This window comes from Leishmania major, chromosome 10, assembly GCF_000002725.2.
Source record: "Leishmania major strain Friedlin complete genome, chromosome 10".
Classification (NCBI taxonomy): Eukaryota; Euglenozoa; class Kinetoplastea; order Trypanosomatida; family Trypanosomatidae; genus Leishmania; species Leishmania major.
Window position 1 is genome coordinate 4,894 of NC_007251.2, and position 271,809 is coordinate 276,702.

Sequence of the window (271,809 nt, forward strand, 5' to 3'; positions counted from 1 at the left end):
GAATGTGTGTACGCGTATGGGAGTAGATGTGTATGGGCTATGTTGATAAGAATGCGGATAGCACGGCGTGGCCCTTCGCCTCCTTTTGCGTACTTCCCTCTTTGCCGTCCGCTGCAGGGGCGTGTGAATGTTGCGGGATCACAGAGAACAGGCGTGTCTGTGTGCACGTGTGTGTGTGTGTGTGCGTGTGTGTCCTGTGAGGCTGTGCAACACGTGAAGAAGAGACCCGAAACAAAGGGAGAGGCGATGGGATGATGAAAGCAAATGGAGAAATGGGCGCCGCATGTGACATCGTAGCATTGCTGCTATTACGCCCGCCTGTGGCTCCTCTCCGCACATGATCGCTTCCGCGTGTGACCCGCGCCGGCACGCACCAGCAACGCCGTCAAGTGCGTGAGAGAGAGGCGTACCTTACGGGTCTGTGCGTCTGTAGACGTGACACAGTCAGAGAACAAGGAGGACAACGTCTTCTTGTCTCCCTCAACCTTCTACGCAGCACCGCGCAAAACAAAAACACTCACTCTCACACAAGAGCCGCTGGAGACAACGCAAAGGGAAGTGCCCAGCACTCTGCGGCCGTACCGCCTGCCAGTCGCACGATGTGTGGCATCGCGCAAACGGCACGGTCAACGACACGCCATGATAGCGCACAGAACCGTTCGGTACACTTTTTCGGTGTGTTCTTTTTGTTTCGTTTGTGCTTACGGAAATGCCGACATCACCAAAGCCAACTTTGGACAACAGAGATGGTGGAGCCTGCGAGGAAGAAAGGAAGGTCAGAGAAACAAAGAGCCGAAGAGAGGCAGGCCTCCGTTACGGTGTCAGCTCGAGCCAAACTAAAGAAATCGCAGTAAAAACAAGTACGGACACAAAAGAGCAAAGGCAGGCTGAAAGCAGGAGGAGCGAGCAGACACGTGCACAGGGATGCGACGCGCTCTCCGATACTTCACATGCACCGTCAGCGTAGGAGTACTTGGAGTCGCCTAGGCCTACGTGCTTGCGTGTACCCGTGTATGTACACTGGTGACTGCTGGCATTTATCTCCGTTCTCCTTCACGCCTCGCTTCTATGTAGTTAGGTGGGTGAGAAAAAACGGGGGTAGGGGGTAAGGGTATGGTGTGAAAGCAGTAGTAGTGTGCCTTCGCCCATACAAAGAGAGCCCCTCCACCCGCATAGATCTCCCAATGACGCTGGGACACGTGAACAAACTGAGTCACTGTAGTGCTCCATTATGTTTGTTCTGTTTCTGAGTGCACAGTGATAGTCTCTATTTCTCTTTGACTCCCCTTCTCAACGCACCACCGCGTGAAACACATGCAGGCTCCTTCCACTATTGTCTTATTTGTCCACTTGTGTGAGAGAGGGTTGCCGCAGCGCACACTTCGTTCGGTTCTCACCTTTCGACACTCTCCCGATTGCCCCAGTCCAGCACCCGACGCTTTACGGTCTCTGTCGCGCACGAAACAACTGAACCGCCAAGCAGAACATACACGCACGAAGAGACATCGCACATGCGCCTGTATGCGTATCAGTACCGCTTGCGTGCGCACGAAGCAAGCGACAGTCACCAGCGACCACGTGTAACAATGTGGAGGGGCCGCAGGGTGAGAAGAGTGTGAAACGGCTCACTACTTCTTTGTGTTGCTGGGGTGTCCCCATCAAGCAGGAGAGGTGAGAGAAGCGTTGCGTACGCTTATTTTTCCTTGCAGTGTACCAACGTGCACAAATGCCGGTGCTGCCAATGCGGTGCAGAGAGAGGAGAAAGAGACACATACGTGCGCATACACAAGCGTGCATTCGGAAAAAAAATACATATACAGCAGAGAAGGGGGACGAGGCGGAGGCAGTGAGGGGAGGAAGAAAAGGGGTGCGCGATATATAAATTCGTATGTGTCTGCTGACGAAAGGAGACAAGACAAGCGAAGAAAAAACAAAGGATGAAGTCACCGCTGAAAAGACAACCAAAAATACAAAATGGTACTTGAAGACATGCACACAAACACACACACACACACGCACGCACGCACCGGCAGAGATGGAGAGAGAGAGAGAGGCGGTGGCAAAGATGCCAACGGAAAGGAGGAGAGCGTAGCACATAAAAGGATAAAATGACGAAGCGAAAGAGAAGGCATTACACGTCACTTTTTTCGCTTTCTTCCGTCTCCGCAACGCCCCATGGACTGCGGCTGTGGTGATACATGTTAGGGAGAAGCACGAGAGTGAACCTTGTAGTACACTGCATGGTTCTCCTTGGCGGTGGCTTTAGCGTTGAGCCTGACCTTAGAGATACACACACAGGCGGTACACGAAGCGAGAAAAGACGCACACAAAATTTAGGAGACAGAAAACACAGCAAAATGCCAGTGCTAAAAGGAAGCGACGCGCGTGCGTTACTCCGAAAGGCTTGAAACTCTCCTCCGCGTCTTCTTCATCTTTTCCTGTCAGCACGTACGACACGGAAACACGTACGTCCATATGGGGGGAGAGAGCACAGATAAACGAGCACGCAGTCACTTGTTCAGTGGGGTGGGGGGAAGGAGGTCATGCGCTGGGGCGAAAACAACACTGCCTTCTCTAGCTGTGCCCACTTCAGCGACGCGCAGCCTCATGAGATGCAACGGTCCCAAGCAAAAGACACTCGTAAAAACAAGACAGAAAATTGAAGAAGGTTGCATATACAAAACGAGAGTACAAGACCGAAGGAAAGAGAGGCGGCGGCGTAGTGCAGGGTCTCCAGGTGCCTGCGGTGCCGGTGCCGCATCATGAGCGCTGTCAAGCACGTTAGCAACAACGAAAAGACTGTAGCTGTACTTATATATATATATATAAGCGTTTATGTGTGGTGCACTGGAATAAGCGGTGCAGCAAGCACACGTAAAAGTCGAAAACAAAAAGGAAATTAAGAGGCCACGACACACACGCACATGAGTGGCGCGCATACCGCATCGCCGACGACTACTGCTGCCTCTCCGAATCTGGAAGCGATTTGGGCTGGGGCTTGGCGTGTGCGCTTGACGTTGCGTAAAACTTGTTGAGCCACTTCTGGAAGATGGACAGGGCCTCGACATCCTTCGGGTCGATCGGGTCGCAGATGCGGGTGCCGGGAATGAGCACAATCACTAGCGGAATGGCGATGAGCGGTGTGATGAAGTGGCCGGAGATGAGCAGCCAACGCAGGTTGCTGAAGTCGCACGGCGGGCTGGAGGAAAGAGGCCACACCGTTTCCATCAGAATCGCGCCAATCGTGGACGACGTCGACGCACCCATGTTGCTGAAGCTCGCCAAAATTGCAAACATCGTGCTCTCGCACCCCTTCGGACAGAGGCGCGAGATGAGCATGTTCAGTGGCATGAAGTTCAGCATGTTGCACACCTCGTACACGATAGCATCACCCATGATGTACATGGCGTGGTCCGGGATGCCGATGTACAAGTTCCATCGCTCGACAATGATGATGTCAAAGATGCTTGCAAGAATCTGGACAAGAGTGGTGCAGATTAGCGTGACGCGGTAGCTCTGCTTCGAGAAGACGCGCGCGAACAGGTACACACCAAACACGCCGGCAGCGTTGCCAATGACGGCGCCGACGGTGTTGTAGAATGTCTGAGAGAAGTGTGGCCCGTCCGGCAGACAGCTGGCATCCGACATGTAGAAGTTGTCCGTCCCGCCAGAGATGAGGATGTAGCACACCTGCTGGCACCACCCGAAGAAGTTGGCCTTCATGATCGTCATAGGGATGCAGAGGAAGCCGGTCGCGCACAGGATAACCGAGATGCTGACGCAGCCGTAGAGCAGCTGGTAGGTTGTACCCATGATGTTGAGCACGGTCAGCGCAACGACGCCAGCCGTCATGATGACACCGTAGACGGCAACAGAGATGTTGCGAGAGATGATCTCCTTGTTCACTCCAAAGATGCCGCACATGCAACTTGTCGCGACAAAGTCGTACTCGGTCACGTCATCGTCAAGCTCACCAAAGTTCACCAGCTCCCCGTCGCTGTTCTGCGGGGAGGACTCGTGATACAGCACGGTGGACTTCGTCTTGCTCTTGCCCGTGGTGATGTCGTGCATCCCCACGCCCTCCTTGATCGGCTCCGAGTCCGTCTCCTGCATCTGGGCCTCCTGTTTCAGCAAAAAGATGTAGTCCTCCTTGCGTTCGACCAGGTTCTTCTTCTCGCCATACCAGTTGAAGATGAAAAAGAAAACGCAGAAGGCCTGCAGGCCTGCGGAGAGGAAGATGCCGATGGTGGGGCGGCCCGAGTCGGAAAGCGGCCCTTGAATGGTCGACGCGATGATCGCACCCACCATGATAAGCGCCCAGATCCACGAGATCAGGTCGGCACCAGGAATGGGGTGGCGCTTGATAAGGCGGCTGTAGTGACCCTCTGACAGCACATCGATGTTGGCAATACAGAAGACCGAGATGAAAATCATAGCACCCGCGATGCCAGCGCTCGACTGCTTGAAGGGCAGGACGCCGTACACGATAGCGCACACCGCACCGGCAATACATGACAAGGCCATGTACCACCGCTTCGTGTAGCCGAAAAAGGCGAACGTGTCACTCAAGATGGCTGTCAGCGGCTTGATGGAGAAGCCCAACGAGCCAATGCCGGAGATGCGCTGGTACACCGCCGTGGTGACACCGTACTTCTTCATGAACATGGCGTACCTGGAAGAGTTGAGCAGCGTCTTCGCCAGACCTTTGCTGAGAATGTACACGATGCCAAGTGACATCACACACTTCGGCCCAAACGGTACCACTGCCGTTCCAAAGATCGGGATGTAGCGCATGAACGGGGAAGCGTCGAAGAGCGCGGCGGTGTCCGGGTGCACGTAGCCCTTGTCCTCCTCCCCCAGCTGCTCCGCGGGCGGCGTTGCGCAAAGCACGTCAGCGCCGCCGACAACGTTTCCGGTCTGCTGGCCAACGGTCATGGTCGCTTAGTGTGTGTGTGTGCGTGTGTGTGTGTGGAGGAGGGGGCGTACAAAGAAGACGCCAGGTCGTGGGAGAAGAGGGGAGCGGGCAAACACTTCGATTGCAGTCGTGGCAGGCGAGTGGGTGGATGAAAACGTGTACGAGTCTTAGTGAAAGAGAAACAAAAGGGTGGGCGGTGTGTTCGTGTTTTTGCTGTTATATCTGTCAGAGAGCAAAGGGGGGAGCAGGTTTGCGCAGAGGGAAAAAAGAAGATGCAAGGCGTACGTTGAGGGAGTGAGAGCGTTTCAAAAAAGGGAAGGGATCATACCGGCAGCAGCAGCATAGCCGGGGAGAGCGAAGCGTGTATGCAGCTGCGCATTCAGCTCACGCGCATACCGTGTAGCCGTGCCGCACACTCGAAGGCGCATCAAATCACGGTTGAAACATATGAAAGAGGTGGCCTACTCGGGACACAGGCGGTTGCCCCACGTCGCCGAGTCATCGAGGTGGCCGGGCTCATGCGCACACGTGGAAGCGCTTGCCCGAAGACGAACAGACTAGACGAAATCAGCACGCGTCTTTTTTCTGCACTGTTCTTTGCCGGTAAGTCACTGGACTTCCTTAAGGCTCTCAGGGAAAAAGAAAACACTTGAGAGTCGCCAAGGGCAACAAATTCCGCAGCATGTCAGACAACGCTTGGATGTCTTGTCCTCTCGTCACACAGCTGCGCAGCAGTCACTGCCTGAAGTCGTTTCTCGTCAGGGAGGCGTGAACATCTACCTCTCAAGCCTCACACGGCTTTCTTGCTTTGCTCTCCCCTGGATATGATTGATTACAGAAGTAAAACACAGGTTTTTTTCCGTTGAACTGTTTCCTTTATGTTCTCACTTTTGAAAGGGGTGCACCGCAACGAAGAGTCTTGCTCATCATACGAGGGTACATCAGAGCAAAACGGGGCGCCCACGCGCAAAGAGTCGACTGGAGTGTCAGAAGCAAGTGAGCAAAACGAGTAACAGGATGTATATCACGACCTATTGCTTTCGACTGTCCAAGCATCTTTGAGCGAAAGGAGAGCAGGGGGTACGCGCGAAAATGAATCATAGCCTGCTGATGTTTGTCTTTTCCGAATGCGACTTTCCAGCGACAAGCGAGATGGGAAGATGAAGAAACGAAACAGAGAGAGACATGGGAAGAGCAGAACAGGCAAAAAATATATATATCTATATATATATATATAGATATATATCTATATATAGATATATAGATATCGATGCATATATATAGACGAGCAAAGAAGCTACGAAAAAGACACGAAAGCGAAAGAGGAAGGGTTCACTGCACGCCTTAAGATTCCTCGTTTTTCGCGTTCTTGCTGCCTCCTGGTGGGTTGAGGTTTGGGGTTATTCTCTCTTCTTTCAATGGGAGTGCAGCGCCGTGAGCTACAAAAGAATTAACAGCAACACACAGAAAACAACGAAACGCGCTACGCTGAAAACGTTAGAAAAACACGTACACGCGCACACACAAGCGCACGCAAGAGCTAACAGTCGGCAACCGGAAAAAAAGACGAAGATGAGGCATGAACGGAGAAACAAATGAGTCGAAACAAACAAGTCAGTGGATTACATTGAAATACATGAACAAGAGACCGAAGCAACGTCCTTTACAGCGACTGAGAGAGGGAGAGAGACAGGAATAAAAGGAGATCAGTCAACCTTGCACAATGAAAGTCGCACTTCTGGGAAAAGGTGTGTGTGTGTGTGTGTGATAAATGTGTGTGCACAGCTGCGTGTCCGTTGTAGGTGCCTGTGAGCGTGGGCAACTGTTCATGTACCTTGAAAACTCACAATGCGGCAAGAAACACAAGCACACACACACACACACACACCTCACATACGGCAGAAAGCACACACATGCGGCAAACCCAAATTGGCATGAAGCAAAGAGGGGAAAAAGAAGGTGTCTGGCGAGCAGGGGGGCTTTGCAAATGGTTCAGCACCAGAAACTACGAAGTGATACCAGCAAAAAGAAGGAGGAAAATACTTTCCTTACGACGTAAACATTTAACTGCCACTTTCAGGAGCGCACGCCAAGAGAGATCTACATGGCAGGGGCGCTAGCACCCTGGGCGAAGAACATGGCCGAGATAATGGCGGTGACCACGAGGGTAAACACCCAGCCACCGTACATCTTCAACACCATGAGCCAGCGGATGTTCAGGAAGCCAACGTCGACGATGCTGACGGCGATGACACCGCCAGTGATGCAGTGAGTGGACGAGACGGGAATGCCGTAGCCGGAGGCGAACGACACGACGAGCGCGGCCGACAGCTCCGCAGAGAAGCCGCGGCTTGGCGTGATGACAGTCAGATCCTCACCCATCAGACGCATCAGCCGGATACCGAAGGTGGAGAGACCCAAAACAAGACCGGCACCACCGAGGCACAGCACCCAGATCGGAACAGAAGAGCTCTTCTCCACACCGCCCGTCTGGTACACCTGGTAGATGGCGGCAAGCGGGCCGACGGCGTTACTGACATCGCTCGCACCGTGGGCAAAGGAGGCGCAGATGGCGGTGAACACCTGCAGGTAGCGAAACACGCGCTCGGCACGCCATTCGTACTGCTGGACCTGAAGGCCGCTGGCACCAGTGACCTGGCGCTCCTCCGATTGCTCTGAGTCGGAGGCCTCCGATTGGCTGACAACGTCGCCAGTGACCTCACGAGCCTTGTGCACGTCCTCGTCGTTGAGCGGTTTGCGCTGAGTCGATCCCTCCGTCGTACTCGGACGCTCCTCAGATGCAGCGAAGGCATGCGCCTCGTCACGAGCAACCAAGCGCTTCAGAAGGGGAATGAAGACGCACGAGAGCACGCCAGCGCCGGCGCCAATGCACGTAGCCACCCAGGCAGCTTTGCCCACCGACCACTTGAGGCGCTTCGACGCACCCTTGAAGAGCACGAAGAAAGACTCCAGGAAGAAGGCAATGGCCACAACGACGGGCAGGGTGTACATCGCGCGCTTCACACAGTTCTTAGGGCGAAGCACGAGGAAGCGAACCAGGCTGTAGATGATAGCCGATACAGCGCCGGTGAGCACAGGCGAGATGAACCAGGAGGCGACAATCGGGGCCACACCGCTGAAGAACGGGAAGTCGTCCTTCCTCTTCGCCCAGCTCACCGCACCACCGCCGCCGTAGACCAGCGCGAAGCCGATCACGCCACCGCAGATGCTGTGTGTCGACGACACGGGAAGACGCAGCCACGTGGCTACCGCCAGCCAGCAGAAGGCGGCGCCACAGGCGCAAAGCATACCGTACATGAAGACATATGGCTGTTTCGCGAAATCCTTGGGGTCGGCAACCCCACTGGAGATGGTCGACGTCACCTCACCACCGAGCGTCACCGCACCGCCAAATTCGCAAACAGAGGCTACGATGACAATCTGCGTGAGGGTGAGAATGCGCGCACCATACGTGGTACCAAAGGCGTTGGCCAAATCGTTCATGCCCACACCGGCGCCGGTGAGGAACGAAACGAAGCCGCCCACAATGACGATCCACAAATAGGGATTGACATTCGCCATTTTATCCTACTTCCCGTGGACAAGAAGTGTGAAATGGAGAGATGAAACAGGTGGCAGATAAGGTAGAAAACCTCGTAAAAAGGCTCAGCGTAATGCTGCCAAGTGGAAAAGACAATCCAAAGCGAGTTGCGGTAGCTAACTGGTTGAAAAGAGACAGGTCAAATGTGGCAGTAGCGTGTCGGCGAACTTTACAGAGGTACGGAAAAAGAGGAGATGAGTTGTAGAGGTATGAATAGTGATGTGAGGCGGAAGAGTGCGCTACACAGAGTGCGTCTTGGATGGTTGCTTGTGTCGCGAGGAGAGCGGCGAGCTTGGTATGGCCGCGCCTCAGGGACCAGGTGCACTCCAAGACGCTCTAAAAGAGGGTCGTTCGCTTTTGCTTCCATTATGTGTGCGATAGGAAAAGAATGAAATGTCGTGCACCTTTTGCACAAAGTGGAGCACACTAGAGAGGCTGGCTATGATAATGGCGGAAATCAGTGCCGTGTTAGGATCGAAAGCAAAAAACTGCGGCGCGCAGGCTTGAGACAAGGAGAAAAAAAATCCCATGTTTCGAAAGTGGGGAGAGAGCTGCGTATGCTTTTCTCGCCAGCACCGAACGGGCTGATACTTCTCTACGCGGGCTATCAGAAAGTGCCCACCGGGTTATTTAGGTGAGATCAGAGAAAAAGGAGGTGGGAGAAGTTGCCCTTCGTTGGTAGGCAGCTACGATTTACGTATTCCGAGGGCAGCCCCGGGAAAAGAGAGTCGCAGAACGCTGTTGTTTCTCATGGCAGTAAACAAGGTGAGGAACGCGACGGGTTAAGGTAGAGGGAAAACGAACACAGCCTACGATACATGAACTGAGTTCAAAGATACGCGGTAGGAAAGAGCATTTGCTGAGACAGCAGAAACACCCAGAGTTTATGATATCCGGTTCGCCGGCTCGCTTGATAACCTAAGCCGCGACGTGGTCCTTGCCGTGTTCTCGCAGCAGGTGGCAGATCTTATAGACGCCGATGTCAAGCCCAGCAGGCATAGTGAATCCCGCCTCAACGGCGTGCGACGCTGCTCTCCGACCCAGCTCACGAGCACCTTTGACATCCTCTGCGTCGCAGCTCGGGTTAGAGTGTGGAAGTAACCATTGTCCATGCGCTCTCAGATAAGGTATGACCGGTAAGCCTTTGCGAAGTGTACCTCTGCTTTGTCCACGCATTGCGCTCGTTTGGAAAAAGAGCACATGCACGCTGGTTGCGATCAGGTGGTTGCACTGTGTTGTTCTTGGAGCAGTGCACATTGGCGAAGAGGCAGCCATGCTGTGCGTCTCGCACGGAGTTCGCCTTTTTTCTGCATCTCAGAGAACGCATGCTGCACATCGTCCCAGCCCCTCCCCCCCAATTCTGTGTTCAGAATGCTCTCAACGCCTTTGTAGTCTTTCTTGGCGTCTCAGAGTCAGCTGTCGTTGCTGATGAGGTTCATGAGCACCGTCGAATGCTCGTGGACCGACGTCTTGAAGTAGCTGTGCGCACTAAAAACAGCACCGTTTATTCAGCAGCTCGCCGCAGAGAAGGATGTCGGGGTCGACAGCATGCGTTAGTGTCACCGCCGCTTTTACACGATCTTCAGCTAACTCAAACGCGATGTCATAACCACCGTTGCATTGAGTTGCGGAGAAGGGATGAAAACACGCCTTGAAAGCGATGCCAAGCTTGCCTCTCGCCGTTCACGTGCAACTGAGTTCGTTCGTGGCCCGCAGATGACTTGAGCACCACCTGGTTCTTCTGAGCGAAGTTCTCTTGCGCGGTTACAACCAGCAGCGATATCACCTCGCCGGCAATTCCGTAGGTGAGCGTGCTCGTACCGTCCCCGGAGGCGGAGACACCGCACCACCCACTCAAGGGTTAGAGAACAGATCAGTGCCGAGCGCAAAGCAGTACTTGACAGTAGCTTTGTTGAGTTCAAGTTCACTAGCACCAGCAATAGCCCATAAACACGCTCCATCAATGTCTACACCGAGACGCTTGATATTTGCTGCGTCGATGGCGATAGCGCCACAGCGCAAGATGCAAGCCCTTTCGAACACCGTGCATTCGCCACGAGGGGTTATAGGCACAGAATACTTGGCAGAAATCCTCAAAATCGATTTTACTAGTGGCGGTGGCACTATCTCCGCTGCCGGAACGCATGGGATATGAGTCGATTTGTGTTTGTTGCATACGCTATGCCGATGACCCCTGTTGAAAATGAAGCCTATTGAGGACAACGTATGCAACGCCCTGATTTCACCGAGCGCTTTCCGGTAGAGAGCCTGATGCCTTTCGATGGGCTCCGCCTCGTGCTTGGTCACCCGAACCGCGTCGATCACAAGAAAAGAAAGCTGTCATTTTCAGGTGCCCCTGTTAAATGGTGTGACAGCTCCACTTTGACATTTTTTACGCAGTACATAAGCTCTCATAGCATCGTAGCAAAAGTATTCGAGTGCCGCGGCAAAAGTAAGATTTTCAGTCGGAAAACCCGATATAGGCAAGAAGAGAATATCTTGGGAGAGAAGAAGTGTGTGAAAGTAAGATGCGGTAACTCGTTCGACAGCTTCAGCGATTTACTTGCGCCGCCCCAATGCTGAAACGAATCCCTGGACTGACCTTTGTCAAAGTTTGCAGCTCTTAAACCCTGCTGTATTTCGAAAACAATGCGCAGCTCGTGAGCCAATACACAGGAAAAAAAATGGTGTCAGAACAGGAGTGTGAAGCATTCCAGAGTATGTCATTAACACATAGGTGCTGCAGGATTTTCTGTGTCGCAGGCAAAGTATACCGATATTGCCTCTCTCAAACAGAGCTGCGTATTCCAAAAGCACACGTTGTGCTAATACAAGATGTTCTATTCTCAAGTAAGCACCGACTAGCACCGCTAAAAAAAGTGGAGACAGCTTCCTACCTCCCATTGCCCAAGGACTAGTGTCCTGGCAGAAACTCAAGGGTGTGTGGGTGTGTAAGTGGCAGGAAAATAAGCGAAAGATTTAAGTACGTTGAATCTGAATTAGAAGCAGGGTTATGATAACATGTAAAATCGGAGACGCACGTCATTGTAAGATTATATCCCTTTCGTTTTTCACACTGATCTTCTTCATTCTGTTTCCGATCAATTGGCGATCTTATCGTCATTTCGAAAGCTTTCAAGAAAAGGTAGGAAGAATACCAGTTGTTGTTTTTTGTCGCCCTTAAAGTAGCCTCTTCCAGCGAAAACCTCTACCATGATGCAGTTTCACAGAAAACGGTATCCATTTCGTTCAGAGAGACTGGTAAAGATGCAAAAATCCTGTGTTGATAAAAGAGAAACCCCGAGTCGCTAGTTTCGCCTTCACATAGGCGATAAATCGTTGACAAGAAGAGAGTGGCATCTGCAAAATTGTTGTAATCACCGAATAAACATTACACCGGAGTTTGTAGTAGAAGCAAGAGTTACCTCGCTGACTTCCCAATCAACTCTTTCTCCACCTAATTCATCAGACCTCCTTGACCGAGCAAATGAAGGCAAGGTCATACATCGCTCCCTCGTAGACATATACAAGGCGAACAACTCATGTGTTTTCAAGTATGGGTACGAGAAGACACAAACCTTATCATCAAAGAGAAACGTTTAGATTTTTTTTTTCACTTTGTGTTCGCACCGCTTCCACTAAGAGGCGTACAAAGACGATTAGCGCTTTTCTGCTGTTGTTCGCGCTAGTTCGTCCCGAAAGAAAGAAAACCTGGGCTTCGGAGAGCAGATAAGACCCGAAACAAATGCAGTTTGCCCCCGTACACTTGTTTTCTTTTTTCGTCAATGCTGCTGCCCTTTCTTTCACATCAATCGTGTGCGTTCGTACCCTCACGAAAGGGAAAAGGGGAAAAAGATGATGTACGCGCCAGTGCAAAGAATGTGAATATCTTTCTTGGTGTCCTTACATCAATGCAGAGGCACGTGGAAAAGCCACTTTTTCCCTTTTGCCGCAGAGGCTCACCTCATACGTATGTTTCGAATGAAATCTAACAACAGCCAGTGTTCGCTGAGGAACTCTTCGCGATAGCTGATAATCCAACGAAAGCAGATGGAACTGAAAAAAAAAATGCTAAGAGTGAGCGGCGCTACCAAAAACAAAAATACAATTCCCTCAACAGAGGAAGTGAAGATATCAGCACTAACAAATAACGCACTTAGTTTCAAAACTCTCAAAGTCTGTGAAAACGAGTTTGAAGACCCCAGTGCAAGGGAGAGTGTGTATCGCTTGTGTTGAAGTTTTTCTGAAGTTGTCTGCTCAGCTGAAGACGATATCTGCAATTTTCTTTTCCCTGTACGACGGCTACTTGAAAGGAAAGCACTTTGTTGGCTAATACATGCGTTTTCTTCGTGCTTCGCTCGTGTTCGTTCTGACGCGATGACAGGGGCACCTCACCACGGCATCAGGGCCCATTAGCCACTCTGTGGTGAAGCCAGTCAGCTTCTATTTCTGCCAGTGACAAACGACTACTTAGAGGGACAGGCTCAAGGGCCTACAAAATGGGAAAGTGAGAGGTTTGTTGCTTGCAGCAAGCATCGAAACGAGAAACGGGGGATTTCTTCATTTACCGTGGGTTTCACATGTGCAACCTTGTCAACTTGCGACGCTTAGCGCTGAGTAAGGTTACCCATGTGGACAGGTGACGGTGTGTACGATCGGATATTGGTTAGATTCCTCTTACACGTTTCACGCAAGAGCTTACTGCATCAACAAAAAGAGGTTACAGCAGCCCTATAGCGATGGAGCGCTGTTAATCTTGTTTTCCCGCGGAAGCACCTGCACTCGGGCCAGAACACAGTTCTCGTGGAACTTCACAAGCACCGTGAGGTAATCTCGAGGTGTTTACCTTCCTGTGGCATCGTATTGAATTCCGCTTTCAAGATGTACACGTGATACAGCTGTTCAATAAGCTTCGCTTCTCTTGCGGCAATGAAATTGAGATTTACGGCTTATGGCAATGCCAGAAAACAAGGAAACAAGTGATGAAATGACAGGAACCCTCAAGTGGGCGATGCTTTCCTTTTGCCGTTACATGCAGCGAAGCCAAGTGTGACAGAGTCAAGTCAGCAAAGCAATTCCACTGGAAGCAGAAGGATCAACAGCAAGGACGTCATCGGTGCTCTTGGCTTTTGTGTCTTGAAGCCGCAGCGAGTGCGGAAATGCTGCTTACGGAATGCACCCCACACCACTGAAGCAAAAAAAAAAGAAACAAGATTATATGGACTAGGGGGCATCTACGAGGAACACCCAGCGCTGATACTGTTCGAAGCGCCTAGACAGGACTATCACAGTACCGACTTCTCGTCTTTCTGAGGAGTTGCTAGCGTACGTTGAGACTGGGGTGGCAGGAGAAAGTACAAGGGTTGCCAGTAAGGAGCGCGAGTTGTTCGGAGTTGGTGGCGGACAGTGCTGAATGCAAATGGGCTCACCTTGTTTCTCGGCAAACTGCACGGCTTGAGGTGTGCCGTTGCACAACACGTCATATCTAAGCTGGCATGCTTTGATCAGAGAGGTCTTGTAAGTCTTCTCGGCTCTCCAGTGAATGGATCTGGCGCATCAGGGTCACTCGCTTCTGTTGAAATGCGCGAGGAGGGTAATCCTCGTCGTCTGTGGCTGTCTTACGCGCACTTGCGTCAAGGGAAAGCAAAGAAAGAGCCGGGGGCGGGCGAAGATGCTGGTGATGCCTTTGGAAAACTGACCCCCGCTTGATCTTTGCCGCATTGGACGGCGGGGTTCTGCTTGACACGTCTCGCTGGGGAAATGGACGAAGTCCGTCGTGCTAGCTAAGTTGCAGCTCTTGTGAACTCTTCACTGAAGTTTTTTGCACCCCCCCCCCTCTGATTGAACAGAAATGCTGTGGTGTGGAAGATTGCTGGCTGGTTTCCAGCAAGAGGTATCGATGTATGCATATGGTTAGCGATGCATGCCAACACGTGCAAGCATTACGGCATGCTCTAAAATGCACTTTCGAGGGTAGCAGGTGCTTCACGATTATTATCTTCTGGCTGTTTTTCTTCTGGAATGTGCTCGACTTGTGTGTCGCTGAGTCAATAAAGGGTGCTTTTTGGTGGTGTGCCAGCGGATCAAACCACCCAGTGGTGAAAATGTGATAGGTGCAGCTCCGTTTCCCTGTTTGATGCCGCCAGTTGGCGGGTCTGCAGCGCGTGCAGGTGTCGAGGCTGGGGTTGCAGTCTGTGAATATAACATTCACAGCGCCTCTCACGTGTATGTGTTTGTAATCCCGTTGGCTGGTTATGTTCTTGGCTGAAGAGTGTATGCTGCTGTAGGTACAGGTCATCGGTGACGGCCTTCGCTGGAGCAGTACCTGAACGCTTTTTCTTTATTTTTGGCTACACGAATGCTGCTGCTTTCACTTTGTGGCATCGCTTTTTTTTTTCGGGGTTGCTGTGGAGGTAGAGGGTGCGTGTAATGCTGGGATCCATCGCCTCTGCTTTCTATGAGACACAGCGACCAACTTCGGTTCACTGGCCGGCAAGACTTTTGCGGCTGCTGTCATTATGTAGTTCAATGCAATCATCGACTTTTCGTGTTGTTGGCGAGCTGGTCTCCCTAAAACTAGTAACAGTATGGACAGCCTGTAAGGAACTCCTGTTTTCAGGGCACTCGTAACTCTGTCATGACGCTCATCTCTCTGCGTTTTGACTCCCCGGAACTGCCGACTTAACGGGCTGTGTGGAACAGAACGATTCATCCTCAAATGACAGTGGCAGCTTTTTTGTCCACCAACTTCTCTCTTAAGCAGTAAAGCGGTCGAACTGCTGTTTCCGCTTATCCTTGAGAGCGGTCTCAACTTTATGCAGTGAGATCGTATTGTCCTTACTGCTTCGATGCTTTCTGCGCTCGCGTTACGAAAGAATCCCCGATGAATCTCTTGCTCGTCGTTCTGTAACGCGTGTTGTTGACTGCGCTTTCCAATGCGGCGCTATCATCGAGTTGCCACGACTACAATCAGTCAACAAAGAGGTGCTTCTTTTCATAATTTTGCCTTCTGCGTGTTATAAGCTCTTGGCGTTTTTAGTGAGTCGTCCCGAGGCTCGTGGGTACACGCAAGAAGCGCTTTTGGTGGAGCTGTTTCGTTCACTGGTCACGCAGAACACCTTACTGGATGCTGTGTGTGCGTTTGGGCGGGATTTCTATTCTTCGTGTGACTCATGTACTGGCTGTGGTAGGACTGTGCTCTCATATTTTGAAGCAGCAGTGTTGTCTTGGACATGTGACACTGCTACCAAACCGAGCTTGTGCGGCGTGGACAAGGGAGAAGCGCCGCCTCGAGCATCGCGGTACGTAACTTGTATCGGGGCACTTGTGCACAAAAGCTTCATTTGATCCTCTATCCCCTGTGGAGAATTTTACGGTTCAAGAAAAAGAGTATACTCTCTTTTCTATTAGAGCACGTCGTAAGCTTGCGATGTGGAGAACCAGTAAGCCGCGAAGAAGTCGATGAGTATCTGTAGCAAGGTATTTTTCTCGATTTCCGTCATGTTATGGGAAGGGGAGCAAGAGCTCTGGGCTGGTGGGCAACGCGTCTACTTTCAATCATGTACCTCTTGCACCACAGTTCTTCTAGATGCTGTGTTCAACACGGTTTCAGCTCTCATGCACTGCGCTACCTGTGTTTTCTTTTGCCTTTTTTTGGCGGTGCAAAATGTAGGCTTTGAAAGTCTAATTTGTGCTACTTGGAGATCTCTGATGCAGGTAGACCCCATCATCTGGCACGTGTGCTTGCGAAGGTTATTTTTTTCCTCACTCGATGCTGAGAAATACTGTAGTCAAGCAAACTTTACCGTGCGTCGTTGTATGGACCACTTTTTCGTTCTACTGACGCCGGTTTTGGTTGCACTGGAAGCCGTTATCGTGCGGCTCATGGTTGTGTCCTAGCTGCTACTCTTCTAGATGGATCCTGAAGTCCTGTGTTCTGGGAGCAACCGTTGTTATCACAAGCAAATCTTAGCTTCTCTGATGTTGTACTGGTCTGCTATGTGGCAATGGGTGTCATTTTAGTGGTGTTTGCTTTCATCCATCGCTGAAGAGGTGATAATCGCGTTTTCTGCTCTCGATCGTCATGTTATGCGCTTTCGCTCATGGAGCTATCTGATCTACCTTCAGTGGCAATGCCTCCTTCTCGCAAGTGTTTTCTTTGCTGTCACCACATCAATGTCACAAAGCCTTTCTCTAGCTCTCGCTGATGCTGAAAGCTGTCAGCTATTGCTTCGCCAGATACTTCTGAAGCTTTTCTCGCAGCTGTACAAGATTGAACGAAGTGCCGTGTTTTCGTTAATATAATATGGGAAGGGCTTTTATGTCTCCCTTGTCATTCTTACTGATGGTGGCCAGGGAAAGGCTAGCTACGTTGTCTTTCGTGGCGCAGGACTACCCACTACCTGAGTGCACAGGTTTCCAGACCACTTCAGTCCCGCTATCAGCCCAGAGGAAAGGGTGATTGTGTGATTCTGCTTGTAGCGGTTTGGGAGGATGCAAGCGCAGAAAGGAAAAAAAGAGCAACGAGACAATAGCATAGAAGATGGCATATCGTCCTGTCGATGGTGAGATAACATACGCTGTGCATATGTAACAGACAATTTGTTGTTCACCCAGTGTGTGCTCAACGAGCGTCGCCTCCCGGGCTGGATTTGAGAAATCTGCATTTCGTGGATACCTGAACGACTTCCTCACTCCATTTTGAAATGAGCAAGTGTTGATCATTCATTGCGTTTCCACGAACTCCTTTGTCTCTCGACTCACCTATCATGGTCACTGTTACTAGTTCAGTGGAGAAAAAAGGCAGGGAAACTGAACTTGATTCATTATCTAGCTTGCACAAGATCAAATGCTGGAGAATACTTGGTAGCTTTTTTTTTGCCGTCTCGCTTTTTCCTATCATTCTTGCAAGTACGGCTATGAACGTTCTCAGCGGTATCTATAGCGATGCCTCTTACCGTTTTTACTGGGATACAAACCCTCGGTTTTGTGTAGCTGCTGTAGCCTCACATGTCGAGGAGGCTGAAAAAGTGTCGCAGGTGTTGCAGCAAGTATCGCCGCGCATGACCATTGTTTGCACGGACAAGATCGGCTTAGATACATCAAGAAAAGCAGCTTCATCGAGCGATGCATCTCAGCTTCTGCGAAGCGATTGGTGCTTGAAGCGCCAAAAGTCAGTTTTTAGCTGCATTGTCTTGGTTTGCTTTCTTGATCGTCTCTCCGTCAATGTGACAGCTGCAAAGTTAAGCGAGGAGCTGGTGCTGTGTCTCGGAGCTTCGCTCGAATCGATGCGCTGCGACGTTGTGTTTGCTCCGGTCGTGGAGTCGACCGCCGAGAGCAAGGAAGAGCTCAGGGACAGCATCGAAAAGAGCTTGAGATCTTTGCTCGGAAGCCGTCTTGCCGGATCGGCGCTACAAACGATCGAAAACGGTGTGTGGAGAGGTATTGCTGCCCTGCAAAGTCTTGTTTTTGACAGCACGGTTGCTTATCACAAGGGAGAAGTGCGGCGACTCCGTGATCGCAAAGAGATGCTTAATGACGATAGCAATCAGCGGCTTGCTCTACCGGGGCTGCATTTTAAAATTGGCTGGCATTACTTGGTGCTTCACGAGTTTTCAAGCACAAGGCAGCAGATGTTGTCGGGTCTGCGTAAAATCAAGACTCTGTTTCCCCTTTTCCCCTCCTTCGAGGCTCGCTTGTGTGGATCGGTTTTTCTGTGGCATTTTTTGTTTTGTGTTTCTGTGAGTGAAGGTCATCTCAGCAGTTCTTCGGAGGTGTACCAGGAAATACGGTGCTTTGTGGATTGGATAGGGACGGCTTACGGTGGTGGCGTCAAAGATGAGTGCCAGACGGTTGTCTTGGTTCTCACAAAAGTCATGGAGGCAGAGTGGCTCGAGTACCTGGCCCGGAAAACAGAAAATCTGGAGGCGCGACAGTGTTGTGATTACCTTGTGGCGGCTGCTCAAGCGTTGCAGGATTGCGATGCATTTTTGCCTTCTCGTAAAGAAGGCATCGCCATCGAGGCGCCGCCACACATTGGAGAGGAGGAACTCCTGGGCAACCACGCGTCTGCGTTGTGGAAGTCCTTCGATAAAAGCGCTCTTCGTGGTCGGATCACTCGGCTTCTGGCAGAAGCAAAGGCAGCGTGCTCGTCTCGCGAGACGGAGGTTGAGTATCTTGCGTTTCTCGCCGGCAACGAGTTGATCGACGGTGTCCCCGATACCGAGGCGATCGATCGCATGCTGGTGAAAGCGAGCAGCACGATCATCTCCCGGCTAGCTGCAATGGCGTGGGGCAGTGCCAGTTCGTGGAGTGCTCTGTCGCCGCGCTTGACTGCTGCCCTCCTGTTGCATGGCTGTGTTGACGCCCTGGGCCACGCGGACCAGGAAAGATACCATCTGCGTATGCACGAGTTGGAGGGGTGTCTCCACAATGACGTCGTCCTGGAGTACCCGAAAGGAAGACTGCAGGCTCCCTTCACTGCTGTGGCCTACTTTGACGAGGAGAGCGCCAAGGTAGTTGGGGACTCAGCGCGAGTGGTTGTCACGCTCTATTCTACCTCTGCAGCGTCCATCAGCGTTGACGTGCGCATGCTCACCCTGTCCTCTGGGACGGTGGCTGGAGCGACAGAGACTCAAGTGCCGTTTAGCCCGGCTCGATGCGTTAAACTGTCTGCCTCGTGTCCACAAGAGCTTGCCGTCGACGTGCCGCTTTCACACAGTGGAGAGTATGTGTGTACCAGCTTGACGGCCGACGTCCATGTTGGCGGGATTTGTGCCACCACGCGGTGGCGCTTCGCCGTCGGGCCCTCTAGTGTGGCGGGTAAGTCCGCAACCGCCACGCGCGCGGCGTTCTCTGCGAAAATATCTCGGCAGGTGCTGCAGGTATCAAATCCATCGACCATTTTCAGGGTGGAGTGCCCCTCTCTCCTTGAAGCTGTCGAGGGAGAGTGCGCTGAGTGCGACATCGTCATTTCGTGTGCTTTGCTTGGGGTGCGTAATGGCTACATGACCCTTCCACATGAGCCGAATTTGTTCCGGGCCGTGTGTTGGACCAGCGCGAACGAGCCACTCCCTGTCACGGAGACCGGCGGGCAGGTGCGCTATGCGGTGCCGGACCTAGCAGCCGATGAGTCTGTGCACCTCGTTGTGAGTATTGCCTGCATTCGTAGCGCCGAGTTTCGCCTCCCCATCGCCTTTGAATACTCCACAGATCGCTACGGCGGCGTCAGTTGCTGCCGAACGCTCCACATATCGGTTGACCCACCTTTCAACGCTGAGCACTCAATGATTGGTGGAAGCCTCTGGGGTGACGCTGCGGCGGCAATGTCTGTCCCGTCGATGAGCTTGTCGTACGCACAGTACGACAAGAGCGTGCTGGTGAAGGCGGCTGACATCTTCAGCTCCCCGCTGGTCACCAACTGGAAGGACGACTGCGCCCTCTATTTTTTCACGAAGGGGACGACAGCGAAGGAGTTTGTGTTTCAGCGGGATGACACCGTGACGCTAAGCAGTACGTTTCGTTGCACTGCGAAGCGGGGTATCACAGTCCTCCACGCTGACGTCGTCACCGGCGATGACGTTGACGTGCTGTCGTTCTGTTGCGGCGAGGAGGGCTCGTTTCTCGAGGAAGGTGAGTGCGTCACAATGGTGACGCGCTTTCAAGCCAAACGTCTTGGACGGTTTAACCCAGGCTTCATACGCGTCTTTTTCGCCCCCCAGCGCACAGCGGCGCGCCTGTACTCTGACGTGTGCATTCCAGCCGTCTACATCGAGGACTTCGGAGTACAGGTGTCCGCAAAGTATCCGCTGGTTGCACCATACGGCTCACCACTGGAGCTGGACGTCTCCGTTTACAACGCGGCCGGCGTTCCCTTCATTGGTGAACTGTTGCTGGACCCACAGGCAGATGACTTTGTGTGCGCCGCCACAACACGCAGGTCGCTTCAAATCGGGCCGGCTGAAGGGAGTGTGACACGATACGTGCTCACCCCTCTTCGTGCAGGTGAGCTGAAGCTGCCTCGTTTCCATGTCCGATGTGATGCAACGTCGCGTCTCGTCGCCAGCGCTGATGAGAGCTACGTCGTGCATATCCTTCCCTGCGATCCTGAAGGGTAGCGGAGCTCGCCACTCGGGAACGGGAAGTATGGGCATCTCACTATTTAGAGGCGTTTTGGGAAGGATAAAGAGAGACGATCGACGCCGCAGCGCGTGGGTTGAGCCGCATGTGTTCTCGCCTGCTCTTCTTTTCTGTTTTTCTCTCATTCACGTTTTGGTGTGCCCTAAACGCACGTGCCGGAGCACACTCAGCTCAATTGTAGCGGCGACAACCATGCGGCGAAGATGCACTTTTTCGTGGACTTGCGCGCGGGGGGACGACATGTACTCTCATACTTGCCAACCAACCGTCACTGGCACTTTTGCTTGCATTTTCTCCCGATTTCTGCCAAGTGCTCCAACCACCTCCCTCAAGCACTGACCTGCTCTCTCCCTCTATCGTCTCTTTCTCTTCTCCTTTTTGTGTACTACTGTGTAATTGCCTAATATTGCATGCTGAGTGGCAAGCGCAGCGACGTGAGCAAGATTGGCTGGTGTTTGTGTGCGGTTGTTGTGGTCGACACTTTTGCCCCTCCCCCCGCTCGTGAGCGCGCGTTGGTTTTGTTTAAGCACGTGCCTCGTCACCCGCGTGTTGCGTCACATTGTTTTCAACGCGCTTTTCTTTGTGTTTAAGTGCTGCTCGGTATCGTAGAACACGCGCGCGCAAGCCTTCTCTCTCCCTCTTCTGCTGGCAACGCTAGCAGGGAGGAGTCAATCATATTCTCAGACACTCCGGCCTTTTCGCGCAAATAAGCATCATGGGCATAGAGGAGCACATAGCTGCGGCCATTGCAGCAGGTGGCGTCGCAACCGATGGCCTAAAAGAGACTTTGCGCTCTCATTCGCTGCTTTCCATCTGTAAAGCCATGCGGGAGCATTTGTGCACACCGGAGAAGGTGCAGCCGGCGATGCAGTTGCTCGCATCCGTGGCTGTTGGTCGGGCTGGCCTCAGCAGGACCGATATTAGGCTTCTGTTTGTATTTTTCGCGGAGAAGCTGGCACAGCAGGAGCTCCAGACAACGGCCCTGAGCTTGCTGGCGCTGCTCATTTCGGATATCAGGGAACAGCATGAGTGCGACGAGGAGTGGTTCAAGGTTGTTGGCACACCCTTCACAGAGTATGTGCGCGTCCAGCAACTGCCTCTTCACAGTCGCAAGCAGTGCTTTTGCATCATGTCCTTTTTGTTCACCGAGAAAACCGTGGACCTCTGCGATAGCAGTACCCTGGCAGCGCTGCTTGAGCTGATCGATGGTGAGAGTGACCCCGAGCTAGTGATGCTGGCGTTTGACTTGCACGTGGTGGCGGCGACCCGCTCCTCAAGAGAGGCATTCGCCACCGTTGTCGACGACTACTTCGAGAGCGTTTCCAGCTACTTCCCTGTGGTGTTCTCGCAGCCGCCAGGCTGCAAGGTAACCAAGACAGACCTGCGGGCGGGCTTGAAGCGGTGTCTCTGCCTCACCGTTTACAAGGAGCTCTGCATTCCGTTCATGCAGAGCAAGCTGGCCTCTCCATCCACCGCCGTCAAAGAGGACGTACTTGATGTTCTGCTCACGTGCTTCGACACGTACCACTCACAGGATTTGGTGCCGCACTGCCAATCGCTCGTGCTTCACATGAAGAGCGAAGTGATCAAACTGTCGTCCTTTGCTGACCGCGCATCGAACGCGACGTTGACCAAGTGCCTGCTCATGAGCTGTGAAGTTCTCGGTCGAGTGAGCAAGCAGTGCAGTGTGAAAACGCAGTCGGAGGCGCTAGAGATCTTTGGACCCGTGGTGGAGGGGCTTTTGGCCTCTCTCTCCGCCGACCCGCCCACCTGCTCAGCCTATGGAACAATGGTGGTTCACGTCCTCACAGGGTCGTGGAATTGCTGCCTCTTTGTCGCTTCATATCTCTTCTCGATGCTCGCAATGTCCATCGAAGGGGCGGAGCGCCCAGCCAACGCATTTATTCTGCTCGCTGCCCTTGCCAGCGGCATGCTCGACGGCTTGGATGCGTTTCCCGGCGAAGCCCACAAAGAGCAACTCCGCAGTAGCATCGAGAGAACCACCCCAATGGTTGTGGAGGCAGTGACAGGCTGCTCGCAGAGGTGGCGCGCTGCGGGCGACGAGGCGTGCAAAGATGACTTTACTCTCATGTGCGGCTGCGAGTTCCTCGTGTGTGTGCTGAAGCTGTCTGCTGTCATTGAGCCCTGGATGCCGGCGGCGGCGGCGTCCGAGGGAGTCGACGCCCTTGTGTGGGTGGCGCTGCATCATACCGTTGAGGTCTCCGCAAAGGTGTGCCGGTTGCTGCGCGACTACGCCGCTGTGGATGCGCTGCAGGTGCAGGAAGCGCTGGCGCGCCTTCTTTGCAACCCGTCGGCGCCGCCTGAGCGGGCACTGACTATTGCGTGTGAGCTGGCGAGTACCTCACTAGCGGCACTTCTCCTCGTATTTGCCGATGGCTTCTTCTCCACAACGTGCGAGTGGATGCGAGGAATATCAGCAGGGCATCGGGCGGCGGCTCTGCGAACGGCACTGCAGCACTTCGGGCGAGCGCTGCAGGATGGCGCCGCGGATCGCATGACGGCGTTGCTGGACCGTGTCGACGTGCCTCCCGAATTCTTTGAGTGCGCATGCCTTGTGGCTTCGAATATGAGCGGCGACATCTGTGGACAGCTGCTGTTCACAGAGGGATCTCTCTCCTTGCTTGGAATTGCGGCGGTAGTGAGCAGGCGCACACACCTTCACTGCGTGCAGTACAACTGGGCAAACACGGCGGCACAGTTTGTCGGTCTCACGACTTCCGATCACCAAGCGTGGCGTCGGGTAGGGATGGAGGGCATTACGGGGATGGTTATGCGCAAGGTTTTCCCTGAGGACACACAAGCATTGCTCACTCGCGTGTCGACAAGGGGGCACCTCAATGTGGAGGTTGCCATTCTGTGGGGCAAACTGCTCGTGGACCGCGCTGACAGTGGTGAGACGACGGCACCACCGCCTGGCGAGCTGGTGTCTTCCTTTCTGTATCAGCACCTGGGGGCAGCAACTCCTGCCTCATGCTTCGACCGCGCAGCGGTGCAGGAGGCCTTCTCGTACGTACCGTTCTTGACAACTCAAGCAGCTGTCCGCCCGTCTGTCTTGCAGCTGCTCTTGGGATCTGAAATGAGTCAGTCGGAGCTGCCCAACCAAGTGCTGTGTTCAGCGCTCCAGTGCCTCGTTGATGGAGAGACAGAGGAGCGAGTACAAGCCTGTCTCGTAGACCTTTTGACAATGGTGCGCAAACTCACCAGCAGCGGCGCAGAAAACGAGCGTGCGCTGGCTCGCGCCCTGCTCTTCAGCGTCGACGCCAAGTGCGGCGGGAGTGCTGCGTTGGCTCGCTCTGTGCTCTTCAACGAGTCAAGTGTGCAGGCGCTGCTTGAGGGCACCAAAGACGCAGCTCTCACCGTGCGGTGCCGCAGCTTGCACCTTATCAGGTCTCTCGCCCGTGGAGCGTTGTCGTTGATGGGGAGCTGCTCACAAGAGGAGAAGGCAGAACTGGCGCGCGCACGCGACCATATCCTTCTTCTCACGAAGCGGTCTCTAGGGGATCACAAGCGAAGGGTTCGCCAGGCGTCAGCGGCGTGCCTGCACGAATGGTTCAAGGTGAAGTAGGTTCATCCTCACTCCCGGCGGACTCGAGGGTGAGACATTGGGGCAGAGGTCGGGGGGAGGGGGCTGAAGGGGTCTCAAAAATGCGAACTGCCCGGCCTCCTCGCGTGCACCACTCCGTGAAATTATTGCTTCAAGCCGTAATCGAGTCCGACACAGACACACAGACACACACACACACACACACACACACACACAGTTGTTCGTTTCTCTTCCTTTGCTCCTCCATGTACGGGTGACAGGCCATGCGAAATCCGGTCTTGTGCACTCCGTTTCAGTCCATCCCATGGGCGGTGCCGTGGAAAGGCGTGAGGGAAGGGGGCCGTTGGGTTCGTGATTCGCGGGGGTTACTGTCTCGATCTCTCGAATCAACGAATGTGATGGCGTCACCGCCTCGTACTCTTTTCTGCTTCCTTTGAAATGCGAAAAAAAGCGTTCTCACTTTCGTCACTGTGCGCGGCGCGCTTTTGCCCGCGGATGGTGTGCGGGAGGGCTGACTGCCCTGCCGTGATCGCTCATTGTCACCGTACGAGTCCTCCATCTCTCTTCTGCGATCGTGTACAGTACATGCGCCCTCCCCCACCTACACGCGCATAGAGAGGTGCTTGCCAGCGAGGGGTTTCTGCGGCTGCCACAGGTCTGGAAAAAGCCTCCACGGGTCCGAACTGCTGCGTTGAGGTCGTTCATTCTCCTCTCCTCCCTACGCACACAACACAAATCCAGGCACATACACCTAGCGTGGCCTCCACGCACGCATAGGCGCAGAGGCACCACAGGGTTCTGGAGAAGACAATAAACACAACCAGAAAACGACTCGCTCCTTGACGCGGCCAGGTCACCGGCTCCGATGCGTGCGGTCGTCTTCAGCGATGTCGCCTCTGCAGAGCTGAGAGAGCATATCAGAGCCATCGCCTCCACGTCGTATGCCGAAGTAGTGTATGTCGATGTCTCTGAAAGCGCTGAGGCGGACCTGGCAACGGCGTGGCATACGCGCTACGGTGGGGCGTCGCATTCTCCACCAGCTGCTCGTGACGAGCTGGATGATTTGAAGAACACCTTCGTGTGCTATCTGACGGAGCAGAAGACCATTGAGGACTCTGATGTAGTGTACGCTGTTTTCGTAGCGGAGGTGCATACTCTTGTCCTAACTCCATCCGTGACGTTGACACCGCTGATGCACGCGACAGCAGACGGTAGCGTGTCTGCCAGAAAAGCGGCCATCGAATCGTTCTTTTCAGTGGCGCCGTCATCATCCTCTGCGGAGGTGATCGTCGTCGAGGGCGGCGATGGCGCCGGCAAGGAGACACAGACAGGGCTCCTGGTGCGGCGAGTCCACGCAGCTGGCGACGAGGTTCACGCGCTGGATTTCCCCAACGAGAAGGGTCTGTACGGGGGGCTTGTGCGGGCGGTGCTTTCAGGCAAGAAAGGGCCCATCAGCGAACTTAACCCGCAGCTCTTCAGCTTCCTTTACTCCCTTAACCGGTTCGGCTGTGCTCGCCAGCTGCACTTTTGGCTGCGACGAGGCAGCTCTGTGGTGCTGGATCGGTACTATACGGCGAATTTCGGGCATCAGGCCTCCAAGCTACCCCCGGAAGAGCGTGAAGCATTTATAAGCGACCTGGAGTTCATGGAGGTGGAGTGGCTCGGTCTGCCCAGGGCAACGTATGTCTTGTACTTGGATCTACCGCCCGCCGTGGCCCTTGAGGCAATGAGGCAGGATGCGACCCGGAAGCAGCTTGATATTCACGAGACTGCCGGCAGTGACTACAAGGAAAGGGTTCGCCAAACATACAGGTGGTGCTGCGAACACCTGCCAGGCTGGCATCATATTGAGTGCTTCAGCGATGACGGGCGACGTCTCACACGAGAGGAGGTGCATGCTTCCATCACGAGTCATTTGCGGGACGCTGGCTCACGTGCGATCGGCGCACCATCGTAAACTTCCCTGCACGCGCCGCTGTTTTTTCGAGGGTCTGTTTGCGCGACCGGACCTCTTGCTCTGCCGGCATTTCTCTCGACGTGGCCAGTGCCACAGACAGAGCCAGCTCGTTGCACCTGTGCGCGTCAAGCGGATGTTGTCGCGTTTTTGCCTGATGCTACTCGAAATTGGTGGACTGCTCGAGGCTCTGAGCATACCTCGTTTCATACTGTGGTCGTGCACGCAATGGTGCCTGCTACGCACATCTCACTCACGCTGCATACGCTTTCCTCGTCAGGTGTCTATGGCCGCCTCCATATGCCCCTTTCAGGACGACAAGTCATGAGCTTTTTGTGCGTCGGGACGTGTCCATCTCAATCCGCACGCCTCTGCCAGCAATGGGTGTGCTCAGGGGAAGGGGCTTGCAGAAGGCGGAGTGCCCCTGCGGTCACAGACTCATAGCGACGCTCAACCTATCACGGCACATGCAGCCACGCTGCTCCACAACATGGACGGAAGTGGCAGATGCAGACCGTGGTCGGCCTGGACCGCAGCGTGGTCCTGAAACAGGCCCCAAGATGCACGAGTGCGAGCGCTGTGCGCACGCGCTGTCATGCACAGCTGACATGGTGTATGACATCCAGACAGGACATGCAGAGGGGAGGGGAGCAGGGGTGATTGAGGTGCGAGGCGCAAAGAGATCCATGCGAATGAACCCCGAAGTGCACGCATGCAAAGCATGCCACATCTTGCTACATTCGCCGGTTTGGGCTGATGAGGCACCGACGCCGGAAGCGTGACGAGAACACCTCCAATGGCACCATCAAGTTCCCCAGGCTTCCATGTCCGAGAACCCTCACGTCATATTGTGGAATGCCGCGGCTTGATGCGACTGAGGGAGAGGCATGACTGACAGGCAGGACGTGCAGGATCTCAACGGGCCCTGACCTGAGGCTGGCTGCCTTCCTCCTCAAGTTCATGCGGCATGCCCCTAGACCACCCCTTACTACACGTACGACATACGCAACGGCTTTCGCCCCCTGGAGCAGGACCCTGGGCCGCGGCTCGCCTGGATGAAGACATGGGGTTCAGCCAAGTCCCCCGTGGCGCCGATCACACAGCACACGCCAGAAGAAGGGAAGAGAAGGAAACGAGCAGAGCCCGCAAGGCGCATGGCCCGGCTTGACGACAGCCGGTTCGTCCGCGATGACCAGTCTTTAGCCGTATTCCTACAAAGGCAGGAGAACTGTGGTTGCACGCGTATATTTGTGGACGAGTTCGTGGTAGAAGGGCACGCTGAAGAAAACTATCGCTGTTGCATAGCGGTTATTACAATCCACAGAAGATGGTACGACACCGAACAACAGAAACGAGGAAGGGGTCGAGTTGTGATACTTTTATTCTATCCCTCGCCTTCCGGCTACTTGAGAAGGGCAGGCACACCTTGCGGATGATACGCACGCCTCCACGTGGTTTTTTTTTTTCGAGGTAATGTGAAGCATTTTCGACGCCATCGCCCGTGATTATGCGCGCCTTCAGCTTCCACCGTGGGCGCGGGGAAAATCCGAAATGCGGGCGTGGTGCGGAGCAAGGCAGCCTGCATGTGATATGTTTTGTCTCCAGCTGTTATAATCTGACCATGCTTCTTCCTACAACTTCTTCTCTTCCTCAACGCGGTCCACACCACGCTGTCACATTCTGCCTCTCTCACCACTGCACGTAAACATCACACCAAAAGGAGCAAGATGACTACCTCGAAGGTCCATTCGCAGCGCAGCAAGAAGCTGCACCAGCTGTCTGCCAAGACGAGCAGGGTGAACCGCAACCGCAAGGCACCTCGTCTTTACATGAAGGGCACGCTCGCCGGCTACACGCGTGGCCTGCATGGTCAGACCAAGCAAACTGCACTGGTCCGCGTTGAGAATGTCAACACCCGCGAGGACGCCACGTGGTACGTGGGCAAGCGCGTCTGCTACGTCTACCACGGCAAGAAGGTGAAGCGGTGTGTGCGCTGGAGCAAGGCGCCCGCGCGCCGCAGCACCACCCGTGCCTTGTGGGGTCGCGTGACACGTCCGCACGGTAACGCCGGTATGATGCGCGTGAAGTTCAATGGCGCGTCTGTGCCGGCGTCCGCCATTGGCCGCCGCATCCGTGTGTACCTGTACCCGAGCCAGATCTGAGGTGGTGGTCATTGCATGTTTCTCTTGCTTTACTTCATTTTTTTTTCTGCGTGTGTTCAGTTTCAAAACGAAACAAAGTAGTCAGCGGAATCAGTACGACCACGTCGACAGCGGACACGCTTCGTGACGGATTTCGTTTCTGTTTGTACCACGCACCTGTAGGGGAAAAAAAGGACATCTCTCCGCAGGCACACCAGCGATTTCCGTTAACAGCATTCAGCGAACCCCCAGGCGGGTCTCGTTGAAACCACAGGCACGTCCGAGACGCGTTGGGTCCCTTCGACGAGAAGCTCTCTCTCTCTCCCTCTCGTTTTCCTGCAACTCATTCTCTGTGACTTCTCTTACCTGCTTTTATTCTCACCGGGCCGCTCCCCCATCCCCCTCCCCCCATCTCTCTCTCTCTCAGGATGGCGAAAGCGCCAAACAAGCAAACGGTATCCAAGCCTCTCTTCCGCACGGCAGTTATCCTGGAAGGAACGGGGGCCCTACCTTGACCTGCGACTCTCATACACGTTGTAGGGCGTTGCGTAGAAGGACTGTTGAACAGGGGGGGGGTTCAACCCGGTGACACCGTTGTGTCGCCGCTGCAGACGACCTGGTAGAGGCGATGCTGAAGGAATGTGACTTCTTCTCGGACTCATATGGCTGCATCATTACCAAGTCTATCGGGTATCAGGCCCCGTTCCCTCTCGTGCGGCTAAGCAACGGGCGGTCCACGAAGATCCCTGACGGGGCATGTGTGCAGGGAGCATGTTTCGTTTCCTTCGGAGCCGACCATACAGGTTCACGGGGTCGTCTTCTCACCATGGATGTGTCGGCACGTGCTTCGAGCGTTTCGTTTTTGCAGCTACTGTCGAGCTCGTGCCCGCCGGTGACTCTCGAGCCGGAGGTCGAGTACGTCTCGAAGATTGAAACCACGGAGACGGCTTCCGCAGTGGTGACTCGCGGCGGAGGAAATCGGTGGAGCACGTCTGTGTACGTACAGGGCGAGGATGTGCCAGACACAGCGTACTCTCGGCGGGTGCACTTTCACCGCGCCTCCGTCGCGTCTCTCTTTGGCTTCTCACTGTGGCTGATGGAGGTGGCGAAAGACGACTATGGTGCCCAAGCGGTACACCGCTATTCACTCTCGACGGCCCTTACAGGTGGGGTGTCAGAGTCGACTCTTGTGAGCGCCAACCTCGGCCGACCGCTGGACATCATTGCCCTCTCCGAGGACACTGCGCTTGTTCTAGGCACAAACGGCGTCGCGATGGCTGATCGACGACAGCGCGCCTCTGACATTCTCTTCTTTTCGAATTTATTGAACGGCGGCGCGACAGGCGACAGACAGTTGCTGACCTTTGGTGAAGACTACACGCTGCGCGCCTACGACCTACGTGACGTATCTGCTCCCCTGTTCCAGGCAACATCCGCAACCTATCTGCGCATCAAGTCAGAGATTGACACGCGGGCCTCACTCTTGGTGACGTCTGACATAACAGGCGTGTTCGACGTGCTGCACGTGACCACCGTAGCATCCTTGCAACACTCTGGTGACACCGTGCTGGATGCGGCTGTCCTACCTAGCAGGCACAACGGCGTCCGAGTGTGCACAAGCACCGGAAGTGGGATGATCTACGACTGGACGGTGACGTAATTCACGTCTTCTCACAGTGTCGTTCTTATTCTTTTGTACCTCACCATTGAAGGAATGCTCATCCATTTCCGCTTGAGCTGCATCCTGTGCCCGGCTTTCCGGACTTCGGCACTCTCTGCTCCTCCTCATGGCCCCGGTGCATTGGGCTGTGTCCCATCGATCGCCGTCGAGAGAGGAAGGGGGATATACGCCAGCCCACGCGCACAAAAAGATCGCTGCCGGTGACTTGCAAGCACCGAAAGCGTTTCTGCACCGCGCCCGTAGCGCGTTCTCGACACGTGCGTCTCGTGATGAACATTTCACTGCCGTCTTTTCATTTCTTTGCTTGCGTGTTTCATGTTCGCTTTCCCTCGGCCTCATGACGGGGCATACTTCTCAGTGCGTTGGTATCCAGGACCAGTACCGAGTCTGTGGGGAAGCCAAGCAGCCCCTTAATCCCTGCCGAATACCGAACCACCTGCGGTGGCGACAGAGTCAAGCGCCTAAGATGCAGGGGGAGGTGAGCGCGACGTATCCCTACCACTCTCAGTAGCCACGTCCTGGATGGCGTTCTCTCGGATCGAGCTGCGACAGCAAATATGCTTGTACCATCCATGTGATAAGCAGAGTGCCAGCGCAATTCGAGCGTATCCCACCTGGTCCTCGCTGCCTGCTGGTGAGAGGAGCCTGTGCCACCTCGAGGGGGTGCACTAGGTAGCGACCGGCGAGGCGGGGGCGGGTAGAGTTTGAGGTAGAGGTCGTGCTCCGATGGCTGAGGGCACTGCTGTAACGTGCGCTCACGGCTGCTTGGCACCGTGGAATGATGCCTGTGACAAAGCCGGGTACTGTGTAGATTAAATCGTGTTGTATGGCAGGAATGGTCGCGTGGCAAAAACAAAATGCGTTTTTGTTTCTTCGTCGCGATTGTGGGAGGATGTGGCGCAAACAGAGACAGACTGGAAGAGAGTGGGGTAGTGTGTGTGTGCATGTGTGTCTGTGTGCTGTGCTTGCTCGTACCTGAGGGCGTGTCTCTATCTCTCTCTCTTCCTATCTCTTCGCCCGCTGTTGCCGGCGGGGCCCAGCGGCCACAACCACGGAGGGAAAGAACCGCGTGGATGTCAGCGAATAACCACCAAGCAAGGACATCCAAATACACAAGAAGTGAACACATCAGCGGGCGCCTCTTTGCTTTCCTCCCCGTGGCGCGCATCTCATTCCACGTTGCACTTGCTTCACCTTCCTCGCCCGGCCCTCCGCGCCTCAGATCTGTTGGAACAAAACCTAGCGAGACGAGGCGGCAGGCGTGTAGCGGCCACACAAGGATAAGGAATGCATATGGATGTTGAGTGACAACGAAGGCTATGCACTTGTGCTGGGTGCAGGCGAGTAAGGAGCCGATCACAAGCGCACCGAGATCTGCGCAAACAACGACGCATGCGCGTGTGGAGAAGAGATCTATGACCGACGGCGGCAGCGCTATCACCTCCTTTAGTCTCGCACGTTTTACTTCTTGCGAGCAAGCCATCGACGATGTTGATCATGAAAAGAAGCGTGGGAGCCTACATGCCCGAGGCTCAGCACCTCAATGAAGCCGGGAGGGCCAGGCACAGTACTACGAATGCGAGGTACCCGACGGCACCGTTGGGTACGTATGTGCCAACGAGGACGAGCAGCAATTCAGCCGCACGGATGCAGCAGAGACGAGCGGCACGCAGTCGGTCGGGTATACAGATCCAAGCTACAGTTGCGGCACCTCGTACGCGCCGCCGCTAGCTCGCAGTCGTGTCGGCGGCGGTGTCGGTGAGCCACGGCGACGGTGTCACTTACTAGTACTATCCGGATGGAAGCGCCCACCCGTACGGGCGCGCTGCTGCCGTAGAGGTGCCTCTCCAAGCTGCTCCATTTCCCGCTGCCGCTTCTTAAGGTGGAGCTGTAACCGAGGTGTCAGTGAAGGATGTCGCATTGTCGCCGGAGTCTGTGAAGGTCGCCCTTACGCCTGCGATCCAACGTGAGACAACCACATTGCTCCTCGACACGCCGCTGGGGAGTTTTGCGGAGATTTGCAGGTGTGGGCCAGGAGTGAGTAGTCGGTGACGTCGATGCCGCGGTTGTGTCGGCGCAAACTTTTCTACTGTCTGATGGTCTATGTGAAGGCTTGGTGCGTGGTAGCTGCACACAGGCGTCCACTTTCTCACAAAGGCTACAACGAGTACCGTAGCTGCGCTGGCGCACGAGAGAAGGTAGGCGAGCAGCTCGCGCTGCTGAGGGACGCTGCCCTGCTTGCCCTGCGCGTTGCATGGGGATAGCGACATGTGGGTGATGCGCTAAAGCCATAAGCCAACGTGCTGGGACAGTTCGATGGCCGGCTGCACATGTTTCTTACCTCTACTACGGTGCTGCTAGCACACCTCTTGCTGATTCCCTGAGGCGGCTTGCGAGTGGCTTTACGTGCTGCTGTACACGTGCATGCTGACTCAGCACCACCGTGAGCTGAACATGCACGAGAAGGCAGCTGGGTGAGACAGGGTGTGATGGTGTGAATGTGTGTGTGTGTGGCGCTGCCCACGTTGTCTCAGCCATCGCTCTTGCCCTGCCAGTGATGCACCCGAACTTGTTTCAACCCCTTTCACGGAATGATGCGGGAGAAGCGCCGTCGCTTGCACTCCACTCACTCGTCTGTCTCTCTCGCATGTGATGTGGTGACCGCCTCTCCTTCCCCAGTTTATGCACGCTTGTGTGCTGCGTTTGGGCTGCGTTTGTTCGGGTAGACACGGGTGGCGTGGCGATGCCTCCCTCTAGCACTGTCGCTGAGCGTGTGTCTGCGAGCGTGTTCGAATGTGATGCACGCACGCCCGCGTGTGATTCTCATTCCCTGTTTTCGCTGCTGTGGCCGATTCGATTCTGTCTCTCTCTCTCTCTCTCTTCCCCTAGCTCCCACTGTCTCCAACTTCCACTTGTACCGCTTTTTTGGGCGAGCGCGTGTTCGTCTTGTCCCCACCTCTCGATGGATGCGTTTGATAACGTGCGCGTACGTCTGTGGGTGTTCGTGTTCTCTTTATAGTTGTGGCGGCTGCGGTTCTCCTTCGGAGGCCTTCGACTGTGTCGTTTGGTGCCCGTTTCGCTTACACGATTCCATCCTCCTCCCTGCATTTCTCACTTCTGTCGACGTTGAAGTGATGACTGGTTGCCACTGCCGCAGCCACCGTTGACAGCCCTGTCTTTGTTCCATTCGGCTTTGTTTATTCCTTACCCCCTTTTGGTTTTGCGCTTTACTTTTACCGTTCCAGCTACCAGATGATGTCGTGCCTCTCCTCTGCTCTGGTGGCGTCAGCACTGCTCTCGTCATCTTCCGCTCCTCTTTTCCCCCTCTCCGTATCTGCAGATGGTATGCGGGTGCGGCCGTATCGCATATGTCGTGCTCATTTCACTTTTTTTTTCGGCTTCTCTGCGTGTGCGTGTGTGCTGTTTGCCTCCTTTTCGGCGCCGCTGCACCTCCGTCTTTTGTTCTGTATCGGTGACGCTACAGCGTCCTCGCTGCGCTCACGCCACCGTCGTAGACCTCTCTGCCGCTTATTCGCATCGCAGCGTCGTTTATATCGCATCGGGAAACGAAAGGAAGTACACGTAGGAACACGACAAAAACCAAAATTGCACGACTGAATCATGCGTGTGCAGGTTTGTGCGCCATGGCTCATGCACAGAGGCGCATGCCAACGGCTCCTAAAGTGCACTTGGCTGCAATAGTGTGCCGTAGCGACTCAAGAGGACCAAGCACACCGTTCCTCTCCTTTCTCCCTTTCCACTCGCCCCCCTCCCCCTGACTGCCTTTAACAACGATGTGTTCTGACGCAATCAATGATGTGCATACGCGCATACTCATGCACACACGTATCCATACTCTCCCTTGATTCCACGCTACTGCACAACTGCATCTTGTCGCATAGGCTTTAGCAGGGGAGTGTTGTTCGCGCCCCTTTTTCTGCGTGTGACGAGCATCTAAATCACCTGACATTTTCATGGTGTGCTTGTGTTTGTTTTTACACCTCTACCCCTTCTCACGATAAACCACACGCACCCCACGCACTGCTGCCCTGTCGCACTTACAAACTCGAGAAAGATGATACACGTGGGCAACTGCTATATTCCGTGGGCAGTATTCACGCTCGCGGAGCTGCGCACTATCTCTTGCCAAATTGTCTTACTCGCCATCTGGGGTGCTGTGCTGGGCCCACTTTGCCGCCGCGGCGTTACCGGGGTCGCCTTGTTGGCTTGCTACACGGTCGCCATGTTCTTCTACCAGCGGCGCCTCGCCTCCGGCCTCCCGGTGCGCTTTCTGTCTCTGCGTGCGTGGCGGTCGTCGCCCGAAAACTTCAGAAAGACGTCGGCGTTTCTGAAGGCGCTGAAGGCAAAGACACCCGCTGCCGGTGTTTCAGCGGAGGGATTTGGTGCACGCCCGGTTGTGGTGATCACTGGTGGAGAACGTGGAATCGGCAAAGAGGTCGTGCACCAGCTTCTGCGCGAGGGCGTGGACGTTATCCTTTGCTGCCCATTCGAAGCGGAGGCGCTGCGCACCATCGCGAGGTTGAAAGCTCGCGTCTCGAATTCGCGGGTGCATTTTGTGAAGCTGGATCTCAACGACGAGGAAAGTGTGCGCGAGTGTGCCGCGGAGGTGCTGGGTATGACGCCGCGGATCGACGTGCTCATCAACAACTCCGGATTGGTCAGCCCGCTCTCGCACAAGCTGAACAAGCGCGGCTACGAAGTGGTACTGTCGATCAACTTCCTCGGCCACGTTCTCTTCACGGAGCTCCTGCTGGAGCGGGTGAAGGCAAGTGGCCCCTCCCGCATTGTCAATGTGGCATCGCTCATGCATCTCGATGCGTGTGTGGAAGGTCCATGCAAGACCGCACTCGACGTCATGGCCGCCAACTGCGACCCCACATCACCCCATCACACGCGCAACTACAGCCTTTCCAAGTTGCTCCTCGTGTGCTACACCCGCGATTTGGCGAGGCATCTCCGCGGAACGGACACTGCGGTGGCGACGCTGCACCCGGGTGTGGTGATCACGGACATCTACGCGTTTGCGGTCATCTTTATGAGGGTCTTCTTCCGGACAGTGTTCAAGTTTCCTGGTGAGGGCGCCGAGGTGGTCCTCTACTGCGCCTTGGCGGACAATATTCGCAGTGGATCGTTCTACGCGGACTGCGCGGAGTACAACAGCCTCCTCTCTCCGCTCGCTGTCGATGACGCGCACAACGAGCGCCTCCGACGCGTGCTGCTGCGCTACTTTGCACTGGACGGCTCCAAGCCGACTGGCAAGTCGCTGGCTGATGTCGTGCAGTCGACGCCGTGATCGGCGGTGCACGTAACTCCGCGTCTGATGAGCCGGCGGCGGCGGTATGCGCAAGAACGGTGCTATATACGCAATTCCGAAGCCTACTCTTTTCCCCCGCCCATCAAACTCGGCATACGGCGCTGCATGGGTGCGGGATGGGCAAGGCACTTCAACGCAATGCTCCGCGTGTCCCTTATGCTGGCAGGGTCTGCGACCGTGCTGCGGCGCCAGAGGACTGCGGCGACAAGAGCAGTAATACTTTGCGTTTTACTCTCCCTTCTGTTGTCCCCTCTTTAATTTGTCCCCATCTCATCTTTCGTTCGTGAGGTTCATGTGCATATATATCGACACTGAACACTCCGCCTTTTTCACCACGTCTTAACATGTTGTTTTTCATGTTTTCTTTTCTGCTTGTGTTGTCTCACTGATATGGGCTCTTGCCCTGCATGACCTGGTCCTCTCTTTCAGACCAAGCTATGTGCACATCTCTCTCGTCTTATCCCTCCCTCCCCCTCTCTCTCTCACTGGTCGTGCGGCCTCTCAAGAGTGTGATCGGGTCATATACTGTGGCAGTGCGCGTGGTCGACATGCAGTTTGCTGCTTTTGCGCAGGATGGAAGCATTGGCATCGCAGAGTGGTGCAGATAGAGAGGAGATGTGCGTCTCACACGAGCACTGGCGCACCTTGCTATCAACGCGTGCCTCTTCCCCCTCCTGTGCGAGGTGGCCGAGCGCATGAACCGGCACTGACCGTTCAACAGTTGTGGGTACTGAAAGCAACACAAACATAAGCATACACGCAGTTATCCGCCAATGCATAAGGTGATTGACATGTCATTGGTGAGCAGTGTCGCATGCCCTCCTTTGGCGACAGGCACACGGTAGCGAATTGGTGCTGTAAGACCCTTCATCGTCGAGTCCACACGCCGCCTTTCCTCCCTCTCCTGCTCTGTTCGATGCATCCCTTCCCTCACGGCATCACGCACACGCGCATCTACGCAATCCATGGCTTCGCGGGTCTTCTTCGTTTGTGTTCTCCTTTTCTCTCCCTGCTACCTCCTCCTGCCACCAACTTGCTTGTCTGTCCGTCTTTGCCGGTGGGTGGGGGTGGACGTGCCATGGCGACACTGTGCTCGCCGTTTTTCTCTCTCCCACACTCGATGCTGTGTAGACACCGCCCATCTGGAGCTCAAGCCGAACGATCACTGACACACACACACACACACACACACACACACACATACCACCACCACTACCCGGGCACAAACCCTTGCACTGCCTCCCGTTCTTCATTTTCTCCCCCTAACGTATGTCTCGCGCCGTTGACCATCTCGTGGCGGAGTACCTCGCTGAGGAGCACCCACGCGTAGCAAGGGCGTTGCGGAAGGAAGCGCCATCGACGACGCCACCGTTGCTCTCCCCCTTCGGCAAGAAGAGCCTGCAAGAGGTCGTGATGGCGTATCGTGTGCAGAAGACCACTCCTGCAGTGGTGGACAACGGCACCAGCTCCGACGGTGACGAGGCGCAACGCGCATCGCATAAGACTGCGAAGACGTCGTCACCATCGCCGATTCCGAAGCCGGCAAGAAGGAAGGCGCCGATCGCGGACAGTGACAGCGATGACGAGTCGGCGACGAGGCCGGCGGCCAAGACGACGTCGCCGAAGTTCGCTCTGAAGAAGGCGGCTGTGGACAGCGACAGCTCCGACGAAGACGAGCCCGTGCCAAAGAACTCGAGTGCTGGTAAGAGGCCTGCGCCTCGTGCAGAGGAGGCGCCGGCGCAGAGGGCGGCAAGGACAGAGTCAGAGGGCGCGGCGCGACGCACGCCTCATCACCTCAACGAGGACGGCACGTTCCGTCGTTTCCAGCGCATCGACCCAGCCAAGGTGACGTTCGACGCCGATGCCTTGCGTGACAACCGCCCCGGTAGGGAGCACCTCGTGCTGCGCCAGAACCAGGAGATGATGCGCACCAAGGGCAAAGGCTTCAATAAGCTGAAGCAGAAGAACAAGGGCAAGTTCTACGGCGCTGGCGTCGACCTCAGTGTGCGCGCCTATCAGTTTCCTGATAGCGACGACGAGTAGGTGATTGTGCGGCCGTGGGCTTTGGTGCACGGCGAAGACGCGGATGAGCGAGGAACGAGCTGAGAGAGAGAAGGAGAGGTTAGCGTGGTGTGATGCAGCTGCTTTACTTGGCGGCGTCGCTTAGGGTTACTGCGGTGACGCCGCTCTGTCGCCTTGCATCCACAGCTTGGAAGTTTTTCAAGCGTCAGAGCGCATGTGCACCTGCCTAGCTCTGGCTCTTTCGCTCTTGACTGTATTCGCCTGTGAAAGGGCGTCCCCGTCTTTTGCCCCCCCCCCTCCACACACACACGCTGAGACACGTGCAGCTGTTGTTGAAGTGGAGCTCCTCCGCACACCTCCCCCTTTTTTCCGCCGATTAACACTTCCCCGACGCTGGTAAGTATCCCTGTGTGTGAGACAAAACAACAAGAAACTTTGATGGTGTGGCGTTGCTGAGGATGTTGGTGCAGGGCAGGGCCGTTGCGGCACAGTGCGTGCGCTTGCATCTGTTTATGTGTCTAGCTACGGAATGGGCCTGCTTGGATGGGCGTATTGATTGCTTGCCCGTTGGCGGTCAGCGGCGGCGCGGCGCATGAATGCCCACATCCCTCCTTGATGCTCTCCTGGTATACTTCGGGCTTGCTCACCAGGCACCGTTTTTGTCTTGTGCGCATTTGCCGGCTTGCGACTGTCCTGTTGATGTGCCACGGACACGCTCAGCCACGATGCATCTTGTGTGCGGGGGCCAACGGTTGCTACGCTTGCTTTCTCGTCCTCTTTTACATGGCATCGCCTTTGCTTGCTGGACGGCCGCGCCTCTGCTCTCTCTCTCTCTCTCTCTCGCTGTTTGCCTCCATGATGTGTCGTTCACTGCTTTTACACACCCGCACGTGCGCTCACGTGCGCGTCCTACCCCTTTTTCTTTACCTCACTCATTGCAACCGCTGTCCAATCTGACCCGTGCGCGTTACGGTGGCCGCGGCAACCAAGCAGTCGCTCTTTCTTTCCTCCCTTCCACGCGCATCGGGCCGAAGACGTGGACGTGTGATCCGTCATCGGTGGCGACCCACGCGTACGCGCTTACAAAGGCAAGCCGAGTCTGAAGATGGATGGAGCCAGGACGGGTGACGGCACGGCGCTGGCGACAGCGCCACCCTTGCTGCTGCCTAGCAGCGCTCCGCAAGACGTGCAGGTGCGGAAGATTGCGGCGCTCAGAGGTCACAAAGATCGCGTCTGGTGCGTGCGCTGGTGCCCCACAGCCCTTGTACTCGCCTCGTGCTCCGGCGACACTACTGTCAAGTTTTGGGGTCGCAGCCGGTCCGCGGAGAACGGCTGTGAGGCGTGGACGTGCCTTGGCACCTTGGAAGGGGAGCATAGCCGCACCATTCGTCACATCAGCTGGAGTCCCAGCGGTGAATACATTTCGTGTGCCTCTTTCGACCACACAGCGACTGTGTGGCGGCGCAACGGCAGTGACGACGCGTACGACTTCGAGATCGAGGGCGTTCTGGACGGGCACGAGAGTGAAGTGAAGTGTGTCGAGTGGGCGACCGACAGCATGCTCGTCACGAGCGCGCGCGATCACACAGCGTGGATTTGGGAGCGCGTGGATGAAGGCGAATACGAATGCGGCGGTGTGTTGACGGGGCACGTACAGGACGTTAAGCACTGCCAGTTTGTGCTGCCCCACAACGATGGTGACGTGCCGCTGGTCGTGACGTGCGGGTACGATGATACAATCAAGGTGTGGTCCGAGGGGCACCACCACGATGACTGGCAGTGTGTGCAGACGATTGCGGCGCACGAGGCCACCGTCTGGGCCACAGCCCTCCAGAAACTCGAGGTGCCAATGGAGCTGGTCAGGGCGTCGCACGCCAGCCATGCGCCTCTGCCCCAGCCTTTGCTCTGCAGCTGCTCCGACGATCTGTCCATCATTTTCTGGAAGCGCAACGCCGAGGGCAGGTTCGTGGAAGCCGCTCGCATCTCTGGCTTTGCGGAGCGCTCTTTGTTCGACGTGGACTGGGCACCGCACAACGCACCAGTAGTGGCCTGCGCCAGCGGCGACAACAGCTTCTCGCTTCTGGGTGTCTACAAGGATGAAATGGACGTGCACGCCTGCACTCTGGCGCGCGTCGCGGATGCGCACTTGGCGGACGTCAACAGCGTCAGTTTCGCTTCTCAAGGAACCCTCACAGCGTGCAACGAGGAGGGCGAAAGGACAGGCGTACTGTTGGCCACTGCTGGCGATGACAGTGTGATCCACCTGTGGACCGTGTCCGCGGAGATGGAGTGAGTAAACCAACGCTGAAAAGCGAAAGACGTAAGGACAAGAAGTGACTTGCAAAAGGGAGAGGGTCGTGGAACAACGAAAACGGGCGGAGTGTCGTGGGTGCGGGCCTGCATGTTGCTGCCACTTTGCATCTTCCCACCTTCTTCCCGGTTCCTCCGGCTGCCGCAGCATCTCCGCAATGTCGTATGCGAGGAAAGCACAAGTTGCGGGTGTCGCTCTGGGGTGCACTGTGACGCACTCCTCCTCTCTCTTCCCACACGGTTCTTTTTCTCTGCCTTTTTTGCGCTGTACCCGTCGCACACATCGCCCTCCCCCCATCACCCGTGACAGCCGCCTGCTTCGCTTCGTTTATTTTCCACTGCTTCATACAAGAGACAAAAATCAACGCCTCACCTTTGCCCTCGCTCCCCGCCCCCCCCCCTCCCCCCACACACACAGACACAACCACAACCAGCTGCCACACCGTCTTTTCTTTGCTGCGGTCCCCGTTCCTCCCTCTCTTTTCGAGGCTTCCCTTCAATCGTACATCCTCGACGTCCGCGTCTGTCGGTCTACCGCCGTCCTGTGTATCAGCTTTGGTGATCTTCGCCGACCCCTGGCGCAACGCCTCTTTTTCCTGTATACTCCTCGCGCTCCTTCCTCTACAAACCATCGTTGCCTGTCCCATCCCCCCTCCACAGGCAGCACTCTTCCACCGTGCTACCGTCGCACACGCACATACTAGCACGTACAAGAAACCAGCGTTTCAGCCTTACCTTCATCGTCGCGTCCATCACCGTACCTCACGATCTCTCCTCATATGTAGTCGTCCTCTATAGTTTCATAGACACCGCCTGCTTTATTATTATCATTTCACCTTCAACCATCCCCTCTCTCCTTTTCCTTTCGGGTGTCTCTCTCTTTCTCCACTCTCTGCCGATCTGCTCACTGTGTTGTGTCTCCTTCGCCGTCTGTCCAACTCTCCGCATCGCTTCTCTGCTTCGGCGTCACGCCCGACTTTCCACGCACAGAAACCGCACACCGCCACAGACACAGACATCCACGCGCATCCTTCAAGCCGCACCCCCATTACCTCTCCCTCCTATAGATATCCGTATCAGGGCACCCTCTTGTCTCTCTATCCGTTTCTATCCGACTCCACTGCAATCGTACCTGTCTGCACGGAGAGGTAGGCAGGAAACCATAGTTGCTCCCTTCACTACGCACACAAATAGAGGCTGTTAGCTTACTGACGCTGCTTGTTTTCTCTCTCCAGCGAGTGCAGCTGTGTGCCGCAACGCCGTCTAGCACATCACTCCCCCCTCCCCCTTCCCCTACCCACGAACGCCCACACGCAAGCGCATTGATCGAAAATGTTCCGCGGATCCCCGCTTACGGACTGTACGCGCGACACCATTCAGGCCATGAACCAGATGCACGAGCTTTCGCACGGCGTCTCGGCGATGCCGTTCTCCAAGACGAAGCGGCACAACCCATACGCCAGCAAGGTGCTTGCCCCGGAAGACTCCGTCGAGTTCAACAGCATGCTCAACTCCCCACTTTCCACCCACCAGTCCCCACTGAACTGGGAGGCCCGGGCCTTTGACCCGACGTTTATGTACAGCAACGTCAGCACGCCGTACCTGACACAGTCTCTGGCCAGTCTGTCAATGGACCTACAGGTGCGGCGGTCGCTCTTCGGCGACAGCCCGACTGCTCTCACGGGCAAGTCCCCTTCGGATGCCTCCACGGATCTTGGCGCCGGTCGCGCGCCAGTCGCCGTCGCGCCGGTGATGCGATCTTCGGTGACGGCACCGCTGAAAAAGACACTGGGAAAAATGTACGTTGGAGGGCGCCCCGTTGTGGTGCCACGGCACGACAACGAGGTGACAGTGCAGCTGCGCCACAGCGAAGCCACCTTCGTCATTCCCGACATCTACAGTCTCATGGCGTTGGAGCAGGAGACGCGGGACGTGGTGGGGCTGCCGGTTATCGTCGAGGGAGACCGAGGCGAGGACTTCGGCGTGATTAGCGGCATGGCCAAGATGGAGGCCGCGACGGTAACAGCCGCGCCGTCACCCAAGACAGAGGAGGAAGCGGCGTCAAGGGGGTCACCAAGCTGCGCTGCAAAGCCGCTACTGAAGGTGCTGCGTGTCGCCTCCGCGCTCGAGGTGCAGAATAGTGAGGCACTGCCGCAACGTGAGGCTGAGGCACTCGAGTACTGCCAGGCCTGCCTGCAGGAGGTGCAGCTGTCGGTACCCATCACCATCGAGGGTGTCGTCTTCCAGTTTGACCGCAAGAAGCTCACCGTCCGCTACACAAGTGACGCCTACGTGGACTTCAATGATCTGACCCGCATGCTGCACAAAAAGTACAACTGCCGTATCTGGATGGACCAGCTGAACCGCGACACCGTCAACGGCGCCGAGAAGCGCGGCCGCCGCGGCGAGCACGGTGGGAAGAAGAGCAACCCGCACAACAGGGGAGCAGCGAAGCGCCGTGAGCAGCAGTGAGTCAAGAGGTGATTCGGAGAAAAAGAGGAAGGGCTGAGGGGAGGGGGAGTGAGGCAGCGGTAGCGCGCAAGTAAAGCAGCGCGGTACATGCTGGCGCGACGACGCGTGGGTCTCTACCTCTCTGAATGCCCCGCGTGCGGCGTTTTCACGCCTTTGTCTCTTTGTGCATTTCCTCTCCTCCCCCGTCATGCCGCCTCTGACGCCGGCGCCGCGCATGTTGAGCCACATGTGTGTCTGTCCGATCCGTCGAGTGCCATGAACGTTGACCACTACGACTCCCCATCCCCTCATCTCTATCGTTATTTTAGTCCGTGGTATGTGTGTCAACGGCGCTTGGCGTGCTTCGTTTGCTCGCAGTCGCCTTGTGCCGCCCTTCTTTTGCTGTATGCTCTCACTCTCCGCCCCCTCCCTCCCTCCTTCTCGTCTTCCGTCTTTATACACCCTGGGCGATTTCCTCCGCCCGTTCTCCGTTTTCCTTGGGCTCTTCTCAGTTTTTTTGCTTGCTGTTTCGGCTTCCTTCTCTTGCTGCATACGCGGAGTGCTCCTTTCTTTTTTGTGATTTTGGCGCATGCTCTCTTCCTACCTTCGACAGTCGATCTGTTTCACTCTTCCTCTCTCGCCCTTTTCGTGTGTCTTCGTCGCACTCATTTTCGATTCTCTCCCTCCTTGTAGATGAGTGTGAAATGTTTGCTTGCCTGTGCTCGTGTTGGTGTACGCATGCCGTTGTCATCGACGGTATTTTTTTTTTTGTTTTCAGATCGCCCTTTCCTTGTCTCTCTGCGCGTAGAGAGGCGGCAAAACGGGGGCAACACATACACATACACGCAACAGTCCAACAACAAAACAAACGTGTATCGGTATGTGCTCTCTTTTTCCTTTTCCATATTGATCTTGTTGTTGGGCTGTTGTTGTGTGTGTCTGCGCACGTGTCTCCTCTCTTTTACGGTTTCCACCCGCGCTCTCTTGTTTGATTCCATCTTTCTCTTTTCTTTTTTTGTTTTTTGTCCGTCCGTTCGCCGCCCTCCTCCGTTGGTGTTGTCCTTTTTTTTTATGGAAATACACACAAGTACTCACGTCACGACACCTCGCTCCTTCTTGTGTTTGCTGCACGCCTGTGAGTCTGTCTGTTAGCGTTGTCGAGTGTGGAGTTATCGGGAGGGAGAGGAGCAGCTGTACACATATCCGTGCAAATTGCTCGCCCCAAAACTTCGTCTAGGTGTGTGTGTATGTGTATGTGTGTGTGTGTGCGTGTGTGTGTGCGTCTCTTCCTCCAAACACCTCACACTGCCTACTCGCGCACACGCCTCTTTTCTTCTATTCGTGCTGCTTTTTTGTTTTGTTTTTTTGCTCTCTCTCTCTCTCTCCCTCCCTCTGTGCGTGTTCTGTTTCCTCTGCCTTTCTTCCTCCTTGTTGGTACCCGTGGCTTGTATGAACACCTTCAATGCTGTAGGTGGCTGTGCGTGGTCCCTGCGTGTGCGCCTTTCATAGATCTGTGTCCTTCTGCCATCCCTCTGTATTGCCACTCACCATCATCCCTCCTCTTTTCTTTTGTATCTTCGTGTGCGACTGCCTTACCCCCACTCCCTCTTATTCTGTATTGCGTACTTCTCGCCCTCTGTATCACCTCCCCCCTCCCCTTACAGTTTGGCCGGAATATTGCACCAACTTTCTTGTCACCTATGCCGCAGCCTGTATGTTATTTATTCATTGGGCCCGTGTTTAGCTCCAGCCGCGTCGTGCAACGTCAGAGGCAACTGCTACTGGCAAGACTGCCGAGGATTCTCCATCCGCTGCTGACGTGAAGGTTCGCTCCACGCCCCCTCCCCCCTTCCCCCGCCATGCACACACACATGCGCACACGAAGACAAGCGCTCAAACATAGTCACGCTTCCGCTTCTTGTTCTTTCTGTGTGTGCCTCTCTTCCCCTTAGACAGAGACGCGCGCACACACCCTCCATTCATAGAATATTGTCGATGGCGCTTCGTGCGCCATCCCTGCTCTACCTTTTCCTGCCCCCCCCCCTCTCCTCCTCCTCCTCCCTTCTCCCCTTCATACCCTCTCCCGAGCTCAACTCCCCTATGCACTTTTTATATTTTGGTGGGTGGGGAATTGGCGCCCCTCCTGCGTTCTCCCCCTCTTCGTGGTCATGAATCGGCACAGACTCGTAATGCGCGGCTTCACCTTTTCGAACTGTCTTCCTCTTCCTCTGCGTTGACTTCCCCGTCGAGGCTTTTTCCCCCCTGTTTGTCCTCTTGTTGCGTTTTCCGTCTTTACCCTTCATACTCCACACACACACACACACACACACACACACAGAGAGAGAGAGATACACTCACCCACTGGTCGCGTTTGCGTGTGCTTGTTTTTGATTTTTTTCGTTTTTTTTTGTATTGGCTCTGCCTCTCTCTCCCACTCTGAGTGTTGGAGTACGCGTGTGTACACCTGTGTGTGTGTGTGTGTGTGTGTGTGTGTGTGTGTGTGTTGGACCCCCGCCGCTGCTCAGTGCTAAGGTACTTCACCGCGATAGTGAGACGCACACAGAAAGGCACGCACGCACGCACGCACACACACGTACACGTACACCTTTGCACAAGAGAGAGGAAGAGGGCTACACCTGCACTCGCATGATACTCACACTTTTCTTTTATGCTTCTCGCGGAAGAAAATGGTAGCGCTTCCATTAGATGTGCAGGTGTATGATACAGGTAACTGCACAAACACACACACACATATACATACATGTATATATACATATATATATATATATATATCTACATATATACCCTCACTCGCACATGCCAATACAGGAGGGAGGACAGCTTGCCGCTCAGGTGTCGCCCTTCTCCCCAACACACACACACACACACACAAAGACGCGGAGGCACTTTAAGTTCACCGTTACCACTAGGCAGACGTGCTTGACGGTTCCCAAACGTGACTGCGTCATGTAAAGTATGATTTGTCCCTAGGGATCTCTCGCTTATACACGCCGAGAGCTGCAATGGCTAGCATGCAGGCTAAACGAGAGTAATACATGCCTGAAGCAAAACAGCTACAGTGCATGTGCGTGTGCGTGCTCCAAGTCCCCTGATGGTGGCGCGATGAGGTGCAGCGAACGTCTCTGCCCAGCGTCTGCCGCACCCAGCCACTTCGCTCTTCTCCCCTCTACATCTTCCCTTTACCTCCCCTTGTGATGCAAACGTGGGTGGGACAGAACCACCACAGCGGAAAACGCGTCGCAGAGCGACCGAAAGACGCATAAAGGTACAAAATGAGCGTCATTTCTCCCTTGTTTCAGTCCTTTTTGGCAGCCATTTTCCTGCCCGCGTCCTGTTCGAGAAGCTGCGCAGGAGGAAAGACACACGCACGCACGCATACAGGCAGGCACACTATCTCTTCTTGTGCACCACAGCGCTTGCGCGTGTGCACGTGAGAGGTTTTGTTCTCTGCGCCGCGTGCCGTGCGTTAAAATAAGCACATCTGTTGTCCCTCGGTTTTCTCTGCCTCTTCTCACTCTTTTCATCTCTCTCATTCGCGTCAACTTTTCTCTCCCGCCGCCGGGCATTGTTCTCGTCACCGGGCTCCCTCTCTCTAAGCATTCTTACGTTGGTCTTTCTTTCGGCGTGTCTCCCTCTGACTCGTGGGGTTTGAATGTGGCCATCTCCCCCCCCCATCCCCTCTTCGTTTATTCGCTTCTCTTTTCTTTGGTCTTTGAATGGTCTCCTCTCTTCTTTCACGCTTCTTTTCGTTTCCGTCCTTTGAACGCTTCCCTCTGTATGCGTTGTCGTCACAGTGGTAGTGCGTGCGTGTGCGTGCCGCGCGCGAGCAGACTCGCTCCTCGCTCCTCTCTCTCTCTCTCTGTGGGAGCTGTGGGTCTAGCGCTGCGTGCCAACGCTTATTCTTCGCCTCCGCCTTGGTTTTCGGCCAAGCTCGCCAGAGGCAGCTTCGCTTTACCAAGAACGCACTCGCAGGCACAACCACTCCGCAGGCGACGCAGAAGCCCGCGCCCCGCGTAGATGCACGTGCCCATGGTAGCGGAATCAAGGGCAACTGCTTAAAGCGCGTGCTCTCTGTGTTGGGTCTCGGCTCATCATCCATATCAGTTTTCCATTGTTTCCTCTCTGCTCTCTCTCTCTCTGCGTTACCGCACTCTTTCTTCCCTGCCTGCTTACCGCCTTGCTGTGCCGCAGATGGTGTCGAGGAGCAACGCTGCAACGCCAAACGAAAAAAGAAAGGATGACAAGAAGATATCGGCCTTGACAATGCGCTCCCTCCTTTCCGGGTCTCTTGCTTTCTTCTGCTGAGAGTCGACCGCGTGCTCTCCGCCTGTCTGCGTGTGTGCAACGACCTACCACACTCATTGCCTCATGATGTATCATATTGTGTGTTGTTGTTGTTTTCCCCCGTCTTAGAGCTGTTCTGTTTTCTTTTTGTTTTTTTTTTGGTTGTTGTTGCTTTCAGTGCTGAGCTGCCCACGTTTTGTTGCTCGCCTCTCTTCTTGTCGGTGTTTCGTTGTTGTGGTGGTGGCACCCCTCCCCCGTTCTTTTCATTGGCGCTGCTGCCTTTTCCTTTTGCTTTCTCTCGCACCGGGTGTGTGCATGTGCTCGATGCGTGTAGGTGCGTAGGAATGCCACCTCCTCCTCTGTCTCTCCTCCTCCGCCTCCTTGTCTGTTGATGCTGCCGTGTTGATCGCTGTCTTCTCTCTTTTCGCTTGTCACGCCTCTTCGCTTGCCTTTCTTCCTTTCGTTTTTGTTGTTTTGTGTGTGTATGTGTGTGTGTGTGTGTGTGTGTGTGTGTGTTTGTGTGCTTTTTCATCTCTCCTACATGCGCGTTGACGAACAGCGCGCAGGGACCACAACCACGTACGCAGACCCACACGCCCCGAGTGATGTGGACGCGTTTATGCTCGTATGTGTGTGTGTGTGTGTATGTATGCTTCAGCTGCCTGCTACTACAGGCAGGCTAGCAACAGATACAAGAAAGCAGACCAAGTATAAGCTGCCGCATCTGTGTGGAGCATGCACTGAGGCCGCCTAGTGCTGACGCGACTCTTTCTGTCAAACGGAGTGCGTGTTCGTGACGCTAAGAAGGTGCACAACGTACGCATGAGCGTGGGCGATTCAGTCGCTTGTCCGCGAAGCGGCCAGGGCCTGTGCACACGACGTTTCCGCCTCCAGCGGCTCATCTGTCTTGTCTGCCCTGGCGCATGTCTTCGTGTGTGGAGAAAAGTGGGACGACGCCAGCACACACGCCTGCAGCAGGCGTACGCTCAAGCGATCACTGGACGCCTTCTGTCTTCGAATGTGCGTGCTGGAAGGATGCGCCACAGTGCTGCCATCGTCACTCCTGTGTCACCCTCACTGCCTCATCCTCCCCTCCCCCCCCCCCACTCTCTTATGGCTCTCGCGCTTACGCCCACACAAGTGTGCATCGACTGCGTTTGTTGACCGCGCACACACCCTCTTCAGCGTCTTTCTCGCTGCTTCCCTCTGCCTCTCGCATCTTTGTGCATCTCTTCGGTTTTTCATTCTCACGTGTGCGCACGTGCAAAAGAACGTCTGCCTGCGTGTGTACGTCTCTGCCCCTGCAGCTCTTTCTCTGTTTTTCTCTCTCACTGCGCCCACTTTCCCTTGACCGGTCCGCCAATATCCCGCGTTTTCACCTTGCTCTTTCCCCTTGCTGTGCGCTCCACTCTTCCGCTATATATATATATACACCCTCAACTCCGTCGCTGCTTGTGGTTGCCGCCACCGTCTTCTTCTTGTTTGAAGACGTGCCTACCCGTTCCCAAGCGGAGTGGTGGAGGGGCGCGCACGAGGGCCGTGATCAGCCGAAGGCCTTTTACGTCGTCTTTGTATTTTTTTTTTCCGCTCATCAAACAGAGCACTTATCGGCGGCATATTTCTCCGACTCGCTCTTTCTTTCTCTCAGAACTCGCCGCTACAATCTAGCGCGCAGGCACACACACCCTCGTGACCGACGCAACGATGCCTCGCGATACGCACGTATTGCGCTTCAAGGTGCTTACAGTGGAGTGTGCGGCCCTGCCGGATGGTCAGCAGTACACCGTCATGTACCACCGCGGCAACAGCAACCGCTCCACCCCGTGCTACACCGCACAGGGTGGCGTGATCAACTTCGCCAGCATGCCGGAGGGCGCAGCCGTGGTGCATTTCAAGGCAGGCCACGGCGGCGGCCGTTTCGCTCCAAAGTACATCCGTTTCATGATCGAGGAGTACACGCGCGGCATGCCGCGCCGACTGGTGGGGGAGACGGAAGCGGATTGCACGCAGGTGTTAAAGGACTACGGAGCGTCCGGTTCAGGCATCCTCACCGTTGTCTTCCGCCTTTATGGCACCACCGCCAAAATGAGGATTGCGGTGCTTGTGTACCCAGAACACGCCCCCCCTCTTTCCTTCGACGGGTTGATCGACCCGAGCGAGGTGGCTGCGCCGCTGCCGACGCAGGCGGTAAAGGTGATGAGCCGTGGGGAGGCCATGATGATACTGATGGGGCTAGAGACGTTGCTCGAGCGGCGGCGCGCGATGAAGGCGGAGGGACAGAGCTTGCCGCAGTCTCGCGAGGAGAAGAAGCTGGCGGAGCTCGAGAAGCGTCGCAAGGCCCTTGTGGGCTCGGAGGGTTTGGCGACAGAGGTGATCAAAACCCGGTGCGAGGAAGTGGTGGCTGTGCAGTACACCGCGCTCGCCCGGAAGCACCGCAACAACTTCATTGGTCAGACCGCCGCCTACCTTCGCGAGATGGCCATGCTCGCTGGCGAGGACTTCATCGGCGACGACGGCGACAGCAGCGGCGACACGGTGCTGGAGCAGCTAAACCGGGTGAACCGCAGCATTGAGGAGGTGGAGATGCAGGTGAAGAAACTAGAAGAGGAGCAGGCGGCGCTCCGCCGCATTCAGCATAAGGTGGACGTGATGGCGGAGCTGACCGTGAGCCTCGATAAAGTGGCTGCGCTTCAGCAGAAGATGCAGGTGCTGAAGGAGTCCCGCACAGCGCTGACGGAGGCGATGAAGAAGCAGGCCGCCAAGAAGAACACCCCACTCGCCCGCGAGGTGACTGCCATCAATACTCGCATTGCCGCGCTGAATGCGGAGCAGCAGCAGATGGCGCCGAGGATCCAGCACATGGTGGCAGTGGCGGCTTCGCACGTGGTGAAGTGGGCCCGCAGCAAGAACCCGCCGGAGTTAGATACCAAGAGCTGCATAGATTCCCTGCACGAAACTGGGGGCAACGCCCGCAACCCCGTCGACGACCTCTTCAGCGACGCCGGCAAACCGAAGACGTCGAAGGAACAGTCCATGCTGGACGATGTGCAGCGCAAGCAGGTTGTGGAGGCGCTCAAAGGACTAGAGACCACCACCGCACCCCTCTCTACCCGCTCGCCCACCTCGGCGTCCTCCAGCTCTGGCCACCGCACCCCGCGTGACCTCTTCGCTGACGCGGGCCTGCCTTCTATGGGCGACTTCAGCGACACCAAACCGAAGGAAGAGGAGACAGCAACCAAGAGGAAGGGCGACACCTCCACAACGCCTCTCCACGAGGACCCGCTGAAGCCCTCTGGTCTCGGCGTAGACATGTTTTCAGCGAAGCCGGCGCCGGCTGCCGCCTCTAACGTGCCAGCGGGTTTGCCCTCGATGAACGATTTTATGCGGTCGTCCACCGCGTCGAGGCAGCAGAGCGCGCAGCCTACGTTTGACTTTGGCAGCATCCTGCAGACGAGCTCGGTCTCCCCGCAGATGGGCGGCGGCTTTGTGCTGGAGCCGCAACCGTCCGAGGCAGCGGCTTCGAGCTTCGCCGCCGCGGCACCTTCTGCCGTGAGTGGCGCCTACCAAACGAAAGATTACCCGTACTATGACGAGATGGACGACTTCACGGTGCCACCGGACGCCGCCGACAGCAAAAACTACGGTGCTGTAGAGATCACCGGCGGCATTTTTAGCTTTCAGGATGACACGAGCTCGCCAGCCTACGTGGCGCCGCGTCCGACTTTCGACTTTGGCCCAAGCAGCGGTGGCGATGACAGGCCGAGTGGGGTTGGGGTCACGGTTTCGCCAGCGGAGACCTTCTCCTTCGGCGGTGGGGCCGCAGATGAGCTGTCAACCAACAACCCCCGAAACAGTTCCGACAACCCGTACACCGGAATCACAAACCTTCCAACCTACAACTTCAGCAGCTGAGGAGGGAATGCGGCGAGGGGGCGGGGGCTGTTGTCGTCATGGCGGCGTGCGTTCGGTTTTGGGAGGGGGATAGCGGGCAGGGGACTGTGGGCCGCTGCATGCATCTATCCGTCCCTCCTGCCCTCTTCCCGTGGGGGGCGCTTGGTGTGACGTGCACGTCTATCGTGGGCTCTCTTTGTTTTTGTGCTTCGTCGACTTTTTCGGCTGTGGCATGCAGTCGCTCTCGCGTTTCTCAGCTTCTTCGTCTGTGTGTTCTCGACTCGATTCCTCTGTGTGCGCGCGTCTAGTGGTAGTCCGAGTCGTCGTTGTATGGCATCATCGCCTCTGCCGCCGGCACACAGACCTCCTCTAGCGACATCTTTCTCCTTTCCTAATACAACCCTCAACGTGTGTCGAGGACACGCAGCATTGGCCGTGAGAGCACCTCCCTATAGACTGGCGGGCGCACAAGCAGGCACACACGCTTCGTCTTGTCTCCATTCTTACGTTTTTTTTTTTCGTGAGCAACCACGCGACTCACGTTATTTTCCCTTGTAGGGCGTGGCGGGAGGCACTGGTAGTCACGCGTGTTTGATTGGTCGAAGGTGCTGCGCCAACCTCTTGAGCATGTGCATGTGCATGTGTGTGTGTGTGTGCTCGCTAGGATGGGCCTGCAGGGAGACGCGCTGCTACAGTGCTCATGCAGGGGCTTCGACCAAGTCGGTACGCTGCTGCTTTTGGTCGTTGCGTCGCCCCCTTTTTTGGTTTGTTTTTTTCACCATCCCATTCTTTCACCCCACCCTGAGGATGGTGATAGTGCGTGTGGGGGGGGGGACTATATTATGCTACTGTGTTGAAGTATGCGCATGTGCATGTATGTGTGAGTGTGAGTGTGCACGTTGCCTTGCTGTCTGGATCATTGCTGTTGACTTTTCTCCCCTTCTTTTTTTTTGGTTGGGCTCATGGTACATTTTTTTGTGATGTTTCGTTTCGGATACTCTGCTCGCGCTCGTTCTCGTTGTTCTGCTTGCGCATCACGGTGCGCGTAAGCAGCGGATGGGCTCGTGATTCTGTTAGCTCGATCAAGCGGGTGTGCGAGTTTGTGTGCGATTTGTGCCCACTGGCATGGACTGCAGGAAAGGAACGCGGAAAAGAAGCACGCAGAGGAACAGGGGAATGCCTCCAAAAGAGCATGTGACGCTGGGAACGTGGCTCGTCCACCAACGTGCCTCACCCCCCCCCTCCTTCCGCCCTCCCTCCTCCTTTCTAGAGAGGTGCATGTTCATCCTTGTCGCCTACGTCGCTTCCGACGCCAGTATGCGCTCGAAGGTGCGAAGGGGAAAGGAATCGAGTAAGCGGCTTCGGCGTTGGACGATGCAACGGGTGCAAGTCACTCTCTTCGAGTGATTGCGTTTCTGTGACTGCATCTGCAGTGAGACCAGCACGCCATCGAGCAAGCAGTGCTCTTTTTCCTCTCTACATCTTCCGTTTTCTCTGCTCTCTCGAAGCCTTCGTCTTTTCGCTCTTGTCGGGCTATCGTACGTACTAGGACGCCGCTCCTCCCCTCTGTTGGTGCTTGTGTCTTCCCTGCTTTTTGGTGTGTACGTGTGTGTGTGTGTGTGTGTGTGTATTTAAGAGGGAGGGGAGGGAGGGGAAGCATTGCGCCGTCCACCATGCCGGCTTCTGTCTCTTCGCCGCTGCGTCTCTCTCACTCTCACGCGCGCGTTACAGAACGACGGAGGTGGGGTGAGGAGGACTTTGGCCATGTCATCAGCCCAGATCGCCCTTAGGTTGCTTTCATTCGGTGCACATTGCTCACAAGGAGGCACTAAAAAAAAAGCAAAGACCAGCTGCACTGACACGTGTGTGCTGACATACACGGGCAGGCACGGGCACAGGATGCGCACACGTGCTCAGCGATGCCTTCATACCGCTCTGCAAAGCCTATGGCCTGCATTCGTGCACGGCGCGCGTGGAACGCAACGCCGCGGCTTTTTGGACACACTCATCGCCGATGAGGCCGCGATGTCGGGGATGGCAGCGTCCAACGTGTTGCCTCGGGGCTCGTCTGCCACAGATGACCTCGCGCCGAGTGAGGTGGACTCCTCGTACACGCACCCCCTCGAGGTGAGCGGCACATCCTTCAAGCTGTACGGAGAGTCCACCACGTACACCAAGGAAGACGCTGGCCATATCTTCTCCTCCGCCAAAATGCACAGCTACGACCCCGCTATCCTCTTCAACGATCTGCGACAAGAAGGGCACCAGGGGCTGCTCAACCCCACCGGCGGCCTCGGCGCTGGCCGATCAGGGGATTCGCCACTGGCAGCCGATGACCCGGAGACAGCAGCGCGAGCGACCGAGGAGGAAGAGAGCGACGCCGTCATGCGCTCTGGACGCAACAAGCAAGGCGCCGCGGGTGCGGCAGCGATGGCTGCGGCGATGCTCGACTCGCGCCGCGCGGCTGAAGGCATAGCCATGGTACCAGGCCACCCGCTTCCGGTCGTCTTCCCACGATCCGACGGGCTGTCACCGGCTCCGCGCGTTGTCAAGAAGCTCGCCTCCGGAGGTTTGAACGAGGCACACGCTGGACCGCAGGCACGTCAGACGAGGCAGAGCAGCGAAGAGGACGTTGATGCGATCATGTGCGGTGAGGTCATGGAGAGCGAGCGGCACGTCGAGTCGCACAGCCTGCAGCGCAGCATTACATGGCGGGTCCAGGTGCTTGATGAGCACTGCAAGCCCACTCCCATCAAGCACTTTCAGCACTTCCGCGAGGCGATGGATGTGCTGCCGGCGCGTGTAATGCAGGGGCTGAGTGAGTCGGGGCTCACGCGCCCGACGCTCTTCCAGTCGGCCGCCATCCCGCAGCTGATGTGCGGGCGCGATGTCGTCGGCATCGCTCCCGATGGCAGCGGCACGACAGTCGCTTACGCCCTGCTGTCCATGGCCGTGCTCGTGAAGGTCAAGGCCGCCCAGGAGCAGAAGCGGCTGGCGAAGGTGGTGGAGGAGGGCACCAGCTCGGCGCCACTGCCGCCAGAGCCGTCTGAGGCGCCGCCATCATCGTCTGGCGCCGTCGTCGCGCACCCGATTGTGGTTGTCCTGTGCACCAACCGCCAAACGGTGCTGCTGACAGCCGCTATGTACAGCAGCCTCGGTGGCGAAGACGTTCGACTCGTGGCAGCGTATCAGTCGGTGGACGCTGACGATGAAGACAGCCAGCGGAGCGTCATTCGCCGGAAGAAGGGCTGCGACGTGATTGTGGCTACGCCAGCTCGCTTGACGGCGTTGGTGCGCGAGGGCCATGTCGCTCTGAGTCGCGTGCACGTACTGGTTGTGGACAGGGCAAACCACCTCTTGGCGGTGGACCCCAGCCCGAACGGCCGCTCAGCGTTGCAGCATGTCGAGGACATAATGCACGCTGTGAAGGAAAACGGCGTCGCGCATCAGTTTTCTCTGTGGTGCACAGAGCTGGGGCTGCCCATCGAGTCCCTCGTGCGCAAGTACATGTCACCGCTGACGGTGACGGTGATGGCGACGCGCGAGGAGCACACAAACGTGAATGTGCGCGAGATCCTGTACCCACTGCCAAGCCGCGATGACCGTATCAAAGCCATCCAGCAGCTGTACGACCAGGGCACCATCTTGAAGCGCGACCAGGTGTTGGTGTACTGTGCCTATCGCGAGACCGCCGAGGAGGTGAGGAGGGAGCTGATCAAGGCGCTGTCTGCCCCGTCGTCTATGGTTCAGTGTGTGCACAGCGGCCTGCGCTGTCGAAAGCGCAACGAACTCCTCAAGGCCTTCCAGCACGGCGACATTCGCATTTTGGTTGCCACGGACGTGGCGACGAAGCGACTCGATGTCGAGGAGCTGAAGCACGTCATCCACTACGACCTGCCTGCCTTCACCGAGGTGTACAAGCAGCGCGTTAGCCAGGTGGACCGCTCCGGCCGGCAAGGGACGTCACACACCTTCCTCACCCCAGGCGACACCCGCGTGCCGCCAATTGCCAGATTTGTGGAGAAGCAGACGGACCACGCCCTTAACGATGAAATTCGCAAGATGATCGCTGACATTGAGGCCGCGGCCGGCGAGGACAGCTGGGCCACCCCGGTGCTGCGCATGCACGGCCACGCCGTGTCGAACACGAAATGGCGGGTGCGCGGACGGCGAGAGATACGGCAGCAGGTGGAGACTCTTTCTGGTCTCGTATCGGAGTCGGACGAGACGCCTGTGGGCTAGGCACAGAAGGTGGTCGACGGGACAACATCACTGCTGATAATGGCGTGCCGGCGCAAACCTACCACACATGACGTGGGGGGGGGCGAAAAAGGGGGCCCGCGAAGCACTTTGGCCCCTCCCCCCCCCCTCCCCTCCTCGTCCTCTTCTGCTGGAGAAAAACGAGTGCGGCACAGGGCTGCCGAACTAGTGAGGGATGAAAAGCGGAGGAGGAGGCATTTGCTCTGCATCGATGGAGGTGGAAGGGATCGATACCGGGGCACCGCTGCTGCTGCTACTGCTGCTGCTGGTGCTGCGACGGCGGCTGGCGCTCGGCTCTTCCCCTTACTTTGCAGCTTGTTTTGGAGTGCTGTGTCGGTATGCGTTGTGCCTCGCCGTTATCTTACACTTTCTCGGATGTCTCGTCATCGTGGAAAGCCGTGTGCTTTTAGGATCATTGCATGCAGGAGAGTCGACGCACACCAGCCACGTGAAAGGGGGGAGGGGCCGCGGGAGGTGACTGCATGATAGCGTCTCGGTAGGGTGAGGAGTCGTATTGTCTCACTCCACCTGTGATGTAGTATCCGCGTACCCACACTGGGTTTATTCGCCCAGGCCATTTCCTGTGCCGTCAGCTGGATGGTGCGTGCATGTGCGCCGTGGCGTCTTTTCACCTCCAGTAAGGTTTTTTTCTGCTGTTTGCTCACGATGCTTCCGCCGACGCACCCGCGCACTGCATTGTCACAGTGTTCTCATCTCTCCTCCGCTCTACTCCTCGCCCGCTTGCTTCTCTATGGTTCCCGTGCGTTGCAGGTGTATGTGTCTGCTCTCGCGTCGCCACATCACCACATCACTGCCGCAGGAATCAAAGCGGGACGACCAGAACAACAAGCAAAAGAAGAGAGGCAAACATACTTGAATCCAGAAAGGAAATAACATGTATTACGTCTCATTCTATTCTCTCACCGCCGCCCACCGCTCTCCGCAACTCCCAGGTACGGCTGGGCACAACGTCAAACGCGTGCGTGCCGGTGGCTAGCGACGCACGTGCAGGTGCGAAAAGGGACTGAGAGGCGCACTACGGCGTACATCCCCTCCCACACCCTAAGCGCCCTGCCCCCTTGAATCAACACCAGCAGATGGCCACAAACGGGCCACGCGACAGATCCTCGCAGCTGTAGCGAACACGCACACATGCACACACACACACACACGCACACACAAACAGGAAAAAAAGTACGCACTTCCTTCGCAGGCAAGCGTAAGCAGTGCACATCACAGTGAGAGATCGAAAAGAGTCTGAGCACGCATGGATGCGCTGCGCCCCCCCCCCTCTCCCTCTCCCGTCCCCTCCGCTTCACTGTCCCTTTCGCTTGGTCTCTTTTCTTTTCTCTGCTGCTGTCTTGTCCCGCTCTCTTTTTCTTTTCATTTTTTTTTCGTTTCCGCTTCGCTGTTTCGCCTCGACGATATCGTCGCTGTTTGTGCGAGCATGTGTGTATGTGTGCGCGTCCCCTCCCTCTGTGCTCGATTCCATTCGTCTTGTCCCCTATCCCCCCGCTCCTGTAGCCTTTGTGCACAGAAACATCTTCTCCACGGAACCACACCCCTTGTCACCATGAGGGCACCAAAGCCTTTGCCCGTTCTCTCTCTCTCTCATCGTGTGACTAATACGGGGGGGGGGGCTCCATGAAAGGTGTTGGGTGCTTCTCGGCTCACGCACAAAGGGAGTGCGACGCCAGGCAACAGCGACGGGGAGGCACAAAGGTACACTTCTCCACCGCCAAAATCGATGGACAGAGTAGGGAGTGAACACTTGGGCATCGCGTAGCGAGCGACTTCAGCGGCATTGCAGACAGCAGTGAACGAAAAAGAAGGAACCCTATCACCGACTCCCTCCCCCCGTCCCCTCCTCTCACACCAGGTCCGTCTCCTGTCCATCTTTTTCTTTTCGCGCTGTCTTGTCTTACCGTGGTTGGCTTCTCTCTGTGACACGGCTTTTGCTGCCACACCTTACCCCCTCTCTGCACCATTTTTACGTCTCTCTGTTTTCTCCCTGCTTCCCTCTTCTTCATCCCTCTCTCATTCCGCAAGTGCAGTTCATGCGACGCACCCGCTCATCCATCATCATCATCATCGCCAGAAGCACCCGCATTGGCAGTGCTCTTTCTTCGCTTCTATTTGGCGTGTGTGTGAGTGTGTTTGCGTACCAACGAGAGACAAACACCAACGACCAACTGTCTCCTTTTCTGTGTTTCCTCCTCTCTCACCAGCTTCTCGCTTCCTTCTTTGTTGTTTTCCCTTCAGATTTCTTCGAGTTTACCCCCCCCCCAAAAAAAAAAGGAAAAGAAAACCAAGTCTATCTTCAGCGTGAACCTTTGCCCGCGTGTAGCAGCAGCAGCGTTCACGTAGTGCTGCGCCACCAGGAACCACTCACACACGTTGCGTGAGGTAGCGCGATCTCAGTTTTCTCCCTCCGAGGCTGCCGGCTGCCATCCTCTCTGCCTCTTCCTCCCTCCCCTCACTCCCTCCTCTCCTCGTTCCCTCGTCGGGGGGCTCATGCATCAACACACTCGCGCACCCTTCCTAGATACATTAACACAGCTGTTCGCTCCTCTTTCTGTGCAGCCGTCTTCATCCTTGTCGATTTTCTTCTGTCTTGTCGCTGCCCACTCACCTTGGCCTGAGCTTACACCTTTCTCGCCCCCCCCCCCTCCCAGACTCCTCTCGGAGAGCATCGGCGGTGCTTCAGCCACGAAGGGAAGGAAGAGGCAAACAATATCAAGGCAGACGCCCACTCTTGCACCGACACACACATCGTAGCTAGGAGACAGTAAGGAGCGAGCACACTTACACGTCGATTAGCCATAACGACGAAGCACCAGACTAACAAGCAAAAAAAGAGAGAAGGACGGGCAGGTAGCAGAATTCGATCAGGAGAGCCCCCCCCCCCCGCTCACCCACCCACTCCACTCCTCCGCCACCCTCCTCATCTTCACATAGAGACAAGCAATAGGGAGGAAGAAACACGACGATACACTCATCGGTGCGTAATCGCACACGTCAGTGCTGGTGCTGCTCTTCGATTATTAGCAGCCCTGTGGAGGGGGTGGGAGGGGGGGTGAAGCGGGTGCGCTCTCCTCTCTTGTTTCTCCTCTCTCTCTCTCGCTGATACACACGCACCTCTTTTTCTTACCCTTTTTCCTCGTCATTTTCTCCTCCCGTTTTTTTGTTTTATTTTCGTGTGTTGTTGCGGGTCGACGTGTGGGGAAGGCGGCAAAGGGGGGGGGAGGGCAGACGGTGTTTGGCTTTGCCTTCTTCTGTGCTACCCAGCTTTCTTCGCCTGAGACTTGTTTCCCACGCTCGTGTTTGTGCCTGTGTTGCTGACTACCTTTTGTTGCATCCACATCCCCCGGCCCGCTGTCGCGCGCGCGTCTTTGTCGGCAGCCTCCTCCTCCTCCCCCTCCCCCCATCCCTTCCCCCTCGCGTTTTCCCTTTGTGGGCTTGCCTTGTTGCTCTGTTTATAATTTTGTTAGTGCTCCTCCGCCACACCGCGGGCGCTCGTTCTCTCCGCCTGTCTGTGCGGAGAGTAGACGGTCTTTTGGTGGCGCGGCTTCACAGAGCAGTGTTGCAGGTGCAAGCACCCAAATCTGCACGACCAAGCGGAGAAAGACGGAAGATGAGCGACATGGACATGAATATGCGCATACATAACGTGAAGTACACCAGTGGCCTCGAGTCAGGTCCCTTCACTAGTGAGGGCGTCTTATCAACGAACGCCGATCCAGCCCATGGCTACGAAGCCTCCACTACTGCGCTTGGGGCCCACTCCACTTTGTTTCACGCGCTGGCTGTCGTGGAGGAAGACGACGACGGGGAGAACAGCAACGACGTGCTGCTGCGCCTTCTGAACGAAGTCAGGGCTGTTGAAAGCGACGGCGAGGATGACGAAGTGCAGGTAATTGATAAGGGCTCTGACGAGAACGCCGCTGGCGTGCTCGCTCTCCGTCACGGAGAAGAGCTGGCGAAGCCGTACATGCCGCCGTACACGGCTGTCCCCCGCGGTGGGGCGGCCGTGATCGCCGGCGGCTTCACGGTCGAAGGCAACGCCTCGTACTCGTCTGCCGCCAGCCTGCCCCCTCCTCCTCCTCCTCCTCCTCCGCCGCCGCCGCCGCCGGCGTACAGCACGCCAAGTATGGCTCCACGCAGCCCCTATGCGAACTGTTACTCAGGCATTCCGCATCTCTCTACTACACCCGGATCGAAGCCGCCGCCGCCGTCGTTCGCGGAGGCTATGGCGACGGCGCACGGCACCCCTGCCTCGCTGCTCGGGCGTTCGGTGCCTTCACAAGAGTGCTCTCCGATGTTGGCGAACTACGTGCCACCCATGCCAGCAGCTCCGCAGGAGACGGTGCTGCTGCGCAACAGCAACGGCGTCTTTCTGCTGCAACCGATCTCCAAGCCGACGCCGCCGTACACCCCACCGGCTGGCAGCACCTCTCCCCCGGTCTCCCCGCTACCGCGGTACTCCCTGCCGCCGGCCGCCGCATCCACGCTGAACACCGCCGCCGCCAACGGCCTCCTTGGCAGCTCCATGGTGCAGGCTGGCGCGCGGGCTTCCAGCATCACAGAGCCTCTGCATTACGCTCCATTCGGGCCCACCGGAGGCAGTCCATACCTCAGCACCACAGTCCCCTACTCGCATGACGTCGGCTCGGTGCGCGGCACCCCGTCTTTGGGGACTGCACCGCCGCCGTACGCATGCGGGGCCCCTCGAGGACCGGCGACGCGCTGAGGAAACCCAGAGAGCGGCACAGAGAAGAAAACGACACAGCGTGTCCGTGGCAGCAGCAGCCTCCACCGCTGAAGCGCGTGACAGCGGTGTCGGTTAAGGTGTGCGTGTGTGTCGGCATGCTAGGTGCGGTGGTGTCCATGCAATCGCGTACCGGCGCACGCGTTCTCCACAGCATGTGTGGGTTGCCTGTCGTTTTTTTTTCGTTGTCGACTTTGTTTTATGATGTTTGCGCTGTGCTGAGGCGGTGCCAGTCTTCCTGATTCCCCTCCCCAGCAGTCTATAGCCCTCCCCCAGCTCTCCTCCTCTACCTCCCTGTTCCTCTATGGTTTTCACTTTTTCATATTTCGCTTCTACCTCGGCCGTCTCTCCGCCGCGTCTGCTCTGCACATATATTTGTGTTTGTATTGATTTCTATTATATGTTATTTTTATGCCGCGGCTGTGTGGACACTCGTTCTCGACGTCTTACTGCCTGTCTATGCGTTTTCCTGTGTGCGTATGTGTGTGTGTGTGTGTGTGTGTGTGTGTGTGTTCTCCCTCTTTTGTCTCCCGTACCTTCCGTTGAGGAAGATGCTGCACGCACGCACGCGCGCGCACACACGCACGCACACAAGCTCGCCGACAGGATGCACGCTCACGATGGTGTGAACGAATGGTAGCAACCGAAAAACAAAAGCATGGAAGACAACTTCGGAGGGGAAGCAACAACCGCCACAAAAGGGTGCAGCACTACACCCACGAGGCCTCCACGAGCTGCACACATACACGCAGACACACAAACGTGCCGGCAGCTCGAGGTCGCATCAGTGGGCTGCTGCTTTTCCATTTCTTCCCCTTTTCCCTCCGCGTTGCTTCGACTCGTTTCGTGTAGTTCTTTCTCCATCTTTTCTTTCCGTTTGTTGTTCTTCGCAGTTATGTCTGCTCCGCTTCTCCTCGTCTTTTCTGTGCGCCTCCCACTCGCCATCAGAACACCACACGTGAGCATGTATATATAACTGCGTGTGTGTGTGTGTGTATGTATGTGCGTCTGTTCTGATCTCCTCCTTGTCTCTTGCGCAGACTGGTGTGCCCGTGTTGCTGGTTGTAGTGCCTTGCGGTCGCCCTCTACGTTTTGTTTCTTCTCTGCTGTCTGGATCCTCAGACATATGTGCTCGCATGGCTCTGTGTTCGTGTGTGTGTGTGTGTGTGCTTAATACTGGGTGATGACCGACGGAGGAAGTCCGGAGGTGAACGCAACAGCAGCAACCGAAAAAGATGACGATAAAAGACTAGAAGACGCTTCCGTGAGTGGCACTTCCCACCTTGTGCTCTGTGTGTGCGTTGGTGCGGGCCACTCGCTCTGTGTATTTGTTGTCGAGCGTCACGCTCTCGAGCAGCCGCGGCTTAGACGGAAAGCACAAAGGCAAAGCAAAGGCAAACAGCTGACAGAAAGGGGCCACAGGAGGGCGCTCTCACTTGAGAGCGCTGCGTTACTTAGAGGTGTGCTGTCGCGTGCGACAACGTCGTCTTTTCCTTCGTGGTTGCCGATCTTTACGTCTGTGAAGACAGGCGCCAGGCAGTTAATGCTCAGCCCTTCTCGTCACGAACCGCGTCTATCTTCTCAGCATCAGACACGCGCGCTTCGTGCTTGCCTTGCTCCCCTTCTCAGATGCGTTTTCTCTTGCGATTGGGGGTGATGGAAAGGAGGCGCACGACCTGTGCGAAGCGGCGCGTGCGTGTGTTATGCTTGTCTGAGAACGCGTATGTGCGGGTGCTTCCGCACGGTGCGAGACGCCGGCAGACGCTGTTGTTGTCCAATCCCCAGAGAACGCGGAAGCACGGGGATAGAGGGCGGTCTCACTGGCGCCAGCGCGCCTGCCCGCCTCTTCCTTTTCTCCCTCTGGTGTTCCCCTTCCGTTTCGGACTCGCGCGCCCCTCTCAACGTCTTGTTTAATTGCTTCTTCCAGGGCGTTTATTTCACTCTTCCGTGTCTAGCGCTGTCATCATCTCTTCCGTGGTTATCTTTCACGGACTCGCTTCCTGTTCGCTCCTCTTGCATATGGTTTCCGCCCTTTGATGAGCCAAAATACGAGTCGGTGAATGTGTGTGTGTGTGTGTGTGTTTCTATCTCTGGTATGTGTATGTGTGTTTGTGTGTGTGAGGGCCCACGTTGATCGAGGCGGGGGTGTGCGGACATCATCGCGTCTCTGTTGTCGCTCTTGCCTCGATGACAAAGAGAGATGGGCGTCTGTGTCTGTGTATGTGTGTGTGTGTGTGTGTGTGCATGTGTGTACGTAAAAGTGGGTACAATGCAGCTGCGTTTCGTTTTGGTACGCTACTTTTCTTTTCCGACGTCTGTTTTTCGTGGTTTTCGGCTTTGTTTTCTTTTTTATTCCCCACCCGTTCGGCTCTCCTCCTCCTCCTCCTCGTGTCCGCGTGTATGTGATAGGCCGTTTAATGGTGCATAACTCACTTTTCCATCGCTGTTTCGATCCTTCTTTTCTCTCCTTGCTGTCTCTCATGAGCACCCCCTCGAACAACAAAAAACGTCCGTCCACACACACACACACACACACACGCACACACACATGGAGGAGGCGCACCGCCATGAAAGTTCTCTGCCTCTACACACAAACGAACAGCGGCCTCGTCCGCCTTCGCGAAGTCCGTGCGGCATCCGCTGCTTTGGAGTGGTGTGCTTGACCCCTCTCCCCTCCCCTCCCCTCCGCCATAGCGGGGTCGGGGGAAGGAACGGATGGGGGGTTGGGAGAGACAGAGACACGATTGTGCGGAACAAGAACACGGACACGGCCATCAGGCGGCTATGCACCACCAAGTGCACGATCGCTGTGCATTTGTATGCGTGTGTGGCTTTCATCTCCGCGTTTCTCTCTCGCTCGACGCTGTTGCGTGACTGATGCGGTAGCGTCATAGAATGCGACGTCCCGCCCCCTGCCCCTCTTCCCTTTCACGTGGCTGCCTTTCTCTCCGTCTCCTCCCCCCTCCCCTCCCCCCCTCCCCCCCCTTTCCTATCCCCCGCGTCTGCGTCTGTCAACCCTCCCCTCTGTCACTATCGTGTGGCCCACCCAAGAGCGGCGACGCTTACAGCGAATACACGAACATACGAGCGACCGTCACGACAGCAAAAAAAAAAGCGAAAGGACCACACCGTCTTCACATCTCGACGCGTGCGTGTCTCCCTCCCCTCCTCCTCTCCTCCTATTTTCCTTGTTTGTTTGCGCTCACGCTCTGTTATCTGTCTCCGTATCGCTCACACACGACCTACACACAGACACACACACACACACACACAGAGAGAGAGAGAGAGAGACGCACAGGCACATATATATATATATGTATATGCATATATACATATACACACACACGCAGAACTAAACCGGCCTACCGACCCGACCCCGCGCACGCATAACCGCACACGGGCTACACCCCGTTTTGCTGGTTGCTGTGTGTCCATTTTTTGTGCGCGCTTTCATTTACTACAGGCGCACACACACACACACACACACTGGTATATCTTTGCGTGCAGGCGAGTAACGCCCGTCGCCATCGTGCGGGTCGACTTCTGCCTCAAGGCAAGCGAAACAGGTGAAGCGACATTGAAGCGGAAGGAAACCACTCTGAAGTGACTAGTGTTGGGTGCAACGGTGGAGCGCGGGAGCGGATAGCTGTTTCTTCCTGTTCGCGGCTTCCCGGGCACGCCGGATTGCTGAGCAAAACAGACCACACACACATACACACATACATAGCTACATATATACATATACACATACATATATGTATATATATATATATGGTGTGTGTGTGTGTGTGTGTGTGTGTCAAAAAGCATCAGCGAGGCCCACCCACTCACTCACCCGGTAACTCACCTACGCAAGCGCAAAGGCAGTGACTATCATGGACTCGCAACGGCATCGGGTATCACCGCTTGTGGCGCCATCGTCGGCGCACTCGCGCACCTTCTCGAAGATGACAGTCACCAGCGCCAACTTGGTGAGTGTCAACGACACAAATCTGTCTCTGACCCCGACTTGCCCCAGGCCGAATGAGCGCCACCCACTGCATGGAGCGCACACACCCCACCGTCGCGCCTCCATCCTGGAGAAGCAGCAGCCCACCCCGCGCGGTTCCTTGCAGTGGCCGTCGACGCACCGCTCCTTCTCCAGTGCCGCAGCCACGCGTGACAGCTCACGACACTCACAGGTGGCCGACCATATGAACGCGACTGGCGTGAACGTTTCCGCCTTGAGCCAACACGGTCGAGCATGCAGCAGTGCCTCTCACACGCCCATGTCGTCGCACGACGAGCGCAGCGAACACTACTCCGCTTTCAGCGGTGCCGGTGGCCGGCGGGGCTACAGCCTCGGCCGCCACTCGACGGCGCCGCCACTGGTGGATTTTGGAGACTCTCCTTCCTTCAGCCGACACAGCACCGCGCACAGCGTATGCACGACGGCGCTGTGCACGCCACGCGACGGCCCCGTGGCGTCGCCGTCCATGACTACGGAGGGAAACAGCGCTAGTATGTCGGGCCCTCCCCCGCTGTACGACTTTGAGGCGGAGGCGCACCAGCTAACGCGCGAGCAGCTGGAGGAGCGGGTGTTGCAGATGCGGGCGGCCAACGTTGTGCTGCAAACCTCGGTGCTTCGACTGCGTGAGTTTCTAGCGACCCTGCAGGAGGGCATGCGCGTTAACTACGCTGACCTAGAGCGACGGCAGGAGAGCATAGCGAACATGCTGCTGCGACGCCTGGAGGCCACAAAGCGACGTCGCAGCAAGCTGGTCGCCCACCTGCGTAGCGTGGAGGCCGAGAAGACATCGCAGGAGACGAAGCTACGCAATACCACGCAAAACATCAACGAACTGTCCAAGCATCTGAAACAGGAGGAGCAAGAAATCGCCAACCGCCTGCAGCGCCGTCTGGAGCGGCTGCACGCTCAGCGAAAGCAGCTCGACCACGCCCTGGAGGAGCAGACAAACTCACTGCAGCAGCTGGAGCAGCTCGTGCAGGAGGTGGAGGAGATGGACCAGAGCGACGCAGCGGAGGCGAGCGCCGGCGGCGTGGCCGCTCAAAGCGCAGCGTTGACGTCGGCACTCTCCGCTGCGCTCGCGAGCAGCGCCTCATCGCCTAGCAGCGGTATCTTTGTCCCCGTGCACGAGCGTAGCAGCAGCCGCATGAGCGCGGCGAGCTCGACCACCGCCACCACCACGGCCGACGTCGCCTACGACCCGACTTCCATGATACGGTACCTGGAGGAGGAGATCGCGGCAGCCGAGAGCCTGCGCACGGAGGCGCTGTCCAAGGCGGAGAAGTACGTCGCCACGTGCGAGCGGCTGGAGCGGCGCCTTGCACGGGAGAAACAGAAGCGGGCCGAGCAGCATTCTCGCACACAGGAGCTTCGTCAGCAGCTGCAGGATGCAAGCACGGCTGTGAATGAGAAGGAGGCGGAGCAAGCGTTGACGATGGAGATGGAGGTGGACCGTCACCTGAACAGCTCTCGCTTCGGTGGCGACCTCATCTCAAGCGCCAGCAGCACGTGCGCCACGCCTCAATTGCGTGCCGTGAGCGCGGTGGCTAGTCGTGGTAACTCGGCGTCGCCTGGTATCAGTCAGCCTTGCCCCGAGCCCGCTGTGCAGGACCTCGAAGGACGTCCGCAAGACCCATTTATGCTGCCAGTCAGCAGCGCCTGCAGCGCTCAGGCGAGCTCCACGAGCCACCCCGACCACTTCAGAGGCGCCAGCGGCGTGTCGGCCAGCATGTCAGGCTGCACGTCGCTAGGCAATGCCCTGGCCGCCGCGCCTGCGATGGAGGTGCTGAACCGTCTCTCCTCTTCAACACCGCTGAACGCGCCAGCTAGTCGTGATGAGACAACGATATCTTCCGAGGGCAGCCAGCACGCGCGGCTGCTTCTGCAGGACACCTCCTGCGTGGCCGCCCCGCGCCCGGTGACGCCCGCAGAGAAGACGCTGCCGTCCGCCTCCTCCATGCCGGCCGCCCAAGGCCCCATGCTGTAGCACCTCCGCCGCCTTTAAAATGCTAGACTGCGCCTGTGTGTGCATCAATACCTGTGCTGTCCTCCACATGGTACACGTGGGCTTCGGTGAGCGAGTTCTTGTGGCTTGTGAGCTAAGGAGAAAACTGGGTGCATAGTGCGATCTGTCACCGCCAGCCGCTGGCGACCCCTTCATCTTTTCATTCCTGAGGAGGAGGAGGGAAGGGCTCCTCTTGGGCGTTGCCATGCCCTCGAGGCAGCGCACACCCACTCGCCTCGGTCACGCTAGAGAAGACGGAGGGTGGGTTGTAGTGATGGCAGCAATGAGAGGCTCATGCAGCACGCCGTCCCTTCACCCAACGTTTCCCGTTGTCTCCGAGGCGCACTTGAAGACGCACACGCAATGTCTAACCAGTCTTGTTTACTCAGGCGTGTTCTCCCGGTAGTGCTTGCGTGGTGGCGGCTTCCCCTTCTCTCCCTCCGCTGCCTTTCTCTTTCTAGTCATCTTTTCTTTACGCTGTGCCAACTAAGCCTTGAAGCCACTACCGCCACCGATGTACACGCCCACACACACACACATACGCGCACCGTATGTCATCGGGAGCACCACCACTGTGTTGCGGGTGTCTCTCACGCACGCCTTTGTGTTGCCCTTTACTTTTTCTTTAGCCGCTCTACTCCCTCCCTCCCTCCTTCCCTCCCTCTTTCCTTCCCCGGTTGCCTGTGTGTGTGCCTGTATATGTGTGTGACCCTCCTTCGTCATGACTGAAGCTCATTTTTCCTTTTCTCTGCCACCCTCGTCCCCCTCCTTCTCCTTCTCCCTCCCTCTCTTGTCTTCGTCACTTGCCTCTTCCTCTATGGCGTATGTGCGTGTATGAGTGTGCGTAGGCACCCACACACACGCACCATGTCTCCGACCTTAGCCCCGTCGGTGCGTTGCGTGAGCGCTCACGGCACCTCTTTTTCCTTCGCCCCTTATACGCTGAAGGTGATCTCTCTCTCTATATCTATGTCGGGTGTCTTGCTGGGTATCGGTTCCATGTTGTGTAGGAGCCCGTTGCTGGTGTGCGTTATGTGTGTGTGTATAAGCGAATGGGTACTGTGTTGCATGTTGTCTGTGCATGCTGTAGTCGAGGACTGTATCCGTCCATCCGCCCACCCGCCGCTGTGCAGACTGCCCCGCCCACCGTCCCCCCCCCCCCTCTTCTTCTCTCTTCTCCTCGTCTCTCTGCCTTTTCATGTGTGTCTCGAGTCTGGTGGCACCCCCTTCCCTGCCGCCTCTCGGGCGCGGCAGGGGGGACGAGAGAGGAGTGGGTAAGAAGGGGGAACGCGTGAGAGACTGCGGAGAGCGGAGCAGCGAGCAAGCGCGAGCGGGAGACGGACGAACAACAAATAGCCAGCGGTCGCAATCGGAGACAAGAAGAGAGCGACGTGCTTTCTTCTGCCTCCGCTCCTCCTCACCGCCACGCCAGCTGACGTGTGGATGGCCGCGGCATCAGCCAGTCGTGCGGAAGGAGGGAGGCTTTTGCACATTGTGAAGGCGGCGGCGTGAAAGAGAGGCGGAAGTCTCCTCCTGCGTCGCACTGCTGATGAGCAGAGCAGACAGCAGTGTGCTTCGGGTGGTAGAAAGGCTTCATCGTATGGTGGTTCTCTCACCACTCCCGTCAGGGCCGCGGCTCTCGTGCCTCCGCCTCTTCCTTGCCTTCCGCTCTCCCCCTCTCACAAGGGCGACGCCCGTGAGCTTCGCGTCCGCCATGATGCGAAGAGCGCTGTTTCCGTGCCTCTCTCTCCTCTCTCTGCTGAGTCGGGGGGTTATTACAAATCCTGATTTCAATTTTGCAACACCCCGTCTCTCTCTCTTTCTCCTTCCCCCGCCTCCTCCTCCTCCTCACGTCTGCCCAAATCGCGGTCTACTTACCGCATTCAATGACATGCGCACACCTGCGCCGACCTCGCCGGCATCCCTCCGACAACGCACTTGTACGCGACCCGTGCGCCTCCGTCTCTGCGGTGGTGCTTCCCTCTCTCTCTCTCTACTTGACTTCTCCCGTTCTCTGCGATCTACGCGATAGCGTTGCCCACCATCTCCGTAATCTTTTCCGGTGGGCGTGTGCGTTCTTCCGTCATGCGCGCTGTGTCCGTTAGCCGGTGAGACAGTAGCTGCCTTTCACTAGGAGCAGGGCAAGCCCACGGAGTCGCCTGCGCGTCGCGGAAGCGAGTCCGATCGTCTCTCTTTCTCTCGCTCCCTCTCTCTGTGTTTGCGCGAGTCGATGATGGGCCATGGGCACAGCACTTCCGCTCACATGAGAGGCAGAGAAACAGAGAGCATGTTTCGCGGGCCTCTTCTCTCTGCACACCTTTGGCAATATCACTGTCGTCCTCACGTGTGTGTGTGTGTGTGTCGTGCCTCTCAGAAGCAACGGCAGTCGCCAGAGTGTCTCGCTTCCGCTCTTCAACGTAGGTGTACGTCTTCCTCCAACTGACAACCTTCCCTTTCGAGTCCTCTTCGTGGTTCTCCACGGCTTCCTTCTCGCAGTAGTAGCAGCCGTGTCGCCGCTGGTGTTGCCACGGTCGCCATCACCTTCGCTGTCGTCGACCGATGCCGCTCGTGATTGCACGCTTTCCGCGTCCCCTTCTCGCTAGTCACCGCCACATACGCACACGAACACGCATAGGTGACCAGAGGACACCACCAGAGAGAGCGAGTGGGGGGGGGGGCGGAGGCAGAAGGCCAGCCCTCGTGTGTCCATTCTTCTCGGATATGTTCTCATCTTCTTTGCCAGTTGTCTTTGCTCCTCATGATGGCCTCCGGACACCGGTCAGCGCATGGTGGTGTCACAGTTCCCAGCACACCCGCTCTCTGTGCGGGAAAGCCAACGCAGCCGTCACCCCCCCCCTCTCTCTCTCTCTCTCTCCCTGCTATCCCTGCCAATGCCGAGCCACTTCTGGTGGTGAAAGTTTCAAGCACCTACGTCATGGGTACGTTAGAGCGATGCGTGGCTGCTGGTGTCAGCGGCCAGGTCTTGGGCGGCGTGGCATCGGAGCGAGTCGAGTCCGTGAGCACGTCTGTGCCATCCGCATGATGGGCGGAGAGTGTCCGCGTGACTCGAACGTGTCTTGCCCCCGGCTCTCGCACCACCCACTGATGCGGGGAGCCTGAGTGGCACCCGGAGAGGTGCACGAGGCGGCGACCGGCACAATGCGAGCGGCTGCGAGGCGACCTGCAGAACAGGTGGTCGGTAGAGTTCGAGGCAGGTTACGTGCTCGCCGATGACTGGGGGAGGGGGGAGGCGGCGCGTTGGCTGCAACGCGTGTGTCTACGGCTGCTGTGCACGACGCGATGGGGCCTGCGACGAGCCGGGGCGCGTAGAGCGGAGTTTGACCTCATGTTGTCGGGCAGACTGCTCACGCTGAAAGAGAAACCCTCCATAAAGTTTCTACGCCGCTACCGCTCCACCCCCCAGCCCACCCCCTCCTCCTCCTCCTCCTCCTCCCCGCGTGATTCTCTCGTTGCTTCGCTCACGCGCACACGCACCTGTGTATTGATTCTTCTCCTGTATCCCCTTCCCTGCCTCCACCAACTCTCTCCATCTGTCTCTGTGTGTCTGCCTCGTCGCATCTCTTTCAACGCGCGGAACACTGTAGGACTCCGCTCGCGGCTGCTGCCCATTGTGCTCCCCCCCCACACACACACACACCACCACCGCTGTCCTTTCTGCTGCTCAAGTGCGTGGCTGCCTCCGCCTGCGTGCGGGCGAAGTGTTGAGGCGTTGTTCTTTGGCCTCTGCGCCCCCCCCCCTTCCGACACAAAGCCGTTTGCATATCCATCATGCCAATGACTGACGGCCGCGTCCCAGGCGGCAAGTTACGGAGGAGCATGAGTCGCGTCGTTCTTGCCTTCTTCGCCGCTGTGCTTTTCGTCGTCTTTCTCACGGCGTACGAAGTCGGCGTTGGCACTGCCAACCCGCTTCAGTCTCGGCACATGCAGCTCACGCAGAACGCCGTGAAGAAGAGTGAGGAAAATCTAGTGAACTGCCGCGAGGTCAACACGGATTTAAGAAGTGGTGGTGACGTCAATGTCGCACGGGCGATGGCGGAGATGAGGCGGCAGAGAGAGGAGCTGATGAACATCGTCGCGCTGGAGCGTGAGCGTGTAGTGTCGGCGCGTAGTCTGCTGCAGGTTTGCGAGGATGAGCTAGCGAGCGACCTCAGCGTACTCTTCGGTGTCGCTGACCATAACTTCACTGCGCGCCTCCGGTCGTTGGAGAAAAAGCGGAAACACTTGGAGGGTTTGCACTCGATGCTCAACACGGACCCGTTTGGTGCAGTGCAGCTGCGCAGCAGCAGCGAAATCCGCGCGCTGCAGGCGGCTCTCTTTCACGAGATGCGCGCCAGCAAGAAGAAAGCAGAAAACGGTGTGGCGAGCGGCGCGGCGTGCGCGAAGTCTTCGGTCAAGTACTCCGTCGTGTTCGATATTGGCAGCACTGGAAATCGTGTTCATGTCTACAAGTACAGAGTGGCACCTGCCACGCGTACCGCTGCCGCGGCCGGCAGTGAGCTCAGCGACATCGACCTCGTCGAGGAGTTATTTGAGCTAAATCACAAAGCCCTTAGCGAGCTCGAGAATTCGGTGCAGGATGCGCCGGAGGCTTTATGGGAGCTCTTCGTGAAAGCCAAGGACTTTGTACCGGCGGAGCTGCACGCATGCACGGCGGCCGAGTTCAAGGCTACCGCGGGGCTGCGCATGCTGGGGATGGAGAAGGCCAACGAAATTCTTGCCGGCATTCGCGCGCGCTACCGCAACGAGACGTTCTGGTTGCGCGGCAACGCATCAGTTCGCATCTTGGATGCCTGCGAGGAGGGCCCAATGGCGTGGCTGACAGTAAACTACTTACTGGGGGCATTCTCCAGGGGTGCAACGGCAACCGACTCGACGGTGGCCGTCATCGATCTCGGCGGCGGCTCCACGCAAATCGTCTTCGAACCCGGCGAGAGCACTTTCCACGGGATGCGCACCGATTTCCGCTACGCGGCAACCTTGGGCAGCCGGTCAGTGAGAGCCTACCAGCACAGCTACGAAGGCTACGGCCTGCACGCGGCCACCAAGAAGCTGCTTTACCACATACAAGGCAAGAGCCAAGAGAAGCCGGGCGGTGGCACCGCCACCAACACAGCAATGACGACCACCACGACAGCACCGGCAAACGGCGGTGACGAGGTCCTGCCTGTTTGGAAGGCTCTGAGAAACCTGGGTGCAGACGGGAGAAGCGAGCGAGGCGACATCGTCACCAAGAGAGCGCCGCCGATGCCACCGCCAGACGCGGAGGCGATGGAGGCGTTCCCGTGCTTCGCTGTCGGCTACGAAGACCCACTAGGGGTGAAGAACGTCAAGAGAAACAATGCCGAGGAGCCGGTTATGCCCCCGAACTTCCAGGCTTGCGCGAACCTTTTCCGCGATCGGTTGCTGAAGCCAGTGGGGCTGACATGTGAGGCAGTCAACTGCGGCATCGCTGGTGTCATGCAGCCACCGCTGACCAACTTCACCGGTGAAATCTACGCGTTTTCGTTCATCTTTGATCTGCTGGTTTTGGCGAACAGCTCCCTGGTGCCAGCGGGGGCTGCTGTGTCGAAGGAAAAGTTTGAGGTGAAGCTGCCGGACCTAGCGAAGATCGCGGAGGGTCACTGCGCCGCCTTCTCCCTCACCCGTATCGCCGAGGCGACCGCCAAGGGGGGCCTCGGTAGCCTAAAGCCGGAGTACGAGTGTATGTATTACTCCTACGTGTACGCGCTTCTCCGCTACGGTTACGAGGTGCCAGAGGACCGCGTGCTGCACGTGGCGAAGAAGATCCGCGGCTACGAGACCGCCTGGTCCCTCGGCGCCTCACTCCTCTCTCTTACCTAACTTGCCTTCCGACGGGAAACGGCATTTGGGCTGGAAAGAGGAGAGGGCGGGGCCGCTGATGTACGGCGTTGCAGTGCATCCTGAAGCGATGGCTGACAGGATGACAGCCACAGGCGTGCGCATGCGGCTCGCACTTCTCTATCTCCTCCCCACCACTCCATCTCCTCGCCAACGGAGCAGTGCCCTCTTGTCCGCCCTTTCGCTGGTACCGTGTATCAGGCGACGGATGTGCCGTGGTCGCTGTCGGCTGTGTGTGCGTGTGTATGTCAAGTCAGGTTTACGTCGTGCTTTCTCCGTCGATCTCTCTTGCAATGTCCTTCGTGTAACGCCATGACGTCTGTTATTGTGGTTGCCGAAGGTGCGCGACAGGAAGGAAAGACGGAGGGTCGATGTAAAAAAAAAAGTGCGGATGAGGAGTGGGCCTAGGCACTCTCCGCTATTCCAGTGACACGCATTACCGCGTACCTAGCTGCTCCCTAACTCACCTATGCTCTTCTGCTCATGTCTGATCTCGAGGAACGACGTCGTTGTGCGCGTTTAGTTCTTCCTCCACACACACAGACACACACACTTTTTGCCTGTCTGCCACGACTATGGATCACCTGTGACTGACGGAAAAAGGGAGGGGGTGCGCGCCTCTACCTACTCGGGTGTAGTGCTGTTCGAGGTAGCAAGTGTAGGGATGTCCGATCGGTATGCGCGTCCACGGAAATGGAAAACTCGCCAGCCTTGATGCGTTGGAATGATCTCTTTCGACCACGTCAGGCACATATTTTGCGACATCACACACACTCTGCGTCTCCCCTGCTTCTATTATTTTCCCTTTTGTTGTCGCACACGATGTGCGGGCTTGTGAGTGTGGCCTGCGCACGTGGGCCGTGTCTCGGTTCTCCTCTCTCTTCGCCTGTCTGTGTATCGGTCTGCCATGCCGCTGCTCAGTGATCAACGCAGAAGACCCCCATTCAAACCCATTTTCTTTCTCGATTCTTCTTTCTGCGTGGAACACGTAGTACGTGTGTGTGGGTGTGTTGACCGACCTCCTCTCTCATCATTGTGATTGGCAACAAGATCAACAACTGCGCGCACACAGACGCACGAGTGTCGAATGCGCGAGGTGGCGGAGTGGCCATCAGCGGGCTGAGAAGCTGCCTTGTGACGGCAAAGGCTTCTCGTCTCGTGCGTTGACCGTTACAAGCCTCTTGGGACCCATCGCTCGTCGTGTGTGTGTGTGTGTGTGTGTGTGTGTGTGTACGCGCGCACGCTTTCTTCACCGCCACTGCATCCCTCCCTCCCTCCCCCCCCTTACTCACTGGGACACGTGCGCGGCGGACGGTGTGTACGCACCTGTAGGTACCATTCTGTGGGAAGAACGAAGCTGCTGCTCTCGACCCCAACGCCTCGTACTCCTCACATACACGTCTCCTCTCCTCCTCCCCTTCTCCTCCTTCGTTCTGCTTGCCCCCTCTCCCTTCCCTCTCATGCACATGCCGTGTGCCCTCCACCACCACCACTCACACGCAACGCATTCGCGATGTTCATGTTCTCGGGATGGCTTCTGTGCTCGTGTGTCTGGATGCATATGCCCAGCATCCGTGTCCGATATCCCCCGGCTCACCTTTCCTGTGTTCTCGTGTTCTTGTGCGCGCAGGCCTCTCCCTCTGTCTCTCTGTGGGTTCTCTACGGCGTGCTGTCCTCGTATCAGGGAACTGCTTCTTCCACTACACAGCAGCATCGGAAGCGGTCAGCAGCGCTGCAAATCGTGGCATCTCGCCTCACGTGCACTACTGCCCGTCTTTTCTCCCTTCTATCCTTTATGTTGAGCGACACGCGGGCGAATCGCCCCCCTTACACACGGCACGGTAAACAGTCCATGGCCCTGGTGCACACGACCTACCCCCAGTGCTTGTCGCTGGTGGAAGCAGACACCGCCGAGGCGGAGGTGCAGCAGGCACTGGAGGACGGTGCCAACACACTCTACTTTAGCCACCACTTCAACTACACCGATGTACCGCCCAGTATCGCTGCGCTGCGCGAGCAGCTGGAGGTTCTCCATATCGATAACAACTACCCCTTCACCACCATTTCTCCCCGCGTGACGGCGTTGACGAACCTGCGTTGGCTGAACGCGAGCTACTGCTCGCTCCGCAGCGTGGACTCCTCGATCAGCCGCCTGTCAAAGTTGGAGCGGCTGACGCTGAACAACAATATGCTGACCTGGCTGCCGCTCGATGTCTGGCAGCTGAAGGCGTTGGAGGAACTGCACATAGACAACAACCAGCTCAATGTGCTGCCCGGGTGCCTCCTCTTCCTTCCTCGCCTTCGTGTTTTGACACTGGAGAACAACCCTCTCTACACGCACGAGGAGGTTAATGGGGCGGCTGCAGCAACCTACATTCCGGTGCAGTGCAGCGTGGACTGCAGCGCATGCTGCATCCGGTCCCGCAACTACAAGGTCTTCGTCACCTTCCACACGATCGTGGGCCATAGCGATGTCCCGTTTGTGCACGTTGTGTGCTCCGACGAGTGCGCCGTGCACGTGCGCTCGCGCCTGGAGGCGTATGACCGAGCCCACGCCAACCAGCCGTGAGTTGTGCACGGTGTGCGTCGTATGTAACTGGCGCAGGCGGGAGAGGTGGGGTTTGTGTTCGTGGGGGGAGGGGGAGTGCGGCAGTGTGCTTGCATTGCCACATGCTTTTCTTAGGTACTCCCTATATCAGGAGCCGTGGGAATCTGCATGCGGGCGCCGTTGCCCTCCCTCCCAACTCGCTCACCCCCTCACTCCTCTCCGGTGCGCTGTTTTGTGTACTCTCTCCTCCCCCTCCTTTGCTGCTGTCATTCATTTTCTCGTTGTTGTTGTTCTCTCTCGCTTTCGAACGCCTCTGCGCGGCCCCCCTCCAATGTTCACCTCCTCCCTCTCTCCGTCTTTCTTTTGTTTTCCTTTGCGTGCGAGTGTGCGTCGGAGTCGGCGTGGGTGTGGGTGCTCTCACTACGCCTGCCTTTCACCGTGCAGCCGTGGCATTGCGTTCCGCCGGCATCCCCCTTCTCTGCATTTGCTCTGGAGCGCTCGATGTGTAGGCCGTGCAGGAGAGGGGGGAGCTACAGGCATATGTTTCCTTATTTTCGTGTATAGTTCTGCCACTAGTCGGATGGCGGTGTCATGGACGATGTGGCGAGTTACGCGTGCATGCTGGTGTAAGCAGCAGAGGTGCCCCCTCGATGTTTATGTATCTTACGCTTCACCATCCTCTCTCTTCTCCGAGAGCGTCTCGCATACGTTTTTCCGTTTCACTTTTTCACCTTTTCACCTTTCCTTATTTTCTTCTTCTGTCCCCACTGGCGCTGAGACGCGCCCCGCCCTCCCTCCCCTGTCCCCTCTCCTCGTGCGCGTGTGCCCCTCTTCCCCGTCCTCGCCGTCCTCCCACAAGCTGGCGTCTGCTCTCGCGTACTCTTTTCTGCTCTCTCTCTCCTGTGCGCCGTCTTCTCCGTCCTGCACACGCGTGCCGTCCCTCGTTGCCTCTAGCCCCTCCTCTCTCGTCCTTTGGGGGGGGGAGAGGGAGGGGACGAAGAAGAAGAGGGGGCAGGACCACACAATTTGTATCGGCCCTCCACCCCAAACCGTCACCACCTTCGACATGAGCGGAGGAGATCACACCGACAGCGAGGCGGACGGACGGACAGAGAGAGTATTTTCGGAACCGCGCGACTCGTAGAGACGCAATGCGTATACCTCGTGAAGTCTCAGAGAACATCGAAAGAAAATGGCTGAAGGTGGAGCAGACACGGACGACTACCGAGAGCCCGGATGAGGGGCACAGCTGCACGCACACAGCGCGAGAGTCGGAACGACGAAGAGGGGGTGGGGGAGGAGGAGGGGGGGGCATGTATGATGCCGGGTGTGGAGCAGGCCCATGTACAGCATCGCCCAAAGCGCATTCACGAGCGTGTCCTCTGGACAGGCTGGTGGTTCGCCGCCCTCCTCCCTTTCCTTAAGATGTTGGATCTCTGCCCTTCCCCAGGCTCCTTTTTCGTGTGGTTGTTTGTGGTGACGCACCACTTCAGGTGGCGCGACCGCCTCTTTTGTGTGCAGTGGTGCCTCCATGAAGGAGTTGCAGCACTGTCCACACGACCGCCTCTTCTCCCTCCACACACACGCACACACACACACACACACCGCGGCGAACGCACGTACGCGAGGACAGTCGTAGGGAGTGATGCCCCCAAAAAACGGAATGCACAAACAAAAAGGGATCTGCGTGACCATACTAAAGCAATTAGACCTGTGGTGGTTGTGCCGGCACGCCTCTGCGACGCGATATCGCGTGTCCTCCTTTCATCAGAGGGTATAAGACGTGGGAGCGCGGGGCTGTTGTGCGCATAAAGTTCACGTGAGGCCAAACCAGCAGCCGCAGCAGACTCTTACGCATACCGCAGCGCTCCACCGCCACTCACGCTTGGGCGAATTGTAGGGGCCTTCATTCCTTTACTATCCACCAGTGTTCCTGCATCTAGCTTTCTTCCGCTCTCGCTCTCTCGTTGGGCTGCTGTGCGTACATGGCGTCCTATCCTTCCTTGAAGGAGGGACTCGGTGCCCCTCTTCCCCCTCCCCTCCATCATGTCTGCGCCCGTTTCCTGTCACTCCCCCTTCTCTTCACTTGTCAGCTGTTCTCATCCTTGTCACCTCGCTCAGGTAGCGGTGCAGCAGCGCCACACCTTCTTGTTGTTTGCTCTCTGGCCATCGCGTCGACATGAGCGCGCCTCTCACGGAGCACAACCTCTTCAGTGCCCTCCGCGAGTACGCCTCGAGGCTGGAGGTGCAGTACATGATCGAGGAGGAGGTGAAGAAGTTCCAGGAGAAGGTGCTGCCGCGAGTCTTGTCCGAAGCCTTCGCGACTGCGTCTTATGCAGCAGCGGCGGAATCGACCGCGAGTGGCGATGCAGCAGGAGCAGCGAGTCGAACGGTCTCCTCGTCACCGCCATCGAATACCGCAGCGCCGTCGCACGCCACCGCCACCCCAAATTCCGACTGGGTTCGAACGTTCCTCAAGGCGCATGTGGATGACGTGCTCAGCCGACAGCTGTCCCCCATGATTGTGCGTGAGGTGCAGCGACAGCTGCGCAGCGTTAATGGGAGTGCACTGGCTCCATCTTCGTCATCTGGCTCTCAGCCCTGCGGCGAGTCGTCGGTACCGGCAGCGGCTGCGCGAGCACGTGCAGGCTTGCCGCCGCTCCCGCCTTCTCCGCGGCCATCACGGTCACCACCGTGTGAAACGACCCCCGTGCTAGCAGGAAGGAGTACGCCCGAATATCGAATGGACGGCAACAGCGACTTAACCATGCTGGCGTCTGCCGCCGATGACGAGGGTCTCCGGCAGCGCAAACAGATCCTCAACGCCATCGCGGATATTGAGCATCAACTACAAGACGCGCAACGTGAACTTGACGAGGTGGTGCACCAGCAGCGGCTGTCCCGGCGCCGGTTCGAATACCTTTGCGAGACACTCCAGGGGATGGGCTTATCTCCAGCTGCGGAGAACACGCCGTCGTCGCTGTGCGTGGCACTGGAGCAGGCGCTGGATGATCGAAAGGCGGACGTTGTGCGAGCGCGTCTTGCAGCCATTCTGCAGGGTCTGCTGCCACCGCCGACCGAGCCGCACTCTGGGAAGGGGGCGGAGATTCGCAACGAGGCCGCCTTAACATGTGGTAGCTCGCCATCGCTGGCGCCGCAGGACGGGCGGCTGCTCTCTGCCTCTCTCGCCTCCACGAAGTCCTACGCTGTGCAGAGTTCCGGCCACGATACCCCGCCGCAGCTGCTGGATCGCTCCTCTTCATGTCTGCGCGGTGACGCGCAGTCCCCACCTCTCGTCACCACTGGTGCAGTCGAAGCACCGCCGGCGCAGCCCCCGTATTCGTCAGGAATGCCTTCTGTAAACTCGACCCCCGCGTCTGCGCGCACCCTAACGTACGCTCGTCACGGCGATGCGTCTGCAGCAGCTGCAGGCGCAGTTCGGCCCGCGGCTGCTGCTCTATCGAGAGCGCACCGCTCCATCACGACACGCGGTACCGCATCGTCAGCCGCAGCCGCCAAGGCTGCATCTCTACCACCACCGCCGTCGGCGTTGGTGACGACCAATGAGACAGCGCCACCCCCTCTACCTGTACTCCGCCAGCCGTCTCGTGCTCGGCCCGATGCGGATGCGGTAGTCTCGCGGCCGGCGCCTCTGCCACAGGCGTGTGTTGACCAGAGCATGCGGGAAAGGGCTGTTAGGGACACGCATGCACCGACCTCGATGCGAATGGCGGACAGTTCTGCCACGGCCGCGACCACCACTGCCCCTCCTGCAAGCTGCACCGGCCCTTCCAACGCTTGTTTCCGCAGCTCTCTATACCACAGCGTACCATCCCCCTCAATCACGTCTGTCGCCTCGTCGAGAGAGGCTGCCGCTGCTGGCGAGGCACCCCGCGCCGTGGTGCTGGGTATCGACGCTGTGGATATCCCCCCCGGCGTGCTGCCCGGCTCACTAGGCCGACAAGGGGCAGTACGCGTGGAGTCTGTTACCCCGCAGCAGCTGGCGGAGCGCGCCGGCGTGTGCTGCGGCGACGTTCTGCTTTCGGTGGCGAATCGCCCCATCGGCAGCTGCGAACAGATGCAGGCTGCGCTAGCAGCCGTGCGGGCGACGCAGCCGTCGGTGGCACTGGAGGTCTACCGGCACACAATTCAAGAAATCATCTGCGTCACGCTGCAGCTGTAGGGCGGAAGATACATACGTGCGCATGCGCACACTGCGTGTATACATGTGCGTGTGTGGTCGCCCATCTGTTCACCAGACCAGCACTGTAGCCGCCGCTGGCAGGGGATGGAGGGTGAGCGGAGGCGCTGAGATCAGTTCGTTTCCTTGTTCGGATTGAGCGGCATCAGGCCATGCTTCCGCGGCATCCGCCGACCTCCCTCTCCTCCTCTGCATCTTTCCTCCACACGAGCGCACAAGAACTGACATGTGTGCGTGTGTGCGCGCACCGCATAGATGGCGTCCAGCGCAAAGCAACTTCGCCATTCCCCTTCCCCATCGGGAGGGCTACACCCTCAAGCGCCGCCGCAACGCTGGCGCACGCAAGAACACACGCACACACACAAACATACATATATATATGTATATATATGTGTGTGTGTGTATACGCAAAAAAAAAAACAAACGCCACATAACAACGGCACCAATGGTGAGCCAGCCTCGTGCGATCAGCCAGTATATGGAGGCGCGGCGGCAGAGGCGATGGGCCATCCGCGTTACCAGACGCGGTAGTGTCTCTCTCTCGTCTCTCTGTCTCTCTCCATCTGCATGACCAACCAAGTGAGGCTGTTGCACTCTTCATCCTTGCACCCCCCCCCTCTCCGTTGCTGCGCTGCAATACAGTGCGTCCTTCCTCCCCCTTCGTTGTTCTTCGGGCTGTGACCCTCTTCTGCGGCTGTGCACGCGTGTGACGTCTCAGCCATTGCCGTCATCTCTTCGTTGTGAGCCGGCATCCTTCTTTGACTTCCTCGCAAGGGCGGGCATCGCGGTGCAGGCTTGTGCGTGTTGCATTGTCCGTGCGAGTCTCTCACTCTCTGTACGATGCCAGCCAAGAAGAAGGAGGTGAAGGTAGACGAGCCGCTCTTCGTGGACGAGGAGGGCAGCTACGTGCACGAGGCAGAAGGCGCGAGGTACAAGGGCGGTGTACGTCGTTATGCCCCCCCAGGAGGCACCGACGCTGGTGGCACGGCAGCGCCGCCCGCTAAAAACAGTCGCTCCAGGTCTACCTCGTCGCCAGGCAAGGGAGGGGCAACACCGCCGCCGTCTGCGGCTGCCGGTGCGGCGGCGAGCATGGCAGTGGTCAGTGACGCACCAGTATTTCGCCACGGCCGCGGCGTGTATACGTGCCCCTCCTTCACGTATGCAGGTGACTGGGTCGAGGATGAGATGCACGGCAGTGGTCAGCTCACCTTTGTCGAGTCGGGCAACATCTACGAAGGCGAGTTTTCCCACGGATGCTTTTCTGGACAGGGTACGTACCAGTGGCGCGACGGGGCACTGTACTGCGGGCAGTGGCGGTCGAATCGCATGCACGGCGAGGGCATCTACACAGACGTGCAGGGGCACGTATGGAAGGGGCGGTACTACAACGGCACCGGGCCGGGGCTCATTCGTCTGTACCCCACGCTGGAGCGTGTAGATGACGCTGGCCCGTCGTCTCCTGGGCCGGATGCCACAAACGCCGCTGCCACGGTGGCGAACTCCTGAGGTGCGACTCAACGCCAGGGGCCTGTCGCCGAACGCGACGAAGAACGAGAGGAAGGAGATGTGAGTACCCAATCTCGTGTGGGACACCATGATTCGTGGCGCTCCTCATCTCTCTCTTTCTGTGCCGCTGTGTCGATGCGTGCTTTGTTCTCCCCCCCCCCCACACACACACACCACTCTTCGCCATGCTGGTGCGTCCTTGACGGATGAAGCGTCGACTGGGTAAAGTCAGCGCGAGCGACATGATCGAGCGACTGCCCACGTGCATGCTTGTGCAGCTCCTTTTTCGGTTCTCTCTCGCGCACCTTCTCTCTCTGCTCGGTGGCTGGCGAGGACGATGTACAGTACGGTGCTGGACGGAGGCAATGCGCTCATCCACCCATCCACTCCCCAACCCCCAACCCGAACGAACAAAAATCGGGAACGACGCGAAAAGAGGTGGCGGAACCCAGTGAAACCGACTCGTGGAGGCTTTCTCAGGTTTGTATGTCTGTGTGCATCAACTCCACACATGCGTCCGCAAGCCACCATCCCACACACACGCACCTGCACACTCATACACACACGTATCTTTTGGTGGTACCTCCCCCTCCTCTCTCGACATATCGTCACGGCCTCTGCTGGCCTGTCCTCCTCTCTGCCTCTATGGGACCCTCTCACGGCCACGTACACGCGTGTGCCCAACACTAAAGGGGCGAAGGAGAGGATCGAATGGTGTGAAGCGCACAGGGAACCGGCCGTCAGCCTCGGCGTATTTTTTTCTATGTGCCCTTCTCTCTCGCCAACACGCACGCCCGCGCGGATGCTGTATACGTAGTTGCCCATCGACCCTCCAACGTGTGCCTCTCTCTTTCGCCCTCTCTACCCCGCTTCCACCGCCGCAGGTGCAACCAGCACGCTCCCCGCAGGGTCTCTCTCCCCCCCCCCTCTTCTCCCCCACGCAAGTGAAAACGCACAGCGCACACCATCCACCGCCGCACCAAGAGCCCACACCCGGCAAAAAAATAAAGGGTGTAGAACAAAGGCTATATGAGCAGCGTCTTTCAGACCTCTGCGTCACAGCACCGACCGACCGACCTCCCCTCCCCCCCCCCTCCTCCTCCTCCTCACCACCACCACCACCACATCCACATCTGCACATACACACCCGAGTCCCTTACTTGTTGACTAATCCACATTACCGGTAGCTGTTGATCCGCTTTCCAATTCGTTCGTGTTCACTTGTGTGCTCCTCTTTCGACCCTCTGTCTCTGCGACTGCGTGCATCGGTGCGGGTTGCAGTCGTCTTTCTCTGGTGCTTGCCGCCCCGCACTCATTCGCTCACCCACCTTCCCCCCGACCCAAACTTCGCCCCATCTGTTTTTTTTTGTTTTTGTTTCGTCTACCCCCAGCAACAAGAATGCAGGCCAAGGGCGAAGCCGCCATGCGCGACTTGATCGCGGAGCTGCACGCGATGCAGTCTCCCTACACGGTGCAGCGCTTTATCAGCAGTGGCAGCTACGGCGCGGTGTGCGCCGGTGTCGATAGCGAGGGAATTCCGGTCGCCATCAAGCGCGTGTTCAACACCGTCTCGGATGGCCGCACGGTCAACATTCTGTCGGACTCATTCCTCTGCAAGCGCGTGCTACGTGAGATCCGCTTGCTCAACCACTTCCATCACCCGAACATCCTAGGCTTGCGTGACATCTTCGTGCACTTCGAGGAGCCGGCGATGCACAAGCTTTACCTCGTGACGGAGCTGATGCGGACGGACCTGGCGCAAGTGATCCATGACCAGCGCATTGTCATATCGCCACAGCACATCCAGTATTTCATGTACCACATCCTGCTTGGTCTGCACGTGCTGCACGAAGCCGGCGTCGTTCACCGCGACCTGCACCCCGGCAACATCTTGTTAGCGGACAACAACGACATCACCATCTGCGACTTCAACCTCGCGCGCGAGGACACAGCGGATGCGAACAAGACGCACTACGTGACGCACCGCTGGTACCGTGCGCCGGAGCTGGTCATGCAGTTCAAGGGCTTTACGAAGCTGGTGGATATGTGGTCGGCGGGCTGCGTTATGGCGGAGATGTTCAATCGTAAGGCGCTGTTCCGCGGCTCCACCTTCTACAACCAGCTCAACAAGATTGTGGAGGTGGTTGGCACACCCAAGATAGAGGACGTGGTCATGTTCAGCTCTCCCAGCGCCCGCGATTACCTGCGCAACTCGCTGTCAAACGTGCCTGCCCGTGCGTGGACGGCTGTTGTGCCCACGGCCGACCCGGTCGCACTCGACCTCATCGCGAAGATGCTCGAGTTCAATCCGCAAAGGCGCATCAGCACGGAGCAGGCGCTCCGCCACCCGTACTTCGAGTCGCTCTTCGACCCGCTGGACCTCACGGAGGGGCTGAGTGAGCGGTTCCATTTCGACGAGTCCGTGACGGATGTCTATGACATGCACAAAATTTTCACGGCCGAGGTGGAGCGCTTCAACGACCTGCGAGAGAGGCGGGAGGAGGTGGCCCGCGAGCGTGCCGTGGCGGCGCAGCAACAGGGCGAGCAGGTGCTCGGTACTGACCACATGCCTCGAACGCACAGCCTCATGGAGTTGGCAGGTAGCGCGCCGGCCCCGTCGTGATCGAGCCTCGCCGCAGCCAGCGAAGCAGAAGCGCGTGCACGCCTGCATGTGCTTGTGCGAGCGCGTGTACGCGTGCGAGGTCCCAAGAAACAAAGGTCGATCTTGTCTTCAGCGGCGCGCCATGATACGATGGAAGAGGCTGTGATGTGGCAGCGTAACAAAGGACTCACCCACCTAGGAATGAGTTCGGGTCAACGCGGAGGAAAGGCGAGAGGGACACACGGCAGCGGAACGAGTCACCGGCGGAAGAAGACGGAAATTGAGTGCACATTCCCGTTCGATGTGTGCGTGAATTTTTCGCGGCAGTGCATACGTGTGGATGTGTCGGAGCGCGAGTAGAAAGGTGAGCGACATGGGCGCATGTGCGGTCCACGCCAGACTGTGACACGGGAAGGAAGGAAAAGCATAGAGCAGTAGACGGGGAAGGAACAGGCTCCATCGTACGTCATCAGAGACGTGTGCTTGCTTGCGTCGACCTGCCTTCTTTCTCCCTCTCTAGTCCTATCCCCTTCTCGCTCGTCACCACCACCACCAACCACCCCAAGAACGGCGTGTCCGTGAGCCAACCGCCGCCTGCCACCCCCCCCCCAAACAAACCAAAAAAAAAAATACAGTTCTTTTTTTTTGCGCCGATCTCGGGCACCCGTAGACGAGAAAAGTTGATACATCTCGCCGTTCTCCTCCTCTCTTGTCGTAGTCCCCTTCGTCTCTCTCTCTCTGTCGGTCTCCCTCTCTCCTTCTCCCTGAACGGTGTCACCCCTGTGGTCGCTGCCCCCCCCCCGGGGGGGGCTCGCAGGCGGCGACGTTCGCCATCGTCACAGCGGCCAAACAAGCGGAGGTAGAGCGACAGACGGAAGGAAATCAGCGTTTTGCCTATCCGTGAGATGCGTGTGTGTGTGTGGTGGGTCCCCTCTCCCTCTTCACACCTCCCCGTACGCCCCTCTGCGCCGTGCCGCCGTCCCTCTTCGCTGTTGCGGCCTCCCACGCGGCCTTTTCGCTTGTTGGGTGGGCGCGCTGGCGCTCTTTCTCCCACCGCCAACACGCGTCTTTTTGTTGTTGGTGGTGGTGGTGTTGGTGTTGGTGTTTCCGTCTGTTTGGTCGACGCGTGACTGGCACCCACACCCACACGCCCCTCTCGCACACACGCACACACAACAGAGAAGTCTCACGGACGTACACCTGCTTTTAGCCGTCGGCGATTTGTTGTGCGCATGCGCTCACTTCGTTTCCCTCTTTTTCTGACTTCCTACAACCCCCACCCCCCCACCCCCGCCGTCACGCGAATGTTGTGCGTGTTTCTTTTATAATTTTCTATCGATGCTTCGGACAACACACAAGTGCACATGCGTGTGCGTGTGGTCCTTTAGTTTTCCTCACGCGTGCTTTTCCTTCGGCGTTGTTGTGTGGCGCTTGAGTGTCTGTCTTCCCTTCACCTGCCTTCAGCTCTCCCCGCCCCCACCCCATCCCTTTCCCTCTCTCCTTTTGGCTAATCTTATCTCGATACTCGGTGCTCCCAGATGCGCTCGAGAAACGCACACCAAACTAGAAGATGTCCGGACTACCTGGCCGCCGTGTTCTCCCCTCATGTCTTTCCTCTGTGTGTTTCTGTGGTGTCTCTCTCCCCCTCTCCCTATCAGTGCTCTTCCTCTGGTTGAACATCCCTGCAGGCAAGACAGCAGCACCAAGACGCACGTGTTCGGGTGTGTACCGGGGTGATGCAGTATGCGCGCTTGCGTGACAGCATTGTGCGCTATGTAGGTTATTAGTGAGCACCTGCTCGTCCAGATGTGGGCATCCTCGTCGGCAGACGCAGCAGAGGTAGTAAACGGGAGGCGAATGCCCTCCCCCCCCTCTCTCCTCCCTGTCTTTGGCTGACGCGCACAGTCGTCACAACAGTAGTAAGATCTGCGCGTCTGTGTGCGCGTGACGTCAAGCTACGCAGAGTGCCGAATACATATCATGCACGTAGGTGTGTGCATCGTGAGCAACGAGCGGAACGTTTAGCGCAGTTGTGCGTTTTCAGGGAAGAGGATGAAGGGGAGCTCTCCTGCCCCCTACCCCTCCTCTCTTTTCTCCTCGAGATGAGCCGTGCGTGTCTCCATGCACGGTGCCTCGCCTTGTGTTTGTTGATGTGATCCATGACCATCGTCCATCCTGTGGCCGGCCTTCTTGCTTTCCCACCATTCACCGTCTTCACGCTCTTCAACGACAACAAAGAAAGGCTGAACACGCCAGCGTCCGCTGCGCCTGCGCCTCTCACCACCGAGGAGGAAGATCTCTGCCATGTGGCCGCCGCGGAGCGGTGAGACCGCAGCGACTCATCGAGCTCCGTTGTGATTGGCGAAGACCCGCGAGCGCCGACCCACTCAATATGGATTGGGCTCCGCTGCACAAGGACGAGGCCCATCCAGCTGTGGCAGCCGACCTCGCGCCGCCTCGAGCACGGTGCCTCCAGAGGCGGCTGTCAACGACACCAGCTGCCAGTGCGCATGGCCGATGAGCAGCACCCCCAGGCGCTATAACAATGAATGGCCCGTTGTCTCGGCAGTGCACCGCCGAGCACAATGTTTCTCAAACAGTCGCGCTGCCCGTGCTGCCACAGCCGCTTCCATGGCAGTAAGGAGGACACCGTTGTCAAAGGCCCAGAGGCGGGCTACCTGTACCAGCCAGAGCGCAGCGCGTGCGCAGGCCGGCAAGCCGTTCTTGCAGCCCAGTGAAGAGGGCGGGGGTGCGCAAGTTCGCGATCGCGCGATCGAGGTTATCGCATGACTGGAAGGCTCGGTACTTTGTGCTTCGCCCCCGTATGACGGCGCCTGCTGCTACACAGACAAGGCGGCGGCCACGGCCGGGTCTGCAAAGAAGGGCGGCGACACGAAAGAGCAACGGTAGCGCGAGCCACGACGCCGACGCCGAACTGGACAGGGAGGCAGCGGAGGCAACCTGGGCCCAAGGGCTTCGCACCAGTCGACACGCACCGTCGCGTCCTGACTCAACCTTACATCTCGAGCTTATCGCTCACCGTCCTGTAGCGCGTTCGACGGGAGCATAGGCATCACCATCTTCTAGTCCAAGGAAAGTGAGAAGGAGCTGCGGCTCGTCCTCCAGTGCGGCACCATCGAGGAACGCAGTGCTTGGATCACAGCGCTGGAAGCCCACCGCCACGCCGTGAACGATCTGGCCGACTACTCCTCCGCCGCTACTGCGGCAGCCAAGGCAAATGCAAAGGAAAAGAACAGGCACGAGGATGTTTACCGGCCATGCGGTGGTGCGGGGAGGCTGGTTGCCGCAGTGCGTGCTCTTCTCACTCTCAATCCACGTGTTGCTTGACACGTTCAGCGAGTGCGTGGCAGCTGCGGCACCTGTTACTCACACATCGATGCCTGTTATGAGCACCAATAAGCGAAGGAGGGAAGGGGGCGGGGGCCTACAACTGACACTCGGGAAGAGGTGAAGGCGAACACGGCACCGGAGGCAGAGGACTCCGTGTTGCGTCGCCCCCTCTTCGTGTTTCTGATCGCTCTCCCTTCATGCGCTTCTTTGTATGTATCAGTGCATGTATGTGTGTGTCTCTCGCTGTATTTGGTCCGCCCTTGAGGGTGAGCTCCCGTCCGCAATACCACGGACTCTCTCGCGCGCGCGGGCGTGCGCGTCTCTACGGTGTCGTCTGCTGTACGGTTCCCACTGCTTCGAGCCTAGCTCGACGCGTACGCGGGCCGAGAGCGAGAGAGAGGAGAGGAGAGGAGAGGCAGCTTGCACAGGCGCGTGGAGCAGGCACGGAGGCGATGTGTACGTGAGGGGGAGGGAAGGGCGCCAAAAGGGAAGACAAGCTGTCGATGAGGTCCGTGCCCCCTCACACGCACACGCACACGGCACCCCTCTTCCCTCTCCCTGCCGGTCCTTCGCCACACCCCCGCCACTGCACGTAAACGCACATGCGCAATGGTGGGTTGCAGCGAACACGCGAAGCGAACAGAACACGGTGTCGCGCCAGGTGGGGTTTGGAGGCGGATGCAGAAGCGCCCGGGTGCACGCTCAATGTCAGCCGCGACTCCCTCAGGAGCGGCTGCTATCTCGTTCCTTTGGTCTGCCACTTGTCTTTGCTCCTCATGATGGCCTCCGGACACCGGTCAGTGCATGGTGGTGTCACAGTTCCCAGCACACCCGCTCTCTGTGCGGGAAAGCCAACGCAGCCGTCACCCCCCCCTCTCTCTCTCTCTCTCCCTGCTATCCCTGCCAATGCCGAGCCACTTCTGGTGGTGAAAGTTTCAAGCACCTATGTCATGGGTACGTTAGAGCGATGCGTGGCTGCTGGTGTCAGCGGCCAGGTCTTGGGCGGCGTGGCATCGGAGCGAGTCGAGTCCGTGAGCACGTCTGTGCCATCCGCATGATGGGCGGAGAGTGTCCGCGTGACTCGAACGTGTCTTGCCCCCGGCTCTCGCACCACCCACTGATGCGGGGAGCCTGAGTGGCACCCGGAGAGGTGCACGAGGCGGCGACCGGCACAATGCGAGCGGCTGCGAGGCGACCTGCAGAACAGGTGGTCGGTAGAGTTCGAGGCAGGTTACGTGCTCGCCGATGACTGGGGGGAGGGAGGAGGCGGCGCGTTGGCTGCAACGCGTGTGTCTACGGCTGCTGTGCACGACGCGATGGGGCCTGCGACGAGCCGGGGCGCGTAGAGCGGAGTTTGACCTCATGTTGTCGGGCAGGAGGAACACGTTCGAAAGAGACGCGATGTCCGTCTCTGCTTCCAACAGCCTACACCGCCTTCGCTTTGTGCCGGATGCGCCACCCCCCCCCCTCGTCTCCCGACTCTCACCGCCGTCCTTTTCTCATTCCGTCGTGCGACGCGTGCTCCAACGCTTGTTGCCCACTTGCCGGATCGCCTTGTCTTCCACTTTTTTCGTGTTGTGTTGCTGTTTTGCCTGCCTTCCCTCCCCCCCCTCTTCCCTTATTGGCCTCGCCGCTATCAGCGTTGCGTGTGTGTGTATTCGATGCGTTGGTTGCGGAAAGACAATGTGCGGCACCTGGGAGAGGCGGTGCCCACTCCTTTTCCTTGTCTTCTTCGGCCCACGCCCCACTCTCGCTCTGCTCCGTGGCTCTCCTAGTGTCCCACGCACCGATAGACATGAGTGCACGCAAGAGGCAATGTTGGATGTGGTGGTAACCCGCTGATGCAACACGCAGGCAACGCAGGAACAAAGACGAGAGCGAAATCGGAAGTGACCGCCGCTGCGACTTTCCTTCTTTGGCGCTTGATGGTGACTGTGGGATGCTCTCTAGCCTCTACCTGGCACGCTGTTGAGGGGCGTGTGTGTACACCTGCCGGAGGAGGAAGAGGGAAAGGGGCACCGTGTGATGCACCGCTCTTCGGTCTTGCTCTTTATTCCTCCCTCACGAACTTCTCTGCTGCAACGCCTCTCCCCTCTCCCCTCTCCCTCTCCCTCGCGCACACGGCGGCACAACATTGTGTGCATCCCACACCCACATGCGCAATCCCTGCTACGCATGTGACACAAACGCAAGCGCACAGTAAGAATACACCTACTAATCAAGGATCGCCTACGCGTCGCTGCATCGCACGAGGCGTTTGATCACGGTTCTCCTGTCCACTGGCCACCTTCGCCTCTCCCCATCCCCCCTCCCCCACTTCCTTCCCTCCCCTCGTAGCTCACATAAACGCTTTCGACAACGCTCGCGCGAGTCGATCATGTCGAGAACGCTGTACACGCTGTACGAGGCGCCGACAGGCTACGCCATCTTCAAGGTTCGCACGACCGAGGAAATCGGCGCCGAGGACGTTGCGCTGCAGAAAGAGCTGCAGCGCTTCAGCACCTTTTCGCCGTGGGTGAAGCTCGTGTCGTTTGCGCCCTTCGAGTCGCCTGAGAACGCGCTCGAGGACGCGGTGTGCATCTCCGAGAACCTGATGAGCACCTTCCTCAACAACTTCCTCACCGCCGCCTTCGCGAAGAAGGTCGCCAAGAACGAGGCGAACTGGGAGCTCGGCGTGCAGGACCCGAAACTGGGCAGCGCCATCCACGACGAGCTCAACATCCCGGTCTTGTGCAACGAGACCGTAGCCGAGATTAGCCGCTGCATCCGCCTCCACGCTGAGAAGCTGCTGCCGGAGCACAACGAGGGCGATGTGCCGCGCGCTCAGTGCGGTCTCGGTCATGCGTTCTCGCGTAACAAGGTCAAGTTTAACGTGCACCGCAGCGATAACATGATCATCCAGGCGTCGGCGCTGATGGAGCACATGGACAAAGGTGTGAACCTGCTGGGCATGCGGGTGAAGGAGTGGTATGGCTGGCACTTCCCCGAGCTGGCCAAGGAGGTTCCGGAGCCGCTCAAGTACGCCAATGTGGCGTTGCTCATCGGTAACCGCAACTCACTGGAGGAGGCGCCAGAGGAGGATGTAAAGGCGCAGCTGGGCGACATCCTCGAGGGCGACGAGGCGCTCGCGGCGCGCGTGTACGAGAAGGCAGTGACGTCGATGGGCGGCGACATGGCGGAGGTGGACTGGGACTGCATCCGGACCTTTGCGAAGCGTGTCGCATCGCTGGGGCAGTATCGCGTGGCCCTGGCGCAGTACCTCGTGGACAAGATGATGCTGGTGGCCCCGAACCTGACGCAGCTGATGGGGCAGACCATTGGCGCGAAGCTCATCTCCAAGGCCGGCTCTCTCACAAACCTCGCCAAGTCCCCTGCCAGCACGATCCAGATCCTGGGTGCCGAGAAGGCGCTCTTCCGCGCCCTCAAGAAGAAGAAGGGCAACACCCCCAAGTACGGCCTCATCTTCCACTCGTCTTTTATCCAGCGCGCGTCCAAGGAGAACCGTGGCAAGATCTCGCGCTACCTCGCCAACAAGGCCGCACTCGCGTGCCGCATCGACTGCTTCATGGACGCCCCCCCGACAGTGTTTGGTGAGAAGCTGCGCGAGCAGGTCGAGGCCCGCCTGAACTTCTTTGACACTGGCAACAAGCCCCCGAGCAACAAGGCCGCGATGGCTGAGGCGCTGGAGCAGTACCAGCGCATCCTCCGTAAGCGTAACCGCAAGCAGGCGAACGAGGACACCGAGGAGACGCCGAAGAAGAAGAGCCGCAAGGTCGTGGCCGCCTCTGAGTCCGGGTAAGGTAGCGCAGCGCGCACGGGAGCGGAAAAGCAATACGCCCTGCAGCGTGGCCCTCTCGCCCCCGTCATTACCTTCCGTGGTGCCATAAGTGTGTGTGTGTGTGTGTGTGCGTCCTCCTCTGTCGTGGTGTGGATCGTCGTTGTCGCTCTTGTGGTCGGCTCTGGCCGATCTCATCTGCACGTCGTCTTGTTGGTTGTTGTTCCCTCCAAGCTTTCCCTCCCTCTTTCTCTGTGTGTGTGTGTGTGTGTGTGTGTGCTTGTGTTTTGTTTTCATGCTAAGTCGACTTCCGTCAGCGCGGGTGTCCTTGAGAAGTACCCACGCACACGCGCACGGCGAGCGCGGGCCCGGAGATGTTTGCGCAGGCACCGCGTGTGCGCGGCTGACGTGCGGAGACGACAGCGATAACTAAAATACAGCTCAGCGATGAAGAGAAGGTTAAAGGAAAGAGAAAGTGCCGTCTCCCTTCTCTTCCCACCACGACGTGTGTGTGTGTGTGTGTGTGTGTGTGCGGTAGATGCACATGCGCACACTCCGTCGGGCGCCGTTTTCCTTTCCCTTCACTCTTGTCTCCGTTTCTGGCAGTTCGGCATTAAAACAAAATAGAGACGCTGCAGACAACTTCCCCCCCCCCTCCTTGCCGCCCCGCCAGCTCCCAGATGGGGGGGGGAGAAGCGCAGCAGGTGCGTTGCGCGTGTCAGCGTGGGCGTCCTCCTGTACGCTGTGCGTCTTCGCTTCTTCATTCCTCTCCTCTTCCTTGGTGAGTGAACTCATGTGACAGCCTGTGTATGCTGCAGTGGAGGAGGGGCGGTGGAGGGGGTGGCTAGCGCTAGGAGGGGGGCACAACAGTGGCACACGTACGCAGGAACGAAGGCGCCGCGCTCTCAGTACCCTTCTCGTCTCATCCATCTCGGCGCCCCTTTTCTGAAGGGCAGCCCTTTCTCTTACCCTGCTATCGTCAGTGATCGGTGATCACTGACGGTTGCACCCCCCCCCTCCCCTGCACTCAGCACGGCGGCCTCCCTGCGTACATGCACGCAGGCACGCCGACTTGTTGTACTTCGCGTCACGACTGCTCGTCTCTCTCGCTCTTCTCGCCGTCAGGTGGTACCCCGACACCCCTTACATGCGCATACGCAGAGCTGCAGCGCACACACGCTCTGTTCCATCAAGAGAGAATGCATGCATGTGTGCATGCGCAGCTCCACTTGTGAGCATCTTCTATCTCTTTTCTTGTCTCTCATTCGCCTGTTGGAGCCATGCTTCGCACGTCCTATCTTCTCCGACCAACCGGGCATGATGGCGCTGCCGCAGCCGCTCCCACGGAGCAGTTGAGCGACGTCTACTTGTGCGCGTCTTCACCCCCGGTGATCGAGGAATGGGTGGGATGGCCTGACGCGCCATGCGTGATGGCTGGCAGCATACGGTACTTCATCGACCCTCGCGGCGCGCTGTCACCGTGCGCGCCTGCGGAGTCATCGACGCCGCGCGCCGGTGGCACGAAGGTGCCGCGCACTGCTGAGGCGAAGTCATCACCGAACTCACCACCGGAGCTGTCCAGCGCCGTCCCCCTCGACGGGCTTTGCCGCGCGTACGAGGCAGCAGACGGGCGCAGTGGGAGCGCCTTCCTGCAGGTGTACTCTGTTGGAGCTCACGGTTTACTTTCTCCAGAGGCCAAGGCCGTGATAACTGGGTGCACCATGGCGGCGCTGCGGTCGCGACTGTCGCACCTGCTGGGCCTCCTGCCGCACGAGCGATTGAACGGGGCCGATTCCGCCTTGGGCATGAGCGCTGTGGCAGTACTGAATCGGTACTGTCGCGCGACTGCTGCCCTGCCACCGCCGTCGCCGAGTGCAATGCAGCCTCGATGCGGCACCGACACAGATGGCGGTGGCATGCGCGGTCGAGGCTGGGTGGTCACATGGGCATTGGAGCTTGTTCTCTGTGTGGCTGCTTCGCGCATCGTCGCTGGGCCACCGCTGGCCACCGCGTGCCCGCCACTGTGCGTGAGCGACTGCGGGGACGTCATAATGGCCTCGTTGCACTTTGGCCTCGGTGTACGGCTGCAGCGCGACGCTGTTGCCCACCACGACGAGAGAACGATCGCATCTTCCACACCACTCACATCAGCTGCCGAGAGGTGCCCGCGCTACGCTGCCCTGTCTGTACAGCTCACCGAGTGCACACCGGCATCCTCGCACCCGCTGGATGTCCGCTGCGCTGTCGATGTCACGAGGGTGATCTACGTGAACCATATTCGCTCTGCGCAAGCGCACGCTGAGGACGGCACGGACGCATTCCAGCGACTCGCGCGGTGTGAAGGTGGAGTCAGCGATCCGCTGTCAGTGGCAACGGCACGAGATGCCTGGGCAGAGGCGCTGCAGTCTTATCAAGCCAGCGCCATCGCTTCGCAGGGGGGCGTGCTGTTTGTGCTGACGCACGACCTGTCAGTGCAGTCTGGGCCGGCCGCCCTTCTCCCCTTGACAGTGCGCGAGGAGCGAAGTCGCTCTCACGCCGCCGAGATGTCGCACGACGTGGCCTTTCCGCCGGCTCTGCGCGACCACGTCCTCGCCTCCGTCCGTGTGCGGAGCGCGCCAGTGTACTTCAACCACATTCTTCTGTGCCAAGCGTGGTCTTCGGATGACGTGGTAGCTGAGGCCCACGCACGCCACTGGGCAGAGAAGCTTGCGAACGATGGCGCTCTGGCGCCTGCTCGCGTTGCCGTGGAGTGGAGGGCGTCTCTGCTCGTTTCAAGGGCAAAGGGAGGTGCGGCCGTTACCTCGGATGCCGGTGGGAGCCAGACGCTGGCGCCTACCCCGCTGCAGTGGGTTCTGTACACTGCGCGCCGTCAGCTCGTCGTTGCCGTTGCTAATCGGTCGCAAGTCGTGCTAACAGGCCGGCGACGGGGGCTCGACCGTACGGCTGCAGAGGCGACTACCAAGGCTGCTCAGTTTTCGCCGTCTGCGCTCCGGGCATTGGCGGAGCAGTGCGTCAAGGCGCTGCCCGTCGCACGTGGACTGCTGGGCTGGCACTGTCCGTGGCCTGTGCCATCGTGCCTGCAGAACACTGACACCTGCACCGCAATTCCGTCCGCCGCTGCAGTTGAAGAGGTGCTGTGGACGCTGCGCATGTTGGGCAAACTGCGATGGAGGGCGGCACAGCTGTACGAGGCGGCTGGCGACTCGGCCGAGCAGCACCGGCAGCTGCGCGCACTGCGAGCCGATGTGCAGCGCTGGTCATCGCGTCGCCGTGCGCGAACGTTGGCGGCTGATGGCACTACCCTAGCATGTGAAGCGACTGCGTGGACGCCGACCGTGGAAGATGTTGTGTGCCACGTAGATGACGGCGACTGGGGCGCGCTGACCAAGGAGCTATCGAGCATGTTGCCACCCGCGTAACGGCGGTGGCGTCTCCCTTAACCTCTCTTTCGGCCTCTATGCATGTGCGCAGCTGAGCCCACAGTCGCCTCGTCCCTCCCTCAACACAAAACGAGTACAGCACTGGGGACCCCTCCGTCCCGCCATGCCCTCCCTCGTCGTGCCCGCGTCGGTCGTGCCAAAATGGAGGCAGCGGGCACGTTGCGTGCCTTTGCTCACCTTCGCGTTTCGGACTGTGTGAACGCGCGCGAACGTGGTGGCAGTCTTGTGCATGTGTGTCACGTGCTGCTGCTGCTGCTGTGGCCACATGCCCGCCCACCCCCGCCACGTCCCCTGCTTAGCCGTCAGCACCGTTTCTCTGCTATGCGTCCATTCTCATTCCTCGTCCAAACCCGCCCCTCCCCCCCCCACACACACACACACTGCGACACCGCCCTCAAAAAAGTGCTCCCATTGAGTCCATCCCTTCGCACACCCCACATCCGCCATCACGCCCATCTCGCGCTCTGTCGTCCCCGGGCATACGCACATACCCCACCATTACCAGCGCTACCATTTTCGCCTTCACTGCAGCGATCACCACTCGTACCACTGCGACTCTCATCGAGCCCCAACTTCAAGCAGCAGCAGTAGCAGCATTGACAACGGAAGGAGCCGCATCCGTAGCCGTCGCGCTACGGACCCCGTTATTCCCTCCTCTTCGCTCTCGCACCCAGTGCTGCACCCCTGCGCACTGCTGTCGTCCGGGCGTTTCATGGTTCGCGTTCCTTTTCCCTTTCGCTCGTAGTCTGTTCACGCACACCATGACGACGATTTGCAAGCTCACCGTTGTAGCAGCCGTGGTGGCGGCGACGGTGCTGCTGGCTGCAACGAATGCCACGGCGCTGGCGGGCCAGATGTGCAGTGACCCGACAAACCCGCTGGCGAGCATCGACTACAGCGATGCGGCTGTGCAGGCCTGTGTAGTTGCCCGGTGCACCACGACGCTGAATGTCACACCCACCATAACAGCAGACGGCTTCTGCGACGGCGTGGCCACCTCCGAGTCGTCTGTCCCGTGCAACACGCTGGAGGTGGGCTACAATGCGTATTACGCCTGCCTTGTGCGCGCGCTGCAGGGTACGAATACGACGGGCCTCGCCGAATTTGGTGCTGCCGCCAAGGAGTTCTTCAGCACCCCCGGCTTCCCGTACCGACTCTCCCTCCTCGGCTGCTACGCGTGCAACCACTACCGTTTAACCGTATTCCCGTCTTTGGGCAGCAAGTGCTCGAACTGGACATGTGCCACCGTCTCTTCGCAGAGCCCGTCTGCGCCAGCTTATGGCCAGCCGGACGAGGGCTACAACCACCGCCTGTGCAGCACGGGCTGTATCACGGGCATTATAATGATCCCCTTCACTGTTGTCACATGCGCCATCTTCTTCGCGTGCGGGTGCTGCTGGCCGTCTCCATCGCTGAAGACGACCTACGAGGCCATGCTTCAGGAGGAAAGGCGAAAACACCGCCGGCACCCCAAAGCCGAAGACGACGATTCGCATGGCGTGGGTAACGGCTGCTATAGCCTGGCGCACGAGCCGGCGCCGGTAAGCAATCAGAGGAACCACCCCGAGGTTGAGGGGCAGCACTTTGTTTGAAATTAGGCGCCTACTATGTGCACATAAACGTAGCCCATATGCACAATCGTCTGGATGAACCTTAGATCTCGTGCGCGCGCGCGGGTGTGTGTGTGTGGCCGAGCGAATGATGGCAGCGAAAGTGGACGGATGCGCACAGGAAAAAGGAGAAGCAGCCGGTGTGACATGTGCATCCAGGTCAACCCCTCCCCCATAACCGTCGTGCACGCGCATCACTGGAGGTGCTCTGCCTCTCCTAATCGCACACTTACACATACACACACGCACACGTACACGTTACATCAACGTGGGGATGGTGTGTGTGTGGGGGGGGGGGTGCTCACAGACCAGCCGCTTCGCAATTCCTCAACACCCACAGCGACACAGAAACAGACACAGACATTGCGAGAAAAGACTCTGATTACTTGGTGTGTGTTTGCGTGTGCCGCCTTCAGTGTATGTCTGTGCATCAGTGCAGGCCTTCCATAATGTGGCCTTCGCGGCGTGCCGTTGTCCTCCTCCACCTTGGCTTTCTATTATCATTGTCTCCCTCTCTTTGACGGCGGGTGTTCTCCCTCCCTCTCCCCTTCCATTCTCATCGTCCTCTTGTGCATCTTCCGCCTTAAGCTCCCCCCCCCTCCCTCCTCCTATCCATGCACACACACACACACACACACACACGCCTGCCATCCATACAAACTCCTTTTTTCTCTCAACGTTGTGTCAGTCTTTACAGCGTTGTCTGTGGAGGTTTCGGTGTGTGTGTGTATGTGTGTATGTGTGTGTGTAGATGTGTTGGTGTGTGTCGGTGCCGTCTTGCTCTTTTACGAGGTGGATGTCTTTAATTCGTTGGCGCTCATACCTGTCCATTTCGCCCTCTCCTTCCTTAAATGTGCATGTACATATATATATATATATATATGTGCATGTGTAGGTATGTTTGTGTGTGTGTGTGTGTGTGTGTGTGCTGTAACCTTATACGCCTTGTGCTCCTCGCCGCATGTAAAGTAGCGAGCGCTCACGGACAGGTGAATGGGAAGAGGGAGGAAGATGTGGTCGCTGTGCCTCGTGTGTATGCATCGGTATGCAACGCGACCACCCTCTCGTGTCTTCTTATGAACACCGCCCCCCCCTCCCCCCACCACAGACACACATATATAAGCCTCACCATTCTTCACCTCCAGTATTTCTTCATCTGTCCGCCGTAGTATCCCTCATCCTCCCTTCACTCCGTGATGAGCTCACTATCGGTGGGATTTCAGACGCCGGTCAAACGCCTCATCTCCCCCCCCCTCGTCCTCGTCCTCGTCCACGAGGTGCCCACTTCTGCTGCTGACGCAGCAACGCGTGTATGTTTCCGCGTCTGTCATTCCCGTTGTTTTCTCTCGTTGCCAGCCGCAACTCATCGGCGGAATGGTGCACCGTGCCGGTGCTGGCGGCTTCCTCCTCTGTTCCGTTCATGTTGCTCTTTTCGTGTTGTGAATCTGTGTCTCACGGCCTCGGCAGTGGCGTGTGCGCGTGCGCATGCGTGTGTGGGGTCTCCTCTGTGCAATGTCTCCTCTCTCTCTCTCACACACATCGCATCTGGTTTTCCGTTTCCCAGCCTTGGCGCTTGCTTGTTTACTTTTTTCAGGCGTGTTGTTATTGTTGTTGCTGCCTTGCTCACATCCGTCGCGCAATGCCCCCACCCGTCCTACCAGCGCGTTCGAACCACGGTGCGTGGTGGGCAACCGACAAGAGGCAATCAGAGTTTGTGGTGCAACGTGTCGTGTCGTCGACCTCCATGTGTGGAGCCAAAGAGCAGAGACAATAGAAGAAGCATGTAACAGCAGCGTCCATCTCGTGAGGCTGGTGTCGCCAATGATGGCGGCAGACGACGCCTCGCATGAGACAAGCGCGCCTTGCCGCTCACTGGCATCGAATTTGTCGATGCCGCACACGCGAGGGGGTAAGCTACATCAAAAAACGGCATTGACAGCCCATGTCAGCAGAGTTGGTACGCAGAAGCCCACCTCCCACCCCCAACACCTCTCGCGTTCGCTGAAGTGCACATGCTTTTCTTTTTGCTGTTGTTTGTTTGTTTCCGCAGCACCTACTTCCTCAGCGAAGGGGTCCATCTCTCTCACCCGTCCCCACACGCCTCACTTCTCGCGTTTTACCGTTCGGTTTCGTCTGAACGGCTTCGAGCTTCACACCCTCTCGTCCACTGCCCACCATTCCCTCTTCACCGCTACCACCAACACTTCGCGCGCCTCCAGGAAGCCGCCCCAGCACCTTCCCTGTCTCTTTTTTCGCTCTCCCGTTGAAGGCCCCTACGAGCCCGTACGCGCATCCAACGCCCCCGCGCGCACAAGGGCCACTTGTCCGCTTTCTACACACTTCTCTCACCCCCCCCCCCGCCTTGTGACGAAGACTATCTCGACAAGACCCCCCCCTCCCTCTCCTCCTCCTCCTCAACCGTTGTTGGTTTCAAGAAGGCCTCCGGCCTCACCATTCTCTTCTTCGTTCCTCCCCCTCAGAAAAGGGAGTGACGGCCATCACCACCACCGTCACGCGGACCAAACTAACGTGCGCGTAGACACGCCCTCAGAACGGCTGCGTCTCATCTCTCCTTTTCCGCTTATTGTACTTCTCTGTCTTCATTGTCATTTGTGTTTTTGTGTGTGGGTGTATGTGTATCGGCGCTCTTCCGCCGACCTCTCCCTCTGTCGCTGTCGCGTGCACGGCGGACTGTACCCCCACCACTCACGCCACCTTCCCTGCACCCCTTCCCCCCCCCGTCCGCTCGCTACACAGACCGACTAATTCGCCTATACACACACACACATATATATATATATATGTGTATATATGCACGTATATCTATACTCATTCCCTTCTCGCACAGCCGCACACACGCTAGCTTTTTTTTTGGTTTGTTGTTGGGTTGCCGGATTGCCGTTGTCCTCATCCGCATTGAAGTGTCTCGGTGTCTCTCGGTCACCGTCTCACTTGCAGCAGCGCTTCTCGTATCTTGGCTCTCGTGCAGCCTCTTCCATCTCATCCTACTCGCCTGCCTCCACCTCTCTAGTACGGTCTCGCTTCTGATCGCAGACGGGTGCGTGGGCCTCATTCACCAAGCAGCGTTGGCTCTTATTTCTGGTGTTGGTATTGCGTGAGTCCGTGTGTCTGTGTCATTGAGCCTGTGGTCACGGCCACGAGAGTCCGCGCAGCCAGGGACCGCACCGAGTACAACAATTCGTACACACCAGTCCCCCCTCGCTTCCTCTCACTGCGCCCCTCACGCACTCCCGCACAAGCGCCGTAATTGCTGTGGCGTATTGGGCGGCTTCCTTCTCGTTTGATTTTCTTTTCTTCTTAACGCGAGTGTGTGCGTGCGTACGCGCGTCGCCTATTAGTTTTTTGTTGTTGTTTGGTTTCGTTGTAGCGTGCACACGCGTGCGTGTGAGAAAGAGTGGAGTCCCTAACACACACACACACACACACACACACAGGCACAGACTGGTCTTGTGTGCACCCCTGTTGGCATTCACTGTTGAACCGCCCGCCTCGCCCACCGCACGGCACGGCACCTTCTTTGCCGTTCGCGTTTCCTCTTCTGTCGCGGCCGTCAGACAGCCTATGTGTATGTACGGTGACTCAGACTCTTCGAGAGCGCTATAATCATGTCGTACCGTGCACGCCAATCTGAGTTCCCCAACTGGTCGCCTCAGGAGGAGGGTGTAGCGACCAACCGCACCAGTGCCTCTGTGACAGACGACGACTTGAGGCGTGACTTTGACAGCGAGGTGCTCGAGCTGGGGCATGACAAGTCCCTCAGCCGCAAGGAGCGCGCGGCAAGGAAGAAGGAACTGTTGAAGCGCCAGGCTGTTGTGGAGGAGGAGCGTAGGCGCCGCGCCATCGTCGCGCTGGAGGCAATGCTGCCACGGCCGGATTGGTACTCGAGCGACGACGAGGATGAGTTCACCCAGGATGGTGTAGAGGCACAAAAGATCAGCGAGCTCACGACGCAGCCAGAGGGCGGCGCTGGGCTTGTGTTCTGCGTCGTCTACACGGTGTTGAGCGCGGCGGCGTTTGTCTGTCACCTCACGAGCTCCTGCCCGATCCCGTGGATGCGCGGCGAGTCGGGGCGCAAGTACGGCGTGTGGCGTGCGACAGGTGGCGGCCAGCCAGACCTCGAGGTGAGCGACATCCACGACTGCTCGTACGAGATGCAGTCCTGGAAGGCCGCGGCTGCCATGTCCGTGTTGGCCACGGTCACCTCGTTTGGCGCCATGATCAGCGGTGTGCTGCTGTGCGTGAACAAGGGTCACATGGGCGCCTCCTTCATCCTCAGCTTCTACAGCTTTTTCTTCTCGCTCGTCTCGTGGGCGCTCGTGGTGGCGCTCTACCACTCCTTCCGCTGCGGCAAGGGCACCTTTGCCGGCGGCGTGGCTCACCTCGACGCCGGCGTCGCGCTGATGCTGATTGGGTGGGTGATGCACATAGTCGCCTTCACCGTGCTCGGCGTACACTTCGTCAAGTACTGGACGCGCTCGATTGATAGCGGCAAGACACGTGCGGTGCGCTTCATTTACGTGGCGGTCGGCGTCGCCACGATATTCTTGTACTCTGTGGGCCAGGCCTACACCATGTGGGGCAAGGCGTTTCCGCAGGTCGAGGCGTCTGTCTCGTTGTGGCACGTGCGTATCTACGACCGCAAGACGCGGCTGTCCACGTTCCTGAGCCGCAGCACCTACAAGTGCCCCGCCATCACCCACCGCATGAAGGCCGCGGCGGCTTTTATGATCATGAGCATCATCTGGCTCTTCTTCGCCGTCGTCCTCGGCACAGGCGCCTGCTACAAATCGCAGTACATCAAGATCTCCATCGTCTTTGGCTACGCCTCCTGCATCTTCGCTCTCACTGCGTGGATCACACTACTCGTGACGTGGAACAGCCGCCTGTGCACCGGTGCCACGCCGAGCGGCCAGTCGTCCTGGACGGACATGGGGTACAACGGCATCCCGTCCGGCATCCAAAATGCGCAGATCAACTTCAGTGGCTACAGCCTGCGTGAGGGCTTCGGTCTGATTGTGGGAGGTTGGGCCATCAGCACTGTGGCTCTCATCTTCAACACCGTCCTGTGGGACATCTAAGGCGGTGCGTGTGTGGTGTCCATGTGTGTCTGTTATGATGTCGCTGCTCTTCCACGCAGACTCGCGCACGCGTATCCAACAAGTCCCCTTTCCCCTCACCCTCCGGAAGAACGACCAAAGGTCTCGGATGTGATAGCAGCGTGGGCAGCGGCGCATCGGCCGCGCACACTTTGGCGCCGCACCACCGCCTGTACGAACACTAATACTTGCTCCTCTTCTAGTAACAACAAGAACAACTAAAGGGCAGCGCCGCCGAGCCATCGGTGCCGCAGCCGTGGCGCTGGCAGCCATCACTGCGCGATACACAGTAGATGCGTGAAACCCCCTCCCCTCCCTCTTCATCTTGGCTACGCGTGTAGGGCGTGTTGGGCCCCACCGTTTGTTTCCATGTTTTTTTTTTTCATTTTCCATGTGGTTTGCTTACTCGCTCGTGTGCGATCCCTCGTCCTCCGTCCGCGCGCCGACGTCTGTGAGGTCGAGGTAAGATCAGGGGAGGGGCGTGTGTTGCTGCGTGGTTTCGCAGAGATGCAAGAGACGTGCGCAGGTGACAGGCGTGTGGGAGCCGGGAGGGGGCTGGCGGAGCGGCGGCGGAATGGCGAGAGAGGTCAGACGTAAACGGTGCGCTGTGCGCCGCCTCTGGCGTTACATCCATGCATCCACAAATGCCCCCATGTGGCACCTCTTTTACACGGCACGGGCCGACGTTGCATTGGTTCTTCCCTTGCTCTCCCCTTTTCTCTCAGCCTCCTCGTCCCCTCCCCTCCTTTTTATTGTTCCGGTTTTTGCCGATCTTGCTAGTGGTCTCTCTCTCTCTCTCTCTCTGCGCGCGCGCGTACACGTGTGCAGGTGTGCATATGTGTACGCGCGTGTAATATATATATATATATATATATATATATATACGCACATGTGCGGGTGTGCGCATGTGTGGGCCTTTCCGTACCGCTCGTTCTGTTTTTGCGTTGCCGTTGTTGTCTTCCGTGTGCCTTGCTCCTTGTCCATCATTTGATAGCCCGAGTCACTGAGGGACCGGCGAGATGGCGGCAACCATCCGTGCCGCTTGCCTCGTTCTACTGGTACCAGTATCTCGCGCACTTCCTACGCTTATTCCTCGCCCGCATTCTCTGTGTACTTGTGCGCGGCTCTGCACACAACTGCCATCCTCCCTCTTCCCTCCACCGAGCTGGCCTTTGCAACCAGCCGCTCTTGTGTCTCCGCTCATTGCACAGTGAGTTGTTGCTCTTCGCGCTCTCTCTCTCTCTGTGCGTGCGTCTCTGCGCCTCCCTCAGTGTGTGTGTCGAGGGGGCGGGCTCCGTGTGCTTGGCGCCCCTCCATCGCACTTCCTTTGCTGTTGTTGTTTCCGTAGTTTGCTCTGCTCCCATATTCATTACGAGTTTTTATTGCATTGTCTCCTCATTTTACCTTGAGCAGCTGTGCACACGAGTCTCTGCGTGTATCGGAAAGTGTATGTATGTGTGTGTGTGTGTGTGCATCGTGCCTGGCCTTCTCATGCAGCACGGAGGTGGTGCCGACGTACGCGCGTGCGTGCCTGCACGTGTCTCCTAGGTGTATTGGAGAGCTGCATACACTCTCCCATCTCCTTACATCTTCCTTTGCTGCTCGAGGTCGAGGCAGCCAGTGCACGAAGAGCCGAACAAAGTGAAAGGGCGTTCGTGTATCCTTGCACTCCGGGACAACCACACCACATAAGCTGACGAGAGGGAGCAGAGGAAGAGCGAGAGAGGAGAGCTTAAAGGACGGCGCTGACGGTGGTGGTGGCGGCGGCGGTGAGGGGGGGGGGAGACTCTAGAGGGAAACGAAGGGGGTCGAAATGCATGCGTGAGTGAGCAACCCCAGCTGAGGTGACAGACAGGGCTTCTCAGATGCGAGGTCGCATTCGACAACACCGTCACTGCTCGAGGGAGAGCGGGGTATCTCTGCCTACCTCTGACTATCACCTGCTCTCCCCTCCTTCGCCAAAGGCAGGTCTCGCCTCATACCTACCAATCCCCCACCACCACCACCAACACAGCCACCTCTTCTCTCTGCGGTTCGGATCTTCTCCATGCTCCCACATCTCTTGATACTCGTGTGCGTCTCTCTGTATTTTTTTTGTTGTTGGAAGGGGGCGCTTGTGCGTACGAGCGAGGTCCTGCTGACCCGCTTTATAATGCCTAAGCGCATACGCGTTTATGTGTGTGTGTGTGTGTGTGTGTGTCTGTGTGTGCCCGTCTTTTCGTGCACGCGTATGAGGGTGCGGAGGAGGGGGGGGGGCTTGAAGTCCCCTGTGCTTCACCACTTTTTATTGTGTTGTTTACCTGCCTCTGTCGATTCGCTTCTCAGGCTGGTCAACCGTGCACACGTGTGTGCGCGCGTGTTTTGCGAGTGAGAGGGGAGGAGCGTGCCGCTCAGCAGGTGATGTGCGAAGCGCCATAGAATGTTTCTGTGTCTGTCTCTCTTTCCCTCTCCCTCTCGCGATGTCTATTCATTGTTCTCTGTATAACGAAGAGCCGTTGTCTCCATTTGTGGCTCTCGCGTTGTCCCTTAGCGGGGAGGTGGTGCGAGTGCGCGTGTGCGCGTGCCGTCCATTCTTCCCGTCACTCTCTGTCGCAGTCTGGTAATTGCTCTGTTTTCCTTCTCTCTTTGGTGCGCATATGCCTGTCTGTGCCTACGCGCGCCCCTCACTGTTGACGCCATCATCCTCTCGATGCCCCGCCCCGCCCCCCTTCCACCCTCTTCTCCTTCCCCATGCAGCACAACAACGAAGGATAGAGCGCTAGGCAAAATCCCCCCTCCCCCCAAAAGAAGAAGCATGCGAATGAGCAGGAAGCAAGTAAGGAAACAGGAGGAAGCGGCATCCACCGCGGCACCGCCAACCGTCACGGCGACGGGGCCGATGGAGACGAGGGGCGCGTAACGTGGGCGCGAAGGGGAGGAAAAACAAAACCGAAACACTTCGTCGTTGTTTCTGTAGCTGCCTCACTTTGACCGCGGCCGAGCCCCCTCGACCCCTCGCACATTTTGCAGTCAGGCACCACTACACACGCGTGGGCGCGACGCGTACAGGGGTACCCTCACCCTCCGAGGTGCACTCCAGCCGACCCCCTCTCCCCCCCCCCAGCTGGGGACTGCACTTGCTCTCTGAGAGAGTCAATGGTGAGTAGCGTGAGTGAGGCGCCCGACGCCGTTGTCGTGGGCGCGTGAGACTTACCCGTAGCGTTCACCACCGGTGCCCTCCATCGAGCGTCGTGACCTTGCTCTATTCGTTTCCTCCACCTTCCGTTGCGGCTACGTGTGCAAGCGTGCACCAAACCCTCATACCCTCCCCCTCCACACTCTTTCTATCTGCTACGTCTATCTGTGTCTCATCCGCGGTCCCATGTTCGTCTCTCACGCACGCGTGGTATGCACACAGCGGAAGGAGCAATAACGGTCGTTCCTCCCCTCCCTCCCCCTCCCCCCCGCAACGTGCACCCTAACGGTGAATACGTTGCATCACTCCAGATAAGCAAGCACCAATCACGGACGAGGCTGAGGTTTGTCAGCCGCCCCAACCCCCTCTCGCCCTGCAGGAGTCTCTTCCAGAGCGCATCCTCCCTACTCGCACAACCGCGCACAGCTACACATCCCTTCTCCCGAGATGGCGGCCAGCTACCACAGGGAGGTCCGCGCGGAGACGGAGCTGGTGGACCAGCAGCCGATCGAGCGCTTCAGCCCTGATCCCAACAACGTGAGCCTAACCTCTTCGCAGGCTGACGCGAAGGCGCTGGATGAGGCGGCCGGCGTGGATCTGCGCGCGGTGCCAGAGGAGCACTCGGGCAAGTGCGTGATGATCTCATGGATCCTCTTCTCGTCCGTGAGCTTCATCTTCATGCTGGCGGCGTCGCTCCCAGTGCCGTGGCTGAAAGACGGCCATGGCCGAAAGTGGACGGTATGGAGGGATGTAAACGGGACGCCGTGGAGCAAGATCGAGTGTGACCACAAACGCCAATTGTTTCAGGCGATGGAGGCATTCACGATCGTTGGATGCCTGCTGAGTCTTGGTAGCCTCGTTGCCGGTGCCCTGCAGATGATGGGCCGCGGCCATCTTGGTGTGATGATGTTATTCGGCTTCTTGACAGTGATGGTTTCGCTGACGGACTGGGCGCTTATCGTGAACCAGTACCACAAGCACAACTGCGCCGGTGATCAGGTATACGCGGCTGGAATCAACCGCCTTGACGCCGGCTTCGGCCTTGTCTTCATCTCCTTCACCCTGATGTTGTTCGGCATCATCACCCTGGCGCGTTGGATGAACGAAAGCCTCAGCCTGTCGGAGCTACATCGCACCAAGTACCACAGCTCCGCCCTCATGAGCTCCTTCATCAGCGGCTGCGTGCTGACGATCGCGACCGTGGGAACGGCGCAGAACATGTGGGAGCACTACGACAGGACGACATCGCTAAAGATCACTTACTGGGGCGTCGAGATCTACCACCGCAACGAGAGCCTGTCGGAGAACTGGCCGCTGAGCTCCTACCACTGTCCACAGCTCACTCTGCATATGCGTGCTGCTGCCGTCTTATCCATCATCAGCGACGCGTTTCTCTTCCCCACGTTCCTGTTCTCTGTTGCGGCCGTATATAGCCGCCCGTGCAAGTGGGTCACGGTGGGCTTCGGTGCGGTCTCCTGGACCCTCCTGCTGGCGTGCTCGGCGATCACGATCGCCGCTCGATACAAGACGTTCTGCCCCTCGGGCGTGGTGCCTCCGAGCACTGCCATCTACGGTGCCCCGCTCGACACCGTCGAGCAGCGGGTGAACTTCAAGGGCTTCGTCATCACAGACGGCCTGGGTATGATCATCTCTGCCTGGTGCATCACAACGGCGAACCTCATCTACCTTGTGGTCAAGGGGTAAGGCGGCGGTGAGGACACAAGCAGAGGTACAGCAGCAACAAACAAAAAAAGGGCAAGGGGAGAAGGGGGCGGTGCAGCGTGCCGGTGCATGCGTGGAGAAATCCGTGAGTGGCTCCGCGGCGGATAACGGCATGGATGGTGAAGGCGCTGCACAGTGGACGCGCTTTGCCACAAACACGCACATATGTGCGGCTTTACCTCGTGTGCCCTCTCCCCTCCCCCTTCTCTCTCTCTCTCCCCCCCCCCCCTCTTGCGTCAGCCCCGGCCTGCGGGCCTCCTCGGGCGCTCTGCTCCACGTGCAGGCGCAAGCGGAGACGGAGAGGCGAGCGTGCACAGCGCAAGAAAAACCGATAACAATTCAAGTGCAGGAGGAAACGTATGCCAAGGCGTCTAGACGTCATCATACCTCACATGCGTGCGTGCAGCTGGTTGGGTGCATGCGCGTAATCGGCACGCGCGCGTGTGTGTGCGCGTGTGGTCATTTCTCTGGCGCTGATGGGTTGTTATATTTTGTAAGTTTTTTTTTCTTTGGACAATAACCGCTTCCTCTTTGCTGCGTGTAGCATCTTTCGACTTCTCACTCGCTTCAAAGATGAGGCTCTTCCTCTTCCTCGTCCTCCTCCTCTTGTGTGCTGTGCATCCTCGTTGCTGGATGTCCTTCCTCGCTCCCCTCCCCCCCTCCCCCATCTACCCACCCCAACCCTTATTTTTCGTTTGGAGAGTCTGTCTATGCGGGCGTGTGCAAGAGGCTGGCTTAGCGTACGCGTGCGCTTGTGGAACCTGCCTCTTGCTCGTGGCGGTGTCCCGACAGCATGAGGAGGAGGGGTAGCGGAGCGGAGCCCTAGGCGCAGCCACACACATGCACACACGCGGGAGTCGCGCCACGGCATCCATGAGTAGCGAGGGGGAGGGGGAGGAGCGGGAACAAGCGAGCTGCGAGAAGGGCGGGAGGGAGAGCTCCCTATGTCATGCTCGAAGACCGAACGAAAACACACGAAAGGGCCAGACAGCGGACCACACAAATTCGCCAACAAGTGAGGATCATCCGGCCGCTCGAGGAGCCATCGACGGACGCCACATGCGCCCCTTCGCTCTTCTTTCCTGTATTGGCATTATTCAAAACCCCCACCCGCCCACCCACCCACCCAAACAAGCAAAAACGAATACGACGACGACGCGCTGCACTTTTTTTGTGCGGCACACGGCAGTCCGCGTAAGATGCGATCTCACGCAGGACATGGCTCTGAGTGTTGTGTGCCTCGGCACACAGCCGCGCAGGCACCTCCACGGACGCTCGTGCCTCATCGTTCTCGGCGTGCTCGGCGTCAGAGAGAGAGAGGGAGGGCAAGCGCCCGTGCGCGCGTGGTAGCACGGCTTTTGTCGCGGTCTTCCTCTGTGTGTACAACACACAGTCTGTGTTGCCTAGGCAGGAGAACTGCACCTGCTGGGTTGCCTTATTCTTGAATACACCCTTCCCCCACGCACGCGCTTGCCCATACCAGTAGAAACCAAGACCCACACGCGTTCTGGCTGCCAGACTCCACCTTGGGCCCTCTCTCTCTCCTTCTCTTACTTCTCTTTCGTGGCCCTCCGCCCTCTCCCCCGAGCGCACATCTACACTCGCCACTTTGAGTCACTCATCTCTCCCCGCTCCCATCAAGGCAGCACGTCCGTAGCGTTGCATCAACGCCTCCCCTCCCCTCCCCTCTCTTCCACTACTCATGCGTGTGTTTGGGAAGGGTGTGCCTTGCGGTCTGCCGGTTGCCTCTTCTTCTCCGCCTCCCCACTCGCCCATCTTTTGCTTTCTCTGCCCTACAGAAGACCCGACTAGAGCGCGCGCCTCCAGCGCATGAGCAGACCTCTGCACGGATGGTGCATGCGCAGGGTTTGTCTCACTATTGACGCTCCTTCGACAACACGAGCTCGATCTTTCGCTTGTCCGCTGCATCCATGACATCGCTGACAGGCGCCACAGGCCCCGCAGCCGCCGTCGCGCCCTTCTCGGAGGAGAATGCAATTGTGCTCGACAAGTGGCTCTACGACGTGTGCGGGGTGGACGACCTGCAGTTCCCGTCGCATCGGCGTGCGCAATTCGCGCGCTATGTGGAGCGGCTGCCGCGTGTGGCAAAGACGAAGCATTTTGTGGCCAACACCTTCGACTACCCGTCACGCTCCGGCACACGCGAGGTGCTCGTACTACAGACAATGCTGGAGGCACTGGCTCTGCACACACAGGCGGCGGTGCGAGAGACGGAGCAGGTGCAAAACAACGCGCTGCAAGTGCGACGGGTGTTGGAGGAGCGCACGATGGGCGCCTCAGCCATTGTGGAGGAAGAGAAGCCGCACGCCGTTAGCGGAGCAGCGGCCGCCGTGGAGAGGCGGAAAGGGAAAGGAGCTCCTGCGGCACCGTCTGCCACGCTAGCTCCATCCTACGCATCGTCCCCTCAGGGCCAGGGCTACGTGCCTTTCGATTCCGCCGCCGCCGCGAGCGACAATGGTGCTGCGACCCCTGCGAGGAGCGCAGAGACGACCCCGAAACCGCAGCAAGCGGGCGACGAGGCCGTCAGTGAGGATGGCGACGCTTCAGCGGCCCAGGAACCCTTTTCTGCCGCCGCGCGGGCAGCGCGGCCTGCGGGCTACGAAAAGAAGAAGGCGCTCTCTCTCCGCTACATATCAGCGATTCAAACAAAGACACAGGACATGTCCAGGCAGCGGGCGGAGATGGAGCAGCGCCACGCACGTCTGCTAGCCGACAAGGAGCAGTTGGACAAGGAGTACGAAGCGCTGCAGACGACCGAAGAGTTGGTCGTGGCCCGCCATCAGGAGGCCGAGTCCCGCAAGAACGAAGAGACACTGCTGCTGAGCGAGGAGGCAGCCATGTACGCAGCCGAGGAGGCCGCATTCGACATGGCGTGGGCAGAGTGTGCTGCGATGCTCGATGGGCAACCGGCAGCCGCGTGCAGCACAGGTGAACCAGGGGGCAGAGCAGAGGGGCCGCCCTCCACGTCGCCGAGGCCGCATGTGCCGTCGCTCTCCCCACCGTCTTACCTCAGTTCTGCTTCCGCACATCCGCTCCCGGCACCCTCATCGTCGTCACGCTCTCTCAGCGGCGAAGATCCTGTCGACGTCGCTGCTGTGGCACCTCCGGATACGGAGCCAGCGACAGTGGCAGCAGCGAATCAGGAGGATAGCGCCGGCGATCACCCAGGTACTCTATCCGGTGGGAACCCTAGTGGTGACTCGAGCAGCACCGCGCAGCCGCCTCCGCATCAACAGACCCTGGAGATGCTGCGCCACCGACTCTCTGAGATCGGCGCCCGCGCCACGAACTACCGCCGCCAGCTGCTGAATGAAGGGCACATGCATCTCCAACGCTTTCTCCAGTCCCAGCAGCGACTCAAGGACTGGCAGGGTATGACGGCGCAGCTGCGACGTACCCACCACCAGCTGCGCGGACAGGTGGACGTCATCCACACTGTTCTGTCCGACACAGCAAGCCGACTGGAGAAGAGCGGCACGACGGCACAGAGAACCAGCTACGGCGAGCAGCTGGCGCGGCTGAACGCGCTGCTGAAGGAGCGGTCGTACGAGACGCTGCAGTACTACGTGGGCAGTCGCGAGGATGCCGAAATGGACATGCTGCTCGACGCGAGCGCCGACGAGGAGCTGCGCAAACTGCAGCGGCCCTCGCCCACCAGCACGCTGGCGGGCGGCGACTTGACCCCTGCTCGGGCCGGCTCGGCGTCTGCATCCAATATGACTACGCCGACGTGTCAGAGCGCAGCTGCCAGCTCTTCTCATTCCAGTGACAAAGTCCTGCCGCCATCCGGGTCCTGGCGCACGCCTGTGCGCCAGGCAGCGAGCAACGGCACTGCAGCTGCAGCCACACTCAGCAGTGGCACCGGCATCCAAAGTAGCGTCGACTCGTCGCACCGCCATCGCAGTCGCTACGAGCTTGTTCGCCATCTGCAGCGGTGGGAAGCCGTGTTGCTGGCGGAGCGGCTGGCCATCTTGAAGGCCGCGCATATGGTGCCCGGGCCCAACAGCGGGACAGGGGCTAACACAAAGCAGGCCAACGGCTTCAGCGCCAGGCACGCCTATGAGGAGCTGCGTGCGTTGTTGCTGCAGTAGAGGGACCGCGCTGCCTTGTCCTCGTCGTGATGTTTTCCCTACTGTTTCGCCCGCTGTCCTTGTTATGCCAGCCTGATCGTCTCTCTTCTCACCTTCGACGCCGTGCAGGGCACGCATGCACGGGCGCTGCCCAGTCACGTCGGAACACCAGTGAGCTCGTGGCCGTCACAGGCACAGCGACGATTGCGAACGGTGGCGATGGTCTCGATAATGCTGCTCTTTTATCGCCTCACGAGCTGGTGGGTGTATGTGCATGTGGTTGTGTGTGTGTGTGTGTGTGTGCGTGTGCCAGTCATGCCGCCCATGCAACAGGTCCCTCAGGCAACAACATCCGCGCAGCTGTGTGCTCATCGGGGGTCAAGCAGGCGTTTTCCCTTATATTTTATTATCTTCTTCGTCAAGAGAATAGGAAGAGCAATGCAACGACCCCTCACCACCACCACCACCACCCGCCCAGAATGAGAGGAAGGCAACAACGCAAGACGGATGAAGGGCGGTGTGGGCACTTGCTTTCAACAGCAGCGGTCTGGCGGAAGGGGGAAGCAACAGCATCTGCCTCTTTATCCCTCCCCTCTCCTCCCGTTCACGTCCGCGTAGCTTGCATCGATAGGGGTGCCGAGGTGTGACGGGAGGGGAGGGGATGGTGAACTGCTAACGCGAGGAGAAAACCACGCCGGACACGGATGTGCCCCTCTCCTTCCGCACCCCTTCCCCTGCCCAGGAGCACGCAGAAGACGACGGACATGATGTTACTGTGGGGTAGAAACCCTCAAGTTCCTCGCACGATCTTTGTCACTTGCTCTCCAATGATCATCGCCTCCCTCTGCCACTCCACGCTCTCGCGCCCCCTCCGCACACCAGGCCTCACCTCACGTGGTGCGCGCGCCCTTGCCTGCTTAACCATCACTGCTCCGTAGCGCACACCCGCACGCATTTCCCACCCACAGACACGCGAGCACAAAGGTGCACGCGTACGCCACCCAAGTCGTGATGCTCGCTGGGCTGCTGCGCGGCATTCGCGCGGCGACGGCGCCGCAGCGGTCGCGCCGCAGGTTTCTACCTCGAATGCGGCAACGCTCGTCCTTCTCTGCCGTCTCCTCCGCTGCCATGTTCAAGAATACCCTCACCACGCAGCGGGCGCAGAAGGGCGACTACGGCTTCAACGTGTTTCACAACTCCAACCCGCAGCACGGCGGCAGCTACGCCCGACACGAGCGACGCATGCGCGAGGACGAAGTGGAGGACTTCTTGAAATCTGTCAAGCACTGGCGGCCTCTGCACGAGGATGTGGCTGACGGTGATCTCGTGGATGACGCGCAGTCGTCGTCGTCGACCTCTGCCCCTGCCGCGGGGCCACCGATGCCGAGGCTCGCGCGCATGGGCGAGGAGGCCATCATGCGCACCTTTCAGTTTGAAACGTTCCGCGAGGCGTACCTTTTCATGGGCCGGGTGTGGGCCTTCTGCTACGGCAGCGACAAGTACCCGCATGTCACGTGGGAGGGGACCGCCCTCACGGTATATCTCTACTCGTCATCCTTTCGAGGCCTCAGCAAGCGCGAGGCGCGCGTGGCGGCGTTCCTGAACGATCAGTACAACATGCTCCGGAAGAGCAAGTGGCAGCAACGCCGCATCGTGGACGGCATTGTGCGACAGTCCGCTGTGGAAGAACTGCTCGGTGAGGAGGTGGCGGCGCATCTTGCGCACCGGGAGACGCTGCGCACAGCGCCACTGCAGGAGGTGCAAGATGGGCCGCGCAGTTGGCGCAGCGCCATCGGGTCGCCGTTGCGCAGCCCCAACAGTGGCAGCGATGGAGCAGGTAGTTCCATGGGAGTGCGCGAAAGTTAAGAAAAAACAGGATGATGGCCCGCACATTCCGCGTCGGAGTCCGCTTGTTTCCGTCTGTCCTCTCTCTGCCACAGTGCGGAGTGCACGTCACACGAGATTGCTCACCGTTTTTGCACGTACTCTCCCTGTATCACTCTTCGTCTCACTGCGTGCCGCAGAAACGCTTGTCTCTCTCCTTCTTCCGTCGTTTGCGAGAGAGTGTTCTGGCGCACTTTCAAAATACAGTCCTGTGCCTTTTCCGGGTGCGTAGTCATCACGTTGACGCACCGAGAAGAGCCACTAGGATGTGAACAGAGCAGCATGACGCCTTTGCATGCCCATACAACACTCATGGTGTGTGTCTGTGCGTGTGCGTGTGTGCCTTAGCTCCGTCGAGCTTGTCCTCGCCCAGGCAAACCGCTGTCGTTGCCGTGCCCCCGTTGTACCCCCCCCTCCCGCCTCTCTCCCCTCTCTCGCTGGTTTTCCGCTGCGGTTTTTCTGTTCTGCCTCTCTCTCGTCACATGCCCGACACACACTTACAGGAACCGCTGCGGCATCGTAACTTTCGAGGAGCCCACCCTACCCGCATCTTCCCCCCTTGCCCATCATCCCATCCCATCCCATCTTGCATACGCGAGCTTGGAGACGACACGCAAGAGGGCGCGTTATCTCTTAGGCACAACACCATCAGACTCGTGTCGCACATCTTCTTGGCGGCTCCTCGGCACCGGACGTCCCTACGTACACACAAGCACAACAGCAGCGAAGGTAAGCACAAATGTCGCGCCCCAATTTCGACGAGCTGCTCCACAGCCCCCCGATTCCCTTCACCCTGAAGATCCTCGGCATTCTTGGCGCCTTCGGTTGTGGCACCTATGTGCTCTTCCTCTTTATGATACACCATTACCATAGTATCCGCTCCTTCGCCGCGCTCCTCTACCTGCTCACATTTTCGATCATCATCCCTTCGGCGGAGTCGGGCTTGCTGAACAGCACGATGCTGGCCGTCTTCGCCCGCTTTCTTATCTCACCGATGGGTCGTGCCTTCCTGTACGTGTTCATGGGCGGGGTGATTCTTGGCATTGGCATCGGTGGCTGGGTGGTGGGCGTGTACCTCTTCGTTGTCGCCATTCTCAACGTGATTGCCGGGTGCTTCCAGTATGCCTAGAAAGGGGCAGCTGTGTGTGGCCTGTCTCAGCGTCGGCAGTGGCGTTGAACGAGGAGCTGTCGGATTCGGTGTGAGGGGGTCCGCGGTGTCCGTATGAGGAGTGGAGGGGGACGTCATGGGAACACCGCGGTAGGGCTGTTCCAGCCATCCTGCCTTCTTAAATGTGGTTTCCTGCGTGTGTCCCACGTACGTTGCTTTCTCTCTCTCTCTCTTCTTCGTTCTCGAGCACCCGTCGTGCGCCACACACACACACACACACACAAACAGAGAGAGAGAGAGATATCTTCGCGATGCCATGAGCTCGCTCGATCAGCCGATTCGTTGTTTCACCGGGGCATCGCCCTTTTCTTCCTTTCCATCGCTTTCCATGTGTCTTTCGAGTTATGCATTTCATTTTTTCTTCTTTGGTGTGTTTGCTCTTGCGCCAAGGAAGTGTACGATTCCGGTGTTGCTACCGTTATGTAGTGCTCCTTGTGCGGAGAATCGCAAAGTTGCCCCCCCCCTCCTCCCTCCCTCCCTCCCTCCCTCTCCCTCCCTCTCTCTCTCTCCAACAGCGTCTATGCCGTCCCAGTGAACTGCAGTAATTTGGCTGTGGGCGCGCCTGCGGATGTGCATGCGGTGTGTGTTGTGCGTGTGTGCGAGAAAGAGAGAGAGAGAGCATGAACGCGCTGAGTACTGCGTCTCCGTTATTATTATTTTGTAGGAGGAGTCGATGTAATGCGTGTAGAACGTTGAGAGAGGTGGGGCGGGCGGGAGGGGAGGGGAGGAGGTTGAGGGGGCTCTGTAGAACTCCTGGTGGCCATTGTGAACTCCATCGACCCCCCCCGCTTCCGTTTACTCGATGTCGTTGCGGCCCCGCCACTGCAGGAACGCTTTTGCAGACTTTGCTAGCACCCTTATCTCTGATTGTCTGCGTATGTACATATATAGGTCCGTGCGCGTGTGTGCGCGCGGTGACTCGCACTCGCCCCCCCCTCCCCCCTCCTCATTCCCTTTCATTTCCCTTCTTCCATGTGTCCCTCTTCCATTCGAATCAGCAGCAGAAACACACACACACACAAGCAAAACCAGCCGACGGGGGTGGCGGCGGAAAGCAACACAACAACAGGAAGCGAGGTGCGCTGTGTGCCCGCTCTGCAATGCCCGCGATGCCCACGGGGACATGAGCTTGAGCAGCAGCAACGACCGTAGCGGGGATGGCCCTTGTGTCCCATGCATGCGTGTGTGCTGATTTGTGGGGCCTGTTGTTGTGTATGTGCATGTATATGTGTATTCTGATCTTCATTGTTTCACCGGCACGTCCTTCTCCCTCGCGTTGTTCTCCACCGATTCACCCACTTGGGCACCCGCGCCGCTTGCCCACACCACCATACTCACACGTGCACATGTCTGCCCCCCCCCTTATCCCCGCCAAGCATGCATCTGCCCATGGTTCCTCGCGTGCCGTAGACTCGCGGCGACCCTAACGGAGCACCCCTCTGTCTTTCTCTCTCTCCTCACACCCTACTACCTCGGCGGCTTCTCTTTTTCCTTAACCCCCTCCCTCCCTCCCCCCACCACCACTACCACCACCACCTCTCGCTCTCCTTTTCCAAAGAGAGCGAAGACGTGTGAAGCTCTGCCCCTGGGTGTGCGCGGCTGTGCGTGCCGCTCTCCATTCTGCACGACTCCCGTCACGTAGTGCGTGCGCCCGATCATTGTTTTCATCGCGGTTCGCCTCTGTAAACCCCAGCTAACGGGGTGTTTTCCCCCTTTTTGTCCGCCAATCGCCATAAGTAGCGCCTGTGCGTGGGCGTGTGCGCGTGTGTCTGTGTCTGTGTGCACCGACGGTAACTACTCACACACGGACGCATACACGCGTCGGCAAGCTGCGTGCACCATCGGACTTTGCGTCAAGGGCACAAGCAACAACGGCTGTTGAGCTGTGGTAGAATGCCTTCTTCTTCCGTTCAAGACACGTCCGCCTCAGCGCTAGACGGCGAGGGGGCGCACGTGGCGTGTCGTGCACGCTCCTCGTCCTCCACGGCTTCCTCTGCGAGAAGCCGCAGCAGCAATCGTGCCAGGAGCAGCGGCATGCGCCGTGCGTCGTCTCCGCCGGCAACCCCCGCCATCGCCGGCGCCACCGCATCAGTGCTCACAAAAGACGTGAAGAAGAAGAGGCGACACAAGAAGGCACGCCAGGACGAGGATGCGGCGAGGGAGGCGACGAGGCCGCCGCCGCAGTTACCGCAACTGCGCCAGCCCCACCTGCTGCACGGTGCCCCTGCCGCGCCAAGTCTTCTGCAGCAGCGCTTCTCTGAGGTGGAACTGCAGTTCCAGCTCGAGCAAGACCGCGCTCAGCGCTCAGCGCTTGCCCCACGCGACATCGCCAACCTCATTCTCTGGAGCGTGCCGGCGCCCGTCCCGATCATCGAGTCGCCGCGTATTTTCTTTATTAAAAACAAGTCGAGGGTGCGCAACACCGTTGTCATCTATGTGAATGGCTGGTCGTATGATGAGATGCTCTGCACCGGCGTTGGCCTCCCGCGAGCGCACGGTGAGGCACAGTGCGGCGGCGCTCCTCGAGAGCGAGCCGCCCCGTCGCCCTCGCCGGACGCAATGGGCAACGCCACAGGTCACACCGCGGAGAGCGCCGCGCCGGCAGCGAGCGCGACGAGCGGTGACGATGACTCGGCGGCGCACTGGAACGAGAGGCTTTGCAGTGCTCTGCTAAGTCCAGTGCGAGAGGGCCGATGCTGGGCGCGCCCAGGTCGTGGAACGGGTTGTGCTGGTGGAGTGCAGTACTGCCCTCTCTTTATCCCGAGCACCTGCAACGAGCTGGAAAAGGACCTGTGGTGGCGCAACGACGCGCCGCGCCGACCGGGACCCTCTTCGGCCGCCTCGTCCTCAGCGTTGAATCGCTGGGGCCCGAACCGCAGCCGCGGGGGTGAGGGTGGGGACAGGGACGTGGCGGATCTCCACCTCACGAGTCCTGCCGTTAAGGATGCCCGTGGCGTCGGCAGCATGTTCCAGCAGGCAATGCAGGTGCACGCGAAGGATTCGGGCGTCGGCGACTGCGCAGCCTCCGCGGAGAGATCGCCAAAGGCCGCGTCGGCACCGGCAGCGGACTCGCCCACCATCGCATCGGACGCCTTCCAGCAGCATCAGCACCTCTGGCAGGATCGGACCCTTCTTCAGCAGTACGCCTTGCACCTCCCGGAGCACACGGCCGAGATGCAGGAGTTGGGCTTCACTGTTGCGCCTCCGCAAGAATCGGCGGCCGCCGTGCATGCAGACGGCAGCAGCGCCGAGGCGGACGTCAAGGAAACGGCTCTGCCGAAGGGAAACGAGGAGGGAGGAGCGCAGGATGTGTGGGTGAGCTTCGCAGCGCCTTCCACGACGGCAACGACAGACAGCACCGCATCGACAACGCCATTGGTGACGGTTGTCGCGCTTGACTGCGAGATGGTGGAGGTCGAGGGCGGTGAGAGTGCGCTAGCTCGAGCGACGCTGATCGACGTGCTGACCGGCAAGGTTGTGCTGGACCTGCTGGTCAAACCACATCAGCGCATTACAGACTACCGCACTCGCTTCAGCGGCATTGACGCGGCGACGCTCCAGCCCGTGTCCACCACCCTTGCGGACTGTCAACACGCACTACAGCGCATTATCGACACGCACACCTTCGTGGTCGGGCACAGCCTTGAGAACGACTTCAAGGCATGCAAGTGCGTTCCGAACTGCTACGTGCTCGACACAACGTGGTTGTTCCCGCATCCGGCGGGACTGCCCTACAAGAACGCCCTACGTTTTCTCGCCCAGCGTTACCTTCAGCGGCGCATTCAGCACGGCTCGCACGACAGTGTCATTGATGCCTTGGTAAGCGCTGAGCTGACGCAGCTGAAGCTCATCAACGGCCCGTCTTTCGGCATGCGACCGCGGGTGAGCGTCTTGGGCCTCATCACCGAAGCGGCTGGCAGCGCCCCCGATGGTGTGAGCGCGGGGGAGGGGCCGGAAAAGACGACGGAGGCGGGATTCGATGCTCAGCTTCATCTATTCGACGATGCCGTGACGCTGACCTCCCTCCTCCCCGCCCCGCAGAAGTACGACGCCGCCTCTGCAGCTCAGGCCGAGGCGAGCGGTGGCACGGTGTCAGGTGCGCCTCGATCGTCTTCAGCAAGCTCAGGTCGTATTGATGCTGTCCCCGTGCGCCATGACGAGGACGGGATGCGCAAAGCCGTGCGTGCGCTGCAGCGCCGCGCAAGTCAGCAGGCCCGTGAAGTCGCCGTCGCTGCCAACGACATGGATGGCGAGACGGCCACGACACAGAGGCCAAGCTTCTCTCTGTTCTGGGTTCAGCTGACACAGGCGAAGGTGGATGTCGTTCTGCCGCCTGCACAGCCACCCACGCCCTCGGCTGAGGTGGAAGCGGAAGAGGAAAGCGAGACCGCCGAGAGAGCGGCGCACGCTGGGCACGGCGGCAGCCGTGACACGGCCTCTGCGCACACGGCAGCGCAGTTCCGCAGGGTGCACGACACGAACCGACGTGTGCTGCGCATCATCGAGGCCTGCCCGGATGAGACGCTCATCGTCGTGCTGGCGGGCCGCTGCGATGGGGAGGCCGGAGGAAACCACTTCTCGCGAGCGCAGGGTACATGCTTTGCATTCGTGAAGGACAGCAGTGCACCTGGTCCGCGTCCGGAGGAGCTGACCAAGCTGACCGACGAGAACAACGTGAGCGCACTGCCGCGCGCGTCAGCAGGGGGCGCTGCCGTGGATAACATACCGCTGCAGGATGCGAGCGCGCTTTCGACGGCTGCGGTGCCGCATTCTGTTGACAGGGAGACTGCCATGGTGGAGCACACACCTCTCGCCTGCCAGCAGCAGTAAGCCGCCGCCTTTGGAGGAAGACCAGCGTTTCGTGCGCGTGTGCGTGTGAGGGGACATCCGAAGCGCTCTGTGGCGCGTACACCCCCCCCCCGTGTCTCGCTCCCCCCCCCTTGGTGTTTTCTACCTCGTGAGGCGGGTGACGGCTGATCTTTTCCCTCAGCGAGGTGGTGAGGGCACAAGTCTGCACGCGAGAACATGCTCATAAAACAGCGGCAAAAAAAGAGTCGATGGTGACGGTGCCAGCGCGACACGGCGCCTCATCTGCCGAGTTGGAGACGGGGGAGGAAGTCTCGCCCACTCCCACCCCCAACCCTCTTGCATGCGTGTCCTTCCGTTAATGCTGGTTGCGCTGCTCCTTCTCGCGTTCTCAATCACGGCGTGTGTGTCACGGTGGCCGGCAACGGACGCATATGTTTGAGTATACGTTGTCATGCCCCCCCCTCTCCCCCTACCCTCGCGATCCGTGTCGGGCCACCACCACTACCAGCCGAGCCTTCGCTTCATGTCCTCCTTCCTTGCTCATCATCTTCTCTATCTGCTATCCCACTCTGCCCCTCCCCCTTCCCGACGGTGTGCGCTACCACCGCCGCCCTCTCTCCAGAGACGTATGCAGAGGTAGGATACGGCCTGGCCAGCACACCTGCACGGAAGCGGAAAAGGTAGCGCGCATCTGCACGCTCACAGACAACACCAGGAGAGGCACAAAAGAAGTGTCGCGACGACCCCCCCCCTCGTCCCCACCCGGTTTTCGGAGCTCGTCACACGCACACACACGCACCTGCACCTTATCACACTCTCGGCACGTCTGTATATATATATATATATTGTTTTGTTCTCCCGCAGACGTGCGTCGGCTGACGGGTTTGCCCTTGCCGCGCCCCCGTGTCTCCCCTTTCCAGGGCACTCCTTCCCTATCCTGATCAACGGCGGCCTGTGTGCCATGCTGGGGAATCGTCCACCGCGTGGGTGGGCTGCATCACCGACCGCCATCATCGCTAGCAGCAGCGATGGCGCCACGGTTAATGTGGGCAAAGCATACGCTCTCTCGTTACACGTGGAGAAGACCGCTGCAGGAAGCCCGTTGCCCCTGCCAGCGATCACTTCCTTGGGCAGCGGGGCGGCATCGAGGGGTGGTGGCAAGGACTCGGCCGTTCACGGCAGCGATGGTGCTGTTGCCCGCGGCCCTGCTTCGCCTTTCCCCACAAGCCCATCAGTCAGTGTTGGTCTTCGAACGGCGAAGGCCGCAGCGAGCGGAGGCGGCTTCTCATCGTCAGCAGCCACATCGACGCTGCCTTTGCCACGCAGCGATGAGGAGGTGACGCAGTACGTGCTGTACGATGGGCTGCCCCAGATCGGTCCCGCCGCGCGCCGTGCTCAGAAGCGGCAGAGCGAGGCGTATTATCAGTTCCAGCACCGCATTCACGAGCGCACCGAGTCCGCACACGCGTTGGTGCTCTCCGCGAACCCGCTGTCGCTCTCCGTGATGGCCTCTCAGCTGCGCATGTACCGCTGGCGCGTGACGCAGGCGCAGACGCTCACGGAGGCCACCTCCATCTTGCAGGACTATGTGATCGACACGGCAAGGCACGGCTACCGCGTGCGCCGTCGTGCGCCGCCTCCATTCGGGCAGAGCCGCTACGCGCACGGTCGCGGGCGTGCTGCGCTGAAGCGGAGGGCACAGGCGGAGCTGGAGAGGTTGTCTGGCGTCCAGCCCGCGGCAGAAAACAGCGCTGGTGTGTCCATAGATGGAGCGCGCGTGGGCAGGGGGATTAGTGCGGCCCCGCGACACCCCAAGGACAGAGGTGCCTCCGACAGCCGCGCAGCAGAAGTAGCGGAGGGGGAAGAGGAGGAGGAGCTGGACGAGGCAGCCTTCGAGGATGACGCTGAGAGTGCACTGCCGCCGCCGCCGCCCGACACGCTACCGCGTTTGGTTCTCGTCGACACCTTCACCCATGAGGACCTTGGCGACATTGCCCGCCACGTGCGCTTCGTTGACCAGGAGCACGGGCTGGAGATGCTGCTCGTGCTGCTGCTTCCCGGTGAAGCCGGGACAATGACGGCATCGATGCAGGGCGCCGGCTGCGTCATAACGCCGACGCATCAAATGACGATGGAGGATGCCTACGCGGTCGGCTACGACCTTGTGCTGGCGCACAACATGGACCATCTGCTTGTTGACTTCTTCACGAGCGAGTTTGTGTCATCGGTGGGACGGTGGCGCAACGACGTGCGCTCGAAGGCGGCGGTGGGCAACTACATGAGCCTGCGAAGCGTGCTGCTCGGCGGGCTGGACACGGCCGCCCTTCAGCGCCTCATCTGGGATGACCGGATCGACGACACCGGAGTGCTGGAGCTGCTAGGAGCGCAGTCGCTCTCCACGCAGGGCGGAACTCAACGGTACGGCGCGGCTACTCGGCATCTGTTGCAGCAGCAGGGAACCGCCGCCGAGGCCGAGGCTCCGGCCAAGCGATACGGCAGCGGAGCCAGTCGCTCCAGCCGCGGCGACTCTGGCGAGTCCGACGCCGACCTCGCGCAGAGTGTCAATGAGTCGATTCTGCTCACGGGCGTGCCGCGGCTGCGCAATCGCCCAACGAGCGTGGCGCACTTCGGCGTTCGCTTGCCGGCACAGCAATGCGCAGTGCATGAGCCCCTTTCGAGCTTCTCCACTAAAAGAGACGTCTTTTCGAGCGTGATGGCGCAGCCGGCGGGTGCACGGCAGTCACAGCGTCGTCGTCACGGTCAGGCCAGCGGCGCCAAGGACTTGGAGTGTGACGCAGACAACAATGATGACGCGTTAAAACACCAGCAGCGCCTCCTGCAAGGGGCACTAGAAACGGAACTGGGACGCTTGCTTGCCGAGAACGAAGGCAAGCAGGCCTCCATCGACGCCATGCAAGAGGAGGTGGAGCGGCTGCAGCGCACTGTGACCGTCCTCCGACGGCACCAGCGCGGAGCCCCTAGCGCGAGCGGCGACGGCTCCAACGCGAACCAGATATCAGAGCCTTCCGAAAGCGGCTCGATGATTCACCTTAGCAAGCAGCAGCAGATCTTCATCCTCAAGGAGCGGCTGGAGGCGGCGAACGACCGGATTGCGGCCCTGCTGAGAGGTGGGCGGCTCAGCGGCGTCCCCCCGTCTCCCCGTCGGCGTGGCGGGGGCCGGGGCGGCAGCTTGAGCCGGCGCCCCCGCGGTAGCAGCGCGTCGGGGGGCCCAAGGACTCCAACTAAGACGCCGAGCCCGACTGCGTATTCCGCGTTTCTCACGAAGGTCACTGTGCAGGAGGCGGAGCAAATGGCGGCGCTGGACTCTGATGCCAACGCCTCGCTCGATCAGCTGGAGCTTCACCGTCAGGAGCTGATCGCCGCCGCCAACAATACCGCCGGCCAAACGGCCGCGGGCCAGAAGCAGCGCAGAGAGCGCGAGGCGGTGAACCAGGTAATTCACTCTCTCCAACTTGAGCTTCAGCAGCTGCAGGGGCGCCTGGACGACACCCGCCCCGGTAGCAGCCGGGCGGAGGCGGAGGGCTGTGAAGGTCTGCAGGCGCGCATGGCGAGCCGCTTGCAGTCTGCGCTGGAAGTGATGGAGGCGCAGAAAGTGCGCATCCGGCATCTGGAGGAGCTGCGGCAGATGGATCAGCTGCTGCACACCACTTTCAGCCGAGAAGGTTCGAAGGGCCGGAAGAAGGGTGCCGGACGCAGCACCGAGTCCATCTCGGGCGTGTCCGGCGGCTCAGACGAGGCGGACCACGAACACGGAAGCAGCAGCTTCAGCGCAGACGAGGAGGGCGACGCTTTCGCAAGCGCGCGCGGCACCGCTCGGGGTCGCAGGGTGCGGCAGGCGCGCGCCAAGGGCAAGAAGGCAGCCAAGTCTCGCTTCGGGGTAGAACTCGTGTCGGCTGGCAAGAAGGGGGCGGCTGGTGGTGGTGGTGGAGTGGCGCCGTCGAGGGGCGTCACCAAGGGAGGCCTCGATGCGGCTGAAGACGCCGAGAGTGACAGCGCCCAGAAGATGGACATGGAGGAGGTCGCAGCGCGACGCACGGAGGCCGCCGTACACGACGCTGTGACCTCTCTCCAGCGCACACACCGACGGCAGCTCGCTGCTCTCGTCCAGACATGCAAGATGCAACTTGCCCGGGTGGCGCTGAAACTGCAGAAGCCCTCCACCAGTGCATATACAGCGCTGCTGCGGGAGGAGCTCTCCCGTGCCCTGTGTGAGCAGCGCGCTGCGTGGATGCGTCTGCGATGCACGCTGAGAGACCTGACCCCTGACCAGTACGACGCAACGCTCGCGGAGCGAGCCTCATCCTCGGCGGCAGAGACGCCGCTTCTCATCTCTCTGCGCGTCACGCCGACGCCAGAACCCGAGGCGACGGACAGCGGTGCGGCTCTCCGTGCTCGCGATGATGCGAATATGGTCCCGCTCGGTGCGGTGACGGACCCTCACGTGCAATCCACGGCTGCGAACATCGCGCGCGAGTACGCGGCGTACGGTTTACGCATCGCGTACGTGTCCAGCGAGCTCCAACGTGTGGAACAGCACATGATGGACTCGTCAAGGCACCTGCCAGAGTTCGCACCCGCAGCAATGCCTGCCGTTGCGGACACCCCACCGGAGCAGCAGCTGCTCTCCGTTTACCAGGCAGCCAAGGCTCGCGTGCAGGAAACGGTCGACACCTGCGGGCCAATTCAAGAGTACCTCGAGGCCGTGCAGGCAGAGCTGGCCATCGAGCAGCAGTTTCGCCCCTGGTGTGACGTGAATAGCGAGCAGCTCTTCAGTGCAGCGAGCACGGCGCTCGTGCCGTCCACGCTGTCCATTGGCGCATCCATGTCCGGCTCGGCCGCCGCTTACGACCACACCCTACATAACACACACTCCTCAACGGTGTCCACGACCGCCGACCAGCTGGTGCTGCTGGCGGACGTGGATGCGAGCATGCGTGACGTCGCGGACGTGTATGCCACGATGCTGCGCGCACTGACGCCGAAGGGCAGCGAAGCTGCTATGAGCATATCCACCACCAGCAGTGGAAGCATCAGCCGCCACCACGCCTCACCCCCGGCCCGCGTCAGCAAGAAGCGCGACTCCAAGAAACGTAGGCAGTCTGCAGTCTCACCGACGCAGCCAAAACCGGCAGCTTTGCAGCGCCGATTCGTGGCCAAGGCAGCCGACAAGAGGTCCAGCTTCTCCCCGGATGAGTCGGACTCGCTTCTGCCTCTTCGCGGCCCGGCTGGGTTCACTGTTGAGGAAGCTCTGGACGCGCTGCCGATCCAGCCAGATGACGTGGCCTGCTATCAGGGCCAGCTAGGGGCCATCGACATCTCCGAAGGAGTGCACAGTGCCGCGCAACAGCGGCTGTACAAGTTCATCCTTCGCGCCTACCAGCAGCACTGCATTCATCCGGTGCACATGGCGGCAGTGGAGTCAGCTCTGAGTTTGCCGCTGCTGGGCGACCGCGGCAGCGGAATCTCGAATGACGTCTCGAGAGAGTCGTCTGCCTCGGCGAGCGAGGCGCTGGTAGATCTAATGTCGGCTCAGGCGACTGCCGTGCACGCGCAGCATCGCGAGATAATGGCGCTGCTGGAACTCATTGCCCCTACGATGACGCAAGCAGTACGCACGCTCACGAAGGGGCTGCAACGAGTGCAACACCTGCTGGATCACGAGGATGACAGTGCGGCCTTCGCTGAGGCTTTCAACGGAACCGGTCCACCGTGCACCTCGCCGGTGTTCTTAACCGCCGTGGATGCAGCAGTTCTTGGGTGCGTCGTCGATGAGCTGCGGTGGCGAGAGTGGCGGTACTCTCTGCTTCAAAGCAAGAAGGACGGTACGGACTCCTCTGACCCCGCGCCATTTCCGACTGCGGGCGCAACCCCTAGCGAGCTGCTTAGGGCGCTGATCCTGGCGCGCCGCGGCAGGAGTGGTGGTGGCCGCAGAGCTACCCCTACCGCGGACGGTGGTGCTGACCTGGAGGATGCCCGGACCATCGGGCACTACGCGGCCTTCTGCGCTGCGCGAGAGCGAGCCGCTTGCAACGCTTACTCAAACCAGGGCTCATCTGTGCCCGGGCCCAGTGAGTCGCTGTCGTCTGAGGCAGAGGACCTGTTCCACTTGACGGACGCCCCGCCGATGCTGGTGGTGCCGAGCAAATCGCGCGGCATCATCAGCGCCTTGGCGGCGACTGGCGGCGACAACGCCGATGTGGGCCTCACGGTTGCCCACGAGCTGGCGGCGCTCTTTAGCACGCGTCGTCAGCAGGATGCCCATGGCGACGACGACAAGGCCGCAGCCCTGCTCGAGGAGATCTACCTCGGCGATGGTGAATACGGCGGAGCGGGCGTGCTTGGCGGAGACTCGAACACGGAGGCGATGCACAGTATCCGGCGAGAGCTGGAGTACCTGCAAGCGGCGAAGCAGCAGCGCATGTGGGAACTCATGATGCGGTTCGAGTTGCAGAAGGAGCGCTGCGCCGGTAAAACGGACGGCAGCGGACGCCTGGTGTCCAAGTTTGGCACTGCCAGTGCGCGCGGTGCCGAGGACCGCGCCTCGTTGCCCTCCATCGACCCCGACCGTCTCGACTTCGAGGTAAAGTCTGGAAGTGCTGCCTGGTACGGGATGGAGGCTGCAAAGCGTGTGCACAACATTCTGCGCCGCCGCGCGCGTCCTGATCAGATCATCGTCGGTGGCGGCCCGCACGGCGGCAGCGTCGGCATTGAACTCAGTCGCCGCACCGCGCAGCCGGGGTCAAGCACAGCAGGCAGCAGTAAGACGGGCAATTTCGGCGGTGCCGGGGCTGCCCCTGGCTGTGGTGTGTTGGGCCAGGAGGACGAGGGCTACGTAGACTCGTCTGCTGACGAGGCAGCGTTGTTCACCCTCGGTCCTTATGCGTCGCATCAGCGGTCCGGTTGCAGCACTGGGCGGGCTACCCCGTCGACGGTGCGCCTTCCTCCCCTGCGCCAGCATTTGCTGTCCCGTGCGCAGCAGGGTCGCGACGGTCTCGCCGGCCACGGCGGCAACACCACGCTGATGGCAGGCGTGGGGTACTTGTCGCCACGCGATGTCATAAGTCTGAACGCGTACGGGAGCATGACCCCCGGTGGCGCGTACGACTACGCAGGCGCCACCGAACCTCTCCACGCCGCCGGTAGCCTTACCGAGCAGGTGCTGGCGTACCGAGAAGCGCTGATGCGCTCTGCCGGCCGCGTTGTGCCCATGCCGTTCACCGCCTACGCCAACGGGGATCCGTACTGCTTGCCACTCTCGACATGGCCAGCGTCATCGGGGAAGGTCGGCGCGGCTGGCAGCGGCCGCTACGACCCGCTAGACCGCCAACTGCCTTCGCCGGTGCCGCTGCCGGATTTGACTGCGTGGGTTTACGGAGTCCCTGAGGGGTACGCCTCGTCGCTCCTGCAGCAGCAGCACACTGGCTCTCATCAGCGGCAGAACATGGCCCTCTTCATGCCCCGCTACGGCTGCTCCCCGCTTGCCGAGGTTGAGGGGCGTCAGCGCGCGTGTATGGCGTCGGCGGTGCCACCGTCACTGAGTCGCGGCCGCAGCTTTCCGGCTGGTGCCCCCACCTACTCCACGCCCGCTGCCCTTGCTGCGCAGCGACTACAGGCAATGCTCAGCGTGTCCATGCGTGACCCGTCTGTCGCCGCCGTTCCTGCCGCCACGGAAGCCGCCACCACCGGAAGCCGCGGGGCGCTTCCGACGACGCGAGGTCGTGCTTATCCTGTGCACTCGCGGCGGAGCGACGGGGCCGCGACAGCACAGCCGCGTTCACCCGCGCCGCCTTTGACGAAACGGGCTCTGGCCAGCGCAAGCGCCGGCGTCGACGGCGCTGCGCCCTCTTCGGAGACCGACGGAAGAACGGCTGGGGAGGGCGAAGTCAGTGAGCCAAACTACGAGTCTTTCGTTTTTGACGAGAAAGACTTGAACCCCCTTGCAGAGACGCTGGGGCCCGCGAAGGGCAGCTCCTCCTGAGCAGGGATGGGTGACGTGGCCGCAAGCGCGAGGAAGAGTGTAGGCGCATAGGGTATACGTGTACGGTTGTGCACGCGTGCAGCAAGGTGCATCGCCGTCATTCTCTTCTTGGTCCCCTCCCCTCTTCCCCCCTTCCCCATCGTGTACAGCCCATCCACGCAAGCTTCGATGTACAGCACAGAGACGTCAGCTGGTCTCTCTCTCTGTTTTTCTTTGCTTCTGTCGTATGTTGCCATATGAACCCCTCCCCCTCCCCCCAGACACCGAGTCTGTTCCGTGATTTCTCGTTTCTGTGGTGCTCGCGGTAGCCTTGGGTTAGGTGCGCGAGCGTGTGCGCTTCGGTCGCCGTCGCGCTGCCACACCGTTGTCTTTTTCTGTTGTTCCCGACTCCACGTTCTCTGTGTCTGTCTGTCTGCCCTTCACCACTCTGCGCGCTGTGTGGGTGTTACACGTGCGTGTAGTGCGAGAAGGGGAATGCGAAGTAGAGGCCTCACAGGCACGTAGATCGGGTCAGCACATCCATGGAAGCGAGCAAGGAAACAGCGAGAAGGCCAGATCAAAAAATAGGCCCTAGGAAACACGCATCGATGCCACCGACACCCAAGAGGTTTGCGTGTGCGCGTGTGGGGGGAGAGGGGGGGGCAGTGCTGCTCCGTCGTCTTACGCATGGCTGCTTCTCATAGGTCTCTACCCCTTCTGGGACATTGCCGCTCTCTCTCTCTCTCTCTTTCCGCCCTTCCGCCACTGCACACGCGAACGCATCGGGGGTGCTGGATGCGTGTGTGTGTGTGTGTGTGTGCCCTACAATTGAACACCGGCAGTCGCCCTCCTTCTCCACACACACAAACTCCTCCACACCTGGCCTGCCCTCGACACACTCCCGATTTAGCGCCCAAGCACATACCTATACCGCCTCGCCCCCCTCCCCCCCCCATCTCTCTCTCTCTCTCTCTCTCTCTCTGCTTGTGTTTCGCGCCTACCTTGTCCGTCTTTTCTAGTGCCCTCTTGTTATATACTTGTGAGAGAACACCTGAAATTGCACCTTCTCCCCGCCGCCCTCGTCCACGCACAGCCCCCCCCCCTCCCCATTAGGAATACGCGTTCGAGTCGCTGACGTCCTCACTGCCCTTCTTGCGGCCTTCCCTTGCGTGCTGTCTCGGTCCGTGCGACATGTTCCGCCATGTTTCGGCTGCTTCGGCGAGCTCGCTCGTCGCCGCCCGCTCCTTCTCCAGCACCAACGTCTACCTGGACAAGCGCATCAAGGTAAAGAATGAGGTGGTAGACATGGACGGCGACGAGATGACGCGCATTATCTGGTCGTTCATCAAGGAAAAGCTGATCCTGCCCTACGTGGATGTCCCGATCAACTACTTCGACCTCAGCGTGACTAACCGTGACGCGACGAACGACAAGGTCACGGTTGAAGCCGCCGAAGCGGTCAAGAAGTGCAACGTTGGCATCAAGTGCGCCACCATCACCCCCGATGAGGCCCGCGTGAAGGAGTTCAACCTGAAGAAGATGTGGAAGAGTCCGAACGGCACCATCCGGAACATCCTTGGCGGCACGGTGTTCCGTGAGCCGATCATCGTCTCCAACATCCCACGTATCGTCCCTCAGTGGCACAATCCCATCGTGGTCGGCCGCCACGCCTTCGGCGACCAGTACAAGGCGACGGACGCTGTTTTGAAGCCCGGTAAGCTGCAGCTCGTGCACACACCCGCTGACGGCAGCGCGCCGACAACGCTGGATGTATACGACTTCAAGGGCGAGGGTGTCGGGTTGGCCATGTACAACACGAAGGAGAGCATTGAGGGATTTGCGAAGAGCTGCTTCCAGTACGCGTTGATGCGCAAGTACCCACTGGTTTTGACGACGAAGAACACCATCCTGAAGAAGTACGATGGCATGTTCCTGCAGACCTTCCAGCGCATGTATGACGAGCAGTACAAGGCCGACTTCGAGAAGGCCGGCATCACCTACAATCACCGCCTCATCGATGACCAGGTGGCGCAGATGATCAAGGGCGAGGGCGGCTTCGTGTGGGCGTGCAAGAACTACGATGGCGACGTGCAGAGCGACATTGTGGCGCAAGGCTTCGGCTCGCTGGGCCTCATGACATCTGTGCTGATGTGCCCGGATGGCAAGACAATCGAGGCCGAGGCCGCCCACGGCACCGTGACGCGTCACTACCGCCAGCATCAGCAGGGCAAGGAGACGAGCACGAACTCCGTCGCCTCCATCTACGCCTGGACGCGCGGTCTCGCCCATCGTGGCAAGCTTGACGGCAACAGCGACCTCGTCAAGTTCTCGGAGACGCTGGAGAGGGTGGTCGTCAAGGCGATCGAGGATGGCCACATGACGAAGGACCTGGCCCTCTGCGTCTACGGCTCCAGCGGCGTCAAGCGTGAACATTACGAGACGACGGAGCAGTTCCTCGACAGCGTCGATACAGCCCTGAAGAAGGCGATGAGCGCGTAAGGAGGCAACACAGTGACGGGCGAAAGCGTTCGCCAGCACTGTGCTGTTCCGTCGGCGCACATCTTTCTCTGTACCTGCGTATGCATATGTGTGTGCGTGTGCATATATATATATATATATGTCTGTGTGTCTGTCTCTGTGTGTGTGTGTCTGTGTGTCTATCTGTGTGAGTGTCTGTCTGTGTGTGTGTGTCTGTCTGTCTGTCTGTGTGTCTGTGTCTGTGTGTCTGTGTGAGTGTCTGTCTGTGTGTGTGTCTGTCTGTGTGTGTGTCTGTGTGTGTCTGTCTGTGTGTCTGTGTCTGTGTTTCGTAACATTCAGGGCGGCTGCGGCCGCCTTCTCGTCACGCCCCTGCGCCGGCGTGGTGTGCGTCTAAGTGCTTGGCAGGCGCCCCAGAAAAGACGCGTGTGTCTGGCCCCGCTCTTTCAAGCTCGCCCTCGCCGCCTGTGCCTTCTCCGCGGCTCCAGCACCGCCACCGTCACCTGGGGTACGGCCATCAGCGTCCGTCTTATGTGCCCTAACGCCGTTCTCCGCTGCTGGCTCGCGGACGCACCCCGCAAGCAGTCAGAGACAGCGGGATAGTGGCTGTAAGCGGAGAGCAAGAGGCGGTAGCGCGGGAGCTGACTAGCTTCAAGCCGTAGGCGGTGCCAGATGAGGATCTTGTCGATGAGGTGTGGACCCGCCCCTCATTATTGAGGCCACCATCGTCTATACAGCACACCAAAGAAAATAGCGTCGTAGCCGTCGCAGCGAAGACAACGATGAAGAACAGCTGCGCCAAGTGTGTGTGTGTGTATATATAAGCTTTCTATATACCTCCCACTAACATATTTTCCGTTGAAGTATAGACGGTTCCCGTCGCTGGCGTGTGTGTACGGATGAGATCTATGCGAACGGCGCACCTCAATTAATGCCCGTAACAGTTTGTCGGCGGCGGCGCGGGGAGGGTGGGGAGTGGCCAGCACCCCATGAATTCGTGGCGCTCCCTCTTGTGTGTTTCAAATCTCCGCCGGCGAGGACGTGAGCAAGCCGAAATCGTTCATAGACGCTGCGGGGATTGTTTACAGACTGAGCAAATAGACGCCGTCCAGAAACGCCTCACTGTCTTTTTCATAGGGTCCAGAGACAAGGCCGCGATGCGTTTGCGGTCTCATGATCCAACGACCCACCAACCCCCTCCTTGCCTGCATGACCTCTTGGGGGTCTATCCTGTCATCTGCTTGCACAGCATGGCAGCTGCAATGCATACACACACACGCACACCTCTCACTCCGTACACTCTCTCCTCCCCTCTCTTTCTGCAGACGACACGCCAGCTCAACAGAACGAGTGTTTTAGGCGCATCGCTTCACCAGTCACCACCACCCCGACAAAGACCACCACGGCCAAGCATGCTGGGTGTACCGAGTCCGGCAACTGGTGAATTCAGACGCCATCTTGCACGGCTTGAGGGGTGAAGGGCGGACTCCGCAGCAGAGGCACTAACGGGACGAAGAAAATCCTGACAGCCCTCTCCGCGCCGAGGAGCAGCACGAACCGCAACGACAACCCTCAAGGAACTCGGGAGACAGGGCTGCCCGTCGGGTGGTCCGGAGACGGAAAAGAGAATAAGATTGCTCACAGGGGCGGTGGCTTGTCACGTCAAAAGACGGCACGCCACGGAGCCACCGTTTCCTCTGCTAGAGTGCATGACAATGCAGCTCTGCTGCACGTGCACACGGGCAGGCACTTAGTCAGCTTGGTTGCCCTGATCATGTGCATACGATGCGCACGACGAGAACACACCCGGCCGACACGTATTCCATCATGTCCGCACATGGACGTTATGTCAGCCCGGGTGTGCAGGAGCAGGGCAGGAGGAAGACGGTGGGGAGGGTGAAACTGCTCCCCCTCCCTTCATCGCCGAGCCGACAAACTCATCCCTAGCCACACTGGTGCTGCGGTTGCTGTAAAGCCGATGGTGGGTCGTTGCCCCCCCCTCGCCGCGTGTAGCCGCACGGATGGAAGACAGCACGAATGACCTCGCTGCCTTCACCGATGCCTCGAGAGCGGGATGACAGAGAAGGAATACGGGAGAGATGGCGCGAAGGCGGTGCCTTGGTGTGGGGCGCGGACCATCTGTGAAGGCGAGGCACACACACACACACACGTTGGTCTAGCTCCTCTCCCCATACCCGCACGCAAGCCACACACCAGCGCTGTGCTGTTGCCGACGTGAATATCCGTCGTTGTCGATGCAGGCGCATCCAGAAGCGAAGCGAAAGAAAACGAGAGAGGGGATAAGCGATGCATCAGGTGTCATGGCACGTAGCAGTGGTCGCTGCTGGCGGTGGATGTGTGAGCAGCGCAGCAGACACCTCAGCTGTGGACGTGGGAGGGGGCATCAACGGCATACAGTGATGTCCTGACATCAGTGGCGGACTGTACACTTGGTAAACTGTCAGTGCCATTGCTGCCGCCCCATTGGCGCCTCTTCGCTGCTTACCGGTGTTGTTATTGCTGCTCCTGTTGAAGTGATGACTGTGGACATGGGCTGCCCCACTTCTCCACGCCCTCCTACCTCTTCCACTTGGACTCCCGTCTTGCATTCTCTGCCGTTAACGGGCTCGTGGGCAAACACGCACGGAGTGCGCTGCATGAGCACCCCCACCCGGCTGATACACGCACACACACAGCGCACGCACCGCTGCTGTTGGCAGCGCCCAATCGGTTGACGCTCCCCCTCCCCCACACACCATATCACCTCCCCCCCCCCTCCACACACACACACACTTCCCTCCCCCGACCTTACAAGGAAGGGCGAGAAAGACAGACAGACCGAGGAGGAGGAAGAGCAAGAGAGAGAGAGAGAACGGTACTGAGCGCCAACACGAGACGGGATCGAACGCCATCTCGACGACGCGTAGATTCGATCATACAGAGAGTGTGCCCTCGCCGCGTGCCTTGCTCTCCACGCCGACGCGCGTGTGTGGTTGTGAGGCGTTGGCCGAAGAAAGCAGAAAGCAGTTACCCCACGCTCTTTCTCGCGCACTCCTTTAAGGTACGTTAGTGACGACGCCAACGTGGTGCTCGCACACGCGCCGCCACCACCACCACCACTGCAACAACATCGACAACGAAGCAGTCACCCCAGTTCCTTTCCTTACTTGCACCGGAGCACATACCTGCACATTCAGCGAAGAGTGTCTTCATAAAAGCATCCTTTCTTTGCCTGCCTGAGCACACATAGATAGAATCTCAAGATACGTAGAAAGGGTCGCGGGAACACTAGAGGAGACGGTCACTGCCACCTTTAGTGCTGTCTCAATCCTGCTCAACCCCGCCATGAGCACCAATGCCCAGGAGCTGGTGCGCCAGCTCACGGAGAACCCAGAGGTTCTGGAGAGCATGCAGCACATGATCTCTCTGCTGCGCGCCAATCCTCCGCGTATCTCCGGCAGTAGCAACGGTGGAGGTCTCGGCAACGTGGAGACTAACGGACCTGACAGAGGTGCACAGCAGTGTGTGCGACCACCGCGCGGCGGATATGGCACTGACGTTGATTACGGTCATCACGAACCCACAGCCAGACGTAAGCTGCACAGCAGTGATGGCACCGGCCACAGTGCGACCTCCCTGTCTGCGTCGTCGTTGACGCAGGAAGCGCACTCTTTCTATAGTGACGACAGGGTCGGTGCGCGCACCACCGTCAGTGGTCACAACGGCGCCACCGGCGGCGCATCTTCGCCGACGCCAACCTTCGCCACAACAGGATCCCGCGCAGCACCTCAAGTGGTGACTGCGGCCTCACGGCTTGCGCCGCGCCGCTCCTCGCTTCTCTCGGCGCCGCGCGAGCATCGCCCCGCCACGGCTCCCGATGAGCAGCTGATTTCCGCGGCCAACAAGCTGACGGAGGCGCAGCGACGCATTGCAGAGCTGGAGAAGGAACTGCAGCGCACCACGCAGCGGGTGGATGAGCTGTCCAATGTGGTGCAGCGGCAGAAGGACGAGCTACAGGCCACGAAGGATCGACATACACTAGAGATGGAGGAAACACGGCACTCCTACAACGCCGTGATTCACCGCAAAGACGAGGTGCAAGAGGAGGCACTGCGCCAGCTGCTTAAATCCCGCCAGCTGATGGTGTCGGCAGCCAAGTACGAGGCCGTCGTGGCGGCGAAGAAGTTTCCCGCTCAGCAGTTGGAAAAGGAGAACAACACCGGCGCCGATGATGGGATGGGAAGCGCGAAGGGGCTGGCAGGCGTACAGGCAAGTTCCAACCCCAACGAGCACGGCACTCACCCCGGGCTAGCGCCAAGTCAGACATCAGTGAACGCGCGGCACTCCTCAACGCTCGGCCACGGGTCGGGCGCGACGGCCAAGTACAACCGTGCTCTGAAGCGTGACCGCCAGAATGACGAGGAGGACTTTGTTGACGACGCCGGCGTCGCGAGTGGCGCGCACGAGCCTGGTGAGGCGCGATACGGGGAAGCAGCCCACCAACGTCCGCCAATGAAGCGCACCACGTTGGACACATCTCACCTGCAGGGCAGCGCTGATCGTGCCGTACAAGGACGAAGGGGCGTTGCAGCGACCAAAGCGGAGACGTCTCCGGCGTACATCACCACCCCCACGCCGGCGGGCAAGGCGTCCACCGCGCTCGTTGACCCGCGCACTCAGTCACGCAGCGCACGCAAGCGGCGCACCCCGCGCACGCCGAGTCGCACAAACGCTGAGCGCCTCGCCGGGTCGACGGCAGAGAACCGAATCCGCTCGCAGCAGCGCTTGCCTGGGACGACGTCGCTAAAGATCGAGAGCCCCACGCCTGTGGTGAGCACGGCGTGGACGGCGGACCGCTCTCTCACGGGCAGTCGTACGCCGCCGCCCTCCAGCCCTGGCATGCACACGGTATCCGAGGCAGTGACCAAACATCATCAACTGCACCCGCAGCAGCACGTGCATCAAGCTCCGTACACGCGACCGCCGCTCATGCAGCGTGCAGCGGGTCGTCTTCCTCCGGCTCCGCACCGCACCGTGGCTGCCCCCACGGCGGTGCCCAACACGCGAAGTGGTACCTCCTCCATTGCTTCCGGTGGCCCGACGCGGTCACCGTCACCTGTGAACCCGAAGCGTGGCGCCATGCTGCCGCGCCGCTTCATCTTTACAGGTCTGAAAGACCATGAACCTCAGCGGCTGGTTAGCGCAATAGCCGCAGTCGGCGACGATGCCGCGGCGCTGGCGAGTGACCTCGACGAGCCGCCGCCAAGCAGCACGACTCACATTGTGCTGCGGGGGACGCCGCGTAGCGTCAAGGCTCTCTGCGGGGTGGTGTCGGGCAAGTGGCTTGTCTCACCCGAATACGTGTACAACAGCCAAGAAAGTGGCTTCTGGCTAGACGAGCTCGAGGAGGGCGGTCTGCGCATCTTTCCACCGCCGCTGAAGTGCCAGCGTTTCCTTCTAACTGTTGAGCACCCAAGCATCCGTGCGAAGCTGGCGCAGGTGATCGAGTACGGTGGTGGCGAGGTGTTGCCAAGCGGCAGTTACAAGCGTGGCCCTAGCGCCGGCGACACTGTGGCGCAGGACGTTATCGTGATCACCTCTGGCGATGACCTCTTGCGATATGCAACGCAAGACCGCGTGTAACGCGTCAGCTTGGCGAGACCGTGTACCGAGCCCGTCTCGTTGACTGTCCACACTGCGTGTGTGTGTGTGTGTGTGTGTGCGTGTGTGTGTGTGACGGACTTCATGGTGATCCGCATAGAGTCGTTGCTGTTGAAGAGCGACATCTGTTTCGCTGCCTCTCTGTCTCCTACTTCTCGTATTAGTTTTGTTTTTTGCTGTTGTGTGCGTATGTATTCGTCGTTCTCGCTCGCTCGCGGTGGTGACGTGCAGCGCCCTTCCTTGCCGGCACGACGAGGGAAGAAAGGGGGCGATGAGAAGACCATGGGAGGTGTGTTGGATGCATGTTACTCCGCCTCGTCCCTCCCTGCACTGCACACACACACACACATTTCTCTCTCTCTCTCTCTGTGTGTGTAGCGACTTTGTGACGTTTTTTTGTTTTTCGCCCATGTTCTTCTCTGCCATGCTTGCTTGTTTCGCTAGACCGGCCCCCGTTGTTCTCGCATTCCTCTCCTGCATCCAAAGGAAGACGAGCCGACGACGGAGCGCGCGCGTGCGCATGGAACCGAGGAAAGCACAAATCGAAATTCTGAGCGACGCCACGCAGCACATCCAGCACGAACCTTCGTGTCGCCACATCGCCAAGAGGTGAGGATGATAAATGCCGTCAAACGTATCAAGCGGCGCTGTCCCGTGTCTTTGCTCTTCTCCCTCTCTCTCTCCCCCCCCCGTTGCGGCTCCGCGCTCATGTGCGTACGGGGGGTTGCCGTTGTATCGGTGTGCCGGGGGGATGGGGCGGGGAAGGGAGTCGCGCGAGACTCGTGCCCTCCTTCACCAACCTGAGGCAACGTGCGAGGATGCATGTCGCGCTCGAAACGCCTACTGGTGCGCCCGATGCGTCTTTTGGCACCGTTTCTCTCGCTGCAGTCTCCTCATACGTCCGGCGTGCTATGGAGTGACGCGCCTATCCGTGCCATCCATCTCTCTCGCTCTCGCTCTCGCTCTCGCTCTCTCTCGCTCTCGCCATCCTGTTACCCGCCTCTCCTCCCTCGTGCTGTGGCACAGCCGTCGCCGTATCAGTGGTCTGGTATTTTCGCGCTTCCCTTTTCTTGTTGTAGACGTGTTGATGCCGGTCTGGTTTTGAGTTTCCGCGTGCTTCTTTCTCGCTTCCGCCGTATTCATTCTTTGTCATCTGTCTTGTGTGTTTGTTTGCGTGTTGAGCCTCTCCCTCCCACCCTCTCTTCCTCACTGCCTCCCACCATCACCACCACCACTACCTCTTCCCTCTTCTCCACGCCGCTGAAGACACACGCACACACCCATATACATATATACATATATATATATATATATGTATGTGTGTGTGTGTGTGTGTCTACGTATATGCGTGCACAGTCGAACGTGATAGCCTCCTCATAGATGCATACACGGGCACTCACGCACACGTCTTTTGAGCGTCTTGGTATCGCCCTCCTCCTCCTCCTCTGCAACACACCGCTGTCCCTCTAAACTTGCAGGCACTCTCTTCTCTCATCTGTGAACTCACTTTTCCATCCGTTGTCCCCCACCCCCTCCCTCCCCCGCCCAAGCGCTGCGTGATCCGTCCCGACTCTCACTCTGCAGCCTCTCCCTGCCCGCTGTTCGCTGAACACGCCGGGTCTGCGACTTGCCTCGACGTCTTCCTTCTGTTCTTTCGCCTCCCCCGTCCCACCCCCCTTCCACACACACACACACACACACACACACACCGCAGCTCAGTGTGGGCAGTCCTCATCTCGTGTGCCGAACTCTCTTTCCGCCAGCACTTTCTGGGAGGTGGGCATCATCACCGCATTCCACGCGGCGTTTGCGTGCGGTGGTGCCCGTGTGCATCGGCCACCACTGTACGCCAGTCGCATCTGCAGGATATCGCTCCCTCGCCTTCGGAGTGGGCATACACACGCACGCACATAAGCACCCGCACACTCACAGACACAGACGACACCGCTGGGTCGCCTCTTTCCAGGTGGAGGCAGAGGGGCCATAGACACGGGACAGTCAAGCCGTCGGGGAAACAGCGCAGGCCATGAACCAGGGATACAACACCTACTACAGCCAAGGCACCCCGCAAGGGGGCGCGTATGGCGGCAGTGCGAACTACTACGGCGGTGCGGCTGCGGCACCCGCCGGAGGTGTCGGCAGCGGGTACGGTGCACATGCTCAGCCTCAGCCGCCACAGCCACAGCCACAGCAAGCTGGTGCCTACGGTGCCGCTCAGGCGACGTCGGTCGGTTCGTGGAGTAACACCTATGAGAGCCTCGGCGAGTACCATAGTGGCGTTGCCACCGCTGCACCGGCGTCGTCGTCGTCGCAAGGCTACTACGGAGGCGGTGCAGCAAGCACAACCACCAACAGCTTCCAAGCTGGATACGATGGCTACGCGCAGGGGGTTACAGCGGCCGCCACAAGCAGCGGTGGCGTTGTTGCTAGTGCTAGCAACGGAAACTACGCTGGTGTGGCAACCATGAACGCGTACAACCCTCAGCCAACCCAGCCAGCGCAACAGCCCTACTACCCACCGCAGCCGCCTCAAGGCGGATACTACGGCAATGTCAATGCGTGCCAAGTGAACAGCACACCAGCAGCTGCGGCGGCACCGGCGCCCGCGGCCCTCAACACCACCGACGACAACGGTCTGCGGTGGACCTGGTCGTGCTACCCGACGACGTCGAAGTCGAAGACGAAGGAAACCCCCTCCGCGACGACGCTGGCACTGCCGGAGATGGTGATTCCAATGAGTTGCATGTACACGCCGCTGCACCCCATTGAGCCCAGTCACCTCGTTCTGGGCGCAACCATGGAGGAGCTGTGCTGTGCAAACTGCGGCGCCTTTTGCAGCCTGCACAGCCAGCGCGAGATGGGCAAGTACTGGGTGTGCCTATCCTGCAAGCGCCGCAACTCTTTCCAGAACAACACCGCCATCACGGAGCAGCACCCGGCGCTGGTGTACGAGACGGTCGAGTTTGTGCTCGCGAACCCGCCGACGCCGGTGGTAGCGCCACCTCAGCCGCAGCCAGCGCCTGCCTTCATCTTTGTCGTCGACACGTGCATCCCTTCCGGTGAGATGGCGTCGTTGCGCACGAGCCTGCTGGAGTCCCTGCAGTATCTGCCGCGCAACGCCCTCGTAGGCCTCATCTCCTTCGGCGCCACCGTCTCTGTGTGGGAGCTGGGCGCCAGCTCTGGCGTGGCTATCCGCAAGTGCTACCTTCTGCGCGGCAACACGGCGAACCCGCCCGATTCGCTGCAGAGCATGTTTCAGGTCTCGGAAAATCATCCCGTGCGGGGGCGGCTGCTGGCGCCGCTGTGCGATGTGGAGGGGGTGCTCACCTCGTTGATCGAGGAGCTCGAGGAGGACGGCGCCGCCGTGCCGTCATCAAAGCGGCCGCTGCGGGCCACGTCGACGGCGTTGGAGGCGACCACGTACCTGATGGAGGCCCTCGCCCCACCGCAGATGACAGCGCAGCAGCAGTACGTACTGTACGGGAAGCACGTAAAAACCGCTACAGCGCCCGGGGGCAATGTAAAGATGGGTAAGATTCTCCTCTTCACCGGCGGCCCGTGCACGCGCGGCCCCGGCGCCGTGGTCAGCACTGACAAGGCAGACATGATGCGCTTCCATCGCGACATCATCGAGGGCGACACACCCTACTACGAGGCAGCCTTTAACTTCTACAACGCGCTCGCGCCGCGGCTGATAGCCGCGAACACGTGCCTCGACGTCTTCGCTCAGTCCCTTGACCAGGTTGGTGTTATGGAGATGCGCCGCTGCATCGACAACACCGGTGGCACGCTCATCATCGAAGATGAGACGACGGACATCATGTTTCTGGAGTCGCTGAAGCGTTACTGGCAGCGCTGTGATTTGCGGGCCGGAACCGAGCGCGCATCGGCGGCAGCGCCGCAAGGCATGTCCTCTTCGGGTGTCGACGGCAGCTACAGTAGCGAGGACCACAGAGCTCACTGCGGATTCGCTGTGCGCATGGAGGTGAACACGTCCGTCGGCACGCTGCTGCGCGGTGCGCTTGGTCCGTGCAACGTGGACGTGGAGGCGAACAAGCGCGGGCCTACGCGGCTCACCTCACCGCTGGAAGTGGGCGCTGGTGGCACGACGCGCTGGTGCGTCAGCTACCTCGACAAGGGAATGACGCTTTCATTTCTGTTTGACACAGCCACCGCCAGCAACCAGCAGAGTGGCGCAGCGAGCGCGTATGAGAAGCGCTTCATCCAGTTCGTCACGCGCTACACCACGCCGCGCGGCGAGCAGCGGGTGCGCGTAACGAGCGTCGTGCAGCCCGTCGCCCCGCCGACAGCGCCGCCGGACTACTACACGACGGCTGCCGCCTTTGATCAGACGTGTGCGGCGACGATCGTGGCGCGCATGGCGGTGAGCATACTCGAGAAGCATCCGGGCACGTGGGATGCCGCAAAGCGATGGCTGGATACGCTGCTCGTACGCTTCGTGCGGCGCTACTCCACCTTCACCCCTGGCCAGCCGAACACGCTGCGCCTCGGCCCGTGCCTCTCCCTCTTCCCATCCTTCATGTACAACCTGCGCCGCTCCGAGTACTTCATGGTGCTCAACATCTCGCCTGATGAGACGACGTTCAAACGCCACTGGCTGCTGCGCGAGTCCGTCGACAATTGCGTGCTCATGATCCAGCCCACGCTGGACTCGTACGACTTGGCGAACCCGTTCGCGACGCCCATGCAGCTCGACAGCAGCAGCCTGCGGCACGACAACATTGTGCTGATGGATGCCTACTTTAACGTCCATATCATGTGGGGCAGCATCATCTACCAATGGATCGAGGCAGCCTACCATGAGAACCCCGAGTACGCCAACTTTGCCGAGCTGCTGGAGGCGGCAGAGCGTGATGCGCAGGGGATCTTGTCGAACCGCTACCCATACCCGCGCTTCTCGCGCACGGATGCCGACGGCTCCGAGGCGCGCCACGTGAAGACGCGCGTGAACCCGGCCACCAACTACCACAACTCGGACATGCAGTACGGCGCTGGCCCCAACGGAGCGGTGGAACAGGCCGACGTCATTTACACAGATGACGCGTCCATCATGACGTTCATGAACTCGCTCAAGAAGGCAGTAGTGACCTCCGACGGCAAGGAGGAAGCGTAGCGCGCAGCTGCTGCCATGTCGCGTCACCTTTATTCTCGTTCTCTCTTCGTCGATGACGCACGGCACCGTCGATCTTGCCGTGCGCCGTATGTGTCTTCCCCCTCCCCCCCCCCCTCTCCTCATCGCATCTTGGTCTCTCTCGCCCCGCCAGCTGTTTCTCTCTCCCTCCATGGCATTCAGCCCATGACCTTGACAGGGCTGCCGAGAGGTGTATCCTTGTGTGCGCGTCGTCGGTGCCGGTCATGTACTCGTGTGCTTTTCTGTTCGTTTGTGTTGTTCTTATTTCTGTTGTTCGCGTGTGTGCGTGTGAGTGTGTGTGTGTGTGTGTGTGTGGCAGGTGGGAGGGGAGGGGGAGTAGGGGCCATATGCCCTCCCTCCGTTTTGGATTGCCCATGTTGTGGTACTCGCAGGCTTGAATGACTGTCTGTGTTCCACCATCCCCGTTGTGTGTGTGTGTGTGTGTATGTTGTTTGAGCATGCTCGTTTGCTTTCCATTGTGTCCGCGCCTGTCTCCCTGGCACCCCGTGGGCCGTGCTTTCGTGCAGCGGTGCGCGTGTGTCTGCGTCGGTGTGCTCCCCTGCCCCTGTCCCTCCGCTCTTCCGAGTGCGAAGACGAGAGGGAAAGGGGTCGCGAGTACGGGCTGAGACCGTCCCTCTACTCCTCTCACTCCTACCTACAACCGAACCAAACTCAAGAGGAGATGAAGCGCAAGACGCCCGCACACACACTTTTCCTTGCATGCGTGAGTGCGGGCGTGCGTTTGCCAACCAAGCGCTTCACAAGTGGTGTGCCTAATCGGCCTATGCGCGCACGGCCGCATAAAGGGCATGGGTGTACATGGAGGGGCACAACGGTCAAGATCAGAGTTGACGTGTGTATGCGCCACCATGAGGGCATGGTGCCTTGCCGCTGGAGCGCACGTGAGGGTGTGCACGTGTGCGTGTGCCCGGCTGAGCAATACGCCAGTGGATTTCTGACAGACTGCACGCTGTGCGCGCTCGCCTCCTCCATAAGCACACACATACTCAGAGGCACAGACACACACACGCACACACACACGCTGCCTTCCGTGAGGCAGCAGCAAACAGATCAGTCATGCGTCACCTCGTAGCTCAAGCGCTGAAACCCCTCCTCCGCCACTGCTTCCTCGTCCTCGCCCCCCCCCCCTTCCCCTCCCTCCCTTCTCACTCTCTCGTGCCGTATCCCATCTACGCGTGCGTGCATGTCCCCGCGCCTTCGCATAAGAACCACGTGTGCGCACATACAACGGTATCGTACTCGGATGTAAGGAACGAGGCGAAACACTCCAGCTGCGAGACACACGCCTCGAGAACCACGACAACGGCGAAAGAAGCCCCCATCAGTGATACTCCTCCCCTCCAAGTCAACACACACACACACACATACAGAGGCACGCGAAGTGAGCATCACGTGCTCTACCTTTCACAACCTGCTTGCTTTACCTCCCCACCCCCTCCACACACACACACACACATACATCCCCCACTCCTCGTAGACATACCTCGCCGCAAGCGCGCACACGCCCGATACGACAGGCTTCACGCGTCTCCAGTCGTTCATGTCACCCCACCCCCGCCCGCCGCCGCCGCCAACATAAACCCCATCTGCTTGATTTTGGTTTGCTTTTGTGGTTCGCTCGCTGGTGCCTCCCGCTCACGCCTGCGCCTGCGTTCATCAGCGCCATGTCCGTCAACAGCTCCCTCACTTACGCACTTCGGTGCTTCTACTACGCCTGCCGCACCACGCTGCTCTTCGTGGTGGAGATGCTTCTATTCCTGCCATCTTACTATCTTGTGGAACGGCACGACGCACCGAGCGCGTGGCTGGGACGCCGCGGAGAGGCGCAAGTGCAGCCGGTGCTGCCCGCAGCCTATAAATACCAGAAGGCGGAGGAGCGCGACAAGTCGAACTATAGCGAGAGCGCGAACATTGTGCCGGTGGGCACAGGCGGACCGCCGCTGGACAGCAGTGCGCGGGAAGTGGAAGACAACCGCTGCATCCTCTCGCGTAAGTCTGTGAGCCGCATTCGATCCCTTCACATATCAACCGTGTCGTCGTCGTGGTGGTCGCCACAGGTGCTGCGTTCCGTGGACCCTTCCTCGGCCACGCACTCACCTGAAACCCCGCACCTGCGTCAGCAGAAACAGCACCAGTCGCTCTTGCGCAGCTTCTATGGTCATCCGCAGGCGGCGCTTCCGCAAAGCAGATACGATGGCATTGGTGGAGATGACGACATGAACGGTTCCGTGGGGTCGTGGTCCAACTACACAATAGGCGCCACGCCGGTTGCGGCCACCCTAAATCGCCCCTTCTCTTTGCCCATCGCAGAGGTTTCTGGCTGGCGCGACGGCACCTCAGGTGGCGAACTGATTCCTATCAGCCTCCAGAGCAGCCCCATGCAGCGGTCTCAGCGCCTTCAGGGGCAGCGAGGCGCTCATCAACGCCCCCACGGCGGTGGCGTCGACGAAGAGGAGGCTGCTTGCACCAGCTTCAACGGGTTTCTGAGCGCCACGGCACGCGATGCTGCGGATATCGAATATCAGCAACCATGCGTGACGGACACGTTCTTCGATGGCCTGGCGGTGAGCGTGTTGGTCTCCGCTCAAGAACAGCAGCAGCAGCAGGATCGTCTCGCAGCGGTGCGCAAGCGCGTTGGCATCGCCGAGGCGGAAGGCCTGTTCGCCCGGTTGGGTCACCGACAGTGTGGGGCTGCTTCACGAAGAGCCGCAGCTCGGACCTCGTCCACACCGGCGTGTGTCGCTGCGGCTCGAGAGCGCATGCGTGCCACGGTGCCGGTGTGGTGCACCGTCGTCTTCCACTCCCCCACACCACAATCGTCCGCCCGCGGACGCGTGATGGAGAACGCGTCATCGCCTTTTCGAGGCCAGTACGGATTTCTGCCGCCCTGGTATGCTGTGCACGCCCGCGCGCAGTTGTTGTTGGCGCTAGTGGACCCGCTACTGCGCATTGCGGCGGAGCTGCTCTGGTGCAGAGGTTGGGGAACGCTGACGGCATCGTCTGCGGCGCAAACAGAGGCTTTAGGTGAGCCGGGTAGCATTATCACACCTTCGGCAACGGCTGCGTCGCCCGAACATCAACGCCTGCGTCAGCATTGCACTCGCGCACCCCCACTACCTCCCTGGCCGATGCGCGGATCATGGCAAGACGCCGGTGTCTTTCTTCTTGGGCCGCTTTTCTTGTGCTTCCGTGTACTGCGCAGCCTCTTTTACGCGATCGTGGGCCCGCCGGGTGCGACGGCACCGCTCGACTACTCGACGTGCATGAGCGCATCGCCAACCTCGCGCAGCGCCGCTGGCGGCGGCGGTGCCTGGCATCCTTTCCGCTGTTTCGAGACTGCTGTGCAAGCTCGCATGGATCGCTACACCACGGACACGCGCCACATATTCGAGCCACTGCACAAAAACGCGACGGCGACGACGACGACGGTATCGTTTGCCGCGGCAACGGCCCGCGCGGGAAGCAGCATCACACCTGCACCGCATGCTTTTTCAAAGCCGACGACGTCAAGTGCGAAGGCCGCTGGAGCGGCACGGCCACAGGGTCACGCAGCCTCTTTGCCTCATCCCGCATTCCCCGCCTCGGCACCTGCCCCGGCGTGCCGGAAGTCGGTGGGGGTGTACTGGCTGCATGGCCGCCGGCCGCCAATCTGGTCCGCTGCTCCAGCTGATGATCCGTCCACCACATCGGCAGCGCAGCCGCCATCTCCCGCACCGGTGGTGGTGCTGCTGCTATGCCCTTCTCTCCTGCAAGGGAGCGGGCTGTACCAGCACACCGTAACGCGTCTCAGTTGTGTGTGTCAGCTGCTGACCCTCGCTGGTGCGTGGCAGGCATCGTTCGCCACAGACGATGCAGCAGCCGACCGCATGTTTCTTCCCAGCTCGCGTGGCACGGCAACGACGAGGAATGCGACACAGAATCGCGACGGCTCGACGGATAGAGAAAATACTGTGCAGATCCCCGCGGCAGGCGCGGAGAAGGCGTACAAGCCTGTGATGCTTAGTACCAGCAGCTGCGAAGACGGAAGCATTCGTGGCAGCGGGGCGGAGGTCAACGGCCAACCGTCGCCGCCGGCAACTTCGTCATCGCTGCCGTCGGCTGCACGGCCTGCCGCCAGGCCCGCCACGCAGTGGTACGCGGCTGTGCCTGTTGTGGAGCTTCGAGTTCCTGCGACTTCGCCGGAGCGCACCGACGACGTCTCAATGCCTCCGCTGACGCTGAAGGACGTGCGACACATTGTTGAGCGGCTGCGGAGCAACCTGGAGTCGTGCACGCCGCCCGCAGCAAACCTCCCAGTGCCTTGCGCATCTACCGCGACCGGTCGTTCGGCTCGCCCCGATCTGTTTGGTCACGCGCCGTCGCCAGACGCCGCTGCTGAGGTGTCCGCTGACCCGCGTCCACGACGCGCGGTGTACATTGTGGCGGTTGGCTGGTCGGAAGCGGCGAGCCCGCTTTTGGAGCTAGCCATCACACAGCAGCAGCCGCAGACGTCGACAGGCAGCGGCCGCAGCACCGAGGACGAGAATGGCGGCGGCTCTGGTGAGCAGTCCCCGGCGCGTCTTGACGGCCTTGTGTGCATCTCGCATACGCTTTCGTCCGCCTTCCAGCTTCTCCCGCAGCAGCGTGCAGAGGGGCTGGCGCTTCAGCGGTCCACGCGGGCTACGTCATCGACGACAGGATTCACTCGAGGTGTGGCACATGCGGGCACCAGCACCGCGAGCAGCGGCGGGGCTTTGAACACCATAGTCGCTCCTGCCGGCTCGCCCCCACTGTTGACGGCGAGGCTGCAGGCTGCGTCGCGCATGCCGCGCATCCTGTCGAGTCTCACCACCGGGCCGGCGCGACTGCTTGTCCTGCTGACACGAATGCAGCTCATCGCCGATGCACTGCTCGCCCACCGGCAGCATCAGGAGCAGTGGCAGGGCAGCGGGTTGGCTGCTGTGGGCAACGCGAGGATTCTACGAACAGCGGGAGAGCTCCACTACGCAGATGTGCACGCGCCAAGGCAACCCGAGTACATGGCCCACAAGCGAGCTGGCGCGCCGCCGTTGCAGGCGGGCCCCGAGCCAATGCCTGACATCTCCTTCTATCACATTCTCCATGTTTTTCGTGAGGCTCGCGAGGAGGTGAACCGGGCACAGCGCGGCCTGGATAGAGCCACCATCACGTGGACCCACCAGCAGCAGCAGCAGCAGACCCGATCGGCGCAACGAAGCTCCTTCCTTGACTGTATCTCCTCCATGAGCGCTGGCAACTTATTTGCCCTCACGTCGAAAGCGACAGAAGGCGATGTCGACCCGCGCATCACGCGCGCGGCAGCAGCAGCAGCACAGCAGCACTCGCAATCGACGCTCCCGCAGTCGCACTCGCTGTCACCCTCACCTGCCTCCGCGCGTACAGCTTCCGTGCCGGGCTCGATGACGAATGCGCTGCGGCAGCACGCCCTTAGTACAGCGCCATTCTCTAAGCTCGTGCGCATCATCTCACCACCGGATTTGACTGCCTCGATGCCTCTGATGGCGTCGTCCAGTAGTGTGGCAGCTGTGAGCGACGCTTTAGGAGAGGCCAATGCACTTGCTGCACCAACCGCTACCTCTCCTGGTAGAAGCGGCTGTGTGCTGTCATCGTTGACTGTCGACCAAGATTCGCTGCACTCGCATGACCAGACGCAGACGCTTTCGTTTAGTCACCACTACAGCTACGGATCGCCGTTGATCATGCACCAGGATCTCGTGCGGGAGTCGTCGGCGCTGTGGGGCATGCCGCGCCTCGAGAGCGTCACCGACTGGGAGGAGCTGGCGAAGTCCGCGATTATGGTGGAGGCCCAGCAGCAGCAGCAGCGTCTCGAGGCAGCAAACGCGACAGCGAATGATCTGGCCCCACCTCTTTCCCTCGACCCTCCAACGCTGCTCGACTGTAGTGGCCGGCGCCACTTTCTCTCCCCCTCATGGGCGGAAGGGGAAGGAGAGCGGTTCTCAGCGAGCGACTCCCTCGCCGCCACATCGTCTTCCTTCGTCGGCAAGCCGCTGCGGTGCGCCCGCTCGCACATGTCTACCGAAGATGTAGTGGCCTCCTGTACGCTGCAGGTGCTGTCCCCGACGGCTAGGCAGGTGGCCCGCCTGCCTGGAAGCGGTGCTGTAGGAACCCCGCAAACAGCAGCCGCAACCCGCGGCGTCGCCTCCGCCTGCAACAGAGACAAGCGCAGCGGCCTTGTAAGCCACGCCAAGGAAGCCAGCACCGCAGATAGGGAGGGCGCCCTCCTTGTTAGTGCGGCTACGATGAGGCCAAGCTTGCTGCATCCCGATGTAACAAGTCCCCGCGATTCCGGTGACAGAGGAAGCGCGGCGCCGTCATTCGCGAGCGAACAGCTCGCCAGTGAGGCGTTCCGCAGCTTCGACGCGGCGCCGGCGCCATCGGCGCTGGTTGCCGCCTCAGCTGACGATGGCGCCGGCAACTTGTGTATGGTCGGCGCAGAGGGTAAAGGGTGCAGCGCCGCGTCTCCGAATGTACTACCTTCTTTAAAGGAGGCAGCGTTGTACGCCCCCGAAAGGTCAGTGAAGTCGCCGGTGTCGCGCTATGATGCACAGCACAGCTTGTCGCAGCCGTCGTTTTCCGCGTCGACGCCGCTGCCACAGCCGCAGCAGCCCATGCCGTACCCGCCACCTTCGCGGTTGCCGGCGCTCTCCTCGCAAGCTGCTGCGTTAGTGGAGTTGCGGGTGCGCTCGGCTCAGCACGCAGCCCTCATTCAGCGCATCCGCGTTCCGACGCTGCTCGTGCACGCTAGCGATGACTCCGTCGCCCCGACGTCGACGCTTCCCTTTTCGCTTCTGCAGGCAAACCCGTGGATAACGACAGTGTTGACGCGACGTGGCAGCCACGCCGTCTTCATGGAGGGTGCCTCGGAGGTGTGGCGGCGGCCACGGTTGGTGGTGACGGAGCGGGCACGCCCAGCGGACACGACGCTGACCGCCTCTAGCGCTGCCGTGGCGGAGGGTATGGTGTACTGGCCAGGTAGTGGACTCGACGAGGTCGGCAGTGCTCGAGGCGCGAGGGACGGGCCCCACTGGAAAACGCCGACGGCACCTTCGAGTCCACGCGGTGACAAGGTCGTGTCACCTCCGGCGGCGGCCACGAGCCAACAATCACCCGCGCTCATGGCCGCTGCGCATTCGAAAATGCCGTCTCCTTGGGCACAGAACGCGAAAGCGAAACGCGTGCGCAGCAACGGCACGAGCAGCTCTAGCACCAGCGTCAGCAACTCCTGCTGCACCGATGACTTCGACGACGACGGCGACACTGTTTCCAGCGCCATCGTTGAGTGGCTCCCTGTGATAGACGAAGATGTCGATGGCAAGCGGCACACAGGCAAACGCCAGTCCACCGCATCCCTGAGACGCCCGCCGAAAGAACAGCAACGCCTGGCCGCTGCCACCACGTCGACGTGGTGGCAGGTTCGGATCGATGGCACAACGTGGCTGGAGCGACTCCTTTTCGAGTACGTGGAAAAGGTTATCGTGTGCCCGCCGGCGGCCTCCTCCCCGATCGGCTGACGCGAGCATCGTGGGTGGTCGAAGCCCTATCTGTGATAGCGTGCGCGTGTGCAAGGTGTGTGTGTGTGTGCGTGTGTGTGCATGTTGGCTGGAGCGGGAGGATCGCGGCCATTTTCATGGCACGCCTCCCCTCCCGTCTCGGTGACGATTCGGTTCTCTGTCCCTATTCGGAAACGAAGCGCGTGCGCCAAGCCCCCGGCCATGCGCTGCATACGCGTGACGCGCAAGTTCACGCAGCTGCACGGCACATGCCTCTCGCTCTCGCTCTCTCTCTCTGTATGTCTGTGTGTGTTTGTGCGCGAGGGGGTTGGCGAGAGGGGGGAAAGGGCCACCTCATCGACATCTCTGCCGCTTCGCTTCTGCCACGCTCATCGTCACCGCACCACGACCGCGGACACTGCTGCGTCCTCATCTCTCTTCTCTTGGCGATTCTGTTATTGCGTCGCTGTGGATCATCCTCCTCCTCCTCCCCCCCCGCCCGCCTGCCCCTTCTGCGTCTCTTCTTCGCAGAACCTGCTAGTTGGGTCTTCCACTTCTCGCCCTCTCTCCTCTCACTGCCGTAGGCGACGTCGCATATGCACATAGATACATCTCTGAGGCCCACCAGCGCACTCGTGCTCCTCACAGAGCCGGTGTGCTGAGGAGATGGAAAAGACGTGCACCTGCGTGTTGCGTACCCTCTGCTTCGCGGCGGCGATAAGGCGGCGTTGCACGCCTCGCCAATCGGCAAGGGAGAGGGGGGCAGCGGATGCGCCCGTTGTGTGTCCACTGTGCCCGCAGCATCTCCCTACGGCGACGACTGCACCCGACGGCGCAGAGCAGCGCGCAACTATAACGGGGCAGCCCGCGGTTCTGCTGTCGCGATGTCAGTCACTGGCTTGTGCGAGCGTCGCACTCGGAGACATCGGCGACCGTGCTGCTCTTTGGGGCTCAGACACCCACCTCACAGCCGCGGTCGTCACCCTTCTCCATCAGCAAAGTGAAAGACATCGTTACCGACGGGTATGAGGAAACTGTGCGGGGGGGGGGGGGGGGCAGAGGACGTCCGGCACACGCGAGGCAGCCGTAGTGCAGGCGTGTGTGCTGCCACCAAGAGCGATGGCGAGAGGGGCGACGTGAGTGGCAGCGGTCCCATCGGTGGCGGAGAAGAGGATGAGATGGACAGCTTTGCCAGTAAGGGCGGCAACAGCCGTGGCGGCGCTGACAAGTGCAACGGACGGGCGAATAGCCCACACACCTCTCGCGGCGGCAGGCACCCGGCTCGCTTGCGAGCCCATTCCCCTTCCTTCCCCGCAAGAACCACATCTCCATGTGGGCCCGTGCGCGTGCTACTCTCTGCGGCTTGCTGATGTGTATGCGTTGCTGTTGTTTTCGGCGTGCGCCTATGCGCCAGGAAACACTTGCTTCAGATGTCCGTGTAGACCGAAATGGGAGGAGAGGGAAGAGGGGCGCTCACCCGTTGTGGGTCTCACGCCGCCGTACTTCTGATTTTGTAGGCTGTGCGCCTCCACAGGCCCGCCAGCGTCCTAGTCCCGCTCCGACTTGCGGTCTTGTACATCCTGAGCCGATTCCCTTTTGTTTTTTCTTGGTGGTAGCGGTGGTGGTGGTGAGAGGGAGGAGGGGTAGTTTGCACTTCCACCGCCGCTCGTCCGTTGTTCAGTGGAGCTGTACCCGCTGTTTCCGCAACAGTGCCTGCGTCTCTCACCAATCAATGCACGTGTGTTGGGCGTTGCCTGCCGACTGTGCCGGCGCCCGTGCCGGGGGTCTTGACGCAGATGCATGCGTGCACGGATTAGGTGGTACATCAAGAGAAGTCGCGACACGCACATTTTGCATATACGCTATCGCTCCCTCGCTTCGACTCGAGTGTGAGCACTGCTTCGACTTTTTTGTTCTGCATTTTACCTGCTCGCCCTCCACTCTCCCCCCTCCGACCCACGCGGTGCTTCTCCCGCTCCCACGCGCGCACGCAGTGAGACCCTGCGAGCCCGACGGGACAAGCGGCGCTGGACATCACCCGTGCACACCCATAACCCCCCCCTTCCCCCCTCCACCACCACCACCACCACCACCAGAGGCAAAGGGCATACAACAATAATAAAAAGGCACTCGTAACGAGATGCCGGCCGCTGTCACGGTGCATCCGTTGGTCCTTCTCAGCATCGTGGATCATGTGACGCGCGTAGGTCTGCAAACTCAGCAACAGCGGTCGCCGCAAAAGCAGGGAAGTGCGCCGGATGCCGCCGCCGCCTCACTCCCTGCCCCGGTTTTCCTGTCCACTGCAGGTTTGCTGATGGGGACCACGAGAGCGTCCGGCCCTGTTGTCACCAGCACATGCAGCGCGGAGAGCGGAGGCCGAGGCATCACCACGACGCTCTGCGCCTCCTTCGAGTTCCCGCTACGGTTGCAGTCGACCGACGGTGTGGCGGTGGCCGTGGCGCCATCCGGGGATGCCACTTTTCTTCAAAACATACTCCGCGACAAGACTGACTGGCCGGCGGCCCAGAAGCACCGCGAGCAGCTCAGCGCTGTGATGCCTGAGATGGACGTGGTGGGGTGCTACGTCGTCTGTGCCAGCTCACGGTGGACGAGCACGCGGCACCCGAGAGGTGGTGATGACAGAGACGGCTCCCAGTTGTCGGTCGGAGGTGCTGTCAAGAAGGCCAAGGGCGAGGCGATGGCCGGTGCGGACCACATCGCGGCGATCGCTAACTGTGTCCAGCAGCAGCTGCGCAGCACCTCGATTTTGCCGTCGACGGCTACGGGGTTTGTGTTACTGGTAGTCTACGACAAGGAAGTGACGAGCGCCGCAGGCGACACGGACACCGCCGCACCCAATCCGCCACACTCCCCCGCGGCGGCGCGCCTGCCCTTCGACTGCCTCTACGTTCCGGCCACCACCGCCAGCGACGCATCGCCAACGGAAGAGGTGACGGTGGGCCCTTCGGACATGGAGTGGATTGCCTTGGCGAACGAGACCATGATGCCAGCATACCATCAGAGCTCGACAACCACGTGTTCCGCTGCCGTGAAGCCAGGCCTCTTGCGACGTCTCTGCAGCGCTGCCTACTTGACCTCTGAGGGCCCGGATTCGAGAGAGCCGGCGAACACGCAGACTTCACGAATGGCTTCGTCGCAGAACTGTCGTGCCGCCGAGGAACTCGTTGGCAGTCTTCGACTTATAATGCGTGTGCTCGTCGAGATGACGGCATCGACGCTGAGCCCAACAGGAACCGCGCCAGACGACGTTGAACTGCTGAGGACTGTAGCGACGTGCCTCCGTAATGTGCCGGTCAGCCACCCATCCCAGCCGCCAGGCGAGCCAAGAGCGCCATCTGAGCTACCAACTGAAGAGATGCTCAGTGCAATACTAGCTCTTGAGGTGCAGTGCGCACTGCACATGCGTTCCCTGAGTAAAGCCCAGCAGCAGCTGCTCAGCAGCAGCCGCTCTGCCATGACCGCCTTTCACTCCAAGGCTTGTTCACCCAAGGCAGCCAATCCACCGCCGCCGCTGCCGAGTGCAGAGGGGTGGTCTACGCATGAGCGCGACAAGCGCAGCGGTGTCAACACAGCTGTCCCCGGGCATGGATGGGTGTAGCTGCAGGGCCAGCGTCACGTCCTCTAGTGCCTTTGCCGTTGCACCCTTTCTCTCCAAGCCTGCATCGCCCTGCTTACCGCATCTCTGCAGTACACTGTCCTCCTCCTAAGTGCAGACTTGTCTCGGCGCTCCCCTCCCTTCTCTCCCCTCCCCAACACCACCACCCGTCCCGAACCTCGCCCGGCAATAGCGATACGCTGACAAGCAGCGGCAGATGAAGAGCCGCAGCTGCCGTTTCTCTGTTGCGCGGCCTCAAAAAAGAAACACATGTCGGCCCACAACCCAGGAGAGCAGCCGGAGAGCCAACTCACAGCTGTAGGCGAGTGACGTGTGCGTGAAGGGGAGGGGAAGGGAGGGGAGGGGAAGGGGAGAGGAGAGGAGAGGAGAAGGGAAGGGAGGGGAGGGGAGGGGAGGGAGCCACGAAGGAAAGCATACACACACACACACACACACACATCTACACACACAAAACGAACCGAAAAGAGCGGGTGCCAGTCGGCCGCAAACAGCTCCCTTCTTCCGCACCTTTCATCTTTGGGTTGGAGTGGGGCAGGGCGGGTGGGGAGTTCATGGATGAGGAAAGGGGGGAGGACGGTTCAGGTGGCGCCCACAGTGGCCAGCAGGTGTTCTTCTTCCTGTTATCTCTGCTCGCTGTTGTTAGTCGTACCAGAATACACATATGTGTCTTTCCCACCACCTGCAGCTCTCTGTGTGCCTGTGTGTGTGTGTGTGTGTGTGTGTGTGTGTGTGTGTATGCTCTTCTGTTTTTCGCTTGGTCGTTATTCCTCTGTCTTACGTACGATTATGTGGCGTCACCACATCTCTCTGCCCCCCCCGCTCCCGCACCGTCCCGTGTTTTTCTTTTTTCCCTGTGCCTCTGTGTGTGCGTATGTATGTGTGTCCGCATCTTTTCCGCCTGACACCCTCCGCCAAGATCTACTGTGTCGGGACACAACCGACATGAAGCGGAGATGCATGTCTGGGTCTAACAAGGTCGGAGAGGGACTCGCATAGCGATACGCGTTGCTGGTACGCCTCTCGTCTTATGGGTCATCCTTCGTGCTTGCACGCTGTCCCCCACCCCTCCCCCTCACGCTGTGCCTCGGTCGCTGTCGACGAGTGTGATGCCTCATGCCTTCTCCCGCCCTTTGTGTGCCACAAGCGCCCGACACTCTACCTATACGTCTTCTTTTCTTGCACATCGTCCCATGCACTCGACCCCTGCCCCCTGTCTGCACGCTCCACGCGCACGACCACAGATAAGGCGAGTAGAACAGCACCTTCCTTACCGAGCAAGCCCTCCGTGACGCAGTACGCATCGAAAATCCTCGTGGACTGCCTTGTTCGTGCTTGCCCTCACCGCCTGCCATCCACCGGGCAACGCTCTTTCTGAATGCGAGCTTCCCTAGTTGTGCCTTCGTTGTCTGCTTTACTCTGTCCACTTCTGTCGGCCGAGCTCAACCCCCTCTCACCAGCGACGATGGCTGGATTCCACGGGAGCGCCGGCCGCGAAAAAGACGGCGGTGACGGCGCAGCGGAGGTGGGTCACTCTGCTCGGGCGTGCCTGAGCCGATGGTTTCTGGTGAGCAGAGGCCGCCGATCACGCCGGGCAGCCACTGCACCAAGGCTGACGGAGCGATCGTTCATCCGCAGGCGGAATTGCTGTTCGCCGCGTGCCCCTGGGTGCGTCTGGTTCCCGTGGCTGGCCACGCCTTGGAGGGCTACAGGCCCAGGCTGATTGCCTCGGTATGCCTCGCCTACTTCCTCTGTAACGGAATGGCGGAGCAGATGATCAGCTTCTCGCGCCAGCCAATACTCATGAGGCGCTACGGTCTCGATGCCACGCGGTATCAACGCCTCGCCGCCGTCTGGGGAGCAGGATGGTCTGTGAAGGCCTTCATCGCGGCCCTTGCGGACACGTTTGCGCTCATGGGGTACACGAAGCGGTGGTACATGCTGCTCTCGTGCGTTATGGGCGCTGGCTTCAGCCTGGGCTATGCGCTGCTGCCTGCGCAGCCGTCGTCCGGCGCCCCCGCCCCCGCCTTCGTTTTCCTGACCACCCTTGGGAAGTCGAGCGTGGACATACTATCGGAGGGCCACTAAAGCCGCCTAATGAGCCGTAACCCATGTCCTGGACCAGCGCTCGTGAGCTGCGTTTGGTTGTCCATCTTTACCGGCGCCCTGATCGCGTCCGTGATTCAGGGCCCGCTGTCGGAGAGTGGCAAGGTGGACGTGGGCGTGATGGTCGCGGCTGCCCTGCAGTTTGTGGCGGGCATCTTCTGTGTGTTCAACTGGTACGGCGAAAAGACAAACTGGGTGGTGCGGCTGCAGGACCTGAGTGACGCCAAAGGCTGCGCTTGCGACGGCCTGTGCGAAGACCGGGTTGGGCTCGCCCTCCTTGGACGTAACGACAGTCGCCCATGGCGAGGACACCCCCCCCCCACACACACACACACCTGGTGGGGCAGAATCCATCGCCGCCTCCCCAGACTCTGGGAAAGCACACGCGTCAGCTCCCACAAAGATTCCTGGCTGTCGACGATGACATGCTCGGCCTCTCGATCGGCGATGGCGTCAAAGGCACTCACGCGCAGCACCGCGTTTCCGCTCTCAGGGGCGACGTGATGGCGGCAGGGGGAGCGCGACAATGCCGAGGCGGTGGGGGAGGACTCGCGCATCCCCTCATGTCTGTTTGGTATCTTCGAGATCAGCACTGAGGTGGTGCGGTACAACTGGCGCGCCGTACTCCACAGCACCGTAATGACTTGCAGCGTGGTGGCACTGGTGTGCGTGACGATCCTCGGTACAACGTGGGAGCTGATGTATCTAAGCATCGCCATCTCCGTTGTGTGCTGCGCCTTCGCCTTTGTCGCTCTTCCACCGGTCATCGCCAAGGCGCAGGTTTTCTTCGACCTGAACTCGTTGCTGTACCGGCAACTGCCTGGTGCACTGGACAACTTCTACGTCGCGGACGCTTCCTGCGTGCCTCGTGGTCCGCACTTCTTCGTACACTTTCTACAACACCATCAGTGCCGTCATCTCGAACATCGGTGGTATTGCTGGCGTCGTCCTCTTCATCAACACCTTCTCAAAAAATGAGCTACCACGTCACCCTGTGCATCACCGTCTCCCTCATGGCGGTGGCCAGCATCTTCGACATCATCATGGTGGAGCGCTGGAATGTCTACATTGGCATCCCTGACCATGCCATGTATCTGTGCGGTGATGCCATCATCTACAATATTTGCAGCATGCTAAGCACCATGCCGTGCACAATCTTGATGTTGCGTCTGTGCCTTCGTGGCTCGGAGAGCACGGTATACGCACTGATGTCTGGCTTATCCAACTTTGGCAACGAGCACTGGCTTGTGGCCACGGGGCATCTGTGCTGCCCGCTGTTCATTGTGCCGCTGTCGTTCCTTCTGCTGCCCCGCTCCCGCATCTGCGACGACATCGACGTGAATGGCCACGCGATTCACGCGCCGTTGAGGGCGGAGTTCATGAGGGAGGAGCAGCCGGAGCAGCGCATCTCAACTGACAAGGACTGCTTCGACAGCAACGCCAATGCACCGGATGCTCACCTGACGGACGCTCGAGTCTCAGACCCCCATCAGCTTACCGATGCCGATGGTGCTGTACGGAGGGTCGTGCAATGAGCAGCACACTCCTCGTTCGAACACGCGGACGTGTAGAGGGGGGGGGAGAGGCGACACGGGTCAATGCAACGAGGAAGAGCAGGCGCGTTGCTCTCCTCTATTGTTGCTTTCTGTCTTTTTTTTTCTTGCGTGTGTGCTCCTCGCGTATTCCTCTTCCTCTGTAGCCTCCGTTCCACCATACCGGTTTCATGTAGGCGTCTCCTTCCCTGTTCTTTGGTTCGTTGCACGTGATGCCTATCGCCCTTGCTAACTGCTGTTCACAGTGACGTTGGGAGACGCACAAGCTCTCTGCCTCTCTTCCCGTGCTTCCCTTTTCCTGCGGCGCTCCTCCGCCGGTGCCGCCGCTCTGCGTGATATCGCGCCCTTCGTTTCTTCCTCTTCGTCTTCCGTTGTTCTGGATGAGGCGGCGGAGGGAGCAGGAAAAGGGAGGAAGGGGGCGAGAGAAGTAGTGTACATGTGCGTGTGTACGTGCGAGGGGGTGCGCATGAGCGCCTCTTCGTTCCGTCTCCTGTGAGGGCTTGGCTGCCTGTCGCCGTCTTTGGCGGTTGTTCGTTGCGATTTCAGCGCAACGAACAACAAAAAAGGGATACTTGCCATGGCACACATGCCATGATGTACACATACCCACATACAGAGATCACCCACTCGCAATGATGTGCAGCCAGCTAGCCCCGCGCCGACTGGTTTCACAGCGGATGGGACTGGGCTCGTGCTTAGTCCTTCGCTGGGTATGCAACGAGCAAGGCTAGTGGCGTGCTTCGCTTCGTGGACAACGATCTGTGCCGTAGTAGTGCATGTTAGTGTGTGCGCATGTGCATGCGTGTGTCTGGTGCTGCCCGGAAAGACGAAAGTAAAGCGCTAGCTCACAGCATAACCAGGCAAGAACCTACAGGTTTCAAGCAGCTGCTCCACCCCGCTTCATCTTCACCCCGTTCCCTGGGGGGAACGTTCGGCGTGAGGGCGACAGAAACCATGAGGGTAGCCGAAACTTTCTATCTGTGTTATTTTCCACGCACACACACACACACACACACGCTGCACACCAGTGTCGCACATCGCATGCGTTCAGTGGGGGGCCTACGCGCACCACAGCGTCTGCTTGCCCCCCCCCTACACGGCCCCTTTCCATTCCTGTCTTCCTCTCCTCCCTCTTCTCCGTTTCGACACCACGCACACGCGCACGTGCCCGCTGCCCTCTACCGACTACTGATGCATAACGCATCATCAGCAGCAGCAGCAAACACTGACACATGCACGCCCGTGTGCACACGACGCTTTACGTGACTCCCGTATTACCTGGCCGGCTTTCTGTCGCTCTCCGTCTACCCCCTTCCGCTCCTCTCACACCCCATTTCGCTCATTTACAGTCACCCTTGCGCCCCTCGTCTGTCCGCGCCCCCGTTTTCTGTTCTGGTTGTGGTGTTGGTCGCCGTTCCCCTGCGCCCCATCTCTCCTCCTCTCTCCCCCCCCCGCCGCCGCCTCCGCCCTGTCCTGCACTATCCCCCACCCTTGTTTTTCGTTCCTGCTATTCGTTTCTGTTTTCCGAGAAGCTCAGAATGCCGAAGGTTCAGCGTGATGATAAAGCCTCTCCCGAGAAGATGAACGCCGGCCCCTACAGAAACGTTAGAGCCATGAGACCGAGAAGGTTTGTGCACCCCGAGGCAGCGACTCTGTTCTCTAAGTGGCCGTGGGTGCGACGGGTGCCGATATTTGGTGAAGCTGTCGAGGGCTACGGGCCCAAGGTCATCGTCGCTCTTGGAGCTACCAACCTGCTCTGCAGGGGCCTCGCGGATCGCATCCTGACGGGTCAGACGTACGCCATGATGATGGATCGCTACGGCATCAGTGTTCCCCGCTACCAGCGCCTGTCCACCATCGCTACGATGGGGTGGTCCATCAAGGCCTTCACCGCGATGCTCTGCGACGGCTTCGCCTTCCTCGGCTACACGAAGCGCTGGTGCATGTTCATCTCCTGCGTCGGCGGTGGTGCGTTCGCCCTCCTCTACGGCCTGCTGCCCGCGAAGGAGGCGTCGGCTGATGTGGCAGCCACCTTCATCTTCCTGTCGACGTGGGGCAAGGCCAACGTGGATATCCTGTCGGAGGGCCATTACAGTCGACTGATGCGCGAGAACCCGAAGCCTGGCCCGTCCATGGTGAGCTGGATCTGGTTCTGGATCATGGTAGGGGCCATCATCGCGACTGTGATGAACGGCCCGCTCGCGGATGCCGGGAAGCCGCAGATCAGCATCTTCGTGTCTGCCGCGCTGCAGGCCATCACCTGTGTCTTCTACCTGTTCAACTGGTACGGGGAGAAGAAGAACCGCGTGCTGCGCTCCGAGGACGCGCTGTTTATTCTGGAGGAGACCCGCAAGGAGCGTGAGCGCCTGGGTCTCGAGGGGGTGAACGACGGCACGGCGGGTGCGCAGCATGGTGGTGCGGCGAAGGGGAAGAAGAGCCCGCAGCACTCGCACTCGGATGAGGACGTGGAGGGTGCCGTACGGGACGCCCTCAACGATGGTCAGCGCGACAACGGTGAACTTGTGCAGGACGTCTACGACGACGCGTATGACGACGGCGAGGGGGTGGCCGAGGGCGATGTGTACTACGGCAAGCCGCCGGTGCCGTGCCTGTTCGGGCTGTTCGAGGCAAACACGGAGGTGATTTCGAAGAACTGGAAGATCTTCGTGTACAGCGTCGTCATGACCTGTGCTGTGATCACGATGCTGTGTGCCAACATGCTGGCCGACACGCTGGGCCTCCTGGTTGCGTGCGTCGTTGTGTCGACCATCTGCTGCGCCACGTCCTTCTGGGCCCTGCCGCTGGTGATTGCGAAGGCCAACGTGTTTGGCTACCTCCAGCAGGCGGTGTACATCAACATCGCGAGCCCCCTCATGACCTTCTACCTGAACTCATACAACTGTGAGGAGAACTTCCCGAACTTTAGCTACAGTTTTTACAACACCGTTGCGGGCGTGATCGGCAAATTCGCAGCGCTGGCTGGCGTGTCCGCATTCAACTGCATATTCTCGAAGTGCAGCTACCGCCTCACCTTCTGCGTGACCACGTTCGCGCAGGTTCTGGGCGGAATGACGGATATTGTGATTGTGAAGCGGTGGAACCTGTACATTGGCATCCCTGACCACGCCATGTACATTTGGGGTGCGGCTGTAGTGAGCGAGGTGTGCTACATGCTTGGCTATATGCCGATGGTTGTGCTGCTGTCTCGCCTGTGCCCTCGTGGCTCGGAGAGTGTCGTGTATGCGCTGATGGCGGGCTTCGCGAGCCTGGGACGCTCGACTTCCGCGTCCCTCGGTGCGATCATCATGGAGTACGGCCTGCCTGTGTTCAAGACCCAGGACGATGGTTACCGTTGCGGCATGGAGAATCTTGCATGGCTGCTGTTTGTGTGCAATGTGTGCGCGCCTCCGCTCGTGCTGCCGCTGACTCTGCTGCTGCCGAAGGCGCGCATCTGCGACGATGTCGACATTGACGGCAAGGCGTTGCGCAGGAAGGTAGACGCGGAGTTGATGGCGGTCGAGACAGGCGAGTTGCAGTCGCCGCCCTCGTCGGCTGAGAACGCCCGTGCGACGAAGGCACAGGACGACGAGGCAACGCGAGAGAAAGTCTAGCGCGGACTGTGAAGGTCTTGCAAAGGGCGTCGTGGCGGCAACCAGCAGCGCCTGAAATGAGCGCGCGTGTGTACTCGTATTGGTTCCGCGCCTCTTCATCATGCCCGTTCATCGTGACGCCGTCGTAAACGACCTCTGCATGTAAGCAGACACACACACACACGCGCGCTTGCACAGGCACGCGTTACGCGCAGGTCTCATCGGCTCGCGGCGCGGCGTGTGGCTCTCAGCTATCCGTATGCGGCCTGCGCGTAGCGCGTGCCTTCTTTTCTTCAAGCACCTCTTTTGCCCATAGCCCCCTCCCCCGGTGAAGCGCTATGGTGGTGTTCCTTTCCGCTGCCGTCTGGTCTCTTCGTGCCCCTCCCGGCGCGAGCGCGCTCACCCCACCCACACGCATACGCCTCAGCGCGCGGTATCCCAGGGCCCGTTTGGCTATGGCGTAGGGGAGGTCAGAGCGATGCATCGCTGCTGATGTCGGCGTCCAGGTCCTGGGGTGGCGTTGCATTAGATGGGGGGCCTGTGACAGTGAGTACGCTTGTGCCATCTCTACGGTGGGGCAGTGTGTCCGCGCAAAACACAGATACCTCACCCAGCCCTCGCACTGGCCACTGGTGTGGGAAGGGAGCCTGCGCCACCTCAAGGGGGAGGCACCCGGGGTGGCGACTGGCACCATGCAGGGGCGGGGGGAGCACAGAGCGGCGTTGGGGGTTTGTATTGGCGGGAGATGGATGCACGCTGAACGGGCAACCAAAAAAAGAAGGGGGTCGTTTGGTATTGTTGGTTTCGCTGGTGTGGGTACCAGGATGCTCCACCGCAAAAATCCCCACGTCTGAGCGCGAGTGGCCCTCATCTCCCTCGCCACTGATCATCCTGCACGCGGTGCGTCTCACTGGCACGTGAAGATGCTGCTCTGGGCCCATCGTCCCCGGCTTTACATCTCCGTCCCCTTCACCGTTTGTGTGTGTGTGTGTGTGTGTGTTAGCTCTTGCACTGCTCTGCCGGCTCGTGCTTTCGTTTTTCTTCTTTCGCCCTCCCCTCCCTCGCCTCCCTCCCTTTCTCTACGGCACACCTCTTTCGTGATGGGTGCTCGTGAGCAAGCCCTTTGTCGGCGACCCTCCCTCCCTCCCCCCCGCTTCTGCCGATGTGGCGGCGGATCGCGGGCGCTCCTTCGATGGGCTTCATGGCCCCCATCTGTTCACCCCTCCGATCCCACAGAGGCGACACCATCCCATCCAAGCAGCTCCCTCCCTCCTCCTCCCCCTTCGGTGTATGTGTGTGTGTGTGTTCCTTTCTTTAGGGGGCGGTCTTATCTTCCTTTTATTTTTACTTGTGCGAAGCGAACGAAGCTGACGGCGAGCATACGTGTCCGTGTGCGTACACCCGTGAGCGTGTGTCGTTGAGGACGACCGCGAACCACGTTGATCGCGTGAGGGTGGGGCTCTGCCGTAAACCTTTCGACCTCGATTACCGATACGGTAAGTGAACGACGCATAGACACACTTCGCAAGCTGATTTTTTATAATTATTATTGGACATGCGTGCGTGCGTCTATACTGCTTTTGCCTTCTCTTGTCACGATTGACAATGACATGCCACTGACGTTCTTTTTGATATCTTGGTTTTGAATTCTCCTCTCTTCCGATTACCTCGCCGTGGTTGTGTAGGGAGTACACTGGCGGTGCATCGTGCCCCTTTTCCTTCGTTTTGCCTGGCCCATCCACCCCCTCTCACGTGTGCACACCATGCAGTGGCGGAGGTTTCTCGCGTGGAAGCTCGTAGCTATTATGCGTGTGTGTGTGTGTGTGTGTGTGTGTGTGTGTGTGTGTGTGTGTGTGTGTGTGTGTGTGTGTGTGTGTGTGTGTGTGTGTGTGTGTGTGTGTGTGTCGAGGGTGCACGTGCTGCCAGGAATACCCTGACATCACACCACACACACACACACACACACACATATATATATACATGCACAAATAGACACAGACACCCACACAGCGAGGCATAAACACGTGCTTATGCGCTTGTTGTTTTTTTACGGCTGGTGAAGTCGCATGTGGTGACTTGCTCTTCTGAGGCATGTACTCAAATCTTCGATATGCTCCCCCTCTCCCCCCTCTTCCTCTCTCCCCCTTTTTTTTTTCAGTGCTGTTCTGTGCGCCTTTTCATTCCGTTGAGTCTTTGCGTTTGTTCATCTCCGTGTGCGTGCGAGCGTCTGTTGACACTCCTTCCTTTCCACCCCCACCTCCCTCTCTCTTCCCCCTCCCCCGCGTGTAAGTGTGTAAGTGTGCATAGAATCGGTTGTGCGTGTACTGTGATACCGAAGACGTGGTCAAGGTGGGTACAGCCTCCCCTGATTGCACTGTGTTCTCTCTCCCCTTCTGCTTCCCTGTACACCGTGTGTGTGCGCGCGCGTGTGTGCGTGCTTTGAGTTTTCGCTCTTGCTTTTACTTTTTTTTTCTTTTTGGGGGGGCTAGTGGTGAAATGGGTAAGGCCTTGCGTGCACTTACGTCTCTGCATGATAGGTAGTTGTATGCGTGTGTGCGGAGGTGTGCACACATGTGCACATAGCATGCACATCGTTGCAGCCACTGTGCGCGTGATGCGATGCTGGCATCGATGTCCTTGTATGTGCAGTAAGGCACAAAGGCACGCATACCCACGTCCTTCCCCTCTCTTTCTAGGAAATTGGGCTGCGGTGCTCCCCACCGCTCGGCCTCGCTCTCACGTTGACCCGGCTGCATACATGTCTGTTGTCGTTGCGTTGGCTCCTCTGACGGGCGCCCCCTCCCTCCCTCCTCCCCCGTCACCCTCCATCCACCACCCCTCCAACTGCCAACTCCCCGCCACTGGGGATCCCTCGTGCGATGCTCTTTTCTCTTTGGTTGCTTCTCTGTATCCTCTGATTTTCCTCTCTTGGGTTGACACATACACACACACACACACACATATATATATATATATATATATATATATATGTGTGTATATATATGTGTGTATATATGGATATATATATATATGTGTGTACATATGGATATATATATATACGTATTCATGCATATATAGAGATGTGCATTTTTGCGTGTCTTGTGTGCTGATGTGCCGGATGATAATGGTTGTCGGGTTGGGGACGGGGAGGGGGCTGCCGTTGCGACGGCAGAAGCAGGCCGATACCGTTGCTCTCCTCAGTGTTTCCATTGGACGTGTGTGCTTTACATGTTGGCGCGCCAGTGCACTTCGGCCTGTCAGAGTCATCGGCGTAGGATGCTCACCACACAATCAAACCGAAATAAAAGGATAAAAAACGATGCACGGATCCCTCAGTGACCACGTGTAGGTGTGCCTCAAAGGGTTACGGTTACAGCAGAAAATAGCAGAGGGGGAGGCTTAGAAGGGAAAATCACGTGGTTCGACGCCCACCCATCGATGGACGGGCGTCGGGGCTGTCGTTTCGCACTCTTGGGTAGGTGCGTCCATCAGCCAGCCACGTACCCATCTATCCCCGCGCGGGGGCTCCGTTTACACGCATCGTGTGCCCTTCTAAGCGTGCCGCCCCTCTTCTGCCTTTTCTTGCTCTCGTCGCTCAGCCGCTGCTACACTCTTCTCGGTAGCCTCGAGCTGAACGCTTCATGGTCGCCACATCACAGATGAGGCACTTCCGTTTTTTTCTGCTGCTTTTGCTTCCTACTCTCGACTCTTCTCTCCCACTACCGCTCTTGGCTGTTCGACTTCTCGCACCCCCTCTGGCTGACTATATGTATCCTTCGATATGCACCAAAGCTCGAGATACGTCATTATCCTCGTAAGCAGACGACACCCACTCACCTATCCGCCCTTCCTCGAATCATTAGTGCCACCACCCCCACATCTGCCAACGGACACACAAATACACACACACACACACACGCATACACGTCTGCGCACGCGTATCATAGTGTTTTCCCTTTCCTTGCTCTCAATCTCGACCGATCTATCGTGACGGACTTTCCGGAGGCTCTCTCTCACCACGCAGAGACTTGGCATCGAATCCCCAAATTTACTTTTCTTCTCTCGTACGCCATTCCTCCTTGATGCAAGTCCGTGCGGCGGCCTTCTCGACGCAGTGCCATACCGCCACCCGTGCGCGGCAGTTCTCCTGCCAGTCTCCTTAAAAGCCCGCACGGTCATCGGAGTTTCTCGCTACGCACTGCACCTGCGCACATGCCGCACTCAGAAGACCAAGGGCTCACCCATGTGCCCTCCCGCAACGCCGGGAGGGCGCAGAACAGCGCGCAAGGGTCGCAAGCGAAGCAGAAAAACGGCGTTCATCCGCAGGCAGCTGCCTTGTTCTCGAAGTGGCCGTGGGTGCGACGGGTGCCGATATTTGGTGAAGCTGTCGAGGGCTACGGGCCCAAGGTCATCGTCGCTCTTGGTACGAGCTACCTGCTCTGCAAGGGTATCGCGGATCAGATTCTTACCGGTCAGACGTACGCCATGATGATTGATCGCTACGGCATCAGTGTTCCCCGCTACCAGCGCCTGTCTTCGCTTTCGTCCATGGGGTGGTCCATCAAGGCCTTCACCGCGATGCTCTGCGACGGCTTCGCCTTCCTCGGCTACACGAAGCGCTGGTACATGTTCATCTCCTGCGTCGGCGGTGGTGCGTTCGCGCTGATCTACGGCCTGCTGCCCGCGAAGGAGGCGTCGGCTGATGTGGCGTGTGCCTTCATCTTCCTGTCGACGTGGGGCAAGGCCAACGTGGATATCCTGTCGGAGGGCCATTACAGTCGACTGATGCGCGAGAACCCGAAGCCTGGCCCGTCCATGGTGAGCTGGATCTGGTTCTGGATCATGGTAGGGGCCATCATCGCGACTGTGATGAACGGCCCGCTCGCGGATGCCGGGAAGCCGCAGATCAGCATCTTCGTGTCTGCCGCGCTGCAGGCCATCACCTGTGTCTTCTACCTGTTCAACTGGTACGGGGAGAAGAAGAACCGCGTGCTGCGCTCCGAGGACGCGCTGTTTATTCTGGAGGAGACCCGCAAGGAGCGTGAGCGCCTGGGTCTCGAGGGGGTGAACGACGGCACGGCGGGTGCGCAGCATGGTGGTGCGGCGAAGGGGAAGAAGAGCCCGCAGCACTCGCACTCGGATGAGGACGTGGAGGGTGCCGTACGGGACGCCCTCAACGATGGTCAGCGCGACAACGGTGAACTTGTGCAGGACGTCTACGACGACGCGTATGACGACGGCGAGGGGGTGGCCGAGGGCGATGTGTACTACGGCAAGCCGCCGGTGCCGTGCCTGTTCGGGCTGTTCGAGGCAAACACGGAGGTGATTTCGAAGAACTGGAAGATCTTCGTGTACAGCGTCGTCATGACCTGTGCTGTGATCACGATGCTGTGTGCCAACATGCTGGCCGACACGCTGGGCCTCCTGATTGCGTGCGTCGTTGTGTCGACCATCTGCTGCGCCACGTCCTTCTGGGCCCTGCCGCTGGTGATTGCGAAGGCCAACGTGTTTGCGTACCTTCAGATGGCCGTCTACATCCGTGCCAGCAGTCCATTGTACGCCTTTTATCTGAACTCGAATGAGTGCCCTGGCAACCTGCCGAACTTCACCTACACCTTCTACGGCACGGTGGCGGGCGTGATCGGCAACTTCGCAGGGCTGGTCGGCGTGACACTGTTCAACTTCCTGTTCGCGAAGCACAACTATCAGGTGACCTTCATTGCGACGACAATCATGCAAGTTATGGCAGCACTGTTCGACATCATCATTGTGAAGCGGTGGAACCTGCACATTGGCATCCCTGACCACGCCATGTACATCTGGGGTGATGCTGTTGTGGCACAGATTGTGTACATGCTTGGCTTTATGCCGTTGGTTGTGATGCTGTCTCGCCTGTGCCCTCGTGGCTCGGAGAGTGTCGTGTATGCGCTGATGGCGGGCTTCGCGAATCTTGGCCAGACCACCGCGGCGTCCCTCGGTGCGATCATCATGGAGTACGGCTGGCCTGTTTTTTCGGATAACGACCCATGCAACTACGACAACCTGCCGCTGCTGTTGTTCGTGACCAGCGTGTGCACGCCGCTGCTGGTGATTCCGCTTTCGTACTTGCTCCCGATGGCGCGCATCTGCGACGATATCGACATTGACGGCAAGGTGGTGCGCCAGAAGGCGGATGAAATGTGCGTGAAGGTGGTGGCCGCAGCCGAGGAAAACACCTCGGAGCACTCCGCGGAGGCTTCGGCCGCGGCTGCTGCGCCAAAGGACCACGCGTAAGTTGAGCAACCTCCCCCCCCCGCCCCCCGCCCCCCGCCCGCCCGTGTGTGTTGGTCGGTCGCGGTGGGTGGATGCCGAGGTGGTGTCGAAGGAGTGTGTGGAACGCGCGCACATCCACGTCGATAAAGCGCCGTGACGTGTTGTTTTTTTGTTTTTTGGTGTTTTTTTGTTGTTGTTGTTGCGGTTCACCAACCCCCCCCCCCTCCCTCCCTCCCTCCCTCCCCCCCTCCCTCCCTCCCTCCCTCCCACACAACACACACTATTTTTTTTTTTTTCTGGGACCCCATCGCACTGTAGAAACCCAGACCGACGGATAGCTGCGAGGGGATGCACGCCTCCCAACGGAAGAACACCACCACCCAATCGTACTCGTTGACGGCTCGAACCTCTGTTGGTGATATCCCTCTCTCTCTCTCTCTCTCTCTCTCTCTCTCTCTGCCCGATCCCTCGCTGAAGCGCCTAGCTGCACAGGTGCGTGGCACCGCCTGGCTGAGGAATGAGTGCTGCTGGAAACGAAGAGACGCGTTAAGAGGCGGAGTGGCGTCGTCCTTGCGGCTGCTTTATTTCTGTGTGTTTTTGTTCTTCTTCGTGTCTGTCTGCATCGAAAGTGCGTATTCATTCTTCAGTGTTCTCCTCATCTTTTTTCTTCATTCGGATGGCTCACCCACGCACACAGACACGCATGCGAGTTTGCCACGCCCGATCACTTGCTGCGCCTGTCTTGGGTGCACGAGTGTTGTTATCGTGCCTATAAAAATGCATAACTACTCGGGCCCCTATTTGTTTGTATCCCTGACAGCGCCATCTTTGCGCCCCCAGTGTGTGCGTGGGTCTCCCCCTCCCCTCCCTTCTCTCTGCGTGACCTTGTGCCTGCAGTGCATGTACGGTTTTGTGACACGTCTTCCCTCTCCTCTCTCTCTCTTTTCGCCCCCCCCCCCTTTTTCCTCTTGATTGTTTGCTTCCGTCGACTTTCTCCATAGTAATGTCTCTGCTCGGCTCCCCCTCCCTCTCCTCCTCCCCTCTGTTGTCATCCGCCTCCCCACACCTCCCCCCTTCTCCTCCTCCTCCTCTTCCACAAACACCACGACCACGTGAGCACACGCCTTTGCTATCGTGGTTGCTATCTTTTCTGAGTGAGTTGATGGCCCCACGTGTGCTTGTGTGGCTCTCATCATTCCTCTTCCACCTTTTTTCCTGTATCGATGCAGCAGCTCTACCGCTGTTCTTGCTCAACAGTGGGTCCCTCCCTTGTCTCTTCCCTAATCAATGACACTCCATGGCGCTCGGCCTTCCTCCTCCCCATTCCGCAACGCACTCTCGTCCGTTGACGCGACGCTCGCCTGCGCGATGGGTGGAAGAAGTCGAGCGCAACGCGAAGAAGGAAGCACTGGTGTCAGGAGACATGGACCAGAAACTGCATGGAAGCATGTACGCGGCTAGCATGCTGGGTGCCTGATCGTTTCCTTGGCATTCGCATGTACGGCTGTATGCTTGGCTCCTGGATGTGGATGCGCGTGTGTCTGTGACAAGCGCCGTGTAGCCACTAGCCTTACGATGGGGGGGGGGGGGGGGGCATCATGGGTCCTCATGTGGTGTGCGTGATATGCATGTATGTGTGCGTGTGTGCTGTCATTCTTTAACTCATCATTGCCATCATCCTGGGTATGACTTCGTTTCCCCGTAATCCACGCCGCCCCCCCCCTCCCACACACACACTCCCCTCCCCTCTATCCCCTCCACTGACTCTTTCACTTGCGTCTCCGTCCCCCTTTTTCCAGTTTTGCCGTTGGAATTGTCGATATGGTTGTCACATCTTTATATCGTACGTCCCCCTCCCCCCCCCCGCTCTGCACGCGAGCGTCTCTCCGTCAGAGCTATACGAAAACAAGGAGGAGCACTGCGCACACGTGCAGACGCACACACACACACACATACGTGCGTACTGAGATGGATGAGCTGGTATGCGTACTTGTGTATGGCACCTCCTCCGTGACTCTGTGTCCGTCCTCATTCTCCCTCCCCCTCTCCTCCTGCCCCTCTTGTTTTCTTACCCCTCCATGCTGCTGCGTGTTTTCCTTGTCGTCTCTTCTCCGCCTCCCTCCTTCCTTGTCTCTGCTGCAAGAACGCAATGCGTGCTGTGCCTGCTCTCCCCACCACCACCACCACCACCACTCTTCTTCCTTCTCCATCTGTACACGACGTCTGTTGGGTGCGCCTGATGCGGGTGGGATTCCGGCAAAGTGCAGGAAAAGGAGCCGACAAAAACCAAAAAAACGGCGAATCGACGGAAAATACCCAACGCACTGTGTGTGTGTGTGTGTGTGTGTGTGTGTGTGTGTGTGGTGGGGGGGGGGTTAGGGGGAGGGCGTTACACAGCACAGCCACTCCCCTCTCCTCCCCTCGCAATCCTGTTGTACGTGTCGGGGCCAGAGGAGAGAGGGGAGGGGAGGGGAGGGGAGGGGGTCTATACGTCTTGTCTGCGTCATCTCTTCTCACTATGCATTTGTTTGTTGCTTGCGGGTTCAGTGCATTTCGCGCAACATACAGGACAAAAAAACGTGAAGGCTTTTGGATGACTTCTCGTTTCTGCAATTCCACCCCCCCCCTGTGCCACGGTCCGTCCCTAGTAGAACCATGCGCATACACACACACACACACACGCACCGGCAGCGATACGAAGAGACGGCAGTTCCATCACATCGCCATCATCTCAGAGGCTTCGCTCATCAAGACTTGTGTGTTTGAGGTTGTGTCGCCGTCTTGCTCGGCAGTGTTCGTGCGCGTGCGTGCTCAAACCCATATATGGCGTCTGTCTGAGCTTGTATATACCTATCGTTGTGGTTGGCGCCCCTCTTCTCTCATTTCACATGCACAGGTACCATGTTGCATAGTCACTCTCCGCTCCGCTGCCCCGATCCCCGCTCCTTTTTTTTTGGTTGTTGTTGTCTACCTTATATATATATATGTATATATATATATATATATACATCCCTTTAATTCTCGTCTTCGCCTTCGTCCTTCCCATCTTCAAGCGATGCGTGTGCGTAGGTGCCTGCGTTGTCTGCTGTCTGTTGTCTCTCTCTCTCTCTCTCGACGCTTCGCAGATGTTATGTGCGCACTGGTCGTACGGTTTCGATTCGATTTCTTGTTTCTCTCCCATCCAGCACACGCACACGCAAGCACACCCATGGGTGTGTCTGTGTGCTCTGCATGCATGCATGCATGCGTGTGTTTGTGTGTGTGTGTGTGTGCCTTTTCTCCCCTCGCTGACGTTTTTTTTTTGGTTTGTGTTCTGCCGGCAATGTCTTCGGCGCCGAAGCGGCAAATCCAGCAAAAAAGGGGGCACGAGCGAACCACCACAACACTAAAACAAGAATCGCAGCCTTGCGCGACGTTGCTTCGAGAGCAACACTGCTCACAGGTGCCTGCTCCACCCTCTGATTGCTTCGGGCCTTTTTCGTGGTTGCTGCTGTCTTCTCACGCCTCCTCCTCGCTCTATTCCTCACCGACTTTCCGCGCTGCTTGGCAGAATACCAGCAGCGTCGCCACGACGCGTGCACTAACCTACGCTTCAGCGAGACATCGAAACAAACAGCGTATGAACGCTCTCTCTCTCTCGTTGTTTGTTTCTGAGCTCATGTTATGGGCGGTGCTTGCCGCCGTGTCCCTTTCCCTTCGCCAAGAGCAGACTCCATTTTTCTGGCTCTCACCACAATGGCATCAACTCGCTCTCTCCTTGTATGTGTCTCTTCGTGCGTGGCCGCCCCTCTTTTCCCGCCACCCATCAACGGCGTCTCCGCATCACTTTCCGACCATCCCACGTCTCGCATAATCTGCCCCCCCACACACACACACACACTTCCTTCCTCGATCGCTAAGCTGCCATCCCCCGCTTATCTTCTCTCTCTCGTACATCTAAACACACGAACGCCACAGTCCTGCCTGTTCCTTTCCAGCAGTAACACAGCCACACGTTTCTTCTCCTCCGCCTTCTCTTCCTCAATCGTTCCGAGTCTTCCACCAGCTCAGCCCTCCGCCCCCCCCATCCCCTCCATCTCTGGCTTTGGCCCGATTCCGTCGGTGCTACGTGCCCCTGTGCTGTTTATCATCCGTCTCTTTTCACCTCGGGCTCCCTCGTCGACTTCGACCCTTCAATCTCCCCTCCTTACGTGAACCCCACCACCCCACCCTCCCCTCCCCTCCCTACCCCCCGACTCCCCATCCTGTTCCCCTTCGCTCCGCCGAATATATATATCGACACCCGCATCCGGCATCAGTGAAGTGGAACCATGTCCCACAAGGAGGCCGCTCCCAAGCGCGAGAAGGATGCCGCCTCAGACGCCGCGGGAAATGATGACAAGTACATCCACCCCGAGGCAGCATCCCTGTTCGCCAGGTGCCCGTGGGCTCGCCGCATCCCCGTGTTTGGTGAAGCTGTCGAGGGCTACGGGCCCAAGGTGATCGTCGCCCTCGGTGGGTGCTACCTGCTCTGCAAGGGCGTCGCAGATCAGATTCTGCGCGGTCAGACGTACGCCATGATGATGGATCGCTACGGCATCGACGTGGCCCGCTACCAGCGCCTGTCTCCGATTTCATCCATGGGGTGGTCCATCAAGGCCTTCACCGCGATGCTCTGCGACGGCTTCGCCTTCCTCGGCTACACGAAGCGCTGGTACATGTTCATCTCCTGTGTCGGCGGTGGTGCGTTCGCGCTGATCTACGGCCTGCTGCCCGCGAAGGAGGCGTCGGCTGATGTGGCGTGTGCCTTCATCTTCCTGTCGTGCTGGGGCAAGGCCAACGTGGATATCCTGTCCCAGGGCCATTACAGTCGACTGATGCGCCAGAACCCGAAGCCTGGCCCGTCCATGGTGAGCTGGATCTGGTTCTGGATCATGACCGGCTCGCTCATCGCGACTGTGATGAACGGCCCGCTCGCGGATGCCGGGAAGCCGCAGATCAGCATCTTCGTGTCTGCCGCGCTGCAGCTCATCACCTGCGTCTTCTACCTGTTCAACTGGTACGGGGAGAAGAAGAACCGCGTGCTGCGCTCCGAGGACGCGCTGTTTATTCTGGAGGAGACCCGCAAGGAGCGTGAGCGCCTGGGCACTGAACTGATGGACGACGGCACGGCGGGTGCGCAGCATGGTGGTGCGGCGAAGGGGAAGAAGAGCCCGCAGCACTCGCACTCGGATGAGGACGTGGAGGGTGCCGTACGGGACGCCCTCAACGATGGTCAGCGCGACAACGGTGAACTTGTGCAGGACGTCTACGACGACGCGTATGACGACGGCGAGGGGGTGGCCGAGGGCGATGTGTACTACGGCAAGCCGCCGGTGCCGTGCCTGTTCGGGCTGTTCGAGGCAAACACGGAGGTGATTTCGAAGAACTGGAAGATCTTCGTGTACAGCGTCGTCATGACCTGTGCTGTGATCACGATGCTGTGTGCCAACATGCTGGCCGACACGCTGGGCCTCCTGATTGCGTGCGTCGTTGTGTCGACCATCTGCTGCGCCACGTCCTTCTGGGCCCTGCCGCTGGTGATTGCGAAAGCCAACGTCTTCGGATACCTGCAGATGGCTGTTTCCATCCGTGTCAGCAGTCCCGTGAACGCGTTCTTTCTGAACAACTATCAGTGCCCTGGCAACCTGCCGAACTTCACCTACACCTTCTACGGCACGGTGGCGGGCGTGATTAGCAGTGTTGTTGGTATGATTACCGTGACGCTGTTCAACTTCCTGTTCGCGAAGCATGGCTACCGCCTCACCTTCATTGTGACGACAATCATGCAGGTTATGGGTGGTGTGTTCGACATCATCATCGTGAAGCGGTGGAACCTGCACATTGGCATCCCTGACCACGCCATGTACATCTGGGGTGATGCTGTTGTGGGTGAGCTCGTGTACATGCTTGGCTGGATGCCGATGATCGTGCTGCTGTCTCGCCTGTGCCCTCGTGGCTCGGAGAGTGTCGTGTATGCGCTGATGGCGGGCTTCTCCAACCTTGGCCAGACCACCGCGGCGTCCCTCGGTGCGATCATCATGGAGTACGGCCTGCCTGTGTTCAAGACCCAGGATGACGGGTCTCGCTGCAACTACGACAACCTGCCGCTGCTGCTGTTCCTGTGCAGCATGTGCACGCCGCTGCTGGTGATTCCGCTGAGCATGATACTGCTTCCGAAGGCGCGCATCTGCGACGATATCGACGTTGACGGCAAGGTGGTGCGCCAGGCCGTGGATAAGCAGGTCGCAGCTGCTCCGCTGTCGAGCTCCGACTCGGACGCGGTGATGGCTGCCGAGCCGCTTCATGGGAACAAGGCGGATGAGCGCGCGCCGGTGCAGAGCGGGCGCGGGCAGACGCAGAAATAGGAGTGAGCTTGCCGCGCTGGACTGTGTCTGCCGCTGCTCATGAAGCGCTCGTTTCAGGTTTATATCTGCAGAGTGTTCACCCATGATCGACAGCATGCACTGGACGGCATCGTTGTGATGCCGGCGCGCTTAGCCTTCTGGGGTCGTGTTTGGAAGTGTTTACACCGCAGCAGGCGGACCTCTACGCGCTGCTGTCCCTCTCCCTCCTGTTGTCCCTCTTGTTTCCGCGATACTGCTTTTCGTTTTTTTTTATATGGTCATAATGTCCGTGTGTGTGTGTGTGTTCACTTTCTGCCGGTGCTTGTTTCGGTAGACATGCGCTCGTGTTTCAGAGAGAGAGAGAGGTGGCCATGCAAACGTTGTGCCTGCCAGCCCCGCGAAGCATGCAGGACGTCGTATTCATCCCTCCCCCATCCATGTGCGCATGCGTAAGCCCTTGGGAACAGCGAAGAGAAGCACCCAAGAGCCAAACAGCGATCAAGGAAGCGACGCGGCAGCCCAATAAACCCCGTAAGCCTCCGTTTGGAAGATCACCATGACGGTCGCTACTTTTATAATGTCCCCCCCCCCCTTCCTCCCTTCCTCCCTTCCTCCCTTCCTCTTTCCGTCTCCTTCTTTCCTTGTTTGCTCGCCCAGCGTGACAGCTGATCTCCGACGCCATTCTTGTTTCTTTTTTTTTTATGCATTTTCCGTTTCTCGGTTGCTTCGATCTTTCTCCGGTGAAGAGAGAGGAACCGGCGCACGACATAGGAAGCACAAACAACACACACGCACACACACATACAGACACAGACACACGATGTCCATCTATGTATCCATATATATATATAGATATAGATATAGTGTGTGTGTGTGTGTGTGTGTGTGTGTGTGTGTGCATGTGCATGTGCTTTTTCCTTTCTTCTCACATCCTTCCCCACTTCCCCACTTCCCCTTGTCCACCCCTCCCTCTCTCCCGTGTTTCTGTGTTGTTACATATTGTTTGTGTGTTGGTGTTCGGTGTATGTGGGGTGGGGGGACGAGCGTCTTTTGTGGTCCTCTCCGTGCCCTCGTCCTCTCTTTTTGTTGTCGTTTCATTCTTTTTCTTCTCCCCACACCACCACCACCACCACTGCGACCGCACCCCGCCCCCCCCCTCTCCGTCCTCCGTCCTTCCTGTTTTCATAATCTTTGTTTTCTTTCGGCTTTGTGCGTGTTGGTACCTTAGTTTATGGCCTGAGCCATTTATCGCCTCCTTGTTTGCCCTCCCTCGCTCTCTCTCTCTCTCTTTCTTGATCGCTGTTTTCTTTTGTTGTTGTGCGTGTGTGTGTGTGTGCGTGTGTGTGTGTGTGTGTGTGTGTGTGTGTGTGTGTGTTTGCCTTTTACTTCGTCAGTGCAGAAGAATACAGAACTCGCCACTGCACCTGTTGCTTCTCTACCATCCCCTCATCCCCCTCCACCGCCCTAACCACAACTGTCTCGCTCGTTGTCGATTGAAACCCCCATGCCACCTCTTCCCTTCTCTGAAACCGTACACGCGAGGTAGTCTTCTTCGGCACTGGCTCATATTCCAAGGCCCCTCCACTGTTTTTTTTTCCTTTCTGCCTTCACAGGTTTAGGCGAAGGAGGGGTTTGAGTTTGGCGAAAGAGGTCGCGCCCGTGTGTACGAGCGGACTACCTCTCCTCCCCCCCCCCTAGGAAAACAAGATAAAGACGCGAGGTGCTCGTGCTACCCGTAGCGGTGAAAAGGACACGCGATACGGAGTGAGTTCTGTAGCAGGTCTTGTTGTGATGGATTTCACCTCTCTTCCGCCGTCTACGCCATACGGCACTGTGTTTTCTTTCTCTTCAGGAAGGATTCTGGGCGCAACGGATCGTGCGTTGGCGTGCGTGTGCGTGTGCGTGTGCGTGTGTGTTATTCTGACTCTCTGGACTACTTCGTTGTGTCTCCCCACCCATTCCTCACTTCTGTGTTCTTGTTTGCTTTCGGATCCGCTGAGTGCTTAGTGTTTTTCGTAAGAAAAAAAATGGTTTGTACTTCTCCAGTCGTTTTCGACTCTCTCTCTCTCTCCATGTTGTACTCGTCTATTTTTGTGCTTGTACTGCCCCTTCGCCTACGTTAGTTTCTTATACATTATGGTTTTCCTACCTTTTCTTGTTCCATGTTGTGAATCCAAATCACGCATGCGCACACGCACACACCAGTTCTTTGCCTTTTATCCGCCACCCCATCCCTGGCCAAAAATGATCTACAAGCTCCGTCGCATCCTTCCTTCTCCCCTTCCCTCCCCTCAGGCACCTTTTTGCTGGTGTTTCGCCACCATGTGTGTGTGTGTGTGTGTGTGTGTGTCTGAGTCTTGCAGGCGCTTCGAATGGTCTCTCTTACCATACTTATGCCTCGCACACACACAGACACTCAGACTCAGACACACACACACACACACACTATCTCCCTGCATAGTTGCGCATGTTGTTTTGCTGCATCTTCTTCATTTTATTCGTTGCCTTGCCAAGAAGATCGTGCCTCGAGGGAACGCCGCACAACTGTCAGCGCCGCTGAGCATCGTCGATTCAACGCAGAACCGACAAAAAAAAAAAGAAGGGTGGGATAGATACAGTGCGCATCTCTCTCTCTCTCTGTGTGTGTGTGTGTGTGTCACTTTCCATCCCCAAAGAAAAACATATTTTTATGGCTCTTGCCGTGGGTGTGTGTCGATAAGAAGAGGGGCCACATCTATACATCTCTCTTGTCATGTATGCGTATGTAAGCATATATGTGTGTTGTGTGATTCATGTGCTCCCCCCCCCTCCTCCTCCCCCCTCCCCTCCCCTTTATTTTTTTTTCGCTTGTAGCGGTGTGTTTTTTTTTTCCGGTTTCGTCCTTTCCCATTGTCCTGCTGCTCGGAGTGTTGCCAACCTTTCGCTGATGCTCTTGGTCTCATCATGCTCCCCGCCCCCTCCGCCTCCCCTTCTCCTTCAGACACCCTTTGGCCTCACCTCACCTCCTTCTCTCCCTCCCTTTCCCATCCTTTTTTGCTTGGTGTGTGTTCTGTCCATGTATAAGCCCATGCATCTATATATATATATATATATACATCGATATATCTATATAGATATATGTGTGTGTGTCTCTGTCTGCGTACGTGTGCTACGATCGTCTCCTGTTGGTGGAGGGCACTGGCCCAGACGCCCTCCCCTCTACCTTCCCCCTCGTCCCTCTCGCTCGCGTGTCACAGGAAGAGTCACTACACATACATAAATAGACACACGTACATAAGTAAAACGGTGTGTGTGTGTGTGTGTGTGTGTGTGTGTGTTCTGTGTCTCGCCCCGTCCCTCCCACCCCTTCCCACACACACACTCGCACCTCGATCTCTCTCTCTCTCTCACTGGGTAGCCTGTGATCGAAAAGGAAAGACTTCTTTTTTTTTCTAGGTTCGAGCTTGTATGTAGATTCTCCCTCCCCCCCCCTCCTCCTCCTCCTCTTCCTCTTCCTCTTCCCCACAAACACACACACACACACTCTCTCTCCTCCCTCTTCCGACGCCACCCCTTCTTGGACTCCTCTTGTGCTGGTCCGCGCGGCATCGTTTGGGACGACGCCAATGTTTGTCTTTCATTGTTTTTTTGTTGTTTTTCGTGCTTATCTCTCCGAAGGTGCGCTCTTCTCTATGCGTATGCGCGTGTGTGCGTGTGGTGGCCCCCTCCCCCACCCACCCCTCACTCCTTCGTGTGCCTTCCGAAACGCACCGCCACGCAGCTTCCGTCTTCCGCGCAGACTCGTTGGGTGATCTCCCCCGAAAACGTGAGCCGAAAACGAAAACGCTAGAGCAGCACAGAAAAAGAAAAATAATGAGGAATAAACAACGGCACCCTCTTGTGGCAGTCCGAGGAGCCGATGCTGTATCGTTGCTCTCTGAGATCAAGGCACCAGCCATTCCACACCCATGCATACGCGTGCACCGGGCACGTAGACGGGCTCATGTGCCCCTGAGTCCAGCGGAGATCCTCGACATGCTGGCATGTGTCTTTGCCCTCTTTCGTTTGTTTGTTTTTTCGCCCCCTTGCCGTTTTCCTTCCAGCGCAGGGCAGCAGAGGAAGCCGCGCACCGTTGGACAGCAACGGCACCGGCACACAAGAAGGCACAACGGACCCGATTTCTTTTTGCTTGTTTACCCTTCAGTTTACGTGGTTTATTGTGCGTGTGTGTGTGTGTGTGTGTGTGTTCATTTTGTTTTATTTTTTCGTTGGTGATGTCAGTGGCAAGACGAGAGGAAGCAAAAGAGGGCGCGGAGAGACTCGTTGGGTTGCTGCTCCGCATACTCTGCACACCTGTGCGCTGCATGGCTCCTTCTCTCCCCGTAATCGAATGGATGTGATTTACTTCCGAAGACGAACCGCGCATCCCCCTCGCTCGCACACACGCCACCGTTGTCCCCTTTCCCATGCCTTGTTTCTCCCGTGTCGATTTTGCATGCCTTTTCTTTATCTTTGTGTGCTTTCTGATGTTTTCTTCTCGCTCTCGCGCATGTGTTGCGCACACACGGTACGACGGGTGCGACCCTCTCTTCTCCACGCACAGGCTACAAATAAAGAGAGAGACCCCCTCCCCCTCCACACACGCACACACGCCCCGAAACACGCGCGTTCGCATGTTTTTTTTTTTGCTGTTGCTATTGCGCGTGCTCTCACTCTCGCGCTCGACTGCTCTTCGAGCCGCCTCCGTGTGTGTTTGCTTTCCTGCAGCATGTGCGTAGTGTGCATGTGAGCGCTGAGTGGCCAAGAGGGCTGTGGGCGTGGTAGTTGGGGACGTGGCAGAGCCCTGTCTGTGTGTGTAAGTCGCCCTCTCCCTCCTTTACGGTACACAGCTCGAACACCCCCATGGGGTGTGGGTGGTTCCGGTGAAGGAAGAAACAAACAGAGAACGGTAACAGTGGAGTTCCTGGACGTCTCAGCGAGCAACACCGCTTGGCGCCTTACCCGAGGAACCGCCGCCTCCGTGTTGTGCGCACGTGAGCGTATCTGCGCTCTTCAGTATGCCGGGTCACGGCACGCACCGTCTCTCTGTCGCGGCTCTTCCGTTTTCCGCCTCGGTTGTGTTGCGCGTGTGTAACGCGCGCTGCTTCTCGAGGGTATGTGAGCGACAAGCTATGCAGCCCGTGATTGTGTTGACCCAACGACGTGACGGCGACCACCTGCAAACAAAGCAAAATTCCATGGCATATCGCGTCACAAGCCGTGACGTTACGATTCCAGCTCGTGCAACGAGCCGCTCCTTCTTTGCAGCGCCTCGCTCCTAACACCAGCGTTTGATGTCAAGATGGGTTGGCGAGAGGGAAGGCAAGCCGATGCTGAGAGAGAACACCGTCAGGCGAACTCTCTCCCTGAGGCAGCGTCTGCCATCCTCTTACACCAGATGCTCCTGCTGAGTGCCTTTCCTTCTCTCTCTGCTTTGTGCTCGGCGAAAGCTTGCTGCGCTGGTTCCGTGACACTTTGCGTTCCCAGGCTTCTGTGCGGTAACGCGCCGGGCCAGCGGGGCACAACGCCTCTTCTCTGTCGACGTTCCACACGCCCCTTCCCCCACACACACTTCCACTTCGACACGCCCGCTCCGCTCTGCAAACCGCCAAAGTTCGCAACAGTTACTCCGCATCTGCCCCGCGTCGCATCGACGTCTCACTCCCGCACGTGAGAGAGCATCTGCACAAGCTTGTAGCCCTTTCGCGCAACCCACGAACCCACTTCATTTTCAGCCTCGCCTTGTCGGTCTCTGCGTATTCCTTTTTTTTTGGGGGGGGGGGGTAAGTGGGCCTTCTGTTTCTTGGTGCCGGACCAAAAACCGCCTCTTCTCCCGACCTCGCCACTCCAAACAGGCAAGACGAGACATCCACTAACGCGAACGGAAATCATACTCATTCCAACAACACTTTCCGCCCCCGTGAAGTCTGAGCGGATTTATCGTTCCTCTTCGGTTATTCCGTTGTTTCCCTCTCAGCCTCTTCCCCCTCCTTCCCTCCCCCCCCCCTTCCCCCCCCCCCACACACACACATTCCCACCCGCCCCTCGCCCCGACCACCCATCCATACACGACAAGACACATACACACGCGACAAAATCCCCTGCCTTTCTCTCCCTCTCTCCGCCTTCTTTTTCACTTAAACTTCTTCTTTTTCCCACAAGACCAGCCAGAGCGCTCGGCAAGTCTTTTCAACACAAACCGCCTCCCTCTCCCTCTCGCAGGTCTCCATCGCCATCAGCATGTCCTACAAGGAGGTCGCTCCCAAGCGCGAGAAGGATGCCGCCTCAGACGCCGCGGGTATAGCGGCGGTGCCTGAGGCGGCTGCCGCGGGAAATGATGACAAGTACATCCACCCCGAGGCAGCATCCCTGTTCGCCAGGTGCCCGTGTGCTCGCCGCGTCCCCGTGTTTGGTGACGCTGTCGAGGGCTACGGGCTCAAGTTCATCATCGCCCTAGGCGCTAGCAACCTGCTCTGCAAGGGTATCGCGGATCAGATTCTTACCGGTCAGACGTACGCCATGATGATTGATCGCTACGGCATCGACGTGGCCCGCTACCAGCGCCTGTCTTCGCTTTCGTCCATGGGGTGGTCCATCAAGGCCTTCACCGCGATGCTCTGCGACGGCTTCGCCTTCCTCGGCTACACGAAGCGCTGGTACATGTTCATCTCCTGCGTCGGCGGTGGTGTTTTCGCCCTCCTGTACGGCCTGCTGCCCGCGAAGGAGGCGTCGGCTGATGTGGCGTGTGCCTTCATCTTCCTGTCGTGCTGGGGCAAGGCCAACGTGGATATCCTGTCCCAGGGCCATTACAGTCGACTGATGCGCGAGAACCCGAAGCCTGGCCCGGCGCTGGTGAGCTGGATCTGGCTCTGGATCATGACCGGCTCGCTCATCGCGACTGTGATGAACGGCCCGCTCGCGGATGCCGGGAAGCCGCAGATCAGCATCTTCGTGTCTGCCGCGCTGCAGGCCATCACCTGCGTCTTCTACCTGTTCAACTGGTACGGGGAGAAGAAGAACCGCGTGCTGCGCTCCGAGGACGCGCTGTTTATTCTGGAGGAGACCCGCAAGGAGCGTGAGCGCCTGGGTCTCGAGGGGGTGTACGACGGCACGGCGGGTGCGCAGCATGGTGGTGCGGCGAAGGGGAAGAAGAGCCCGCAGCACTCGCACTCGGATGAGGACGTGGAGGGTGCCGTACGGGACGCCCTCAACGATGGTCAGCGCGACAACGGTGAACTTGTGCAGGACGTCTACGACGACGCGTATGACGACGGCGAGGGGGTGGCCGAGGGCGATGTGTACTACGGCAAGCCGCCGGTGCCGTGCCTGTTCGGGCTGTTCGAGGCAAACACGGAGGTGATTTCGAAGAACTGGAAGATCTTCGTGTACAGCGTCGTCATGACCTGTGCTGTGATCACGATGCTGTGTGCCAACATGCTGGCCGACACGCTGGGCCTCCTGGTTGCGTGCGTCGTTGTGTCGACCATCTGCTGTACCACGTCCTTCTGGGCCCTGCCGCTGGTGATTGCGAAGGCCAACGTGTTTGCATACCTGGATAAGGCTGTTTCCATCCGTGTGGGCGGTCCCCTAAATGCGTTCTACTTGAACACCTACCAGTGCCCTGGCAACCTGCCGAACTTCACCTACACCTTCTACAACACGGTGGCGGGCGTCATCAACACCATCGTTGGTATGATTACCGTGACGCTGTTCAACTTCCTGTTCGCGAAGCATGGCTACCGCCTCACCTTCATTGTGACGACAATCATGCAGGTTATGGGTGGTGTGTTCGACATCATCATTGTGAAGCGGTGGAACCTGTACATTGGCATCCCTGACCACGCCATGTACATCTGGGGTGATGCTGTTGTGGGTGAGCTCGTGTACATGCTTGGCTTTATGCCGCAGATCGTGCTGCTGTCTCGCCTGTGCCCTCGTGGCTCGGAGAGTGTCGTGTATGCGCTGATGGCGGGCTTCGCCCGCCTCGGCCGAACGACCGCGTCGTCCCTCGGTGCCATCCTTCTGGAGTACGGCCTGCCTGTGTTCAAGACCCAGGATGACGGGTCTCGCTGCAACTACGACAACCTGCCGCTGCTGTTGTTCGTGACCAGCATGTGCACGCCGCTGCTGGCGATTCCGCTGAGCATGATACTGCTTCCGAAGGCGCGCATCTGCGACGATATCGACGTTGACGGCAAGGTGGTGCGCCAGGCCGTGGATAAGCAGGTCGCAGCTGCTCCGCTGTCGAGCTCCGACTCGGACGCGGTGATGGCTGCCGAGCCGCTTCATGGGAACAAGGCGGATGAGCGCGAGGCAGCGCGCGGGGAGACGGTGCAGGGTAAACCCGCAGGCGGTTCAGAGAAATAGCTGGCGCTGCGTGGTTCTGTAGAAAGTGTTGTGGCGCTTGACGGTTGTTTAAGGGGAAGTCATGGATGTCGTGACGAAGTGTCGATCCGGTAACGGATGGCACGTTTCTGGGACATGAGCTCTCTCTCTCTCTTCCTGCATGGATAGGTGTTCAGCGACGTTGAGGGTGCCGAGTGCAGCCTTTGCCTTCCGCTGCACGTTAGGGCGGCAAGGGATGGTTAGTCGCCAGTGGAGGCGGATCGGCCGGAGGGGCGCGTTTGAGACTCAGCAGGAGTAGTTGAAGACCGATGCGGCGGATGACGGGCTTTCCTGGTGGCCTCTCTGTTGCGGATGTGTTGCCGTTTTTCTTCATCTGTCGATGGACGCTGCGTCGTCGCTACCTCTCTCTCTCTCTCTCTCGTCGACTCCACCTTCTCGTCCCCACCGACTTTGCCGTGGCACCTGCCCCCTGTGCGCGTGTTGGCAGGGGGTGTCTTGTGGTGCTACCCGTTGTGCACCCGCCTGACCCACTCCGCGCCCCTTTCCGTCTTCGCGGCTCTGTCTGCCCCCGTGTGCAGAGGACAATACGCAATACATGTATGTAAAACACGACACGGGAACGCATGCAAACACGCCAACCAGTGAGAAAAACGTGACTTTCTGAACCCTAATGCGGCCTCTGACGCCGTGTGGTGGTGATGTGTACTTCGCGTATACGTGTATATGTGTGCGTGCTTGGATGGGGCCACGGGTGCCTCTCTCTGTCTGTGCTATGGTGGCTCGTATCCGCATCGATAAATTTCGTTCCCCCGCCCGTTGCGTCACCACCACCTCTCCATATTCTGTTCGTCTCGCAGGCCCTGAGCGTCTTCGAAGTCGTCGCGTGCAACGGTGTTGTGCCGTGGTGTACATCTTGCCGCTGCTTAGCAACGTGCGCGAGGAAGGGAAAGGCATGGGCAGGGGACTAAACCTGCCCGGCGGTGGCCGGGGGGGCCGCAGCCCCGAAGCTTCGCAAGTCGCTTTTGCCGTGGCGCTTGTGCACCTCTGCGAACGCACGATCCACAACGCCACTCTGCTCCTCCTCCTTTCCCTCCCTCCCTCCCTCCCTCGCCCGGGCGTGCATGAGTGGCGACTGCTTGTGCGGTTGTTGTTTGGAAGCAGTCCACGCTCACCCAAAGGAACGGGGATGCGGGGGGCCGTTGCACCAGCCTCACCTGCGTATGAGGGCGCAAGAAACAAGTCGACGAGCAGGATGACCGGCAGCTGCCTGTCGGTCCAGCGAGTACACTGCACGACAAGAACGACCAATGACAGTCTCCAGACGTAGGGCATGTCCCTCCCTCTTCGTTTTTTTCTGTGTGTTTCTGTGACGATTTCGTGTGCCCCTCGCTCTCTAGCGCTCTGTCTCTTGGGGTGTCAAGCTGTGTGTTGTCGCTTCGATTGCTTCGCTGCCTCGCTCCCTCGCTCCCCTCCGCCCCCTCCGGCACGCCGTTTGGTGGTGATGGTATGCGACTGGCCTGTCATCCTCCCCTTTCCTTTGGAACCTCCGTCGTCGACACACATCACACGCACGCTGCCGCCGGCGCGCTCCTGTGCCAGTATTTTCGCCTCTTCTTCCTCGGCTGTGTGTGTGTGTGTGTAGCCATGTGGCGTGTGAGAAAGAGGCCAGACAGAGGGAAGCGGCACATGGGCGCAGCCCGCCGTCCGCCGATGTCCTCCTTGCCTTCGCTTCCCCCTCCCCCTCCCCCTTCGCATGTCCTCCACGTCCACTCCTGGGGTCGGAGTAGGGGGGAGGGGGTCGCGAGACGTCAGTGCAGGTGTTGGTGCCCTCCAAGGCAAAGCGCCGACCCTCGTCTTCTCCGAAGTTCTTCGTTTTTTTTTTCGGGGGCGGGGAGGGGGGGCGTCATCTGCTCCCGGATCCAGGACCTGGACTCTGCAACGTAGCGGGCGGGCGAAGAGCACAAAGAAGCAAGCCGAGCCGAGGTATTCGCCCGGATCGGGAAGGCTGGATGCAACAGCTCAGCCAGGAGGTGCGGAAAGACAGCGAGGGCATTGGGAACAGGCGACATAGCAGGCGGCAAGGCCGAGGGAACGCAAGATGCGAATGCCGGGCTCATGAAGGAATGACCGAAGATAGGCATCAGCTCGCCACTGTGCGACCTCTGCCCTTGGTCTCCTCTGCTGTTCTCTCCTTCTACGCTTATGTTTTGCGGTGGTTGACGTCGGCTCCGCCTGCTTGTCCCTTTCTGAGTAGGTGAGCCCTCCCTCCCCCTGACTCTGAGAGTGTGTCCCTCGCGCTGAGTTTTGAGGCACACGTTGTTTGCCCTTTCTTTCCTACACGAACCCATCATTCCGACTTGAGCTTGCGTCTTGCCTTCTTATTGCAACGTAACCGCCTCTCCGCTGTCCTCCTGCCCCTTCCCTTTCCTGCATGTCGTATCTTGACCCTTTTTCTCCAATTCTCTTCGCGTGTGTATGTGTCGGTGGTCACGCCTGCAACGCCGTCTCAGCGGTTATTTCTTCGCTCTCTCCCTCCACACACACACACACACACCTCTCTCTCCCCTTCCCCCTTCACATTCCTTGTAACTATTCTGCGCGCCTCCTCTGACGGCGAATCCCACCCACACAATGCCTTGTGTGTGTGTGTGTGTGTGGGTGATTTGTTGGTTTCACTTTCCACTTTATGACATCTCCGTCTTCTATAGATCTTGGTGCTGACGTTCTGCGCCGTCTTCCATGTACATATATATATATATATACGTGTGGCTATCTTTATATACATGTATGTGTGTGTGTGTGTGTGCATGTGCCTGTGTGTTCTCCGACGCTGCGCTCCCTTGCTGTCGCACTAGGATGCGCGTCCTAAAACGTCGGCCTCTGCGAGCATGTGGGGATGTGCATTGGCTTGTCTTGTCGGGTGAGAGTGCGAACGGGGCGGGCAGTGCCGCTCACATATCTTTCCTTTGGGTGCTGTTTTGTTTTCTCTAAGTGCGTGTGTTCCCCGATGAAACCGGCCACCCCAACGCGCGGCATCTCAGGGTCCAGTGCCCCCACTCTGAGTGTGTGGGGGCGGGGAGGGCCAGTGTAGCCCATCGCTGCTGATGTCGGCAGTGAGGTCCTGGGTGGCGTGGCGTCGGAGCGACCGGCACCACCGAGCACGCTTGTGTCATCCATATCATGATCAGAGCCTTCAAGCAACTCGAACGCACCCCACCCTGTCCTCACTGCTTGCTGGTGGTGTGTGTGAGAAGGGGGCGTGGGCCACCCCGAGGGGTGCACGAGGCTGTGACCGGCACAAGGGCAGCGCACTGTGAGACGGTGGGCGGGCAGCGTGCGAAGCAGAAGCCGTGCGCCGGTAACGGGGGCGGCGCATGCGCTGTAACCCGTGTGTCCACGGCTGCCTCGCAGTACGTGATGGCACCTGTGGCAGGGCAATGCGGTGTGGTGAGGGGGCGGGAGAGGGCACGAGTGAACTCGTGTTGTGTGGCAGAGAAGGGAACACACGTTGCCAAGAGCAAGTACCACACGGGTGATGCCAAAGACGCCACCCTCGATCCCCTCTCCTTCTGCGCCCTCATTGTCGCTACTCGATGCCAACGACGGCGGAAACTCCTCTCATCGAGCGCCATCCATGTTTGCACTTCTTCTGCCTTTTCTAAACTGCCCATTCGCCTAGGCGATGCGTGGCTGCTCTCGCCATAAGTTGTGTTCTCCATGGCGCCTCCCACAGAGGCACGAACGCACACTGGCGCCATCTCTCCTCCCGATTCTCTCCGCCCTCTGCCTCAGCACAGCCCGCTATCTAGCACACAGATGCGAGGCATTCTAGCTCCCGTCTGCCTGCATTGCTTTTAGTGCGTGGTTCTCTGTGTCTGTCGGTGGCGTCACCCCCGCCCACATTCAGGACACCTTGCGCGGCCGCCCTTCTGCTTCTCGCTCCTCTCGTCCGCCAGCGATCGTTGTTACACAGATGCTGGAGGCTCCGACGCATCCCCACACCGCTAAAGCATCCCACACACAACCACGGCATCCGGAACAATCTGCCACACTCCTTGCGCAACAAATTACCACGATGTCCCGCAAGGAGGTCGCTCCCAAGCGCGAGAAGGATGCCGCCTCAGACGCCGCGGGTACAGCGGCGGTGCCTGAGGCGGCTGCCGCGGGAAATGATGACAAGTACATCCACCCCGAGGCAGCATCCCTGTTCGCCAGGTGCCCGTGGGCTCGCCGCGTCCCCGTGTTTGGTGACGCTGTCGAGGGCTACGGGCTCAAGGTCATCGTCACTCTTGGTACGAGCTACCTGCTCTGCAAGGGTATCGCGGATCAGATTCTATATGATCAGACGTACGCCATGATGATTGATCGCTACGGCATCGACGTGGCCCGCTACCAGCGCCTGTCTCCGATTTTGTTCATGGGGTGGTCCATCAAGGCCTTCACCGCGATGCTCTGCGACGGCTTCGCCTTCCTCGGCTACACGAAGCGCTGGTACATGTTCATCTCCTGCGTCGGCGGTGGTGCGTTCGCGCTGATCTACGGCCTGCTGCCCGCGAAGGAGGCGTCGGCTGATGTGGCGTGTGCCTTCATCTTCCTGTCGTGCTGGGGCAAGGCCAACGTGGATATCCTGTCCCAGGGCCATTACAGTCGACTGATGCGCGAGAACCCGAAGCCTGGCCCGGCGCTGGTGAGCTGGATCTGGCTCTGGATCATGACCGGCTCGCTCATCGCGACTGTGATGAACGGCCCGCTCGCGGATGCCGGGAAGCCGCAGATCAGCATCTTCGTGTCTGCCGCGCTGCAGGCCATCACCTGCGTCTTCTACCTGTTCAACTGGTACGGGGAGAAGAAGAACCGCGTGCTGCGCTCCGAGGACGCGCTGTTTATTCTGGAGGAGACCCGCAAGGAGCGTGAGCGCCTGGGTCTCGAGGGGGTGTACGACGGCACGGCGGGTGCGCAGCATGGTGGTGCGGCGAAGGGGAAGAAGAGCCCGCAGCACTCGCACTCGGATGAGGACGTGGAGGGTGCCGTACGGGACGCCCTCAACGATGGTCAGCGCGACAACGGTGAACTTGTGCAGGACGTCTACGACGACGCGTATGACGACGGCGAGGGGGTGGCCGAGGGCGATGTGTACTACGGCAAGCCGCCGGTGCCGTGCCTGTTCGGGCTGTTCGAGGCAAACACGGAGGTGATTTCGAAGAACTGGAAGATCTTCGTGTACAGCGTCGTCATGACCTGTGCTGTGATCACGATGCTGTGTGCCAACATGCTGGCCGACACGCTGGGCCTCCTGGTTGCGTGCGTCGTTGTGTCGACCATCTGCTGTACCACGTCCTTCTGGGCCCTGCCGCTGGTGATTGCGAAGGCCAACGTGTTTGCATACCTGGATAAGGCTGTTTCCATCCGTGTGGGCGGTCCCCTAAATGCGTTCTACTTGAACACCTACCAGTGCCCTGGCAACCTGCCGAACTTCACCTACACCTTCTACAACACGGTGGCGGGCGTGATTAGCAGTGCTGTTGGTGTGATTACCGTGACGCTGTTCAACTTCCTGTTCGCGAAGCATGGCTACTGCCTCACCTTCATTGTGACGACAATCATGCAGGTTATGGGTGGTGTGTTCGACATCATCATTGTGAAGCGGTGGAACCTGTACATTGGCATCCCTGACCACGCCATGTACATCTGGGGTGATGCTGTTGTGGGTGAGCTCGTGTACATGCTTGGCTTTATGCCGCAGATCGTGCTGCTGTCTCGCCTGTGCCCTCGTGGCTCGGAGAGTGTCGTGTATGCGCTGATGGCGGGCTTCGCGAGTCTTGGCCAGACCACCGCGTCGTCCCTCGGTGCGATCATCATGGAGTACGGCCTGCCTGTGTTCAAGACCCAGGATGACGGGTCTCGCTGCAACTACGACAACCTGCCGCTGCTGCTGTTCCTGTGCAGCATGTGCACGCCGCTGCTGGTGATTCCGCTGAGCATGATACTGCTTCCGAAGGCGCGCATCTGCGACGATATCGACGTTGACGGCAAGGTGGTGCGCCAGGCCGTGGATAAGCAGGTCGCAGCTGCTCCGCTGTCGAGCTCCGACTCGGACGCGGTGATGGCTGCCGAGCCGCTTCATGGGAACAAGGCGGATGAGCGCGAGGCAGCGCGCGGGGAGGCGGTGTAGGGCAACGCGTGAAGCAGAAGCCGTGCGCCGGTAATGAGGACGGCGCATGCGCTGTAACCCGTGTGTCGACTTCTACCTCACAGTACGTGATGGCACCTGTGGCAGGGCGGTGCGGTGTGGTGAGGTGGCGGGAGAGGGCACGAGTGAACTCGTGTTGTATGGCGGAGAAGAGGATGCCCATTAGGTGAGATGGGAAGTTTTTTTTTCGGATACGGTCTGCTATGTTTACGTTATATCGTCACTCCGCTCTGCTCGGTGGTGAGTGATGTGTTGCGGCGCGAGCCCCCTTTCCCGGCATTTTGTCGAGCCGGTCTCACACTGTCGGCGACTCAATAACGGGGGCGGCGTGCTCGTGATGCGGTAAAAGGGAAAGGTCACCCTGCGGGGTCTTCGATGCTCACCCTCACTTCTTTGGCGGACATTCTTGGAGTCGTTCTTTGTCCCCGGTTTAGTTTCTCACAAAGCCAACGTCGAAACCGAACGGGCTCTTCCTCGCACAAAACGAGCCCGTTGCACACCGGCCGATCGTTGCGGATGCATGTATCGTGCCACTTCCGCATCGGAGAAGTCTGCATCATGGGTGTGCTGAGTGCAACGCATGGACAAGTTCGTGAGGCCATATTTTTGCGTTTGTATTTTGTTTATCATTTTTTTTTTCGTGCTCTCATCTCCATCATGGATGACCCTCTTTTTTTTGTTCTCGTGTGTGCTGAGTGCATGTGTGTGTGTGTGTGTGTGTGTGTGCATGTGTGTTTCTCTAAGCATGGGATGTCGTGATGTTACAAGCAGGAAGTGGTGCATAGGAGATGACGACGGGACGAGAGCGAGAGAGACAGAGAAGGACCGAAACGCATCGTTCCTCCGCTGTTATTCTGTTCTTCGGATGCCCCTCTTCCTCTTCCTCTTCATCCTTCTCTGCCCTCTTCTCCTACCGATCTCCTTCGGTCGCTCGATCTGCTTTTCTCGGCCGCTCCCTCTCACGCAAAATGTGCTGGATGTGTGCCGATGCCGAGGCCAACATGGACACGGGGGCATCATCATGAAATACAACTCCGTTTCCGAAAAGTAAGCAGCACCAAAAAAAATCCCTGGCAGAAAGTTCTCAAGTGTGTACGCTAGCACAAGAGGAGTGGTTGACTTGGAGAGAGTTTCCAGGGCGGAGCTGCAGTTTGTCAGCACATTCTCACCCTGCAGCCTTACCTAATCCCACCAAAAACTTCTGGTGGAGAGCTGGATGGTGATTCGCCTGCATGTAACCATTACGCGTGTAGCCCTGCCCCCCCCCCTCCCTCTACCTCTCAAGGCTTCGTCCCAATGTCCCTCTCCCTGCTGTGTTTTCTGTTCACTTCTCTCCTCTTTCGATCGTCCTCTCGGCATCTCCCTCTCGCACACACACACACACACACACACACCATGCCCGTGCCCATACCCGCAGTGACGCATTAGCATCCACAGGCCCGTCTCGTTAGTCCGTTCGTCGTGTTGTTCCTTCGTTGGTTTCTTGGTTTTATTTTCCCGTCACATTCGACTTTGTTCATCGTCATTCTCTCCGGAACTCAAAACACGCCTCTCTTCCTGCCGTGAGTCTCGTGCGTTGACGCGTCTCACTCTCACTCACTTTCTCTCTCCCTCTCCAGCCCTCACTTTAGCCTTTTAAAAGACTTTCTAACTAACCACCGCAGGCATCACCGATCACCACCACCATCAAGCACGCGTGCTGCAGCGATGGACTCCCCCAGCGATGGGCGCATGCAGGACGACTTCAAGTCTGGCAGCCCTCGCTCCCCGAACCAGGACGCAGCAGCAGCGACGCCGCAGCGAAAGCCGGCCACGAATGACGGTCTCCAGAGCCCGGTTGACGAGACGGCGCGATTTGTTCACCCTGAGGCGACCTCGCTCTTCGTCAAGTGCCCATGGATGCGGCACGTCCCCATCTTCAATGAGGCAGTGGAAGGCTATGGTCCCAAGGTGGTCGTCTCCCTCGGAATGTGCTACTTGCTCTGCAAGGGCGTCGCGGATCAGCTAATCAGCTACTCGCGGCAGCCCATGTTCATGTCCCGCTACGGCATCGACGGTCAGCGGTTTCAGCGGTTGGCGGGTATCTCTACCATGGGGTGGTCCATCAAGGCCTTCACCGCGATGCTCTGCGACGGCTTCGCCTTCCTCGGCTACACGAAGCGCTGGTACATGTTCATCTCCTGCGTCGGCGGTGGTGTTTTCGCCCTCCTGTACGGCCTGCTGCCCGCGAGACCTGCCTCCGCCGACATTGCCGCCGCCTTTGTGTTCCTGTGCTCCTACGGCAAGGCCAACGTGGATATCCTGTCGGAGGGCCATTACAGTCGCCTGATGCGCTTCAACCCACAGCCAGGACCGGCGCTGGTGAGCTGGATTTGGTTGTTCGTCATGGTGGGCGCCATCGTTGCGGCCGCGATTCAGGGCCCCTTGTCCGACCAAGGAAAGCAGCAGGTGGGCGTTTTCATCTCCGCTGTTCTGCAATGTGTCACCTGTGTCTTCTTCCTGTTCAACTGGTACGGGGAGCGCAAGAACCGCGTTGAACGGGCGGCCGATGCAGCGCTGCTCTACGATGAGATGCGGAAGGAGCGCGTGGCACTTGGTCTGCTGCCGGCACAGGATAACAGCCACGTGAGAAGCGGGAAAGACGATGTGGTCGCCCTAGCGAGCGGCGCGCCGAGTGGTGCGGCTGTGGGGGCAACGAAAAGCTTGCACCCGGAGAACCACTTGTCGGATGAGGGCGTGCTGGCGTTACAGCAGCGCCAGCGTGAGGCTCTTGAGGAGGAGATACGCAGCGACGCCCTCGTCGTAGGGGAGGAAGAGGATGAAGAGCTTGCGGATGACGAGTACCTGCCCTATGAAGTCCCGCATCCCGTCCCCTGTCTCTTCGGCCTCTTTGAGATGAACAAGGACATAATTATCCGCAACTGGAAGATTTTCGTGTACAGCGTCGTCATGACGTGCTCGGTCGTGACCATGACGTGCGGCTCCATTCTCGCGGATACACTGGGTTTGCTCATCATATGTGTGGTCATCTCGACCATCTGCTGCGCCACGTCCTTCTGGGCCCTGCCGCTGGTGATTGCAAAGGCCAACATCTTCGGATACCTGCAGATGACAGTGTACCTGCAGCTTCCCGGTGCGCTCGACAGCTTCTACTTGGCCGACGCGGAGTGCTTGCCTGATGGGCCGCACTTCACGTACACCTTCTACAATACCGTGGCGGCCCTCATCGGCAACATTGGCGGTCTTATTGGTGTAGCAGCCTTCAACTACATCTTTTCGAAGCACAGCTACCGCCTCACGTTCTGCATCACGACTATCGTGCAGATCATTGCCTCCATCTTTGACATCATCATGGTGAAGCGGTGGAACCTGTACATTGGCATCCCTGACCACGCCATGTACATCTGCGGTGATGCTGTTGTGTATCAAGTGTGTTACATGCTGGCCTGGATGCCGATGATCGTGCTGCTGTCTCGCCTGTGCCCTCGTGGCTCGGAGAGTGTCGTGTATGCGCTGATGGCGGGCTTCTCCAACCTTGGCCAGACCACCTCGTCGTCCCTCGGCGCGATCATCATGGAGTACGGCTGGAGCATCACCACCACGCCCCCGTGCAACTTCAGTAACGTGCCATGGCTTCTGCTGGTCGGTCACATCTTGCTGCCGCTGCTGGTGATTCCGCTGACTCTGCTGATCCCGAAGGCGCGCATCTGCGATGACCTCGACGTTGATGGTAAAGCGGTCAAGGGCGCCGTCAGACACCAAGTCGCTCTGGAAGCGGCGCAGGCGGAGGACGGCTTCGAAGAAAACACCTCGTCGGTGGAGGCTAATGACGTAGCAACAAAAGACCTGCAAGCAGAGAGGAAGGGCGCGTGAGGCTTGGGGCACGCCAGTTTCCGAACGGCGAGCGGGTGTGCGAAGGAGCCGGGCCGGAGGGCAGACACGAACAGACGAAAAAAACAAAGCAAGCAACCGAAAGGCAGAAGCAGTTCACGGTGTCCGGGGAGGGGGGAGGGGGGAGGAGGGAGGAGGGCGAGGATCGATGGCGGGTGTACCACAGCGTTTTATTTTGTGTGTGCGCGAAAGTGAACCATGCACATCGCCGTCTTCGCCTTCGTCTCTCCCTCCCTCCTCCCCCTCCCTACAAGCTCCTATGACAATGTTGAACAGGAGATGCATCGCTGCGCCCCCGCATCGCTGTCCTCCCGTCTTCCTTTTTCTTTGGCTTGTGCTTGCTCCTGTCGAGTCGCTTCTTCCTGTGCCGTGTCCCGGTATCGCCTCCTTCCACACCGACCGAGCCCCGCCCCCTTTAACATCATCTCTAGACCGCCCTTGTTGTTTCGTCTCCTGTTTTATTGTTGCCCTACTCCCCCCCTGCCGTTCCAACTGCAGTAATGCACGTGAGTGTTCATGGAGCACACGCCAGTGTGGCGCGTGGGAGGTGTGTGTGTGTGTGTGTGTGTGTTCGACTCAGTGAGATACCAGTGTAGGGCACATCGTGCGCCTCATGGCGTAAGCACGCACGCGCACAAAACGTGGTTTCTGCCTGCCTGCATTGTAACGTGCTGACGGGTGGTGTGCAATGGTCAGGCGCTCCTAAACTGCTTTAACATCTTATTTTTCTCTGTGGGTGCCCTTATGCATATATATGTACGTGTGTGTCGGTATGGGTGTGTTGGCAGCTGAGAGGACCTAAGGTCAACGTGGGCGTGCGTGCTGCCCGCGTGTTGTCCGTCCCTGCGACACTGTTCCTCCCTGAACGTTTACTTTTTCTGTGGCAAAGCCCTCTGTCTGCTCTCCTTCCTCTTGGTGCGCGCCCCATCTTCGTCTTTCCTCCGACGAGTGTCATTTTCGTGTATGTGTGTTGTTTTAGTGCAGTACCGTTGGCGCACATATCTCGCATCGTGAGTTTTTTTTCTTGCTCTCTCTTGCATGTCTTTCGTGCTCTCTCCCCTCCCCCCCAACCCCCCTCCCCCTTTCTTCGAACAAGGGATCCGCTGTGGCCCGTCGCCCTCGGGCGTGAGGAGTGCGTGCATGTGCCTGTGTGTTCTCCGACGCTGCGCTCCCTTGCTGTCGCACTAGGATGCGCGTCCTAAAACGTCGGCCTCTGCGAGCATGTGGGGATGTGCATTGGCTTGTCTTGTCGGGTGAGAGTGCGAACGGGGCGGGCAGTGCCGCTCACATATCTTTCCTTTGGGTGCTGTTTTGTTTTCTCTAAGTGCGTGTGTTCCCCGATGAAACCGGCCACCCCAACGCGCGGCATCTCAGGGTCCAGTGCCCCCACTCTGAGTGTGTGGGGGCGGGGAGGGCCAGTGTAGCCCATCGCTGCTGATGTCGGCAGTGAGGTCCTGGGTGGCGTGGCGTCGGAGCGACCGGCACCACCGAGCACGCTTGTGTCATCCATATCATGATCAGAGCCTTCAAGCAACTCGAACGCACCCCACCCTGTCCTCACTGCTTGCTGGTGGTGTGTGTGAGAAGGGGGCGTGGGCCACCCCGAGGGGTGCACGAGGCTGTGACCGGCACAAGGGCAGCGCACTGTGAGACGGTGGGCGGGCAGCGTGCGAAGCAGAAGCCGTGCGCCGGTAACGGGGGCGGCGCATGCGCTGTAACCCGTGTGTCCACGGCTGCCTCGCAGTACGTGATGGCACCTGTGGCAGGGCAATGCGGTGTGGTGAGGGGGCGGGAGAGGGCACGAGTGAACTCGTGTTGTGTGGCAGAGAAGGGAACACACGTTGCCGAGATGGCGTTCTCCCCTTGTGTCCCTCGCAGGTTCCCTCGATTTTGTGTGTTCAAGCTAGGAAAAGGCCTTGCGTTCCTCTCCTCTCCTCTCTCGCGTAAGGATATGTGGTCGCCCCTCTCACGCCACAATTCCCGTCATCCTCTCCCCCACCCCACCTTTGAAACGGAACTCAGCCCCGTCTTTACTGGCGAGCCCGTCCTGCAAGATGTCCGCCGTGGTGCCGAAGTTTATCGACGAGCCCAGCAGCGTCGTGGCGGTTGCTGTGGACGGCCTCTGTGAGCTGAACAACCATGTGAAGAAGATAGAGAACACCAACGTTGTCGTCTCGTGTTGTCTAGATCCGACCAAGGTCCTGCTGCTCTGTGGCGGCGGCTCCGGCCACGAACCGGCTCACTCCGGGTTCGTCGCTGAGGGCTGGCTGAGCGCGGCGGTATGCGGCAGCGTCTTCGCCTCCCCGCCCACGGCGCACGTGAGCGCCGGCATAGAGTACCTGGCCAAGCGCCAGGGACCTGATGGTCCAGGCATCCTCGTCATCATCAAAAACTACGCTGGTGACATTCTCAACTTCGAGTACGCCGTCTGTCAAGCCCGTGCAGAGGGAATTCAAGTCGAAACAGTGCTGGCGGCCGATGATGCAGTGTTCGGCACTAAAGATATATCGAAGCGTCGCGGTGTGGCGGGGTGCTGCCTCCTCTACAAAATCCTCGGCGCTGCTGCAGCGCGTGGTTGGTCGCTGACGCAGCTGAAGGCGCTCGCTGACCGCGTCTCACGCAACATGCGATCCATCGGTGCCTCGCTCTCGTCCTGCTCGCTGCCGGGCAACCCGGCCTCGTCGGTGATACCCTCCGGAACGGTTGAGGTGGGGCTGGGCATCCATGGAGAGAAGGGACTCTTCCAGATCCCCTTCCAAGGCGCAGCGTCCCTCGTCCACTTCCTCGTTGGGATTGTGACGGGCAAGGGAGAAGCAGGTGCTTCCGGCAAGACCACCGCCATCCACTCCAGTGTCAAGGCTCTCTTGCTGGTGAACAACCTGGGTGGGACAACGGACCTGGAGATGTCTACCCTTGCGCACCACGCCTTGCGCGAACTTGCTGCCGCGCAGCTGACTGTTGTTGGAGTGCACAGCGGTCGCCACATGACATCGTTGGACATGCACGGCTTCTCGCTGACGCTGCTCATAGTCGAGGACGAGAGGGACCTGGAGTTTATGCTCAATACGAACGCGTTGCAGAAGCCGCTCATGAACTTCCACGCGCCGCAGTTGAGCGGTGCGACGGTTCCGGGGCCGCTGACTGCGCTGCAGCTGGCACGGCAAGAGGCGGAGGCAGCAGGGCGCGCAGCAGCCACGCCCACCGGCAGCCCCCTCTGCGCCGCTGTGCAGCGCGTCTTCGAGAAGCTCATGACGATGGAGGCCTACTTCAACGGCCTGGACGCGGAGGTAGGCGACGGCGACCTCGGCAGCGGCGTGCATCGCTCGGCAATTGCGGTGCTGGAAATGCTGCCTTACCTACCGTGGGAGGCCGACATGCGGCGGACCTTCACGCTCATCTCCAAAGCCGTCGCCGACGCCTTCGCCGGCACCTCTGGCCCGCTCTACGGTGCGCTGCTCATCGGCGGCGGCAACGCCGCGGTGCAGGCGCTGAAGAGCGGTGGCGCAGTTGAGGCGGTGCGCGCGGCACTCGCGCACGGCAGCCACAATGTGCAGGAGCTCAGCGGCGCGCGTCGGGGCGATCGCACGATGGTGGACGTGCTGGAGGGCATGCGCGTGTGCCCGGCCGTCGCAGCGGCAGCGACGACGCCGGAGCTGCTCAAGGCGTGCCACGAAGCGGCGCGCGCGGCCGCCGACGCGACGGCGATGCTTCCCGCCCAGCTCGGCCGCAGTCGCTACATGGAGGGAAAGGAGATCGGCAAGAAGGACCCGGGCGCGGAGCTCGTGGTGGCCTGGGTCGAAGCGCTTGCCTCGGAGAGCAGCTGATCGGGAAGCCTGTCATTATATAGGTACTATTTGCGTGCTGTAAGTGGTATGTGACTGTGAGCGTGCCGCCATGTAAAGGTGGAGATGTCTTTGGGGCTGTTTGCTTTCCTTCACATGCTCTCGCTTCTTGTTCTTTACGCGGAGGAGTGCATGTCACTTCTACTTGGGTGTCTTACCGGTGCCATCGCGTCTCGCTCCGCCCCTCGGCTCTTGCGTTCTCGTCTTCTGATTTCTTGTTTTGTGGCGTGACGACTGCCTCCACACCGACCATGCCGCCTTGTCTGCCTCACAGTGGGAGTGGGGGTGGGGCGGCGAGGAGACGAGCCACGTACGCGTCCACCACCACCACCACCTCTTCTCTCTTTCCCTCGCGTGCATCGGCTTCCTTAGGACGTGTCTACTCAATCTTCCTGCGCCATGCGCCCCTCTCCTGCTCCGTAGCACACAGTCGCGCGTTGCTCTTGCCCTTTCCCTTGGCCTTTGTTCATGTGTGTTTGTGTGCCGGTTTACATGTCGGTGGTTGATGGTGACACTTTCAGGGCGGCCGGATCATCTCCCGGTTCCACGCACACTCATGTCCTTTCTTCATTCAAATATCTACAAAACACCTCCCGCGTGCTGGCGTGTGCAACCCCCAGCACAAGGTACAATATAAACGAGGGTATATAGAGAGAGAACGAAAACGTGCACTCTCTCTCTCTCTGTGTCTGTGTCTGTGAGTGTATGTATGTGGGGGGAGGGGGGGTATGTGTGTGTGTGTGTGGGGGGGGGGGGAGTGTCCACTTCCTAAAAGACGTGTTCCTCTTCTTGCGCGCACATCCGCCTCGTCTCCCTCTCCCTCGTACTCCTTCTCTTTTCTTGTGGATTTTTGTGCGGAGTGGAACGTCTTTCATGTACTCGAGACTGTCCTCGTCACTCATCGCTTGCGGGGGGTGGTCATGGTGGGGGGGGTGAGGTCGTCATGGGGTCTGCGCAGGCAAGAGACAGAGGGGGTTGGAGTGCAGAAGACGATGAAGGGACGGTGCTTCCGCAGCACAAAAGCGAGTGTGGGCGGACCTGTGCGAGAGCACTGCGAGTGGAGTGTGGGTGCAGAAGCGGACGAGCCCAGGGAGAGATGGAGGAATGGAGAAAGATGGCCCTACTCACCCTTCCTCCTCTTGGGTTTAGCGGGTTGCCGCACAGCGCACCCAAAGAAGAAGGGTATGGCGCCTCTCGTGCGCCAGTAGATGTGTTCATTGGTTGTGGGTGCCTCCCACGTCCCCAACCCGCTCCTCTGCAGTCGGACGTGGCGCGCGTCACTCCGCCCCCTGCTGCTATCATTGGGTTCGTCGGAAGAGAAAACGAATGGCACAAGAAAAAAAACGAGAAGAGCGCGAAGGATGCCTTCTGCGGCGTCACGCCTCTCAAGGGAAGAGGCGTTGCACGTTGCACTGCAGTCCGGGTCAGCACTCGCCCCATTCTCCAAAGGCTCACGCTCCGATGTTTCCTCAGTTTTCTGTTTGTGTCGCCCGGACACCTGTGTTGTGAGCTGCCACTTGAACATGCGTTCTTCCGGTGATAGGGGTTCATTGAAAAGGGAAGCACATCGCAGGGGCCTCCCTCTCCCCTCCCCTCCCCGCCTCATCTCTCTCTCTCTCTCTCTCTCTTTCTCTGACTGCGCGCCTTCCTTCTGTCTTCTGTTGTCCTCTCATCCAGCGTGTCCCACTGGACGATGTGTGGCACGTGCACACCCGCGCAAGCACGGAGAGCGGCGCACACTCACCACAAGGAATTAGAGAAGAGACTTGACACATACTAAGCGAAACGTCTGTGGATAGAGTCCGTTGCTTTCGCGCAGCCTTCACAATTTCAGAAGCAGCGGCACTGTTTTGTCTCTGTGTGTGAGGGTGTGTATGTCTGACGGGGTGTCGTCGTGCATCGTGCCTGCACTCCACCTCACCGTCTCGGCGAGGGTAGTCAGGAATCGGTACCCCACAAGAAAGCGAATAGAAGTGCCGTTGTTCCCCGCGATGTAGTGACGTCGCCGCCACCGGTGCAGGCAGAAGGGCAAGAGCACTCATCACCGTCGTCAGTGATGCTCTCTTGCAGCAGCGACGACGCAGACTTGTTCTGCTTGGCTCACCTCAATGAAGATGCAGCCCCCACACCGCCACCATCGTAACCGCCCTTGACGCAGGAGCGACTCCTGGCGCCGCAGCAATCTGCGTCGGACCGCAATCTCGTAGCACTGCCACCTGCGACTAAGACGGCACTGAGCACCAACGAACGACGAACGGGCACGATGGTGTTGGGTGCCGCTCATCTCGGTGTCGACACCAATCAGGCCATCAGGCAGCGCCAGGAGCGGGTGATGTCGTGGTTAGCCGGTACGTCTGCAACCCCCAACCCCCGCTAGACAGTGCGGACGATGGCGCCACCGACGCAGCACTTCGCGGCTCGGGAGTACCTGACGGGCCACACACACCTCCCCGGCTAGTGGCCGCATCCGTTCTCTCTCCTGATGTCGCCTCTGCGGTGCACCTCTTGCCCTCTTATGCAGGTTCTGCTGGCGTAGGCCTCCGCTCTCCGACTTGCATCGAGCGATCCTCGCATTCGGCTGTGGTACCGGTGTGGTGCGCGCACGACACCCGAGCGCAGGCATGCTGCTCTGCCACCGAGAGAGTCGGGGAGGGGGACGACAAGACATCATCAGCTGCACGGAGCGCGCCTCTGAGACAGACGAGATTGCTGGAGAGCAGCCGCGGCTGCAGCGGCGCGTGCTGCACGCCCCCTCGCTCGTCACCACACCCGTGGAGTCCGTCAGCGCTACACACGTGCGACGCGCAGGGGAGGGCGCCGGTAACTGCGTCAGACTAGCCGACAGTTTCTATCGCTCGAGACTCGCCGGGGCACACACACCGACGCCTCTGGCCTCGGTGATGTTGCCTTTCCTGGCTTCTTCGACACCGCAGCGACTGTCCGTTGTATGCGAATCGACGAAGGACTGCTCCGCCCCATCCCCAGCTCTGCCAAGGGGCCTTACGCGATGCAAAGAATCGAGGCGCACGGCCGGAGCCGCCGCTGCCTCTCTCCGTCCAGGAAGCTGTCACGGCCGCTTCCGCGCCGCGCGCCACCAGCAACCACGGCGACGGTGAAGACCCTATCGCTCTGCGGGTGTGCACGCTCTCCGGTCTCACACTGCGGGTAACGGCAGACCGGCGGTTGAGCGTGGCCGTAATGGCGCAGCGCGTGGCTCAGTACCTGAAATTGCGAGGAGCACAGGTGCAGCTGAAGTACGCCCGGACTGGCGTTATATTCGACGCGGGGACATCGGACGTCAGCGGTGTCGAGACCTCTTCGGCGACAGCGAACATGCAACTCTATGACCTCCCGGGGTTTCAATCTTCCGACGTGTTTGTTGTGCTCCTTTGGGCACAGCGGAGCGAGCCATCGCCGTTGGCGCTCTTACCGCCTCGACTGTCGGCGGCCGGGTGGCTAGCGGGCCGCTCCCCTTCTCCTAAGCCTTCGTCGGCGTCGTCCCCAGTGCGTCTGTCTCGCCGCCATGCCATCGCAGAGTCACCGCCCCCTCTGGCCAGTGAGCAGAGAGCTTGTGGTCTATGTGTCGATGCTTCTGTGCCGCCGCTGAAGCCTGAGCCAGCGTCTATCTCTCATCGAAGCAGCTCTGGCACCCGCTGTGCCCGGCTCATCACACCCTCGCGCGGTGTTACATCTTCCGTCTTACACCCGAAAGAGGGGAAGCACAGACGCCATGACACCGAGATGTGCTAGTTGATGACACAGCCGGTGTCCGTCGTGTCGCCGGCGCTGACAACCGCGCCTGTTGGGCGTGGGGTTGTCGTCTGCCAGTCAGGCGACCGCGCGGACTGCTGCGAGCACGTTTGCGGCGAATGACCCGGTGGGCGAGAGGGGTGGGACGCATGTCCGCTGGCTCCTATGGCTGCCCCCCCCCCCCTCCCCTTCCCTCCCCTCTCCTCCCCCTCTTGACCAGATCACAAGCACGCCGCATGTAGCGCAGCAGCACTTGCCGAAGTCGGAAATGTGGCTGTGCGGCACCGCCGTTTTTCTTTGTTCTTGTCGCGGTTTAGGGGGGAGCAGAGGCGTCCGTGCACATCATGATGCGTTCCTGCTTTGCCCGTTTTCTTTTTCTTGTGTGTGTGAGGGAGGGGGAGGGGGGGCTGCCTGTTGTGGCTGCTGATGCTGTTGCGGCTACTGCTGCTTTTCTATCTCGTTTGCCTCGCTACTCTCTGTTCTTCTTTCCCACCTTTTTTTTTCCGGGGATGAGGTGGCGGGGTGGCTGGCAGGGAGAGGGACGTTGTTTCGGTGGCTCTCACTTTTGGAGCGCTCGAGGTGTACCGTGAAGGTGTCGCACAAGCCCCCCCCCACACACACACACCACCACCACCCGTCTCTCTCTCTCTCTGCGTCCGTGCATGCGTGTGTGTATGTGTGTTCCTCCCGATCCGTTTTTATAAGGGCACCGAAGCGACGTTCTCGCAGACGCTGAAGATGTTGGCACATGTATTTGAGACGGGCTACTGGCGAAACAGAACCCAGAGGCGGTGTGAGGTCTGCTCACGTCGAGGCGTGTAGTGGGAGACCTGCCCGTGCCCCGGTGCAATAAACGGCATTGCGTGTGTTGTCCTTCCTCCTCCGCCGATTCGCCCCTTCCCTCCCAACTCCTTATCCCATCCTTCCTGTCCTCTGACCCTCCTCGAGCGCCAACGTCGACAGCTGCGAGTGATACAACGCGTATCGAAGGATACCGCCCCTGCCTGCCTCTGGTCCTCCTTGTCGCGCCGCACATCGACTAACAGGCAGTCTCTGTATCACCGACGCACGACTCACCTGCGCGCAATCGCATCTGTACACAGCCCATACACGCGGACGACTCATCTATACTCGCGTCAGTCTGCGCTTCACTTTATGTTTTCTTGTTTGTTTGTCGCTGTTGTCGTTTCCGCGCAGGCAACCGCTCGTGGCGCAGCGGCGCATCTGATCCGCGCGCGCGGGGTTGGCGACTTATCGTCTTTGCCCAACCCACTCGTATCTCAGCACACCCAACTCGCCAAGAGAAACGAGCCACTCGCGCATAGAATCGGAATGCCGTGTCCACCTGGAAGTGGCCTGGCCGTTGCGCTGGCGATCAGCGTCGGCACCATCCTCTTCCTCGGCGGCAACTTCCTGTACGAGTGGTACACGCAGCGCAGCGAGGGGGTGCAAGCTAAGGAGGCTGAGACGGGCTACTACCGCCTGCCACCGCCCAAAGACTGTGCAGCGGCGTGTGCGAACGCGATCGAGGAGGATCTGCTGGAGCAGAGCCTGGAGTTTGGCGGCGGTCTCACGCGGCAGGATGAGTACAGCAGCGGTCGCCGCAGTCGCCGTGGGATGTGCGTGTGCTGCTTTGAGCGGCGGCAGCGGTTCATGTTTGTGCTGTGCCGCCACATCTGCCTCTGCGAGCCCTGTCTCATGCAGGCTGCCCGTACCTACGAAGAAACGGTGTTGTTCGGGGCCTTTGATGGCCCGGTGAAGATGCCGTGCCTTGTGTGTCGCAAGGTCAGCTACGTTGTGAAGATATTTGCATCATAGAAGGGCCATCCCAATGCGGGTGTACATGTTCTTGCGTGGGTGAGTTGGAAGATGAAAATTCAGGGTGCGGCGTGTCGACGGTGGGGGTGGGAAGGGGGGAGGGGGGGGGCGTGCTCTGTTGTGCGTGTTTCCAGCGCTCATACATCACTGCACCGGACGCGAACGCACCCATCAATCCTCCTCCTTCTCCCTCTTATCCGTGCTGCTGTTTTCAATCCTCCTCGTTTGTTGCTGCTGTTGTTCAAAGTGATCTGCTCACTCTCGCGCTTCTTTTCCTCTCTCTCTGTGTGTATGTGTGTGTGTGGGGGGGGGGAGGGTCTTTTGGATCGACCCATGTGTCACCGCACATGTCACCACACGATGCATCCACGTCGGCCATGTTCGGCTCACGCAACGCGTGCCCTCTCTATCTCTTCGCTGGCGTGCGTGCGTGCGTGCGTCTCTTTATCGAGTGTGAGTGCTCTCCTCGCACGCGCGCGTATGTTGCCTCGGCCTGCCGTTCGACCCCGCGCACGGCGACGGACGGACGGACGGAAGAGAGGGCGAGGGATGGAAGGGCTGAAAGGCTCGCGCGACGATGCGATGTGTTGTGTTCGCCGGCGGCTCGCCATTTTGTTGGTTCTTTTCGTCGCACCCGAACCAAGAGGGCAGTGCCTTTGCCGGGAGGAAGACGGCGGGTGCAAAACGCCCCCGGGATGTCGGCTGGGAGGCTCGGCGCGATCCCACCCCTTGCACGCCTATCGGCCTTCTTTTTTTTTTGTGTGGTTTTGCAGTTGCTGTTCACTTTCTCATGCATGCGCACATGTAGATCGGCTGCCGATGTGGTAGGGACTACTGCTGCCACATGGAATACATGGCACGGGGCCAGCCCACCCACCCCATTTGGACGCACCGCAGTGAGCTGTCAGAGCTTCACTGCAAGCGAAAATTTGTGCGGCCTCGTGCAGCGCGAGCTCTCTGGTCGGTAGCCGCGCGAAGAGCCGTGCACCCGCTCTTTTTCTCTTCCTCTTCAATAAACAGACCTTCGCCTCATCAAACATCTCGCCGCCTCCTTTCGGGGCTCATGGACGCGCCCCTCTCCTCTATATCACCTCAACAGGTTTGACAAGGGGAGGGAGCACGCGACGCTTCGGGTGGAGCGCCGCACAGAAGTCCATCCTTCGTCACTTCGAAACCGAGAAGACGTGTGGATGCTTCAGCGTTTTTTTTTCTTCTCATCTTTTTGTTTATTTTGGTTGGCGCTGTCGGGCAGGCTTCCAGGTCGAGGGCTGTCGGGCACTTCTCGTTGCGGTGCGGGGGCCACACATGCATCAGTGGTTGGCAGGTTTCTCCTTTTCATCATTGGCTACACACATTCACTGTCCCGTCCCGTCCTGTTCCCGTGTGTGTGTGTGTGTGTGTGTGTGTGTGTATCTGCCCACCGCGTTGGACGCAGACTCAGAGAGCCGCACGCACAGGCTGTACTGAATCCGATGACGAAGAGAAGGATCACGTTCGGTCGGTGGAGGCGCCGCAGCTCGCAAGGCTTTCTTGACGGGTGCTGCTGCATTACTGATGTCTCGAGTGGTTTGTCTCTGTGGCAGCGACCGCCCGCGTGCCGCCATGAGCGGAATCTAACGACGGCTCGTCGTCGTCTTGCTCATCCGGTGCGAAAAACGCAAGGATGAAGATGACGAGGTCACCGCGAACAAAGAGGAGCAGTGGTATTGGAACCGATCATCTCTCCCCCTCCCTATCCCCCCCCCTCACGCAATGTCCTCGTAATCGATGAGGACGAGCTCATGAACGCGGGCAACGACGTGTCGGCCATTAAGTGCATCGTGGTTGACGGGGCGATGCGTGTGCTGCTGTGAGCGTGCCCCAAAACTCATGCTTTTCGAATGTCTGCATCTGTGCCTGTACAATGCAGGCCGGATTTGCATCGGGCTGTGCCCTACGTGGGCACGAGGCGGCGCGGTGAGTCTGCCGGACCGATGAGGTTTTCGCGTCCACTGTGCCGCGAGGTCGGCCCAGTCGTCAAGAGCTTCTATGCTTACCTGGCACTCAAGTCTCCGTTTGGCACCCACGCTGAAAAGAAGTCGTCGGCGAAGCAACCCACGCCCAAGCGCAGTTGCTGCCGTCGGCTGATGTGCTGCCCTTCCTTTATTACTCCATTTTGTGTTTCGCGTGGCGGTTTTTTGTACACCTCATCATCGGAAGCTGTCTCGATCATGCACATACGGCCATTTCCCTGCTCTTCACCTCTGCCTCACAACCTCCATCGGCTCGCTGCGCACACACGCCGCGGGGAAAGCCTCCCTTAAGGCTTCTGCTCTGTTGTCTCTCTCGGACTTGCGTTGTGCCGGCCTCCTGCTGTCGTGGTGTTTTCGTCTTCCCTTTGCTCGCACATTTGTTTTTTTTTCTGTGATGGTGTGGCGTACACACTTACTCTACTGCGTATTGGCGTCTGTGCATATGTGCGTTTGGTTGTTGCCGGCGCAGCAGTAACTGCTGCTGTTGCTGCCTCTCTTCCCTCCTTCCTTTGCCCCCCCCCTCCCGTTATACGCTCGCCAACTCGCATCCCTGTGCTCGCCAGAAGAGACGTTACTCGTGGCTGTTGATGTCATCGTCATTGTCAGTGCCTTTCTTCTCTCTTTCTTCCGCTTGCCTTTGGCCTCTCTCCCCCTCCCCCTCCACCCCTTCTCCTGTCGGCGGTGTTTGCCGTTCTCGTGCCCCCAAAGCACTGGCGTTGTTCTTCCGCACGCGCGCGTGCACCCAGCACACCGAGCCAATCACGACAGACATCACGCACACACAGACAGGCAGAGAGATGGCAGGGGGAGGGGGAGGGCGTGCATCGAGTCTCACCGTGCGAAGCGTTACGTGTCGGCGGCTGTGTTCTGTGCTCTCTGTCGCGACGGGGAAGAGGGGGGAAGGAGAAGAGGCCGCGCGAAGCAAATTGGCGATCAGTGTGGCGTCTGCTTCACTGCTAAGGTGGACGATAGACTTGCTTCCTGGCCCTCTCGTGTTTGTGCACTCGCACTTGCACACCACCAACGCCGCGCCACGGGTGCGCGTCGACGGACTTGTCAAGCGCGACTTCGCCCTCTATGTCCCCCATGTATTCTGATTTTGGTACTCTCTCTCTCTCTCCTGCTCCGATGCGGCGCGGGGGAAATGTTTCCTGCGTGCACATACACACACACACACACACACATATATATATATATACACATCTAGATATACATATACATACATATACACGCGCGCAGTGTTTTTTTCGCTGTTTTCGAGTACCCAAACGCGATCTGACCATCACGCCCCAAATCACCCGCTGGCCCACATAATACCGTCGCTCCAGCTCTGGACTTTTTGCCTCTCGTTCAGCCAACTATCACAGCCGCCGATGCCGCCACGGCGAGAGGACAACAGCGATCACCGCCGGCGGAGGCATGTCAACAACGCTGAAAATGAAGACCCGCGCAGAAAGCGAGGCAGTGACAGAAGCATAGGCGCTGCTATGGCCTTGGCCTTCAGTGCCGGCGCCTTGGTGTTCGCAGGCGCTAGCGCACTCTACTCCTGGTACACCCAAGAAACGGCCCAGCGTGACCAGGGCTACTACTGCCTCCCACCGCGGGACAGCGACACCGCAGGCGAAACGGGAGCGGCCGCGGCGTTCAAGTCGTCGTTCCTCACTGCCTCTGCCGCCGCTGACGGGGCGAGGGAAACAGCGGCAAAGGATGTGCCGTCGCACAGCTCAGACGCGCTCTCTGAGGGATGCGGTGTGTCGTTCTCCGGCGAGGTGGACGGCGGTCACCCGTGCGTCTGCTGCCTCGAGCGCCACCAGTCCTTCATGTTTGTGCAATGCCGCCACATCTGCCTCTGTGAGCCATGTCTTATCCAGCTTGGCCGGGCCTACGAGGACAACAAGCTGCGTGCCCACTTCGACGGACCAGTGCGAATGCCGTGCCCTGTTTGTCGGACCGTCGGTTATATTGTGAAGATATTTGCATCATAGTTGCCCGCTCGTGCGTGAGGTGTGTGTGTGTGTGTGTGCATGCCCCCCCCCCCTCCCTCCCCCCCCACACACACACAAAAGAAACGAAATGGCCCCATGCGGCACACGCGGGCACATGGTCACTGCCTGATTTTTTTTCTTTTTCCCTCGTTGATGTTGTATGTTGCGGTGATGCTCGCGTTGCTTGTCGGTCACTCGGTGTCTCGCTCTCCCTTCTCTCTCCGTGTGCCTTTACGACGTTTCCTTTGCTATGGCGAGCGGTGGTGGCGGTCACCGCGCTGCCTTGTTGGTTTTCCATCCGCTTGTCTGCACTGCATTCTTTGTGTGCTTCTTCATTGCTGCTGCTGCTGCCGGTGTGGTGCCCTCGTCTGTGTGGTCGCCTCCTTCTGTGTGTCCTCCCCCCCCCTTTTTTTGCTTCTTTGGCCTTCATTTGGGGCCACGGTCACTGGGACTCACTTCACGCCACCCTTCTCGCGGCTCCACGCGCCGTAGTGGCATTCCCTCAGCACACGCATGCTCTGTGCTGTTCCGTTGTGTGTGTGTGTGTGTGTATGTTCTTGCTACTCTGCTTCTTGTGCGCCATGACGCGTGGCCCCTCGACGATGCCTTGTCATGGAAGGCGTGGGTGCTCATACCTTGGTGGAGGGCAGAAGCTAGGGGGTGGGCGTGGCAGAACACATGAATATATATATATATATATAACGAAGCTCGTGCTGCTTTACTTGACGCGACGTCTTCAGTTTTCCCTGCCCTTCTCCGTCGCGCCTGCATCTGGATCCCTGGCAGCTTTCGTAGAGAAAGGGGAGGATACAAAATACAGGAAAAATGTACGCCACAGACACCTACTTGAAAGTTTCCGCTCCGGATATGCCTGGATACATCTACATATATATCATGTGCCCGTGTTACCCGAGCGGGCCGTAACACGAAAGTGGCACGGTGGGCACAATCATGTCTGTTGTCCCCTCCACTCCTCCGAGATGCTCAGGCAAGCGGCGTGTGTACAGACAGGAGAGGCAGCATGCACCGAGTGCGACCTCCATCATTACTTGGTGGTACCAGTCCGCCGGATCCCTCCTCGCTGCGATAATGCACGAGGCTACATGTGGGCAGGTCGCCCATTCCTTTTCTTGCCCCCTCCCCTCTCCGCTCCTCCTCTTCACCCCCTCTCCCGTCTCGCCTTCCCTCATCAGCGGATCCCATTATGCCCACCCGCTCCGACCTCCACTTCGCGGCTCTTCGCAGCTGCGGCTGCGCGGCTTTGGGCGTTGTGTTGCTTGCCTGCTTTCTCCTGCGTCCGTACACGCACTGCGCGGAATCAAGCCTCCCCTCCCCCCTCCTCTCTCTCCGGTCGCTGCTTGCATCATCTTTTTTTGTGCACGTTTTTTTTTTGTTGGTTTGTTGAGCCCCGCCAACCAAACTCTCACCGGCTCTGTCTGTCTGTCTGTCTCTCTCTCTCTCTCTCTGTCTCCTCCTCCTCACCTCCCGGCCCTTCCACGCCTCCCGCACCTTTCCGTGTGCCTTCTTCAACTGCCATCCACATCCGCGACTTTCAACCGACTCGGTGTCTCTCTCTACCAGCTACAGATGTGCGTGTGTATTCTATGGTGCAAGAGGAAGGGCGCCTACTGGACAGGAGATGCCAGATGACGAACTCTCGCCCACTTGCGCGCTCTCTTCACTGCCTCCTCCCCTCTCCCCTCCTGCCGAAGCGAGCACGCGCGCGCGCGAATCCTTGTTGGTAGTGAAATCTTCTTCGTTGTATGCCGATCGTGGTGCACCTCACTCGAGGCATAACCCTGCCACGAGATTGGGGGAAAGGTCCAAGAGTTTTTTTGCTCAGTCGAGGAGTGGTGTTCATTCGGCCTGTCAGTGTCACTGGTAGTTTCCATCCACTGTGAGAAAGGGCCCCTCCCACCGCAGTGGACCTCATGGGGCGGCCCCTTCTCTCTCCCTCTCTCGTGATGCTCCTTGTCCTAACCTCCAGAGGAAGGCCCCCGCTCACCCCCCAGTAAGGCCAGAAGGTGGAGGCACCGGCGGCTCCACACACTCGCCAGTACACACATACATCGTATCCGCGTATCGCTGCTCTGAAAGAAGACGCACTCTATTTCTGCCGGTGCGGCCCTTGGCGTAAGCAGCACGATCGCACGCACCACCCTCCTAGAAGTCGGACAGACGGAGACGAATATGCCGACTCGCTCAACGGACTCGGTGTTGCTCTCTTTCTCACCCGCTTCTCCTCATACCCTGGGCGCGGAAAGGAAGTGCATGCATGCATGTGTGTCTCTGTATAGGTGTGCATCCTTACGTACCTCTTGTACATCAGCTGCCACCTTGGCGTCGTGTGTTCTGCGCGTGTGCCACTTTATGCCTGTGCTCCCTTTCGCTCTCGGCCATTTTCTGCCGGCGAATGCCCCTGAGTCGATGCAGGCGTCTCCGCGAAGGCGTCTGCGCGCATCACGGTGTGTACCCCGTCGCCTCATTCGACCCGCTAGCCGTGGGGGATCTCCTATGAGCGTCGCTCGCTGGCAAAACTACGAGACCAGCCTGGAAGAAAACATGAGGGCGTCGTACGTGACATTCATTCTCAGCTACTACCCCAGCCTGGACCGCAACCTGCCTCGACCCCCGCGACACAGTTGCCATGCGGTGTACCGTCCAGGAGGGCGTGTCACGGTCAGTGACTGGAGTAGCAGCTGCTGCTGCAACACTCTGGACGGCAACTGAGCTGTCGCCATCTACAGGGTCGACTTGCCCGATTCCGTTGGCGTTCGCAGCCGCCCACCCTCTCGCCAGACTGGCAACGGAGAAGAGCATTGCCGGATGCCGTGCATGCGGTGTGCTGGTGTGGCACCGCCCGCGGTATGCGAGCACGGCAGATGCGTCCACCTTGTCCTCCGCCTGCTCTGCCCATCCGTTGTCGAGGCCTCTATCCGCGAATGGCGCACTAGCAGAGCAGAGTAACGGAAACAATGCGCACAGCGCCTGTTGCCGCAGCGGTGACCAACGAAACAGCTCTCGCTCACCGTTGGCATCCTCGTTGTCGTCGCGGACAGACCCCGGGCCTGTAGGTCCACCGCCGGCCCTCTGCGTTCGCAGGGACGCCGTCTTCACCTCGCAGGTGGCGCAGCGGCGAGACCTCCACGGAGAGAACAGCAGCCTTAGGGAAACGGACGAAGAGATGATGCTGCTCAGCCCCCGTCGCATCCAGGCGTCAAGGGTGCCAACGTGCATCCTCGTCCCGCCAACGGCGAAGCGGCAACTTGGCGGTTGACGGCACGACATGTCCGCCGCAGCGACCGTTGGTGTTGCCCACTGAATCCAAGACAGTAGTGCTGCTGCACACCTACAAGGAGGCTGCGAGGGAGCTCGAAGAGGAGACGAAGCAGGCGAACACCGAGCAGGGAAGGCGCGGGGTTGCTACGACTAATCCCACATCGGCGACCTGACAGGCATTGCAACCGCTGCTGTCGTGGCTAGAGAGTCGCGTGCGACCAGTGCAGTCGCGTCTTCACCGCGAATGCGCAGAATGCCGCATGGGTGACGGCGCCAGTAACACGGCAGTTGGGAGGCGTGGCCTCTCAGATGGCAAGGGCGCTTCGCCTCTTCGTGTCCCCCACCGACGATGCCGCGGCAGCGTCGCCGACGTGAGGCCGCTGCAAAATAACGAACACCGCTGAATATTCTCAAAAGTGCAGCATCCGTGCAGTGATGTCCGCACGCTGTCATGGAGGCTGGGCTCTGCGGCCTCAGCAACGGCTCGCCGCTCCCGTTTTCCTCCCATACTTTTTTGAACTCACTGGGTCACCGCCGTACCGGCGGCAGTGCCCTCGCCTCGTTTCAACCCCCCTTTTGTTTCCCGTGGGCAGCCACTGTGGGGCCTTGGACAGCAGCGGCGTGATAGCGGGCTCCTCGAGCTGTCCAGCCTGGAGGACGTTGGGGCCCGCACCGCACCGACTAACTCCGTCGCGAACGCGTCAACAGGCTTCAGGCACGATGCGAATGACGCGGATGTGCAGCGCCACGGCGATGAGCCCCTGAGCCGACGACGAGGCGATGCCTCGTCTCCTGCAACGCGGCTACTCGCCTCGCTTCCGGTGCCCCTCCTACCTCCCCACACGTTAGACCTCAGCCTTCGCACAGATCTGGGTTCTTTGGAGGACAGTCTATCACGGTGGGCAGCCGCAGGACTACTGCACTGCCTTCGCCGACTGAGTTTGATAGAGTGCCGGCAGCTGCAGCACCTTCGATGGCTCTCAGACATGCCAGCCGATTCGCTGGAGGTACTGAACATTTCAGGCTGCGATGCACTGCTTCATCTGCGCCCCATGTGGCGGCTCTCGTCGCTGCGGCAGCTGAAGGCAGCACAGCTGTATCAGCTGGGGCGTCTGGGTTGGTGGGGCAACGCTGCTAACGTGGATACGTCCTTGACAGGGCGGACCACCGGCGGTGACTCCGTCTGTGACTAGCCAGCATATCTGGAGGAGCTGGGCCTCTCGTGCACGCAGCGACGCACACGCCCCACCGCAGACTTTGCCTGTATCGGACTGCTCGACCGGCTGCGGCGGCTCTCTGTTGCCGCTCCTCAAGAGGAGCAATCGGCGCGAGCAGCCTCGATGCAACAGTCACGCATGCCGGGCACCCCTTGCAGTCTCGCGCGGCTGCATTCGACACTCCGCTACTTGAATGTATCGGGCTGTAAGGCGCTGGTGGACGACTCAGCCGTGGGCAGCCTTAAGCATCTGGTGCACCCGCACGCCCCTTTCACCAGCATGCGCTGCGTGCAGTGGATACGCAGATGCCGCTTGCTAAGGGTGCTGGATCTCGCTAGCTCACCGTGCTGTGTAGGGGGCGGCCAAGGCGACTCTGGAGGCGGGGCTGCAGCAGTGCTTGCCGGTGCTGGAGCTCCTGAACAGCAGATCAGTGGATGAGTTGTCACCGCGTGCTCGTAGGAACGCGTACGGCAGGGTGCAGCCGCGATCTCCCGCGGTCGCGTGTGATTTCTTTCTCTTGGGGGAGGAGAGGAAGTGTGTGTGTGTGTGTGTGTGTGTGTGTGCGGTGGTACAAACGGACAGGCAAAGACCCGTATCGGATGGCACGCACGCACACGCACACAGACACGCTGCTGCGGCTGCTCCCACTCCTCGAAGACTTCGAGAAGGGAAGAGAAATAGAAAGGAAGGTAAAATGGTGGTGTCAGAGGTATGTGCTTGTGAAGTCAGGTCAGGAGGAGGAGGAGGAAGGGCCTGGGAGTATGAAGACGCCCTCCTTGTCACCTGCACTCCGCTTGCTTGTGGGGGAGGGCGGAGGGAGAGAGTGAACGGGTCGGCAAAGCGTGAGACGAACTCCTCGTCCCGTTCAGCCCCGTCACTCCGCCCCCTCCCTTCCTTCCCTCTCTTCCTATCTCCCTGCTCCTCGTCTGCTATTTCGCTGATCGTTTCACGCCTGTTCGAATTGTTTGTTGATCCTGTGTTCGCTTCCCCTCGTCCGCCTCCTTTTCCGTTCTTCCCCGCCGTGCACACGCACACACATGTATGTCTGTGCTTCTGTGGGACGGACGGTCTCTCTGCATGTATCCGTCTCCCATCTCTTCGGGGCGTGTTGGGGCAGACGGCCGAGGCCGTGTTTCTCAGTCCTCTCCTCCTTTACCACCCCCCCCACCCCCCCCTCCCTCACACACACACACACACATACACACTACACATCAACCTTCTGTTTTTTTTTTTTTGCGGTGTACTTCGCTCTCTCGAGCACAACTCCCGCCCCCTCGCTCCATCTTCTCACTCTGCCGCACGCGTCCTCGCCACTGCCACAATCAACGCACCGTTGTACACATCCTAAGCGCCTGCCACACACACTTCTCTCAGAAAAGTGAACCGATAAGCAGTCCAGCAGGGATCTCGTCAGCTCTTCCTCCGCGCGTACTCTGCAAGAAGCGAAACGAAATGCCGTCTGGAAATGGATGTCGTGCCAACCAGCGCCGTGAGCGCGAGATGAAGAAGACGCAGGGCGCCGGCGTCAAGCACACTTCCGAGGACATGAAGAAGCACGAGCAGAGCAAGAACGCCATTCAGTGCAAGGTTTGCCTTCAGGGCTTCCCCCGCACGGTGCGCCGCCCGGAGCTGGAGCAGCACTTCGAGAAGCACGCAAAAATTGGCAAGTGCTTCGCGGAGGTGTTCCCCGACTTTACGGAGTAAAATGGAAAGAAGTAAACAAAAACAAACGTAGTCTGTAAACGTGTCCGTCTTCCCACAAAACACCACGACGACCAAGTCAGCAAAGAAGGAACACATGCATGCTCCACTGCAGCGCACCTACCGCTGCTGTACCACAGCTGCGTCCTCTGGTTGTATGGGGCGAAGCGTCCAGCTGTGGCATCGGGGCCATGCGTTTAATGGGCTCGTTCCGTTCTTTCCTCCTCCCTTCCTCGGATATGTGCTGAACGGTCCGCGTCAGACGGACTTGGGCGGACTGCAATACCTTGATTCCAGCGTGCAGCGCCCAGGGTTCCGCACGAGGGCAGCAAGCCGTGGCGTCTGTCGTGCGATGTAACAGAGGATGGGGTGGTCTCTCGATGCATGTCGCATGAACTCAAGGAGGATCTTGGTCAGCTGCAGGTCAGGGCTCTCTGAGGCCTTGCACACCCTGCCTCTGTGCCATGCTTCGGCCTCAGTCGCCTCAAGCCGCGGCATCCCATAACATGCTGTGGTGACGCTCCACATGGGAGTCTTGAGTACTGCATAGTGCAACCCGAGGCTGCTCTCGTCATGTTTCCGGCATCCGTGCTTCATCAGCCCACACGTGGCTGGATGGAGGAGATGCGGCACATGCGGCACACGTGCCGTTGGGGGCTCATTCGCATGCATGTCTTTGCGCCATGTCCTCCAACACTTGGGCTCTTCTCATCTCTGCATACTTGGTCTGAAGTTCGATACACCGTACCAGCCGTGCTTGGCAACGTGTGCGTACAGCGCTCGCCGTTTTCGATCCAGGGGCGTGTACCAGAACGCTCTTGTTGCCTGGGTTGTGTGTGTGTGTGTGTGTGTGTGTGTGTGTGTGTGTGTGTGTGTGTAAGTGAGAAGGAAAGAAGGGGGGGTATGTGCGCATCGCTGTATACGTGTATGCTTGTGCGCGTATATATGCATGTGTCAATGTGCGTGTGTCTACGTGGGCGCCTGTGTGTTTTCGCTTCGTTTTCTCCTTTTTCTTTGTTGGCCTGTACCTGGATGTATCTCTCCCCTGCGGCGCCTCAACTTCCGTTCCACAGAGGGGCGGCGCTGCGCGAGTGTTTCTCTCTGCCCTGTTTCGACTCCTCGACCGGTCATCCCGGCAACTTGTCGTCTTTTTCCCATCGGCACCGCAGCTTCGGTCTCAAGGGAAGGGCAGCAGCCCGTTTCGATGAGGCGGTCAAGAGCCATCAATGCCTTCGCGGCCCTCTCCCTTTCTACGCCGCTATCCATCAACAAAGAGATGGGGGCGGCAGGCAACACATGGAAAGCATTGCCGAGACAGCCCACACACACACAGAATTTTTTCATGCTCGTGAACCGACATCTTGACCGAGGGTGACGAAAACCCTATCTAGGCCCCACACGCGGCACCGTGAAAACGCACCGACCTAGGAGGCACCTTGCCGCCTCACCCCTTTCCGTTAAAGCAGCTGCACCACCCCCCTTCTCGGTCATCCCACCGTTTCACCGACTTCTCTTCCACATCGCAGTCTTCAACAGCACTTCACAGAGCCTGCCCAACTTCTTCGGTTTCTCGCATGGAAAATAAAGCGTTCCCCTGACTTAAACATCTCCCGAGCGCCATTCTACACCACCTCTATGACAACCTGAATGAGCACACTCCGAATTCCTCTCCCTCCCCTCGCACCCTCCCTCGCCCATCCCTTGCCGCCTCCCTGTCCCCTCCCTCCCCAGATCCGCCAACGCATCCGATCCCGCTACACCCTCTCCCCCGCCCACACGCACGCGCACACCGCCGTGCACAAGCCCTCGCCCTCGCCACCACACCCCACTGCCCACAGCGCCCCCGCGCCTGCAGAGCCATGTCCGTGGACAGCAGCAGCACGCACCGGCGCCGCTGCGTCGCCGCGCGCCTGGTGCGCCTCGCGGCTGCCGGCGCCGCAGTCACCGTTGCTGTCGGCACCGCGGCCGCGTGGGCACACGCCGGTGCGCTGCAGCACCGCTGCGTCCACGACGCGATGCAGGCACGCGTGCGGCAGTCGGTGGCGGACCACCACAAGGCCCCCGGCGCGGTGTCCGCGGTGGGTCTGCCGTACGTTACTCTCGACGCCGCGCACACCGCGGCCGCCGCCGATCCCAGGCCGGGCAGCGCGCGCAGCGTCGTGCGCGACGTGAACTGGGGCGCGCTGCGCATCGCCGTCTCCACCGAGGACCTCACCGACCCCGCCTACCACTGCGCTCGCGTTGGGCAGCATGTCAAAGACCACGCCGGCGCCATCGTCACCTGCACCGCCGAGGACATCCTCACCAACGAGAAGCGCGACATCCTGGTCAAGCACCTCATCCCGCAGGCGGTGCAGCTGCACACGGAGCGGCTGAAGGTGCAGCAGGTGCAGGGCAAGTGGAAGGTGACGGACATGGTCGGCGATATCTGTGGCGACTTCAAGGTGCCGCAGGCGCACATCACCGAGGGCTTCAGCAACACCGACTTCGTGATGTACGTCGCCTCCGTGCCGAGTGAGGAGGGTGTGCTGGCGTGGGCCACGACCTGCCAGACGTTCTCTGACGGCCATCCAGCCGTGGGCGTCATCAACATCCCCGCGGCGAACATTGCGTCGCGGTACGACCAGCTCGTCACGCGTGTCGTCACGCACGAGATGGCGCACGCGCTCGGCTTCAGCGGCCCATTCTTCAAAGACGCCCGCATCGTGGCGAGCGTTCCGAACGTTCGAGGCAAGAACTTCGATGTTCCCGTGATCAACAGCAGCACGGCAGTGGCGAAGGCGCGCGAGCAGTACGGCTGCGACACCTTGGAGTATCTGGAGGTGGAGGACCAGGGCGGTGCGGGCTCCGCCGGGTCGCACATCAAGATGCGCAACGCGCAGGACGAGCTCATGGCGCCTGCTGCAGCTGCCGGGTACTACACCGCCCTGACCATGGCCATCTTCCAGGACCTCGGCTTCTACCAGGCGGACTTCAGCAAGGCCGAGGTGATGCCGTGGGGCCAGAACGCCGGCTGCGCCTTCCTCACCAACAAGTGCATGGAGCAGAGCGTCACGCAGTGGCCGGCGATGTTCTGCAATGAGAGCGAGGACGCCATCCGCTGCCCCACCAGTCGTCTCAGCCTCGGTGCATGCGGTGTTACCCGTCACCCGGGCCTTCCGCCGTACTGGCAGTACTTCACGGACCCGTCCCTCGCCGGCCTCTCCGCCTTCATGGACTACTGCCCTGTCGTGGTGCCCTACAGTGATGGCAGCTGCACGCAGCGTGCCTCTGAGGCACATGCTTCGTTGCTGCCCTTCAACGTCTTCTCTGACGCGGCGCGCTGCATCGATGGTGCCTTCAGACCGAAGGCAACTGACGGCATAGTCAAGTCGTACGCCGGCCTGTGCGCCAACGTGCAGTGTGACACGGCCACACGCACGTACAGCGTGCAGGTGCACGGCAGTAACGACTACACCAACTGCACGCCGGGCCTCAGAGTTGAGCTGAGCACCGTGAGCAACGCCTTCGAGGGGGGCGGCTACATCACGTGCCCGCCGTACGTGGAGGTGTGCCAGGGCAACGTGCAGGCTGCCAAGGACGGCGGCAACACGGCGGCTGGTCGTCGTGGTCCGCGCGCCGCGGCGACGGCGCTGCTGGTGGCCGCGCTGCTGGCCGTGGCGCTCTAGGCAGTGGACAGGACGGGTGCCGGTGGCGTGTCCCCTGCTCCCCCTCCCTGTCGCCGGCGGAGCAGGCGCACGCCTCCCGTCCACCACACACACACACACACACACACATGTACACCCTCCCTTTCCCCCTCCCTCCCTCTCATTGTCTTTCGGAAGAGCTCCACGATGTCCCTTGATCTTCTCGCTTGTTTTACGTTCGCTTCGCTGCGCCGCTGCACCGGGCCGGTCCTCGTCGACCCTCGCCTGCCCTCTCCCCCCTCTCTCCCGCCGCCCCACCCCGCTCCCCGCTGCGCACAGGCACCGTGCGCTTGGAGAGGTGCAGCAGCGCGCGGGAGCTGAGGGCGGGAGGGGGTGTCGTGCGCGGGTGCGCATGCCTTCTTTCACTTCCTTATTTGCCTTCTACTTGCTCCCTGCGACACCCGCACACCCCCACCCGCTGGCGGCCATCCGCGGCATCCGCGGGTGCGTGCGCGGTGTGTCTGCCTTCTCTCTCCTCCTTTCACTCTGTTCCCGTGTCCCCAGACTCCCCGGCGCTCTGACGCGGTCAGCGCCTCCCCACCCCCCCCCTCTCCCCCATTCGTGCGTGTCTCTCCTCTAGCTTTCTTTTTCTGTTTCCTCTTGTAGCAGGGAGCGCCGCGTTGTGGGAGCAGTGGCGGCGTCTGCGTGCGGACGGCGTGCTGGTCGGCCGGGAGAGTCTCCCGCCAGCGCCCGCGCAGCGCAGAGCCGTCGCCCACCCACCGTCTCCTCCCACATCCGCATGCTGCCGCACTAGGTGCACGTCGTCGGCACAACCACTGAGGTACCTCCCACACCCCGGCCCTCCGGCCCCGCGCCCCGCCTCTGTGCCGTGCCGTGGATCCCCTCTCTTCCACTTGTGTTTGCCTCCGTCGCTCCGCCTCCCCGAGCGACCCGCGGCGCCGCGCGGTGCGTGTCTGGTGCGGCGAGTGGCGGGGTGCTGTCCCCCCTCGCTGCGGCGTCCCTCCCCGCGCCAGCACGCACGCACTCCCGTGCCCGTGACCCCCTCCGCACCAGCACCGATGCGCACTCCGCTCTCCCTCCCCTCGCACCCTCCCTCGCCCATCCCTTGCCGCCTCCCTGTCCCCTCCCTCCCCAGATCCGCCAACGCATCCGATCCCGCTACACCCTCTCCCCCGCCCATACGCACGCGCACACCGCCGTGCACAAGCCCTCGCCCTCGCCACCACACCCCACTGCCCACAGCGCCCCCGCGCCTGCAGAGCCATGTCCGTGGACAGCAGCAGCACGCACCGGCGCCGCTGCGTCGCCGCGCGCCTGGTGCGCCTCGCGGCTGCCGGCGCCGCAGTCACCGTTGCTGTCGGCACCGCGGCCGCGTGGGCACACGCCGGTGCGCTGCAGCACCGCTGCGTCCACGACGCGATGCAGGCACGCGTGCGGCAGTCGGTGGCGGACCACCACAAGGCCCCCGGCGCGGTGTCCGCGGTGGGTCTGCCGTACGTTACTCTCGACGCCGCGCACACCGCGGCCGCCGCCGATCCCAGGCCGGGCAGCGCGCGCAGCGTCGTGCGCGACGTGAACTGGGGCGCGCTGCGCATCGCCGTCTCCACCGAGGACCTCACCGACCCCGCCTACCACTGCGCTCGCGTTGGGCAGCATGTCAAAGACCACGCCGGCGCCATCGTCACCTGCACCGCCGAGGACATCCTCACCAACGAGAAGCGCGACATCCTGGTCAAGCACCTCATCCCGCAGGCGGTGCAGCTGCACACGGAGCGGCTGAAGGTGCAGCAGGTGCAGGGCAAGTGGAAGGTGACGGACATGGTCGGCGATATCTGTGGCGACTTCAAGGTGCCGCAGGCGCACATCACCGAGGGCTTCAGCAACACCGACTTCGTGATGTACGTCGCCTCCGTGCCGAGTGAGGAGGGTGTGCTGGCGTGGGCCACGACCTGCCAGACGTTCTCTGACGGCCATCCAGCCGTGGGCGTCATCAACATCCCCGCGGCGAACATTGCGTCGCGGTACGACCAGCTCGTCACGCGTGTCGTCACGCACGAGATGGCGCACGCGCTCGGCTTCAGCGGCCCATTCTTCGAGGACGCCCGCATCGTGGCGAGCGTTCCGAACGTTCGAGGCAAGAACTTCGATGTTCCCGTGATCAACAGCAGCACGGCAGTGGCGAAGGCGCGCGAGCAGTACGGCTGCGACACCTTGGAGTATCTGGAGGTGGAGGACCAGGGCGGTGCGGGCTCCGCCGGGTCGCACATCAAGATGCGCAACGCGCAGGACGAGCTCATGGCGCCTGCTGCAGCTGCCGGGTACTACACCGCCCTGACCATGGCCATCTTCCAGGACCTCGGCTTCTACCAGGCGGACTTCAGCAAGGCCGAGGTGATGCCGTGGGGCCAGAACGCCGGCTGCGCCTTCCTCACCAACAAGTGCATGGAGCAGAGCGTCACGCAGTGGCCGGCGATGTTCTGCAATGAGAGCGAGGACGCCATCCGCTGCCCCACCAGTCGTCTCAGCCTCGGTGCATGCGGTGTTACCCGTCACCCGGGCCTTCCGCCGTACTGGCAGTACTTCACGGACCCGTCCCTCGCCGGCCTCTCCGCCTTCATGGACTACTGCCCTGTCGTGGTGCCCTACAGTGATGGCAGCTGCACGCAGCGTGCCTCTGAGGCACATGCTTCGTTGCTGCCCTTCAACGTCTTCTCTGACGCGGCGCGCTGCATCGATGGTGCCTTCAGACCGAAGGCAACTAACGGCATAGTCAAGTCGTACGCCGGCCTGTGCGCCAACGTGCAGTGTGACACGGCCACACGCACGTACAGCGTGCAGGTGCACGGCAGTAACGACTACACCAACTGCACGCCGGGCCTCAGAGTTGAGCTGAGCACCGTGAGCAACGCCTTCGAGGGGGGCGGCTACATCACGTGCCCGCCGTACGTGGAGGTGTGCCAGGGCAACGTGCAGGCTGCCAAGGACGGCGGCAACACGGCGGCTGGTCGTCGTGGTCCGCGCGCCGCGGCGACGGCGCTGCTGGTGGCCGCGCTGCTGACCGTGGCGCTCTAGGCAGTGGACAGGACGGGTGCCGGTGGCGTGTCCCCTGCTCCCCCTCCCTGTCGCCGGCGGAGCAGGCGCACGCCTCCCGTCCACCACACACACACACACACACATGTACACCCTCCCTTTCCCCCTCCCTCCCTCTCATTGTCTTTCGGAAGAGCTCCACGCTGTCCCTTGATCTTCTCGCTTGTTTTACGTTCGCTTCGCTGCGCCGCTGCACCGGGCCGGTCCTCGTCGACCCTCGCCTGCCCTCTCCCCCCTCTCTCCCGCCGCCCCACCCCGCTCCCCGCTGCGCACAGGCACCGTGCGCTTGGAGAGGTGCAGCAGCGCGCGGGAGCTGAGGGCGGGAGGGGGTGTCGTGCGCGGGTGCGCATGCCTTCTTTCACTTCCTTATTTGCCTTCTACTTGCTCCCTGCGACACCCGCACACCCCCACCCGCTGGCGGCCATCCGCGGCATCCGCGGGTGCGTGCGCGGTGTGTCTGCCTTCTCTCTCCTCCTTTCACTCTGTTCCCGTGTCCCCAGACTCCCCGGCGCTCTGACGCGGTCAGCGCCTCCCCACCCCCCCCCTCTCCCCCATTCGTGCGTGTCTCTCCTCTAGCTTTCTTTTTCTGTTTCCTCTTGTAGCAGGGAGCGCCGCGTTGTGGGAGCAGTGGCGGCGTCTGCGTGCGGACGGCGTGCTGGTCGGCCGGGAGAGTCTCCCGCCAGCGCCCGCGCAGCGCAGAGCCGTCGCCCACCCACCGTCTCCTCCCACATCCGCATGCTGCCGCACTAGGTGCACGTCGTCGGCACAACCACTGAGGTACCTCCCACACCCCGGCCCTCCGGCCCCGCGCCCCGCCTCTGTGCCGTGCCGTGGATCCCCTCTCTTCCACTTGTGTTTGCCTCCGTCGCTCCGCCTCCCCGAGCGACCCGCGGCGCCGCGCGGTGCGTGTCTGGTGCGGCGAGTGGCGGGGTGCTGTCCCCCCTCGCTGCGGCGTCCCTCCCCGCGCCAGCACGCACGCACTCCCGTGCCCGTGACCCCCTCCGCACCAGCACCGATGCGCACTCCGCTCTCCCTCCCCTCGCACCCTCCCTCGCCCATCCCTTGCCGCCTCCCTGTCCCCTCCCTCCCCAGATCCGCCAACGCATCCGATCCCGCTACACCCTCTCCCCCGCCCATACGCACGCGCACACCGCCGTGCACAAGCCCTCGCCCTCGCCACCACACCCCACTGCCCACAGCGCCCCCGCGCCTGCAGAGCCATGTCCGTGGACAGCAGCAGCACGCACCGGCGCCGCTGCGTCGCCGCGCGCCTGGTGCGCCTCGCGGCTGCCGGCGCCGCAGTCACCGTTGCTGTCGGCACCGCGGCCGCGTGGGCACACGCCGGTGCGCTGCAGCACCGCTGCGTCCACGACGCGATGCAGGCACGCGTGCGGCAGTCGGTGGCGGACCACCACAAGGCCCCCGGCGCGGTGTCCGCGGTGGGTCTGCCGTACGTTACTCTCGACGCCGCGCACACCGCGGCCGCCGCCGATCCCAGGCCGGGCAGCGCGCGCAGCGTCGTGCGCGACGTGAACTGGGGCGCGCTGCGCATCGCCGTCTCCACCGAGGACCTCACCGACCCCGCCTACCACTGCGCTCGCGTCGGGCAGCGTGTCAACAACCACGCCGGCGCCATCGTCACCTGCACCGCCGAGGACATCCTCACCAACGAGAAGCGCAACATCCTGGTCAAGTACCTCATCCCGCAGGCGGTGCAGCTGCACAAGGAGCGGCTGAAGGTGCAGCAGGTGCAGGGCAAGTGGAAGGTGACGGACATGGTCGGCGAGATCTGTGGCGACTTCAAGGTGCCGCAGGCGCACATCACCGAGGGCTTCAGCAACACCGACTTCGTGATGTACGTCGCCTCCGTGCCGAGTGAGGAGGGTGTGCTGGCGTGGGCCACGACCTGCCAGACGTTCTCTGACGGCCATCCAGCCGTGGGCGTCATCAACATCCCCGCGGCGAACATTGCGTCGCGGTACGACCAGCTCGTCACGCGTGTCGTCACGCACGAGATGGCGCACGCGCTCGGCTTCAGCGGCCCATTCTTCGAGGACGCCCGCATCGTGGCGAACGTTTCGAACGTTCGAGGCAAGAACTTCGATGTTCCCGTGATCAACAGCAGCACGGCAGTGGCGAAGGCGCGCGAGCAGTACGGCTGCGACACCTTGGAGTATCTGGAGGTGGAGGACCAGGGCGGTGCGGGCTCCGCCGGGTCGCACATCAAGATGCGCAACGCGCAGGACGAGCTCATGGCGCCTGCTGCAGCTGCCGGGTACTACACCGCCCTGACCATGGCCATCTTCCAGGACCTCGGCTTCTACCAGGCGGACTTCAGCAAGGCCGAGGTGATGCCGTGGGGCCAGAACGCCGGCTGCGCCTTCCTCACCAACAAGTGCATGGAGCAGAACATCACGCAGTGGCCGGCGATGTTCTGCAATGAGAGCGAGGACGCCATCCGCTGCCCCACCAGTCGTCTCCTCCTCGGAACGTGTGGTATAAGGGAATACGAACTGCCGTTGCCGCGATACTGGCAGTACTTCACCAACGCGTCTCTTGGGGGCTACTCGCCATTCCTGGACTACTGCCCGTTTGTTATCGACTACGCTGATGGCTCGTGCAATCAGGACGCATCGTCGGCAGAGGAGTTCTTCACTGCATTCAACGTCTTCTCTGACGCGGCGCGCTGCATCGATGGTGCCTTCAGACCGAAGGCAACTAACGGCATAGTCAAGTCGTACGCCGGCCTGTGCGCCAACGTGCAGTGTGACACGGCCACACGCACGTACAGCGTGCAGGTGCACGGCAGTAACGACTACACCAACTGCACGCCGGGCCTCAGAGTTGAGCTGAGCACCGTGAGCAAAACCTTCGAGGAAGGCGGCTACATCACGTGCCCGCCGTACGTGGAGGTGTGCCAGGGCAACGTGCAGGCTGCCAAGGACTTTGATGGCGACTCCGACAGCTCCAGCAGCTCCAGTGACGCTGCCGACAAGGCGGCGATTGAGCGGTGGAATGAGAGGATGGCCGGCCTGGCTACTGCGGCGACGGTGCTGCTAGGAGTAGTTCTCTCTCTCATGGCACTCGTCGTGGTGTGGCTACTGCTTGTCAGCTGCCCCAGGTGGTGTTGCAAAGTTGGGGGGCTCCCGACGTGAGGGACGGCGGCCTGCATGCTTGAAAAGGAGTGAAAAGGATGGCTGTCGGCGAGATGGCAGCGACAAAGTGTAGTGGCAGCCTGTCCCCATGCCGGCGGCCAAGGGTGCGCACGTGCGCCGGAGTGCTATTATTATTCTTATTCGCCGTCCCTCGTCTTCTGCGGTGCACCATCGGAGTCTGAGCTGGGCGTGTGTTTGGGTGAGTGGGGCCGTTTCACAGCCTCCGCCTCCGTCCCTTCCCTCCTACTGCTGTGGGTGTGTGCGTGCCGCCGACAAGCACCTTAAGCTCTTGGTCCTTCACCGCGCAGTGGCACAGATGATTATCAAGGTCAGCGGGCGGCTCTCGACTTATCTCGCGGTGCCGTCTTGACCACAATGTGTGCCTCAGTTTTTTTTTTGTGGCGTTTTTCTGCTTTGAGCTGTTCTGCGGTTTTGCCGCACTGGATAGGGCGTGTGGCAGACGTAGGCGGGCTGGTGTGCGCCCTCCCTCCCTCTCTCTCTCTGCCGTACCCCCCCCCCTCCTCCTCCACCCATCCCTGCTGCTTCTTCTTTGTTTTTTGCCTTTCCTTGACTGCACGGCGCGCAGAAGCATCAAAACCCCTTCCTCCGCACTGCCTGGACGCTGCGTGCCATCATAATAGGTGTCTCTGTCAGCGCTCAGGCGAAAGGCATATGGCTTCGTCTACTTTGGTAATGAGCTTCTGTTGCTGTTTTCCGCACCGATGCTGATCCCCTCTTTACGTTGCGTCACTCATCTCCTCGCCCCCCTCCCCTTCTGTCCCGCTTGTGATGCCATGCCGCCAGTCGGAGGAGGGGAAGGGGGAGCGTAGGAGAGGGTGAGTCGCTTGCTTGTCGTACGGTGTTCTTCTTTCTCCCTTGCTCGTGGTGCGGCGGTTGTGTAGTTCGCCCGACAATGATGCGCGCACGTCATCGTGCATCAACGCTCAGGGAATGGCATCACACAACGGAGCGAAAAGGCAGCTGAGCTGTCGACGGCGTCGCCATGCACCAAGCACGCATCCACCCACACGCACAGCGTTGAGAACCGTTAAGGGCTGGAGCGGGAGAGGTGCGGGGACATTCCCAGAGGAAAACGTCACAGGCGCAAGAAGAGGCGACGACCAGACGACGAAATAGGCGAAGCAGAACATATCGTGCGCCACAAGAGAAGGCGACGCACATGAGGCACGCCGAGAACCACGTGCCCTCCCACCTCAGCGCTCGTTCTGTTTGCCTCCTCGCGCTCGCTCGCCACCACCATGGAAGGTGGTTGTGCCGTGACAAGTGCATGCGCGCCTGCATCTGCATATTCCACCTCTTGTCGCTCGCTGCATCTTTGTTGCCCTTCCGTTCTGTGTCTCTTCTCCTTCCCATGTGTGTGTGCGTGTGTGTTTGTGTGTGTGTGTGTGTGGCGTGTTGTGTGACGCCGTCGCTGCTCATCGCCCTCCGCTCTGTCGGCCGCTTTCTTTCTTTGCCGTCGCTGCAAGCGTCATTGATACACACGTGCGTACGCACAACCAAGCCGCGACAAGCGGTGAGCTCATGGTGACAGCCTGCACACAGTGTGTGTCGGCGGTTGCAGCAGTGGCGCTTGCACACGCGCGCCCGGACACGCAAGCGGGTCGGTCACGTCACTGTCTATGTTTGTGTCTGCACATGTACAGACATGCACGCTTGGCAGCGTCTGGGTTGCTGCAGCCTCAGGGAGCCTCACATCCGTCTCACGCCCACTGCTGGAGATCGTCCTCTGCCTCTGTCCCCTTCTCCTGCTGCGATCCTCCACACACCCTCTGATGCCGCCAAGACAACAACTGCTACGTGGAGCCTCCGCTCTCCCTCCCCTCGCACCCTCCCTCGCCCATCCCTTGCCGCCTCCCTGTCCCCTCCCTCCCCAGATCCGCCAACGCATCCGATCCCGCTACACCCTCTCCCCCGCCCACACGCACGCGCACACCGCCGTGCACAAGCCCTCGCCCTCGCCACCACACCCCACTGCCCACAGCGCCCCCGCGCCTGCAGAGCCATGTCCGTGGACAGCAGCAGCACGCACCGGCGCCGCTGCGTCGCCGCGCGCCTGGTGCGCCTCGCGGCTGCCGGCGCCGCAGTCACCGTTGCTGTCGGCACCGCGGCCGCGTGGGCACACGCCGGTGCGCTGCAGCACCGCTGCGTCCACGACGCGATGCAGGCACGCGTGCGGCAGTCGGTGGCGGACCACCACAAGGCCCCCGGCGCGGTGTCCGCGGTGGGTCTGCCGTACGTTACTCTCGACGCCGCGCACACCGCGGCCGCCGCCGATCCCAGGCCGGGCAGCGCGCGCAGCGTCGTGCGCGACGTGAACTGGGGCGCGCTGCGCATCGCCGTCTCCACCGAGGACCTCACCGACCCCGCCTACCACTGCGCTCGCGTCGGGCAGCATGTCAAAGACCACGCCGGCGCCATCGTCACCTGCACCGCCGAGGACATCCTCACCAACGAGAAGCGCGACATCCTGGTCAAGCACCTCATCCCGCAGGCGGTGCAGCTGCACACGGAGCGGCTGAAGGTGCAGCAGGTGCAGGGCAAGTGGAAGGTGACGGACATGGTCGGCGAGATCTGTGGCGACTTCAAGGTGCCGCAGGCGCACATCACCGAGGGCTTCAGCAACACCGACTTCGTGATGTACGTCGCCTCCGTGCCGAGTGAGGAGGGTGTGCTGGCGTGGGCCACGACCTGCCAGACGTTCTCTGACGGCCATCCAGCCGTGGGCGTCATCAACATCCCCGCGGCGAACATTGCGTCGCGGTACGACCAGCTCGTCACGCGTGTCGTCACGCACGAGATGGCGCACGCGCTCGGCTTCAGCGGCCCATTCTTCGAGGACGCCCGCATCGTGGCGAGCGTTCCGAACGTTCGAGGCAAGAACTTCGATGTTCCCGTGATCAACAGCAGCACGGCAGTGGCGAAGGCGCGCGAGCAGTACGGCTGCGACACTTTGGAGTATCTGGAGATGGAGGACCAAGGCAGTGCGGGCTCCGCCGGGTCGCACATCAAGATGCGCAACGCGCAGGACGAGCTCATGGCGGCAGCCAGTGGTGCCGGGTACTACACCGCCCTGACCATGGCCATCCTCCAGGACCTCGGCTTCTACCAGGCGGACTTCAGCAAGGCCGAGGTGATGCCGTGGGGCCAGAACGCCGGCTGCGCCTTCCTCACCAACAAGTGCATGGAGCAGAACATCACGCAGTGGCCGGCGATGTTCTGCAATGAGAGCGAGGACGCCATCCGCTGCCCCACCAGTCGTCTCAGCCTCGGTGCATGCGGTGTTACCCGTCACCCGGGCCTTCCGCCGTACTGGCAGTACTTCACGGACCCGTCCCTCGCCGGCGTCTCCGCCTTCATGGACTACTGCCCTGTCGTGGTGCCCTACAGTGATATCAGCTGCACGCAGCGTGCCTCTGAGGCACATGCTTCGTTGCTGCCCTTCAACGTCTTCTCTGACGCGGCGCGCTGCATCGATGGTGCCTTCAGACCGAAGGCAACTAACGGCATAGTCAAGTCGTACGCCGGCCTGTGCGCCAACGTGCAGTGTGACACGGCCACACGCACGTACAGCGTGCAGGTGCACGGCAGTAACGACTACACCAACTGCACGCCGGGCCTCAGAGTTGAGCTGAGCACCGTGAGCAACGCCTTCGAGGGGGGCGGCTACATCACGTGCCCGCCGTACGTGGAGGTGTGCCAGGGCAACGTGCAGGCTGCCAAGGACGGCGGCAACACGGCGGCTGGTCGTCGTGGTCCGCGCGCCGCGGCGACGGCGCTGCTGGTGGCCGCGCTGCTGGCCGTGGCGCTCTAGGCAGTGGACAGGACGGGTGCCGGTGGCGTGTCCCCTGCTCCCCCTCCCTGTCGCCGGCGAAGCAGGCGCACGCCTCCCGTCCACCACACACACACACACACACACATGTACACCCTCCCTTTCCCCCTCCCTCCCTCTCATTGTCTTTCGGAAGAGCTCCACGCTGTCCCTTGATCTTCTCGCTTGTTTTACGTTCGCTTCGCTGCGCCGCTGCACCGGGCCGGTCCTCGTCGACCCTCGCCTGCCCTCTCCCCCCTCTCTCCCGCCGCCCCACCCCGCTCCCCGCTGCGCACAGGCACCGTGCGCTTGGAGAGGTGCAGCAGCGCGCGGGAGCTGAGGGCGGGAGGGGGTGTCGTGCGCGGGTGCGCATGCCTTCTTTCACTTCCTTATTTGCCTTCTACTTGCTCCCTGCGACACCCGCACACCCCCACCCGCTGGCGGCCATCCGCGGCATCCGCGGGTGCGTGCGCGGTGTGGCACGCCCGTCGTTTTTACCGAATCCGGCCGCTACGCGGTGGGCATGCTTCTCCCTATCCCATGGGGTGTGGGTGGGTGTACGCGGGGTCTGTTTTGGGGGCAGCTGTATACTGCGCTGCGCCCTCTCCTCTCTCCCCTCCCGCTCGCGATCCCTCTGTCCTGTGTGTTGTCACCTCTTTGTTGGGAACATTCTTTCTCTGGTCGCCTTGTGATGGCTCGCGTTCTTCGCCGTTGCGTGCCCATCACCGGGACCTCCCGTCACCGCGCTCCCCCTCCCTCCTGTCTCTCTCGTGACTCTCTATACGCCTCCCTTATACTTTCTTCTGCCCTCTAGCCCATCAGCCTGATTTCATCGTCGTGTTGTGTGCTTGTCGCCCTGCGTTGTCACCTGCGTGTGTCAGTGTGTGGAGCCGTGCAAAGTTATATCCTTCACGGCGGCGTCAGAGACCCTGCCCGGTGCCGCCTCCGCCGCCACCGGTGCCTGTAGGCTGTGGTGGGCAGCACGACAGCAGCCGGCACGCGGCACCCGCACCCTATCCGACTCCCCCCCCTCCACACCCTCCCAAGCCCTCCACCTTCCTTCCCTCCTCTGTTCCTGCGGCTCTAGCAAAACAGCCGAAAGTCGTGAAGCGCGTGCGGGCGTGGTGCGCCCACGCGTTCGCGTACGTCTGACCTGCATGGATGCCTCGCGTTGCAGCCCGGAGGGGACATGCGGCATCTATGGCAGCGAACGCCGGCGTGCGCTCCATCCCCGCCCACCCCCTCAGCTCTTGTCCCCCGTGGCCTTCCCTCGCGGTACGTTGGGCAACGCGCTCACCGCGGCCTGTCCCACCCATGCGCGCGCGCGTTTGCGTGGCCGCTCAGGGCCCTGCGTGAAAGCGAGGCCGGTTGCGCTGTGTGCGCTACGGACGTGCGGGTCTAGTGGCGGAAGCCCGTCGAGTGAGGATTGCCGCCGAAGAACATGTCTGCGGTGCTCTCCTCCGGTGACGATGCGGCGCTCTGCTTCGCGAAGCCCAGCAACGTACGGAGGGCCTTGCACGTGCGAGAGCACTGCTTGCTGGATGAGTGCTGCCCTCAAGAAAACGTGCGTCAGGGTGCAGGCGCTCTCCCCGTGCTGCGGGGTCGGCTTCTACCCCTCTCTTCCCCGGGCTCGCCGAGGCAGCCCTGTCTGCCGGGCGGGCATTGCCTGAGGTGGAGCAACGGTGTGGGATAGTGAGAGGAGACCTTGCCCACGGCCCCTCCCCTAGCGGGCATGCACAGGCAATCATGTCGCTGTCCGCCTCGCTCTGTCGCCGTCTCACTCCTTCACACACACCACGATCCCCTAACCCTTTCTCGTGCCCTCACCCACTCGTATTCCCTTGGCATCCGTCACGTCTCCCCTGATCGCTGTTGTCCTGTCAGGCTGTCGATGTATGCGTGACGGAGTACACCGCTTCAGTCCTCGCTCACTCGCTCGCTGTGTTGATTGCGTTGAAGAGGGGGGCGACAGTGCAGTGCGCAGACACGCTCTCATTCACGGCTCGAGCGCTGTCCCAGCCACCATCTCTCTGCCGTCGTTGTCCGTGTCGCTGTGGATCCGCTTGCTCCCCGGTGCGCCGCTCACGCCATCACGCCAGCCGCCGTCCAGACCCCGCCCCACCCACCACCACTACACACACACACACGGACACACACAGCGTCGTCCTCGGCGACGTCCCTTCTCGTGCCCCCCTCTGCTGCGGCAGCGCACCCCTGCCCAGCTCATGCGAACTGTACACCCGTCAAGGGGCGACGGTAGCGAAAGATGCGCGTGTGGCGCGAGCACATACGCCGACCTTGCTGACGCCTGCTTGATGCACAGGTGCCGCAGCTGCCGCCGCCACTGCTGCAGTGGTATCCACTCGCTTTCCTCAGTACTTTGCCTGCAGCGTGCCTGCCTCGCTCTCAGCAAGGCGAAGTACGTTGCGAGGGCCGGACGGCAAGAGCGCCAACCAAAGCTGCACAGAAGACGCGCTGCGGTGCGCGGTGGCGGTGCCGCTGGTGGCAGTCTAAACACCCGAGCAGCAGCTCATGCGGCGGCGGACGCGGAAGGCACACACTCGGTGCACAGAGTCTACTCCAACGTGCGCGGTGCAGCGCGACATCACGTGGCGGTCTCTGATACTGCTGCCACCGGTGCGCAAGACAGAGACGCGGTCCTGCTGCATCTCTTCGACTCGGCTACGGCGCAGGACGGGCATCGGCCCGGGCGAGCAACGGAGGGGGCGGCGGGTGGTTGGACGGCGTCTCCCGTGGTTCGAGGTGGCGTCACGCGGGAGTGCACCACGACGGCCGTGCTGACCGCACAGACTCTCCCGCCGCCGCGCGTACCTCGACCGCGCTTCGCACGGCCGTCAGCGTGGTCTTCGGAAGCGGCGCTGATACGCGCGACAGCAGCGAGAATCTCCAGCACCCACGGCAGCCGCAGAACATCATCTGTCATGTTGGACCCCACGCAAGCGAAAGCGGTTGATTTGGCTGCCCGTGGCTTCAACATCTGCGTGATGGGCGGTGCTGGAATGGGCAGGTCGCAGACGCTGCGTGCCATCGTAGCGGCGCTGCGAAGTCGCGAGGTGCACGAGTCCGAGGAAACCTTGCGCGCGGTGGCGAACGCGGCCAGCTCGCCACAGCGGGGTGGCAGCTACCGGCGTGCGGACGCGAGGGGGCCGAATGTGGCGAGAAAGGAGGGGCAGAGCGGGCAGCGTGGTTTCGCAGGGCCATCACCGCCGCTCCACTGTAAGCGTCCGCCATCTCGCCTGCCCGAACGCTCGCGCGCCACCACATCCGTGTCGAGGTCGAAGCCGCGCTCCTCTTCGGCCGCCTGCGCTGCGCCGGCCCTGAGCAACGTCTGCGCCACCGCCATGGCCATCAACACTTTTGCCGGCATCGGACTTGGTCGTGGAAGCTCGGAGCAGCTGCTTCACACGGCGCAGAAGAACGCGGAAGCGGCGCAGCGCTGGCGTCAATGTCGCGTCCTCCTCATCGATGAGGTCAGCACACCGGAAGCCTCGCTCTTCGAGCCGCTCGACTACATCGCACGTCGGGTGCGTCGGTGTGCCCACGTGCGCCCTCTGGCGGCATTCAGGTGATCTTGTGCGGCGACTCTTTCCAGCTGCCACCGATTGCGGGCCGCGAGGGGCTGTGGGGCTAGCGAACCTCCTCCTCGTCTCGCCCGTTATGGAGACGGCGCCGCGAGCGCGTAGGCGCCCGCTGCCTCTCTCTTGTCCTCAGCTTTTTTGTTTTTTCGTGGACTATGACGACCGGCGGAACGCGTTGGGGCTCCCTTTCGGAGTGGTTGATTAGGTCAGCGACCGAGTCGAGAGGAGCGAAGCTGTTTACGGTCGATGACCTCGACGCGTTGTTTTGGTCTTCGTGTTCTGCGACCGTCGCAAACGCAGCACCGTAAAAAGTGGGCAGCTGTTGGGGGGGGGGATGGATGGGCGGATGGGTGGATGGGCGGATGGGTGGATGGGTGGATGGGCGAGTCAGGAGGAAGAGATGCGGAGGATGCAAGGCGCCGCACGGCGTTGCGACATGGTTCGTCGCCGGTGGCGTTTCCCCCGGTAGTAGCCTTGCCCATTCGGCGGCCTGCGCTTCTCGCTTGCAGACCAGCAGCTTGGAGGGGGTCTTGGCGTGCGCGCTGCCGTGCTTGAGCACCACCACCACCACCACCACCACCACCACCCCACACACACACACACACCGACAGGCCTCTGACGCATTGCTTCTCCGCATTCTCGATGAAGTGCGTCAGGGTGCGTTGTTGCCGGCTGGATATCGTGCATTCGCATCCCGCTGCGTGCACGCGTCGGACAGCAACTGCGGTCATGCCGATGCACATGTGAGTGTCCGAACGGTGGAAACAGCTGTAGCCACAGCAACAGGTGTCACTGCGTCGTCAAGTTTACGCCTGTGTGCTACGAACAGCGAGGTTGGCACGCGCAAGGCCATCTTTTTCGTGCAACTTCCACCCAAGCATCCTTCAGTGCACGCTACCAGCAGAAATTCCGAAGCTTTCGCGTCTTCGACGAAGGCAGCGCCAGCAGTTGTCCGTCTGGCTCCATAGGATGTGCATACCGCTGGGTGGGCACCTTTCTACACAAATCGCGCCTACGACATGCTAACAGCAGAGGCGATGAGCCGAACTCACCGGTCACACTCCACCGTCGTGGCCGTGCCCTCTCACGTTTCCGACGCTCTGAACGACACGCAGCTAGTACAGCTGCTGACGTTGAAGGTCGGCACCCGCGTGCTGCTGCAGTGCAACGTAGCGCCGCGCTATCGTCTCGTGAACGGCTCTGTGGGGATTTTTTACCGGTTTCCTGCTCCCCCGCTGGAGCTGCCTGCACGTGTGCAGGCGCTGCGGCGAAGGCGACGGTGGAGGATGCATCCCCGGCAAGATGTTTGCCACCCGCCTACCCCTGACCAGGGCGGAGCTCCGCCACCGCCGCCGTGGGTTCAACAGCTGCTTCGCCGCGGCGGGTTTGGCTGCGGCTCTGATGTGCTCGCCTGCGTGGAGACGTTTCAGGCTATGGACGTTGAATCTCTCTGGCGGCGGGTGCGCAAGCAACTACAACGGCGGCATGGCAAACGCGACGGCACACCATCGCAGCGTTGCCGCAACCACCGCGAGGTGACGGGCACTAGCTGTGTAGATGTAGGATTGGGGAAGGCCATGCAGACCGATAAGGGAGGAACGCACAGCTTCGCGCAGCCCCTGCAGCAGCAGCAGCAGCAACTGAAGCGCATCCCATACGGGGCGTTTTCTCCGTCTGCTCACTACGCACACTTTCGCCGCATCTTATGCAACGTAACGCCGCCCGGGTCATCGCTCGCCGTCACCGTGTGCGCCTTCAGACGAGGCCCAGCAGATCAGGCCAGCGCACCGCTGTTTGCACGACCTTACAGAGGCGGAACTCGCGCAAGAGCGGCTGCCTGTGGTGCGGTTTCAGTGGCCTGTTGACGTGTCTCTAACCACCGCTGCGGCCTCACAGCAGCAGCGTCTATTTGCTTACGCCTTGGCCTCTCCCATTACGCAAGACTTGAGCGGGGCATCGGCGTTCTCTGTGGGCGGAGCTAGCGATGTGGTTGCCGGTAGGAGTGAGAGAGAGCAGCATGGGGTGCGGAGGGCGGTGTCACGGTGTCTGCCGCGAGTGCCGCGTCCCGCACGCAGATACCCCTACGACATGCGTGGGCACTCACCATTCACAAATCGCAGGGCCTCACGCTGCAGCCAGTGCAGGTCGACATGGCCAACATTCCCACATTTGAGCAGGCCTACGTTGCACTGAGTCGGGCGCCGTCGCTGGATCAGCTCACGATCCTTTACTTCAATCTGATGGCGGTGACCACCTCAGTGGCGGTGAGGCGATTCTACGAGACGCTGAAGCGTGATGAGTGTGACGACGCCAGCGGCAGGGACACCCGCAACTTAAGCTCCCTCGATTCACGCTGAAGCAACTCAGAAGCAGGCCCGCACGCTCACCCTTCCGATCCCGTGTGCATACCTTGGCTCTTTGTTTTTTCGCTGTGCGCGGAATGGAGACTGGGTCTTCTGCCCTGCATCTGCAGATTCCGCGCCAGCGACCGTAGCCGCACCCTGCGCGCGCTCCAGACTGTTATTCCATGTATGGAAGCACCACCCGCAACACCGCACAGGCATCTTCATAGAGAAGGGCGTACCTAATACGCTGAAGCTTCGCCACCCGAAACGCTGCAGCGCACTATGCGCCCCAGCATCTTCACCGGCCCTGCCCCGCTCACGGTCCACCTTACCCGCGTCCGACGGGGTCGGCAATCTTGTAAATGCCGCGTCGTGGGTGTGTGACCACCGCTGCGAGGAGTCCCCCCGAGCGTCTGTGGTGTTGCCCGGGTCTGGAAGAAGAACAACGTCGCCACGGAATTGCCGACGCCAGCGCTGCAAAGGTCGCCTTCGCCGCCCCCCGCTCCCAGTTTCTCCGCGAGTCGTTTGGGCTGCCCGACCCATTCCTGCCCCCGCCCGATGAGGCACCCGACCCGTCTCGTCCCGCCGTCGGTGCAGACTGTCCATAGTGCCTCTCTCTCCATTGTTCCGAGATTACGCGCTGCCTCGGCTTCGCGCTCCGACCAGCCAGAGGGGGAGCGGCTGCCGGCGGAAGGAGCACGTGAGCCATCGGAGCGATGCTTCCGCGCACAGGAAGCAGAGCTCGCGCATGGGGCGTCGACCCGTCACGGATGGCGCCTCGTTACTGCAGCGCTCGCAGTGATCACACCAAAGGGCAACACAAAATACGCAAGGAAGTAGTGATACGGCGGGAGTCCCTGGCCACGATCCTGCTCCCGCCTCCTCCGAGCCCTCTCGTTTCGCCTTCCACTTCGTGTCATTTTCTCATGGCTTTCCGCTGCTGCTACCACATCTGCTTGCTCTCTGTCATGGCTGCGCGATCATCGCGTACAGGCTTCGCTCGCATGTCTGTGGGCGTGCGTATATGGCCACAACCGCTCGCACACGGCTGCCTTGGACTTGTGCAGCACTCGCTCTCTGGTCCGCTGCAGTCGCGCGCGAGTGCGCAAGTGTGTGCGCTCATTTCGACCAGAGAAGAAACCGAACGACAACAGAGCAAGAGAAGCGCCCAGGGCACGAGGCAAGCTCAGCAAAACACGCGTCGCATTCGCACTTGATGGCATTCGAGGTTATACTGGGCTGTACACACACACACACACACGCGCGCGCGAGGTTGAGAAGACAGGACACTCCCTCTCGCTCGCTGCATCCCCTCATTGGAATGTCGGCCGTGCTTGACGCTGTGGGTATGTGTAGTGGAGTGTGTATGGCTCACACAAACACTGCCGTAGTGCGCGTGTGTGTGTGTGTGTGTAAACTGCATACTTGCACCGCACCGACGGAGGGTGCCTTCCACTCCACTGGTCCCCTCACAACCAACCCTGCCCTTCTCCTCATTTTTCGCCTTCTCCCCATTACCGCCCATCCCAAACACGCACGGAATCACCAACGTACCTAGAACGGTGACGGTGCGCCTTGTGCAGGGAATGCGGCCGAGCCGACTCTCGGGCTCCCTCCCTCCCCTTCCTGCGTACCTCCTGCTCTCTGCCTTAAGCCGGCAGGTGAGCGCACTGGTCCCTGCGGCTGCACTCGAATACCCGCAAGTCCATCATTACCACATTACATTGATCCCCGACTTCGCTGCATACCTCTCACGCCATACGCAGTGTACCAGACTGGAGTATTCCGTGTACGGTTGTGGTCTCTTGATGGTGCAGAGGTGGGCGGGGGGTCGGTGGGCATGCGCTGAGTTGCGATGGGCTGCTTGCGAAAAAGCAGCTGTGCATGGACATTCTCGTGCATGGCCAAGCGTCGTGTGGTCTCAGGTTCGCGCGACTCCAGATGGATTACGCCGGCTGCCAATGGCTCCTAATGAACACCGAAAACCGGGGGAAAGGAGGACGTCCTACTGCGCACGTGGAGATTGTTAGTGTGGATGGTCCAATCACCATGCTGCTGAGGGGAGGGGGTGCAGGTGTCGGAGGAGTGCATCCGTCGCCTCGAGGGCCGGTACCCAGCACCTGCCGAGAGACGAAGCGGATGCTGACGTGGGGCGAGTGGCGGCGGGTCTGAGGGGACATTGATATCGCCGTCTCGGAGGAGCTCCATCGCGGACCGACACACCCACGGAGGCAGATGCGCGGGCGCTCTTCCGCATTCCCCTCCTCCGTGTTCGACCCGTGGCATGCGCGCAAGGCTTCGCTGCAGGGCAGACACAGCGTGCGCCGGCTCATTCTGGTAGCGGCATCGACGGCCGAGCGGACGGATGCACCGGAGGCCGCGGCGCAAGCAACCACGGCGCCTTCGGCTGCGAACGGCCCCCAGCCCCAGTCCATCGACGCCGTGTTCCCCGGTGCCACGGGGATGCCAACGCCGCCCAGCGATCCCTGGCCCGGAGAGCCCAACTTTCCAAATCGTTAGAATCAGCGCGTACACCGCAGACATCTACACAATGCAGACGGTCGTTGTCGTCCTCTCGACGATCTACGGCGTCGCATTCAACGGGTGCGGCATGACGCCACCAGAAAACCACAAGACTGCGCTGGCCTTGAAGAGGGCCTTCGACTGCCTCCTCACTCCGGCGTAGCTCTCGCGCGTGCTCGCCCTCTGCAGTGCATGTTCTCGGTACGAGCGGACGATGGACCCCGTGGCCCTGATGTGTCTAACCGCGAGCAGGAGCACGAGACGTTGGGGGGGGGGGGCACGGTAGGAAGAGAGCACGCACTCGCAGAGCAGCAGGGTACCGAGGTTCCCCTATCACGGGCACACCCCCGCGAGGTTTGAGGGTGGGGGTGGTGGGGGGTGCGGCGGAAGCGGACAGAAGAACCAAGCAGCCCAATGAAGCAAGCGCAACCTTGCACGCCCCCTCTCACGGCGGACGCCACGGTGTACGCCGCCGCACCAGAATGTAAGCGTCGCACAGCTTCGTAGCCCCGGTCGGTTCTCGAGCCGTCGGCAGACACGCATGGTCTTCCGATGGATCCGCGCACGCGTGGTCGGAACCTCCATGCTGTGCGGAAGCTGGCCTCGCCGCGCCACGGGCTGACAGTGCTGAAGACAGCCCTGAGAGCGATGGGTGCGTTGGGGCCACTCACCGCGGCCCCCCCCCCATCCGTGTTGGGCGACGTTAGCGGGGAGGACCTGTCGGCTGGGAGCTGTCCGTGGGGTGAAACGTTACACCCTGAAGCGATGCAGGTGGTGGCAGCACGATTGGCTGGTGGCCCCTGCACCGCCGCGCGACGTGCTAGGCATATGCGAGTCGATGTGCGGACAGGCCGCATGCAGATTGCAGGCACGTGTCGGGCCGTGAAGCAGGCAGCGGGGTCGGCAATTCAGGTTGCATGCTGGTTAAAGTTTACTGTCAACCGTGACGAAGCTGACATCGCCCCACCCTCCCTCCTCCTCGGGCATGCGTTTGCAGGAATGGTTCACGACAGCGAGGCGGGCGATGTGTGTAATGGGGAAAAACTGTCGGGAAGCGGCGCGCGGCGCTAGCTGGAAACGTGGCAGCGGATCAGCCGGGGCGTGTCCTGTGACGACTGTGGTTCAGTGCCGGCGTCGTGATGGTTCTTGCTCAAGGAGTGTGATGGTTTCTCGAAGGGGCGGGGCGTCTGTCCTCCAATGCATCCCGTTTTATTGCCGGGTGACCGATCACCGGCCGCGCTGTCCCGGGAGCGCCCAGGGTGAGTTGGACAAGCGGCGCAGGTGGGCCGCAGCGAGCACAGCATGGCGCACTACGCCGACCCGTGAGGTTTGCGACATCGACATCGACGCGACATTGCGCGAAGGGGGAATCGCGTGCGGGGTGGAGGGGGGGGGGGGGAAGCGGGCGCCAAAGCATGCCGCCATCACAGGCACGCGATGGAGGCACGACACCGCCAACCGTGTAGGTGCAGCAAAGCACTGAGCAGTGCGCTGCGCATGTGAGGGGCCGTTTTTTTCTTGTCTGCTGAAGCCACGGCTCATCCTCGTGTGGGTAGCGCTCCTGACATCGCTGCTTTCTGAAAGGGCTGCTCACACAGTCATGCAGTCAACGCGGAACTCCATGACTGCATGCATGTCTCCCCTTCCATACGTGGCCCGTAGCCCGTTACACACGATGCGGCGAAACGTCCGCCGACAAGCCGAGCAGTGATCCCGTATATTCAGTGCCAAGGGGCACGACTGGCGACACGGGGAGGTGCGACAGGAAGCTGGAAGGGCGGGTGGCTCTGCACTCTCGTCCGTACGTAAGCACCGCCATATATGTGTACCGATGTCCTTGTAACGAAGAAGCGCTCTACTCCTGCTAGTGTAGCCCTCTCGTCGTAGATCACTCTCTCTCCCTCTTTCCAAACTCTCTCTCTCTCCCCCTCTCTCGACGGCGAAGGAAAGGAAGTGTTTGTGTGCTGAAAGGTCGACTCTTTCCTTTCTCGCTCTTCACCCACCCACGCACGCACCCCCTCCCCTACCCCTTGCACACTCCGTCCCGTCACCACTTTTCTCCTACTTTACGCCCGCTGCGTCACTCCCATAGGGCCTCCCCTGTGCGCCAGGCAACCAAAAAGGAGAGAGGCGTGTCACACAGAGACATACAGATAGTCACGCACAGACAGAGACGTGCCCTTCCCCCCCCTCCCTCTTCTGGCGAACAGGACTCGTATATTTCGCGCGTCCGTGTGCATCCGCCCCTTTTTTCGTGTACGTTATTCACTTTGTTTTCGCGCGTGTTGGATGTGTTTCCGCTACCGCCACCGCAGCGGCTCCTCAATTCAAATCAGTGCGAGCACAGAGACGGAGACGAGCCGTGCGGCGGACACACGACAACAGTGACAAGACACAGGAGAAGGGGGAAACGCAGACAGGCAACGAAAGGAATCGCGCGTTCCGCCATTCGAAGGAACGGAAGGAAGCACACACACACACACACGTACACACACACACACACACACACACACTTTTATGGTAGAGAACGGCACACCTGTCATTGATATTAAGTATATACATAGTTATATAGTCCTCTGTGCTCGTTGAGCTGCGCTCGTCTGCGGTTGGTTTGATTTGGTTCGTCGGGCATCAATTTCTTTCGTCGATTTGCTCTCTCTCTCTCTCTCTCTCCTCTCTTTGGCTTGTTGGTGTTGCGGTTGTGGCTCTTTTCGTCTTAACGAGCTCATCCTCGCCACTGCTGTATCTACGTGTACGTGTCTGCGTCTATGCCGGCGTCTGGATAGTCAAATCACCGTAAGTTGCACGCCTGGCCCTCGTCTCCTCGGTGGTGGTGGTGGTAGTTGTGGTGTCTACCCATTGTATTGCCGTATCCTCTTTCTTCTTGGCTGTGTGCGTCTGGACGCTGCTCCGTTTATTTTCATTTAGTCCTCTCCGTGTGTGTGTGTGTGTGCATGTATATACCTATATATATATATATATATATACATACATACATACAGCAGCAGCCACCCATACCTGGCGCACTCGTGTTCCTCTTCTTTGTTGTTGTTGGTTCGCTTGTGTTTTCTCACTTGCGTGTCTTCCACTTGGCAAGGTAGCGGTTGGGAAGGTGCCGAACCGGAGAAAGAGGCCCCATTTCGCTTTAGTGGGTTCAAAGAGCCAACGAGAGCAGCGTACACGCCGCCAGCACCTTCGCGCGCTCTTCATCCGCCCTGTGTGTTGCCTGCCACCCACCTACACCTACCCCTCTACCATCCCCTTCTGTTGTTTGAACTACTCGTACATCTCGTTCTTCTTTCGTGAGGTTGTCGAACCTCTTATCTGGCTAGCCAGCTATCCATCTCTCTCTTGACGGTGACTACCACCGCCGTCGCTGGCCTTGCATCTTCTCTGTTTCTTCTTGTCCTTCCTCCCCCCCCTCCCCCTACCCTCCCTTCCCTTTGTTTGGATCACATCCACGAGCGCTCATATCACTGGCCCCACCGGCCCACCTGCCACAGGCCTCCCTCCCCCCTCCCCTCTCCCCTCTCTCCTCCACTACCGCCATCACCCATCTTCTCAGCTTCTTATTTTCCTTTCCGGCTGCCCCTGTTACCGGAAGTAACCAAACAAGCAGTCGTGTACCGGCACGCAAGCACCAGCACACAGAGTAACCAGAATGCACAAGAGCAACCAGGAGCTGAGCGTGCCCAAGATTGTGGGGGACTTCAAGGTGTACAATGTGAGCGGCTCCCCGTTCGAGGTTCCGTCCAAGTACACGCTGCTCAAGATCCTCGGCATGGGTGCCTACGGTATCGCGTGCAGCTGCTTGGATGGCGACACTGGCGAGAAGGTGTCCATAAAGAAGTGTCGCGACGTGTTCCGCGATGTAGAGGATGGCAAACGAGTGCTGCGCGAGATCGATATGATGCGCTTCTTTCACCACGAAAACCTACTCAATGTGGTGAACATTCTGCCTCCGCTGAAGCGCGAGTACCACAGCTTCGAAGACGTGTACGTCGTCACCCCGCTCATGGACGTAGACATGAATGTCGTACTGCGCTCTCGTCAGGTGCTCGAGGAGTCACACATGCAGTACTTTGTCTACCAGATTCTGCGTGGCCTCAAGTACCTGCATAGCGCGAACGTCGCCCACCGCGACTTGAAGCCCGCCAACCTCGTCACAAACATCTCTTGTGAGCTCAAGATTATAGACTTCGGGCTGAGCCGCAGCGTCGATGTGCCGTACTCGGAGCTCACGGATTACGTCATCACGCGCTGGTACCGCCCGCCGGAGCTGCTCCTGGAGAACACGAACTATTCCACTGCAGTGGACATATGGTCTGTCGGGTGCATCTTTGCAGAGATGTACAACCGCAAGCCCGTTTTCCCAGGTCGCAATACGATGGACCAGCTGCGCATGATCGCGCAGCACATTGGCAAGCCGCCAGCCAGCATCGTCGAGCACCGCGAGGCGCTGGAGAAGCTGAATGAGCTGCCGGACGGGTCGCTCAACATTCCCAAACTCGTCCCCGGGCTGGCCGGCAACACGGAGGGCATAGACTTTCTCTCCAAGATGTGGACGCTAGACCCGAGCAAGCGTCCGACCGCGGCTGACATGCTCGCGCACCCATACCTGGCCCACCTGCACGACGAGGAAGATGAGCCGGCCTGCTCCTGCCCCTTCCTGTGGGCACATGAGAGCACCCCGATGGGCGTTTCGGAGCTTCGTCGCGCCTTCTGGGCCGACATTGTTGACTACAACCCGTCTCTGGAGCAGGCCACGCCGCCGGTGACGACGGCTGGTGGCAGCAGCTCAAAGAACGGCAGCGGCCACCATCACTAGCGCACATCTTCTCTTTTCCAACCGCTGTCGTGATGTGTTTCAGCTGTGTGTACCATCCCGCTCAAACAGGCGGCACACAGCCATGAATGAGAAGAGACGTGTTGAGAGAAGGAAGTAGCGAATAGCAGAAGCGAGGATGCATGGGTGGACAGGGTGAGACAAGAAGCTGCTCCACAACGGGAGGAGAGAGCATGGCGGGTGCGCAGCGGCGTCACATCTTATTTTCCGTCTTCCACCTGTGTCAGCGCGTGAGTGTGCGAGTACTTTTGAGGTAGAGTGCGCTCCGCACACCAGCATGCACACATGCACCTTCACGCACTAACAGGCGCTTAGTAGCGACGCCTACAACTCAGCCGCTCAGGCGTACGGAAATATTGAGATGGAGAGCGCGCGGATAGCGTTACTCTCTCGCTCTCCCCCTCTGCTGCCTACTCCCCCGCCTTCTCCGACCACACCCCCACCCCACCCTTCGATTTGCCTTTCTCTTTTCTACCTTATCCGATGCGGTTGTTCTTCTTTTCTCCTTTTGAGAGTGTGTGCATGTCTGGTGGCAGGCACGAAGAACACATTATCGTCCTTCTACACACATGTCCACATCGACGCATACACACGCGCACGCACGCGTATACCACGGTGAGTGTGTTCGGGGGGGGGGAGGAATATCTGTCCGAGTATCCCCCCCCCTCTCTTCCTCTCCGTCTTTCTATCTGTGTGTGTGTGTGTGTGTGTGTGTGTGTGTATGTAGGTGTCTCTGTGTGTCTACGTTTCTTATTGCCACTGCTCAGCCTTGTGTGAGCGTGTGGTGGTGCGGTTCCGCCCTCCCCTATTCCAGCCACTCCCTGGTAGGGCGGCGTCCCTCTTGTTTCGTTGTTTTACGTTTTCGTCTTCTGGTCACGCACTCACGCGCATGTCATTTTTTTTCCCCCATCGACTTTCTTCGTTTCTTTGCTCGCCTCAACGCGGCCGTTGGCCTGCTGTCGTCGCCGTCGTCAGCGATCGCTTGGAACCGACCTGCGGGAGGCGGATGTGGGGATGACGGGCGATGGACCGTGCCGGCGTTACTCTCCGTATCTGATGTTTTGTCCTTCATTTGGGGTGGGGGTGGGGGGGAGGACAACGCTGGCGTGCGCTTGTGTGGATAATGTACGCGTGTGTCTCCCTCACCTTTGTTTTGTTTTTGTGTTCGTTCGATTGGTTCGTACGGCATGTTGCTGGTTCTCTTTTCCCCTCCTCCCTTCCTCCTCCTCCCCCCCCACACACACACAACGTGTCCTTCCTCCCTCCCCCCCCCACACACACACAACGTGTCCTTCCTCCCTCCCCCCCCCACACACACACAACGTGTCCTTCCTCCCTCCCCCCTCCCTTCCTCCTCCTCCCCCCTCCCTCTTTTGTTTGGTTGTTTCGCTTCACATTTGGTTGCTCTTGTTCTTCATGTACATAGCCGCGCACTCCTTTTCCTCCCTCCCTTTTTCCTTGTGCAACGGGGCGCCTCTTCGTTCTTCTTTCTTGTATGGCCTTCAGTGGTGGTGGAGGGAAGGGGGGGGAGGAGGAGGAGGTGGAGGAGGAGGAGGAGGAGGAAGGGGGTGCCAGTCATCGCCATCCTTTTCCTTTTCTTACCTCTGTTCTCGCTTGGGCCTCTCGGCCGTTCCTGCGTTGGAAAGGCAGAGAGTATATGCCTCTTCCCCCTCCTGTGTGTGTGTGTGTGTGTGTGTGTGTGTGTGTGTGTGTGTCTGCGCCTGTCCGTCGGTCTCTCGTGCCTATGTCTGCTGTTTGGTTTCTTGCTTGTCTCATCGTCTTCGGAAAGCTTGCGACAGGAATGCAAGAGGGAGAGCGGACCGAAAAACGGTATGGTGAGGAAGAGTGAGTGTGAACGTGCTCTCCGCCATGCGAACGACATGCCTTCACCACGCACTTCTCCTCACTCCCTTATTCTGTTCTTCGTCTCTCGCTTCAGAACTCGAGGAGCTGAGTCGTTGCAAGCATTTCGTTTTTCCTCCACCCACCCACCTTGGGTGGGCGGAAAGGAAGGATGCGTAAGTCTACCTATTCGTACGCAGTTCTACCCCGATGATGACGGCCCAAGAGCAGGATGTTTCCCTGGCAGCTGTGCCGGTGCCAGGGGAGGCATCGAGGGCGCAAGTGGAGGGATACCAGGTCGGTGTACTCTTCCACTGCAACAGGGAACTCGCCAGTCAAGAAGCGTTGGGAACGTGGATCGGAACGCGTCAAACTTTATGTTTTGATATCATTCTCTCCCGCTCATTTTGTCTCTCGAGGTCCGGCTGATGTGAGTATGTGTATGTGTGTGCGTGTGATACATACGCGTCGCGCCATCACACGCAAGCCTCATTGTCCCGCTGCTGTTGTTGTCTGGCTCTCACCCTCCGCCGCCCGTGTGCGACGACGACGTTATATACACACGCATATATATATATATAGAGAGAGAGAGAGAGATGAATATGAAGTGGATTTTTTCAGAAAGGGGGGAAGCCCGTCGACGAATAACGTCGGCAGCTATGCGCAGGCATGTATGTCATACATACATCACAGCCACCACCCCTCCCTTCCCCTCTCTCTCCCCCCCCCTTTCCTTCACTCTAGCCGACCCACCACGACGCCATAGAAATCAACCGTGAGGTTGGCGATCGAGTCGCAGAGTAGTGTAAGCGGAATCAGTATCAACATATGAGGGACATGCAAGCGCGAGACACAGACGTACACATAAGCGAATATGTTAACGGGACATCTCACGGAAAAAAGGGGGAGGGAGAGGGGCGTCCCAAGCCGCCTACTGCCTTCGACCACGACTGCAGCTGCACATTAGAAAGCCAATGGTAGAAAGAAAAGAGGGAGCGGATGGGATATGGAGGTGCGACACCTTCGCCAGCACGCGCACACTCGCATTGCAAGCAGTTGCGGTGCATGTGTCTTGAGCCTGTGAATGCAGCGCAGCCCCGTTGTCGAATTCCCGCCTGTTTTCCTTCCCTTTTCCTCTATTGTGCGTGCACCCCTTGATGACGAGGGAGGTGGGGCGCACACACACCGCAACGCGCGGCATCCCAGGGTCCAGTGGCCCCCACTCTGTTTGGGGTGGACGCCAAGCAGCCCCCCACCCCCCTCTCCTCCTCCTCCATCCCCTGCCAATGCCGAACCGCTTCTGCTGGCGACGTGGTCACGTGCCTCCGACGCGGGGAGGGCAAAGCGGTGCACCGCTACCGCTGTGTCGGCGCTCATGTCCCCCGGACATGGTGGCGGCGGGGGCGGCCTGCGACAGCGAGCACCTCTGCGCCGCCCCTCTGACAGGCGAAATGCCGGCGCAATTCGAACGCATCCCGTTCGGCCATCACTGCCTGCTGGCGGGGAGCCGGAGCGTCGCCCTGAGGGGGTGCTCCAGGTGGTGGCCGGCACAATGGGTGCGGCGGTGAGGCGGACCTGCGACGCGTGGAAGTCGGGTAGAGCCTGAGGCAGGGGCCGTGCTCAGGCAGCTGAGTCGGCGCACTGCTGTAGCGCGCGTGTGTCTACCGATGCCCCGCGCCACGCGATGAGGTCTGTGGCAGGGCCGGTCGGGGGGAGAGGAGGGGGGCAGCGTGGCGGTTCGACCCCGCGCTGTGTACCGCAGAGAATGGACACGCGCGTTGGAAGAAAAAGTCTGTACACGCGGAAGAAGAGTGTGTAGCACTTCAGCATGCATATATACGCGAGTATGGATGCGTCGCAGGACATCCCGCAGCTCCTGCCTTGGCACCATTCTGGCGCCCTCTTCTTCCTCTCTGTGATACGTCAGCATGCCTCATCTTGCTGCGGTGTACAGGGTGAAGGTCACCGGAAATGAAGATAGCCTTCGTTATGGGGGTGGTGTGGCGAGCGGGGCCGCGCACATGCATGGGGGCTTGTGTGTACCTTTCACTGTGGCACTGCGTATGGCGGACTACGCTACACATGAATGCCGCATCCGTTCCGTCACGCCTTCCAGCACGCTCTCTCTCTTCCCTTCCGTTCACCTTTTTCGTTTCTCTCTCTCTCTCTCTCGACGTTGTGTCGCACACACACGTACACGTCTCTCACACACTCACACACCAACAGGCATGATCTCACCCACTGCGCTGGGTCACTTGTCGCTCCTCCCTCCCCCTTCTTTCATATTCCTTTTCGATCTCCTTCCCTTCATCTGAACCCCACCCCACCCCACCCCTCGTCCCCGCGAAACCAACAGAGACGACCTTCCTCGTAAAAAGGGCTCGGCGGTCACCAGCACACCGGCACGCATGAGGCTTCGTTGGGGGGTTTTGTACTTGAACACAGAACATAGCATTGTTTATACGCACTGAGTCTGGCGGGTCAGAAACAGCACAGCGAGGCAGTACGGTGAGCGACTCATGGGGCGTGGTTGAAACCCCGCGTTTGGTATAGCTTGTTTTGTTGCGGGTCGTTGTCATCGTCGCGTCTTCCACTGCGCGTGCGTGGGTGGAGGGCAGTGTGTGTGTGTGTGTGTGTGTGTGTGTGCCCTCGGTTCATCTTCAACATTAGCCTCCTCTACGCGCACACCCACATCCCTTCCATCGCCCACGCCAAACTGTACACGCACGTTTTCCTATTTCTTTCATTGGTATTTGTTTTCTGGATATCTTTGGTACCTCGAGGCATTTCGAGTACTTCCATACACGCCACCCTCCTGCATGTCAGCGGCGAAGGACAGGCGAGGGGGGCAGACATCCACGCAGACCCCACGACGCCGGCTCCCACCGCTCCCCTCCCACCTTGATCATCTTCTTTCCCTTTTCATTGCCTGCCTGTGCAACTCTGAGCGGTTGCTGCGTGTTCGCTCAAGGAAACGACGATAGGAAGGTGGAACCGACGCCGGTGTGGATGTGGGGCTACCGAACGAAGGAACAAGAACCGCACCTCCGCACGCACGAGCATTCGACCGCTATCGCTGTGCGTGTGTGCCTGTGTGAGAAACCCCAGCACGTCGAAGTGGTGGCGGCAACACCAACGACAGCCGAAGCCCCGCCACAATTCTCGCGCGCATCGCCGAACTGAGGGGAGCAGATACCCATTGCAGGACAACGGCGGAGGAGGAGGAGGGGGGAAAGCAGGCTTAAAACTATAATGGCGCTGGCATTCGATGGCTGTCGTGGCGGATGGCAACGAAGCAGTCGATTGCTGTCGCTGCCCCTCGCATGCCTATGCGTTGCACTTGCGATAATGACACCGGCCTGCATAGCCATAACTTTCACCATGACCAACGTGCAGCAGCCATCGCTATACCAAACGATGCAGATCACCTTGGAGTCGAACCCCTTAGCGCAGGACCCGAGCATCACCACCAGCGACCTCGTTTTATTCGTTCCAGCGGCCGATATCAAGCAATGCGTGTACAGCAGCACCCCGACAGAGAGCACCCCCGGCTACCACGCCGTCACGGCCACCGGCAGCGGCGGCTTTACTGGCCAGCTCATCCTCGCTGTGACTTCGACGGAGTTCACCACAGGGACGACGTACTACCCGTGCTACCTCTCGAGGTCAGAAAAGTCAGCGACGATTGTGCGGCGCGGCTATGTGTCGCCAGGCTCGGACGACACGCTGGAGGTGTTGCCCCCCATCTACACAAGCTTTAGCATGATCCCCACGAGCGCCAACGGTGGCGAAGGGCCTGTGAGCCTTTCCATCGTGCAGGCAGAGCACAGCGATCGCCCGATCAATCAGGGCCTGTCGGGAGGCCACACTATCCTGCTTGTGCCATGCGGGAGCATCTCCGTGAGCGGCAGCACGGTGCAGAGCAACTGCGACGATCTGAACGCGCTGGTGACGCCGTGCGCGACGGTAGGTGCGGCCAGCGCAACCCCGGCCGGCGTCGTCGCCCTCTCCAGCCTGCAAGGCCAGTCCACCGGGAAGGTGTCCGGCAACTTCACAGTGCCATACGAACCCGACACGAGCGGCTACTACATGTGCGTCCCGTACTGCTATAGTGCCTCTGCCGGCTGCGGCGAGTCAACGACGGCCATGTCCTTCACCGTCGTATCATCCGCTTCAGCTGACAGCAGCAACTACATACTCACCTTCGGCAGCGCTGATCCGGGCGTGTACAACAGGATGCCGGTGCTTCCGCAGGCGCGTGAGAACGGTCTCATGCACTTCACTGGCGCCGGTCTGAGCGAGAGTGACGCCGTCAAAGTTATTCGCGCCCAAGACATGTGCACTTCCAGCACGGCAGCGCTGCTCCCCAACCTCAAAGTCGGGGCGCTGAAGCTGACGGCCACAACTGATGGCATGACCACGGCGCAGGTTCTGTTTTTAGCGCCGGACCTTGTGAAGACGCAGGTGGTGGGACGCGTCTGCTACCAGCGCGCCGCCAGCGGTCTGTGGTCTACCGCCTACCTCTCCGCCTCGAATCCAGAGGCAGATTTTACCATTGACATTCTGCAGCCAACCGGATTCGAACTCACGAGCTCGAGCTCGAGTCCCGCCGTCGGCGAGACTCTGACGCTGGCCTTTCGAGGAAACGGCCTTGATGGCTCTATAGACAAGGCTTACCTCTCCTCCAGCAGCAACGGCAACCCGTGCAACCGAGACGGAAGTGGAAGCTCATCGAGCAGTAGCAGCAGTGGCTCAGATACGTACAAGCGAAACATGTACTTTACGTGCAAGATGAGCGGAAGCAGCACCACGACCTCAACGTGTACTGTCATGGTCGACCCCGAGGACACGAATGCGGCCATGACTCTGAGTGTGTGCTACCTGAAGGGTGGCAGTAGTGGGCAGACGAACTTCGCGCAGGTCGACGGCACTGTGGCGCTCCAGGCACGAAACCCGACCTATGCCGTCACTCCATACCCCATGTTCGCCGGCCAATCGGTGAAGTTGGCCTTCACAGGCGTGGGCCTGCATGCGGATGACGAGGTGCGGCTGATCGCGCCGAGCGGGGCGTGCGATGACAGCAGCTCCATCTTGGCCACCGCCACCATCCACTCCGTAGAGGAGATCATCCAGAATGTGGTGTACCAGTACACCCTGGTCGGCTCCGCCGAGACGTGCATCATGGTCTGCTACCGTCAGTTGGGGTCAGACATGTGGGTCGTGGCGCGCGGCGCCGACGGAAGGCCTGCCGTGTCGTCGGTCTGTGCAGCGTCTAACATTTACATTTCAGCCTTTCCGGCGCGGTATCGCATCGCAAATCTTGGCACAGGCGGCAGCGACGGCTCCACTGCCGGTACTCTCCTCACTGTTGGCGAGACCGCGACAGTGCGCTTCACCATCACAAGCGCCCCACGGCTCTCCTTCACCACTACGCCGACAGCCATCAAGGTGGTGCAGGCAGCAGATAAATGCGTGACAACGCCCTGCGGCACGGAGAATGTTGCCGCCTGCGCCAGAGCACAGCGTACCGCCGATTACACCGGCTCCATTACGAAAACGGGCAGCGCTGCATTCACCGCCTCCATCCAGGTGAATGGGGCAGACGCGAACTACATTGTCTGTGTGGAAACCTCTAGCAGCTCGGGGGCGTACGTGCCGGTCCTGCCCACCTCAGAGACGTCGGCGACCAGCACCGCTTTCGGCTTCACCACGACGCAACAGAACCCGATACTTGTGTCGCACACCCCGAGCACGTGGCGAGTGGCCATGAGCACGCTTTACACGACCTTCAGCGGGTCAAACCTAGACGCGAAGACAAACGTCGTGTACGCCGTCGCGGCCAGCGCGCTACTGGCCTTGTACACGGCAAGCGAAGGCACCGTAGTGGCAGTGTGCCCGCCAGTGCCGCAGACACCGGAGACTGTGCTTGTGTCCGCCATGGTCACAGACAGCAGCAGTAGCAGTAGCTTGACGACGGCGACGTACACCCGGGCAGACCGTCTGTACGACGGCCAATACGTGTACCTATGCTACGCATGGTCGGCTGGCAACGGGGACTCGCACATCACGATGGCGGGCAGGGTGAACGTGGCAGCAGCGATCCCGTCCTCCTACACGTGGCAGGCGCCCACAGAAACGAGCAACTTGCGCGCTGGGCAACCGATTCAGCTCAGCTTCACCAGCAACCTCACAAGCCTGTCCGCCACGAAGGACACCGTCTACTTCTACAGCTATGTTCAGTCATCGAGTCCGAACCCGGACTGCTACTGTGACCCGACGGCGTGTGCGACCGGGAAGCGCATCGTCTACACTTCCAATATCACCGTCACCTCGGCAACGACAACCATCAAGGATGACACCACGGTCTACACCGCTCCGCTCGGCTTCAGCAACTACGACTACGGCGCCATCTACATCATCTGCTACGCCGCCTTTGGGCAGGCTTCCGACACCTACATGGGCCGTGTAACGGTGGACCTGGCGAACCCGACGTACTACACCGTCTCCAGTGTGGCCGCACCCTTAAACCGCGTCGGCGCGCCGATCACCATTACGGCGGTTCGCCGCTGCATGACGGCGGCGTGTGCGCTGACGCTGCAGGACTCACTGCGCTTGATTCCGAGCAGCGTGCAGTGCTCTCAGCTCTCGTCCGACAGCCCCAGCGGCAGCTCGTCAGCTGCGGAGGGGGCGTCTGTGCAGGCCATTCACGACCCCGTCCTGAACCCTGGCGCGGTCTCACTTGCGCGCACCTTCGTCGTTGACGCCGAGGGGACTTACCGCGTGTGCTACCGCCTCGCGAGCGGGACCACCTACAGCGATGTCGTCTTCTCGACCAGTTACACGCGCTCTTTGCTGACGGCTGTGACGGCGAACCCGCAGCAGGCCACGCCGGTGCCAAGTGTCCCCTCCGCCGGGCAGTTTGTCATCATGAATCTCAGCTGCACGGTGATGTCGCTCTGCAGCACGTGTACGATGCTGCGGCTGGTGCCGGGGGTGCGCGCGAGCTGCTGGGAAAAGGTGTCAGGGACCTACAGCAGCGACTCGTGCCTGACGACCACCTCTGTGCAGTACCCGGATCTGTACTTAGTGGAGGGCAGCTACACGGTGTGTTACGGTAGCAGCTACACCACGTCGCGTCGCGTTCCGGGCACCCTTACGGTAACCTCCGCGAACCCGTCGAACTACGCCCCGACAGAGTCGAGCGGGTACGCCGTGTACACGAATCAAGCCACGGACTACACGCTGGACATCACCGGCACGGAGCTGACCACCGCCGACACCGCATTTCTGCTACCGGACATGGGGTACACCTGCCACGACCTCCGCACCGGTGAGGTGCAGAACCAGGGGGAGCTCGCGAGCTGGCTCCAGCCGAGTGTGAAGCCGTACCCGCTGCAGCTGACCTCGACCGGGGTGTCGTGGGTGGTGTCGAATCAAAGTAAGCGCTTCGGCGGCGGCTTGCTTAACGACATAGACCTGTGCCCGGGGAACGGGGCGCCGTGCTTACTGAAGTTGTGCTACATGCGCTCCGGTACTTCCTGGGCGCCCGTCACTCTGCTGGCCCCCTCCTCGTTGTCGTCGTTGTCGTCAAGGCCGCCTGGGATCGAGCTGTTTGCCTCGAACCCGTCCTCGGTGGAGCTGGATCGCTACCCGCTGGCGATCGGCATGTATGTGATGGCGACGGTGCAGGGTGCTGGTCTTTTGAGCACGGACGTAGTCACCATCAACGCAGGTGACTGCAGCGGCGCCGCCACCACCGTCTCCGTCGCGGGTGCCGTATACGTGAACGCCGCGGGGAAGCAGTGGTATGGCGTGCTGCGCGTGACGAGTGCCGCGAGCAGCTACGCCGTGTGCTACTGGCGCTCCGGGTCGGCGACCGAGGTGGCGACCATCACCTTTGCCGGTGCGACGAATGTGTCGACGATACTGATACTCAGCACGCCGCTTTACTACGTTCTGAGTCCGTCCAACTTTACCTCGATGCATACACCGCTGACGAGGTACGAGGAGCTCATCGTCGGCGCCAGCTTCACGGACCAGGGTACCGTAGGGACAGCGCTGAGCTACGTGCAGGTCATCACGGCCGACACGAGCGTCGCTGAGTGCAACTACGAGCCCTTTCAGTCGGTGGCGAGCGGCGTCACGCCGTTCCCGGTTTCTTTGACGCTCTCATCTGTGCCAGGCAGCGGCGCCTCCGGTTCTCTGCCCCTGTACCAGGGTCGTCTCACCGTCGAGACAGGGGCGTATGCGCTGTGCATGGACACAACCATTGGGTTGTTCCGCGTCGTTAAGGCTCCGCCCAGCGCTGCGTATACCGCGGCGGGCAGCAGCGAGGTCTTGGTTTACGATGCTGTTCCCATCACATACACCGCGGTCCCCAAAAGCGTGATGTTGGGGCAAGTTGTGGCGCTGACGTTCTCCAGTATGCCTGCGAGCAGCAGCGACAACGAAATAGATCCGGCCCCGGCCGCGCTGGAGGCAGGTGACTCGGTGCAGATTATCGACGGCACGTTGTACGAGTGTGGTTTTCCGAACGCGACGGTGCTGGCGGCCGGCGTCGTGTCAGCGAGTGGAAGCAGCATCGGCTCGACCACGGTCTCACTCGCTCTCCCCACCGCCTACGAGCTAGACGGCGTGGGAGTGTCGGCGAGGGGGAAGAACCATACAGTTTGCTATCGGAAGCAGAAGAGCACCTTCGCCACATCCCCGCGCATCGGCAGCACCGTCGACCGCAACTTCCACATCATGGTGGAGGTGCCGACCAAGTGGGCAACGCAGCCTCAGCAGGCCCAGGTGAACGCGCCACTCAACATCACCTTCTACGGCGACCTTGCAGAGGAAGACTTCCTGACAGCAGCCGATGTGGCGTTTCTCGTGTCCGTGCCCGATGGCGCTGAGCCGGACGTCAGTCTGTGCCGTGTGACGGCAGATAGGAGCAGCATTGCGAGTGCGAGCCGCATCGTTATCTCTCAAGGCACCATGACAAAGCTGGACAATGTCAACACGCAGTGGTCCGTTCCGGCCAACGTGCTTCTGGAAAGCACCTACGTCGTCTGCTACACAGCCGAGAAGAACGGGCAGCCGTTGTACGTCAGCTCGCCAGCGACGCTGGTCGTGTACCCAACGCAGTCACCGAGTGGCGCCTACCTTGCCCGCAGTGCCACGTCTGTCGTGAACGACCTCACCGCGTTACAGGGCGAACGTGTGTTTCTACTCTTCAACACGACCGTGGCGCTGGATGTGGTGCTCGACAACGGCCAGAGCTCGAGCTCGAGCCCGTCCCTCGAGAACTACGACGCGGTTCGCATCACGGCGGACAGCGCCTGCAGTGCGCCGCTCGGTGCCGGTGTGATTGACCCAATTCCTACAGATTTTGGCTACGCGCCACCCGGCATCGTGGATGAGACTACCGGTCTTACGGTGCCGTACCTGAACCTGCGCATCCGCGCCGAAGTGGGCAGCTACTACGTCTGTATGCGCCGCCGCAATCGTGAGAGCTGGCAGGCGTACTACGAGTTTGAGGTGGTGGGCGGGCTGTACGTGTGCCCGGCCGTGTTGAAAATATCAGCTGCCGCTGTTGTGGCGTTTACGACGATGCCGACAACACCGCGGGCGTGGGTGCCGCACACGGAGGTGCAGGCAAACTACGACGCTGGCTTCAGTATGGCAAACGTGGTGCAGTTCTTCTTTGTGGCCTACACGGGCACCGGCAGCGTGACGGACAGCGACGAGATCAACGGCGACTCCTGCTACCGCCCCGCCTCGTCGTCGGAGGCGTTGTCGGCCTCCGTGACACTTGTGAACCGTACGCTGCAGGTTTACCTCGTAGACCCTATGTTCACGCAGCACAGCTTTGGCATGGCGGGCACGTACCTCCTGTGCTACCAGATCACGGGCCGCAACATCGCCTCCATCTACCCGACTGCCTTGACCGTGGCCAACCCGAGCCCGACTGCCTACATCGTGCCCAGCCTGGTCACTGTTCAGCACGCCTTCACAATGAGCATCGTGGCGATGGACGCCATCTTCGCCACTGGCGCCAGCAACGTCGCGCAGATATATACGGCGACTGACGCGACCGTGATGCCGAACTGCACAGAGGCGAGTGTGCCGAGTGGTGGCACGACGCATTTCACGAAATTCACCCAGACGAACGTGTCTTACGCAAGTGTGGAGCCGACGCTCCTGGCGCCGGGCTACTACTTTCTGTGCTTCCTGACGGACGGCCAGAAGAGAGACTTCGTCGTTCCGAACGCTGCCGGCGCCTACGTATTTTCCGTCGGGCTGGTAGGCGCGCAGAAGTACACGGTGGCACCGTCGCCGGCCTACCTCGGTCAACTCCTGGATATCACGATTACGGGTAGCCAACTCAGCAGTAGCGACCACGTCAAGCTCTTGCGCGTCTCGCACGACGAACTGAGCAGCAGCGGAGGGAGCTACGCGGCCCAGTGCACACCTAACTCCGAGAACGCCGACGCCAGCGAGGCAGCGGGGGCAGCGGGCAGCACCGTGCAGAGCTCGAGCGGCACGGTGGCGCACTATCACCCCCGTGTAAACGAGACCGGCACGTTCATTCTGTGCTATCAGAGCTCCTTGTTGAGCAACGCATGGGTCTGGGTGATGGACATTCATCAGTTCACCGTCAGCTTGGCGCACCCCACGCACTACAGCCTCTCCTTGGCAACGCCGTACGAGACCCAGGTTCTCCTGCTCTACATCCACGACAGCGGCGACGACGGCAGCGGCACGGCAGGCCGATTGCAGAACACAGATCAACTAAAGCTGGTTGACCGCGGCTCAGGAGCGAGAGGCTTTGATTGCGCGGCAGACGCCGCCAACAGTAACATCATTGGCCTGATCAGCTACGTGAGTGCGCAGAGCAACAGCAGCGTGCACGTGTACCAGATCTGCGGTTCCACCATGGCGAGCGTGACGGTCTGCTACGCACTTTCAGGGGCAGCGGCTGCGTCACCGAGCTGGGCGGAGGTGCCGCTTCAGTCCCCGCCCCCGACGTACATCTTCGAGGGGGTGTCGATCGAAGCGGACCCGTTTGTGGGGCCACTGCGCGGCTCCAGCAGCAGCACCTCGGGGACCGCTACCGGCTGGGTGGCACCGCGTCCGTACGAGCCTTTTTCGTTCTACTTTACAACGGAGGCAGCGGGGCTGGAGGCGCAGCGCGTGGCCTTCGCACAGTCACCGGTGACCGTGTGCGCCCTGGACGTGAGCTACGTGGCACCGCTGCTCTACGAAAAGGTGCCGGAGCGAGCGAGCGAATTCACCGTGTCGCTGCCGTACGCGGGCAGCTACGCCGTGTACATCGGTCCTTACGCCGCCGTTACGGCGCCGAACATTGCGCATGGCACGCCGCTCTTGGTGGGGCAGTGCGACCCGTGCAACTTCACGCCGAGCTACGCACTTGTCGGCACGTACGTGTCGCTGTCCTTTCCCAGCAGTGTTGGCGACTCCCTCAGCGACGCAGACGAGGTGCGGCTCTTTCCGGTGTCCCAGGGGTTGAAAGGGCGACCGTGTGAAGCAACAACAGGGGCGTACGCCGGTGTCACGCTCACGCCCGACTCGGCGTTGAGCACGAGCAGCATGACCGTCTTCAACGTGACCACCGGCGCGGAGGCGGAAGCGAAGAAGTACCTGGGCGAGTACTACGTGTGCTACCGCAAGGGGAGTGCGTCCTCCGTCAACGCTGGCAGCTCGACAGCCACATTTGCGGTCGTGTCCAAGAACGACGGCACGGCCTCCATCTTCTCCGTCTACCCGGCCGACCTCCTGACCGCAACGGTGTGTCCTGCTTCGCCGATGTACGCGCTCGAGACGGCCGTGTTCAACGTGACGGCGCGTGACACAGCGCTGTACCCGAACGTGGCATTCAGCTCCTCGGATGTGTTTGTTGTCGTGCCGTCTGATGTGCTGAGCAGTACCGTCGGCGGAGGCTGCGGCAGCATCACTGACGTGGATGCTCTCGTAGCAGCCTCTGGCGGTCGTGCGCAGCTGGCGAAGCTGGACACGTACGGCAACGGATACTCGAACTGGTACCTCACCTTCGCGACGCAGATGACGATGATGTACCACAGCTGGTGCTTCAAGATGCAATACGACACACTCTTCCGCAACATCTCAAGCTCGCTGCAAACGGTGCTCATGGAAAACCCCTACAAGGTGATCACCACCCCGCCGGTCATCCTACCGACCTCGAGCCCGGTGCTGATCGACATCAAGGGCTCTGAGATGCGGTCAACGGACCAGGTGTACATTGTTCCCGCCAATCAGTCGTGTTCGGAGACATGCAGCCGCCCGCTAACGCCGATAGAGTGGCCCGACGTCGCGCATACCACCCAGTACGTGAACTCGACGACTACACTGGTGACCTTTTCGAATCCCATCAATGTCGCCGTCTCCCTCGGCGTGTGCTACCGCCGCACCGGTCGCTACCTAACGCGGTTGGCGAAGATCACTGTCATGGAGCCGAACCCCGCCTCCTACACGGTCAACTTCGTGCCGCGCGTCGGAACGCGGCCGACGTTGGTGTTCACTGGCGAGAATCTGACAGGCACGGACACGATAATGATTGTGGAGCCCGGCGCCACCTGCCTTGAGGGCAACGCCGTGGTCGCCGGCACGTTTGTGTCGGTCAGCGAAGACGCAACGACAAGTCAGTTCCTTCTTGCGCTGGTCGGCCATGCCGTGCTGGCGCAAAGCTACACTGTGTGCTACGAAGTATCGACCGTCGGCGCCTATGTGGAGGTGTCGCCTGTGCTGCAGGTGCTGGAGGGCGGTCCGTCGAGCGTTCTGTCAAGCAACACCCCGATGCGCGGCCGTGCAACTGTGCTGACAGTGGCGGACCCGCAGGTAGGGGACGAGATGTACATTGCGTGCGTTGGATGCAGCTGCTTCGACGAGGTTGAGGCTGTCGTGCCGTACGGCAGTGTGCGCGCGACGGCGCATGTCCGGGAGGGCAGCATCTCGAGCGCCTCTGACGCCGCCTCCATCTCGCTGCGCGTCGGCTTCAACGATACGAAGAGCTACCCAGTTTGCTACCGCCGCCGTGACAGCGGGTACGCGCAGATTGGCGGCACCGCCTACTTCGTCACCCCGGTGCCGAACTCGCCGAGCGCGGTGGCGCAGCTTCCCGCCTTAGCGCAGTACCAAGGCCAACGGCTGTACTACAACTTTTCAGACTACACCCCCGCCGTGCCGCTAGGTAGCGGCGACCTCGTCATGTTGGTGCAGGCAGCGCGCGCCTGCTGGGACAACGTGGAGATGAACGCGAGCGGTGTGGTGGTGCAAACGAGTGAGCTGACGGGCACCATCGAGTCCCTCAGCATTGGCAGGTGGGAGGCGCACGTGCCCTCACTGGGGCCCGGTGTGCCATCTGACACACCCACGCCGTTCCCGCTCTCCTACCTGCTGTGTTACCGCCAGGTCGCGCAGCTGGAGTACGTGAGCGTGCCGTTTGAGATGCAGCCGACGGTGATGAGGGCGGCGGACCCGGCTACCTTCGAAACGAAGCCGAAGATCGTGGAGAAAGGCATGTTGGATGTTAACATTAAGTTTGGCTACACCGACACAGGGAAGGAGGGCGACGAGGCGTACGTGGTGCAGTTCACGATCCTCACAAACACGGTATGCGATGACGCCAGGTCCACGCTCGTCTCAGCGCGCGGAAGAGCGCACCCGATGTACATACTGAACATGTCTGGCAGTGCTGTTGTAGGCGAAAGCAACACGGCCGTGTGCTACACCCGCGCCGGCGCAACGGTGGCCGAGGTGCCGCAGCTGCTTACAGTGGCCGAGAGCAATCCGAGTGGCTACCTGACGAACGTGATGGCTGGGTCGGTGGCGCGCGGGCGGCAGTACATTGAGTTTGTCATCGTCGGCTCCGGCCTGAGCGTTACGAGTGACGAAGTCGTCTTCACCGACGTGCCGTGTGCGATGGCGCCACGCCCGTTCCAATCGAGCAGCCACCTCGCGCGCCTCGGCGACGCCGCCTCCAACGGCACGACGTACAGGGTTGTCGCTCAGTTTATTTCGCTGATGAGCCCGATCGACGTCTACGTGTGCTACCAGCACAGCGCCGTGTGGCGCGAGGTTGGCGCGGCGCTGACGCTGAACGCGCCGCAGCCCCTGACGGTGTTGGTGATTTCTGCAGGTGGAACGCAGACAACGCCCCGCGCGGGGCAGCACCTGCACTTGCAGCTGATCGATGGCATGCCGACGGTGCCGATCGGTGCCGCGGTTCTAAGTGCGGAGACGACGGGGACAGGAACATGGTGCCACAACTTCACGGCCGCGAACGTGCAAGAGCCGGCGCTGGATATATTGTCGGCGGCGATACTGGACGTGTCGGTGTGGCAGGTGTCCGGGCACGCGCGGTTGTGTGTCCGCTATGACGATGGCACGCCGTGGGCCGACGTGGCCACCAGCGTCGATGCCACCAGCATCTACATTAACCCGGCGAACCCGTCCGCCATGGACGTCTTTCCGAGTCCGCCGCGAGTCGGGCAGAGCGTCACGCTGACGTTCCGCCTGCTGGTGCCGTCGAACGCAGGGGATATGGTGAAGATCACGGCGCCGACCTACGAGGCGTGCGAGATGGCTGCAAGCATTAACGGCTTCCCCCCTGCCATGCCCGTCACGGTGAAGGACAACGCAGCAACGACGCTCACACTCGTCGACTCGACAGACCCACTGCTGTATCGCAGCTTCAACACTACTGGGACGTACCGAGTGTGCTACTACAGCGCGGCAGAGATGTCGTGGGGAGTGGTGGGTGGCACGCTCGCCGCCGGCTCCGTCATGGTGGAGGAGCCGGTGCCGCAGTCGTGGGTCATCGCCTCTGGCCACACCGAGATTGGGTACGAGTTCGCCCTAGCCTTCCACGACGAGTTCAGCGTTCTAAAGCCAAGCTCTGGCAACGACCTTGTGTGGGCGGCGCCGTCCAGTGTGAGCTGCGGCGTGAACCCGTACATGTGCAGAGGATGCATTATTTTCGAGTGGAACGCGTCGCTGTCGAACTCCTCCACGGCCGTGACGGCCGCCAACGCCTCGGTGCGTGTGGACAGCATGAACCTCTGCTACCGCCTCGCCGAGGCTACGGCAGCGCTGGTTCCTGGCTCGCTGAACATCACGACAGGCCCCATCCAGTGCGTGGAGGAGGACTCCTTCATCTCAGGTCAACAGCAGCTGATTACGTTCCGGCTGGATGCCGGCACCAACGTCATGGACGACAGCTGGCGCCTCTCCTTCTACGCAACCACCGCGTTGCACTGCAACGATCGCTACCTCGAAGACTTTGTCCCGGGGTCAGCGCGGCTGCAGGGGGTGACGAGCACGTCGGCGACGTACTTGGTCTTGTGGCCGGTCGGGCTGGGTGTCACGACCAGAGAGTACACGATCTGCTACACCCATAACAATCTGGTGGGTCCAGTGTGCACGTGCGGGCAGATCGACGCGAACACCGGCGAGTGCTACATCAGTGGCTCACCAGGGTCGCCACAGAGCTTTACGCCGTCGCCTCATCCAACGTACGTGGGGCAGACGATCACGCTCAACTTCACGGTGAACGCGTCCATGACGGCCTACCCGCCCACTGCTATCAAGTTTGTCACGTACGTGGACGAACTTACCGTCTGCGACGGCGCCCCGGCCTTCACGCCGGTCGGGGCCACCCTCACAAAGATCAGCGCACTTCTGTACATGTATGTCTTCAAGCACCAGTACACCCTCGGCACCGCCACGCTGCTGGTGTGCGCGCTTACAGACTTGTCGCCCTCGTACGGCCGCGTTGCCTCGGTAGTCGTGCCCTCGTCGCCAACGACGAACAACACGCTGTGGATTCGGCCCTACCTCGGCCTCATCACGTTCCCGTCCGAGGCGGACTATTTGCGCTCGATGCAGACGCTGAACCTGACCTTCACGATGGCGAGCCGGCAAGAGGACGATGTGGTGAGCAAGCACGACCGCATCACCGTCGTCAGCGACCCGCACAACTGCATCGAGTCCTACATCAGCGCTCAGGACCCGTCGACGCTCATGAGCATGTTCTACCTTCCCGACACGGCCTTCCTGACGCTGCCGGCGACGGTGCTGAGCGTCAGCGTGTCGCTGTTCCTCACCCGGTCCCTCGCAACCTTCGCTGCCAGTGCAGCCGGTCAAGGCACGCACTACTTCTGCTACAAGTTGAGAGACGGTACGTGGGCACCGATTCTACCGAAGCTGACCATACAAGAAGCGCTCATCGGTAGTTGTTCCGTCACAGGTGCGCTGAGCCCTTCCAATGGCGACAACGGCGGGTCGAGTGGTTCGACGACAAACAATGGAGGCTCGCTGCGTGCTATGTACTACGCCCCGACCCAAATCCTTGGCACGGCCTTGTTCGAGCTCCTGGCGTCGCCGTCGGCGGATGCGGTGCGAGTCGTGCCGCAAAGTGAGTGGTGCACGAACGATGCGGCGGCTGTCTTCACCACTGCCGTGGCCTCGGGGTCGCCCTCTAGCCTGAGCAGGAGCAGTGGCGGCGTCGAAGCGGTGTTCTTCGCACCACTGCGGGGCGCGTACAAGGTGTGCTACCGCTTCGGCACAAGCACGAACTGGAGTCCAGCGTGCACCGATCTAAGTGTGACAGACCCCAGCCCAACTGGGGCGACGACGGGGTGCTGGAATGTGGGGCAGACAATGAACATGACGGCGACGCATGCGATCAGCGACTACGTCTTTACGGCGTCGGATCACTTGCGGTTGGTGCAAGGCGCGTTGCCGTGTCGCCACTCGAACGGCTCGCTAACGGTGTCCTCGGAGACGGTGACGGTAGGTGACGCGGTGCAGCCGGCATACGGCATTCTGCTCTCTGATGTGGTGGCGGGGCAGACGACTTACATGATGTCGCCCGCCTTCTTCCGCACTGGCACGAGAGACGTGCGACTGTGCTACACCGACGCTGCGGGCAACCAGTTTGCGGTGCCCTTGGACTTCGTTGGTGACCCGGGCAAGTCGCTCTTTCCTGTTCAGGCCCGCCAGCCGAGCAGCGCTGCCTTTTCGCAGCGCCACATTCAGGTTGGACAGCGCCTGTTCATGAACTTCACCTCCGCCAGCTCTTCTGTGACGCCTCCGCTACACCCGTACGCCGCGCTGCCGCAGCTCTACACGCCGGGCCCCGCCTTCAATGGCACCTTCGACGGTGCGACATTGCTAGCAGTGTCGAGCAGCACCGCCTACATCGATGGCCGGTGCGCTGCTGCGCTGCGTGCCGGCACCCTCGCCACCACCTCGTTCTTAGGTGTCTACGGCTCGGCGGCGCAGAGCGGAGAAAGCTACGTTCCGTACACCATCGGCAACTACGACCCGACGGTGGCACAGCACTACATTACATGCTACCAGCTCGCAACATGCGGCGTGGTCGACAGCGGCGACCCGTTCCGGGTGCTCAACGTAAACCCGTCTAACGTCTACACAGACGTCTCGACGCCACGGCGGGGGCAGCTGATCAAGGTGCTGTTTACGCGAGACATGGCGCCGTCCGCGGTTGCGCTAACGCCTGGCAGCGATCGCGGCATCAAGCAGCCCGATCTTGCCTCCTGCTGGACCCTCACCGACATCTCTGGACAACTGGTGCAAGGCACCGCAGACCTGACGCACTTCACAACTATCTTCTACGCCCAGGCGCCAGAACTAGCCTCGACGACAGCCACGCGTAGCTGCTACAAGCTGAGCGAGGGCAGCTGGTCAGAAGTGCCGAACGGCGAGGCAAGCGTACTTGCTGCCAACCCCAAGAGCTTCGCGACTAATCCAGCCTCGGTGCGGGTGAACCAAGTGAACTACATACAGTTCTACGGCACGGGTTTAGGCAGCAACGACCGGGTCAAACTCATCACGCGCTCGCTGAACTGCAGCGAGGACTCGGTGCCGCCGTCGTCGCTCACAGCCTACAAGGCGACTGATCCAAACAGCGCCACCGCTGGCACGTCTGAGGGATGGAAGGTAACGGAGGCGAGCAGCGACGGGTCGACGGCGAGGCTGAACTTCACGTCCAGCTCGACCGGCACGTTGAGCGTGTGCTACCGGCTTGATGCAGATACAGTGTGGACATTGGTGTACGGCGACCTCATCATCTACGAGCGCAACCCGCCCGTCGTCACGCGCACACCGGTCACCACGCTCGAGGGCGAACTCTTCACGCTGAACTTTACGGCGTCTACCGAAGGTATCTCAGACCTTTCCTCTGACGATCGCGTGGTGCTGTACTACGGCTCAGCAGTCAACTGTATCGCCCCGACAACGGATGAGACGGCGCCGTCGGTGACCGCCTCCCCGTCGCGCACGGACATGCTGCCACAGTCGATCGCGTACCAACTGGACATGGGCACGCGTGGCAACTACACGCTCTGCTACAAGGTGTCCGCCTCGAACGTGCCAGGCGGGTACGTGGTGGTTTGGGGCTACGATGTCGTGGTGGTCGCGCCAAACCCGCAGAACATGACGCTGTACCCGGTCCGTGCGCCGAGCGTGCACCGGCCAAACGAGCTGCTGACGCACGTATTCGCTGGATGGGGGCTTGCGGCGACGACTGAAAAGATGGATTCGGTGAAGGTGATCGAGGCGAGTGCAAGCGGTAGTACCACCGACACGATGTGCCAGAACTCGGCGGCAGCGGCGATCACATACTACCCCCTCTACGCGAACGGCACGCACGCAGAGCAGGTGTGGCGAGCGTCGCCCGCCGGCATGCATATTCCGTTCTCGGTGTGCTACAAGCTGTACGGTGGGCAGTATCACGTCATTGGAGACACGCTGACCATCACCGGGACGGCTAGTCCAAGTGGGGCTACGTCGGCGAAGCTCAGCGGTAGCAGCACAACGCTCTCGTCTGGCGAGTCCATGTCGTGGACGCTGGTCGACGCCGACGCGCAGTCTTGCGCCGACAATAGAGCCCTGCTCTTCTTCAGCGCCAATGACTGCCACGCTGCGCCCTACTACGTGAATATGTCGGCGATTCTGTCGTCGAGCGCGCTCATCGCGATTACCTTCCCAGCTGGGGCGGTGATCGTGTCGAACTGTGGCGGTATGACGCAGCTGCGCGTGCCGTGGACGTACCCGTTTGATGCCGGCTTGGCGAGCGCCGCGGCATCGTCGCCGACGGCTCTCCTTTCCCTCTGCTACTGGAGCGCTGGCAACGACGCCGTCTCGGTGCTGTCGAGCAACGCCATCACCCTCAGCCAAGGCGTGCCGCCGCCGCTCGACATAACGCTGTCCGTGATGGCCCAGGAGGTATTCAGCTTCAGCCTTTCCGTGTCGCCAGCAACAACAGACTGGGTCGTGCTAGTGGTGGACCCCTCCAGCTGCGTCGGCGTCAGCGCCCCTGCCAACGACGCGGACTTCACGGACCTGACCTATAGTGAGACCACGGGCGTGGCCACCGTCACAGCAGCCGTTCCTGGCGCAGGGATGTACTACGTGTGCTACTCACACCAGGTTGGGTTGTGTGCCGCAAGCACGGGGCGTGAGTGTGCGCGCGTGGTGGCGCAGGTGGAAGCAACGGCTGCCAGCCCACAAAGCTGGAGCGGCCAGCCGACGCCGGTGTACGTGTCGAGCTTGTTGGCCATCACGTTAGCCTTTCCCAGTAACGGTGATGCGTCAGCGCAAGGGACGACAGCGTCGGCGTGGCTGGCCGTCATGGCAGCTGAGGAGTCGCCGCACACCATGCGGGACGTGTGGGTAGCGTGCGTGCAATCGCAGACGATGAAGTCACTTCGGTACGGCTTGACGTACAGCAGCGCGAGCGGCATGTGGAACACCGATCGCATTCTGGTGCGATCTGGACCGTACGCCCTGTGCTACACCGCACAGAGCACCGTAGAGGCGGCCCTGCATCTTTTTGGTCCAGCCCGCAACGCTGGCCCAGTCGTGCTGGCGAGCACCGTGACCGGCGTCGATCTGCCACCCTCAATGACAGTAACGAACGTAAACACGGTGGTGCTCACCGGCGGTGGCTTGTCGACGACGGACGTAGTGATGGCAGTGGCACTCCCCTCCTCGAGCGTGCCAGGATTGGAGTCAGCCGTGACGGAGGTGCCGAGCGACATCTGCACGAACGAAGCCTATAAGCCTCGCGTGAACTCGACGAACCCGAGCCCGGCGAAGAATACGGGCATGACATCGATGCTGCGAGAGCTGGTCTTTTCGACGACGGGCGACTACGTGCTGTGCTACACCGCGACCTACGGCCTCACAACGAGCGACAGCGACCCTAGCAACGATAGCGAGTCTGTGACGGGGACCCCCGTCCTGATCACCCCGAAAACCTTCACGGTGTCGCCAAGCGTGATCAGCATGACTGTCGTGAGTTTAGTCCTCGAGGTGGGTGTTGAGCTGCACATTGTCTTCACCGGCAGCGGGCTGATGGTGTCGGACATGGCTGCACTGGTGTACGTGGGAAGCATCGAGGGCTCGCCGACGGTGCCGACCGTGTGCCTCGGCGAGAGTGTCATCTACGAAAACATGGTGTCCGTCAACGCAGACGGTACCAACGCCAACTACAAAACAACACCGGTGCAGCAGGGTGTCCACATGGTGTGCTTCCGCAAGTCCTTGGCGACCACCCCCATCCTCATGCCAACACAACTGTGCGTTGGCGTGCGGACAGCCGTACAAGCTGTCTTCAAAGTACAGCCAGGAGGATGTATAGCCCTGCTGGTATGCACAGTGCAGCCCACAATCATGCTGCTCAGCGCTTCGGGTTTGGCCACGTCGGCGCCGCACAGCTCTGTGAGCATGCTGCTGTATCTCAGCGACGGCACCACTCCCGCGCCAGCCGGCCAACTGTCTGGTGGCACCGTCTACTCGCACGTGAGCTTCACCAACTTCACGTTCTGGGCGCTGCGAGTGTCGACCGCAGGAAGCTACGTCATGAAGGCGTCTGTGACGCTGCCAGGCGGGGGCACGCTGGTGGCGACGTCGAGCGCGCTCAAGGTGGCCGGGGGCGGCGAGCCGGTCGTGGACGTGGCGGCGGTTTCGTGCCTTCCCATCGGCATCCTGGACCGCACGGTCGGGTCTACAACGGACACGGTCGACTGCCTAATCACGGCCTTGACGAGCGATGCGCCGAACAACTTCACGGTGCTGGTGAACGCTGGCATGGTCAGTATAGTGACGCGGAACGGCACCACGAGCAGCGGGCTCTCGACGTACAGCTTTACCGTCACCGCACCAGCAACGTCATCGTCGGCGACGGGTATCGTGAACTACCTGTCGATTTTAGTCACACCCATACCGCCATACGAGACATTGCCGGTGCAGAACTCTCCCATGACGGTGCGGCTGGCAACGTCGCCGAGTGCGCTGACGACGATTGGCTGCAGCGCTGGTGCAACGCAGCTTCCGCTGTCGAACATGGTGCGCGTCGGTGGGATACTGATGTGCTACGTGCAGGGCATCGCGACGATTCATGGCCAAGCACGCGAGATTGTGGCGCGGCCGGAGGATCTGAAAGTGAGCAACTACTACAACGGCGACGTGAGCACGAGCGCAGCGGTGAACCTCGGTGCCTACCCGTTGGATGTCAACGGCCGCTACAACTTCACGGTGACACCAACGACTGGCCTGAGCATCTCCGTCGCCGGCACCGTCTTTGCCAGGGATGACGCCGGCAGCCCAAGTAGCGGCGCCACGTCGGCCTGGGCGACAATGGCCAACAGCCCACAGTCGTTCATCCTGATAGGCGTGCCAACCGCCGCCGCGTCAAGACTGATGTGTACATCAACGCGGACAGGGTCTATGACGTGGTACACGCCGACTGAACCGTTGCAGTGCACGGCCACACTGGCGAACGCGCAAGGACCAGTGAACGGCCTGCAGAGCGAATACAGTGTGCTGCTACCAGATGGAGGCAGCGTGTCTGGCTTTGATGAGTCGGCGTGGGGCGTGAGTCTTGTCTGGAAACTTGCTGCACCGCCGCCGCCGTCGTCGTCGTCGTTAGTGAGCTCACTGAAGCCGGTGCAGCAGCATGCGTATGCGGCACGTGCTATGATAGACACCTTCGCTGCTGCAGTGCGACAGGGCTTTAGTGTGCAGGTTCGCTACACACCATCCATCACGGTCATCGCCACGTATGCAGGTGGCTTGGTGTACGTAACGAGTGTTGTGAAGACGGTACCAAGGCTGAAGCAGGGGGCGACGGTGAGTGTAACCTTCGCGGGAATTGGACTTGTGACGATGCACCGCTACACGCTCGGGGCCATCTCCAACTGCTCCAGCGTGCTGTCTGAGGCGAGGTCGACGGAGGGCAGTGCGGCGGGTGAGCTCGTCCTCACCTTCGAGGTGCCGAGCTCCGTCTTTATCATCTGCTTCTCCCCGCAAGACGCGCGCACAGCGCTACAGCCGCTGTTGACAACGCAGTGGACGCCCGAGTCGGGCGGCCCCTCACCCAGTCGGTGGACGGGGGACGATTTAGTGTTGCTGATCGTTGGCGTCGCTGTCTTGTTCATTCTTGTGGTGCTGTTGGTGATTCTACTGTGGTGCATCTTCTGCGGCCGCGAGGAGGAGAGCGAGGACAACATCGTGGATGAGGAACACATCATGCACCATGCGCCGGCGAGAATAACCACTATCGCATGCAAGGCCGGTGGTAGCGGACACAACGTGTACATGCCGCCGCGCGCGAACAATCGGTATGTTCTCCGCATTGCCGATGAGTCGCCGCCCGCAGCACTGCCGTCGCCAGCGCCGCTGCCCATTGTGACCTCCTCCACGCCGCCGCCGCCGCTATCTTCGCCGCCGGTCGCGCCACCACAGCAGCAGCACCCGCAACAGCATCCGAGCAGTAACACGCAGATCCGCATCAACATACACGACGGTGACGATGCAGGCAATGCCTCGCCGCGCGCGCCACGGTCGCAAGCCACCACCCCTGCCGCGGCGACGTCGGTGACCTACGCTGGTGGCAGTGGCAGCGCCCCCCCACCGGCAACCATGCGAAAACGCCACCACCATTGCTCTCGTCGCAGCAGCAGCACGAGCAGCGACCACCGGCCGCACCAACAGCATCAGTCGAACTTCAAGTACGCTGATCTCGACCGCGCTGCGCCGCGGCAGCCCTCGGACTCGAGCTCCTTCACGGAAACGAGCGCAACAGAAATTCGGCATTCTGTGCCGCCGCTGCCGCCACCGCCTCTGTCGTCCGTCACAACGCTGAACACCACTGTGCCAGCGCCGTCCGCAAATTCTGGGTTGGTGGAGAGCCCTCGTCAGGCAGTCAGCACGCCGACAGCAGACCGTGTGCCGAAGAACCTGCCGCCACTGCCGCCGCCACCGCCGCCGACCATTTCGCTGGCGTCGCCGATGGCTGCACAGGCGCCCACATCCGGCCCCTACGAGCACCTGCATCGCACCACGTCGGGGATGACCGTCCCTGGCACCGTAGATGCGTTCGGCACGGGCCTTGGTAGCTTGGGCCCCTGCCGCAGCGACAACGGTGCCACCGAGGTGTTGGAGCCCATCACCGTGGTAGGGCACACATCCAAGCCAATGGTGCGTTCCGCATCGTCGCCGCGGTAGTCTTGCGGAAAAGGCCGATGCAGCACTGATGCTCCCGCGTCGGCCTGCTGATATGGCGTCGTGGGCCCTTCTGTTTTCTGGCTGGCGCGTCGGCGCCAAGCACCCGTTTTTGTAGTTGCTGCTCGCTCTCCCTCACTCGTACACGCGTAGACGTGCCTCCTATGCGTCGGAGGTGGTGCACACATAGAGCGTATAGAAAGCCGTGAGGTTGGGGAGCCTTCGTGGCTCACTGTGCCACCGGTGAGGCGCGTAGAGAGGGAAGCCGGCGATGCGTGCTTGTGCGTCTGCCCATACCACTCCTGGTGTCGTAGGCTCCGTTTGCCGCGGCTGCTCACGTCGTCGGTGTCGTCTAGGTAGGGCGGAGAAGAGGTAAGAGAAAGAGGGAGGGATGTGTGCGCACCGCACGCGGCACACCAGTGTGCACACCCCCTCCTTGCTCGGTGGGTGCGCAGCGGCACACGCCATCCCTTTTCTTCTCGCACAGTGGCTCAACCACCTCCTCGGTGATGGTAATAGTGATGTGGTTTTCATTTCGATGTATTGATGTGTGTCCTCGTCTCCTCCTCTTTGTCTTGGAGAGGAGGTGGTGTGTGCGTGTGTGTATTCTTTACGGGCGGGGTGGCCCCTCTTCTTCTGCGGCGTTTGCCGTTGTCTCACGAAAACTGCCGCGAAGCACAACGTTCGGGGAGCTGTGCCGAGGGAAGGACTGGCGGAGGGGCACGCGAGACGAGTCGCGGCTCCTCGAAGGGGCCACGGCGTTGCTTTCCGCCGTGTTCGTTACGGTGTGTTGTGTGTTCCCTTTCATATAAAGGAATCCTGTGTGGCGCTGATGCTGTCTTCTTTTACCATGCTGTTTGTGGTGGTAGATGGGAAAGTGGTTCGATCCCCACCCCACACCACCCCATGCAGACGACACGACACCCCTCCTCCTCCTCTCCCGACCCTCTGGTTCATCTTTGATTCGTCTGTTCCCTTCGCATGTGTGTATGTAATGCCTCCCTCTCTTTCTCTGTGTGTGTTTAAGGGGGAGGGGGGTCGGCTCATCTCCATTCGCCTGATTTTCCATGCCATGTGCCCTCATTGCACGTGCGCCATCCAGAGTTTTTCTTGCCATGTATCTCCCACTTGTGGCGGTGGTGGTGGTGTACGCCTGAGTTGACGGACGGGTCTAGATTTCCTGTGTGTGTGTGTGTGTGTGTGTGTGTGTGTGTGCATGCGCGTGTGCCTTGACCGACGCCGCACGCTCATGCCTCAATGTTACCTAAAACAACAGACGCGAAGGAAACCTGTAAAACGCCTCCGACCCCCACCCCCGTGAGTGTCATCCGCCATCAGCCAAAGACGGGCGGCGACGGGGGCGGGTGACGCGTCCCTGGCCACATGCCCCTCGATATGCCTTGCCGCGTGTCTTGCTGGACGAAACGCTTCTCCCCATCCCACCCCCATCGCGCCACCCGGCGCGTGGGTGCAACCCTCTTCCCTGGACGCCGGCGTTGACGTCACGGCACTCGTCGCTCAAGCCGTCCTCGTCACTTGTATGGACCTTTTTTTTTGCGCCTGAGCCCTTGGCAGGCGCGCACACACACGCACACGCACGTCTCTTGCCCTCCCCTTCCTCCCTCTTGTTTCCTTCATCATTTCATTGTTGGCAATGCACACACGCGCAGATTTTTTGCGGTTCTCCATTCTTATCTGATGCCTCTACCCTTGAGTGCCATTCTTTAGCTTCTCTCTCCTCATCCCCTCCCCCACCCCCTCCTCCGGACGACGACGACGACGACGGACCAAGCGGAGAGTCCAATTCCTTCCTAGACACCTCTGCGGGATCAACGCCGCGCTCTCCTAATTAGTCCTAACACACACACACACACACCATCCCCATCATTACCACACACACACACACACACACACACACACAAGCCGTACACTGCCTCACTACCAGCCAACCCAGCCCCCTCAGCGTGAGAGAAAATGATCTCCACGAAGAGACACATCAACACGAATGAACTGCTGCACCTGAGCAAGGCCGTCGTCTTCGGCTCCGGGGCCTTTGGCACGGCGCTGGCGATGGTGCTCTCCAAGAAGTGCCGCGAGGTATGCGTGTGGCACATAAAGGAGGAGGAGGCGCGGCTCGTGAATGAGAAGCGCGAGAACGATCTCTACCTCCGGGGAGTACAGCTTGCGTCGAACATCATCTTTACCTCGGATGTGGACGAGGCGTACAAGGGTGCCGAGCTCATCCTCTTCGTCATCCCGACCCAGTTCCTGCGCGGCTTCTTCCAGAAAAGTGGCGGCAACCTGATCGCCTACGCGAAGGCGAGGCAGGTGCCGGTGCTTGTGTGCACGAAGGGTATTGAGCGCTCGACGCTGAAGTTCCCGGCGCAGATTGTTGGCGAGTTCTTCCCGAGCAACCTGCTCTCTGTGCTCGCGGGCCCCAGCTTCGCCATCGAGGTGGCCACCGGCGTCTTCACGTGCGTCAGCGTCGCCTCCGCCGACATCAATGTGGCTCGCCGCCTGCAGCGCATCATGACGACGGGCGACCGCTCCTTTGTCTGCTGGGCCACCACCGACACCGTCGGCTGCGAGGTGGCAAGCGCCGTGAAGAACGTGCTGGCCATCGGCTCTGGCGTGGCGAATGGCCTCGGCATGGGTCTCAACGCGCGTGCCGCCCTCATCACGCGCGGCCTGCTCGAGATTCGAGATCTGACGGCCGCGCTGGGCGGCGATGGCAGCGCCATCTTCGGCCTCGCCGGCTTCGGTGACCTCCAGCTAACGTGCTCGTCGGAGCTGTCGCGTAACTTCACGGTGGGCAAAAAACTCGGCAAGGGTTTGTCTCTCGAGGAAATCCAACGCACGAGCAAGGCCGTCGCGGAGGGCGTGGCGACGGCCGAGCCGCTGGTGCGCTTGGCACAGCAGCTGAAGGTGACGATGCCGCTGTGCCAGCAAATCTACGAGGTCGTGTACAAGAAGAAGAACCCACGCGCCGCCATCGCAGACCTCTTGTCGTGCGGCCTGCAGGACGAGGGTCTGCCGCCGCTCTTCAAGAAGTCGGCTGCCACCCCCTCCAAGCTGTGAGGCGGAAGAGGGCACACGAACACGCACAGGCAAGCAGGCCAACCGGTCCACGCATGCACACATTGCACTTCAGCTCTGCTCCGCCTGTGCGTTTTCTCCGCGTGCATTTGCCCTCCTCGTCCACGTCGGCATCTCGAATTCCCACCGTAACCGGTGCCCATGGCGGCCCTTCCCTCCCCTCGCCCCCTCCTTTCCTGTGGTCTCCGTGCGCGTTCTGTTCACTAACAACCTGCACGTGTGTGCTGTTTTGTCCGGGCTCGTTTTCTTCCGTCTGTTTCCCCTCGCCACCTCCCACTCTGCGTGTGGGTTGTCCACCCACACACACCCTCCTCCTCCTCCTCCTCCCCCTCCCCCGTTTCCTCCCCATCCATCCTCTCCTCTCCCTCCCCATCCTCTCCGCACTTCTTGGCCTGTCTGTTGAGGCGTGTATGTGCACAGTACGCGTGTTCTTCCTTTTCTACCTACATCCTCCGTCTTGTGACCGCGTGTAGAGGAACAAAAGGTAGACTGGAGCCGACTGGAGGGATTCGAGAAGCATCCAGCGCGCGTTGTGCGGCGCACACCGCTGACGGCTCCCCCTCCCTCCCTCCCCCCCACACACACACGCACACGCACTCGCGCATGCGCACGTCAATCACAACGAGCTAGTCCAATGAGTGAGGCGCGGAGAGCGAAGAGAGAGAGAGAGAGAGCCTGGAGTTGTGTTGTTCATGGGTGTGGTGATGTCCCCCTCCCCTGTTTTCCTTCCCTTTTCCTCTATTGTGCGTGCACCCCTTGATGACGAGGGAGGTGGGGCGCACACACACTGCAACGCGCGGCATCCCAGGGTCCAGCGGGCCCCACTCTGTTTGGGGTGGACGCCAAGCAGCCCCCCACCCCCCTCTCCTCCTCCTCCATCCCCTGCCAATGCCGAACCGCTTCTGCTGGCGACGTGGTCACGTGCCTCCGACGTGGGGGGGGGGCAAAGCGGTGCACCGCTACCGCTGTGTCGGCGCTCATGTCCCCCGGACATGGTGGCGGCGGGGGCGGCCTGCGACAGCGAGCACCTCTGCGCCGCCCCTCTGACAGGCGAAATGCCGGCGCAATTCGAACGCATCCCGTTCGGCCATCACTGCCTGCTGGCGGGGAGCCGGAGCGTCGCCCTGAGGGGGTGCTCCAGGTGGTGGCCGGCACAATGGGTGCGGCGGTGAGGCGGACCTGCGACGCGTGGAAGTCGGGTAGAGCCTGAGGCAGGGGCCGTGCTCAGGCAGCTGAGTCGGCGCACTGCTGTAGCGCGTGTGTGTCTACCGATGCCCCGCGCCACGCGATGAGGTCTGTGGCAGGGCCGGTCGGGGGGAGAGGAGGGGGGCAGCGTGGCGGTTCGACCCCGCGCTGTGTACCGCAGAGAATGGACACGCGCGCACATATGTAGAAATATTAACAAGAAATATTCTCGTACTGGTGACAGGCACCATTCATCTGCTTAGGTGCACGCGTGTCTGAAGTGCTCTAGTTTAGAGGGTGACGAGAAGCCGCAGGTGTCGGCCGAGGAGCACGTCTGAGGGACCTTTGTGCCTGAGAGCAGCACCACTCGTGGACAAGGGATTCGACGAGATGAGTGGACAACGCGGCGCGCGGAGATGCACGTGCACATGTGCCGCTCTCTCGCCTGCCTCATTCGCGACTTTGTTTCTCCACATCTCCACACCGTCTCCTCCTCATGTTACGTGTGTGTGTGCGATGGTGTGTGGTCTGTCTGCAGCCTCTCTCTGTGTGGGTGTACCCCTCGCCTCTGTTCCACACCGAGCGTTTCCAGTGTTTCCCTCGGCGCCTACTGTGAGACCCCCGCCCAGTGCTGCTCCGCTGCGCCTTCGCTTTCTGAGTGGCCAAAGTCCCGCACTCGCTCTTAGTGTCTGCGTGTGCACGTGTGTGGGTGTGAGTGTGGGACTGATGGAGTCCTCTCACTCGTTTGCCTCGCCACCAGTTCCTCTTGTTAGCGTCACCCCATGTCATCAAGTAAAACGCCGAAACCAGCCACCCCACCCCACCCCCAACCCCCCTCGTGAGAATGCCCCCCCCACCACCCACTCCCTTCCTGTGCGTGTTTCCGCGCGTGTTCGCCAACCCCCCCCCCCGCGAACCCCGCTGAGTCCCACCGGCACCTTCGTCATACCCCCTCCTCCACTCCCCCAACCATCATGCGAAGGATTGGGCGGGCGACCGGCGTGCCGGCAGGTGGGCCCCCGGGCCAGGGGTGTCGGCGCCCTTGGGAAAGGCGGGCCCCCAGGCCTCGCGTGTCCGGCCACGGCGACCCCCGGCGCCGCGGCAAAACCCCCCCGCGCCCAGCCCCCCCCCCCCAGGCGCCCCACAACCCCGCGCCAGCAGCCCCCCCTCCCCCGCAAGGAGCAGGCCGCCCGAGCGGGCGACGCCAGCACCGCCACCGCCGCCCATTTGCCAGCACGCCGACCAGCCCACACAACACCCGCCCAGCGGCCAACGCCCCCCGGGGTTTTGCCCCTGGCCGAGCAAGCCGGGCACAGCCCCCATCACGCCCACCGCGCCCCGCCCCTTGGCGCGGCGCGGCCGTGTCATCAGGTATGCGTGGATGTGCGACATGGAAGCAGCGGCACTCAAGAACAGTGCGTGCGCCTTGAAGCCGTAGCCCACCATCGTGGGCGTGTACGCGTCAAGGGCACCGCCATCGTACACGAACAGACCGCTCGCCGCTGCCACCGCCAAACTGCCGCTCCATCAGAGCCAGCTTTGCAGCGGACGGCATGTCGGGCATGCGCATGTAGTTGTCCAGGTTCATCGGGCGCTGGCTCACCACAGCGAGCATCCCGTCACCCGTGACGTTCTGCCCATCGCGCCTTGGTGGAGCTCGCACATATCGAGGCTCTCGCTGAGCCCGTCCCTCTCAGCAGCTGCGCCGCGTTGATCAGGCGAGCCAATGCATGGGCCGCCAACGCTGAAGTAGCCAATCTCGCGCAGCCAGCTCTGGTCCTCGCGGATCTCGTCGATCAGCTTGCTGGCAAGCACCTCCATCTCTTTTCGGAAGATCAGGTGGCCGATGCAGATGCCGCCGTCACCGATCTTCTTTGACACGCACTTCTGAAAGGATGCAGTGTTGACGTTGCAGCCGGTGAAGAGGGGCGTCGGCTGCTCGTGGCCCGACGCCCCTCAAGAGAATCTGGTGCTCCTTCACAGGGCATTTTCGGGGGTTCAGGGGGAAGTGGAGGTGGTCGGTGGTCGGTGGAATGTGCTGTGGCAGGCGCGAAGTGCCGGACACGGTCAAACCGTCTCATCAAGAGGGGTGGCTGGAGGCGGGAAGAGGGAAACGCCGTTGCGTGTTACGCTGTTGAAGGCGCAGTCGTGCCTGCTCAGGTGCCCACGCACACGGAGCGGCGGTGATGTGGGCGCAGCACATGGATGTGTGCCTGTGTGGTGGGGCTGGAAAGGGGCGAGAGAGGGGAAATCGGAGCACCAGTGATGGCGGAGAGCGGGCTGTGAGGCAGTGGAGGGAGGAGAGTACTGAGCAACAGAGGATGCGGTCGCGACGAGGTCGAGTGTAGAGATCAGGCATCATGGTGCACGGTCCGAATGCACGAGAACCATGTGCCATGTTGATACGTTAAGAGGCGAGTACCCCTCAGAGTACGTGAGCCGGGTAGAATCCGCACTCTTGCGCTCGGAGACGCGCCCCAAGGAGAAGCTACGTCGCGAGACGGCAAGGGATGAAGCCCGTTTACAAGGGCCCTCCCCTCTGCACACGCACACGGCAGGGCAGCGTGGCTGTCCTGCGACTAGGTGTCACAGCGCATCGTGATATGCAATGGACAACTTGCTGCAGGGAGCTACACGCAACGGGAAGAGGGAGCACAAGTCGAAACAGCAAGAGGAAAGCCGGACACGCCGGTGCGCGACACACAAACTCGCACCCGCGGCTTCGACCAGCGGGCGAAGGAAAGGGAACGTCAGCGACAGAGAGAAGGCAGTCATTCGCATGACAACAAAACGAGGATACATCGACATCAGCTCGAGTTTTCTCTTCGCCCATGGGACAGCGCACCCGAGAGAATGGGGTGTAGAAGAGGACGCTGTGGCTCACCCCGGAGAGCGGCGCTGACGGAGATAGCGGGTCAGAGTATCGATCTCCGACTGAATCAGCAGATGCTCCTCGGATGCGCGCATGCGATGCCGAGGGGTTCGCGCGTGGCACTCGGTGCAAGCCCGACCCAGACCGCTTTTTGCACCCATCGCACCCGCTTGTCGATCGGAGGACGACGTCGAGGCATCCGCGGAGCTGACAACGCCAACCTGCGCAGTCACTGGCAGCGACAAGGGCAGCTGCAAGGATGCTGTACGCGCTGCTTGGCCTGGACCCGCTTCACTGCTGCTGGGGGCTACCATGGGTCCCCACAGCGGCCTTTCCTTCATCTCGTGCTGCGTCTGCAGCCGCACCTCCTGCAGCGCGGAGCGCAGCATTTGCCGCTCAGCTGAGGTCAGCTGCTGCAGAAGTTGCGCACTGCCCCCGCCGTCCTCGACCGCGGCGGTCGCTCCATCGTCCAACGCAGCCGCCGCCGGGGAGACGAGCCGTGTCAGCTCATTCAAAAGGTGCGGAATGACTCGATCCCGCCGTGGCACGCCTTGGGTGGATGCAGGCTCACGAAGAGCCGGTTCCGGTCGCGTGAAAAGGAACAGAGCGCGCGCCACCGCAGCCGGCCCCCCGTGATCAGCATCATCGCGGCGGAACGGCGCAGAGAAAACGAGCTCTAGAATCATCCGCTTCAGGGCCGGTGTGATGATACCGTCAGGTGACTGCAGCTGCAAGCATGCGAGCACCAAGAGGCCGTAACGCTGATGCCGACGCGCCAGCTCGCTGCTCGGCTCCCTTGTCACGATACAAGAGGACGCGTGCTGGCTTACCGTGTGCACTAGCGCTCGCAGCGTGCGTTGGGCCTCTGCACGGACGGTCGCGAGCGCCAGTGCATCGCCGACGACCTCGCACGCGCGTGACCACAGCATCCCCGGCGTGTCGGGCCCGCTAGTCACTGCCGTGTCACCAACGCACCACAAAACGAGGGCAGAGCGCTGAAGACACTTGAGCGCCTCAGCGAGCACCGTCTGAGTCCCATCCGGGTACGCGACGCAGACCTCTGCAATCCCAAGGAGCCCAGCCATTTCCTGCACATCGTGCAGACTGCGATGTCGGTGCTGCTGAAAGAAGACATCGCGCACCCACCACGAGAACGCGGTCACTGCCTCCGTGGAGGCCACGGACGACGCTGTGGCGCACACCACGGCGAAGATATCCTCGACATCGGCAAGGGAGATGGACGCCAGGGCGGGCGATACTGCGTACGAGGGTACCGGGGGCGGCGTCACTGTAGACGTATGCTGCAGTGCGTGATGCGTCACATAGGCACCGAGCCGCCGCCTTGCCCGGGCAGCTGCCTCTGTCTTTCGATGCTCCGCAGGGACCCCATGAAGGGATGTAGAAGAAGCGGGCCACCACGTGGTGGGCAGCCGAAGCAGCCAGCGGGCCTTGGGGAACACAGGCGCAGTCTGCGCACGACTTGGCGGCGTGCCCCGCACCGGGTTGGACGAACTCGACATCGTCTTGCCAGCGTCCCTCCTCGAAGTTCGTGCGACGCTGCTTCCTGGCCTGCGTGGCCCGTCCCCTTCGCCATGGGAGGAGTGCTCAACAGGTGATCCGGTGCCGCTGCTGTACCTGCTGCCCCGTCGCTGCTCCACTTCGTAGACCTCAATCAACCGCATCGCCTGCGAGAGACGCACCAGCTCCTGCGGTCGATACCACCACAGACTCTCTCGACGAGACGGTATGCCGCCATCGCCTGCTGCCGCAGCCTCCTCTTCTTGAGAGCACAGCGACACGATGGCTTGATCACATAAGCCGAAGATGCGCTGCTGCAGCAGCGCACGATCCGTCTGCAAGTGACTCAGCCGCCGCAGGCTGTTCGCGAATTTGCTCCCAGGCTCTGCCTCGGCTGCCGCCGACGAAGCACACCCCGTCAGCACCAGAGCGAGCGCGGTGAACTGCACCAGCAGTCCTGTCGTCGAGGTGCCGTGATCGATAAAGAGCGTCCAGTGCTGCTCCACGGTGTCTACCAGAGCCGCCAAGTCATCAAGGGTGAAGGCGATGGAGCTCTTCGATTGTATTTTCCGCGCATCCGCTGCCGCTGCTGAGGAGGTTCGTTTCCGAAAGCGACTGAGTTCTCGCTGCTGCTTATCATGAGCATCAAGGCACGCCTCCATCACGCGAACGAGAGACTGAAACTGTGCCAGATCACTCACACCGGCAGCGCCTCCACCAGCGCGCGCGAAGGCAGTTTTGCTCTTTCCCATGCCAAGCATCGAGATGGATGTGCGGGGCGCTGCAGCGGAAGACGCACCAGTCGTGGCGTGGTGCATGCGCCGTTGCCAGAGGGCAAAAACCTGCTGCGTGGCGAGAGGGGAAAGCCCATGTCGTAGGCAGTTGGCCAGCATCAAGCCGCCATCGTCGAGGGTGATGGTGGGCGAGCTGAGATCTCGGCGCACCTCGGCGAGCAGCCGCTCGCTGAGAGCGTCGCGCAGCAGGTCATCAGAAGGTTCCCTCAGGGTCTCTGCGCACGGTGAGGCCGCTGTTGGTGCAGCCCGCTCATGATCACGCCTTTCTGTGGCCAATACAAAGTGGGCCTCGAGGGAGCGCGCGGGGTTTGTCAGTGAGCTTGACTGCATGCGGCGCAGCACCTCGTCCAGCGACACCGCCTCCAGCTGCTCGGCAATGCGGCGCTGCACCGCTAAGCGTTGAAGGATGATGCGGAGCATGTACTCATGGCGCTGTGATTCCTCTGGGCAAAGACAAACAATGACAGGAGAGAAGCAGAAATAGCACACGGCCCACAAGACACAGCGCCGTTGCCGCTCGACACCTCAAGCCCTCGCGTGCCCTTCAATGGCTGCAGCGCCAGAGACAGGGAGAGGAGTTATGTGAGCGCGTGAGCGCCCTCCTCTGCAGCGGAGGTGGGGAAGTCTTTTAAGCGAGAGAGAGTGGGAGAAGACCCTTCGCCGGGCCACCCAAGCGCCGAAAAGAAGGTCGGAGAGAAGGCCAAATCAGAAACACGCGATGTGGGCAACAAGAACATGGGGAAAGGAATGAGCTGCAGAGCGAGCGAGACCGTGGAGAACGGCACCGACTGTGTGTATGCCATGTGTGTGCGTGTGTTCGAGAGAGCGAGGCAACGAGGAGGCACAGCAGCAGCCAGCCTGCGTATATATATAGGGCGGGAAAACGGTTGCGCTCCACTGAACACCCTGACATGACTTGCCCTTTTACCTGCCGTATCCATCGACATCTTTATTGCACGTGAGTGGCTGTGCTTTAGCCGTGCCCTCTGGTCTACACGGGCCCACCCAAAGAAAAGGAAGGACAAGAAAGGCCAAAATTGCGAGAGAGACAGAGAGGGGGGGGGAAGTCAGCGCAGGTGTAGCGCACAATGCAGACACGCAGGCGGCAACGCTCCTCGTTTTCTGGCCCCCTTTTGTTTCCTTTAGCACCATCACAGCTGCGGCACCGGCGGGCACACAACGCCAAAAGAGAAAGAGAGGGAGGGGAGGGGAGGGAGACATGCAACATTATAAAGCTCTGCAGCAACCTCATCTGCATCACGCATCCTCTTCGGAAGTCTTCCGTTCCGGATCATCGCCCTCCTCCGGCAGCGAGGAAGGTGGGCTGGGCAACGCCTCTTCGTTCTCCTCCTCAGCGCCCCGCTGTGAGGCACCTGCAGTCGCATCCCCCATCGATTCTTGCGGCTCTGCCTGCACATCCGTCTCGTCAAGCTGCGCATCTGGAGTAGCAGGATGCGAGGGTGGATGCTCTTCGTCCGATGGCGCAGAGGGGCCTGAGTCGCCGGAAATCTCCGCTTCCTGTGTGGATGTCTCCGCCTCTTCGTTCTCTGCTGGCGCCTCGCGAGGCGCATGCTCGGCGGCGAGCGCAGTAGAGTCTGTCGTTGGCGCTGAAACTGCAGGGGCGCTGTGCAGCTGAGGGAAAGAGGTGCTTGTATCCGCCCCGTCGTTCTCCTTCGCCATAGACGAAGAAGCCGTGCTTAGCTCTGCACCCGCGTTGGGTATCTTGGCGGTTGCAATGATCGATGGAGGAGTCAACGACTGAGGTGGCTGAGCGTCAGTGGGAAGCGAGATAGCCGTTGAGGCGGGTGGTGCCGGTGCACCGGCCGGGGCGACCGACGTAGCGGCTGCCGCCGTCTGCACGGCTGCAGATGAGGTTGGTGCCGAGACGGTCTGCTTCTCTTGTTGCTGTAGCTGCTGCTGCTGCTGCTGCTGCTGCGCTTGACGCTGGCGGGCCTGCGCCAAAAAGCTTCGAATCACCTGCAGGGTGTCGGTCATATGCACCGTTGACTCCTCCACCTCCGGAGGCGCCGACGCCGTGCTGTTCGGCGACGCCGCAGACGATGCTGCTGCTGGCGTCGTTACAGCCTGCTCCAGTGCGCGCTGGAGAACGACGCTCGCGTGCTGCTGCATGACGCTCTGCACCCGCTCCGCCTCCATGGCTTGATACTTGACCTTCCACTCCGACTCCCATTGCTGCTGCGCAGCGCTGATACGCTCGGCCAGGCTGCTCGCCTGCGCCTGCGCCGAGGCCTCGAAGGCTGCCTTGGCCGCCTGCACCCGTTCCTCCTGCTGCTGAATAGCCTTGACGAGCTTCCCAATGTAGCTGGTCTGGTCCTGAGTCGCCTGCCGGGTGGTCTCGGCCACCGCCTCGGCGATGTACGCCCCCATGTCCCGCAGCGCCGCCGTGATTCTCTCGGCCGCAGCCGAGTGCTGAGCCTCTTGTGCATTCGTGTGACTGTCAGTGCCCGTGCCGACGCTCCAAGACGCCGCCTCGCGCCGTAGCATGTCACTCATGTCCCGCCGCTCCTGCTGCACCATCTCGCGCAGCTTCTCCGCGTGCAGCTCCGACTGGTGGTAGAGCTGCAGCACGTTGGACAGACCCTCCAACGTGGTGCGCACCATCGTCACCGCGGAGGTGTAGTGACGCTGTAGCTCCTGCAGTTCGTTTGTGAGGCTCGTCGTGCGGTGCGTGAGCGCCGTGTTGGCCGCCTCCATGGAGCGGCGCGCCTTCTCCTCTGTCGCCGCAGCTGCCGCATGCTCGCTGCGTGTGCTGTCCAGCTCAGCCTGTATACGTCGGTTCTCATTACGCGCCTCAAGCAGGTCACGGTGCGAGGCGAGCAGCCTCTCTTGACTCTGGACAAACTGCTGGTGCAGCGACAAGAAGGAGTCGCGGTGCGGTGTCACGGAGCTGTCATGGCTGACCTCGCCGCTGGCGTTGGCGTGTCTGTTGGAGCCCCGCTTTCCACCGGGCCTCACGGCACGCACGGCGGCATCCTCGTTCTGGAGAAAGACATCGTTGGCGCCTTGCCGGATGTGCTCGAGAAACTGCGGCAGCGAAAAGGCAGTCGCACTCGCCGCCTCCGGTGCTCCCTTGATCGATGTGTTGCTGCCCATCTCCGGAGAGGTGGCCGTAGCAGGCCCGCCCTTCGAGTCTCGCACTTGCAGGAACGCCTCCTGCTCCAGCAGTGCCTGCACACGATCCTCATGAAGCTCGAGGAAGCGCTGAAGCTGGTCCTTCTGCCGCTGAAGCTGTGCCACCTCGCTCTTCAGCTTCTGTGCACGGCGCAGCGCCTCCTCAATGGCCTGTGGGTCGGCTACGACAG

At 59.8% G+C, this 271,809-nt stretch overlaps 57 protein-coding genes and 2 pseudogenes across 57 annotated transcripts in view, besides 2 other annotated features; 55 read left to right on the top strand and 4 right to left on the bottom strand.

Moving 5' to 3' along the window:
- Positions 1-2,955: 2,955 nt before the first annotated feature.
- LMJF_10_0020 (putative pteridin transporter) lies at positions 2,956-4,935 on the bottom strand (the record flags this gene model as incomplete). Its single annotated transcript, XM_001681278.1, has 1 exon — positions 2,956-4,935. One exon carries the CDS (start codon positions 4,933-4,935, stop codon positions 2,956-2,958), a length of 1,980 nt encoding a protein of 659 aa, XP_001681330.1.
- Positions 4,936-7,015: 2,080 nt separating this feature from the next.
- LMJF_10_0030 (phosphate-Repressible Phosphate Permease-like protein) lies at positions 7,016-8,497 on the bottom strand (the record flags this gene model as incomplete). The annotated part of the gene is made up of 1 exon (XM_001681279.1): positions 7,016-8,497. One exon carries the CDS (start codon positions 8,495-8,497, stop codon positions 7,016-7,018), a length of 1,482 nt encoding a protein of 493 aa, XP_001681331.1.
- Positions 8,498-17,803: 9,306 nt separating this feature from the next.
- Positions 17,804-20,632, top strand: LMJF_10_0040 (conserved hypothetical protein; the record flags this gene model as incomplete). Its single annotated transcript, XM_001681280.1, has 1 exon — positions 17,804-20,632. The coding sequence occupies one exon, from the start codon at positions 17,804-17,806 to the stop codon at positions 20,630-20,632; it is 2,829 nt and encodes a 942-aa protein (XP_001681332.1).
- An 845-nt stretch (positions 20,633-21,477) lies between these two features.
- On the top strand, positions 21,478-24,240 carry LMJF_10_0050 (conserved hypothetical protein; the record flags this gene model as incomplete). Its single annotated transcript, XM_001681281.1, has 1 exon — positions 21,478-24,240. The coding sequence occupies one exon, from the start codon at positions 21,478-21,480 to the stop codon at positions 24,238-24,240; it is 2,763 nt and encodes a 920-aa protein (XP_001681333.1).
- Positions 24,241-25,084: 844 nt separating this feature from the next.
- On the top strand, positions 25,085-26,176 carry LMJF_10_0060 (thymidylate kinase-like protein; the record flags this gene model as incomplete). Its single annotated transcript, XM_001681282.1, has 1 exon — positions 25,085-26,176. One exon carries the CDS (start codon positions 25,085-25,087, stop codon positions 26,174-26,176), a length of 1,092 nt encoding a protein of 363 aa, XP_001681334.1.
- A 1,724-nt stretch (positions 26,177-27,900) lies between these two features.
- On the top strand, positions 27,901-28,335 carry LMJF_10_0070 (putative ribosomal protein l35a; the record flags this gene model as incomplete). Its single annotated transcript, XM_001681283.1, has 1 exon — positions 27,901-28,335. One exon carries the CDS (start codon positions 27,901-27,903, stop codon positions 28,333-28,335), a length of 435 nt encoding a protein of 144 aa, XP_001681335.1.
- A 607-nt stretch (positions 28,336-28,942) lies between these two features.
- Positions 28,943-29,974, top strand: LMJF_10_0080 (hypothetical protein; the record flags this gene model as incomplete). The annotated part of the gene is made up of 1 exon (XM_001681284.1): positions 28,943-29,974. One exon carries the CDS (start codon positions 28,943-28,945, stop codon positions 29,972-29,974), a length of 1,032 nt encoding a protein of 343 aa, XP_001681336.1.
- Positions 29,975-34,070: 4,096 nt separating this feature from the next.
- On the top strand, positions 34,071-35,309 carry LMJF_10_0090 (dehydrogenase-like protein; the record flags this gene model as incomplete). Its single annotated transcript, XM_001681285.1, has 1 exon — positions 34,071-35,309. One exon carries the CDS (start codon positions 34,071-34,073, stop codon positions 35,307-35,309), a length of 1,239 nt encoding a protein of 412 aa, XP_001681337.1.
- Positions 35,310-36,599: 1,290 nt separating this feature from the next.
- LMJF_10_0100 (conserved hypothetical protein) lies at positions 36,600-37,373 on the top strand (the record flags this gene model as incomplete). The annotated part of the gene is made up of 1 exon (XM_001681286.1): positions 36,600-37,373. One exon carries the CDS (start codon positions 36,600-36,602, stop codon positions 37,371-37,373), a length of 774 nt encoding a protein of 257 aa, XP_001681338.1.
- Positions 37,374-38,457: 1,084 nt separating this feature from the next.
- On the top strand, positions 38,458-39,645 carry LMJF_10_0110 (conserved hypothetical protein; the record flags this gene model as incomplete). The annotated part of the gene is made up of 1 exon (XM_001681287.1): positions 38,458-39,645. One exon carries the CDS (start codon positions 38,458-38,460, stop codon positions 39,643-39,645), a length of 1,188 nt encoding a protein of 395 aa, XP_001681339.1.
- Positions 39,646-41,045: 1,400 nt separating this feature from the next.
- LMJF_10_0120 (conserved hypothetical protein) lies at positions 41,046-42,134 on the top strand (the record flags this gene model as incomplete). The annotated part of the gene is made up of 1 exon (XM_001681288.1): positions 41,046-42,134. The coding sequence occupies one exon, from the start codon at positions 41,046-41,048 to the stop codon at positions 42,132-42,134; it is 1,089 nt and encodes a 362-aa protein (XP_001681340.1).
- Positions 42,135-48,122: 5,988 nt separating this feature from the next.
- On the top strand, positions 48,123-50,330 carry LMJF_10_0130 (conserved hypothetical protein; the record flags this gene model as incomplete). Its single annotated transcript, XM_001681289.1, has 1 exon — positions 48,123-50,330. One exon carries the CDS (start codon positions 48,123-48,125, stop codon positions 50,328-50,330), a length of 2,208 nt encoding a protein of 735 aa, XP_001681341.1.
- A 2,004-nt stretch (positions 50,331-52,334) lies between these two features.
- On the top strand, positions 52,335-54,551 carry LMJF_10_0140 (putative DEAD/DEAH box helicase; the record flags this gene model as incomplete). The annotated part of the gene is made up of 1 exon (XM_001681290.1): positions 52,335-54,551. One exon carries the CDS (start codon positions 52,335-52,337, stop codon positions 54,549-54,551), a length of 2,217 nt encoding a protein of 738 aa, XP_001681342.1.
- A 3,652-nt stretch (positions 54,552-58,203) lies between these two features.
- On the top strand, positions 58,204-59,319 carry LMJF_10_0150 (conserved hypothetical protein; the record flags this gene model as incomplete). The annotated part of the gene is made up of 1 exon (XM_001681291.1): positions 58,204-59,319. The coding sequence occupies one exon, from the start codon at positions 58,204-58,206 to the stop codon at positions 59,317-59,319; it is 1,116 nt and encodes a 371-aa protein (XP_001681343.1).
- Positions 59,320-63,812: 4,493 nt separating this feature from the next.
- LMJF_10_0160 (conserved hypothetical protein) lies at positions 63,813-65,330 on the top strand (the record flags this gene model as incomplete). Its single annotated transcript, XM_001681292.1, has 1 exon — positions 63,813-65,330. One exon carries the CDS (start codon positions 63,813-63,815, stop codon positions 65,328-65,330), a length of 1,518 nt encoding a protein of 505 aa, XP_001681344.1.
- Positions 65,331-69,185: 3,855 nt separating this feature from the next.
- LMJF_10_0170 (putative nucleoside phosphatase) lies at positions 69,186-71,210 on the top strand (the record flags this gene model as incomplete). The annotated part of the gene is made up of 1 exon (XM_001681293.1): positions 69,186-71,210. One exon carries the CDS (start codon positions 69,186-69,188, stop codon positions 71,208-71,210), a length of 2,025 nt encoding a protein of 674 aa, XP_001681345.1.
- Positions 71,211-73,080: 1,870 nt separating this feature from the next.
- LMJF_10_0180 (putative leucine-rich repeat protein) lies at positions 73,081-73,797 on the top strand (the record flags this gene model as incomplete). Its single annotated transcript, XM_001681294.1, has 1 exon — positions 73,081-73,797. The coding sequence occupies one exon, from the start codon at positions 73,081-73,083 to the stop codon at positions 73,795-73,797; it is 717 nt and encodes a 238-aa protein (XP_001681346.1).
- Positions 73,798-75,012: 1,215 nt separating this feature from the next.
- Positions 75,013-75,588, top strand: LMJF_10_0185 (hypothetical protein; the record flags this gene model as incomplete). Its single annotated transcript, XM_001681295.1, has 1 exon — positions 75,013-75,588. One exon carries the CDS (start codon positions 75,013-75,015, stop codon positions 75,586-75,588), a length of 576 nt encoding a protein of 191 aa, XP_001681347.1.
- Positions 75,589-75,955: 367 nt separating this feature from the next.
- On the top strand, positions 75,956-77,959 carry LMJF_10_0190 (hypothetical protein; the record flags this gene model as incomplete). Its single annotated transcript, XM_001681296.1, has 1 exon — positions 75,956-77,959. One exon carries the CDS (start codon positions 75,956-75,958, stop codon positions 77,957-77,959), a length of 2,004 nt encoding a protein of 667 aa, XP_001681348.1.
- Positions 77,960-78,817: 858 nt separating this feature from the next.
- On the top strand, positions 78,818-79,483 carry LMJF_10_0195 (conserved hypothetical protein; the record flags this gene model as incomplete). The annotated part of the gene is made up of 1 exon (XM_001681297.1): positions 78,818-79,483. One exon carries the CDS (start codon positions 78,818-78,820, stop codon positions 79,481-79,483), a length of 666 nt encoding a protein of 221 aa, XP_001681349.1.
- A 1,399-nt stretch (positions 79,484-80,882) lies between these two features.
- LMJF_10_0200 (putative mitogen-activated protein kinase) lies at positions 80,883-82,106 on the top strand (the record flags this gene model as incomplete). The annotated part of the gene is made up of 1 exon (XM_001681298.1): positions 80,883-82,106. One exon carries the CDS (start codon positions 80,883-80,885, stop codon positions 82,104-82,106), a length of 1,224 nt encoding a protein of 407 aa, XP_001681350.1.
- A 5,707-nt stretch (positions 82,107-87,813) lies between these two features.
- LMJF_10_0210 (putative nucleolar protein) lies at positions 87,814-89,235 on the top strand (the record flags this gene model as incomplete). Its single annotated transcript, XM_001681299.1, has 1 exon — positions 87,814-89,235. One exon carries the CDS (start codon positions 87,814-87,816, stop codon positions 89,233-89,235), a length of 1,422 nt encoding a protein of 473 aa, XP_001681351.1.
- A 1,256-nt stretch (positions 89,236-90,491) lies between these two features.
- On the top strand, positions 90,492-92,630 carry LMJF_10_0218 (hypothetical protein; the record flags this gene model as incomplete). Its single annotated transcript, XM_001681300.1, has 1 exon — positions 90,492-92,630. The coding sequence occupies one exon, from the start codon at positions 90,492-90,494 to the stop codon at positions 92,628-92,630; it is 2,139 nt and encodes a 712-aa protein (XP_001681352.1).
- A 782-nt stretch (positions 92,631-93,412) lies between these two features.
- LMJF_10_0219 (hypothetical protein) lies at positions 93,413-94,243 on the top strand (the record flags this gene model as incomplete). Its single annotated transcript, XM_001681301.1, has 1 exon — positions 93,413-94,243. One exon carries the CDS (start codon positions 93,413-93,415, stop codon positions 94,241-94,243), a length of 831 nt encoding a protein of 276 aa, XP_001681353.1.
- Positions 94,244-97,887: 3,644 nt separating this feature from the next.
- Positions 97,888-99,360, top strand: LMJF_10_0220 (hypothetical protein; the record flags this gene model as incomplete). Its single annotated transcript, XM_001681302.1, has 1 exon — positions 97,888-99,360. One exon carries the CDS (start codon positions 97,888-97,890, stop codon positions 99,358-99,360), a length of 1,473 nt encoding a protein of 490 aa, XP_001681354.1.
- Positions 99,361-103,000: 3,640 nt separating this feature from the next.
- Positions 103,001-104,257, top strand: LMJF_10_0230 (conserved hypothetical protein; the record flags this gene model as incomplete). Its single annotated transcript, XM_001681303.1, has 1 exon — positions 103,001-104,257. One exon carries the CDS (start codon positions 103,001-103,003, stop codon positions 104,255-104,257), a length of 1,257 nt encoding a protein of 418 aa, XP_001681355.1.
- Positions 104,258-106,206: 1,949 nt separating this feature from the next.
- Positions 106,207-108,387, top strand: LMJF_10_0240 (conserved hypothetical protein; the record flags this gene model as incomplete). The annotated part of the gene is made up of 1 exon (XM_001681304.1): positions 106,207-108,387. One exon carries the CDS (start codon positions 106,207-106,209, stop codon positions 108,385-108,387), a length of 2,181 nt encoding a protein of 726 aa, XP_001681356.1.
- A 1,065-nt stretch (positions 108,388-109,452) lies between these two features.
- LMJF_10_0250 (conserved hypothetical protein) lies at positions 109,453-110,232 on the top strand (the record flags this gene model as incomplete). The annotated part of the gene is made up of 1 exon (XM_001681305.1): positions 109,453-110,232. The coding sequence occupies one exon, from the start codon at positions 109,453-109,455 to the stop codon at positions 110,230-110,232; it is 780 nt and encodes a 259-aa protein (XP_001681357.1).
- Positions 110,233-110,989: 757 nt separating this feature from the next.
- Positions 110,990-111,379, top strand: LMJF_10_0260 (conserved hypothetical protein; the record flags this gene model as incomplete). The annotated part of the gene is made up of 1 exon (XM_001681306.1): positions 110,990-111,379. The coding sequence occupies one exon, from the start codon at positions 110,990-110,992 to the stop codon at positions 111,377-111,379; it is 390 nt and encodes a 129-aa protein (XP_001681358.1).
- A 2,073-nt stretch (positions 111,380-113,452) lies between these two features.
- On the top strand, positions 113,453-116,248 carry LMJF_10_0270 (conserved hypothetical protein; the record flags this gene model as incomplete). The annotated part of the gene is made up of 1 exon (XM_001681307.1): positions 113,453-116,248. The coding sequence occupies one exon, from the start codon at positions 113,453-113,455 to the stop codon at positions 116,246-116,248; it is 2,796 nt and encodes a 931-aa protein (XP_001681359.1).
- A 940-nt stretch (positions 116,249-117,188) lies between these two features.
- On the top strand, positions 117,189-124,226 carry LMJF_10_0280 (conserved hypothetical protein; the record flags this gene model as incomplete). The annotated part of the gene is made up of 1 exon (XM_001681308.1): positions 117,189-124,226. The coding sequence occupies one exon, from the start codon at positions 117,189-117,191 to the stop codon at positions 124,224-124,226; it is 7,038 nt and encodes a 2,345-aa protein (XP_001681360.1).
- Positions 124,227-125,396: 1,170 nt separating this feature from the next.
- Positions 125,397-126,704, top strand: LMJF_10_0290 (putative isocitrate dehydrogenase [NADP] mitochondrial precursor; the record flags this gene model as incomplete). The annotated part of the gene is made up of 1 exon (XM_001681309.1): positions 125,397-126,704. The coding sequence occupies one exon, from the start codon at positions 125,397-125,399 to the stop codon at positions 126,702-126,704; it is 1,308 nt and encodes a 435-aa protein (XP_001681361.1).
- A 3,321-nt stretch (positions 126,705-130,025) lies between these two features.
- On the top strand, positions 130,026-132,323 carry LMJF_10_0300 (conserved hypothetical protein; the record flags this gene model as incomplete). Its single annotated transcript, XM_001681310.1, has 1 exon — positions 130,026-132,323. The coding sequence occupies one exon, from the start codon at positions 130,026-130,028 to the stop codon at positions 132,321-132,323; it is 2,298 nt and encodes a 765-aa protein (XP_001681362.1).
- A 2,740-nt stretch (positions 132,324-135,063) lies between these two features.
- On the top strand, positions 135,064-137,475 carry LMJF_10_0310 (putative protein transport protein Sec23; the record flags this gene model as incomplete). The annotated part of the gene is made up of 1 exon (XM_001681311.1): positions 135,064-137,475. One exon carries the CDS (start codon positions 135,064-135,066, stop codon positions 137,473-137,475), a length of 2,412 nt encoding a protein of 803 aa, XP_001681363.1.
- Positions 137,476-139,178: 1,703 nt separating this feature from the next.
- LMJF_10_0320 (conserved hypothetical protein) lies at positions 139,179-145,064 on the top strand (the record flags this gene model as incomplete). Its single annotated transcript, XM_001681312.1, has 1 exon — positions 139,179-145,064. One exon carries the CDS (start codon positions 139,179-139,181, stop codon positions 145,062-145,064), a length of 5,886 nt encoding a protein of 1,961 aa, XP_001681364.1.
- A 2,293-nt stretch (positions 145,065-147,357) lies between these two features.
- LMJF_10_0330 (conserved hypothetical protein) lies at positions 147,358-148,662 on the top strand (the record flags this gene model as incomplete). Its single annotated transcript, XM_001681313.1, has 1 exon — positions 147,358-148,662. The coding sequence occupies one exon, from the start codon at positions 147,358-147,360 to the stop codon at positions 148,660-148,662; it is 1,305 nt and encodes a 434-aa protein (XP_001681365.1).
- A 1,572-nt stretch (positions 148,663-150,234) lies between these two features.
- LMJF_10_0350 lies at positions 150,235-152,318 on the top strand (annotated as a pseudogene).
- Positions 150,235-152,318: a sequence feature.
- Positions 152,319-153,949: 1,631 nt separating this feature from the next.
- LMJF_10_0360 (putative folate/biopterin transporter) lies at positions 153,950-155,947 on the top strand (the record flags this gene model as incomplete). Its single annotated transcript, XM_001681314.1, has 1 exon — positions 153,950-155,947. The coding sequence occupies one exon, from the start codon at positions 153,950-153,952 to the stop codon at positions 155,945-155,947; it is 1,998 nt and encodes a 665-aa protein (XP_001681366.1).
- A 4,464-nt stretch (positions 155,948-160,411) lies between these two features.
- On the top strand, positions 160,412-162,199 carry LMJF_10_0370 (putative folate/biopterin transporter; the record flags this gene model as incomplete). Its single annotated transcript, XM_001681315.1, has 1 exon — positions 160,412-162,199. One exon carries the CDS (start codon positions 160,412-160,414, stop codon positions 162,197-162,199), a length of 1,788 nt encoding a protein of 595 aa, XP_001681367.1.
- A 4,289-nt stretch (positions 162,200-166,488) lies between these two features.
- On the top strand, positions 166,489-168,564 carry LMJF_10_0380 (putative folate/biopterin transporter; the record flags this gene model as incomplete). Its single annotated transcript, XM_001681316.1, has 1 exon — positions 166,489-168,564. One exon carries the CDS (start codon positions 166,489-166,491, stop codon positions 168,562-168,564), a length of 2,076 nt encoding a protein of 691 aa, XP_001681368.1.
- Positions 168,565-174,801: 6,237 nt separating this feature from the next.
- LMJF_10_0385 (putative folate/biopterin transporter) lies at positions 174,802-176,928 on the top strand (the record flags this gene model as incomplete). The annotated part of the gene is made up of 1 exon (XM_001681317.1): positions 174,802-176,928. The coding sequence occupies one exon, from the start codon at positions 174,802-174,804 to the stop codon at positions 176,926-176,928; it is 2,127 nt and encodes a 708-aa protein (XP_001681369.1).
- Positions 176,929-180,880: 3,952 nt separating this feature from the next.
- On the top strand, positions 180,881-183,079 carry LMJF_10_0390 (putative folate/biopterin transporter; the record flags this gene model as incomplete). Its single annotated transcript, XM_001681318.1, has 1 exon — positions 180,881-183,079. The coding sequence occupies one exon, from the start codon at positions 180,881-180,883 to the stop codon at positions 183,077-183,079; it is 2,199 nt and encodes a 732-aa protein (XP_001681370.1).
- A 1,749-nt stretch (positions 183,080-184,828) lies between these two features.
- Positions 184,829-186,970, top strand: LMJF_10_0400 (putative folate/biopterin transporter; the record flags this gene model as incomplete). The annotated part of the gene is made up of 1 exon (XM_001681319.1): positions 184,829-186,970. One exon carries the CDS (start codon positions 184,829-184,831, stop codon positions 186,968-186,970), a length of 2,142 nt encoding a protein of 713 aa, XP_001681371.1.
- Positions 186,971-189,042: 2,072 nt separating this feature from the next.
- Positions 189,043-190,812, top strand: LMJF_10_0420 (dihydroxyacetone kinase 1-like protein; the record flags this gene model as incomplete). The annotated part of the gene is made up of 1 exon (XM_001681320.1): positions 189,043-190,812. The coding sequence occupies one exon, from the start codon at positions 189,043-189,045 to the stop codon at positions 190,810-190,812; it is 1,770 nt and encodes a 589-aa protein (XP_001681372.1).
- A 1,030-nt stretch (positions 190,813-191,842) lies between these two features.
- Positions 191,843-193,942, top strand: LMJF_10_0425 (annotated as a pseudogene).
- Positions 191,843-193,942: a sequence feature.
- Positions 193,943-195,912: 1,970 nt separating this feature from the next.
- Positions 195,913-196,398, top strand: LMJF_10_0430 (hypothetical protein; the record flags this gene model as incomplete). The annotated part of the gene is made up of 1 exon (XM_001681321.1): positions 195,913-196,398. The coding sequence occupies one exon, from the start codon at positions 195,913-195,915 to the stop codon at positions 196,396-196,398; it is 486 nt and encodes a 161-aa protein (XP_001681373.1).
- A 3,499-nt stretch (positions 196,399-199,897) lies between these two features.
- On the top strand, positions 199,898-200,395 carry LMJF_10_0440 (hypothetical protein; the record flags this gene model as incomplete). Its single annotated transcript, XM_001681322.1, has 1 exon — positions 199,898-200,395. One exon carries the CDS (start codon positions 199,898-199,900, stop codon positions 200,393-200,395), a length of 498 nt encoding a protein of 165 aa, XP_001681374.1.
- Positions 200,396-206,343: 5,948 nt separating this feature from the next.
- Positions 206,344-206,595, top strand: LMJF_10_0450 (hypothetical protein; the record flags this gene model as incomplete). The annotated part of the gene is made up of 1 exon (XM_001681323.1): positions 206,344-206,595. One exon carries the CDS (start codon positions 206,344-206,346, stop codon positions 206,593-206,595), a length of 252 nt encoding a protein of 83 aa, XP_001681375.1.
- A 1,856-nt stretch (positions 206,596-208,451) lies between these two features.
- GP63-1 (GP63, leishmanolysin) lies at positions 208,452-210,260 on the top strand (the record flags this gene model as incomplete). Its single annotated transcript, XM_001681324.1, has 1 exon — positions 208,452-210,260. One exon carries the CDS (start codon positions 208,452-208,454, stop codon positions 210,258-210,260), a length of 1,809 nt encoding a protein of 602 aa, XP_001681376.1.
- Positions 210,261-211,502: 1,242 nt separating this feature from the next.
- GP63-2 (GP63, leishmanolysin) lies at positions 211,503-213,311 on the top strand (the record flags this gene model as incomplete). Its single annotated transcript, XM_001681325.1, has 1 exon — positions 211,503-213,311. One exon carries the CDS (start codon positions 211,503-211,505, stop codon positions 213,309-213,311), a length of 1,809 nt encoding a protein of 602 aa, XP_001681377.1.
- Positions 213,312-214,549: 1,238 nt separating this feature from the next.
- On the top strand, positions 214,550-216,484 carry GP63-3 (GP63, leishmanolysin; the record flags this gene model as incomplete). Its single annotated transcript, XM_001681326.1, has 1 exon — positions 214,550-216,484. The coding sequence occupies one exon, from the start codon at positions 214,550-214,552 to the stop codon at positions 216,482-216,484; it is 1,935 nt and encodes a 644-aa protein (XP_001681378.1).
- A 2,023-nt stretch (positions 216,485-218,507) lies between these two features.
- On the top strand, positions 218,508-220,316 carry GP63-4 (GP63, leishmanolysin; the record flags this gene model as incomplete). Its single annotated transcript, XM_001681327.1, has 1 exon — positions 218,508-220,316. One exon carries the CDS (start codon positions 218,508-218,510, stop codon positions 220,314-220,316), a length of 1,809 nt encoding a protein of 602 aa, XP_001681379.1.
- A 1,892-nt stretch (positions 220,317-222,208) lies between these two features.
- Positions 222,209-223,903, top strand: LMJF_10_0483 (hypothetical protein; the record flags this gene model as incomplete). Its single annotated transcript, XM_001681328.1, has 1 exon — positions 222,209-223,903. One exon carries the CDS (start codon positions 222,209-222,211, stop codon positions 223,901-223,903), a length of 1,695 nt encoding a protein of 564 aa, XP_001681380.1.
- Positions 223,904-224,931: 1,028 nt separating this feature from the next.
- LMJF_10_0485 (hypothetical protein) lies at positions 224,932-225,777 on the top strand (the record flags this gene model as incomplete). The annotated part of the gene is made up of 1 exon (XM_001681329.1): positions 224,932-225,777. The coding sequence occupies one exon, from the start codon at positions 224,932-224,934 to the stop codon at positions 225,775-225,777; it is 846 nt and encodes a 281-aa protein (XP_001681381.1).
- A 6,664-nt stretch (positions 225,778-232,441) lies between these two features.
- Positions 232,442-233,608, top strand: MPK3 (putative mitogen-activated protein kinase 3; the record flags this gene model as incomplete). The annotated part of the gene is made up of 1 exon (XM_001681330.1): positions 232,442-233,608. The coding sequence occupies one exon, from the start codon at positions 232,442-232,444 to the stop codon at positions 233,606-233,608; it is 1,167 nt and encodes a 388-aa protein (XP_001681382.1).
- Positions 233,609-238,816: 5,208 nt separating this feature from the next.
- On the top strand, positions 238,817-259,024 carry LMJF_10_0500 (conserved hypothetical protein; the record flags this gene model as incomplete). The annotated part of the gene is made up of 1 exon (XM_001681331.1): positions 238,817-259,024. The coding sequence occupies one exon, from the start codon at positions 238,817-238,819 to the stop codon at positions 259,022-259,024; it is 20,208 nt and encodes a 6,735-aa protein (XP_001681383.1).
- Positions 259,025-260,995: 1,971 nt separating this feature from the next.
- GPD (glycerol-3-phosphate dehydrogenase [NAD+],glycosomal) lies at positions 260,996-262,099 on the top strand (the record flags this gene model as incomplete). The annotated part of the gene is made up of 1 exon (XM_001681332.1): positions 260,996-262,099. One exon carries the CDS (start codon positions 260,996-260,998, stop codon positions 262,097-262,099), a length of 1,104 nt encoding a protein of 367 aa, XP_001681384.1.
- A 4,083-nt stretch (positions 262,100-266,182) lies between these two features.
- LMJF_10_0520 (conserved hypothetical protein) lies at positions 266,183-268,906 on the bottom strand (the record flags this gene model as incomplete). The annotated part of the gene is made up of 1 exon (XM_001681333.1): positions 266,183-268,906. The coding sequence occupies one exon, from the start codon at positions 268,904-268,906 to the stop codon at positions 266,183-266,185; it is 2,724 nt and encodes a 907-aa protein (XP_001681385.1).
- An 837-nt stretch (positions 268,907-269,743) lies between these two features.
- The window catches only part of LMJF_10_0530 (conserved hypothetical protein), a gene marked incomplete at both ends in the record, with an annotated part of 3,435 nt that continues 1,369 nt past the window's right edge, over positions 269,744-271,809 (bottom strand). Inside the window, one exon of the mRNA XM_001681334.1 lies at positions 269,744-271,809. This exon is cut by the window's right edge and continues 1,369 nt beyond it. Within this exon, the coding sequence (XP_001681386.1) occupies positions 269,744-271,809 (2,066 nt within the window).